This window comes from Mesoplodon bidens (assembly GCF_964165515.1).
Source record: "Mesoplodon bidens genome assembly, chromosome: 12".
Taxonomy (NCBI): Eukaryota; Metazoa; Chordata; class Mammalia; order Artiodactyla; family Ziphiidae; genus Mesoplodon; species Mesoplodon bidens.
Window position 1 is genome coordinate 63,109,949 of NC_138168.1, and position 288,358 is coordinate 63,398,306.

The following is a 288,358-nucleotide window of genomic DNA, read 5'->3' on the forward strand; positions in this document are numbered from 1 at the left end:
GAGTAGCATTCTTGTTATGGATGAACATGGTCTGTTTAAACATTCATCTATTTTGGTTATTTCCAGTTTTTAGCTACTACATGTAAAACTGCTATGAACAATCACGTGCAGGTTTTTGTTTAGACATAAATCTTCATTTCTCTGGGGTAAATGCCCAGCAGGACAATTGCTGGGTTGTATAGTAAGTGTATGTTTAGTTTTTTTGAGAAACTGCCAAACTATTTTCCAGAATGACCGTACCATTTTACATCGCCACATGTAATGTATGAAAGATCCAGTTTTCCCTCATCCTTGCCAACAATCTGGGTGTCAGTATTTCATTTTTGCCATTTTGATAGGTGTGCAATATCTCATAGTGATCTTAATTTGCATTTCTTTATTTGCTAATGATGTTGAATGTTTTCATGTCCTATTTGCCGTCTGTATATCCTCTATTTGCCATCTGTATATCCTGTAGTGCAATATCTCTTCCTGTCTTTTGCCCATTTTTTAATTGGATGGTTTATTTAATTAATTTTTTACTGTTGTGTTTTGAGAATTCTTTTAAAAGTCTGTATATGAATTCTTTATCAGATATGTGGCTTGGAAATATTTTTCTCTTGGTCTGTAGATTGTCTTTTCAACCTCTTAACAGGGTCTTATGAGGAACTTTTGATGCACTTACTTAGCAAAATTAAAATGCTTTTAATTTTGATGAAGTCTAATTTATCCTTTTTTTTTTTTTTAAGTATTTTGGTGTCAGGTCTAAGAACACTTCACCAAACCTTAGATCCTGAAGATTCTCTCCTGTGACTTCTTCTAAAGCATTATCATTTTATGTTTTACATATAAATCTATGATCCAAAACCTTGAATTAATTTTTGTTCAAAATGTGTGTTTAGTTTAAGGTTTATATTTTTGCCTGTGAGTATTCAATTTCTCTAACATTATATGTTGAAAAAGCTATCCTTCTTCCATTGCATTGCTTTTGTACCTTTGTCAAAAACTAATTGGGCATATTTTTGTGGGTCTATTTCTGGGTTCTCAATTTTTTTCCATTGATCTATGTTGCTTACTGAACCTATATAGTAAATGTTGAAATCAGGTAGAGTGAGTCTTCCCATGTGATTCTTTTTTTTTTCTTCAAAATTGTTTTAACTATTCTAGTTACTTTACCTTTCCACATATATTTTAAAATAATCTTGTCCTTACCAACAAAATATCTTCTGGAATTTTGACAGAAATTGCAATAAACCTGTATATCAATTTGAAGAGAATTGACATCTTTTCTATGTTGAGTTTTCCAGTCCATGACAGCAGTATGTCTCTTCATTTATTTAGATCTTTGATTTCTTTCATTTATATTTTACAGTTTTCATCATGTTTTTATTAGATTTACACCTAAGCATTTTTCTTTTTTTAGCAATTGTAAATAGTATTGTATTTAAGATTTTGATCTCCAAGTGTTCATTGCTAGTGTATAGAAATACAATTAGTTTTTGTATATTGATCTTGTATCATGCAATTTTGCTGAATTCTTTTACTAGATCTAGGCTTTTTTTGAATAGATTTCTTGGAATTTTTTATGTAGATAATCATACCATCTGCAAATGAGGACAGTTATATTTCTTCCTTTCCAATCTGTATCCCTTTTATTTCCTTTTTTGCTTTATATCACTGGCTAGAACATATAGTATTATGTTGAATAGCAGTGGTGAATGGGCATCCTTACCTTGTTCCCAGTCCTAGCAAGCAAACATTATTTTTCACCATTAACAATAATGTTAAATGTAGGTTTTTTGACAAATGTTGGTTGATAGAAATGCCATTTTATTTAATTTTTCTCAATCAGATTAAATCTGAACATTAGTTGCTATGTTTCTGATGAGCATCCATTTTTTATGTTTATAAAAACAGTAGGTTTATATAAAACAATTAGAAAAAATAATAAATAATACTGTTGCAGAGAATTTTCCTCTACTCTTCAAAGTTTCTTTCAGCTCATCTAATAATCAAATTGATGTGAAACAGATAAACAAGAGAAAAACAAAGTTTAATTTTGAACATATGAGAGCTCCACATACATGAGAGGTTCAAAGACAGAAAGGTAAAATGAAGCCTATATGCCATTCTGAGCTAAGGAATGGCTTAGGGGCTTGAGCCTTCCAAGGTTAGGGGGGTCATTCACAGGACAATAAGAAGAAAAGCAGATGTTGGGTAATTAGATGTTTGCCCTGCCACACAGATGGGCCACTCGAATAAAACTGATCTCTCGCAATAACTCTAATTCTGGGAAAAACTCCTAATTTAAATTCTTCCAGGTACTCACGGGAGGGGCAAAAGTCTCTCTTGAATCTACAAGTTCTCCGTTGCCTTTAGTGCAAAATAATCCACATACCACAGTGGCACATTTTGGGGAGACTTGTTCTGAACCCCTTCAATACAAAGAAAACTCATACTCCTGGTAGAATTTTTCACCTTGCAGTGATTATATGAAAAGCAGTGATCACATTAATAATTATCTGACCAATTACTTTAAGATATCTTTTGTATTTTCTCTTGGTTATTGTTTTTCTTCTTATTACAAAGTCCTCATTCTTATGAATTAGATTAAAGTAAGAAAAGAAAAAGTCAGCAACTATAGTTGGCCCTTGCCATTATGTTTAGGTAGAATTGATAAGCCGTAATCACTTTGCCAAAAAATTGAGGTGACTCATTTTATTGATAGGATAAAGTGGGTAATCAAAACCTTTAAAATATTATTAGATCACAGTGAAATATCACCATAGGATCCCTTCAGTTTAGGAAATATTAAGGGCATATGATGCTCATGAACTAAATATACAGATGCCATGGGAATTCCTTGGGAAGCACTGCCTATCATTTTGAGTATCCGTTAGAGCACTGACCACTGAGAGGAACTGTTTGAAAAGAGTATCATATAGGAGAAGTACCTCCCCTTGTATCTCATAAGTCACTGAAGTCTGGGCCAATCAGCAGAGACCTTCAGCAGGCATGTAGAAGCTCTCAGAACAGCCAGCGATGGCTGCAGATGTCCGTGGCAGATGCCATTTCTCTGAACTGTCTGCACTATCTTTTTTCAACTGGCTTTTGCTTTAACAACAACAGTGACAGAGGACAAACAGCCCTGAAGTTATAGCTACTTAAGAGTTCAGTTTGTCCTTGAGATACAATTTGTCCTTGAGCGCTGCTTCTCTTCATCCAGCAGGTGGCGATAAGTGATTATGGGAAATACTGTAACAAGCATCAGCGTGAAGGACCTAGGAGTTTACTTAGGCTGCTTAGAAAGGGTAATTCTAAGGGCATGTGGGACATAATGCTAATCTGAAGGTATCTTTTAATTTGAATATCACCTGAAACACTGTTTTATTTGGTGCCTCTAAACTAGTGAAGTGGTACCTACTGTTTAAGCATAAAACAGATTAAGAGCTGAGCTACTTTAGTTGAAGAGGGGCATGAAGCCACTCTCTCCCAATACAGCAGACCTGTGGGACTTTGAAGACCCTGCTTTGACTCAGCTTCTCATTGGAACAATTGACCTGTAATTCTTATGACTAGGTGACTAACCTCCGTCTAGATGTCTGACAGTCATCTCAAATTCAATATGTTCAAACCAGGCTGTTTTGTGTTGTGTCCAGCCTCAGTAGGCTCATAAAAGCTGATTGATAATTTGTCAGAAATTTTGCAAGTGGGTTGACTTTACATTGGTAGCTTGAAATTGTCTGTCACAGAAGCATTTACAATAGAAATTTTCTGTTGTTACAAACCAGTACCTTCCATCTCTTCCAGCTAGTTGTTAAATATTTACCAATATTCTGCTGATCCAAACACACTTGCTTTGTCCCTTAACAATACCTCCTGTCTTGCTCACACACCCTATCAATTCCTAAACCTCTGATTATCTCACTCTCCAAAGCCCAACTTAAATTCACTTCCTCCCATGGTCAACTAATATTTGACAAGGGAGCAGAAAAGACAGTCTCTTCAATATGGTGCTTGGAAAATTGGATATTCATATGCAAAAGAATGAAACTGGGCCCCTATCTTACACCACTCACAAAACTTAACTCGATATGGATTAAAGACTTAAATATAAGGCCTGAAACCATAAAACTCCTAGAAGAAAATATAGGGAAAGAGCTTCTTGACATTGGTCTTCACAATGATTTTTTTTTTTTTTTGGATATGATGCCTAAAGCATAAAACAACAAAAGCAAAAATAAGCAAGTGGGACTATATAAAACTAAAAAGCTTCTGCACAGCAAGAGAAATGATCAACAAAATAAAAAGATAGCCTACAGAATGGGAGAAAATATTGCAAATCACATATCTGATAAGAGGTAAATACTCAAAATATATAAGGAAAGCATACAACTCAATAGCAATACTAATGAATAATAATAATAATAATAGTAAATCCAATTTTAAAGTGGGCAAAGGACCTGAGTAGATATTTTCCAATGACCAACAGGTACATGAGAAGGTGCTCAAAATCACTAATCATCAGGGAAACACAAATCAAAAGCACAATGAGAATGACTATCATCAAAAAGACGAGAGATAACGAGGTACAGCCACTGTGGAAAACAGTATGGAGGTTCCTCAACAAATTAAAAATAAAGCTACCACATGATCCAGATATTCCATTTCTGGGTATATATGCAAAGGAAATGAATTCACTATCTGGAAGAGATATCTGCACCCTCATGTTTATTGCAGCATTATCTATAATAGTCAAAACACTGAAACAACCTTAAGTGTTCCAATGGATAAAGAAAGAAATTGTGGTGTAAATGTAGAATGTTATTTGACCCCCAAAAAGGAAATCATACCATTTACAACAACATGGATGGATATTGTTAAGTGAAATAAGTCAGAGAAAGACAAACACTGTATGATCTCACTAATATGTTGAATCTAAAAAAACTGAACCTACAGAAACAGAGAACAGATAGGTGGTTGCCAGAGTGGGAGACTAGGGGAAATAGGCGAACAGGGTCAAAAGCTAAAAACAGAAAAAACGAATTCACCTCCTCCTGCAGTAATACTGAAATTCCTTCTCTGACCCCTGCCACTCCCCCCCCATGCCTCTGGCTTCTTAAGACATATGGTTTATGACACAGGGTAAAATACCCTTATTTTATAATGTGTGTTTCTCAAAAGTCTAGTGAGTAGATACTAGACTGTGGGTTCCTAGAGGGGACTTTGAGCCCATGCCTGAGACATCATGGTAACCTCAGTGGCTATGGTAGAACTTGGCACATAGTAGATACTCAAATGGTTGTGGTTTTGGTTGTTGCCACAGAATAACTTTGCAATTATTTTACGTTGACCATCTGACCCCAACCAGATTATTAACATCACTTTTTACTTCTCATCTTCATTTATCCTGTTATATTTGTTACATTTTACTCAAACCATGACCCTTGATGTACCCCATGGCCACCTCCCATCGTCTCCATCTTTGTGTGTGCTCTGCCCTGTCCCCATGGAGTATCTTTATCCATTTCCCTCAAGGTCTTGCTCAAATGCCTTATCTTCTGTGGAGCTTTTTTTTTTTTTCTCCTTATTCTTTCGAGTCTGCCACTCTAAGTAATCTGATCTCTCAACAGCACGTCTCCAAATTTGTCCACTAACTCCTAAATTTCCATTAAAAGGGGAAACTGAACTAATCCACTGTGGTTGACTGGACCGCAAAGGGGAATGCCAGAGTTCATGAATATTCTGAGAGCCTTGTCAAAGTCACTCCCTTGTCCAGACCAAACAGGAGTGTGAGTGATAGATAGAGATTTTGGATGTGGGGTGTAATGAAGGAGAGGAGGGCAGGGCTTGAGTTCTATCTCTTTAAACTGGTTGCCTGTTTGGCAGCCCTCCCTGGAGGTGAGAGGGGCCTTTGTGCTCTCACCCGTATCAAAGGTACCGTTAACACCCTCCAGGCCAGGACTGTTAGCCTTCCTCATAAAACCATGTTTGGAGAGATATCTCTGGGGAGGGAATTTGGGGTTGAAACTGGAAAAGAAAAAGAAAGCCTGAAACGTAATTGGGAAGTAAGAGATATATCAAGGGGAAAAAGGCAACAATATTGAAGTGGAAAATATCTTATGAGGAATAAAAATAGTAGCTTTTAGGTGGCACATGAGGCAGCTGGACTGCTAACCCTTCCATTAGTTGACTTCCTGTGTCCCACGGGGACTGTCCTCTGAAGGCTGATTGCTGCCTTTGATGCTTCTAACCAGTTGGTGTCACTACCGTGGCCATAGAATCTGGGATTCCAGAAAGACAGGTAGATTAGCAAAGAGTTAAAGAGCTTTGTTTTGAAAAAGCTGATTTGTCAGTCACTTATCAAGAATTTGTTAGAAGGAGATATACAAAAATAAATGTGTGATTCAAATGTTTGTTTGTTTTTCCCTCTTTGGTGCTTTGGATAAAGTGAATGGTTTTCGTTTGTCTGGCAAGACAGCATAAAGAATGAAGTGGTTGCTTATGCCCCATGGCTCACTCCTCTCCCTCAGTTCAATTCAGCACACTTTTAGTAAACCCATGCTCTGTGCTACATACTTTGATAGGCCCTAGGTATACATATTTGAATGAAACATCATCTATTTTTCCTTTAAGGAGCTCATGCCTAGTACAGGAGGCAGATCTGCACACTTCTAATATTAGTCCCTGATACGTTATAATTAATGGATGTACAAAGTGCAGTGGAGACTTATAGAAGGGAGTAAGTTGGGGAAGGCATTATGGAGGACTTAGAATGCTTCGCTGCTATCTTTGTCTCTTTTAGTTACATACTTTATTATCTCAAACTACTTGTTAGGCCCTGGCATCCCTGATCCAGAGAGATAAAATAGACAAACAACATTTTCCAATAAGAAGAGAACACTACATACGACAATCAGGCTTTTCCACTGAGCCTGGACGTGGCCTCAGAATTCTCTCAACTCAAAAGCTCAGGGGAGCCATTCACAGCCATTGCCATTTGCACAGAGTAGAGACCTATTTCTCACCCCAAACCCCTCCCGAACTGATATGCTACTCCCCCATTACATTAATTTTTAGAGGTCTAAAATTCCTGTTTTTGTGCCCTAACATTCCCTCATGAAAGATTTATAATTTTATAATTTTGAATTGTGAACACATATTTATCCATGGAAATTCTCCACAGCCTGACTTGGGAATATGCCACTCCAAAATGGTTTCCAGTTTGCTTTAGTCAGGCACATTGAAGATATTAGCATTTTGGGACTAACCTTTATATTAATCTCCTAGCTTGAGGGTTCCTAGACTATATAAGTAGTGCTCCTTCAAACCTCAAACTACTTATGGGAAAGCCCACAACTATTAATGCCAGAAGAGACTTTTTTTTTTTCCTATCCAGTCAGACAAAACTGTTTCTCTTGTGCTAGTAGTTTGATTTTTTTTTTCTAGACTGCCCTTTCAAGTGTTCTGGCTTTACTGGGCAAAGAGCTTGGGGTGGTGGTCTTATTTTCATCTCCACCTCCTGGCATCAGAGCTTCATATGCTGTGTTTATGTGAGTGCTAAGACCCCAGACTTATGGTTCCTGGGGCTGGAACCCTCTTCCCTCCCAGGATAACCTCAGTGTTATTTTGCACTCATAGCTTTAGTTTTTAATATCTTATTATTTGAAGGCCCTATAGAATTCCTTCTTTTCTTGAGAGCTTAACCATGCATTTTAAAGATTGTTGGCTGTATTTTACCCAGAATTTCTAGGTTTAGACATAGTTGGAGAATGTTCAAGTTGTCTACTGCCCAGAAACAGAAATCCATCTGGCAAACACTTAAAACCTAACATCATTCAAGCCGTCCTTAGCATCCATAGACATACGTGAAAACAGAATGGGACCTGTGACAATGTCTTCCTATCTGATTATTTGGACCTCTACAGGCTTAGATATAGAAGACTGAGTCCTGCCTTCTACTCCTCATGGCAGAAACAAATAATATAGTTCAGGCATGAACCAAATCACCAATTTTTAGTGTACAAATACAGTCACATTTCTTTACTTTTCTGTGGAATCACTTTAAATCCAACTGCCTTTATTGAAAAAGTCCAATGTCTCTCTTTTGAGGCCTCATCCTCTCAGCAAATTATTCAAGAACTCCTAGGGATTATTTAATACAAAGGGAGTCAGTCCTCTTCCAGCTCCAGGCAGAGAGAACTGCCCTGTACCTCAGCACAGCTATTGTCAGTCATTGCCACATGGTGTCGCTGTTGAGCGTGAGTCCTGCCGGGTCCAGCGACGGTTGTTTACTGCTACAAATTTCTTCCTTGCTGGTACCCTCATTTGGACGGCAAGGTTACAGCTCTTTTAGTTCACTCTCAGATTTTCAGCAATTGTTCTCTAAAGCTGTGACAGAGGAGCTGGTCCTGAGTGCCTTTTCGCCTCAGCTAACCACTGTGCCAACCGGCTTATTCTCACTCAGATTCTCGCCCTCCTGTTTTGCAGTAGTGTTTAGACTGTGTATATTTTTCTCAAGGATATTAAGCTCCCATTCTTTTCACTTCTCACTTATACTAAAAAAGAAAAAAAAACTTTTTTAATATAATGATTTCTATTTAGTAATTTACTGATACTCAAAACCCACTCTATGCAGGCAGCACTGGGACGTAGAAAGAAGTGACTTTCCCAAGAGAATTCTACCAATTACTGTTAAAACTGAAACTCCACTGTTCTCTGTACCAATGTCACGTCTTTCAGACACTAACTCTTGCCACGCAGTAAGTTGTTTGAGTACAAACCAAACGTCTCCTGTATATCTTCACACATCTTTGCTTATTTAAGTGCAGTCCCCTCACTAACGGTCTGCTCTGGATTGTCTACACTGTAGTAGTTACAAACACAACACTAATGATTCTCAAAGCGTGGTCGCTGCACTAACAGTATCAACATCACCAGGAAACTTGTTGGAAATGCAAATTCTCATATTCTACCCAGACGGGCTGAGTCAAAAACTCTAGGTGCGGGGACCAACAGTCTGTTTCCACTACCTTATGAGAAACCCCGCCTCACAACACATACAGTCTTTTATCTGTTAGATACTCTGATACAGTGCTTGCCCAGGTACATAAGATCGTGAAGGCCTACAAAAACGTTTGTAGTTTGAAAAACAAAGTTTCATCTACAAGTCACAAAAACAAAACGCCAAACTGTAAATCAACGTTAATAAATAGGTCACTATCTACAACACAACACAATATGTCAGTCAACCAAACCTCAATTCTTATAATTATCTATATGCTTAATAAGGAATGTGGGTGCATTTTCTACATTTGATATGATGTGCACCGTCAAAATAAGTGTATACTTTGGTCTTGTTTTGTTATTTACTTCTTGAACATAGAGACTCAACTCCTCGTATGGCATCCCTGCAGATGAAGGTTAAATATGCAGAGGGACAATCGTCAATTTCCAGACATGTGTTCAGATGACCACAAATATTGGGGTAATTAAAGAACAAATGACTATGCTGCAGTAGACTCCCACTAAAATGTCTTTCAAAACTAAATTATTATAAGCAAATGAAATGAGAAAAAACCCCAAACTATATAGCCCTATTAGTCTGTCTTGGCAGGGCATCATGCTTGATTTCTATTTTCTTCTTATCTCTGCTCTTTTACCTGTGCATTCTCTAATGTAATGACATTAGATGTTTAAGTAACATAAGATGAAAAAGAAAGAATATTTACAGATTGCTTACTTTATATCAGCTACTATGTGCCTGCTACCTAGTAGACGATTGAGAGAATTCATTGAATGCAATACTAAATTTGATATCCACATTGATGAAGAAGGCATTTACTATTGTTTCTTTTTAAGGATGGGAAAACTGAAGTTTAGAAAGGTTAAGTTACATTCTAAGGCCACACAGCCATAAATGTCGATCCAGGAGTTAAATGTCTTAGACACTAGAAACTCATGATTTTTCCACACTACCATGCTACTTCTCTGAGAAGTAGCATTAACAGTGAATATTGTCTCTGGACAATTTTTACCGTGCAAGGCATATTGGTGCCATTTACTATTGCTTTGGGATCTGGAAACTTGTGAAGTAACTAAGTCTTTCTATGCCAGTATATGTAGGCATATGTACAAAATAATTATTCTTTATGTATGAGAAGTCCAGATTTGCTATATTTGAGTTGAACTTCAAAAGTTGACATTTAAGGGGAAAGTTTCTTATAGGAAAATCTATTTTGAGACTTTATTATTCCCCATTCTCTTATAAGACTTTAAATGCAGCAAGTCCCATCAATCTGTTTTATACTGGTTGCTTAGAGGCAGTCTGTAGCTACTTTATGCTTTGTCAACTCTACAGAGTCATCTGCTAAAAATAGTATTATTGCTTGATGATAAGCTTGTACGAGAGAATAGCCCATAGCTACCACTGACAGACAATAGTCTGTTATTGTTACTGCAACTAGGCCAAGTGTAATATGAAAGGTTTAGCTTACAAACACTCCTTTCATCCAAGTCTCTACTCTGTTTCCTAAAAACACATCTCACTGAATGGTCCAGGGCTCCCCCACCTGCTAGCTCTCTGCCATCAATATTTTAGGAAAAAGTCTAATTAAGGAATGGAGATTCAACTCATAATTTGCTCAGCAATAAGCTCACCCAGCAAACAAGGATCTCATTTATTTTAGTCCTGATGAGGTTATAGATGAATATCTATTCATATGACAAAATGTTCTTAACATCGAGAAGTGGAAAAAAAGTTATTAAAAAGTTTGCATAGTACTTGACCATTAAAAATTATATTTATTTAACAATCTAGAAGACATACATGAATACATAATACAGCAGCACTGTTCAATAGAAATATGAGTCACATATGTAATTTTAAAGTTTCTAGAAGTCACATTTAAAAAGCAAAAAGAAATAGGTGAAATTAATTGGAATGATATATTAAATGTTCTAAACTATATTAATTTTACATGTATATATTTATGTAATTATATATTTTACACAATATATAAATGCTATATTTATATTTAAATATGTTAATTTATTCTATTAATAATATATTTTAACAATATATTAATCTATATAATAAAATATATTAATGATATAGTGACTGATTTTATTTATATGTGAAATCAGTATAAAATTATATATATATAGATAGATATACTTTACATTTTTTTCATACTTAGTCTTTGAAATCTGGTGTATATTATATTTATAACCCATCTAAATTTGGACACTAAATTTGATGTGTTTAGATTTCATAAAATTTATAGCTAAAAATAGGTTCATATACTGAGTTATTCCATTTCATAAGTCATACATAAAAGTTTTCCAATAATTGAATTGAATGTCAATTTTAAAGTTAAATTAATTAAAATTAAATTTTAAGAATCAGTTCTTCAGTTACACTAGACACACTTCAAGTGCTCAATGGCTACATGTGGCTAGTGGCCGCCTTTCTGGATGGTGCGGTAATAACATTATTTTCATGAAGTCTCAGACTGCATAATCACTTCCAGACCGCAGAGGATGGTCTTCCTGTTCTGAAGCCCAGGACAGCTGAGGCTCTGCCCTCTGCTAGCTTGGCCTGCTCCCAACGTCATTTCTCTCTTACCAGACACAGTTCCCTTTGTCAGGCCCACAGTATACAGTTACACAGATGGCACACTGCATAATTCCAGGGGATACCACTCACCCTGTAGTGCCCTGCTGGTGGACTTTGATGATGCTGCAGGTCAGTCTCCTCACTTAAAGACTGTCCTGGTGGGTGGCCATCCAGAGCACCCTCAGGTCCAGGTTTTCCCTCCATCAAATCTCTCTTGTGATGTGCTCTGTTCCAGCTCCTCAACTTTCCTCCAAGTCTGCCCAGAATCCAGGCAGGCAGCCATGTCTCCTCTGAAGATCTCTTTAACATGAACGGACACCTCCATAATAGCTCTGTGATTAGAAATTGATTGAGACGATGTCCTTATGTTCCATGATGAAGAAAGGATGAAATTAGACCTGGGAGTCAGACTCATAATCTTGGTCCTCATCAATCAAGGTACTGAAGGTGAAAAAATATTTTTATAAAAATATGAAACAGTAATTAGATTCCAGAAGTTCTCTTGCTGGAATTAGGTGAAGAGTCACCTGATTTTATCATTAAAGAGAAGCTATGGAAACAGTTTTACTAATGGTATATCAATCAATCACCTCTGCTTCAAAATCAAGAGGAAACCTAGTGGTATCTTCTTCAGACTTGAAACATGAATTCAATGGGAAATGGAAAAAATCAGAGGGCTGAGATGCTCCATCACAGTAAGAGAAATCCGTTAATTATTGAGGTCACATGACCCTAAAAGTAATAGAGTTAGTGCTGTAAAGTAATAAAGTGAGAATGGGATGTAGAAATCACTTTGAATCTTGGGAGCAGAAATTCAGCTTTACTTACAGAAGGAATCTGCCTCGACAACTGAACAGTTTCCATTGGACAAGTTAAATCAGGAAGAGGAAGTAGGCTTTCCTGGGATCAGAGTCAGTGACCCTTCATTGAAAGTTCAGGACAGCCAAATGCCCGAGGGAGAAACCCTTGGGGCCACTCAGGAAAAGAAGTGCCTCCTGCAAGGAGCCCAGAAGGGGAGCTACAGAGATCTCTCGGAAAGACAGAGAGGGTGAGAATGGTGTCAGTGCAGGAGTCCTGGAGTCTGGGGGAGCAGTCATTTGGGACCAGAAAGTTCAAGGCACATTTTTGCCCTGGGTCAACCATAAAAATGTGCTGGACTTAAAAGCCAGCTTTTCAGCAGCTCCCACCTCCCCAGAGGCCACGGAGCTACCAGTGACTGCAGGCATCTCACTGCATAAGCATCTCTTTCCACGCTTCTCCCATTCACTCATATTCCTCGGGTTTAATCTCACATTTCTCACTTTTGTCCTGCTCTCTCACACATAGACTCTACTCTTTGATCTTTGGATGATATCTGACTTTTAATTTCTTCTCAAAGCTCTGTCTCTGGGCTCCACGTTTTGAGGATGTGTTTTTCCTCACCCAGAATAGTTCTAGGATAAAGCATTTAACCCACTGGGTGGCGTATGCACAAATCCTGGAGCCTATAAGCATTTTAGAGACCCCTCCCCACCCCCCACCCCCTGCAAAATCTTTGAGTCCTGAAAAAAACACGTATGGCTCCAAATAGTATAAGAAGACTGGAAAATTGAAAGTAATAAGTATTTAACTTAAATCTACAAATACAGCACCATGTCAACTGTATTAATTGTCATATTTAGTATTTATACCAATTTCATTGCCTTTGAATATAATTTTGGTATTTGGAATTTCTTACTTTGAAATACTTCCTAAGTATACATGGTGGTAGCTGACAAATCATAGTCAACCATCAATCAAATGCTATTTGTAGCCAAATAGCTTCAAAGGTAAAATTATAAGCATCCTTTCAAAAAATTTACAGCTGAAAATTACATTTAGTGTGGGATGAGGATTTGTTTTGCTATGTTTTATGTGAGGCAGTGTGAAGCCTCCATTATAAAAGAACTCAGGGCCTACCAAGGCCTTAAAATGACCCTGCAAACCCCTCTCCACCCAGCCCATACCCGGCCTTTCCTGTTCCTGGATAAGACAAGTCCACATAGCAGATAACATGATGTGTTAGAAAGTCCATGAAATTCACATCTTGGACAAATCAATTTCTAGCAGTGAGAAAGTTGGCAACTTCATTAGCCTCTCAGACCTTTCATTTATTTGACTATTCAGAGATTCCTGGGAGGATTACATAAGATGACAATTGGGTTCAGTATCTAGTAGGTTGGTAGGAGAGTCTAGAAAGAGACAAGATGGGTTAAATCCTTGTATCCCATGGCAGAACAGAAACAGAGGAATAAAACTGAACTCGTCATCAAGGACTTAACTAAGGAATTAAAAACTGCAGGTGGGGGGCTTCCCTGGTGGCGCAGTGGTTGAGAGTCTGCCTGCCGATGCAGGGGACACGGGTTCTTGCCCCGGTCTGGGAAGATCCCACATGCCGTGGAGCGGCTGGGCCCGTGAGCCATGGCCGCTGAGCCTGCGCATCCGGAGCCTGTGCTCCGCAATGGGAGAGGCCCGCGTACCACACACACACACAAAAAATGATTTCAGAACCACAAACTTTACAAAATTCAGCATCATTTACTGCGAGAAAGATACACTTAAGATACCTATGTTAATCGGCTCTCGTGGTAGTTGCATCATTGTACCCACGACTCAGTCCCCTTCCCTGTAGGATAATTACGCATTCTCACCCATTGCCACAGGACTTGTAGAGCCACCCTATCGGCTGAATACACTTGACCACCATGTCAACTTGGCCATGTGGCTTGTTTCAGCCAATGGAAATGCAAATGCCACATCCAAATAATAGCTTTAAGGGCAGTTGGGTGGTTTGGCTTTGTGTCTTGCCCTTTCCCCTTGGACTCAATATTGATATAGTGTCCCAAAGAGGGGCTGCTGTTTTAGCCCTGTTCCTGGCATGATAAGGCACATGGAGCAAAGCCACAGCAGCCAAGGCAAAGCTACTAACATGGAACTGTGCGAGAAATAAACATTTGTTGTTACAAGTCACTGAGATTTGGGACTTGTTTGTCACCACAGGAAAGCTGATTAATATAGGCATTTAGGAGGTAGACACTTCCAAGTAAGAGGATTATTCTCCTTGTTCTTTTATTGATCTAATTTGAAAAAGAAGATTTTTGCATTAATAAGCAGTAAAGAACACCAGCATGTTTCACTCTCCCCAGAATAGTGTTGTGCATAATTTTATAGTAATTAACACTTTAACAGAATTAGTAAATTAACATTAAAGGTATAATCCCTGTGCCACCTGTCACATGCCACAAGGGTCCATGTCAGGATGGAGTCATAGAGATATTTGAACTCCAATAAAGTTACTTATTTGTCCCTAATGACATCTTCTGGGATTTACTGACGGAGGCATTTCATGTTTTTCAATTATAAGTGTGAAGTGTTTTTGTTGCCAATTTTGCTAGTGTTAGGAATTCTTTGCAAAGTTCTTTCTGTACTTAGAAAATCATTGTTAATTAAATCAACTCATTTCCCAAAGGCTTAATTTAGCACACTACTTATTTCTTCATGGTGAAAATCTGTTGTTTCCTCTCTGAGCTCTAGATGAATAAAGTACCTTGACTCAGAAGAACGTAACCTTTCATTAATTAAAGTAGCAACTACTAAGATTTTCTTTTGTGGTTGTTGTTTCTGGTTTACTTTTATTTATTGAGTGAATGCTACTTTTAATTTTTCTTAGTGTAGCTCTCGGACCAAACAGTAAAACTTTATACAGAGGGATGGTCTGTCTTCTTGTGGAACCTTGGAATTCTTGCACTAATCTGAACATTTCTGCGTTGTCCCATTGTCTCTGTGTCTGCCCTTATTTTTCTCACCACATTTGCCTCATTCATTCATTCAGAAGATATTTATTGACTACATGTCAAGTACTGTTGTATACCCTACCGATATACAAGAGAAACAATATCTTATTCCATTGTACTTAACATTGTTAGAAAATTCATAGGAAAAGATTTGCCTCAGTAGAGGGAATAGAAAGTCAAAAAGCCATGAGGCATGGTTGAGCTTAGACCATTTAAAGAATAGCCAGAAGATAATGTTGCTGAAATAGAGCTAAAAAGGGGAGAGTGTTAGGAGATGAGGCTGGGAAAGTTGAGAAACTCTAGATCATGGGAGCCTTGTGAACTATGTTAAGAAATCTAGATTTTTTCCAAGTGTAATGGGAAGCCATGGGAGGATTTATATTTTCCAAAGATCACCCCACTGCTGAATAGAGAAAGGAAAGTAGCAGGGCAAGAGGACATAGGGAGACCTCTGGGAAGGTCGTTAGAGAAATCCAGGAGAGGGACCATGATGATGTGACATGGACTGGAGTTGTGGCAGTGACAGTAGGAAGAAGGGGTCAGATTCAGAATGTATTCTGGATGTAGATCTTTCTGACTGGCTGACTGTGGAGTGTGAGCAGAAAAAAATTCAAGGACGACACCTCAGCTTTTGGTCTGGATGATTGGCTAAAAGGCAGTAGCAATACCTGTCATGGAAAAGACTGGGGAAGAAGCGAATTATTTGGGTGTGGAGCAGTGGGGAGAGATTATATATCTTAGCACATGAAAGTGTTGTATCCAGAGGCATATTATCTGTTGCTAGAACTGGTACTTGTTATCATGAAGGCTGTCACCTTTCTTCCTGGGTTCCAAGTATTTGTAAGAGCCACTGGACACTCAGTAGACTATTTTAATATGCAGCCAGGTGAACTTAAAGGAAAAGCAACCTCCTGAAAGTCATCTGTTAAGATTCTCATTATAAAGAGGGGGCAGGGCTGAAGACTCAGAGAAGCAGGTGTGCCTATATTGTACTATGCATGTCGTAGATACCTACGGTTTGTTTTTTTGTTGCCTGACTTCCATCCTGATAATTGTATTCAATTTCTCTCTAGTACAGAGCCTGCCTCCTGATTTTGTAAATAAAGTTTTATTGGTACGAGGCCATCCCCATTTGTTGACATAATGTCCATGGCTGCTTCTGAGCTACAAATGACAAAGTTGAATAGACAAAGACTGTATGTTCCACAAAGGCTAAAATATTTATTATGGGGCTTTTTACAGAAAAAGTTTGCTGATCCCTGCACTGGTGGAATTATCATCCTCCAGCTTTCAACCCAGGTGCCTTGGGTAAAGCTGATTCCACTCATAGACTCCAAGGTCCGCCTGAGTTAAACCACTCTCCACATTCCCTTCCGCTGGCATGAGTGACCAGTTCAGGAGTGAGCGCTGACCTCAGCTGCTCTAATTTATGAGAACTCAGAACTTTGCCTGGAATTCTGGGTCAAAGACTATAGATTTTTGTGAATCCAGAAGGCTGTAGGTCTAGAAGTGCTGGTACCTCTTTTGTTGGTGACAAAAGAATACAAGATGGAAAAGAAGAGCTCTGGAGAGAGAGATGGAGAGAGAGAGGAAGAGGGGGTGCAGAAGGAGGGGGTGGGGGGAGAGAGAGAGAGGGAGAGAGAACCAAACCCTGGTCATGTACTTTGAGTTCTTTCATCCAGTCCTGTCTCAAACCAGTGTACCTAGGACTTTTCTGTTAAATTCCTTTTTTTTCAATAAATCCCCTTTCTGCTTAAGCCAGGCTAGATGGAGTTTTTTGGTCGTTTGCCACTGAAAGAAACCTAATAGATGTAAATGGGTATCATGCTGGATCATAATATATGTGATTTGTCTGATATTGAGATGACATTAAGAAATGTATGCCTTAGACATTTTATCTTTCCTAGAAAGCCCAACTCAAATGGTTCCTTTGTCATAAAGTCTCAGCAGAAAGTGAATTTTCATTCCTTTCCTCTCCTATAGGATTTTTTCCCAGTGCAACACTTGGGAAATTTAATATGTTCTACCTTACTTTGTGATTATTTGAGAAATATTTCTATTCTATACATAGGTTTTAAGGTCTGTGAGAGCAGAAACCACATCTTACTCACCTATGCATCTCCTCTAGAACTTAACACAATGCATAGGACTACCATATTAAGGACTTAAAAGATGGTAAGCAAATCACTGAGTGTGCCTTGGTAGCAGTTTAATTTGAAGCTACAAATTAAAGATGAGGCAAAATGAAGTAGAACAAGTTGAGTGAAAGAGAAAACAAGTGCCACCTCCCTCCCCACCACCCCTGCAAACTTTGCTCCCTACTTGGAAGGAGAAGGTATTTAAATTAGATGCAGATTATAGTTTTGATTTAGATTGGAATAGATTTTAAAAAAATATCTGAATATAAAAATTGTATAATAGCTAAAAATAAACCAAATCTCTGGGATCTACCTAAAATATAAAGAAATAGGATCAGGATACTTATCAAAAATGTGTAATGGCTAGGGGTTAGGGGATGGGTGAGAAATTAAACTATTTCCTAAGTGTACTCTACTGAATTCAATCCATTCAATAAGCTATTTACATATATTATGCCTGATTTGTCTTGCATTTCTAGCTTTGGAATTTAAATGCAAATGATCAACTCTTTAAAAAGATGTTTAAATTTTTTAAATAATTCACAAATAAACATGAGACCTGATTAATTTAAATATATGACCCATATATTTATGTACTAGCATAATTAAATAACCCATTTAATTTAACCCATGTTTATTGAGAATCTTCCATGTCGAAGCTGAGTTTCTGAGCTCAAGAACTTTGGAGTTAATAGAGAAAGTAAATCTATGAACAACTAGAATGGTGCTTTCAAGTATAGCTTTCTGTGACGATGAAGATGTTTGCGATATCTGCATTGTCCGATCTGGAAGCCACTGGCTTCTGAGCATTTGAAATAATGCTAATGTGAGAGAGAAGCTGAATTTTACACTTTATTTAATTTTAATTCATTTAAGTTTAATAGCCACATTTGTCTACTGGACAGCAAAGAACTAGAATATGGGTAAAATTGACATAAGTGACATAGTACAGATATAAACAGACCGTTTGCTAGATAGTTTTAAAGAAAAGATGGCTGCTGACAGGTCAAGGGAACCAGGAAAGGATTTGTGTGAGTGACTTCTGGGAAGGGTTTTAAAAGATGTGTAGGGTTGACATATATAAATGTATTTATGCATTTACACACATACACATTATGGAATAATCAGGGGAAGAATTTTTCAGGCAGAGGGACTAGACTGAATGAAGGCAAAGTGTGGAAACTATTTGGAAAATATGGTAAGCCCAGTTTGGTTTTGACGTAAAAAGTATGTACAAGAGTAATATGAACTTGGACTTGGATGTATCTATTTCATATCAAGCTCAGAAACTCTTTCCTCAGCTGTGTCAAGTTTACTGATGAGCATTCTTCATTTCTGTTAGTGTTTTTTGGTCTCTAACATTTAATCTTGATTCTTTATTAGAATTTCCATCTCTCCACTTACATTGTCCATCTGTTTTTGCATGTTGTCTACTTTTTTCATTAAATTCTTCAGCGTATTAATTATAGTTTAAAAAATTTCCTAGTCTAATAATTCCAATATTTCTACCATATCTGACTCTGGTTCTGATGTTTGTTCAGTCTCTTCAAACTGTTTTTTCTTGTTTGTTTGTGGGGTTTTTTTTTTTTTTTTGTCTTTCAGTATGTTTTGCAATTTTTTATTGAAAGGTAGACATGATGTACTGAGTGAAAGGAGCTGCAGTAAATAGGCCTCTAGTAATGTAGTAGTAAGGTGTTGGGGGAGGGGAAGCATTTTATAGTCCTATGATTGGGCCTCAGTCTTTCGGTGAGCTTGTGCCTCTGTAAACATCACCAGTACTTTCAGTCCCTCCTTGTCTTTGGTGTGATCACATAGCTAGAGGGAGCTGAAGTTAAGTATTTTCCTTCCTCCCGGTAGGTTAGACTCGAACAAAATCCCAATAGGTAAGGCTCTAGTAAAATAATTTCTCCTTGGGCCTGGCCTTGTTAAGAAGAACAGAGTGCTCTGGTGTATTTTTAAATGGTTACTTTTCCCTTTCCCCTGCATGAAGCAACAGTGGATTTTCCTCCAATATTCATAGAGCTCCTGGAGGTAAGATTCACAAAAGCATGGGGCTGCCCTTATGACTGGGTCTGGGACTACTTTCTCTATAAATAAATTTCTAAATTGAAGTTAAAATATTTGAGTGTGAGTAAAAGGAAAGTGGAGGATTCCATGATAACGGAGTGTTCCCACCCGGGTAACAAGTAGATTAATAGTGCTATTAATAGAAATGCAGAGTCACATGGAGAAGTTGATTTTGAGAGAAACTATGATGTTCTCTTAGCGAGGAACATAATAAGACCAATAGTATTCCTCCTTTTTTTCCTAACATCAAGGATGATTCACCTAAGCATATTTACACAAAACGAATAACATCCTCCCTCAAAAAGGTCTTCAAGCAGATGACCCCTGGACCCAGCTCTCTATTAAAAACACCCAAGGGTGCCTCCAGTGAACATCTCCCAGGAGAGCCTCTTGGCTGTTGCTCTTGGCAATGACCACTTCTTGTCCACTACTTCCAATAGTGGTCAGCAAGAATTTCCATAGCAGCAGCTTCCAGTGGCCACCCATATTGTCACAGATCCTAACCAGCAGCAACACATCCCAACAGGTCTTCCTTCTTTTCTTCCTTCCTTCCTCCAAGAGATTGCCAGCAGCTCTTGACCCCTTATCCTTGGAAGCCCATTAAATTCTAAAAGATTTAATTGTAAAGGACCTCAATCCCATACATCTTCTCAAAAGTCTTCTGGTTTCCCTCAGTGACTAATGGGAGCATTAGACTTCCAGCATCACTCCTCAAGCCCATATCTCAATAGGCTCTCTATTAAGCCCTTTAGGGGCAGTTAAGATGTCACACTGTTCTTTCAAAGTCCTTTATATCTCCATTGGTTACTCTACATACCTAGTAGAAAAGTCCCATAGACAGAGATGTTGGGCTTCTGGCTTGAAGGACTGATGGGTGTTTACTCATTGTGGGGTCCTCTATGTACTCCAGTTAGCCAAGCAATCTCTGGGTGTAGGAGGTCACTAGACAGTCATGTTTGGAGCAGAGAAACAGAAAGACTACCTGGAAAAGATAGTTAGAAAATTGACAAAGACTCAAACCCAAAGGATGAAAGCCACCAGAAACCAGAAGTGAGAGAACTGAGAATATGTATACTATTCTGTATACTGGACACCATTTTCAGTTGTCTTTCCCACTTTCTTTTGCTGTTTACCAAGGCAGAACACATGAACTGACTTCCCCAGACTTCCAGCAAAGCTCCTGTCTTCCTTAAAATGTATCTCCCAATGGTCACATTATAAATTCCATAACTCCCTCCTCAAATACAGGCAATTTTAGTGTTTGTCTCATGCCCCACACACGTCCCTTCTCACACCACATCCCTATTTCAAGGTGTTTATGCAAATGGAGTTCTGGGAATTTCTCAGACTTCTCAGAGCTCCTTAATATAAACATGGAAACTTGCCTAGAGTTACAAATTATCAGTGACATGAAATAGTTTTCATATTGAGATTCATCAGCCCAAATTATGGGTAAAGTTTAAAAACTAGCAAATAAGCAAAATGCAAAAACAAACAAACAAGCAAAACACAGTCATGTAGAAAATATTTCCTAAGCCCTTGGATTTAATGTCATTTTCAGTATTTCATAATAACTCACTAGAGAGGATACAACAAATACTGACCACAGATCAGAAAGAATCCAGGAAGAGAGGAATTGGGGAGAAAAATAAAGAGTTGAGCCTGTGCTTAGTTAAAAAAAATTCCTCTGGAATGATATAAAAGAACATTTGAAAAAAGAATAAAATAATAATAGTTTGTCTTTTTTTAATGCTTAGGGTTTCAATTTTAAAGGGCTTCAATCTCAAACATAGAATAAATCAATATATATTGGATTGAAAAATGGAGGATATAAACATTGTTAACAGTTAATGTAGAAGTATAAATTTAAATTTTGATCTCAGTTTCCCAATTTGAATTAACCCAATTGTGTTAACTGTGTGGACAAAAACTGTATTAGAATTTGTTGACCTAATGCAAATCTTACGTATGTTTTACATTCTTGAGACATAAATTTGAATTAATCAGTGACATTCTACATTTATTACTATTCTTTGTCTTTTAAATATCTAATATAGAAGAGAGTCTCCATGTCTACTGTTTTGGATCCTATATTTAGATTTGGAATGTGACAGTATTTTAAGAATACATTTTACATTGCTTACTTTATTCTTAGTCCTAGCAACAGTCTAAATATAATCAGTATGATTCATGAGATGAAGAATAGTTATTGTAAATTTATAGAAGAAAATCTTCCATGAATTTATTTATGGAATTGGAAAGTGAGGTAAGAGAATACACGTAATATACATGAATACATGTAGCCTAGAAGTTATATGTGTGTTGCACATGCTCCTGGGCACCTGGCACATTAAGGAATAGTAACTTGAATGGCTTAGCCATCTGTTTATGTATCGTGAGCTGTTTATCTAAATCTGAAATCATGAAAAACGCTAACACTTTTTGGCATATTCTTGCTATATTTTAATGAGGAGTTAAAAGATTTATTTTTTAAAACTTTTTCTGATTATAAAATAATGCATGTTCATTTTGGAAAATTATAGAAAATTATTTTTAAAGAATATAAAATTACTTTAAATTGAATATTATGAGAAGAATACTACTAAGAGATTTATTTCTTTTAAAAGTCATCTCTGGATTATGTCTGGAGTTGGTACAGATTAGACCAATCACTTCTGAAGCAGTATGAGCTGTGTAGAATAACAAAGATGTGAACAAAGATATGAACCAAAGTCATCATGGAAGTATTACATTTAGTGTATAATGAATAGGTTCCCTAATATTCTCAGGTGGTCAGTTAGGTTTTTTCTTTAGCTATCATAATGAGCCAATCAATTTAAGGATAGATGATAGGCTTAATACACTGCAATTCTTATTCTCATAGAAGCTCAAATTGCCCCATCTTCAGTAGGAGTCTCTTCAATTTGCCTCCCGAATCCTTTCAGTATGATCTTAATGGTCCTTGTTAGCTTCATTATTATCCAATATATAAAGGTGTTCCCTGCATAAATGTATTTATCTTACACATTTACTGCCCCAGTCCTGGAGTCAGCCATTCTCCAAGAAGCCTTAGGTTCTTTTAGTGGAAAATAACAAGAGCACAATCTGGACTTAGGGATGCTCATTGCTTTTTAGTTGTCATTGTAGCTAAGCTTTTTCAGTGAGCAGATGTAGGAAGAAATATACATACGTGTGTGTGTTTTAAAAGATAAAATACATCATAAGTTTACGCTGATATTTCTAATTCAAATTCAGGACTACAGAATCTAACTTAATCACTTTTATATTACATCTGTATTTTCTGACTTCCTCACTAAGAATCCTAGGAAAACTCACCACCACTTGGGATAGTGTTAGAATGTCCATAATGGTTAATTTGCTTGATCTCACCTTACACACCCCACAGTCTAAGAATAACAGTACCACCACCACCACCACCAATAAAAGGAGTTAAATGTGTGTGTGTGTGGCATATGCTACTTTCATTCTCTCCCCAAACATTTTATGGTTGCACTCCACACTATCAGAGTATATAGCCACTGTATACTATACTTTCTCCTCTTTAGCCTTTATTTAGTTTTAGTTCTAAAGATAAGCTATATTTAATGCTCACCACCAGTCCTTACATTAACATCTCTCACACATTTTTGTTTTTTGAGCTTCTTCTCAGGTAGGCTCCTCAGAAAGTGTTCATAGGAACAATATGCCCTGAGTTCTTACATGGTTTTGATGATTTGTCTGTGTCCTTTATTCTTGAATATCAGTTTTGAAGGGTAAAAATTCTTTGGCTCATATTTTCTTTCCTTCAGTATCTTAAACATGTTATTGTAATTTTTCTGATATGAAGTGTTGCTGTCATTATCAGAATAATGAATTAATTTTCTTTTACTTATAAAGTTCATGTTCTTTTGCCTAGATATCCCAAAAGTTTTTCCTTTTTCTTTATAGTGAAGCAATTTTACTAGAATATGTCTTAGTGTTGGTTGACTTTATTATGTATATGGCATGCTTTTTCAGTATCACTTTCTTTCTTTCTTTCTTTCTTTCTTTCTTTCTTTCTTTCTTTCTTTCTTTCTTTCTTCCATCTTTCTTTCTTTCTTTCTTTCTTTTCTTACTTTCTTTTCAGTATCACTTTCAAATCACTTCTTATTTCAGTTTTCTTGATTTATAGTTTTTGGTTTTGTTCTTCTTCAGGAACTCCTACATTCATATGTTGGACCTTCTTTGCCTATCAGTAATACTTACCACTTTTTCTTGAAACCATTTAATTCTTTTTTTATTTAAAAAAAATTTCTCTCCTCATTATCTCTTCTTCTTAAGGAATTAACTGTTGTGTTTGTTCACTCTTGTGTTCCTTCTATTTTTCTAATATTTCTTTAATTTCTAATTCCTTCTTGAGTTTTTATCATCATATTTCCAGGTTTTACTAACTCATTTATGTTGTTATTTTATGTCACTAGTCGTTCCCTTTTAGTCATTTATGTCCAGTGTTATTTTCTTAATGTTCTTTTGAAATAGTAGGTTATAGTTTTGACATGTTTTCTGGGCATGTATTTCTGGCATGCTTTTATTATCTGTAGATATGTTATTCTGTCCTTTATTATTTTTTTCATATACTATCTTTGTATGCATTTAGCTTTTTTTAAAAACATCTTTATTGGAATATAATTGCTTTACAATGGTGTGTTACTTTCTGCTGTATAACAAAGTGAGTCAGTTATACATATACATATATCCCCATAACTCCTCCCTCTTGCATCTCCCTCACACACTCCCTATCCCACCCCTCTAGATGGTCACAAAGCACCAAGCTGATCTCCCTGTGCTATGCAGCTGCTTCCCAATAGCTATCTATTTTACATTTGGTAGTATATATATGTCCATGCCACTCTCTCACTTCATCCCACCTTAGCCTTCCCACTCCCCGTGTCCTCAAGTCCATTCTCTACGTCTGCATCTTTATTCCTGTCCTACCCCTAGGTTCTTCAGAACCTTTTTTTTTTTTAGATTCCATATATATGTGTTAGCATATGGTATTTGTTTTTCTCTTTCTGACTTACTTCGCTCTGTATGACAGACTCTAGGTCCAACCACCTCACTACAAATAACTCAATTTCATTTCTTTTTATGGCTGAGTAATATTCCATTGTATATATGTGCCACATATTCTTTATCCATTCATCTGTTGATGGACACTAAGGTTGCTTCCATGTCCTGGCTATTGTAAATAGAGCTGCAATGAACATTGTGTTACATGACTCTTTCTGAGTTCTGGTTTTCTCAGGGTATATGCCCAGTAGTGGGATTGCTGTGTTGTATGGTAGTTCTATTTTTAGTCTTTTAAGGAACCTCCATACTGTTCTCCATAGTGGCTGTATCACTTTACATTCCCACCAACAGTGCAAGAGGGTTCTCTTTTCTCCACACCCTCTCTAGCATTTATTGTTTGTAGAGTTTTTGGTGATTGTCATTCTGACTGGTGTGAGGTGATACCTCATTGTACTTTTGACTTGCATTTCCCTAATGATTAAAGATGTTGAGCATTCTTTCATGTGTTTGTTGGTAATCCGTATATCTTCTTTGGAGAAATGTCTGTTTAGGTCTTCTGCCCATTTTTTGATTGGGTTGGTTTTTTTTTTGATATCAAGCTGCATGAGCTGCTTGTATATTTTGGAGATTAATCCTTTGTCAGTTGCTTCATTTGCAAATATTTTCTCCCATTCTGAGAGTTGTCTTTTCATCATGTTTATGGTTTCCTTTGCTGTGCAAAAGCTTTAAAGTTCCATTAGGTCCCATTTGTTTATTTTTTTTTTATTTACATTTCTCTAGGAGATGGATCAAAAAGGATCTTGCTGTGATTTGTGTCATAGAGTGTCCTGCCTATGTTTTCCTCTAAAAGTTTTATAGTGTGTGGCCTTACATTTAGGTCTTTAATCCATTTTGAGTTTATTTTTGTGTATGGTGTTAGGGAGTGTTCTAATTTCATTCTTTTCCATGTACCTGTCCAGTTTTCTCAGCACCACTTATTGAAGAGGTTATCTGTTCTCCACTGTATATTCTTGCCTCCTTTATCAAAAGTAAGGTAACCATAGGTGCGTGGGTTTATCTCTGGGCATTCTATCCTGTTACACTGACCTTTATTTCTGTTTTTGTGCTGGTACCATACCATCTTGATTACCGTAGGCTTGTAGTATAGTCTGAAGTCAGGGAGCCTGATTCTTCCAGCTCCATTTTTCTTTCTCAAGATTGCTTTTGCTATTCAGGGTCTTTTGTGTTTCCATACAAATTGTGAAATTTTTTGTTCTAGTTCTGTGAAAAATGCCATTGGTAGTTTGATGGGGACTGCATTGAATCTGTAGATTGCTTTGGGTAGTACAGTCATTTTCACAATGTTGATTCTTCCAATCCAAGAACATGGTATATCTCTCCATCTGTTTGTGTCATCTTTAATTTCTTTCATCAGTGTCTTATAATTTTCTGCATACAGGTCTTTTGTCTCCTTAGGTAGGTTTATTCCTAGGTATGTTATTTTTTTTTGTTGCAATGGTAAATGGGCGTGTTTCCTTAAGTTCTCTTTCAGATTTTCATCATTAGTGTATAAGAATGCAAGAGATTTCTGTGCATTAATTTGCTACTTTACCAAATTCATTGATTAGCTCTAGTAGTTTTCTGGTAGAATCTTTAGGATTCTCAATATATAGCATCATGTCATCTGCAAACCGTGACATCTTTACTTCTTCTTTTCCGATTTGGATTCCTTTTATTTCTTTTTCTTCTCTGATTGCTGTGGCTAAAACTTGCAAAATTATGTTGAATAATAGTGGTGAGAGTGAGCTATCTTTTCTTGTTCCTGATCTTAGAGGAAATGGTTTCAGTTTTTCACCATTGAGAATGGTGTTGGCTGTGGGTTTGTCATATATGACCTTTATTATGTTGAGATAAGTGCTCTGTATGCCTACTTTCTGGAGGATTTTTATCATTATGGACTTGGCTTTGATAATTTTGTTTTTCTGTTTTTTAGGTAAAATTAGTTTTCCTGGACTTTATTTAGGAAGGAGCCTTGGTTTAAATAGCTTTTCTGACTTCATAGAGCTCCCTCTTTGGTTGTTTTCATGCAGCATTAAAAATATGGTTATTTGCTTCCTGAGATTTTGAATCTGTTTCTCTTTTTATTTTTACCTGGACCCTCTCTCTCAATGTTTTTGCTGTCTCTGACTTGCTTAATTTTAATTTTAGTCCCAAGAATGTGGAGTCCTCCCTTGGGAGAGAGCCTTGGTTTCTAAGTTTTGTTGGGATGGGCAAAACTCCTACCAGTTTCATAAGCTATCCTCAGATTGATCTCCTATATTTCACTGTTGGATATTTTGGAGCTCTCCCCTTCTCAGAAGCATCAGATACCCTGCTGCATTCCTTTGCTTTTTCTCACATTTATGCTGACATAGTGTGGGTCTTGTGGTGGTTGATGATTTTCCCCCTCTCTTATCTTGGGGCAAGGGATGCTTTGCCACCTAATTTTGTTGTAAATATGTCTCATGGTGTTTTGATTTTGCAATCTAGTTACCCTATATTTATGTAGAGATTTGGAAAATCTAAAATCTATGCTTCTGCTATTACTTCTATCTTCCCAGAATTCTCAAATTCCTTTTAAAACAGTTAGGCTCATTTACAATGGCCCTTCATCTTTGCAGCTAGGAGTCAACTGACAGAAAGGAAATGTAAAGCAAACAGTGTGCTCTGTGTGTGTGTGTGTTTGCATGTGGGCTTATTTGGGGAAGTGGAGTGCAGCTACTGATGGCATTGCTGTATATGTATGTAGGTGTATCCTAAAAGTCCAATGTTTTGACCAGAAATACTTTTCACATTTTGAACATGGGAAGCTTTCCCTTTGGTTTGTGGCATGGGTACTGTTTGTAGAACTAGTCTTTATTTTTGGATGTATTTTTGTCTTTTAGAATGACACTGGCACTACAACATTGCTAATTACCTTGTGAGGGCTTCGTCTGCCTGCAACTATTTTTTTTTCCCTAGAATCCACAGCTATTCTGATCTAGAAAAAAAATGGGCTTTTAGTTGTCCCTTGAGTGTTTTTGTTTGCCACTTATGTCAGTTGATTTTTCAGTGGAGACCTGGTGAGGTCCAATATCATTTCTACACAGGTCTTCTTGAACTATTTCATTTTATCAAACCACTTGCTAAATTATTGATTTTGAGATCTGATAAAGTGGAAAACTTGGGGAAATGGAGGAGTTGCTTTTAATTTAAGGCAAATTTCTATGATACAAATGAATGGAAGATTTACTTATCCTTCTTTTTCTACTTATGCCATCATGTATTTGTGATATTATCTGGCAACTGAAAGCAGAACTATACAAAATAAGACTTATTAAGTTGTTCCACTTTAGTGAGATTTTATACTTTTTCAGATTTAACAGCAAGATATTAAAGTTCAGAAATAGATCTACAGTAGAGCATACAAATTCAAAAGATAGTTAAAATTTTTCTATGTGCAAGGCACATAGGCTTTTGTGTGATCTACAGTAGAGCATACAAATTCAAAAAATTTTTCTATGTGCAAGGCACATGGGCTATTGTGTGATGACAGGTTGGAAATTAGATGCCTACAATGGCCAGAGAGGTATTAAATGTAAACAGGGCCAAGTGTAATACAACAGGGGTTAGTGGAGACTGAAATAATCTAGAGAGAATTGAAGTGTTTATAAAGTACCGTGAAGATAAAAAAAATGCCTGTGTACTCAATACAGTGTATATGCCTGCAAATTTGTGACACCTGATTCAGTGTGATGTGTATTCATGTAAAAGTTCTATTGAAGGAATTAACCAATTGATTAGAGGATAAAAGATATCTAGAAAATTATAAGTGAATTGTTTTAAGACAAACAAAATCTTTCCATTTTTACTCAAGAAAACTCAGAAATGTTTAGAGAATAAATGAATAACCAAGCCCTTTGTAGAAAAAATATATACTTTATTTTCAACTAGAAAGGTGCAAACATGTAACTTTTGGTCACACTCTCAACAAATAAACTGTCCAAAAAAACAGTCATAGTCAAAGTAGAAACAAATGCGTCCAGGTGGAAAAACCAATCAGCTATACAGAGCTACTCATTTTTTAATAAAGGTCATTTGTACATTAAAAGTGAGCCTACCACTTTTCCAACCTACAAATCAGACTTCCAAGGACATTGCTGCCTCACCTTCAGCAAAAAAACTGTTTTGATGGACTGTTGCTCTAACTGAGCAGAATTTCCATTTGAATATCCATTTCATGCTTTGAGTTATCAGACAAGCTTTATGTCCTACCTATGGTGTTCAGAATTGAGGCTAACATTTGAAATATCAAAGCATTAAAAACATAAACAAAAAGGCACAAACAACTTTAAATTAACTTAGATAACTGTACAAATATATATATATATATATATACACACACACACAGTATTTACAGTATCAATAAAAAAAAATCTGGCTTGTTACAGGCAAATTAGCTTGCCACAAGCTGTCCAGTCTAATAGACAGGATTCTGATTCCTGAACACTGTCATCCGAATCAGAAGGTCAGAGCTGAATCTGCTGTTATGACTTAGAGAAGAACTTGACTCATCCTCATGATGGCTGGAGAATGCACATCCTAGCTGTCACTGGAGCTACAAGCAGGTCAGTGAGTCTTCCTTCCCAGTGACACTCCAAATAGCAGGCACATCACTACTGTAAGAAGACAAGGCTTCCTACTGGTCCCCTCCCATTGCTCCTAGCATACATGCTGGTGCCATGCACTAATGCAGTCCCACGGTCAAGTCTTACTTCCTTCAAACCAGTGTCTGGGGTTGACAGACTGTTTGAATGTCATATGGCACAAGATTTTGAATTTGGTGGGAATTTTTCTTTTCCCCAGTTAGAAAAACAAATTTAAATAACCTGTTCTACTGAAATCATGTTTACACAAAAATGAGATGTGAATCAGTTCAAGTGACAGCCTAAAGAGTTCATGTCTCTCACTCTCTCTGGCTTTAGGCCATGTCTCCATACATCTTTCTGTAGTACAGCGACTCAAAGATGTCATTGTCTCCGGGGCAGTTGTAATGGCAGGCACAGGTCTTGATGAACATCATGCTCTTCTTCATGACCTCGCCATCAGGACACTTGAACTCCACGGGAAGGGTTGTGGTTCTGTGAGGGGTGCAGCACCGCCCATCGGTGCACACGCCGCAGAATTTAGCACGGAATGTCTTTACACTGGTGCAGCCAGAAAGCTCAAACTTGACAGGCTTGGAGATTTTGGGGGTCCGGATGCACTTTTTGCCCTTCTGAGGAAGACAAGGGAGGAGAGAAAAATCAATGACTCTGCAAGGGGTGTGGCTTTCTTCAACCTCTGGGTGTTCTCGCCTTAGGGCTGTCTGACTTCTGTTTATATTTTGAGGATGGGAAGGTTGAGTCTCATTTGCCAGTTTTCTAAAAATAGACATGGCCTCTTCTGGGATGTCTTGAATGAACTAACACTGTGGAGGATTTCCGAGTGGAAAATTGGTGGTTCCTATTACATAACATCTCATTCCATCAAAACAGTTCAATGGTTGGATATTTTTGGAGATGACAGGCCTATAATAACAAGGGTGGTAAGAGACCTAACTTTGGTCCTGTCCTAACTTTGGTCCTGTCCACTCTTGTTCCATGATTATGAGTTAATAGGAGGAGAAAACGTACCTTAATATTCTCTTCCAGATCAGCTTCACAAGGCCTGACCATGCAGAGGCGGCTCTGCTTCTCCAGCCTGCAGAAGGCGTTGTCATTGGTAACCCGGGTGGAGATGCCCATCCCGCAGGTCTTGGAACAGGCACTCCACTCTGTGGTCTGGACCAGGCAGTTGGCTCGAATCATGGTTGGGTCTGGGCCAAACGTGTCTTCCAGTCGGTAAGCTGGGAGAGCAGAGCACGCAAACACGAGGTAAGACGCCAGGCTAAGACATTTCCCCCTGCCCTTGGCAAAGTCAGGACTCAGCCCCAGGGGGGAGAATCACGAGGCTGACTTAGAGGAAGACTCAGCTCACCAGCGAGGGCAGGGCCGACCATGGTGTGGTCCTTGGGCTCGTCACACACCCACTCCTCGCAGCATTTCCCGGGCAGCTTGACCCTTCGTGGGAAGGGGCAGTCGGGGCTGGGCAGGCGGACATCCATGCTGCACAGGGGCACGCAGCCCACCGCCCCGTCCAGGCAAGTGCACTGGTATTTGCAGCTGCTCTGGAAGGACTCTCCGCTCCGGTACACCGTCCCTCCGAAGACGCAGGGGGCACCATCTTTGGCTGAAGGAGAGGAAGGGAAAAGGGGTCGTGCAGGGGTCAAGCATCGGTTCTCTAGCCTGAACCGGAAGCGCGTCGGGGATGCGAGCTGGGAGCAGGGCTCCAGGGAAACAGCCTGAGGAAGGGACGCAATTCGAGCGGCTTTCTTTTCCGGCGGGACGGTGAGCGTGAGGGAAGAGGTGGTGGGTCATCGAGTGTCCCCCGGCGCCCCGGTGGCGGTGGCGGCGGCGCGGGGCGAGGGGCCCGGGGAGGCGGGGAGGGGACGGGGGCCGCAGGTCTTACCGGTGCACACGCCGATCTTGCGGTTGGCCGGAGAGCCGAAGTCGCAGAAGAGGCCCTTGTGCGGGTCGCAGGGGTCGCGCTCGGTGCACAGCTCGCCCAGCTGCTTGGCGCATACGCGGCAGCAGCCGCAGCTGTCCAGTATCAGGCTGACGCCGGCGGGGCAGCGCGGCGCCGGGCCGGCAGCGCACTGGCACCGGCCGCCGCAGTCCTGGCCGGAGGTGGGCTGTGGAGGGAGGCGGCTGTCAGCCGGGCGCACGCCCCTCGTTGCCGCCGGGGTCCCTCCCGGTCCCCTGCCCGGCCCCGGCCGCCGCGGGGGTCTCCAGTGCTTACCCGGCTGCAGAGGGCGAGCAGGAGCACGAAGGCGCAGCGGACGGGGCCCAGGCCGGTGGCGGACATGGTCGGGGCGCTGCGGGCGGCGGGCGGCGGCGGGGCGGGCGGGCGGTTCGGGTTCGGGCCGGAGGCGGGGTCGGGACGCGCCGGGCTGCTGTCTCGGGAGCTGTCGGCCTGGGCGGCTGCCGTCGAACTGAAGGCAGTGGGTCGCCGGCGGTGGGAGTCGCACTGGCTGCCTCCTCTCGGCGGGGAAGAGTTGTTGTGTGAGGCCAGGACGGGCGGCCCGAGGCTTTTATACGCTCAGGGCGGCCCCGGCTCGCCAATGAGCTGAATGGAGTCCTACACAAACAGGGACATTCCTCGCATTCCTCCCCACCTTCCTGCCTCATCAACTCACACCGGATTGATCCTGACCCCTTGACACTCAGCATTCCTCCCGTCTGAAAAAGCTGGCACACTCCAGCTCACCAAAAAAAAAAAAAAAAAAAAAAAAAGGCTCAGTATTTCCAGCCACCAAATAGGACTTTTTTTTTCCTCTTGCCTCTTCGCATCACTCCTGATTTATATCATTTAAAAAACACATCGGCAGTGATTAACATTATTTTTATGCCACTCACTTCTGTTTCTAATAGCTGTGCCTGTTCTACACACTGACATAAATCCTTTGTAGGAGGTAGGTAGCTGAAGAGGCTAATAGCAGGGATTCCTAAAAAATTTGAAAGGGTTTCCTTTTTTATTGGTTTGGTAGTGATTTTTAGTTTTAGAGGCTGTCTGCCTTTGAAACTCTTCAGAGAGCAGAAAAGGAGTTCGTTGCTTTTAACTGCTTAAAATCCCCTAGAAGCAGAAGCATACCTGCAAATCCCTGAATCCCACATTGGAGATGCAGGAATTTGATCATTTGTCACTTGGAATAACGGTTTGGATGCCCATGCCAGACGAAAAGGAGAATAAAGCCAGGGGTCTGAGTATGGATGCAGTTTTCTGGGAGGGATTTCCACCACTCTTGCTTTGTTTTCTCTTAATATATGTAGCAGTTTTATCGTTGGGGCTATAGAGAGGGAAAAAGGATGAGTGGACATCAACACTTCCAGAAAAATCCATCTATTGTTATGTCAGAGCAAGTGATTATGTGTTGGGTAGGTAGAGACCCTGGGTGTTGGGATGTTAAAAGGGGTGGGAAGACAGGGGAACCATACAGGAGGGGAGCAGCAAGAAGCTTGAGGTTCACTTGGGGAGTTTTAAACACATTTGTGGGTCTTTGAGAAATGAGTGATTTTCCTTATGCTAAAACCTGTAATCTTCAAATGTGAAGATTTAGTTGTCTTGCAGTTTAAAAAAATCTGATTATATAACGAGAACACTGTATCCCCATTATATTTGGTTATAAGCTAAGAGTGTCAGTAAGTAATATATTTTAGTGACTCTCCACACATCTGTGAATAGTAATTGTTACTTCTTATTACCCAAGGAGCCTGTAGCCTAATGGAGGGAGATCAGGGCAAGGAAAGAATAGGTTTTATTCCCTCTGCTTGTGTGCAGATGTCAAATATGGCCAATAAAGTCTAAACATATGTCCCTTTCCTAATATTGCTATTTAGCTTCACTAAGGAGTCAGTTAATTAACTGTGCTTCCCTCTAGAATCTATAGTTTAGTATTTTTTTGTTGTTAATAATTCCAGTTTCCACTTTATGTAAAGAGAATGATCCCATGGCTATGCCATTTTTTCCTATTGTAATGCCACATCCTTTGATGCTGGTGTTACCCATGAGTAGATTCATTTTAGTTGCTGATGCTTCCTTGTATAGGTTGAAATTAACCTATCTGTTTCAGATGCAAAGGCAAGCTTTCAGAAACATTATAGATTTATAATTTGAAAATAGCCTGTTTAAACTGGCCACATTTTTTCAAGTTTCATTTCATTCTGTTGAAAAACAGCCAAGAAAAAAAAATAACTACTCCAACTTCAGCACAGACCACATCATCTGGGCACAATTACCTTGTTAAGCAGTCCACATGTTGTACAGTGTAGTTGCATGTCAACAGTGGGAATGGCCAGCCAACGATGGGGGTCTCTGAAGCTCAGGAAGAATTTTCATCATTGTTATTTCATGTTCTTTCCAAGCATTCCTCAAAGAGAAGAGGCCTTAAAAGTTCCTATTTAAAGACGGAACATTCCGAGTTATGTTAATAGCCACATGTGTATTAAAGGCAACTTGGCCCCCAACTTTTTCTTCCCCTGTGGATGATTTTAAAAGTCCAAAATATGTGGGAAGCCACAGTGAAATCTTTCAAGACCTAAACCCCCAATTATATCTACCACTAATGGTTGGAAAGGTGTGGTGGATGGAGAAGGGGAGGGATGTGAAACTGAGACCTCACCCAAAGTGACATGTGGCCTGGGCCATGAGCTCTTGTGGCTTGCAGGGTGAGGGAGATGGAAGAACTGGTTGGGAATTTTTGAATACTCTGGAGAGTCTAAGAGCCACCACTTCATGCCCAGCAGAGTGGAGGCTCTCATTCATGGAGGGGCTAAATTGCTTGACTGGGTTACAGCTGGGTGACCTGGGTTGTATTCTTGGAGCTGCCATTCACAAGTAGGAGTCAGACTCCTGAGTTTCCGTTTATAAAATGATGGTTTAATGATAGTTAATTAGACTACAGTTCTCAGAGAATTGGTGCTTTATTTTATTTTACTTTATTTTTAAATTTAATTTAATTTTATCTTTTTGATCTTTCTTGATTTTCTCTTTCTCCGCAAGCATAACAAGTATATTCCTATTCTGCTGTGTTGTTAAAAATATCGGGAAGTATTATAAAAACAATTTGGTTTTAATAAAATTCACGTGGTCCCTCAAACTCTCAAAAGTCCATAGTTAGCTCCAGTTGGATGGTTTTAATATTGGCTAAGAGAAAATAGGCATATTGAAATATACAGAACATGGAATCTCAGAATAGAAAAATATGCTGTGCATGTAAGGTTAGATTGGGGCTTTATGATCAAAACTCTTTTGAAAGGTTTAAAATGAAAGATTATTAAGACAGTGACAGAAAGAGGGCGGGAGAGAAAGAATGAATACACCCAAGACATTCATAGACTCAAAAGTATGTTTATATTGTGATATGGACCATCAAATGCCAGGAAATTCAAAGGGAAAGGCTGACACTCTGTCCTTCACTCATGCCATGGGATGTGAATTCTTGCACTATTATAAATGACTCAGCAAATGTTTGTGTGTGCCTGGGCAGTAAAGTGGAAATAGTGGCTTCTTATAACTTCTTCCAGCTCTGACTTATCCCAACCCTTTTGATTGACAGCAGGTCAGAACTGGGAGAAAAAGGTCTTTGAATTTGTGTGTAAAATGGTTAAGATGCACTAATTTTGTCTTGTAAGCAAGTGTTTATCTAGCAAATGCTTTTTAGAGAGCATTTTTTCTTTTTCCTGGTAGAATGAGGAATTCACTCAGCTGGCCACTGAGTCCTATTTACAGAGCTATATAAGGTACGTGTGTGTCTACTCAGGCATCATTTGTACAGGTCGTTTGGTTAAGGCTTGTAAGATGTTCAGCTGCGGATGTACTACATTCCTTCTCTTATGTTTTTTGTTGTTTTTTTTCCCCTGAAAAAAAAAGGTTACTTGATCAGGTATCAGACAGAGAGAAAACCTGGCAGGACTACAGGAAAGTGGCCAGACTTGGAGTGTTTGTGTACTTGAAGAAGGAATCTTGCACATTTCAGCTTTCAGTCGTAGACATTTTCTTATAAGAGCAAGCAGGAGTCTGTGCCAGCCCTCAAAGCGGAAATCAAAGCTCCTAGGGAATGTGACTCAGAGCCAAGACCCATACGCAATGCATACACTAAGCCATCAGATTTATAGGAAGTCTAGCCGTATAAGGACATCTGGACGGGGAATGATTTGTCGTGATGGTCAGTTGGGAGTGGGCTTCCGATATTTCTGACATGCCTCAAATCCAATCATGTAAATGAATTCCAGCAAAAAACATGGTGTGCCAGAAGGCTTTTTGAAAAATAGTCATAAATATTATCCTAAAATCTTCGGGGACCCTGGCTTGGCTTACATTTCCTTGTATTTGCTTAAGATGAAGGTTAAAGAGAGGGCGTACTCCCTGGGAGTTCAGAGGTGGGAAAGAAGCACGGATGTTTACTATCTAAATTACATTCATTTCCTTCATGCTTTTCCCTCCTTATAATTAGTTCTCTGATTTTCTTAGGATATTTTCTGATGCAAAGTTATTTGTAAGAAGGTAGTCAAGACTGTTGCATGTGGTCTGTGTTTTAAGTTTGCCTGTTCATTTACTTGCTGGTAAATGGAATTGAGGGTTAGAGGAGTGAGGAAGGAAAAGAATTTTTTAAAAATATGCAATTTCCTTTCGTTTGCTACTTGTCTCACTTATTCTGTTAGTTTAGTTAGAATCCTGTGTTGCCTGTAGTCTGCTTGCATTAGTCTGAGATGGTGCTGGAGAATACAGATGCTTCTACATGGAGGTGTCTAACACTTTTCCTGACAGATTAGCAACGCAAATATATTACCATAGCAACCAGGAGTATTTACAACCCTTTGTTTTCTCTACCTAAACAGGTAGAGTCCCCTTGGTGATACTTAAGGAGATAAGTGAGTAGGAATGAAAAGAATGGAGGTAACCACTCTTTCAAATGTGTGATTTGGGGAAAGCAAATCAATAGGTTTAAGAGGAAGACAGAATTGAGATGAGAATTTATTTCAAAGAATGGGAGTAAATGAAAGGATAAATAGTTTGAAAGCCACTTCTCACAACTTCAGGGCTTCCTGGAATACTTTTTGAAAATCATTAGGTAGGACCCAGAGAACCGGCTAGGAGGGTGGAGGTGTGAGTTCCACACCTGCCCCTTACCTGCCATGGGAGCTCAGGGTCAGACCTAATCTTCCCTGAGCCCCCAATTTCCCACCCGCTCATAGTTATTTTCCAGCCCAAGGAGACCATGCTTATGAAAGTACTTTTAGATAATGTATGAGGATTTAACATCTTTATTGGAGTATAATTGCTTTACAATGGTGTGTTAGTTTCTGCTTTATAACAAACTGAATCAGTTATACATATACATATGTTCCCATATCTCTTCCCTCCTGTGTCTCCCTCCCTCCCACCCTCCCTATCCCACCCCTCTAGGCAGTCACAAACCACACAAACCACCGAGCTGATCTCCCTGTGCTACTCGGCTGCTTCCCACTAGCTATCCACTTTACGTTTGATAGTGTATATATGTCCATGCCACTCTCTCACCTCGTCACAGCTTACCCTTCCCCCTCCCCATATCCTCAAGTCCATGCTCTAGTAGGTCTGTGTCTTTATTCCCATCTTACCCCTAGGTTCTTCATGACCTTTTTTTACTTCTTAGATTCCATATATATGTGTTAGTATACCATATTTGTTTTTCTCTTTCTGACTTACTTCGCTCTGTATGACAGACTCTAGGTCCATCCACCCCACCACAAATAACTCAATTTCATTTCTTTTTATGGCTGAGTAATATTCCATTATATATATGTGCCACACCTTCTTTATCCATTCATCTGTTGATGGACAATTAGGTTGCTTCCATGTCCTGGCTATTGTAGATAGAGCTGCGATGAACATTTTGGTACATGACTCTTTTTGAATTATGGTTTTCTCAGGGTATATGCCCAGTACTGGGATTGCTGGGTCATATGGTAGTTCTATTTGTAGTTATTTTTTATTTTGTTTTGTTTTGTGGTACATGGGCCTCTCAGTGTTGTGGCCTCTCCCACTGCAGAGCACAGGCTCCGGACGCGCAGGCTCAGTGGCCACGGCTCACGGGCCTAGCTGCTCCGGGACATGTGGGATCTTCCTGGACCGGGGCACGAACCCATGTCTCCTGCATCGGCACGTGGACGCTCAACCACTGCACCAACAAGGAAGCCCTATTGGTAGTTTTTTAAGGGACCTCCATACTGTTCTCCATAGTGGCTGTATCAATTTATATTCCCACCAACAGTGCAAGAGGGTTCCCTTTTCTCCACACCCTCTCCAGCATTTATTGTTTGTAGATTTTTTAATGATGGCCTTTCTGACCGTGTGAGATGATATCTCATTGTAGTTTTGATTTGCATTTCTCTAATGATTAGTGATGTTGAGTATTCTTTCATGTGTTTGTTGGCAATCTGTATATCTTCTTTGGAAAAATGTCTATGTAGGTCTTCTGCCCATTTTTGGATTGGGTTTTTTTTTTGTTGTTGTTATTGAGCTGCATGAGCTGCTTGTAAATTTTGGAGATTAATCCTTTGTCAGATGCTTCATTTGCAAATATTTTCTCCCATTCTGAGGGTTGTCTTTTGGTCTTGTTTATGGTTTCCTTTGCTGTGCAAAAGCTCTTAAGTTTCATTAGGTCCCATGTGTTTATTTTTGTCTTTATTTCCATTTCTGTAGGAGGTGGGTCCAAAAGGATCTTGCTGTGATTTATGTCATAGAGTGTTCTGCCTATGTTTTCCTCTAAGAGTTTGATAGTGTCTGGCCTTACATTTAGGTCTTTAATCCATTTTGAGCTTATTTTTATGTATGGTGTTAGGGAGTGATCTAATCTCATACTTTTACATGTCCCTATCCAGTTTTCCCAGCACCACTTATTGAAGAGACTGTCCTTTCTCCACTGTACATTCCTGCCTCCTTTATCAAAGATAAGGTGACCATATGTGCGTGGGTTTATCTCTGGGCTTTCTATCCTGTTCCATTGATCTATCTTTCTGTTTTTGTGCCAGTACCATACTGTCTTGATTACTGTAGCTTTGTAGTATAGTCTGAAGTCAGGGAGCCTGATTCCTCCAGCTCCATTTTTCGTTCTCAAGATTGCTTTGGCTATTCGGGGTCTTTTGTGTTTCCATACAAATTGTGAAATTTTTTGCTCTAGTTCTGTGAAAAATGCCAGTGGTAGTTTGATAGGGATTGCATTGAATCTGTAGATTGCTTTGGGTAGTAGAGTCATTTTCACAATGTTGATTCTTCCAATCCAAGAACATGGTATATCTCTCCATCTTTTGTATCATCTTTAATTTCTTTCATCAGTGTCTTATAGTTTTCTGCATACAGGTCTTTTGTCTCCTTAGGTAGGTTTATTCCTAAATATTTTATTCTTTTTGTTGCAATTGTAAATGGGAGTGTTTTCTTAAGTTCACTTTCAGATTTTTCATCATTAGTGTATAAGAATGCCAGAGATTTCTGTGCATTAATTTTGTATCCTGCTACTTTACCAAATTCATTGATTAGCTCTAGTAGTTTTCTGGTAGCATCTTTAGGATTCTCTATGTAGAGTATCATGTCATCTGCAAACAGTGACAGCTTTACTTCTTCTTTTCTGATTTGGATTCCTTTTTTTTTTCTTTTTCTTCTCTGATTGCAGTGGCTAGAACTTCCAAAACTATGTTGAATAAGAGTGATGAGAGTGGGCAACCTTGTCTTGCTCCTGATCTTAGTGGAAATGGTTTCAGTTTTTCACCATTGAGGACGATGTTGGCTGTGGGTTTGTCATATATGGCCTTTATTATGTTGAGGAAAGTTCCCTCTATGCCTACTTTCTGGAGGGTTTTTATCATAAATGGGTATTGAATTTTGTCTAAAGCTTTCTCTGCATCTATTGAGATGATCATATGGTTTTTCTCCTTCAATTTGTTAATATGGTGTGTCACATTGATAGATTTGCGTATATTGAAGAATCCTTGCATTCCTGGAATAAACCCCACTTGATCATGGTGCATGATCCTTTTAATGTGCTGTTGGATTCTGTTTTCTAGTATTTTGTTGAGGATTTTTGCATCTATGTTCATCAGTGATATTGGCCTGTAGTTTTCTTTCTTTGTGACATCTTTGTCTGGTTTTGGTATTAGGGTGATGGTGGACTCGTAGAATGAGTTTGGGAGTGTTCCTCCCTCTGCTATATTTTGAAAGAGTTTGAGAAGGAAAAGTGTTAGCTCTTCTCTAAATGTTTGATAGAATTTGCCTGTGAAGCCGTCTGGTCCTGGGCTTTTGTTTGTTGGAAGATTTTTAATCACAGTTTCAATTTCAGTGCTTGTGATTGGTCTGTTCATATTTTCTATTTCTTCCTGGTTCAGTCTCAGCAGGTTGTGCATTTCTAAGAATGTGTTCATTTCTTCTAGGTTGTCCATTTTATTCACATAGAATTGCTTGTAGTAATCTCTCATGATCTTTTGTATTTCTGCAGTGTGAGTTGTTACTTCTTTTCCATTTCTAATTCTACTGATTTGAGTCTTCTCCCTTATTTTCTTGATGAGCCTGGCTAATGGTTTATCAATTTTGTTTATCTTCTCAAAGAACCAGCTTTTAGTTTTATTGATCTTTGCTATCGTTTCCTTCATTTCTTTCTCATTTATTTCTGATCTGATCTTTATGATTTCTTTCCTTCTGCTAACTTTGGGGTTTTGAGGATTTTAAATGTACCCATCTCTTCTCTCTTTCAGTGGCTCTTCCTCCTCTTAATTCCAACTAAGCCTTGATTTTAAAAAGCCCATTGCAGTTTGACTTGATAACACCATTCATCTTTGCAGGGATTTCTGAGTGTTAAAATTCCACCTGAGGTTAGAGACATCAAATGTGACTTCTTCATTTTTTAGATTAGGTGCTCAGAACTGGTAGAGACATTTAACAAATGAAACTTTTAGGTAAAAATATCATATGTAAATATTCAAGAGACAACTAAAAATTTATTATTATTGCCTGTTTCAGTGATGTTTTCTTTAGCTTATTTATTCCTCAGAAACCAAGATGGTATTTTTTCTTTTTTTTTTTTGCGGTACCTGAGCCTCTCACTGTTGTGGCCTCTCCCGTTGTGGAGCACAGGCTCCGGATGCACAGGCTCAGCGGCCATGGCTCACGGGCCCAGCCACTCCGCAGCATGTGGGATCTTCCTGGACCGGGACACGAACCCGTGTCCCCTGCATCGGCAAGTGGACTCTCAACCACTGCACCACCAGGGAAGCCCAAGATGATATTTTTTTGCTTAACATAATGCCACAGACATTTTACACTCTACATTAGACTTTCTTCTTTCATTTAATTTTAAATGTGAACTATGCTACCATGATAGTGACAAGCAAGTTTTCAAATTGAATGGAAACTGGTAGCCAGTACCTGCTAAAGTGTTAAAAACTAAGCTGTTCAAATTGTCCAAAGAGTTTCTAAAATATTCCTCTATGTGGGAATTTTTAAGTAACTATGCCTATGGGAATCATATATTAAAATCTGAACAGATGGATAAGGCTTTTTGCGAAGGCTTCATCAGGCTTCTAGGTCAGAGCTTAACACCATAAAGGAAGAAAAGCCACTCTGCTTAAACTCTTGACATCATCAGATTTGAAGTAAATGGGAACTAATGCATTGTTTAATCTGATGTTAGGACTCACAATGCCAATTTTGTCTGATCAGTTTAACAAGAATGCTTCTTAGTGCTCTGTCAGGGTGCCTGAAATGGATACCCTATATGGCTGTATCACCTTCCCTTTATGTAGAAATTTTACATTTACAAAAGTCCTTTCACATGCACGATCTCACTTCGGCTTCATAACAGTCCTGTGAGGAATTATTCTCCCCATTTTGCAGGTGAGGAAATTGAGGTCCAAGAAGGCTAAGTAATATTACATAAGCTTGGGCAGAGGTGGAGCAGGGACATGAGAGTCTGAATTTGGTTCTAAAGGGAACACTTCTTTTCAAACTACACTGCCTCTTTTCTTCACGTTCTATATACACTGATCTGTGAACAATGTATGTTCTTAAGATAGTTATCTCAGAGCTTCTTAAAACTCTTAAAGCACAAACCCTAGAAGGCATATAAAACACTGTGGGCTAATTAGCATAGTCAGTATTATGCTGCGGTCTGAGATAAGCATGAAGTAGAAAGATAATGTTTACTGATCTGTATTACGAGAGACTCTTGGGCTTAGACAAAGATTTCCTCACCCCCCCCTACCCACCCCACCCCGGCCAGTTAAGATTTTTGTGATTTTTGCTGTGTAGGCAGATGTGTTGCTTCTTATCCACTAAGGAACTGATGTAGCTAAAAAAGGAAACATGAATCAAGATGATGGGTATGCTTTGGGAGGCTTAATATCAGGGTGTGTACTACTATGACATCAGCCACAGCCCACACTGAAAATGTGCAGTCTCTAACTCAGTGCTGTCTTGTTTAGGCTGAGACTCGGACCAACCACAGGCATCAAAAACGTCTTGAATAATTGCATCATTCACTGATAAGCAACCCTTGTGCATAAATACTATGGCAGACTCTCAGACAGGCCATTGGCATTGAAGCAGTATCTACCACAGACAGAATTTTTTCACAAGTATCCCTTAATAAGCATGTCTCAGCGTGTTATTAACATAGTGCTTATTTTATGAACTTCATCTTCAGTGAAAAAGCACTTTCCTCATACGGAATAGAGTGTGCATTTCAGGCTTACAGGTTTCCCCTTCTTTTGCCATGGGATGATTTGATTTGAATCCTGATGAGTTTCATGTTGTTAATGGAATGAGGTCTATGTTGTCACTACACATGGCAGAGATTGAGAGTGCTGTTGTCTAGGAGAGGCAGGTTTGTAATGTGGGGATATCCGTACGGACCCATGTGTGTGTGTGGAAGTGAACAACTACAGGATAAAGTTTCACGGAACCATAGACTTACTTGCTCATGTCTGGAAATATTTCACCATTAAGCCATTTCTCACATATAGATGATGAAAGCTGATTTTGTCCAAATGAGTCTTTTGTGGCACTTTCATCATTTCTAACTGCTCTCTGTTGATTCTTCTTGCTCATGTGTTTTGCCCTGCTGTTTCCAAATATGGCTGATTCCTGAGACTCCCACTGCTTGCTTTCAACTCTGTAGGTAAGCAGGCAAACTTCTGGCCCAGCTTCAGATAGACTTTGAACCAACTTTACTTTGCAGTGGGATGAGGCACTGCTAGGCGCTGTGCCCAGTGGGGCACTGTGGCGGGTGCTGTGCTGGATACTGTGGTGGGTGCTGTGCTGGGTACTGTGGTGGGTACTGTGCTGGGTGCTGTGTTGGGCACTGTGGTGGGTGATGTGTTGGGCACTGTGTTGGGCACTGTGATGGGTATTGTGCTGGGTACTGTGGTGGGTGCTGTGCTGGGTACTGTGCTGGGTGCTGTGTTGGGCACTGTGGTGGGTGATGTGTTGGGCACTGTGGTGGGCACTTTGCTGGGTGTTGTGCTGGGTACTCTGGTGGGTGCTGTGCTGGGTGCTCTGCTGGGCACTGTGGTGGGCACTGTGCTGGGTACTATGGTGGGCTCTGTGCTAGGTACTGTGCTGGGTGCTGTTGGGCTGGGCACTGTTGTAGTAGAACTGAGCACAAAGCCCTGTTGGCTTTGACTCTATCTGCACAGGCCCCTCCTCACAAGTCCAGCAGATTCCTCCTGGCCAGCTTCTGGAGCAGCTGCCAGTGAGGGGCCCCCATAGCGTGGTGGTACCTCTTCTGCTTCTCTGATGTTCTCTTCTTGCTCACGGAAGCCTGGCCTTAATCTAAAGAGGGCTCAGGAACTCCAAACTCCTGTATTGCTCGTGCTTCACATCCGACTCTCCAAGAAGGGAAAATGGCCTTATATTGAGCAGAAGTGGTGATCTGTAGACTTCTGTCTACAACTGCCAAAGACTAGGGGATTTCTCAGACTCCGTTTGTGTTGAGGGCAGGTGACCAAGTGCACTGACAGTGTATCACCTGGCGTCCTTTAGACAAGCACAGCTGACGGTCATTTGCTTAGACTCCTTCTTTTTCTTGGCAGTGGTGATGGTAGGGAAATACTACTGTTCTACTATTTCAGGCAGCCCAGTATTCAGTCAAGCCCAGGAAAGCAAAGGAAAAAACAAAGAAACCAATAGATCATGTTTTAAAAACCTTTGGTGTTTACATTTTAAGATCTCAAGAATAAAGCCTACAAAGTAAACTTGATTCATATTTAATTAAAGATGATTTTCAAAAATTCTAGTTTGATATTCTAGTATGAATATTTATTACCTAAAGTAGGTTAATTCTGTATTGGAAAGCAGTTCCTAAAATTAGCCACCATTTTGGATTTAACTAGGGCAACTTTTGTTATCTTGATTTCAAATGTTCTATTGATAGAGGTAATACAGAAGTGACATGAATATAGAATTTGCTGGACTTAGTATTTCTCTTTTTGACTATTTCAGGAGAGATCTTTTTTTCTTTTTCTTCTTTACTTCATTAGTCAGCTGTTTTATTAAATGTGTGACATCATGCAAACTACTTAATATATCTGAGCCTCAGCTGGCTCCCCTTAACTTGGAGATATTACTAGTACCCTACCTTATAAAACTGTTGGGACAATTTGTGAGGATTAAATCCTTCAAATCATGCAAAGTGCCAAGCACAATGTTTGTCACAGAATAAGCACTCAGTAAACATTCATTAAGGGAAAATTTTCCTTTTCATTCATATCTAAATATTTTTGCATTAGCACATTGACCAAATATTAGCCCCTTAGCCCAGTAGGTTTCGGGGTCATGCACTATGCAGATTGCATGGAAAGAAAAGAATGTGGTAACAGTTTCTGTTGACAGACTTTTTCTAGCAAAACACATACTATTGTTATGTCACTTGTGAATGATTTATGACTTGTGATTCTGTCCTTAGGATCCCATTCTTTTCTTTTTTTTTTCCTTTTTGCCATCAAATTGCCACAGTTGGGAGTATAAGTTCTTGAAAGAAGCAAAGAATACCGTTAAGGAATTTGATACCAATTATTATTGAGTGATCATATCTAAAATATCTAAGCAGATTATATTAATGTCCATGAGAAAGTAGAAATATTTATGATAAAATAATAAATTAGGCTGCTGTTCCCTCTTGGATTTAATGATTTTATGATAGTTGCAAAAATAGTGCCTGGAAAATGTCTCTGTGGGACATGGAGAGATGTGTGTGTGTGTGTGTGTGTGTGTGTGTGTACACATGGGCAATATTGGCACTGCAAGAGAAGGAAGAAAATTTAAGTTTCTAGTTTTTGCCATTAAAATCATGAAATGGAAGAGAGGGAAAGGGAGAAAGGAAGTGCTAATATGTATAACACGAGGATGAGAATGGTGTGGCTATGATAATATGACACAGCCTCACATCAGGAATGATACTGAACCTACCCTGTACATGTGAGAAAATTTAACTTTATGGAATTCAATTACTAGAAAAGACAATTCCAAAATAAAGAGAACCGTGCAAGTGGAAAATGAAATATCCCTTTGAATGATACAACTGCATTTAATAGCTACAAAAGACGTGACCTAATTTTATAATACTAACAGTCAAAAATGTGGTATTTCCTGTCTCTTTGGAGAAAGTGAGGCACAGCGAAAGTGTTAGGGAAGCTGAATAGAGAAACTTAAATGTTGGGTAGGGTTGATAATGGTACCAACGTGACCCTTCCCTGTTGGGAAATAGTCATCTTGGTAGGTGGTTTGTCAACCTTTTTTCTATCTCTCTGCTTCTCCTCTAAAGTCCTCCTACAGGGCCCTGGTATGCCACAGATGAGACCCCCTTTCCCACACTGCCTGTCTTTCCCCCCTCTCCAGTTTGGTGCAGAGTTCTGAAGAAACCCTGTCCTAAAGATTCTTATTCTTATGAGTGATCTTCCTGTGTGTCTTATTAGCACACTTACTGATTTTCTGAGTTGTCTAAGGCTTTGTACCTGGCTTCTGTTCTTCCATGGTACCCTAACTCCTGCCACCATCATGGGTTTACCCCAGTGTCCACCAGAACTTACTTCTAAGCTCTTGTTGCCTGCTTCTTTAAAGCCAACCAAGACTTGCCCCAAACCTTGCCATTACCTAGAAGTGCCCCATCCCCTCAGGTCCTAAACCATCTGCTGTCTCCTGTTCTCTCTCTCTCTCACTTACCCTTTATGTCTATTCTTTGACCTGATTGAGACCAGGGTCTCTTGCCCCCTTCCTTTTCTTCTAAACACACAGCTTCCTTCTCTATGGCATCATGTTTTAGGTCAACAGTCTCTTGCTAGCACCTCTGGCATTCAGCCTCCCAATCTTTTTTCCAGCCAACTGCCCTGCCTTAGTTTCTCCTACACTGCCTGCCATATATTTGTGGTCTCCAGTCTCAGCTGAGCCCTCAGTTCTGCCATGCTGTGCTTTTAGTCTTTCTGGTCAGCCCTTTCCTATCTGCTCCTTGGTGTCCCTTCCAAACCTCCCTGCTTCCCTCAAGGTTCCTACCCTGCCCTCTCCCTCCCAGCACATCAGTCCTCCTTCCTACACGAGACCATCAGGCATGAGCCACTCAAGCCCTCCTCCCCAGGACTGATGGGTCCTCAGCCCCATATTCACTCTAGCTTAAAGCTGCATGTTCAGTTCTGTAGATTCTGGTCACATATGACCATTTAAATTTAAATTAATCAGAATTTAAAATCCATTTCATTAGTTGTTCTAGTTGCATTTCAGTAGCCACATATGGCTAGTGGCCACTAAATTGGTTGGAGTGGCAAACCTTAATATCATACAGAAAGCTTGATTGGATGGTACTGACTTAGACAGACTTCTACTTGTGCTTTTGGTCTTTCTCCTGTCTACTGTGGAACGCTTTCACTTTTTCTCATCTTTCAATTTCTTTTTTTCTCGTAGCTTCTTCTCAGCCTATAAAGACATGTAAGTTTCTCCCACATAAAAAAGAAAAATCCCCAAACAAAATAAAACAACCGGGCTTCCCTGGTGGCGCAGTGGATGAGAGTCCGCCTGCCGATGCAGGGGACGCAGGTTCGTGCCCCGGTCTGGGAGGATCGCACATGCTGCGGAGCAGCTGGGCCCGTGAGCCATGGCCGCTGAGCCTGTGCATCCGGAGCCTGTGCTCCGCAACGGTAGAGGCCACAACAGTGAGAGGCCCGCATACCGCAAAAAACCAATAAATAAATAAATAAATAAAACAACCTTCCCTTTGTCCTACACATCCCTCTATCTAGTGCTTTTTCATACTCTGAAGCTCCTGAAACACACACATACTCATAGCATATGATGACAAACACACACACACAAATCCTCTGTATTTACTGTCTCCATATACTTACCAGGCAACCCACTGCAATAAGGCTTTGGATTCTAGCACTTCAAATTGCCACCAAACAACCTATTCATTGCCAAATCCAGTGGATTCTTTTCAGTCCTTATATAACTTGATTTCTCTGTGGGTTTTGTAGTTGAGTTCTGTCTCTCTCCATCTCTTCGGCCATTTCCTTTGGTCTCCCTTGAAGTCTTATTTCTCTCTGCCTGCTCCTTTGATGTGGATGCCCCATAGTCTTTTGTCCCTGGTCCTCTTTTTACTTACATGTTTTTCCATTGCCACATTGTTGATGGTTCCCTGCTGTCTGGATCTCGACCAGAAGCATTTGTGCCATGTACAGGATATTAATCTGAATGTCCTACACAGACCTTAAAGTAAGCATATTCAAAGCCACACTCATTGCCCCCACCCCCAAATCTGCTCCCTTTAATGTTTCCCAGTCTTAGTGATTGGAACCACCATACCACTCCATATTGAAGCCTGTATATTGTTTGATATTCTTTTTTCTCTTTCACCTCCTATATTTAATCAGTCCCAAAGCTCTGTAGACTCTACCTTCTCATGATATCTTCCCAACATATCATGCCATTAGCATCTTTTGTCTGAATTACTGCGTTAGTCTTTCTGTTATTAACTGGTCTTTGACCTGCCTTATTTGCTCTTTCCAATTTATTCCCTGCACTGCTGCCCGAAGAATCTATCACTGCAAAGTATTTACTTACCTGCTTAAAACCTTCACATGGCTTCCATTGTTTCCAAGAGAAATCCCTTTGTCTGGTTCCTATCTTCCCCATTCTTATTTATCACTACCCACCACCCCTGCCCTTATAACTTTTTCATTTCCTATTTTGTTCCAGTCAGTTTCAGTAAAGTAGTTTCATCATGCTAATCATGCCGTTATAACTTACTCATCTTGCATATCTTGCACTTAGAGGAGCTGTAAAGTGTGTTTACACCAAATGAACTTTTGACTATAGAAGGAGATTGTTTTATATTTGTTCCAGTACATATACACTTACACATACACACACACAGTGAAATAAAAAATTTATGGAAACAATATTTGTTGTTACTATATGTGATAGCTTTGGTATTTTAAAATCGATTACATTCCATTAAAAAAAATGCTGATCTTGACCTCCATGATACTGTGATTTATAAGAAATATATTTGGCCCTTCAGATGACCAAAATGTATTTCTAATATATACTCAGTCTTTGTGCCATTTCTGTCTCACGGCTTTCAGAACACTTGAAATTTCCTAAGTGTTGAGAGCGATACAGGTGTGTTTTGTTATATGAGTGAGGTGACTTTTGGAAGCACCTAAGCATGGAGCTGGTTGCCATTGGCACCAACCATGAGATTAGAGGGTTGGAACTTTCTGTCCACTCCCCCCGTCACACCCCCATTATGTCAGACCTCTGGGGAGCTGTGAGGGGCTGGAGGTTGCATCAATTGCCAATGGCCCATGATTTAATCAACCATGCCTATGTGATGAAGCCTCCATAAAAACACAAAAGGACAGGGTTCGGAGAGCTTCCAGGTTAGTGAACACATGGAGGTTTGGGAGAGTGGTGTGCTGTGCCTGGAGAGGGCATGGAGCTCAGCGTGCCTTCCCATATACCTTGCCCTATGTGTCTCTTCCTTCTGGCTGTTAAGTAAAATATTTATCTTGAGTTCTGAGAGCTGTTCAAGCAAATTAATGGAAAGCAAGGAGGGGGTCATGGGAACCTTTGATTAACAATGCTTTCTAACCCACCCCTTTTAAAAAAGACATAATGGAATGCATAGAAAATAATATTTTTATGGCATTTTTGGGCAAAGACTTTCTAAAAGTTCTAAAATTTTGGAATGGTAAAGGTATAGAAATTCCTTTGGTTTGAAGATATCAAAGATCATAGGGAAGCTTGCTGGAAAATTGCTACTTAAAAAAAAGTTTTTAGGTAATTTAAGGTATTTCTTGGAAGTTGATTTCTGAGTATTTGTGAATAACCTCTCACACAGCATCGAGTACAAACAAATCTGCCATTGAATGAATTCCTTATATAAAGTTTGAGAACTAGCTGGAACTTTAAAATAGCCTATAAATATGCTATATTTAGCTAAAACTCACAATTACTAAGGTTTTAGGAACTATGGTGATTTATATTATAGCGTACTTCTATCAATTTATTTATTGATCATATAAGTAAAATATCTGAGGCTCATGTATTCATATCTGATAAGTTTGTGGTTTTCAGAATACTAGGGAATACAGTGTTTATTTCATTCAAGACATAATTTATTGAAGTAAAAAATTCTCTAAAAAATTGGATATTAGGTATGTAGGAAAAGTTGCTGGTTGACTGGCTGATGCATTTTCTAAAAATTAATTCAATTGTCAAAATTGCCTAAACTTAAGCATAAGAAGATATTAGTGGAAAATTCTTCCAAGCTAATAAATTTGTTCAAATGCTCTAAATTAAAACTCAGTCAGACATTTGTTATTGTTTCCCTTTCAGTGAAATAAATAATTCACAAATATTTTGAGCATCTGATATATTTCTAACATTGTTTTAAACACAGTGGGATATCAAAAGATATCTAGTTCTTGCTTACAAGGAGGTTATGATCTATTTGCAGAAGCAAGTTACACACGGACTAAGCATTAAACCAATGATCTTCACAGTTTTCTGACATGGTAACCACACGACACTGAAAACTCTGGAGGATTGGTGTGATGTAATATTTCACGACCCCAAAGTTTATTAGAACTTTTGAAGAACTTTGAGGCATAGATAATGATACAGACATTTGCTATGAGGCTTAAGAGCTCTTTCTCAAGTGTCAGTGGGTCAGTGGTGAGTCATTAAGTGGTCATGGAGGGATATAGCATTAAGTGCTCTGTAAGTGAAGAGGAAGGAGCAGTAACCAATGTGGAAAACCCAGCGTGACCTTTTAACGGATATACGCTGGTTTAAAGGATGAGGACAATAGGGACAGCAAGGGCGTTCCAGACCTTAGGAATGGTGTGAACAGTCTTGACTTTGTGAATGTTGTGACATATATGGAAGAGAATAGACGGGCTGTTTGGACGTGAGCCAACGTGGGGATGAACTGGAAGGATTAAGGAAGGGACTACAGTGCAGGAACTGCAATCCTAATTTCTTTCTTTTACTCTAATGTTGAATATATCACTTTCAGTTTTAGTCCTCTAGTCTTTGGAACATATATATTGCTTTATAATAGTTTTCAGGGCTTAGAGAATGTTAAGAATACACTTGCAGATTTATAAGGAATGATTAAGAGAGTCTCAAAACTCAGACTTAGTAATGCTGAAATTATTGTTATGCTCTGTTTCTCTTCTGGCTTTAAACAGTATCTATTATTTTTTCTCTCCACAACCTGCAAAGTGCCAGGGATATGGAAAAAACACAAAGCACAATAAACATTTGTTGAATTAATGCATCTTTCTTGAGAGCAGCGATTATATTTCTTCTTTTTTGTGATTCTCCATGACTCCTATATGGCGTTATGCAGGCAGTGAACATCCCATAACTATAAAGTATTGAAAATGTTTATGTTACCGAGAAACAAACATGACTGAAACCAGTATTACTTGCTCAAACTGTCTAGAGCATTCTTTCATTCATTCAGCCACTTAGTAATGGGTGCCTTCACAGGACACTTCACTAAGAACTTTTAGTCTGAGGGTGATTTTATGCCTTTTACAAGCTGGCCAACTCTTACCGATCCTTCAACTCTCAGCGCACATGTCACTTTCTGTTTTAACATTCCAGACTGGGTTAGGTGCTTATCCTTTCATAACCATGTTCTCTAACTGTATGGCAATGTGCTCCAGACGGTGCCCCACAAGAGCGGAAGTGAGTCATTCACCGCTTGGTCCCTAGTACCAAGCCCAATACCTTGTTTATAGATGTCACTTAATGAGAGTTTGTTGAGTAAATGTTTGTAGAACAAATATAATCTTTAATGATGGCATTGTCAGATATATGGCTTTGAACTGGCAATTTGGTTTTTAAGTATCACATTCAGAAAACTAACTGAAAAAACAAAACTGCCACAGTTATAACAGTTTGGAGACAAATGTGAGTCAACAAGACAGAATAATTAAAAAGTCACAAAAATGTGATATAAAATATAAGATGAAATGTACCATTAATAAACTATTCATATTATGTGGGTATGTACATTTTTTATTGCGGCAAACTTTTACTGTGTATCTAGTAATTAAAATATAATTGTTAATGAAGGGGTGATGTTTATTCAATGTATGATTTAATAAAGACTGTCTTTTTAAATAACCAGCTTAAATAACAAAAATTTATTTTTGACACTGTCAAATAAGTAATGATTGTTATCTTTAGGCTAGAAGTGGAGACTGATTAGATTTAAAATATTTTTCAAAAACTTAGCAGTATTGTTTGTAACAAATAAAATGGAATCCACTAGCATGTCCTTATTTATTTGATTGTGAGTTTTCCATCCCCACCAGAACTTTTTGAGAATAAATAGAATCTACGTGTAAAGTAAAATTTGCTTTATAATCAGACATGTGCCTTTACACATTTGGAAGTTAGAGACAACTCACAAGTCTTGGATTGGGTGAAGGCAATGATGCCATTTCATCTTCAGAACGCTATTTGGAAGAGCAGTTAAAACAAGTGCAAAATGAGGGGGAAGACTTAGCACAAGTGGATTTTTGTCTCATGAGATTTGCTGAAGTGTATTATTTTCCCTAGAAATGCCTTAGTCCCAGCTTGTGCTTGTCTTAATTTTCTCCACAGCCCTTGCAGGGTACTTTGCATATTAGTAAGTATGAGTTGACTTGAATTGAATTAAGCTTGGTGGGATCCAGTTGCTCTTGAGGCAACTGGCACCCCAAAGACATGGAGATAGAGCAGTCATTTCCAATAACTAATCTGTGGAACTATTTCCTACTCTGTGTAACTCCTGGAATTCTTACAAACAGTCACGAAGTGTGGAAAATGGCTGGATATTAAAGCAGGACATTACAGACCTACTAAGCCAACCTTGTCAGATTTCTCTTCCCTTCACCCTGAAGTAGAGTATCAGGAGTTAAAACTTCAGGAGTTACGCAAAACTCTAAGCCACATCTACTCTTACATTCTTGGGATTATTTGGGTCAATAGTTTGTCTTTCATGTGGTGTGTTTACATATGGTTGGAAGTGGTGAAGTCATTTTCATTGAGAGCATTACAAAGTAGAGAGTCTGAATGCTACAAAGGGGGGGTGGGTGATTGTTATTAACAGCCAATCAAGAGAAACAACAATTGAATCAGAAGATGAATGGGTAAAACAATATAGAGTTAGTGTTTTGTGAATTTTGTGTATTTAAAAAAAAGACCTAGGACATTGAACCAACTGAAAATTGGTAGTTCTTTTAATTTTATACTCATTTAATTTGTGGACTAATTCTTGATGCATATGTTTAGCCAAAAGTTGAAAAGCAAATACAAAGATCAAATTTCCGCCTCCACTCCCCACCCCTAAAGAAGGAAGTTAAAAGTACTTAACTTACACATTTTACTGGGTTGATTTATTTAAAGCTCAGTTGACCTAAATGGTTATAAAACGTCTACACATAAAGATGTTAGCAGGTACTTTTATATGGGCAAATCCTGAATATTATGGAAATGCAATTTCAACTTGGAACATACAACTAGCAAATTTAAGAATAGGAGTTTCCTTTTTAGCTTGTTGTGGAAATAACACCATGTCTTTGGTTTCAGGTAACAGGATGAAGTCACTGCCAGAGCCTGACTTCCTACTATGAAAAAGGTAAGGTATGAAAGAAAGGAACAATCCCAGTGGAAATTCCACCATAAGATCACATACCGACCAAATCTTACTATTTAGTATTTCTACTTGTAGACTAGATTTTTTTTTGACATAAATATATCAAAAAATATGTGCTTTTAATTTAAATTTCTTTCTTTCTGAAAAACAAAAGGCAAGGCATCTGTTCTATAAAATGAATAAACTTAAGTAGAGTTTGCTAAGTAGCATGTCTTCTAACTGTGGCCTCTCTAGAGTTTATTTAATGTGCTTCATCTTCAGGAAGTTGCAGAGTAATGAAGAGTCTTACAGGAAATAGTGACAGCTTTACTGTTATCTTTAGGAAAAGTCCCATGAAACAAAGGAAACCATTTTTAAACTGTCTTAGAATGTTTTTTTTAAGCTCAGCTTAGGATTGTATAATAGAGTAAAGCATGCCTATTATTTGCAGTTATTCCTTTAATAATAATAATTATCACACATGTTTTGGTGATTAGTAATACTATTGATATGGCTCCCTAAAAACCTCATGAATTTTAGGTAGGTTAAATTAGAGTTATTTTGTTTTTGTTTTTTGTTTTTCCCCTTAAGGCTTGGAATAGATATTTAAAGACATGTCCAAAGCCACATAACCAGTTAGTGGCAGAACTGGTGCTAAGGACAGGTTTGCTGACTTTAGCCTCATCTCCATTGTTTTGTTTTTTTCTCATTACTTCATCCTATCTTATTTAATTTACTATGGGGAAATATATTCTGAGGAAAATAAAAATAAATGGAAAAGAATAACATGAATTCTAAATTAAGGCTGTTGTTTTAGTAATTTTCAGCACCCTGGTTTATTTCATTCCCAGGATGTTAATGCCCTGCAGTGGCTGCTGACATGCAGCAATGAGGCTCCAGACTTGGGCTCAGGAGTCAGGCACTTGGGTGGGGCTTGTTCTGCCCCTCACTAAGTGTGAGAGCTTGTGTCTCAGCTGCCCCTTTGGAAGATGGAGAGCATAGCAAAACCTACCTTTGGGGGTTGTTGTGAGAATTCAATGAAGTACAGTTTATTTAAAGTGTTTATAATAGCATTGATGTATATACTAAGTGCTCCCCAAATGTTAGAGACTATTATATTTACTTTAATAATTAATATTATCAAGGAAGATGAAAGATTTATTTTCCCCAATTAAAAAACTAAAAAAATTAGGGATCAAGGGGAAATTCACTTTCCAGAGAGGGGCTTCTCAGTGCTCCAGTGATCTCATAAGCATTGTTAGTTCACGGTAAGGGCCATTGAATGAGAAACAGAAGAATAATGTTTTCAATTAGTAAAAATTTTATAAACAAGGTAAATTAGCATCTTAGTTACTAAATTAAATTATCTTGCTTTGAAACTCAGGCTTTCTTCTAAAGAAATATTTGTTAAATAGACTAAGATGTCCCTTTAGATGTAGCATTACTTCTCAGAATAAGCACTGTCACGAATTCTGGGTAAATGTATTTAAGACATGGATTAAATATTCACTAAGTATGTGAGTTTAAAAATTATGAAAGTCTTGGGAGTTTGTCTTAGAAAATCTGCCAAAAGTAAGCACCATGAAAGTAGTAGTTTAATTTTTGGTTCTGATTAGAGAAACTGACAGCTTCTTTTTTTTTCTCAGCTAGTTAAATATATATAGAATTAGAAACTGGTAAAGTTGGAAGAAAACACTTCTGATCATGCGATCTTATGCTTTTCAAGCTTCTCACCATGGCACCTAATTACAAAAATGTAACCTATAAAAACCAGGAGGAGCAGCTGTAGTTGTTTCAAGAGAGGGGGTTGGAGCTGGGCTCACTGCTTCTGCATAACTCTGCAAAGCCCGTGAGCGCACCTCCCCTTCAACAGGTGAGGAAACTGACTCCGTAGGCAATGTGCACCTTACTCAGAGACACACTTTCAGACAGACAGTGGCGGAGCCAGTTCTTGAATAAGTATCCTCTCCTCTTCTGCTCTTTTGATTTTACCCTATATCCTTCCTAGTAAAGGGTCTGTAAATTAGAGCTCTTTAACAATCCAGATCCTTTTCTCTTCTCCACTTTTATTATAGAGTTGTACCTGACAGAAAGTCCATTTAGCTTGATATCAGCATGACGGGCATGTCCTTGGATCAGTGCAAATCCATCCCAGTGTTTAATTGATTAACTCATTAATCATCTGTTAATCACCTGCTCTGTGCACCTATTGAGCACCATATTACGCCCTGGGAATATCAAGTTGATGAAAATGCCATCTTTTCCCTCCTAGGTAGAAGAGGAATGTAGAGAGAGATGCATAAATAAATACTGTGTCTCTTGTAGTGGCTTAGCTAGAAAGTAAAAATTGTGTGAAAAATATTAATTCTTTAAACATTAAATATTAATCATTATATAATGCTCTGTTCATGGTAAATGCAATACTTATATACTGGAAGGAAAGACAGGATTTCGATTAATTTTTATTAATTTATATTTTTATTTAGACTTTTTTAAAGCAAAAAAAGTTACTTTATTTTTAATGATTTTTTTATTAAGTAAGTAATTTAGTTATTGCTGTGAGTCACAAATCCCATGGACTGGATTCCCACTGATCTCTGTTGGATGGTTAGGTCACTGATGAAGTTGAATAATGCTGAGGATGGAGTGTTCTTTCTTGTAGTCTAATCCTACAGTGGAACCTGAATGGGTGGTAATGGAGTATAGATCTCCTGATAGAAATATATCTCCTTAGGTAATTACTGATGGCCAAGGTCGCTGTTTATTCTAACTAGTCAAAGTTGCTTTAAGCCTAGAATCGTTCCTCTCAATGGTTAAGCTTGATTGATTAGCCATGATCAAGACAAAATAAAAGACTTCCTTTGGCAGGGAAAATTAATGGCACCAGAGACCCGTGCAACTATGCTAGGCCTTACTTCGGGATTCTTTGCCTTCTAGAAGCCTTGTTCATATTAAAATTCAGAATTCTGAGGATCACCTAGCCCCTGTTACAAGGGCTCACCTGATTGTCGCTACCTTGATGTTGAATTGTGCTTATTTTTGTTCATTACAGTAAATCAGAATTTCTCTATTGCTTGCTATCATAGTAGGCTGCCCACCATACAGTGAATCCTCCCTTATTCTACCATGTTGAATAATGTTTACTGCTCTACCAACCTTAAGGAGGGTATCTGGTTCTCTTTTGTATCATGATCCATGTATCTGTGCTTGCTTCTACCTGAAAGCTTACCGCACTAAGCGTTCTTTGTAATAACGTTTGTATTGTAGACTTTAGTTTCCATGATGGAGTCATTTGTAATGGACAAACCTTCCTGCAATAAATAACTATAAAAGCTGGACAGAATATGTAAGATAATAGATTGAAGACATTAGAGAGCAACCGACATAGTCGGGACGCAAGGTTGGTTATGATCCTTGAGAGAAGAGAAGCACATTGGCTGCACTTAAATTCTCCCTGGCTACCCCTATGAGAGCATTGTCTAAATTTTAGCACAGGTGAATGAAGTATAAGAAGAAAGTGGCAATTGTTATTGGACTAAGGAGAATGATATCAGACTTTGGGACAAACAGAGTGGCTAGAACTACAGGGGAAATTTTCTGGAGGGGAGTAAGCCTCAGAAAAGTAGCCCAAATATCTCCATATAAATTCTGTTCAAGTCAGTTGTCAACTACGAGTCTGTACATAAGCAGGACAAAGACCTCAAGAAATGTAGCACAAAAGGACATCTGAATGGCTAAAAAAACAGATCTCTGGGGTATTTTAGTCTCATGACACCAGGGAGAGAGAGAGGAATTCAAGTGCTGCCAAAGTACAGGGGCATTGGTAAACAACCTCAGGATCTCAGTGGAGACCCTGTCTGTCAAGCCCTAGGAGTAGGGACCTTACCCTAGGAAAAATGAAATACAGCAGAGCTTTAAATCAAGCTTAGACAGGATCAATTGATCCACAAGCATTTTTTTCCTGAATTTCAGAAAACCATTTAACTCTCTTTTAAGGGCGATATCAGAGTCTCTGTGATACTCACCGGTCAATAAAAAATTACAAGATGTTGGGCTTCCCTAGTGGCGCAGTGGTTGGGAGTCCTCCTGCCGATGCAGGGGACACGGGTTCATGCCCCGGTCCGGGAAGATCCCACATGCCGCAGAGCGGCTAGGCCCGTGAGCCATGGCCGCTGGGCCTGCGTGTCCGGAGCCTGTGCTCCGCAGTGGGAGAGACCACAGCAGTGAGAGGCCCGTGTACCGCCAAAAAAAAAAAAAAAAATTACAATTTGTGCTTTAAAACAGGAAAAAACAAATGACCAAAACCCAAGAGAAAAAAGACAATAAACCCATGCATGATTTAGATATTGCTATTATCAGATAGGGACTTTAAAATAACTATGGTTAATCTGATCAAGAAAATGGAGAAAATGATGTACAAAATAGTTGAAAATATAACTTCAACAGAGAATTGGAATCCATATAAATTAATCAAATGGACCTTCTTGAGCTGAAAAATACAATATTTAATATTAAAAACTTTGGATGTTTTGAACAGCCAGGTGAACACATTATTGATGAACTAGAAGACACAGGATTGATGAACTAGAAGACAAGTCAAAATAAGCTAAGAGAGAATGGAAACAGAATAGAACATAAAAGACACATGGTACACAAACTGACTTCTGAACTCACTATTCTCCAGAAAGAGACTTCATACTTGGAAGCTCTATGGATTGCTTTTTTCTAGACTATTGGATGCTACTAGAAACATACTTAGACATATCTAATTCCATTGCTGATTCAAAGCATTTGCATTTTCAAGGGAACTTAGGGAACTGAGAGATGCTTTTGTTAACTTTAATGGAAAATCTATTTCCTTTAAGTGGTATCTTTACCAAAATTTGACAACTTCTGAAAAGAGAACAGATACAAGATCTTAGGGGGTAGAAATAAACTAGATCAAGTTTTCTTCCTAAAGGAAAATGCAACGTCATAAGAATGTATTTTCATGTTTTAGTTTTTTTTTCATTTTTATTCTAGTTTTTATTTCAAAACTATTTGGATCAGTAGCAGATCTCAGCCCCTTTTACTTTCTCCTGTTTTCTTTGCTTCCCACTTTTGATCTGTCAGTGCTTGTGCTCTGTGCCTTTTTACTATATTAACAGTCTATAAGGTTTTCCATTTCTGGAAAATTAGGCAGAGAGCAGAATTTTTGATCCAAGTCTTCATAATTTGCAGCATGAGAACTGTTTCACCAGTTGCAATCCATCTTTTATGGGTTTTAAACTATTTTTTCTTGAGACTTTTATGCATTGCTTATAGCCCACCCTGACACTGTTGGGGGAGAATAATATACTCTGACAGTAGTCTTACTGGTGTCTTGGAAAAAGACAAAAACATGGAAGGCAGTTTAATGAAAATATTAATGAAAAGTGGATAGTATATTTTATTTCTTTCTATTCACTGATTCTCAACTAAAAATTAACCAAAAGCCAATGTTTGGTATCATAAAACCTCGGCTATTTTATTTATTTGGAAATGGCTTCTGACCTAGAAATAACATTGTGTTCCCTCCCACCCCCTACCCTTTTCACCCAACAGCCTCATCCCTTCCCCTCTCCCACAAATCCTTGATGATAAAGAGATTTCCTCTGTATACCCAATAACACATGAATCCAATTGCAAAGAACTGATTACACCACAACTCTGCCTAATATATTGATACTATGATGACCCAGTTTCTGAGGCTTGATCATAAAATGCTTTCACAGATGTTAAGTCATTTGACTTTCTCAAAAATTGTGTGAGGTAGGGAGAGTGAGTATTATTACACCTATTTCACAATAAGGAGACTAAGGTAGGTGAAGTGACTCACCCAAGGCAATAGCTAGTAAGCTTTAAAGCCAGGACTCATGCCTTTGCTACTCTCCAGTGTTGACATCCTTACTTAGCAGGCTTGGGTGGAATGGTAGGTGGATGCTAGGAGCATTGTTATTATTGAAATATTTTCATAGTATAAAGTAGGACTATGCCTACCTTAAATCCATGATAGGTATAGACTATATTTTGACTACTGTTCTAGCGCTAGTGGAAGAGAGATGTTCTACTTTGCAGAAGCCTTTTACAATATGAATCCCTAAATCCTTTTGGGAAATGGTAAAAAATAATAGTTTTAGAAATTTGTGCTAACCTTAATAAAGAGGAAATGAATACCCGTAAGTGGTTTGGCAAGCTCAGGAAAATGTTCTTGGGAATGTACAATAATGGTTTGTTCATATTAGATGACATCCTGAATCAGAATGGACTTTGCAGATCCAGTTATTTAAGGTGTGGACCAACAGGACGCCAAGCACTAAAGCATGTTCTGTGAATTCTCTTAGTGTCAAGGTCATATTGGGAGACAATTCTTGGCGTGTCTTGGAGTCTCACATTTCTCCCTGTCTTATGAGCAAAGGAAATAACTAACTTTATTCCACTCTATTATTTCCAGAATATTTGTGCAGTGAACAGCCTTAGAAGATGTAGATAGTGTCTCCCTTCAGAGCAAAGGGCAGGCATGCTTACTGTCCAGTATAAAAGATTCAGGTTCCCTAAGCTCAGAGTCCTTCTCCTATAATGCTTATTGTATGTACAGGTGTCACCTGACCCTCTTTGTGTTGCTCTATGGAAATTGGCTCTCTGGGAACTAGTGCAAGAAAATAATGATATTCTGGCTACCACTACTGCTGAGAAGAATAAAGTCAATTGTCTCTGACACAGGCATGTCACATATTCTTCCAGCATCTGTAAAAGTATGAATGTTAGTTTGCAAATAGCCTTCACCACACAGTTCTGACATGTCTCAAGCCATCTCCTCCTCTCCTAATCTCTGGTCTAGTGCAAAAAAACCCCCAGAAAACCACAAGACATTTTGAGTCCATGAATGTGGTTTCCTGAGTCTTGTGTATTTTTAGCAGGATGATTCTGGCATTTCACAATGAACATTGTCTGTGGAAACCAGACATGTAGTTGGTGGTGACCAATCAGGAAATCATGACACTGCAGAGAAGTTGGGGATTCTTAGATCATTCACTGCTCCTCTTCCCCTGCAGACTTCAGTCTCTTTAAGACCAGCCTTGAGCAAACCTTGGATATAGGTCTTCAGTCTGAGGAACTGCTTTTATTTTCCCATTTTATTGCTCAACATATTTGGGAATTATCCTCATTGTTCCTCACCAGGCTGGATTTTCATCCTTAGCTCATTACTAGACTTCCATTTCTGCATAGCCCTCCAGTTCTGGGCAAGATAACTGTGTTCGCTCTCTTGATTTTTTATGATGATGGACATTAACACAACAAACCATCTCTGGTAATATTTAAGATCATTTAAGATGGGGAATGTTTTTTAGCATTCTAGATTAGGTAGGGGCCAGTCATGGGTAAGGAAGTTCTCCAACCTTGGACTCTCCTCTTGCTAAAGGTTAATACAATTTTCTAAGACTTAATGCTGCCCAAGGACTCTGAGGTTCACTTCTGTGCCCGACCCCTTTTATTTATGCTCTCTGTCTTCAGGATTTGGAGCTTAGTTTGGGCTCATTAACTTATGGTTTACTTGTTCTTCCACAGTTCTGCCTCCTCCCTTCCAAGCCCCCAGTAAGTCACCCATTTGATTCTGGGAGCTGGTCAACCCTGATGCCTTGCAGAAGCTCAATAGATACTTGTAGAATGATTAAATGGAGGTACTGGATCTCTCTTTGAGCCTTTTAACCAGAGCTCTTCAATCTAACCAGTACCTTGATTTCCCCAATAAAAAATACATGGAAAGAGGGATAATAATGCTACAACTCATGCATAATATAATAATACCAATACTTGCCGAGAGCTTACCTTATGCTTGGTACTGTGCCAAGCGCTTTAGTTATATTGCCTTATTTAATCCTCACAAATTTAATATGTGACTACCAACATTTTACAGATATAAAAATGGGCACAGGGAGAGTTTGTAATTTTTCTAAAGTCACACACTGACAGAACTGAGATTCTTCTACCTTGTAAAGCCAGAGTTACTTGGTGCACATATTACATGGTTAAAGAAGAAAATTGAACTTTTACTTTTGGGTAAGGCTAACTTAAATCAACCATAAAAATGTCTTCTTTGTCTCAGGATCAGGTAAAAGATCAGAGTCAAGCCAGAAAACCTGAACTTTTTAGAAAGCAAGCCATGGGTATTCTCGTTCAACTCCTCATTTACACAGCTCCCTCTCATATCAGTTGGGTGATTAGTTAATTTCTTCTTTCATTTATTCTAAGAATATTTATTGAAACCTGATTTGGTACATAGCACTGTTCCTAAGAATTCAGGCTAAGTGAAGAGAAGTAATTCCCCTTAGGGGAAGGAGAGCATTCCTTGTGGACCTGCCTGAGGCCAGGAGTTTCCCCCAAAGAATTGGAAGAAGATAGAACTGTTGTGAAGGGTTGAGATACAGACTGGGGACTCCTTCAGTGCTTGTAAATTCCTGAGGGCAGGGACTGTATCTGTGTCTTTCATGACTGCATCGTTTGTGCTGAGTACACTGCCTGACACACAGGAGTTGCTTCAAAACTGTGGTCCAACTGAATTAAATCAATAGCCTCCTAGGATGGTTTTTTTTTGCCTTAATCATTCTTCTGGAATTTTACTGAAGTCGTTGATTGGAAAAATTGGATACATTGGTTTATTATAAGTGTTCAGATATTAGATTAAATGTGACTAAGTTTCAGTTTCTGCTTTCTTTTTTCCCTAACCGGAAAAGAACTTTGTCATTCACCACATTTCATATTCCTTTAGTACTGTATTTTGGATCAGGACAGTATTTCTTTTTTTTTACTTCCAAGGTACAGAAAACAATACTATAGAAAAACTGCTCACATGTGATAAACTAATCTATGTAAATATACATAGTCTGCTAGGTTGGGTCATATGCAACTGACAATATTTGGGAGTTTTTGACCTTTAGTTGTTAAACTTAATGGATTATGCTTTATTTTCTTCTCCTTCTTCTTCTTCTCCTTCTTCTCCTTCTTCTTCTTCATCTTCTCCTTCTTCTTCTTCTCCTCCTCCTCCTCCTCCTCCTCCTCCTCCTCCTTCTTCTTCTTCTTCTTCTTCTCTCCTCCTTCTCCTTCTCCTTCTTCCTTCTCCTCCTCCTCCTCCTCCTTCTTCTTCTTCTTCTTCTTCTTCTTCTCCTTCTTCTCCTTCTTCTTCTTCATCTTCTCCTTCTTCTTCTCCTTCTTCTTCTTCTTCTTCTTCTCCTCCTCCTCCTCCTCCTCCTCCTCCTCCTCCTCCTCCTCCTTCTTCTTCTTCTTCTTCTTCTTCTTCTTCTTCTTCTTCTTCTTCTTCTTCTTCTTCTTCTTCTTCTTCTTCTTCTTCTTCTTCTTCTCCTTCTTCCTCTTCTTCTTCTTCTCCTCCTTCTCCTTCTCCTTCTTCCTTCTTCTCCTCCTCCTCCTCCTCCTTCTTCTTCTTCTTCTTCATCTCCTCCTTCTCCTTCTCCTTCTTCCTTCTCCTCCTCCTCCTCCTCCTTCTTCTTCTTCTTCTTCTTCTTCTTCTTCTTCTTCTTCTTCTTCTCCTTCTTCTCCTTCTTCTTCTTCATCTTCTCCTTCTTCTTCTCCTTCTTCTTCTTCTTCTTCTCCTCCTCCTCCTCCTCCTCCTCCTCCTCCTCCTCCTCCTTCTTCTTCTTCTTCTTCTTCTTCTTCTTCTTCTTCTTCTTCTTCTTCTTCTTCTTCTTCTTCTTCTTCTTCTCCTTCTTCCTCTTCTTCTTCTTCTCCTCCTTCTCCTTCTCCTTCTTCCTTCTTCTCCTCCTCCTCCTCCTCCTTCTTCTTCTCCTTCTTCCTCTTCTTCTTCTTCTCCTCCTTCTCCTTCTTCCTTCTTCTCCTCCTCCTCCTCCTCCTTCTCCTTCTTCCTTCTCCTCCTCCTCCTCCTCCTCCTCCTTCTTCTTCTTCTTCTTCTTCTTCTTCTTCTTCTTCTCCTTCTTCTCCTTCTTCTTCTTCATCTTCTCCTTCTTCTTCTCCTTCTTCTTCTTCTTCTCCTCCTCCTCCTCCTCCTCCTCCTCCTCCTCCTCCTTCTTCTTCTTCTTCTTCTTCTTCTTCTTCTTCTTCTTCTTCTTCTTCTTCTTCTTCTTCTTCTTCTTCTTCTTCTTTCTTCCTCTTCTTCTTCTTCTCCTCCTTCTCCTTCTCCTTCTTCCTTCTCCTCCTCCTCCTCCTCCTCCTTCTTCTTCTTCTTCTTCTTCTCCTTCTTCCTCTTCTTCTTCTTCTCCTCCTTCTCCTTCTCCTTCTTCCTTCTCCTCCTCCTCCTCCTCCTCCTCCTCCTCCTCCTTCTTCTTCTTCTTCTTCTTCTTCTTCTTCTTCTTCTTCTTCTTCTTCTTCTTCTTCTTCTTCTCCTCCTCCTCCTCCTCCTCCTCCTCCTCCTTCTTCTTCTTCTTCTTCTTCTTCTTCTTCTTCTTCTTCTTCTTCTTCTTCTCCTCCTCCTCCTCCTCCTCCTCCTCCTCCTCCTTCTTCTTCTTCTTCTTTTTAAAGAAAACAACTGAGATGCCTATAAAAGAAGAAAATTTTCTGCACAAACATTTCTATGGCATTCTCCAGGTTGGTGTACTTCTGGCTATAATGAAAGATATTTACATTTTTCCTTTGCCTTATCAGAATTCTTCCTAACTGGATGGCCTGTGGCACAAACTTACTTTCCCAGCTCTGACTATTATGTGAATGTGTGCTGGATAATTTATTTCATATTACTTGAGGCCTTGTGAGTATTATTAGAATGAGAGGAAACCATGAAAATTATGGATTCTTGGTTCATTACTTTAACAAATATTTACTGAGAGCCAACAAAAACAATATTTACTGCATGAGCAGAAAACGAAAAGACACAGTTCTTGCCTCCTTTGACTTTAATTTTTATTTTTTTTACTTTTAAAATTTTTTGGACTAATATCTACCATTTATTGGACAATTTGCAAAGCACTGTGCTACACATCACATACATTATTTCAACTGTTTCTCATGGAAGCCCTATGAGGTAGGTATTGCATCCACATCTTACGGAGAACACAACAGTTTCAGAAAAATGAACTGCTTGCCCCTGATCACACTGCAAGGGAGAAGCCAAACCATAATATGATCCTAACCTGTCTCACACTCCAGTACAATCTGACAGGGACAAAACTTATCTCCATGTATGAAAGATCCATGTTTTCAAAGAGAGGTAGAATCACTTCATTTTATAATCACACTTAGTATCAGTGGCATCACTGTCTGAAAAAAAGGTCTCTAAACCATTCTTCCAGTTTAATAATTCTGCTAAAATGTCTTCAGAAATGGCATCATCAGTGAAGCTGCCCAACAAGCCCTCTGGAACAAAACACCCAATGAAATGGGCCTTTATTTATATTTAGTGCAATTACACTTCCAGGACTTTAACTTGGAGCTATCCCCCTGCACAGATATGTAAGCAGATTAAATAAATTATGGTATATTCATTCAGTAGAACCTTATGTAGCCAAAAAAGGAAAGAGGTTCTTTGTTCCTTACCTAGGGATATGGAATGACCTCCACTGGGGAAAACACCAGATATAGTTTGCTATCATTTGTATAAAACACCCCCATAAATGTGTTTGTTCAGGCACAAAATCTTTCACAAAAGGATATAGGAAACTAGCGAGTGCCTGAATCCAGGGAGAGGAACTAGGAGCTGGGGGACAATGCAGATCACTTTGTATTGACCCAGGGGGAAAGTTATGTATTTAAACATTTTTTTCAATTAAAAAAATTCTGGACTATTATACATTTGAAAAATTACAAGAGTAATTAATGGTTGCAGAAAGAAAAACACAAAAAGTCTTCTTATGAGAATCACTATAAGTTATAATGTAAATACATTTTTTAATGTAAAAAGGCATGAAATTTCCTTTATAGATAACTTCTCATTTATCTACCATGTAGTATCAAATGTGCCTGTAATCCCATGAAATAAGTATGATTCTTATGAGAGAATAGAGCCAGATCAAATGCATCATTAAGAAAAAATATGCATACTAGACTATGAATTCTACTGAGGACAAAGGCCATTACTTTAAATACTTTTAAATTCTCCAGTTCCTGATAGGGTTCTCAGAACAGAGTTCCTTGGTTAATGAATAGCAAATTGATTTATTGGTTAAATTAGCAACTATGGAGCTTCCTGACAACAACATAAAATTAGTGGATAATTCACCAGAAACTGGCTTCTAGATTTTCATTACTACTTTGAAACAACATAATTTAGTACCAAAGGTTTAAACACCCCATATAATTGCTAGACTGTGAAATCAGCATTATTTATATCTCATCAGCTCTACAAAACTCATCAATTTTTCTTTTGAAAATGGTAGTAGAAATCCCAAAGAATAAGGGAGAGACTACTAATTTAAGGTCATGTTTACTAATCTAGCACCATAATTCCATTCTCAGGACCTCCCAAGTGGCTGGAAGGAGGAAGGGAAGAAGTGAGGATGTTTGAAAAATAAGGGTTGTTCTTAACTTGTGGCCCCATTTGTGCTGTAAGGCAATACAAGGTCAAGCAAAGAAGAAAATTGCTGAGGCTGGAGATGAAAACAAAAGGTTTTGGTTCAGATCATAAAGGAAGACCTCAAGAACAGTAGAATCAGTTTATCCAGGAGGCAGTGCTGGGGTTGGCCTCATGAATTAGGGCGTTTCTTCTTGGTGTCCACGTCCTTTTTAATTTCTTCAAGTTTTTTAGCCAGGTTTGGTATGTCATAGCTCTGAGCCAGATACATTCCCACCACGTTGCCAAGAGTAAATCCAAGCAGGAACTGGAGCATGTGTCGGCAAGGAGGTCTCAAAGAGCAGCTGCAGCTCCGTGGGCCGTCCGAGGCTGCCTCGCCCGGCATGATGCCTCCTTTGCCTTTATTGTTTATGGTCTCTATTGTTCATCTCAAAGATCCTTGTAAATAAATATAAAATTATAGTTGTGATAGGTGCTTTGAAGGAGAGTGCATAACAATATAACTGTAAATACTAGGGGGAAAGGATCAAGTTGGGGAGGTCAGGGAGGATCTTTCTGAGGAAGTCAAGGCTGAGCCAAGGTCAAGTACAGTTTTTACCCGGATGAAAGGAGACCAGCAGTGGGGATGTGAAACAACACAGTCCAGTTCAGTTCACTGAATGTTTACAGAATGCCTACCATATGCCAGACACTATGATTAGATGCTGGGAAATAAAAAATGAATGAGACATGGTCTTTGCCCCAGTAAATAACTAACTATCAGGGTTTCATCTTCATGCAATTGATAAATTAGGAGAGCCACACTGTATGTGTTTGTTTTGCTTCTATGTAGTTTGATTTTCCTTTGTGTCAGGATTCCCTCAGCTAGGCAAGTCCTTCTGAAGAAATCAAACACAGTCTTTTTGTCATGGAATCAAAGTTTAATAAATAAATATACATAGTCTTCTAGATTCAAGTCCAGCAAGGCTATTCTAGGCTTTACCATCAATTACATGTGGCCTCACAGTGGAGCTCAGGCCTGTTTCAGACCCGCCAACAGCACGGCTCCTGGAAGGGAGCCTGACTGTCACCAAACAAGAGACCCATTCTTTCTTTCTTTCTTTTTTTTAACATCTTTATTGGAGTATAATTGCTTTACAATGGTGTGTTAGTTTGTGCTGTATAACAAAATGAATCAGCTATACATATACATATATCCCCATATCTCCTCCCTCTTGCGTCTCCCTCCCACCCTCCCTATCCCGCTCCTCTAGGTGATCACAAAGCACCGAGCTGATCTCCCTGTGCTATGCAGCTGCTTCCCACTAGCTATCTATTTTACATTTGGTAGTGTATACATGTCCACGCTACTCTCTCACTTCATCCCAGTTTACCATTCCCCCTCCCCGTGTCTCAAGTCCATTCTCTACGTCTGCATCTTTACTCCTGTCCTGCGCCTAGGTTCTTCAGAACAATTTTTTTGGTTTTTTTAGATTCCATATATATGTGTTAGCATATGGTATTTGTTTTTCTTTCTGACTTACTTCACTCCTTATGACAGACTCTAGGTCCATCCACCTCACTACAAAAGAATCGGTTTCATTTCTTCTTATGGCTGAGTTAAATTCCATTGTATATATGGGCCACAACTTCTTTATCCATTCAGCTGTCAGTGGATACTTAGGTTGCTTCCATGTCCTGGCTATTGTAAATAGAGTTGCAGTGAACATTGTGGTACATGACTCCTTTGAATTATGGTTTTCTCAGGGTATACGTCCAGTAGTGGGATTGCTGGGTCGTATGGTAGTTCTATTTTTAGTTTTTTAAGCACCCTCCATATTGTTCTCCATAGTGGCTGTATCAATTTACATTTCCACCAACAGGGCAAGAGGGTTCCCTTTTCTCCATACCCTCTCCAGCATTTATTATTTGTAGATTTTTTGGTGATGGCCATTCTGACTGGTGTGAGGTGATACCTCACTGTAGTTTTGATTTGCATTTCTCTAATGATTAATAATGTTGAGCCTACTTTCAGATGTTTGTTGGCAATCTGTATATCTTCTTTGGAGAAAAGTCCATGTAGGTCTTCTGCCCGTTTTTGGATTGGGTTGTTTGCTTTTTTGATATTGAGCTGCAAGAGCTGCTTGTATATTTTGGAGATTAATCCTTTGTCAGTTGCTTCATTTGCAAATATTTTCTCCCATTCTGAGAGTTGTCTTTTCATCATGTTTATGGTTTCCTTTGCTGTGAAAAAGCTTTTAAATTTCACTAGGTCCTGTTTGTTTATTTTTGTTTCTATTTCCATTTCTTTAGGAGGTGGGTCCAAAAGGATCTTGCTGTGATTTATGTCATAGAGTGTTCTGCCTAAGTTTTCCTCTAAGAGTTTGATAGTGTCTGGCCTTAAATTTAGGTCTTTAATCCATTTTGAGTTTATTTTTGTGTATGGTGTTAGGGAGTGTTCTAATTTCATTCTTTTACATGTAGCTGTCCAGTTTTCCCAGCACCACTTATTGAAGATGCTGTCTTTTCTCCATTGTAAATTCTTGCCTCCTTTATCAAAAATAAGGTGACCATATGTGTATGGGTTTATCTCTGGGCTTTCTATCCTGTTCCATTGATCTATATTTCTGTGTTTGTGCCAATACCATGCTGTCTTGATTACTGTAGCATTACAGTATAGTCTGAAGTCTGGGAGCCTGATTCCTCCAGCTCCGTTTTTCTTTCTCAAGATTGCTTTTGCTATTCAGGGTCTTTTGTGTTTCCATACGAATTGTGAAATTTTTTGTTCTAGTTCTGTAAAAAATACCATTGGTAGTTTGATAGGGATTGCATTGAATCTGTAGATTACTTTGGGTAGTACAGTCATTTTCACAATGTTGATTCTTCCAATCCAAGAACATGGTATATCTCTCCAAATGTTTGTATCATCTTTAATTTCTTTCATCAGTGTCTTATAGTTTTCTGCATACAGGTCTTTTGTCTCCCTAGGTAGGTTTATTCCTAGGTATTTTATTCTTTTTGTTGCAGTGGTAAATGGGAGTGTTTCCTTAATTTCACTTTCAGATTTTTCATCATTTGTGTATAGGAATGCAAGGGATTTCTGTGCATTAATTCTGTATCCTGCTACTTCACCAAATTCATTGATTAGCTCTAGTAGTTTTCTGGTAGAGCCTTTAGGACTCTGTATGTATAGTATCATGTCATCTGCAAACAGTGACAGTTTTCCTTCTTCTTTTCTGATCTGGATTCCTTTTATTTCTTTTTCTTCTCTGATTGCTGTGGCTAAAAGTTCCAAAATTATGTTGAATAATTTGGTGAGAGTGGGCAACCTTGTCTTGTTCCTGATCTTAGTGGAAATGGTTTCAGTTTTTCACCTTTGAGAACGATGTTGGCTGTGGGTTTGTCATATATGGCCTTTATTATGTTTAGGTAAGTTCCATCTATGCCTACTTTCTGGAGGGTTTTTATCATAAATGGGTGTTGAATTTTGTCGAAAGCTTTCTCTGCATCTATTGAGATGATCATATTGTTTTTCTCCTTCAGTTTGTTAATATGGTGCATCACATTGATTGATTAGTGTATATTGAAGAATCCTTGCACTCCTGGGATAAACCCCACTTGATCATGGTATATGATCTTTTTAATGTGCTGTTGGATTCTGTTTGCTAGTATTTTGTTGAGGATTTTTGCATCTATGTTCATCACTGATATTGGCCTGTAGATTTCTTTTCTTGTGATATCTTTTTCTGGTTTTGGTATCAGGGTGATAGTGGCCTCTTAGAATGAGTTTGAGAGTGTTCTTCCCTCTGCTATATTTTGGAAGAGTTTGAGAAGGATAGGTGTTAGCTCTTCTCTAAATGTTTGATAGAATTTGCCTGTGAAGCCATCTGGTCCTGGGTTTTTGTTTGTTGGAAGATTTTTAATCACAGTTTCAATTTCAGTGCTTGTGCTTGGTCTGTTCATATTTTCTATTTCTTCCTGGTTCAGTCTCGGCAGGTTGTGCATTTCTAAGAATTTGTCCATTTCTTCCAGGTTGTCCATTTTATTGGCATAGAGTTGCTTGTAGTAATCTCTCATGATTCTTTGTATTTCTCCAGTGTCAGTTGTTACTTCTCCTTTTCCATTTCTAATTCTATTGATTTGAGTCTTCTCCCTTTTTTTCTTGATGCATCTGGCTAATGATTTACCAATTTTGTTTATCTTCTCAAAGAACCAGCTCTTAGTTTTATTGATCTTTGCTAATGTTTCTTTCATTTCTTTTTCAGTTATTTCTTATCTGATCTTTATGATTTCTTTCCTTCTGCTAACTTTGGTTTTTTTTTTTTTTCTCTAATTGCCTTAGGTGTAAGTTTAGGTTGTTTATTTGAGATGTTTCTTGTTTCTTGAGGTTCGTTTGTATTGCTATAAACTTCCCTCTTAGAACTGCTTTTGTTGCATCCCATAGGTTTTGTGTCATCTTGTTTTCATTGTCATTTGTTTCTAGGTATTTTTAAAATATTATCTTTGATTTCTTCCATGATCTCTTGGTTATTTAGTAGCATATTGTTTAGCCTCCATTTGTTTGTAGTTTTTACAGATTTTTTCCTGTAATTTATATCTAGTCTCAGCGTTGTGGTCAGAAAAGATACGTGATATGATTTCAAGTTTTTAAATTTACCAAGGCTTGATTTGTGATCCAAGATATGATCTATCCTGGAGAATGTTCCATGAGCACTTGAGAAGAAAGTGTATTCTTTTGTTTTTGGATGGGATGTCCTATATATATCAAGTAAGTTCATTTTGTTTAATGTGTCATTTAAAGCTTGTGTTTCTTTATTTATTTTCATTTTTGATGATCTGTCCTTTGGTGAAAGTGGGGTGTTAAAGTCCCCTACTATTATTGTGTTACTGTCGATTTCCCCTTTTATGGCTGTTAGCATTTGCCTTATGTTGAGGTGCTCCTATGTTGGGCGCATAAATATTTACAATTGTTATATCTTCTTCTTGGATTGATCCCTTGGTCTTTATGTAGTGTCCTCCTTTGTCTCTTGTAATAGTCTTTATTGTAAAGTCTATTTTGTCTGATATGAGAAGTGCTACTCCACCTTTCATTTGATTTCCATTTGCATGGAAGATCTTTTTCCATCCCCTCACTTTCAGCCTGTGTGTGTCCCTAGGTCTGAAGTGGGTCTCTTGTAGACAGTGTATATATGGGTCTTGTTTTTGTATCCATTCAGCCAGTCTGTGTCTTTTGTTTGGAGCATTTCATCCATTTACATTTATGGTAATTATCGATATGTATGTTCCTATTGCCATTTTCTTCATTGTTTTGGGTTTGTGTCTCAGTTCTGCTGTCTCATTTCATTGTTTTCTTACTTTTCACTCTTCTTTGCAAGGACTCACAAACTTCCTTTATAGTTAGTGTCAATATATTATACTATTAAGACTCTCTCATCCTGACTGCAAATCCTAAACACTTGTTTTCTTTTCCTGTTTTTCATTATTACTAATTTTTTTTTGTTTTTTCATCTTTGAGGATTGATTTGTTAGGGGGCAAGTAATATTTCTAAGAGGACCCTTAGATATTGCATCACTAAGTGACTTGTCCAACTTCACAGCATGCCCTTGATTATGGAGCAATCAAGTAGAAAAAAGGAACAGTTCCCAAATTTTCTTTCTTAACTGAGTATGCATAACCAATATTGCACAGATTCAATAAATATGTTAACTAAATGGTGGAATATTAGTAGTTTGGGTTTATCAACTAAGAATTTTTAGTTTAAAGACTGTAAGAAATTATGTTAGAGACAACAGCATTAAGTGGCCTTTTGGAAAATATACCTGTGTATTCACAATCCATGAAACTTTTGAGACTTTGCTTTTGAAAATTCAGCCTGTGTTCTGTCTAACAATTCTACACTCTTCCTGTGAAGAGTTATTATCAACCCTGTTGATGAGAGCTGTGATTTTTGCCTAAAATTTCTAAATGAGCGTGGTGAATGTCTAGCAAGTGTCTGTCTGTCTAGCAAGTCGTTTGCACTATCTCATTTCCAGATTATTTTGTAAAAAGGAATTTTACCCCTTTTTAACCCTTAAATACCTATGTCTACCAATTTTTTTTCTGGAAGTTTTATTAACAATATACTCCAGTAATGATCTAGCCGAAGATGTTCTTGTGTTATTTTGGAGCTAGTTGCTCGTGATTCATAGTACGTTGGACACCCAAGCTATGGTTAACTGGTGGTCAAGTTAGGAAATTCTGTTTGCATTAATTCTCCCTTTCTTAGCCCAGAGCAACTCTCCACTCTGTTTTCCTTTTGATTCGTCATGCTTATAGTCTCTGCTTGGTGTTTTCAAACCCAAAGTAGACACAATGACATGCCATAATAAGTATTGTTCCTACTGAACTTCCAGCTTAGCTAAAAACAGGAAATACAGGCCATTTTGTGGAAAAGCTCACTTTTGTGATATTTCCAACCCAAGAGGTTTGGATCAACTTTGGTTGAGTGTCTGAACTTTTGGCTTCTTACTTACAGTAAACCTTCTAACTTCAGAATTTTAGCAGCATTTCTACTTATAAGATTATACTTTCTGTATTTAGATTATGCTGACACATGAATCAGTTTGCTTTGAAACCATTTTTATTTAATATTAGGATGTACTTGTAGCCAAAACGTGTACATAAGAAAATTGTGTGAACCATAAGATTTAAAGCATAATAGTAGAAATAGCATTACTTTCCATAGTTTCAAGACTTTCCTTACTTATTGGAGAGTTTATTTAAAAAGGGTCTATTATTTTAAGGCTTTACACATTAAGTGAACATTTGATGCAGAAATTTACTATGTAAAATAAGTCCAGAAGCAAAAAATGCTAGATTAGGTAAAATAGTCAGACAATTCTTTTGGTAAGTAACACCAGGCCCTACCAGAAAATAAATCTAAATTACTTTCTACTAAACAATCAACCAATTGATTTTTAGTAATCCTAGGAGGCAGAGGGAGTTTAAAGTTAGAACTTCATGTACACTGTATTTTTTTCAAGATCCAGTGAGGTAAAAATTGAATTGGATAGATTAGCAAAAGAAACCACATAAGGTTACATTTATGTGATTCCAGGAAAATGGGGTGGCCTTGGGCAATTCATTATATTATTTTTCAGTGTCAATGAAGGGCCTGAGTTTTCTTGGTTTCTTCCATATTTGTGATGGAGGAGATTGGCCATAATGAATCAGATGGATTGCATTGTTTCATTCATTCTCTTCTGACTTAGCCATGTAATGGGATCCTACAAAACATTCATCATGGTTTTCAAACATGATAAATGGTGACATGTACTATAATTCCAGATTAAGTCATTAAAGTTTATTTCATTTGCCTTTGTGAGATACAATTTGCTACATTTCTTTTTTCACCTTTGATTTAGTTTTAAAGACAAGTCATCTCAAGGAAGGGAGATGAAAAAAATAATAATGTCAAGGAACATGGAGGTTAGAGATAAGAGAAGCATTTTCAGAGGAATCAGAGCTCTTCAGCCTTAACCTTTATTGAGAAAAGATTTTAACTCAATATTTGTTGAAGTTCTGACATGACCGAATCACTCCTTTTATTCTATGTCTTCTTGCTTCCATTTAGCTGGAATGTCCTGGACAGGATTAGAAATGACTCTTCTTTCGGTTTTTTGTTTGTTTGTTTGTTTTATGGTTTAGACTAAAAGCAAAGTGCCAGAGTTCTTAAAAATAATCTCTCTTTATGAGATTCCAAGCCTTTGTGTAGGTTCAGAAAGTGGAGACAATATCTAGGTTTTTAAAGAGTTTATCAAACTGTATATAACATACTAAACTTTAAAAATTTTGCTCATGGTTGAGTTGACAATACAATCTTCCATCCCAGGTCAACCCTCCTCCCCTAAACCTTCTTCCAAAGCAAGAAAAACAAAGGAAAAAACAGTATTTGTTAAAATCCTGCATAAGCCTAACATTTTTCTATTGTGTCTGTATCACATGATATCCATTTTCCTCTGCATAATTCTTGGAATAATATCACTCACAATTTAAGATCTTACATTTCAGATTTTTAAGCTCTAACTGAATAATGCTGGATGAGCTAGAAAGTCCTAATAGTGAATTTATAAAGAAATGTTGACAGAGCTTGGATTCTCATAATGCTGGTGGGTACCATGATTATAATAATGGTTTCCTTTAAAACTCTTCCATTAAATGTTCCAAACATTGGAATTTGTAGTTTTTCCTTTGGTCCAGAGATCAAAAACATGAACAATTTTACATTTCTAAGGTTGGATAGCATCTGTGTTTCCACAATTTCTATGGGAAAGCAATCCACCCTTTCTCAGTTTTATTAACCACCACCATTTTGGCTCCAATATGTGCCATTTCAAGCACTTTCATTATGTCTCATATCTCCTTTTAGGAAGTAGGAGTCTGCTTATGCTTTTTCCCCCCTTTTTTTCTTATTTGCTTTCAAAAATTACATACTGTAGTGAAAAGTGGTTTAAAAATTGAAGATAGTGTAACATAGTGGTTAAAAAGGTATTGTGAGAGACAGATTGTTTGAGGTCCAATCCTTCTGCTCTTTAGTAACTATGTGAGTTAGGCAACCTGTGTGACTCTAAGCCTCATTTCCCTCATCTGTAAAATGTGTATATTAATAGTATTTGCCTTGTAGCAGATACTATTAATCCTTTTGTAAGGATTAAATAAGGTAACGAATGTAAGGCGACTGGATCATGGTAAACTCTCAGCAACTGGTGCCATTACCAGATGTTCTATTTATTTTTAACAGATAATTTGGAAATATTTTCTAATAGCAGTTACTGTCTTATTAAGATAATTTTATTTTGTAACAAGCACATTTTAGTGTTTCTATTTTAGAATAAAATAAATTAAATCTGATTTATTCATTCAACTGCTCTTTCTTAAGTACCTAGTATGTGCCAGTTGACTAAAGACAGCTCCTTCCTTTATAAATTATGATGTTTGCTGTAGGCTTTTTCTGTTTTGTTTTGTTATTGTGGCTATCAGATTATGGAAGTTCCTCTGCATTCCTAATTTGTTACAGAGTTTTTCTACTATGAATGAATGTTGAGTTTTATCAAATGATTATTTTTTTCCTGGATCTTTTGAGATGACCATATGAGCTTTCTGTTTTCTTTTGTTGAATTTTTAAGTTTGTTGAATTTAAGTTTGTTGAATTTTATTAAAAGATTTTAAGATTAAATCACCCGTGCATTTCTAGTGGAAATAAATCTTGGTTGTGGTATTTTATCTTTTGCATATACTACTAGATTTGATTTGCTTATATTTTGTGTATGGTTTTTATATCTGTGTTCATGGGAGAAACTGGATTGTTCTTGTTGTGTTTCTTTCTTATAAAATTCTTGTCAGAGTTTGATATCAACCTGCTGCCCTCACAAAATGAGATTGGAAATATTTCCTTATTTCTTTTTTCTGGAAGACTTTGTGTAAGATTGGTGTTATTTCTTCCTTAAAGGTTTCAAGGAATCACTGATGTAAGCTGGGCCTAAAGTTTTCTTCCTGGGAGAGAAATTACAGATTTAATTTATTTTACAGATACAAATACTATTGAGATTTTTCATTTTGTCATTGTGTCAGTTTTTCTTCCTTCTTTCCTGCCTTCCTTCCTTCCTTCCTTCTTTCTGCAGTTCTATTTCTATAACTTTAGTAAATACGTCGCATACATATACATACCTTTAAGAAATAAATGTTATCTATGTTATTCTGTGGATTGCTTTATCTTTTAGTAACATATCTTAGAGGTTATTTTTCTATATCAGTAGCTGTAAGACTCTTATTCTTTTAATGGCTGTATAACATTCCACAGTATGAAATCACCATATTTTATTTAATGAATCCCCTATTGAGGAATATTTAGATTGTTTCCAAAGCTTGACTATTGTAAACAATAATGTAATAAGCCTTATTGCACATATATCTGAATGTATACATAGAAACATTTGTTTCATTTTACTTTTTTTATACCTTAGTAGTAACTGTATCTAGCATAAACAGTGGAAATTAGATTATTGCTTACTGTCTTCTTCACATTCTGATGAGGTAGGCTTAGAATTATTTTTTATTTTCTGAATGATACTTTTTGCACTACACTGGCATCTTGGTGTGTCACCTTACCAACCCTGCCTTCATTACTTATTACTGCTCAGGTTTGGTTTATTGTAATATCCTTTAATTGATTTTCACTTCATTTCCATAAATTTTTTCAATAGAGGAAAATCTATACAGGGATAAAATTTTGTCTGTTTTGTTCAGTGCTTTATCCCTAATGCTTAGTATAGAGTCTGGCACATAGTAGGTGCTCCAAAAAAAAGGAATAATTCATGGAGAGACACAGTGAGATATAATGATTTTAAAACAACAGTAACTATGAGCTGAGAGACATTCTTTCATTTATTTGATGAATGATTTTTAGGGGTTATGGTAACCAGTGGAATGTTAGTTGTTTAAGATGCTAAGATGACTAACATACCAGGCCTATGTCTCACAGACTAGAGGGAACAGATGCATAATGGGCCAATTACAATGCAATGTCATAAGTACTGTAATGACATTGGGAGGCAGAGAAGAATGGGCAAGGAAACTGACTCAGAGAGACGTGGAAGGCTTATGGAGGGCAGGATGCTGGAACTGGAGTTTCCAGCAGGAGGTAGTAAGAGGAGTAGTAGACACAGACGTTTGGAGATGTGTGATGTAGTGGGAAAAGGGGAGAAGTTCAGAGTCATTTGATGTGTAGAAAGCATTGGTGACAGCAGGCTGTTGAGGGGCTACAGCTAAGGCATGGCTGAGGAATGAGAAGTGATGGTAGAAGGTGGCTTGGGTTAGACTGTGAAAGTCCCTGGGTTCTACAGGAAGAAGTCTAGAATTTTATCATATAGTCAGTAGAGACACTGCAGGTTTTAAAGTAATAGTGTACACCTATAACTAACACATCATTGTTAATCAACTATACTTCAATAAAAATATAAATTAAAAAAACCCTATGCCAGCCAATCAGCATAATTTCAAATGTCAAAAAAAAAAGTAATACAGAAAACCTGGTAAAACAGTGGCTTAAACAAACTCAGGTTTGTTTTTCACCAAGAAATTTGAAGGCTAGTAGTTGCTGGTTTTGGTTCAATGTCTCGAGGGTGTCAGGGGTAAGGTCTTTGTGATTCTCTCATCTTCTCCTCATGGTTGGGTGGTGGCTGCTGTAGCTCAAGCCACCATGTTCAAATCTCAGACTGGAAATTGGTGGAAGCATCCCATAGCAATTAGTGGAGTCCTTATGAAGAATGCAAAATGTTCTCTAAAGATTTAAACTTTCTGGGGACTTCCCTGGTGGTGCAGTGGTTCAGACTCTGTGCTCCCAATGCATGAGGCCCGGGTTCAATCCCTGACCAGGGAACTAGATCCCACATGCATGCCACAGCTAAGGAGCCTGTGAGCTGCAACCAAGGAGCCTGCCTGTCACAACTAAGACCTTGTGCAACCAAATAACTTTTTTAAAAAAGAAAAAAAAAAGAATATCCTAGATAAACCAGTAAAAAATATTTTAAAAAAAAGATTTAAAGTTTCTGTCTCTCTGGCCAGAAATGTGTTTCATGGCACTCACCTTACCTCAAAGAAGGCTGAGAAATGCTATCTGGGCATATTTCTGTTCCAAAAGCAATAGAGGTTCTATTAGGAAGGGAGAAGGGAGAATAGATTGTGTAGACAACTACCTGTGTCTACCATAGGTGTGACATTAGATGTGATTCTTAGGGAAATACCTGTGGGCACTATCAAAGGTGATTTGGGGCTAAATCATTTGGTTGACAAATATATTCTCTTAAGTTTAGTGGCCATGATATCTAGAGATTATAATATTAATGAGAAACATGAAGGTGATATTAACGATTTATAGTTCAATGATATCATTAGGATGTTTTAAGTTTTTTTCTATTTGAAAAAAATTACTAAGAAATTATTAACTACAACACATATTTAATAACCATCTAAGAGCCATATCTTGGTAATGTTAATTCATTTCATTTCATTCATTGCTTCATTCATCGAATGTTTATTGGGCACCTCTCTGTGCAAGATATTGTGCTAGGTGCTAGGGACAGAGCAGTGAAAAAGTCAGACCAGTCTCTATTTTCACAGACCGCAAAGTCCAGTTGGGGAGACAGGCAATTAACAGGAGACCCAGGCTTCCCTGATGGCACAGTGGTTAAGAATCTGCCTGCCAATGCAGGGGACACAGTTCGAGCCCTCGTCCGGGAAGATCCCACATGCCGCAGAGCAACTAAGCCCATGCGCCACAACTACCGAAGCCCGTGCACCTAGAGCCTGTGCTCCGCAACAAGAGAAGCTACTGCAGTGAGAAGCCCATGCACCACAAAGAAGAGTAACCCCCGATCACCACAGCTAGAGAAAGCCCGCACACAACAACGAAGACCCAACACAGCCAAAAACAAACAAACAAACAAACAAATAAATTTATATATATATAAAACAAACAAACAGGAGACCCAAAGAGCAAGATTATTATAGGTTGAATCATGGGATACTGGAAAAGAAAGGGGGATGAGATAAAGTGACTGGGGTATAAGGGGCCAGGTGCTATTCAAATAATGTGGCCAAGCCAGGAAAGCCTATCTGCAGAGGGAAACTTTGAGCTGAAGGATGAGAATGTGAAAAAAGCCAGAGTATATGTGTCGGGGTGAGGTAAGAGTTACAGGGACAAAGACCCAGAGGCAGAAAAGGGCCAGAAATAAGGGCTTGAGGCTGGTGGGAGGTGTACCCTGGGAAGAGCAGGGAGATACCCTGTGGTGAAAGAAGCAGGGGCCTTTCTACGTAGGGCCCATCGGGCCATCGTACAGGAGCCAGTGTCATGAAGTGCCTTGAGTCATGACGGTGATGGTCTGATTTATGTTTACAAAGGTCCCTCTGATTGCCATCTGAGAAGGATTGGAGAGAGGCAAGCGGGAATGTAGGGAGACCAGTTAGGAGGACCAGTTTGGTGGTTAATGCTCTGGCCCAGGAGAGAGATGATGGTGATTTTGGATGAAAAGCGTTTCAGAGGAAATGGAGAACACCTGGAAATATACAGAGGAGCATGAACCGACAGCACTCGCTGATGGATTATACAGGGAAATGAGGAAAAGCCTTATTTCTAAGTATTTTTAAAACTTTTAGTTTTGTGTTACCTGTAAACTCTAATGGCAGAATCTTTTTTTTTTTTTTTTTTTTTTTGCGGTACACGGGCCTCTCACTGTTGTGGCCTCACCCGTTGCGGAGCACAAGCTCCGGACGCGCAGGCCCAGCGGCCATGGCTCACGGGCCCAGCCGCTCCGCGGCATGTGGGATCTTCCTGGACCGGGGCACGAACCCGTGTCCCCTGCATCGGCAGGTGGACTCTCAACCACCGCGCCACCAGGGAAGCCCTAATGGCAGAATTTTAACTGGGTACTTCCAGTTCTTCTTAACTCAACCTTCATACATTAAAATGTTAATATCAACTGGGATGGCTATTTTCTTTTATCTTGTAATTGAAAAACAACAACAGGAAAGGATTTTTAACAGAACAATAATTCCAGCTTGGTATTTGCCCTGGAAGATCTTGTATGTGTCCTTCATCCTAGAGGGAATTTCTCCTTTTCTGTTTTTCCAGTTCACAAAAACAAATATCCAGAAAAAGAGATATAATATAGATATATATTTTTTAGTAGAAGAGAGAGTAAAAGAAAATAGCAACAGCAACATCTTTCTCGTGTTATTCATATGCATTACTGTGGAATTTAATGACCTGAAGGAAAGCAAATGGTTTTTATGTAACTTCATTTGAAATAAACTTAATCTACACCAGTGAGTCCCTCAACTTAATGTGCACATAAATCGCACAGGGGTCTTGTGGAGATGAAGATTCTGACTCTGAGTCTGGCTGGGCCAAGGTTTTGCATTTCTACCAAACTCCCACCTGGTCTGCAGACCACATGTGAATAAGAAAGATCTCAACTTTACTCCAAATGGCCATTGTCCCTGATCTTAATCACTTATACTTTTAATTTTCAGTGTTTGAGGATCATCAGATTGGAGAAACTGACCCACTGGAACTTAAAACATACTTGGTAAGTAGAAGAAACAAATAAGGAATTTTTCCCCCTCTGGAATTTATTTCTAGATTTATAATTCATTTTCTGTTTTTGGTCTAAGAAAACCTGGCATATTGATTGTTGTCTGGTATGTTCTTTACCCTAATGACTAAGAATCTAATTACATTCCAAATTGTGACTATTTCCCTAAATATTCCCAGCTGCTTTCAAGATGAACTCTATAACATTACTAGAAATAGGCTCTGTGGCCTTTTTGGGAAATCTAAAACATGATCATATGATCCCAAATAGCTTTATTCAACATGTGATGTTCAGAAGACCACAGAATTTTAGGGTATCTTTTCAAGTTAGCTTTAATCATGTTTTTCTTCTGAAAGCATTTCTTTCAAAATGACCCACATTTTGAAAAAGAAAAAAAGCACATATCAGTATAGATGAGATATTGAGGGAGAGGATTTGACTCAGAAACTTTATTTGGAAATAATAGATTTTAATATTTTCTGTCTCAGTAGTTATTTTGTATATACTATCAAACTACTTGTAAACCAAAGGGGAGGGATCATTTAAATAATAAGCTTAAGTACTAATTTACAAGTGCTAGTACTATGTACAAGTGTACATAAAATTGAAGTCAAAATTATTTTATCAAAAAATATGTTTTGTACAAATTACTAGTTTATAAATACTCAAAATATCATTTTTAACAGAAATATAACTTTTGAAAGCCTTATAACTCCGAAAGATAGGCTAATTCTAAAAGGCATCTGATGCCCTAATTATTTACATGTCATTCAAATAGGGATTTACAAAAATGTATATTTAGCCGAGTAGTATTTACTCAGTTGAAAATAGCAGCAAGAGATTCTCCCTGCTATTATGATATTATTCATCTTTTTTCCAAGCTTACCCAATTTTCTGCCTCTTCTACATTTTAATTTATTTTATACATTAAAAAATTATATGTAAATATAAATACTTTATGAAGCACATTTTAAAATGAATGCCTGTGAACCCGTCACCTCCATAAGAATTAGAAAAATACCAATATCTTTTTATTCTTTACTTATCCATCTCCTGTTTCCTTCCCAGAGGTAAACTCTATGCTGAAATTTCATTAATCATTCTCTTAAAAAATAGTTTTACCACATATCCATATGAATTGAAATAAGATGTAATTTATTTCCTTGTGTTTTGAGCTTTATAAAAATGGTTTCATATTTATCTGTCTAGTCCTTTTCTACTTGATGCTGTTTCTACGATAATACATATTAGTGTCTGTAGTAGTAGATCATTCATTTTCATTGCTGTGTGATATTAACTTTGTGATTGTATCAAAATTTGTCATTTTAGAAACGGAGAGTTGATTTTCCAGTTTTTTCCATTATTATGAAACACACTTCTCTAAACATTCCAATACATTTCTCCAGATGCACAAATAAATAGATTTTCTAGGTTGTTTATATTTTGGAACAGAATTGCTGAGTCATAGCAAATGATCAACTTCTCAAGATAATATCAAGTTCTTTTCCACAGTACAATTTTATATTCCTACAAGCAGATCAATTTCCATTGATCCATCTCTTGGTTTTGTTATTTGTCTTAATTTTTGTTAAAATAGGTATAATTTTGTTATCTTAATTTGAAGTTACTTGACTATTCCTAGAGTTGACAATTTTTATATGTTTATCGACCATTTGTGTTTTCCCCTCTATGAAATGTTTATTCATTCTTTTGCTCATTTTTCTACTGAGTTATTTGGTTTTTCTTATATGTTTCATTTTTCATTTAAGGACCTTATTATTTATTGATTTTTTTCTAATTACTATCTAAGCAGGGAATACATTTAATCTTGTGTTAGGTATGGGTTCTTCTTCTAGTAATGGCAGAATAGCTCAGATCAGATCAACCATCCCAATGAGAACAATTACACACATACACAGTATATACATAAATTCACAATATACACATAATTTTATACCCACACACATAGATGCATACACACATATTGTGTGTGTAGTTATATGTATATATGTGTGTGTGTGTATATATATATATATATATATATATATATATAGGACAAACAAAGGTGGACAGAAACAGAAGAAGCACTGATACTTCAAAGAGGAGAAAAGCATTAAGTGAGTTTCCCACATTTAATGAACAGAGACTCTGTCACTTGTAGGATAGTATCAGAAGGTCTAATGTGAATATAAGTGGAGTCTGAAAAGGAGATGGAAAACAATGCAGAAAAAAGATTCAAGGGAATAATGAACTAAAAGTTCCCAAATTTGATGGAAAGTATATTTGGTACTGTTAACAAATCCTGCCAGTTCTTTTGCCAGAAATCTCTATGAATCCAGCCTCTCTCTTACCCTCCTACTGCCATTCATTTGGACTACGGCAATAATTTCCTACCTGGTCGCCTGGAGACCTGCTTCTCCCAGTTTTAGTCTGTCTTCCACATTTTCACCAGAGTTACCTATCTAAAATCAATCTTTTTCAAAATCAAAGCTGATAGTGACATTATAAATTAGGTAAAATCTTAAACTCAGCATGGTCTTTGCAATATGACCCAACTTATACCTCCCGCCTCTGTTCCTTAATACCTCTCTCCTGTATGCTGTGCTTCTGTTACCATGAGCTTCTCACCGTTCCCTGACAGGACAGATCCTTTCATGCCCTCACACCATCTCTTAGCGGTGTCTTAATGCCATTAACATTCTTTTCCTCTTTTGGGAGCCTCCTATCATATCAGCAGTGAAGTCCCCTTTAATCACTTACAGTTAGTGGTCTAGTCTCTCTGTTTCCATGGCACGTGACAAACATTGCTGTTAGAGCAAACACCTTGGGAGAAAGAGACTGCACTGTATGCTCCTTTAGTGCAGGAACTGTTCCTCTTTGTATCTTAAAAACTGACAGTGCCTGGCACAAAGTGGGTGCCAAGTAAGTACATATTGGATAACTAGACTATCTGGTAGATATTGGGTTGGACAAAAAGTGCATTTGGGTTTTTCTGTAACATCTTACAGAAAAACCCAAATGAACTTTTTGGCCAACCCAGTATTATATTATATATATATGTATTAGGAAACTGCTGATTTTGATAATTTTTGTAGTACAGAAGTAGCAATCTTGGTTCAACACACACATACATATCTGTGAACAGCTTAAGTTTTATACTCCATCTGCGTCTATTAGCATTCATCAGAAAATGATATCAAGAAATCACCTGATCCAACCCACTGCCTTCAGGCATGTGACATATTCTTATGTTACAGAAGAAGTTCAGAGAAATTATTTGCCTAAGGTTCACAGAGCTATTAAGTAGTAAAGCATGCTTATAAATGTTAAAGCAAAAGTACATACATATGCATAGATAGTCATTTCATTACTACATAAAATTTTAAGTACCTGCTGTCTACTCAAACAGTGACAGTAAGTGACCCATATCCACTCTTCCTTTATAACTTAAATAATTTTTTTCAAAATATTATCATGAAAAATTTTAAACATACAGGAAAGTTGAAAGAAGTATACAGTCAAAACACAACTTTAATGAATAAAGCTATGAAAAATTGGTATGTTCATATTGTCTATAAACCTCTGAATTAGAAGTTGTGGTAATCTATTTTAAGGGGAGGGCTAGCAAGTATGGGAAAAGAACTTTCTGTAAACTCAGATGGATGTAGATTTTATCACTTTCTTTGGTAAACTTTGGATTTGAATTAAATATATGAGCAAAGTTTTAGCCACTTATGTTCTAAATTAATGCTGGACATTGGATTTGGTGCCTTAATTTTGTGTGGGATACTGATCAAGCAACTCTATGACTCTTAACTTTCAAAGTCAACAGTTTCCCAGCTCAATAATTCTGGGGGCCGATAGTGTTTCATATTCATTTGATGATGAGGTCCGTAACTGCAGAATGACTCATTGGATCTTCCTTTCCATTTCTCTATAAGGGTAGCCCTTTTGGCCTATAAACATTTCCCAAATACCTATTGAGTTTTTACTATGTAATAAGAACCATATTGGGGATATAGAAGTGAATCAAATAGAGGCCCAATACTCATGGAGCTTAACAATAAGTAAGGTAAGCAGGCTTGAAATAATTTTTACAAGTTATTAAACAAAGAATTGATTACAATTTATTTACAAAGAATTTATTACAGTTATGATCAATCCCATCAGCCGTCATTAGCTGTCATCCTGGGTCAATCAATGTAAACACAAACATGTCCTAAGAAGAGAGTTGAAGTCTGTATCCGTAATACTCTCACCCATATGTTTGACATGTGGAGATTCTGATTCTGCTGATTCTGAGCTGACAAGAAAAACAATAGTAAAACCCTACTGATTTTTATTTTTAGTTTAGAGAAAAATGCAAAGCTTTCATTTCTCTTTTTTTATATTAAGCAAAAGAATAAAGTAGAAGTATGCCAACATTGCTATTTCTTCACAGGCCAGTAATGGTCCTAACACTCCTTTCTGGAGCAGTTATTTCAGCTACCTCAGGACAAATGACTCAACCACATTCCTCCTTGTAGGTGAGCCTCGTTAGGTCTCCAGGGCTCTCACCCTTGCATACCTGCCTAAGCTTTTGAGAACTGTTCAGCTGAGTCTGAGCAATGAGAGGGAACCTTCTGGGCGGGGTGGGGGAGGGGTGGGGACTGAGCTAAACAGTGCTGTGAAGCAAGATGGGGTTGTCCTAAAGCTTTCATTACTTCGGTGGATCATCACTTCTAATGATGGCTCCCTTTCATCTTGAGACTGGACCCTTGGAACGTTTCTGAGGGAGGGCAGGAATATTGTGAGATAGGAAGCTTTTTTTTTTAGGCACTTGTGAAACTTTCTGTCCCCACCTCTTGGGATGCAGAGTGCTTGTGGCTCTGTAAGTCCTTACTTAGTTAGGATATTAGGTCTCTAGATCAGAGAGAATGGTGAGAGACACAGGATTTTCTCTTTGGTGACCAAACAAGCCAACTGTTATGGGTTGAACTGTGTTCCCCAGAAAGGTATGTTGAAGTCCCAATCCCTGGAACCTATGAATAGGACTTTATTTGGAAATTGGTCTTTACAGATGTAATCAAGTTAAGATGAGTTCATACTGTGTTAGTGTGAGCCCTAATTTAATGACTGGTATCCTTACAAGCAGAGGGAAATTTGGACACAGACACACACAGGGAAGAAGGCCGTATGAAGACAGAGGGAGAGATTAGAGTGATGCATCTGCAGACAAGCCAAGGAATACCAAGAATTGCCAGCAATCTCCACAAACTAGGAGAGACTAGGAAGGATTCCTCCCTTAGAGTCTTCAGAGAGAGCATGGCCCTAACAACACCTTGATTTTGGGCTTCCAGCCTCCAGAACTTGCAGAGAATAAACTTCTGTTGTCTTAACCCACTCAGCTCGTTATGCCAGTCCTAAGAAGCTAATACTCCAAGCAGTAGAAAAAGGATCATCCCAGTCTTAAGATACAGACAGAAACTTTCTTCTCCCAGGTCTTTCCAGATCTAAGCAGGAGCCCTCTCTCTCTCCCAGCCTCTAGGACAGGTAGCATTTCAGTCTTCTAGTACAATCCTTCCTATGTAAGTGCTACATTAAAAATGAGGTCTCATGAGACCTGGGAAGGCAGCCTCCAGCTTCCGAGGTCTCATGATACCTGGGAAGGCAGCCTCCAGCTTCCCCAAGGGTATCCACAGGTCTCCTGAGGAAAAGTCTCCTCCAGGCTCTGCAGGGTCCAGGTTGTCACCCAGCCTCCACACCTTAGGCCAGTGTGCAGCCTGCCAAGGCTAGAACACAGTTCCTGACGTCATGTGCACCCAGCTCTTCTAGCTTGCCCTCTGCAGCCAGACCATCACCTCCCTAGGATGTAAGGGTAAATTATTGACCAAGAAGGAAGGAAGTATTTTGGAGTAGGGTAGCGACATACTTTGAACAATATATATACACACATACACATATATGCATGCATATATGTAAAGATGAATATGTATATTTTACTCCCCTGTTCAAATACTTTTACAGGCTCCCTATTTTTTGGTGAATAAAATCTAAAATAAGCTGTAAGCTTGGTTTTCAAGATTAACTGCTATATTACCTGACAACTCCGTTTATGTATTCTGTAATCTACCTGAACTCTTTTATTAAATGCTGCCCATCTTTCAAAACCCAGATCAAATATTAACCCCCCAAAGAAGGCAGTCTTTCCTCATTTCCACACCCTTTTTGGAAGGACTACGATACTTTGGTTTCACCTCTCTAGTCATGTCACGCATCGTGTTGTATGTTTTTGTGCATTTGTCTGACCCTTCTTCCCTGGCAGGAAGAAAGCTTGCTGTTATTAAAAATGAAATTAATGGCACACTCTATTTGTGGAAACCAAAAGCACAGAAATTCTGGAATGTTTTCTTATGTAGAAGGGTTGTCATTGCACTGCCATCATTGCAGTAGCTAATACTTACCGCGGGTTTATTCTGTTCCAGGCAATGAACTAAGCATGCTACATAAATTATTTTAAGCTCTTTCCACTAATGCATGCCGATTACTCATTTATCTTTGTGTCCAGCATAGTCCATGGCACAGTTGCAGATACTCTATAAGTGTTTGCTGAAAGATGAATCTAGAAGGCAAATGCATGTAGAACATGGATTTTGAACCTCCTCTCTTGACCTTAATAGACGTATTGTTTTCATGAAAATTATGGCTGAGCTGATCCATTAGGAAAAGTACTCCAATCCAAATATCTGTCTTGGAGTACACTCTAAACTGAGAAGGATATTTATGAATGATGATGTGGTACTGAAGAAAAATTCTGAATTGTAATACTGAAGTGTTTTCTTTTATATATATTTATATATCATACAAATATAAAATAAACTTGATTATTTTAAACCGTGGTCATTATGATAATGCAGAAAAACATACTGAAAGCAATATTAAAAATGCAGAATACGGACTGTCTTATATGTTTAATTCCACCATTTAGTGTGTGAACTTACAGAGAACTGATACAGCTATGAAGTTTTTCTGTAATAACTGAATTCGTATGTTTAAACATTAGTGTAAGGAATTAAGCATATATGCTTTGTAATAACCTTTTTTAAAATCAGTTCCCAGCATTGCCAACTTGGTCACAGGTGATTGTGCTTATTTAAACCATGGTTCTTCCGATACATGCAGAAAAACATACTGAAGGTAATATTCAAAATGCAGCGTGTGAACTGTTTTATATGTTAAGTCCCATCATTTTATGTGAGCTTATGGAGAACTAACATATAAAACTCTAAACTACAGCTACAAAGTTTTTCTGTAATAACTGAAATTGGATGTTCAAACATTAGCATAAAGATCTAAGCACATAAGCTTTTTATTGTTATTATTATTATTTTATTTATTTATTTTTGGCTGCGTTGTGTCTTTGTTGCTGTGCGCGGGCTTTTTCTAGTTGCTGTGAGCAGGGGCTACTCTATGTTGCCGTGTGTGGGCTTCTCACTGCGGTGGCTTCTCTTGTTGTGAAACACGGGCTCTAGGCACACGGGCTTCAGTAGTTGTGACATGTGGGCTCAGTAGTTGTGGCTCAAGGGCTCTAGAGCGCAGGCTCAGCTGTTGTGGCACATGGGCTTAGTTGCTCTGCGGCAGGTGGGATCTTCCCGGACCAGGGCTCGAACCCGTGTCCCCTGCATTGGCAGGCGGATTCTTAACCACTGCGCCACCAGGGAAGTCCCCATCTGCTTTTCAATAACACTTTTTTTTTTCCCTACCACATCCCAGCATCATGAACGTGGTCACTGGTAACTGTTCAGAGCTCAACACAGCTCACAAGAAGCCCCTAAAAACCAAGCCGCTTTGCGGACTTGGCATTAAATTCAGACGACTTTAAGAAGTAGTTCAGATCTTCTGTTTTTTTTCTTTCTTTGTGTGTATTTCCGTAAGAAAGCTGAGTCTGACCTATTTTTAGGATTTGGCCCATGGAATTGAACTTGGTGGTTTTAGTTTCACTGTTGTTGTTTTTCTTCTTTTAGGTAAAAAAATAAAGCACAGGAGTCCTGGCTGCCATGACTAGAAAGACATTAAAGCTTTCGTCTTTTAATTATACACTTAAAGGCATACTAGGGTAGAGGTGTGCTTTCTATTTTCTGGAAACTGTGGGATTTTAGTTCCCCTAAACCCTTCTAACCTCTCCTTTTAAATTACTCACTGACTTCTAATGGCCCTTGAAAAATGACATCATCAAAACACCTAAAATTAATCTACCTGGATTTTAGTTTCCATCTTTTGTTTGTGAGGATTTTTCACCATCAAGAATTCTATTTTTTTTTTCCTGCTGTTATTTGCCATCTTACCCTTTGTGAATCTTATAAAGCCCTTCTCTCTTTAGAAGGGCTGAAGAAGATTGTCATAAACTCCTTTACCACGCCAAGATCTTAGTGTGAACTAGAGGGAAATTATTGAATATTGAGATTTTTCCATCCGAAGAGGCTGGCCCTTATTCCCTTTCCACATTTTCCTGAGTCTCCTGTGAATTCTTACTAGAGTAAGTATTAGAGGAAATAAAACAAAGCATGATTTATTGTCAAGTGCTTCTACTACTGAAGTTAATGAATATTAAGTATGTAGGCTTGAACTTGTTTTCAAGTCTGGCAGGGTTTGAATGCTCCTATCAGTTCCATTGCCTTAGGCAGTTATAGGATTTCAGTTCTGGGAATAAGGATTATAAATATAAGGAAAACATGATAGGCAATTGAAATGTTTAATCACCTAAACTCTAGAAATTAGGGCAGATGGACCATCTCAATAGCTTGAAGAACCACAAACGGACTACCAAAAAAATAACTGCTGTCACGTTTGTTCCAAAGTTTGTTTTAGAGGTTCAGTAGCATCCACTGAACTTTTCCCCTGACTATCTTAACACACCTTTTTCGTATTTGAGACTCTGGCCAGGATTGGAAACAGAGGTGTGAAAGAATTTCGCGAGTGGCTGTTTTGGCTAAAAGTAAAATAAGCAGGAAATTGTAAAATGTCTTGAGAAAGTTTGTCCCCAAGAAAATTCTAGCTTGAATTTTTTTTAAAAACATGGGGCTCAGACATTTAGGCTCATATTTGAATAAAATTGTGTTTATATGGATACCAACATAATTGCAACTATTTGAACATCTTACTGTCTATATGGTTCCTTTCTAGGATTTTCAATATTCTTTCACATGCTTTTTCTTCCTCCGATGGCTACAAACACGGTATCAGGCAGAATAGTTTGGTGGTGTTACTTCTGTTTTACAAATTAGAAAACTTAAACACAATGTCCACAGTAAATTTATTTTGTTGCTTTGTGTACGGTACCTTTTAACTCATAGGCTTTCATAAATGCTTCTAAATTTCTTGATCTAGCTGTAGATAAAGGTTATTCTGAAACTCAGAAGTACTGAGGTCTGTTCCCAGTACCATTTGTGAATACAAATGCAACTCCTCACTTTATGAATAATCTACAAAAAGATGTATTCAGTGCTTACCAATGCATGTTGCTGTGCTCAGTCTGTACTTTCCTAGAATCAAGATATTCAATAACTTGTTCTGCTATTTCTGACTTTATACAGAATTATAATTTAATATTGATTTGAAAGTATACAAGCAATCAGACAAATCCAGATTCCTAGAAAAGTGATTAGTTTAGGATTAGAATGAAGTAGGATTTGGATTCCAGCATTTATAGGAGTGTTGTGGATGCCTGTAGCTGTGGCAGATGAAAGTAAACAAAAATGAATACATTATTACTCATAGTGTTTAACTGAATAGAACTCATTAGCTTAACACTTGGTTTGTAAGAGCTCTCTCACATGTTTTTAGTGTGATAATATTTCAGAGATGTTATTACTATGTGTGATAATATATTATGTTTGAATCAATATGACAGTGCTTTCTAAATATTTGAGTATCATTCTTTGTGAATATATGTATATGTTGTATACCTTTTACTTAGTCACTTATTCTTAAAGCATCTATAGCAAATCCACATGAAAATGCAGGTATTTATAAGGATATTTAATCTATATGGTATGTTTCAGAACATCTAGGTGATTGTTGTTGCGCTTGTTGGAATGCAGCCCAATGTGGAAAGTAGAACATATAGAGGATGTAGTTTGAAACCATATAACTTAAGGAATGATGCCCATATAGTTACCAGGGGGGACGTCTGGGAGGAGGGAGGGACAGTTAGGGAGTTTGGGATTGATATGTACACACTGTTATATTTAAGATGGATAACCAACAAGGACCTACTGTATAGCACAGGGAACTCTGCTCAATGTTATGTAACAACCTACATGGGAAAAGAATTTGGAAAAGAATAGATACATGTGTATGTATAACTGAATCACTTTGCTGTACACCTGAAACTAACACAACATTGTTAATCAACTGTACTCCAATATAAAATAAAAAGTTAAAAAAAAAAGAAATGATGTCCCTACTCTTCAGCTATAGCAGTCTACAAAAGTTGTATTACCCATGTACACTTTATTTTAAGGCTTGATAAAAAAGTTGTTACATTCAATATAGTAACCCTGATATAGAGAGGTGTAATTATGTAGAATATTCAGTTTTCATGATCTATATGCAACAAGTTCAGAGATATAGATTTCAACTTAGGAGAAAGAAGAACCTTCTGGTGAAAATAACTGTTGGACATTTGATTGACTGCCTCAGGAGTTAGTAAATTTCCTGTCAATGGAGATGGTCAAACAGATGTTGTAGTGGGGATTCCAACATTGGATTAGGTTTGACTAGATTATTTTGGAGTTTCCCATGATTCATAGCTAATGGAGGACAGTGGCTTCAAGAGAGAATCTCAGACTATTACTTCTGGAAAGAACTTCAGAAATTGTTTAGTCCCGCTCCTTCACTTTTCAGAGGAGGAAACTGAACCCCAGGGACTGAAAATGTCTCATCCAAGGTCAAGAGCTAATATGTTTTAGAGGGTTTGTTTGCCAAGCATTTATCTTTTGATTTTATTTAGAACCTAGTAAATGTAACTGTATTCTCAGTGAACTGTCTGCCTGTGTAGCGTAGGGAAAACTGGACCCCTACTGAATGCAGAAAGTCTTTTATTTCAGTTAATAATCTGACAGGTGTAACTCACAAAGAACCTGTATTGTACATGAATAATTGAAAATAATAATTTTAAGCTTCTATTCATTTAAAATAATTTATGTACCTCTGTAGCAATGGGAATGGATCGCATAGCCTTTATAATGTAAGGATCTTCCAGAAAGAGCAAAGAGGAGGGTCAGGATTAGGGTGCAAAGGAGAGGCAAGTACATAAGAGTTCTAAGTTCACTTCCCTTTGTTATTAACCATTCCTTGTGGGGTGTGAGGCAAGACAAGCAAGGCAGATACCACTTGGTAAGTGCTAGAAAAACCATTCTGGTTGGTTAAGGCTAAGTATTCCCATACTGATTGGTCATTAGCCATTTCTTTGAGCTGTCTGAATGTCCCACCCTCTACCGACCCTTCCACTGCCCTGGCTGCCTCGCCCTCCACGTACACACGTACTTCCTGACATTGTAGCAGCTGAAAGGTTAACAGCTTAGTTGAATCGATATTGAAAATTAATCTCTAGCCAAAATGATGTAACTTTTGTTCAACAAACTTATTTCAGGCTACACAGGCAATCTGTCTGGATTGGCTACCCAATCCAGAATCTATTCTTTCAGTGAGTCAGGTTATTTGGTAATGACCATAAAAGAGAGGGAATATAATTTCTTATTCATCTCTGCCATACAGTTTGGGGACATGTTTATGAAAGCCGTTTGTTAAGTCTTTAAAGCATTTCATTGTATTCAAAAATAATTCAGATCATTCTTTAGATGAGTTCATAACCAGGTAATTCAGCTAATGCAGTAGGTTTTTGTTTGTCTGTTTTTAATTTTCTGGTTGGTTGAAGGGATAGATGAAGTTAAAGGATCTTCTCTTAAGAATCTTGGCTCTTACGAATATGAGGCACTGAAATAATTAAACAGCTGCTATTTATGGAGTGCTTAGTATGTCCCAAATACTGTGCTGTGTCCTTTACATTTATCATCTCATTTAATTCTTATAATAACCCCACGAGATATGTCCTTTTATCATTCCCATTTTACAGCTGAGGAGACTAGACATATAAATAACCTTATCAGCTCATAAGGGGTAGAACAAGGATGTAAACCTCCATCTTTTTAATGCCACTGGGAGTTGTAAGGAATCAGAAGCTGGGTTCCATTTTTGTCTTCCAAGAACACCTAGGCTTAGGTTCCTCGGCTGTTGTAAATAATGCTGCAATTAACATGGGGTGCATGTATCTCTTCGAATTAGTGTTTTCATTTCCTTCTGATAAATATCCAGAAGTAGAATTGCTGGATCACATGTTAGTTCTACTTTTAATTTTTTGAGGAAACTACATATTGTTTCTCATAGTGGCTGCACCAAGTTACATTCTTACCAACAGTGAACAGGAGTTTCCTTTTCTCCACATCCTCACCAACACTTGCTATTAGTTGTCTTTTTGAACATAGCCATTCTGACAAGTGTGAGGGGATATTTCATTGTGATTTTGATTTGCATTTCCCTGTTGATTAGTGATGTTGAGCATCTTTTCACATATCTGTTGACTATCTGTATGTCTTCTTTGGAAAAAAATGCCTATTCAGACTGTCTACCCATTTTTTAATTGGATTGTTTGGGCTTTTTGCTATTGAGTTATAGGAGTTCTTTATAGATTTTGGATATTAACCCCTTAAAGATGTATGATTTGCAAATACTCTATCCCATTCGGTACATTGCCCAGAGCATCTTTTCTTAAAAACATATTTCCTAAGAAACCTATAGAAGAAAGCAACAACAACTAACCCTCTAGATTTTTAAAAATTAAGTCTAAGAGGTACTATATAAACAAGCTCAATAAGAATGCCATTTTCTCAATTTTTCAGTGCATATAACCTGAGTTTTTATTTGAGTTTTGGCAGGCACCAAGATTCCTACATTCTGTGAACTTCTTGCAAGGTGGAGGTTCTTAGTGCTCTTGACCCAAGCAGCTTCTTGGAGTGGTGGTGGTGGTGAGGCGCTCTTTGAAGCGAGATGGAGAGAATGGGAGGAGTAAATTGGAGGCAGTAAGTACAGACAACACTGGGGAGGCTTTTGTGACAGAAGGAAGAGAAATAAAGTAGTACCTGGAGGGGTAAGTGCTATTAAGAGAGGGTTTTGAAAGATGAAAGGACAAGGATGTTTGTTTTTTGAATAATAATGAGTAGAATGGGGAAAATGGGTGCTGAAGGAGAGAGAAAGGAAATTTGGACAAGAGGAGATGGGAGCTGGGCACAAGTGGAAGGGTTGGCATCAAAGAATCATAGACAGTTCACAGGCTGATAGGAATATGGAGGAATTGGAGTTTAAGAAGAAGAATGGAGAAGGTTTGAAACAATTTTTAAAGGAAGAGAGTAGGAGAATCTACATACTACTGAAATATGATGGATAGATTCCATTGTGGTCTGAGGATTGCTGGAATCAGACATCTTGAAAAAGCGAGATGAAAATATAGGGTGGTGAATAACTGTCATAAATTGAGTGGCAATTAGTCTGTTTCCCACTGAGTTGTAAGGCAAGAGGGTATTGAACATTTCCTTGAGATTTAGAAGTGTCACGAGACATTTTTGGGAACCGTAGCTTTGTGCATTTAGCAGAGCCAGGTATACTTATCTGGGAAGACCAGATTAACATTGATGTAGACTTCCACACAGTATGTGGCAAGACTAAATGAATGGTCTTGGCCAGTAGCTTTTGCACTTATAATATGTGCCAGTGAAGGGAGTGGGGCTAGTTGGATAAAATACAGCCCCTAGGGAGGGCTGGAGCAAGAGACCTGTGCATTATGCCTTCCAGACCTGAAACGGGAAGTCAGGTTTTAATAGCTTTGACTTACAAAATTAATACCCTCCAAAGAAAATTCACCTGTTGCCAAATCTAATGCCAGGGTTTGGATGCTCACAGTTCCTTTAAGTCCCTTGTTTGTTTTCATTTCTTTCTTCTTTCTTGTTCTTTTCATTCTCTTTTTTTTTTTTTTTTTTGCCAGAGTGTTCTGGTCTTTTAGGGACAATTACTAAAGGGCTTGTAATCAATCTTCTTGCTGAATTTTTAAATCAGAAGGCCATAATGAAAGAGAGGGAGAAAAAGTGAGAGAGAGATTTTAAACATTTTGTAAAATGCATTTCTCCTGGCTATGGATTTCCGTAAATTCTTTGTGTACATATAAATATACTGTTTATGTCTTGTAATTTGGCCCACTTATTTCAAAATCCAACTCTTCCAAAACGTGCCTTTTTAGTTAGGTAAGGGTGAAAAACAGCAGTTCTGTCAGAAATTCTATTGACCTAGGGGTGCCAAGAACTTCTTACTTTTATTCCATATATCTTCACTTTTAGAATTAGATACCTCAAAGCTGCTAAACTCGATCTTTCACACCATCAGATGTCAGTATTTAGCAAATGCTGTTGCCACTAATAGTTTTTACACTTGGGTTGTTTCACAAAGTCTACTTTTAAATCTTGCGAATTAAAGTTTCCATTCAGTATCACCAACAAGGAAGCAAGAAATATAGGCATAATTTTCTCATAAAGAGGATATAAAAATATTCATACCACACACATTTTATGGTGTTGGTTGGTGTTAAGAGTAAAAGGATTTCAAGATCACTTAAGGTTTGGCTGAAAAAAATATGAAGGGATTTAAATGCAGGAGTGCTAGAATATAGTCCCATTATTCCTTATTAGATATATTTTAAGATGAGTTATTTTCATGAATTTATTTATGTTACTTTGAGTTTTGACTGAGATCAAGAATGGAAAAATGGAGAATTATTATTACTATTACTACTTTTGATAGAGAATGGCTTTTCCTAATCATATACGTAATACATGCTCATGTAAAACATTCTATCAACAGAGAAATGCATAAACTACAAAGAACACATCCTCCCCACAATCCCACCTCCCAGATATAACCAAATTTAGTAGTTCAATTTGTATCCTTTCAGGTTTATCTCTACCTGTGTGTATGTGTGTTTGTCTTTAGTTTTTAAAACAAAATGAGTTTTAATATAGTCATTTTAGCCTCTGTGTTTATTTTGTTGGTAAATTATGCACCTATTTCCATATATATTTACCTCACTCATTTTACTGTATGGATGAGCTAATATTTATTTTATCATTGATGAAATTATTCACATTTCTAATTTTTACTATTGTAAGTAATGCTGCTCTTCACACCTCTATACAATGGGATAACATCACCAATCTTATAGGCTTATTGGAATTAATAAACAAATACACTATTAAATTTAAAGTGTCAAAAGAGTACATGACACATAAGTGCTTCAAAAAGTACTTATTTATTATTCTATTTATTTTCTTTATTACTAGTGAATGTGACTGTGTGACAAACTCCTAGAAATGAAATTATTCAGCTGATAAATATTACCAAATTGCCCTCGAAAAAGATTCTACCAAGTCATACTCCCTTCATCAGTGAATAAAGAATATTTGTTTCCCCACACTATTTAAGCTTTTCAATAGTAGCATACTATTCATATAGAAAAATAATGCACTTGATAAGTATTGACTCAGCAAAGTGAATCCATATGTGTAACCAACACCAGATCAAGTCCGATTTCCATCGGAGAACATTTCCCTTGAGTCATGACCCAGTCATTATTTGCCATTCCCACCCCAAAGTTAAGCACTATCTTCCTTCTATCACTGTGGATTAGTTTTGCACTGTTATATATAGCTTCTTTCACTCAACATTATGTTTGTATTAGATGATTATGACCATTCATATTGTTGCAGATATCAATGGTTCAATCATCTCTATTACTCTATTTTAGACTATATTGTAAATTATCCATTTTACTGTTTATGGACATTTTATGTGTTTGACTGTTTTATGTTTGTTACAAGCTAGACTATTTTGATTCTTCTGCATGCCTTTTGGTGTATGTGTGTATGTATATATATATGTGTATAGATGCACACATAATTTATATATGCATAACATAAACATGATATACATACATGTGTTTCTGTTGGAGAGTTACCTCAGAGCAGAATTGCTTGTTCATAAGGTAGGTGTGCATTTAGCTTTAAAAGTTTTCCCAGTTATGCCAATTTATCACAATGACAGCAATGTATGCTAGTACCAGGTGTACGTCGTGGCCCATTCTTGGTATTATTAATTTTCAAAATTTGGTCATTCTGATGGGTGTGTAGAGGTATATCATTGCGGTTTTAACTGTATTTTCCTGATAATTAATGAAGCTTAACACCTTTTTGTATGATTATCAATCTTTTGGATGTCCTGTTTTATGAAGTACTTTTTCAAGTCTTTTGCCCATTTTAAAAATTAGCTTGTTTTTTTCTTATTTATTTTAGTAGTAGTTTTTCTTTTTCTGGTTATGTGTCTCTTTACATATATAATTCCTCTTAATATATACAATTAGAGATATTTTTCTCTTAATCACATCTTTAAATAAGCAAGTTCTTTAATGAACTCTGCCTATTCAACCTTTTCCTTTATAATTAGTGTCTTTTGTGTCTTGCTTAAGAAATCTTGGCCTACCCAAGGCTGTGAAGGCATTCTCTGTGTTTTTACTAGAAGCTTTGTCATTTAGCTTTCCTTTGTTAGATTTATAATCCATTATAAATTGATTTTACGTGGTGTAAGAAAGCAGTCCATACTCATATATCCCCATATAGAGTCAATTTACTGCACTATTTATTGAAAAGTGCTAGAGTGGCATCTTTGTTGTAAATCAAATGATCGTTTAGATTTGTTTTTCTGGACTATTCTGTTTTATTAGTTGATTTATCTGTCTTTTGGCCAAAACCATATACTTGATAACAAGTCCTCATATCCAGGAGTGCAGGCCCTCTACTTTTTTATTCTACAAGATTGTCTTTGCTACCCCTGGCCTTTTGTTTTTCCACATGCAATTTAAAATAAATTTAGCAATTTCCACAACAAATCCTTCTTGGATTTTGTTGAGATTACATGAATGTATTTACTCACTTTGAGAGAATTTGCAGTTTGACAGGATTGAGTCCTCTAGTCTATGACATGGTACAACCCTCCATTTACTTAGGTCTTGAAGTAGTAGAGCTGGTAGAGATCTTGGATATATTTCATTATGTTTATTCTTAGATATATATTCAATGTTATTTATATTTTACATTAAATATTTTATACATTGAACATATTTTTTAAATTTCAGCTTTATTGACATATATAATGCAAATAAAATTGTGAGATATTTAAAGTGTACATTGTGGTGATTTGATATATTATGCATTGTGAAAGGATTCCCCCCTTCTTGTCAATTAACATATCCATCACCTCACATATTTATCTTTTTTTTTTTGATGAGAACATATAAGTTCTACTCTCTTAGCAAATATATGTTTTCTGCTAGTATATAACAATAAATTGTTCTTTACTATGGTCAATAATCATGTTGACATGATATTATCCCTTTAAAAGTTTGAGACTTGCTTTATGGCTGAGAATATAGTAAATTTGGGGGAATGTTCCATTTGCAGTTAAAAAGAATATATATCTTGCAGTTGTTGTGTAGAGTGTTCTGTTGACATTCCAAATTGCTGATCCTGTCATTACAGTCTGTATCTCTATTATTTTGTCAACTTTTAAAATCAATTATTGAAAGAGGTGTTTAAAATCGGCATATATTATTGTGGATTTGTCTATTTCCCTTCTTATTTCTATTTGAAGTTTTTGCTTTACGTATATTGAGCCTATGTTACCAGGTGCATGCAAATATTTTGATTGTTTTATCTTGCTTTGGATTATCATTATAAATTATAGCTTCTATTTGAAATAATTCTGCTTCTTTTAACATCTTTGTCTTTGTCCATTTAATATTAATATTGATACACCAACTTTCATTGCTTAACTTTTTCATGGTAATGACTTTTTCATACTTTTATTTTATCCTTTTTGTGTCCTTTATTTAAGACATGTCTTTTAAACAATATATAACTGAACTTTAAAATCCATTTGACACTCTTTATCATGAATTAGAATATTTAGTTTATTTACTTTTAATAAAATTACCAATATATCTGGGTTTCAATCTACTATAATGCCATTTTTCTTTCTTTTTTTTTTGACTGGTTCTTTGCTTTTTTCTCTTTTAAGATGAAATATATCTTTTTTTGCCTTTTTAGCAAGCTATTTATGCCTTTTGTTAGCCTTTGAAGTTAGCCTAGAACTTACAACATTCATCGTTAACTTAATAGAGCTATGACATTACCACACTGTGGAAAATGTAAGGAACCTAAAATAGTTTAATTCCACTCATTGTCTTTCTGCTTATCTGACTTTCCCTTTTTTCAGGAGTCTTAGATCCTCAAATTCTATTTTCCTTGATAGCTCTGAACTCCAATGCTTGTCTCATCAGCTCTATTAGAATGGGAAAATCTTTTTTTTTTTTTTTTTTTTTTTTTTTTTTTTTTTGCTGTATGCGGGCCTCTCACTGTTGTGGCCTCTCCCGTTGCGGAGCACAGGCTCCGGACGCGCAGGCCCAACGGCCATGGCTCACGGGCCCAACCGCTCCGCGGCATGTGGGATCCTCCCAGACCGGGGCACGAACCCGTGTCCCCTGCATCGGCAGGCGGACTCTCAACCACTGCGCCACCAGGGAAGCCCGGAAAATCTTTTTATCACAACTTTCTGCTTGACCTCAGATCCCTGCACCAAGTATTGGCTGATTTGTGACACCTTCAAGCTGTTTTCAGATACGTTTTATCAATCTTATCTAGATTATCTTGGTACAAGTACTGGTCTGATGCAAAGTACTCCATCATGGTCAGAAGTAGATGTTTCTGTACACTTTTATCCAGTCTGGTTGTTAGCTACCTTTTTATTATTTGCTAGTTTGATGGCCAAAAAATTATCATACTGTATCCATCAGTTATATGGCAGCCATCATCTTGGTTCACTGTGACTCTACCCTTTAAGCCGTATTTAATTGGTTCAGGTGTGGGTACCTGATTGGAGTTGTGTCAATGAGTCCCTTCTCTGAGGTTTTGTGCTTGGAACCAGAGAAAATTTGAAGCTCTGAGTATAAACTCAGGCACTACTTGACATCTGTACTTTCTACCATGTGGGAAAATGTATTTTGTAGTAAAGATGAAATCAGTATGCAGAGAAATGCAGTGAAAAGGCATGGAAAGAGAGAGTGGGCTATGCTGGATTTCTTGATTCCAGTTATTCAGTAATCCCAGCTGCATCTACTTTTCCTATGGATTTTTTATTATGGTAAAATATATATAACATAAAATTTACCCTTTTAACCATTTTAAAATGTATAGCCCAGTGGCATTCAGTATATTCACATTGTTGTGCAACCATCACCACTATCCATCTCTGGAAATTTTTTTCATCTTCCCAAACTGAAACTCCCTCCCCCGTGAACAATAATTCCTATTCTCTCATGCCCCCAGCCCCTGGTAGCCATCATTCTACTTTCTGTCTGTATCGATATGACTATTCTAGGTATCTTATGTAAATGGAATCATATAGTATTTGTCTTTCTGTGACTGACTTATTTCACTTGGCATAATGTCTTCAAGGTTTATCTATGCTGTACATGTGTCAGAATTTACTTCCTTTTTAAGGCTAATATTCCATTATATGAACATACCACATTTTGTGTATCTGTTTATCTGCTGATGGACACTTGGATTGCTTCCACCTTTTGGTTACTGTAAGTAATGCTGCTAGGATTATGTGTGTGTGTGTGGATTGTTTTTTGCATTTTAAAATTTGCTTTCTTGATGCATTTTTTGTTTTGCTTAAACAAATTAGACTTAGCATGCTACTTGGAACCAAGAAGGTCCCAACTAATATGCATGGATCTGTTTTCAGACTCTCTATAATATTCCTTTGATCTACCAGCCTTTCCCTGAATCAATACCAAACTGTCTTAATTATTTTAATTTATAGTACATTTTTGAGGCTTGGTAAACAAGCTTTCCCTCATTACTCTTTTACAAAAATGTGTTGGCTGCATTTTCAGTATTTTTTTTCCAGATGATCAATTGTCAAGTTCTAAAAAGAAAACAAATGGAATTTTGTTTGGTATTGCACTGCATTTTTGGTTGATTTGTGGAGAATTAACATTGAACCTTTAAATACATTATCTATGTAACATATTTTTTTGTAAAAGAGCCAAATAATACTAATATTGGCCCCCTTTTCTAAATATCCCAGTCCTCTTCCAGTTTGATGTTGTCTTGGAAAAACTCTGTTTCTTCCTCTACTTATAGGATACTTTATTTATGCCCCCCATATGTGTGGTGTTTATCTCACACAAAGCAATTCTGTGATACTAATTGGGTGTACCACAATTCAGTTAAATTCTGACACTAATCAGAGTTAATGCAGATCCCATAGGTTAAGGGATGGGTCCCATGACTACCTACCCTACTTCAGACTTTAGTCACAAGTCCAAGTTTTCACCTGTGCTTCTGACTGACCAGCTATAAATTGGGATTCCCAGGACCCCCTCCTTGGATTTAATAATTTGCTAGAATGGCTCACAGAACTCAGAGAAACATTTACTTATGTTTACTGGTTTATTAAAAAGGATATGGTAAAGGATACAGATGAATGGCCAGATGAAGAGGTACCTGGGGTGAGGTCCAGAAGAGTCCCAAGCATAGTCATTTCTGTCCCTGTGGAGTTGGGGTGTGCCACTCACCCAGCACGTGGGTGTATTCACCCTCCTGGAAGTTCTCTGAACCCTGTACTTTGGGGATTTTTATGGAGCCTTCATCATCTAGGCATGATTGATCATTAACTCAAACTGAGCACTCTTCCCTTCTGGAGGATGGGTAGGGGGCAGGTGGGGGAGGCTGAAAGTACCAAACTTCTAATCATGGTTTGGTTTTTCTGGTGACCAGCGCCCATCCTGAAGCTATCCAGGAGCACACCAAGAGTTGCCTCGTTAGAACAAGAGAGTCTCCTATCGCCCAGGAAGTTCCAAGGGATTTGAGAGCTCTATGTCAGGAACCAGAGGCAGAGACCAATATATATAGTTTCTATTGTTTCAGAGATGTATAGCCTTCTTTATACTACTCATCTAATTTTTTTTAATTTTCTTTTAAAAAAACTTGAATGATACATGGCATGTATTTTTCTTCAATGTCTCTATTGTGAGATCCATCCATGCCCATACAGAAATATCCTCTTCATTCCTTTTATTTGCCACGGGGAGTTCCACTGTATAGGTGTACTTTATTTACCTGATGGTTAAGCTGTTGATGGACCTTTAGGTTATTGTTATTTTTCAATATTACAACAAAATTGTCCTGAAACTTTGAGACATACTTTTGTTCACATTTTTTTAAGAGGGAAGCTACCAAAAAGCAGGTTGATGGGTTTAAGGATATATGAATTTTCAAACTATTATCACATTATCCTTGAAGAAGTCAATCCCATTTTATACTCCTAAGGCAATAATAGACATAGCTCTACCTTCTTATACAGTCAAGAGGATTATCATTAAAACTTCTGCCCATTCAGAGAAAAAGAAAAGTAATCTGATAGTCGTTTTTATTTTAATTTTAATGTTTACAGTATGGTTGAACAGCTTTACTTATTCATTTCATAATTCGCATTTCCATGTCAGTAAAAAGTCAGTTTATAACCTTTGCCTGTTTTTCTGTTTTTGTCATTTTAACTGTTCGATTTGTCTCATTGATTTGGTCCAGTTGATTTTCACTATACATTTTGAGAATTAATATTTTATCTTTAATATATATAATTAAAGTATTTTTCCTCATGCTGCCCATTGTCTTTTTTAAATTTAATTTTATTTTTTAACATCTTTATTGGAGTATAATTGCTTTACAGTTGTGTGTTAGTTTCTGTTGTATAACAAAGTGAATCAGCTATACATATACATATATCCCCATATCCCCTCCCTCTTACATCCCCCTCCCTCCCTCTCTATCCCACCCCTTTAGGTGGTCACAAAGCGCCGAGCTGATCTCCCTGTGCTATGCAGATGCTTCCCACTAGCTGTCTATTTTACATTTGGTAGTGTGTATATGTCCATGCCACTCTCTCACTTCATCCCAGTTTACTCTTCCTCCTCCCTGTGTCCTCAAGTCCATTCTCTACATCTGTGGTCTGTGTCTTTATTCCTGTCCCACCCCTAGGTTTTTCAGAACCAATTGTTTTGTTTTGTTTTGTTTTTGATTCCATATGTATGTGTTAGCATACAGTATTTATTTTTCTCTTTCTGACTTACTTCACTCTGTATGACAAATTCTAGGTCCATCCACTTCACTACAAAAACTCAATTTCATTTCATTTTATGGCTGAGTAATATTCCATTGTATATATGTGCCTCATCTTCTTTATCCATTCATTGGTTGATGGACACTTAGGTTGCTTCCATATCCTGGCTATTGGAAATAGAGCTGCAATGAACGTTGTGGTATCTGACAGTTTCTGAATTACGGTTTTCTGAGGGTATATGCCCAGTAGTGGGATTGCTCGGTCATATGGTAGTTCTATTTTTAGTTTTCTAAGGAACCTCCATACTGTTCTCCATAGTGGCTGTATCAATTTACATTCCTACCAATAGCACAAGAGGGCTCCATTTTCTCCACACCCTCTCAGGCATTTATTGCTTGTAGATTTTTTGATGATGGTCATTCTGACTGAAGTGAGGGGACACCTGATTGTAGTTATTTTTTTTAACATCTTTATTGGAATATAATTGCTTTACAATGGTTTGCTAGTTTCTGCTTTATAACAAGTGAATCAGCTATGCATATACATATCCCCATATCTCCTCCCTCTTGCGTCTCCCTCCCACCCTCCCTATCCCATGCTTCTAGGTGGTCACAAAGCACTGAGCTGATCTCCCTGTGCTATGTGGCTTCTTCCCACTAGCTATCAGTTTTACATTTGATAGTGTATATATGTCCATACCACTCTCTCACTTCGCCCCAGCTTACCCTTCCCCCTCCCTGTGTCCTCAAGTCCATTCTTTACATCTGAATCTTTATTCCTGTCCTGCACTTAGGTTATTCAGAACCTTTTTTTTTTTTAGATTCCATATATATGTTTTAGCATACAGTATTTGTTTTTCTCTTTCTGACTTACTTCACACTGTATGACAGACTCTAGGCCCATCCACCTCACGACAAATAACTCAATTTCATTTCTTTTTATGGCTGAGTAATATTCCATTGTATATATGTGCCACATCTTCTTTATCCATTCATCAGTCGATGGACACTTAGGTTACTTCCATATCCTGGCTATTGTAAATAGAGCTGCAGTGAACATTGTGGTACATGACTCTTTTTGAATTATGGTTTCCTGAGGGTATATGCCCATTAGTGGGACTGCTGGGTTGTTGGTAGTTCTATTTTTAGTTTTCAAAGGAACCTCCATATTGTTGTCCATAGTGGCTGTATCAGTTTACATTCCCGCCAACAGTGCAAGAGGGTTCACTTTTCTCCAAACCCTCTCCAGCATTTATAGTTTGTAGATTTTTTGATGATGGCCATTCTGACTAGTGTGAAGTGTTACCTTATTGTAGTTTTGATTTGCATTTCTCTAATGATTAGTGATGTTGAGCAGCCTTTCATGTGTTTCTTGGCAATCTGTATATCTTCTTTGGAGAATTTATTTAGGTCTTCTGCCCATTTTTGGATTGTGTTGTTTGTTTTTTTATATTGAGCTGCATGAGTAACTTGTATATTTTGGAGATTAATCCTTTGTCAGTTGCTTCATTTGCAAATATTTTCTCCCATTCTGAGGGTTGTCTTTCATCTTGTTTATGGTTTCATTTACTGTGAAAAAGCTTTTAAGTTTCATTAGGTCCCATTTGCTTATTTTTGTCTTTATTTCAATTTCTCTAGGAGATGGGTCCAAAAGGATCTTGCTGTGATTTATGTCATAGAGTGTTCTGCCTATGTTTTCCTCTAAGAGTTTTATAGTGTCTGGTCTTACATTTAGGTCTTTAATCCATTTTGAGTTTAGTTTTGTGTATGGTGTTAGGGAGTGTTCTAATTTCATTCTGTTACATGTAGCTGTCCAGTTTTTCCAGCACCACTTATTGAAGAGGCTGTCTTTTCTTCATTGTATATTCTTGCCTCCTTTATCAAAGGTAAGGTGACCATATGTGCGTGGGTTTATCTCTGGGCTTTCTATCCTGATCCATTGATCTATATTTCTGTTTTTGTGCCAGTACCATACTGTCTTGATTACTGTAGCTTAGTAGTATAGTCAGAAGTCACAAAGCCTGATTCCTCCAGCTCTGTTTTTCTTTCTCATAATTGCTTTGGTTCTTTGGGGTCTTTTGTATTTCCATACAAATTGTGCAATTTTTTGTTCTAGTTCTGTGAAAAATGCCGTTGGTGGTTTGATAGGGATTGCATTGAATCTGAAGATCGCTTTGGGTAGTATAGTCATTTTCACAGTGTTGATTCTTCCAATCCAAGAATATGGTATATCTCTCCATCTGTTTGTATCATCTTTAATTTCTTTCATCAGAGTCTTATAGTTTTCTGCATACAGGTCTATTGTCTCCTTAGGTAGGTTTATTCCTAGGTATTTTATTCTTTTTATTGCAGTGGTAAATGAGAGTGTTTCCTTAATTTCTCTTTCAGAGTTTTCATAATTAGTGTATAGGAATGCAAGAGATATCTGTGCATTGACTTTGTATCCTGCTACTTTACCAAATTCATTGATTAGCTCTAGTAGTTTTCTGGTAGCATCTTTAGGATTCTCTATGTATAGTATCATGTTATCTGCAAACAGTGACAGTTTTACTTCTTTTCTGATCTGGATCCCTTTTATTTCTTTTTCTTCTCTGATTGCTGTGGCTAAAACTTCCAAAACTATGTTGAATAATAGTGGTGAGAGTAGGCAGCCTTGTCTTGTTCCTGATCATAGTGGAAATGGTTTCAGTTTTTCACCATTGAGAATGATGTTGGCTGTGTGTTTGTCATATATGGCCTTTATTATGTTGAGGTAAGTTCCTTCTGTGCCTACTTTCTTGAGGGTTTTTGTCATAAATCAGTGTTGAATTTTGTCAAAAGGTTTTTCTGCATCTATTGAGATGATCATATGGATTTTATCCTTCTATTTGTTAATATGGTGTATCACACTGATTGATTTGTGTATATTGAAGAATCCTTGCATTCCTGGGATAAACCCCACTTGATCATGGTATATCAGATGCTTTTAATGTTCTGTTGGATTCTGTTTGCTAGAATTTTGTTGAGGATTTTTGCATCTATGTTCATCCATGGTATTGGTCTGTAGGTTTCTTTTCTTATGACATCTTTTTCCGGTTTTGGTATCAGGGTGATGGTGTCCTCATAGAATGAGTTTGGGAGTGTTCCTCCCTGTGCTACATTTTGGAAGAGTTTGAGAAAGATAGGTGTTAGCTCTTCTCTAAATGTTTGATAGAATTCACCTAAGAAGCCATCTGGTCCTGGGCTTTTGTTTGTTGGAAGATTTTTAATTACAGTTTCAATTTCAGTGCTTGTGATTGGTTTGTTTATATTTTCTATTTCTTCCTCATGCAGTCTTGGAAGGTTGTGCTTTTCTAAGAATTTGTCCATTTCTTCCAGGTTGTCCATTTTATTGGCATATAGTTGCTTGTAGTAATCTCTCATGATTCTTTGATTTCTGCAGTGTCATTTGTTACTTCTCCTTTCTCATTTCTAATTCTACTGATTTGTGTCTTTTCCCTTTTTTTCTTGATGAGTGTGGCCAGTGGTTAATCAATTTTGTTTATCTTCTCAAAGAATCAGCTTCCAGTTTTATTGATATTTTCTATTGCTTCCTTCATTTATTTTTCATTTATTTTTGATCTGATCTGATCTTTATGATTTCTTTTCTTCTGCTAACTGTGGGGTTTTTTTGTTCTTCTTTCTCTAATTGCTTTAGGTGTAATATTAGATTGTTTATTTGAGATATTTCTTGTTTCTTGAAGTAGGATTTTATTGCTATATACTTCCCTCTTAAAACTGCTTTTGCTGAATCCCACTGGTTTTGGGTTGTCATGTTTTCATTGTCATTTGTTTCTAGGTGTTTTTTGATTTCCTCAGTGATCTCTTGGTTATTTAGTAGCATATTGTTTAGCCTCCATGTGTTTGTATTTTTTACAGATATTTTCCTGTAATTGATGTCTAGTCTCATAGCACTTTGGTGAGAAAAGATACGTGATACAATTTTAATTTTCTTAAATTTACCAAGGCTTGATTTGTGACCCAAGATATGATCTATCCTGGAGAATGTTCCATGAGCACTTGAGAAGAAATTGTATTCTGTTGTTTTTGGATGGAATGTCCTATAAATATCAATTAAGTCCATCTTGTTTAATGTGTCATTTAAAGCTTGTGTTTCCTTATTTATTTTCATTTTGGATGATCTGTCCATTGGTGAAAGTGGGGTGTTAAAGTCCCCTATTATTATTGTGTTACTGTTGATTTCCCCTTTTATGGCTCTTAGCATTTGCCTTATACTGAGGTGCTCCTATGTTGGGTGCATAAATATTTACAATTGTTATATCTTCTTCTTGGATTGATCCCTTGATCATTATGTAGTGTCCTTCTTTGTCTCTTGTAATAGTCTTTATTTTAAAGTCTATTTTGTCTGATATGAGAAGTGCTACTCCACCTTTCATTTGATTTCCATTTGCATGGAAGATCTTATTCCATCCCCTCACTTTCAGTCTGTATGTTTCCATAGATTGAAGTGGGTCTCTTGTAGACAGCACATATATGGGTCTTGTTTTTGTATCCATTCAGCCAGTCTGTGTCTTTTGGTTGGAGCATTTAATCCATTTACATTTAAGGTAATTATCGATATGTATGTTCCTATTGCCATTTTCTTAATTGTTTTGGGTTTGTTTTGGTAGGTCTTTTCCTTCTCTTATGTTTTCTGCCCAGAGAAGTTCCTTTAGCATTTGTTTTAAAGCTGATTTGGTGGTGCTGATTTTAAAACTGGTTTGGTGGTGCTGAATTCTCTTAATTTTTACTTGTCTGTAATGATTTTAATTTCTCCGTCGAATCTGAATGAGATCTGTGCTGGGTAGAGTAATCTTGGATGTAGGTTTTTCCCTTTCATCACTTTAAATATGTCCTGCCACTCCCTTCTGGCTTGCAGTTTCTGCTGAAAGATCAGCTGTTAACCTTATGGGGATTCCCTTGTATCTTATTTGTTGCTTTTCCCTAGCTGTTTTTAATATTTTTTTCTTTGTATTGAGTTTTTGATAGTTTGCTTAATATGTTTTGACATGTTTCTTCTTGGATTTATCCTGTAATAGGCTCTCTGAGCTTCCTTGACTTGATTGATTATTTCTTTTCCAATGTTAGGGAAGTTTTCAACTATAATCTCTTCAAATATTTTCTCAGACCCTTTCTTTTTCTCTTTTCTTCTGGGACTCCTATAATTCAAACATTGGTGTGTTTAATGTTGTCCCAGAGGTCTCTGAGACTGTCCTCAATTCTTTTCATTCTTTTTTCTTTATTCAGCTCTGCAGTAGCTATTTCCACTATTTTATCTTCAGGGTCCCTTTTCTGTTCTGTCTCAGTTATTCTGCTATTGATTCCTTCTAGGGAATTTTTAATTTTATTTATTGTGTTGTTCATCATTGTTTGTTTGCTTTTTAGTTCTTCTAGGTCCTTGTCAAATGTTTCTTGTATTTTCTCCATTCTATTTCCAAGATTTTGGATCATCTTTACTATCATTACTCTGAATTCTTTTTCAGGTAGACTACCTATTTCTTCTTCATTTATTTGGTCTGGTCAGTTTTTACCTTGCTCCTTCATCTGCTACATATTTCTCTGTCTTCCCATTTTGCTTAACTTACTGTGTTTTGGGGTTTCCTTTTCACAGGCTGCAGGTTCATAGTTTCCATTGTTTTTGATGTCTGCCCCCAGGGAGTAAGGTTGGTTCAGTGGGTTGTGTAGGCTTCCTGGTAGAGGGGACTGGTGCCTGCATTCTGGTGGATGAGCCTGGACCTTGTCTTTCTGGTGGGCAGGACCAAGTCCAGTGGTGTGTTTTGGGGTGTCTGTGACCTTATCATTTTAGGCAGCTTCTCTGCTAATGGATGGGGTTGTGTTCCTGTCTTGCTAGTTGTTTGGCATGGGGTGTCCAGCACTGGAGCTTGCTGGCCCCTGGGTGGAGCTGGGTCTTATCATTGAGACTGAGATCTCTGGGAGAGCTCTCACCGATTGATACTACATGGGGCTGGGAGGACTCTGGTTGTCCAGTGTCCTGAACTCAGCTCTCCCACCTCAAGGGCTCAGGCCTGACACCAGGCTGGAGCACCAAGACCTCTCATCACCCTCTTGGGCATCAGCACAAGGCAGGAATAAGCTGCATTCTTTATTTATCCCTCCAATTTTTCCAGAACCTTTTCTTCAAGGAGAAGTCTCTGGGTTCTGCAGGAACAGTGAGTTGTGACCATCAGGTAAATCTGAGACTAAACCAAGTTCAGCCAAAGTGGTGATACTTATTTCCCTTGTAGGAGTCCACACGGTATTAAGAGGCACTGTGGGAAGACTATATTATTAGCTACCATATCTTGGACCCTGTGGATTACCTTGGGATCCAACAATCATGCTTCCAGTATTAGGCAACTGCTTTGAAATTCTATGTCCAAATGCAAACAAAGATGCAGTTATACACAGCAGCTCTACTCATAATGGCTAAAATCTTGAAGAAATCAGAATGTCCTTCAATAGAGGAATGCATGAGCAAATTGGCATACATCCATGTGAAGCCAAGTAAAATATGCCACCCCAAAATATCTGTCCATTGTCCTTTAATATTGTGTATGATATCTTTTGCCATACAGAAGTTTTACGGTTGATACAGTAAAGTCAGTCTTTTTCTTTATTGCTTTTTAATATACATCTTAGGTAAGGGGGCTTCCCTACTCTAAGATTATATATATATTTTTCCTTCATTTTCTTCTATTAATTTTACACATCTTATTTTACATAAAGTTCATTGACCTCCAAAATTTATTTTTGTACATGTTTTAAAACTGCTATATAATTTACTACCTTTTCCCCTATTTGTATTACTATGTCTGTGAGTTGTCTGATCATATTTTTCACTTATTTTTCTGTGGGGCTGATAAAGACTATATTCTGCCCCGATAATTTGTTGGAATAGCTACTTCTATCCTTTCCATATTGAACTGAAATATCCTCTTTATCATATACCATATTATATTTTAGCCATGGCTCTATTTGTATATATTCTCTTCTGACCTACTTGACTACTTCTCTGCTAATATAACACTATTTTATTTACTGTGAGTTTAAAAAATAATGTTTTTTCTTGAAAAGCCATCTCCACTTTTCTTATGTATTTTATTTTTAAATGAAGTTTAGAATCAACTTGTCAAATATCATCTACAATCTTATGGGAATTCATTGCATTAATTTGGATTAATTTGGAGGCAATTTATATTTTTATAATAATGAGACCTTGTATCCAGGAACAAGGTATCCCCATTTATTCAGGTCTTTTTGTGTGTGATACATTAATGCTTTATATAGCTCTTTTTTTTCATATAAGTTTTACCCCATTTATGCTAAGCCCATTTCTAGTCATTTAAATTATTTTTGCTAGTGTGAATGAAAATTTTCCAGTTATTCCAGTAACCAGTTATTTTTAGTATGAAAAGAAAAACTGTTAACTGTTAAAAATATTTATCTTATGCTGAGTGAAATAAGTCACAGAAAGACAAATACTGTATGATATCACTTATATGTGGAATCTAAAAAATACAAGCTAGTTCAACAGCAGAAAAGAAGCAGACTCACAGACATAGAGAGGAAACTAGCGGTTACCAGTTGGGGGTGGGCCAGAGGGTCAATACAGGGGTGGGGAAGTGAGAGGTACAAACTGTTGGATTGAAGATAGTCTCGAGAGTTTATTGTACAATCCGCGGAATATAGCCAATATTTTGTAATAACTTTAAATGGAACGTAGGCTTTAAAATTGTATTAAAAAATTAAAGACTATGAAAAATTTATCTCAAACATGAGTAGCTTACTGAAATGAATTTTTTATTTGATTCTCATAAATTTTCTTGATGTATAATCATAATGTCTGCAAAAGTAACTTGTCTCTTTGCTATGTGTATACTTCTTTTATTACCATCATTTTGCATTAGCCAGAATCACCTGAGTAGTGTTGAATAACAATGTTGATAACATATGTCTATGTCTTTTCCTGTCTTTAATGGGAATGACTTTAATGTTTCATCCTTAACATGGTGTTTTTTGCTAGTAGCTGATGAAGAATTTTTATACTACAGCCATGGTATATGTGAGCATATCAAAGTTTAGAGTAAAGAACTGAGCACAATAATTTGGAAAGACCTCAGCTGTTAGAATAACCAGCTTGGAATTCTGGCTTCATCACTTACTGGCAGTATGATACTGAGAATGATACTTTACTCTCTGAATCTGTTTCTACATCTAAAATAGGAAGATAATGATACACATGAGGATAGCTCTGTTATGAGCAATTAAAGACATATGTCAACAAGCTCCCAAAATGCTTGATGTAGGTTGGATTCAATAAATCTAGATTCCCATCCGGATCCCAGAGGACTTGGGCAACAGAGAAAACCAAGTAAAAAGCAGGCCACCATTTATTGTATTCCTTCTATCCTCCCACTCTTTGTTGAGAGCACATGACTTACTAACATAATACATTGCACATTTAATTTCGCTAAAATGGAATCTCTAAGACTGGCTCCACACTGCAACTAAATCAATTATACAACAAATGAGTGAGACTATTAAGTGTGAATTTTTAAAAATTTACAAATATATCAGAAAGACAAATATCTTTCAGAGTTGCATAAAGTTGATTAACTCTGTATATCTACAAATAAAAAAAAATCTCATTACACTAAACCTTTTTATTTTAAGGTCCAAATGGCTTCATCAAGATTTGAGAAGTCATCCAGGAGTGTTTGAATCCAAGGTAAGGGTCACTTTATTATGAAGGTTTATTAGTGTTGTTAGGGACAAGTTATTGCTAAATTAATCAATATAATTAAAAAAGAAACAAGCCTATTATGAAATACTTTATACATGTTCGAATTTTGCTAATTTAGAAGGACAGAGGCCAGTCCCCACATGGATAAAAGTTTATTTCTTCTACTGAGCTCTAGTCACAGCTAATAATCATAATGGTTTGAATGGCCCTACACAGTTTTTCAAATTTGGGCAAGTCCCATCCTGTCATTTGTAATTTGAGTGGCAAATATCTACACACATACCTATTATTTGTTTTTTTTTTCAGCATCAGATGGGTTTTATTTCAGATCAGTTTTATTTTTTCTTCTTCCACTTTAATGGATATATCATTAAAAGACAGCACTGTATAAGTTTAAGGTGTACAGCATAGTGATTTGACTTACATACCTCATGAAATGATTACCACAATAAGTTTAGTGAACACCAATCATCTCATAGAAATATAAAATAAAAGAAGAAGAAAAATATCTCTTTCCTTGTGATGAGAACTCAGAATTTACTCTCTTCACAACTTTCATATATAACGTACAGCAGGGTTGCTTATATTAATCATGTTAGACACTCTATTAGTTGTTAGTTACAACATTCAATGATACTGTGATTTTGTGGCTTTTAGAGAAATGCTCATTTCATGTAAGTCTCAGTTTCCAAATATAAAACATGGAACATGTGGAACATGTTTTAATTTACCCAGGTAGGTGGGTGAATCCCTTTGAGCGTGGACCACACTTTCTGTGACTTGTACCCCCATAAAACTCAGCAGAGAATTCAGAACACAATATGTGCTTCCATAGATATTTTAATGGCAGTTAATGAAAACAATATTTGAGTGGTTTAGGGAGTTTGGCAAACTTTATAATGTATAATTTTGAAGTTTGTTTTTCCAAAGAGATTTTATGTTATTTGTTGATAGAGATATAAATTACTCGTGTCTGTAATAGCAACAAACGCTAGTTGAGTGAGTGATTTGTGAAAAACTACTATTTGATTGCTATCAAAACAAAGTTTATTGAGTGAACTGCAATTAAAAATAAAATAGGGTAAAGTATAAAGAAGTATAAACTTAAAAATAAATAGTTCCCTTACAAGAAGATAGATTAGCTAATAAACTCAAGGGAATCTTGTTAGAAAATTGTTATGTAAATGAGTAATGTCTATAATGGTTGATAGTCCAGCTTAAAAATTCTAGGGGGAAGAGGTAATGCCCTTCATGTACCTTCACGTTCGAAAAGCTTGATGACCTTCTCTTTGAGCGGCGGGGGCATTCCCTTTTGTTCTCCAAATGCACAGTCATACATCCTGAATCAGAACCACTGAGATTAATGACTGTGTCGGTGTTGAAAGCTTGAGGCCAGCAATTGCTGTTAATATACTGAAAGCCAAATATGTTTTAAAAGAGTGTCGTTGGTCCTTGAAGTGTGGACGCTGAGACTATTTGAAGGCCAGTGAGCAACATCTCCAAAGGAGAAAGAAATGGCTTTATTTTTCACATAACCTATCAAAGGTGAGTTTTGCTGCGTTCAAGCAAATCAAAATGATTATAGGCAACTTACTGCTGCAAAGATATTTTGTGGGTATGTGTGTGTGTGTGTGTGTGTGTGTGTGTGTAAGTGTACACACATCAGCAAGACTTTTCTCTTTCCAAGAGGAAAGCTATTTCTATATTCCCTTAATGTGAGACTTCTGATTTCCTCAATTTTCAGCCCAACTGGGAAGTTTCTCTTTGTCCATGTGTCCCCAGACACAGGAGAAAGCTTAAGGAGAGTGACACAGGCAGGGGCCCGTGGCCTGGCTTCTCCTCCTTCACTGCCTGCCTTCTGGGGCCTGGCCTGGTGTATGGCTGCTGTTTATACCTGCAGAAGTGCTTTCAGTGTTTGCGTTGGCGCTGCCACCTTACGTGCTAGAGCCCCAAGCCATTCATGAGGTCTGTCCCAGAGCTTTGAAAACTGCAAGCTGGCGCTGGGGCGAGAGAATGTCTCTCTCATTTTTTGGGTGAACTCCATGTTTTTTCCAAGAGGTTAGATCACTGTCGCAGTCCAGGCTTGCTAGACAGAATGTAACAGTTACTGTTGGAGACACTCTGAACTTTTAACGGCAAAAGGCAGAGGGGGAAGGGAGAGAGGAAAAAGCTCAAGGTCAACTTAACAGCTTAAAAGTGAACATTTTTATATCTGGTAAACAAAGATTTTTACGGAACTGGAAAACTTTATCACCAAGGAAGGAAAAAAATATATATATCACTTCTTGTTATGTCAAGAGGCTATGTAGTTCCAGAGTTCCCAATTCCATCCCAAGTCTTGTTTGAGACCAGACCAGATTAATCAGTGGTCATGGCAGGGGTGTTAGGAGTGATGTAATTTTTGTAGAAATTTACCTGGCTCTCTCCCTGGTTCTTTCATTGGCCCTAGTGATTTTTAGAAGATGTGTCTTCTTCAAAAGTGGCGAAATTAGGAAGACTCTGACACCTGCTTGTCCCCTGCCCACCATTCTTGGCTTTTCCTTCCCTGTGCCCATTTTTTGTAGTATTAGAAATATCCCAACTGTTTTTTGGCTAAGATTTCTCTCCCTTCATCTCTTTCCATGGGAAGTCTTGGTTCATGGGAGAAATTTTATTTTGATTATATATGCTTGGGTGTGACTAGAATTATTTATTTTCCTTCTGTTTGTGTGTGTGTGTGAATGAGTATGATATAGATGTATAAAAGACATCATATATGAGAAACTAGTAAATTATTAAAGTGTTTTACACCAAAGTATAACAACATCCAAATAAAAAAGCAGACACATGGAAGAATTGAAGTTTAAGGCTGAATATGACTGAATTCCAAGGTTCATAGCAACTTTGTTTACAGGAAAACATAAGAGAGCCCTTGTTACATCCTCTTCCCCACCTCTGACCCCCAGTGAAGTACAGGTCTGTGTTCTTATAAATATGTTAAGAATTTCATCTGTAATGTTTGTCTATGAAGAACATAAAAATGCCTTTGAATGGAGTAAATGCCAGTCTTATTTCACCAACCCAAGGGAAAAAATTCCTACTCTTGGTTTCCACCTAGAGAAATGCTAGTTAGAAATGAATAAGCTCTCCTAGACTCTTCAAGGTAGTATATTTATTCTTGGGTCAAACTCAGTGGTCTTCCGTTTTACAGTTCTACCCCCTTCTTCATACTTCATTCCCTAACCTGACTCATGCTGTTTGTCTGATAAGGCTGAAGGATGTATACACCGAATATTTAATTTGACCTTGTCTGGAAGCAATACCATTAGAGTCTTATATTAATTTTAATGTGATATGGCTGTTCCAACATATGGGATGACTTTGTTTGTCATTCAAGAGATTTATTGATGTAATGTGTATTCCCTGGTCCTTTCATGAAAAAATGTTTATACCTGTGGGCATATCCAGATGGCAGTGAATGACTTGCATTCATGAGAACAGCATTCAGCAATTCATGGTTGCCAAGGTAAGCAGCAAAGGCATGCCCTCTGTACTCTACTGCCTTGTAAAGAAATAGCCTCTAAGGTAACAGACTAGCACCCTTGAAGCCAGAGTTCCCTAGTGTTTTCGACTTGGTGGGGAGGTGGAGGGGGAGAGAAGAGCCAGAGAGGCAACATGAAATAATACCAAGGAAAGCAGTTGTTTGTTATTGTTCTGGCAATTTTAGAAGGGGAAAGAGCTGAGGGAAGAAGAGGGGGTTCAGAATTTTCCACTTTGGGTCCCAATAGAGATTTAATTTGGACCTGCCCTGTGCATTGTGAGCGTGATGCCCCTTTCATAGGTTAATTTCAGGGACATAGGCAGCTAATGGTCCAAGGCATGACCGAAGGGACAGGCTCTAGGCTGTCACAGGCTATGATTGTCAGGTGGTAAATAGGCAGGCGCTCTGATTCTCTGGGAATTTGTGGCATTTTTAGGATTGACGTTTTTCTGTACTGTATCCCCTTAATGCTATCATTGCAATGGTAAAATGTAACCTGAACAAGTGTTCTCCAGGAGATATTGCTGGCCTAGACTTAACAGTCTTGATGGGAAGGATTTTTTCATTCAATCACCTTCAAGTGCAGAAAATTATCAGGTGACAACTTCTAGTTCTTACAGCCAGTGATAGTGTAGATGTGAACCCGGTAGGTAATACTAGGATATTATATCCTTTATAGAATTTGGCCCATGGTTACAGCTTAAATACATGATATATTGCGGGAGGTGGGGTGTTTCCATCGAATTAGAGAGGTTCTCACATTAAAAGAAGACAATGGGGGCTTCCCTGTTGGCGCAGTGGTTGGAGTCTGCCTGCTGATGCAGGGGACACGGGTTCGTGCCCCTGTCTGGGAGGATCCCACATGCCACGGAGCGGCTGGGCCCGTGAGCCATGGCCGATGAGCCTGCGCGTCTGGAGCCTGTGCTCTGCAACGGGAGAGGCCACAACAGTGAGAGGCCCTCGTACCGCAAAAAAAAAAAAAAAAGACAATGGTTTCTAATAATTGAGTTTGCATTTTGGTGTTATTGGAGAAAAAGAGTGGTCCTTAAACATCACAAAAGGAGCCTGGATTATAGAAACATAATAGCTTGCTTTGGCTAGCTCTCATCTTGTCAATGTTGTTCAAGTGTTCTTGAAATGGCCTTGGGAGTGGGAGGAGCAGGGACTGGCATATATGTTACTTTTGAAACTCAAACAGACCATAATGAATGTATCTGGTTGGACTGGCATAATGTCAAATCCATTCTTAACACCAAATAGTAAGTGAATTACGACATGCTAACAAACAGTCAGTTTGGGTTAGAAGAACTTCCATTTGTTTGAGTTCTTTCCCTTTGGCTTACTATGAAACCAAGAAGTATATTTAACAGGATATTTAACAGAGAAGGACACAGTGAATAGACTGTATCTTTAATGCTCCCTGATGTGACATACCAGAGGGTCAGTGGAGGGGTCAGTGCAGCCTTGACAGCAACCCACTAGGTCACGAGGGCAATGAAACTGCCCCTTTTTCATTAACCCCTTTGAATGGGGTTAATGCAGACTCCTACCTTTTGTACCAGCAGGCTGGGAGAGGGACCCATTCATACTCACAGAATCTACTGCCATATAAAGGATTCCTTGCTGTACACCAGTTAACACAGTACAGTGGTCTCCTCACCATATCACCTAGTTACAGAGGCCTGGGCCCGGCCCACCACAGCAAGATCATACAGTATTAACCACAAGAGGCCCTGGAAGCCATCAGTCACTTCTGATGTTGAAATGTTATCCATTCCCTGAAAACTTGTATTAGGTAGAGGGAGAGTGAACTGAAGAAGGCCTTCATGAGGCCTCAAAACAGGGAAGACTATAGAGATATCCTCTTAAGAGCCTGATTACTAAACCCTGTATAAAAACAGAATAATAGGACTCAAAGGGACTTCATAAGATTCACTTGTTTAAGAGTCTGCCTTTAAGCAGGTGACTAAGTTATCCAGGAAAGAGAATTAGTTATTCCTTTCTCAGTATTTTCAGAGGGAAACACTACTCATAATCCCCTGAAAGTTAATTCCATGTTTTGGCCCTCCAAAGATATATTGTGTGAAATTAAAATCCTAGCTTTAAAAGTCAAGCTTCTTTCTTACCATTCATTAGCTGTGCATAAACACTCTATCATTCTACTCAATACAAATTGGATATATTCCTAAAATTTCCTGTCAAATGAATTTACAGGAGTCACCAATTTGTGTACAGATTCCAGTTCATAAGGATGTCTGGAAATTTGCCGCCTATGTAGAAATGTTTTATTTTTTGAGTTTTATTTATTTAATTAATTTATTTTTGGCTGCGTCAGGTCTTAGTTGTGGTATGCCAGATCTTTGCTGAGGCACGCGTGATCTTTCGTTGCAGCGCACAGGCTCTTCGCTGTTTCGCGGGCTTCTCTCTAGTTGTGGCGTGCAGGTTTTCTCTCTCTAGTTGTGGCACGCGTGTTCCAGAGTGCATGGGCTCTGTAGTTTGTGGCACGAGGGCTCTAGTTGAGGCGTGCAAGCTCAGTAGTGGTGGTGCGTGGGCTTAGTTGCCCCGCGGCATGCAGGATCTTAGTTCCCTGACCAGGAATCGAACCTGTGTCCCCTGTATTGCAGGGCGGATTCTTTACCACTGGACCACCAGGGAAGTCCCTGTAGAAACGTTTTAGATAATGATAATAGTATTTGTTGTATGCTTGCCATGTGCCAGATATAGTTCTATGTGCTCAGTGTGTATTAATTCAGTTGTTCCTCTTTAATAACCATATTAGGTAGGTACCATCTTTCACAGATTATTAAAATTGAGGCACAAGAAAATAAAATAACTTTTCTAAGGATCACACTGATAACAAATAGAAGAGTCAAGAATTCAACCTATCCTGACTTGAGAGCATAATACACCCAAGTGGGGATGATTCTGCCACTTAGTAAAGGCTGAGTTTTTTTAATTAAGTCTTCAGCCTCCCTCAGAAGGGCCTTTCAAATATATTAAGCTACTGAAATGGAACATTCTTTTAATAGAATTGCAAAATCTATCACTATGTTTAAGACAGTGTGTGTGTGTGTGGGGGGTGTAAATGCTCTCCGATTTCCTCAGCCCCATTCAGTTTTTTTGTTTTTGTTTTTCTTTTACTTAGAACAAGGCATAACATAAAGGGTATGAAAAAGCTTCTCCCATATCCTCCTAGATCTTAAAGGGGAGACAACGTTGCATATTGTTAACACTTCAGGTTCATAAAGGATTAGAATGGAAAAGTAGACTTGATGGTGCCAGGCTTTTCATTTCAGGGGCAGAGCAAGCTAAGAAAGGACTGGCCTGGGGCATAGTGTGGTAAACCAGATGGCGGTGCTGGAGAAAAGGCAGCATGATGAGCAGGGAAGTGTCAAGAAATAATTCATCTGAGCTCACATTTTCCCCCTCTTTCCATTCCTTCATTTCATGCCATCATTAGACTTGTCCTGTATAATCCACTTTGGAGAGAAAGATGAGGAAAAGATAAAATCTAGAGATGTTAGGATGCTTCCCCTAGCCAAGGGAGAATTTGTGGCAAGAAAAGTTTGGGATGGGGAGAAAAGCATTGGAGACTATTTTAGTAGGGGAAGGGGACTGACTATATGTAGCTGGATTTCTCTCTCTCTCTCTCTTTTTGTAATCATCTCTTGTAGCTTCCAGGGAGGTGATATTTGGAAATGAGTCCAAACCCAACTTAAAAAAATGAGTGGCCTCTCTTTTCTCAGCATTGGAAGACTTATTGATTGCCTCGTCTGATTTTGGTCTATAGCAACACCACTAGCATTGAGTGGTTTCTGAGTATGTCCAGGAGCCAGGGTAGCTTTGAATTCCAAAAGAGAATGAGGCCAGAGTGTGCTGAAGAGAAAAATAAGTAGGCTTTCTTCATTGGGACCTGAGGGACATCTTCTGTAATTCTATAAATCAACATTAGAATTATGACTAGAAAGAAAAAAGACTGCAGTGGAAAAACATGTGAGATATATTTTACATTGACTACCTCAACTTCCTTCATTGACTTGGGATGACATTAAGGACACAAAGAGAATAATGATTAATTTTTTTAAATGAGAAATTTAAACTCTTTGTCTGCAGCTATAGGAACATTTTTAGGATCTCAGATATAAGGCTTCATTTGTTTTATAGTTAGGTTCAAATTTAATGGCTTAGCAGATTGTCATTTTTACATTTATTGTATTGTAATCATTGATTTAAATATATTTTTGTTCATGACAGTGAACACATTGATTTTAAGACACATTCTGATTTCAAGACATTGAAATGTAACTTAGAATCAAGGAAGTATGGTTTTATATGAAAGGCAATATTAATATTTCATCATTTTAGCTCACTACTTTTCACTATTGAAATTCTGGTTAGATCTGTCAAAAATAAATTTAAATTTACTTAGTTTTCATATTTTAGTGGAAGCTTCTTACATGATGTGATAAATAAAAATTGGATGCCATAATAAAATAATCATGGGAAAGCCTCAACTTTGTCTTCTAGAAAATATTTTTACTCAACTGAATTCCAATTAAAATTATGTTTGTAATTTATGTAATTTCATCTTAGCAGTGAGGAAACATTTTTACAGGATGCATTGTGATGGAGTAGAAAGCAGCCTGAATTGGGAAGCAAGTAATTGGGGTTTTAGTGTGTGCTCTGCTATGTGTGTGATATTCAGGCAAGTCAGGTTGAAATCCCTTGGGTCTTTTCAAGGCTACAGGAGCCTCAGATTTACCATTAACCACATTATATTTATTTCACTTGTTTCCATTTAATTAATAAAACTGACTAGAGAGAACCATTCCAAATTACTTATATTTATTATAGGATTATTCAATATAAAAAGAATTACCCATTAACTCATTTACTATATGAAGACTAAAACTTCCTTTTAGGTAAGGGTTAAAGGCAATGATATCTATCTAGGTAAATACCTGCAATGATCCTTTAGTCGCCTCCTATGTGGGGATGCTCTTGGTCTCTTTTCTGTTACTGCCTGGGCCACCCAGGGGGACTGGATCCTGGAAGAAGACTCCTTTCAAAATGCAGTCCAGAACCTTGGGCTGGAGCCTTGATCTTCCAGCTATAGGAGTGTGGAGGGATATCATACTCCCCTGCAGTGAGAGCAGTGTCCTCACTGACTACAAAAGCTCCAGCTTTGTTTTCATAGCCTGTGAAGGGGGAACTCCCTTTTCCTAAGGTTTCCTTAGAGGTGTTGCAGTTCACAGCCTTGCCATGATTGATTGCATGCAAATTACACTAGTATGTTGATCCTAGAGATGTTGGTGCAAGTTCTGATCTGGCTGCCCTCACCCATATAGCAGGAGATGTAATAGATTAGAAAATTAGTTAAGTCGTTTCAATTTTATGTTGACGCTAAGATATGATTGCACTTAGGCAGCCCTTCTATATAGCTGTTTCATTTAGAACTAGGACTCAAGTCATGATTCATACATTCAACAGTCATACAATCAATAAAATGAAGGAGCTGGGCTTGGGTCTCTTTATGATCTAAATAAATAAATGAATACAGTATCTCTAAATTCTCTCTCTGGTCCAAATAAATATCATGGAAAATATTCCTAAATCTACAATCCAAAAATCTGATTAGATAACAATGTATTTCTTACCTGAATGCATGGTACCAGAAGATTCCCCTTAGTTGCAAATATAACTGCCTGGAAGTTTACTTTTAAATATTTTTATTAAGGTAAAAGAGAAAGAGGAGTACAGGGGCATAATGAAGTAGCATGAAAAATCAAACTATCTCCTCACAATTTTGTCTCTAACTGTGCTAATTATGAGTATCGGCATGAAGTGCAGTCTTAAAAAACCCTCATCTTTTGAGTGTGAGTTGATTTAGAGCAAATTTGAGAGAATTTTTCCCAAAGGTATATAAAAATTAAAAACCACATAAACACATAGAGAATGCTGGTTGCCATAGCTGACTTTTATCCTGATGACTCGAATGGGTCATTCCCAATCAGAAATAGCTGGAAGACCTAGGTACAATATAACAATACATAGAATCTGTAGTGCTATTTAAATACTAATGATTAACAATAGTAAAAATTGTTAGTATGGTTCTGCAAGTTCCCTTAATTAGTTTATATTATATACATTGGTCCAATTAAAAATGAAGATTAAAAAACTGGAAAAATGATCTTTTTCCTCTCTCACTACTCAGAAATTTTTTATTTTCACTCTAAAAGCATTAACCTATAATCCGTTCAACTTCAATGCTTTTCTGTTCCACTTAAAAATAAAAGCAAAAGAACTACCAAATTTTGGCCAAGAGATTATTTATTTATTCATATCGGCTTAAAGCCTCCTTTAGAGGTCTGTGTGACCTGAGGGATATGAAAGTAGGATGCTTTTATAAAACACTATTCCACTTATGGTCTTTTGTAAAAGTGAAGAGTGAAGAGACTTTTCCATTTTTATTGTTATTATTATTATATTTATAAAGAGACTTGTGTCCACTTTTTCAATGTTAATAACAATCAATTACTACAACTGAACTAGCATTTATTACCATTATTTCTAATTACTACTTGAAATAGATATAAGATACTTTCATAATAAAAAATAGGTTAATTTATGTTGATTATCAAAATTGTTTTGGGAACGCCTGAAAAAATTCAGCTATTTCTTTAGTTTCCAGGAAAATCCAAGTCTATGTCTCTTTCACCCCATCTGAGAGATTATCTGATTGGAAAATATCTCCCCCATTACTAAGGTCATATCTGTTATGAGGCCAGTATTTTTATATGTATAATAAACACATTGTATTTAATGTTTAGCATATTTCCAAAGTCCATGGCTTTGCTAGTGTTTCATCCCATAAGGAAGAGCTCCAGATAAACATGTATGACCTATTGCACCCAAAATGAATTATGGAAGACTACAGTAAAACTGATTGTCCAAAGAAAATAAAGACTTCCAAATGGAGAAAAAAAATGTGAGTAACTAAGTTCCTGAGGTTCAACTTCTGTTCTGTAAAGTAGGTTCTAATGTCTAAGGAGCCATGTAACCTTAGGTTAAACATAAAACATCTGTCTAGTCTCTTGACAATTAAAATAATTTATTGTTGAGAAGCCCTTATGAAAACCTATTAGGGAGTCTGTTATGCTCATCAATAACATACCCTCAGAGGCTGTGTCTACACAATGATGAACAATGGAATTAAACAAAAAGGTTGCTTCCAAATAGCTAAAATACACGCTTTATTCCCCCTGGTTTTCTTTTCCTTTCTTCCTTCCTTCCTTCCTCCCACCCTCCCTTCCTTTTTTATATTTATTTATTTATTTGGCTGCACTGGGTTGTAGTTGCGGCATGCAGGATATTTTAGTTGAGGCATGCGGGATCTAGTTCCCTGAACAGGGATCGAACCCGGGTCCCCTGCACTGGGAGCACAGAGCCTTAATCACTGGATCACCAGGGAAGTCCCCCCTGGTTTTCATCATAATTTCTGTCATTTAATTATTTTATTGTGGTAAAATATGTATAATTATGCAATTTACCATTTTTACCATTTTAAATGCATAGTTGAGTGGTATTCCTTACACTACTGTGCAACCATCACCATTATCCATCTCCAGAACTTTTTAAACCTAGTATACTGAAACTCTATATCCACTGGACAATAACTCCTCATTCCCTCCTCTTCCTAGCCCCTGGTAACCACTACTGTTCTACTTTCCGTCTCTATGCATTTGACTATTCTAGGTACCTCATGTAAGTGGAATCATACAATAGTTATCCTTTTATGTCTGGCTTATTTCACTTAGTTTAATATTTTCAAGGTTCATCCATGTTGTAACATGTATCAAAAGCCATAATAAAGTCCTCTAAACTCTGAAAAGTAAAGGATCTTTATAACAAGAAAGATCTTGTGGAAGAGGTGAACATTTGATTTGATAATGGAAATAGTTTGTGGGTTATTTTTAATCAGGGACTCTAAAGTTACGTTTCAAGAATGATGTCACACTCCCCTTCACACCAGTCAAAAGAGCATGGAAATTCACAAACTCACATCTAACACTATGCAAAATGTGTTCTGTGGTCTCTCTACTTCCTTGGCTTTTAGTTTACTTAATAGTCATTGCCAGGATATACCCACTATCTTAGCAGCTTGCCCTCCCTATTTAAAAATGCTTTTAAAAATAGTATTTTTTTAAATTTAATTTAAACAAATGGGTATTTACTAGTATTAACCATGACCTCAGGGCTATGCTATGCTATATTGAGGCTACTTTTAGAGGGCAAAATATACATAAGATATGGTCCTTGCACTTGAAGGGATTGAAAATTTTCAGGAGAAATAACATGCATAGTCATGAAACTGTTAATAATAAAACACAATAGAAGAGAATTAAGAGGCAGTGTTGTAGTACTGATGGAAAATTGCCTGGAAGCCAGGACCCTGAGTCTGGTTTGGACCCTGCTCATACCTAGTTGTGAAATCTTGGGCAGACACCCCTGTGACCTTGTTGTCCTTACTGTAAAATGAATTTGTTAAGTTGGATCAGCATGAAACGCCTTCCTGGCCTTTGAGTCAGAAGAGATCATATGAGTTTAAGAGGAAGACGGTTGTTCAAGAACTCAGCAAGGAAGCAGGATATAAACTGGGACTTGGAAGATGAATGGGTGCTGTTGCCATTTGGCGGGGGGTCAATGATTCCTCCTATTTGATCATAAACTTCTCAAGGGTGGGCATGGTGCTTTGTTCAGTTTTGTATCATTCTAGAACCTTGTGCAGTACTAATAAGTTTCCAAAACCCCTGAAACACTTTTCCAGAGGCAGGGTTAACTGTCAGTCCCAAGCTCATCCAAGGCATTCTGTACCCACCCCTTATCACCCTTGCCACCAGGTATAACTTTTTATTTATCTGTTTGTCTCTTTGAAAAGCAGGGATTATGTCTTTGATCTGTATCTCCAGTGTCCATCACAGTTCCCCACCTATAGTAGGAGCACATTAAGTTTTTGTTGATTGAGTGAATGAATGAATAAAGACAGAAAAGAAGGTATAAGTTTTTGAGCAGAGGAGCAACAAAATGAAAACTCTGCTTGAGGGAAATGAGTCAAGCAAGCATGTGAGGGAGCAATTGGTAATAATAATTATTAATATAGCATCATCAACATCAAAAAGTATGCATTATGTCAGTGTTTTTGTGCAGTATTGTAAATAAATGCTACTAGAAAGATAGATATTGATTAGCTTTTGCTATACTATACTAAAACAGCCCAGATTTTCCTTTATGGTATGTATCATAGTTTATAGTTATATACTTTGTGGTCTTTGCATCTCACGTAAAATATGTAAACTCCATGAAGGCAGGGGCCGTCGTGGTTTTGTTCACTGGTGAATCCCTAATATCCAGCATACTCCCTGGAATATACTTAGTTTTCTATTACATATCTGTTGAAATAATGAGAGAAAACAAGTTAAGGAAAGGTTGCAAATGCAAATTCAAGCAGAAGCAGGTAATTAAATCTAAAACTTTAAAAATTAAAAAAAAATTTACCTTTCAACATACAGGAAATAACACAAACTGCTGGGGTTACTCAGAGAGATCTGGGCTAGATTATTAATTCTCATTGTATCCCTTTAATTGGTTCACAAAAAACTTCCTGTAGGAAAATAGTTTTAGATCCATGTTTCTTGAGAATAACAAAAGATGCACAAATTTGTTGGTGAAAATAACCACATTTAAAATGGGTCAAGTTTAGGAAGTTATTGTAGTATTAGAATCTTCCCCTTTTCCTAGCAATCCATTTAGATTTATTCTTTGGTGTCAGAGTTAAGAAGAACCAACTCACATTAGCTGGGCCGATCTCTTGGGGATTCTGGCTGGATCAGAAGGAAATATTTTAGGACACTTCCAGACCAATTTAGACAACTCAGGCACTTCAGATAAACATCCTAATTTTTAATGTTTATCTTAGCTGCATCTCAAGTGTGGATCACCTGATAGTTGGAGAATAATGTTGCCCTTTTAAGGACATTGCAAGGCTTGGTATAATACCATCTCTGTAGTATTTTTCAGGTATCTTGTTAGTATATTTCAATATAATTTACTAATTCTTACTATTTTGGACAAGTCTGGTGATAATTATCATGAAGTCTGAATTATAGGATCTTTAAAATGAAGTAGACTGTAATACTTTTAAACTCATAACTGTAACAAAGTAGAATTGTTTGAATAAGGAGAAACGGAAATCGTGCAATTAACATGTTAATTATTTATTGGAAAATGTACATTTAAAAATAGTTTTTGGCAATTCAAGATTTCTTCCTAGTCAAAAATAGTACAAAAAATTCATTTGGCACCTATTATGTAAAAGGTCAGTACTAAGCACCAAAAAAAGAATAAGATCCAAGGATGTGTGTTCTCTGTACTAGCAAGACAAACAGGACATATAAATTGTTTTGATCAAAGGTTCACGATGTGATGCATCTGTAATTTTGCTGAAGCACCAATTTGAATGGGAGGCCTCTGTGGGGGGGAGCCACTTTGCTATTATGTCAACCGGGTTACTTCAGCTTTAGAGCAGAGTTTTATCAGACAGTGTATCTTATTAAAAACTTTGGATGAAAAAAATGCTCTTTTAAATGACTTCAGTGGAAAGCAATCTATGACTCTAAGTGGAAATGATATTTCAGAGGAAGTAAGAAGCCTGTGAAAATATTTGTGAAACTGGGGCCTTCTGAGCTTGTTTGTGTGGGTTATACTTATCAATAATTGCCATATTAGAAATTATGTTTGAAAAAAATTTAAATTTGTATGTGTTAATTTATTTAAAAATAATAAACTCATTACATGTAAACATAAACATTTTATAAAAGTAATTATTTTCCAAAACAAAAAAAATAGTGAGAAAAGTGGCATTGTTTTCCGTTCTAAAAATACCTTTAATGCTTAGTTTAAGGGAAGATAGCAATATTCTTATATCTGCTTCTGCAACCAATTTTTGGTGTGTGATATTACATACCACAGAGGCAAATAAATTCTTAGTAGTATTAAGAAAATAGTTTTGACTTCACAGAGCCCCTGAAAATATCTCATGGACCCCAAAGGTACCTGGACCCCACTTTGAGAGATACCCTCCCTACACTCAAGAACCCACTGAACAAGTAGTTGTCATAGTAGGCGGTTTGTGATAATGACCTAAAACAGGCAGAGGCAGTAAATAACAGAAGAATGATTCAATGAGTATAATCTAAAGCAAAATAAAAAACACCCAAAGCTTGTGTTGATTGGATCTTTAAGGCAAATTTTTCAACTTCTATGTGCTTTGTTTTTCCCCTTTGTGATAAGAGAGGAACAATACAGGGTTGTTTCGAGGTTTGCATGATACGATAAATAATAAGCATTTGGAACACTGCCTGGCACAAAGTAGGAGCTCAATTAATGATCACAGTTACTTTTGTTAAATTCAGCTGGTGGAGGTGGAGGGAAGGATGCACCCCGGAGAAGGTCCCCGTGAGCAAAGGCCCAGAGGCAAGATGGGGCATGGCGCATTCTGAGAGTTGTGTATTAGCTACACTAGGCAGGCAGATTGATTTGGGAAAGAAGCGAAAGATCAAATTGTGGAGGTTCTTTCAGGACAGGTCAGGTGGTTGGGACTTTATTCCCCAGGGAATAGGGAAATCATTGAAATCATAAGGGGAGGAAGTGGCCAGATTAGATCTGTGCTTGACTGGAATCAAATTCTACCTGTGTCATAGTTCCCTAAATGATTTGCCCAGCTAGTTCTTTATTCTTCGGTGAGGGGAGAGAAATTTTAAGCCAAAGTCTGTATCCCCAGTCAGGTGAAAAGTTAAAATTCGCACTGTTTTGCTTCTGGGCAAACTAAAGGCCGTAAGCAGCTAACTCAGTTGACACTCATACCCTCCCTTGGTGTTTACAGTCACATCTGGGACCCAGATACCCACTCCTGTGTTGATGGATTTAAAAACTCAAGTCCAGTGATCTAGGAGCTGGGGGTGGTTTTTAAGGGAAGTGGGGTTTGAAAAGGACAAGGACAAAAAGAGCTCCTGGAAAAAATAAACAAATAAATTGCATTCAGGATGTATTTTTTAAAAAACCCTGGTAGGATGAGAAAATCATTCTAGCCTTGCCAGTACTTTATTGCAGATCTTTTAGCCAGACCCCAAATAGCAATTGCCTTGACCATAATTCCTGCATTTGTTTACTTGTACATTGCTTTTTATTACTTGTGGTCAGCTTTTAGACTTTGAAACTCTGTGGTATGTGAATAGCTTTAATACTTCAGGTTTTGTTTTTTTTTTATAAGTAAGTCATAATTTAACTTTATTTTGAAAGCTTCCCAATGGCCTAAGTGTTTGTATCTTTATTACCTCAAAGGGATGTTTGAGGATAAAGTGAGATAATACATGTAAAAGTGTTTTCAATTTTTAGGTATAGGGAGGCGGTTTATATGTATGTGTGTGTGTGTATCTCTTCTGTCTTTAGTAGTTTAGGCTTCAAAGAAAAGCAGGTTCTATGCAATAAACCTATTTTGATTGGTTTAGAGGCCCAAGCTGTATCTGAATCAAACTGAAAAAAGCTTTTCTTTTTTTTTTTTTGATGTGGTAATAGGTTATGGTTGAAAGAAGCATGGCAGTGGATATAAACAGGAATGTTTTAATGTCTTTAAAAAAAAAGAAAATAATCATTTTTTCTTCATAAATCTTCCTATCTCTCAATGGGCAGAATTAAACTCTGGAGTTTCTTTGTTTTAGCAATGGCAGTATGACACCCTTGAGGGATGTCTTCAATGTTACCATGAAGAATGTGCTGAAAGCAACATTTCAGGTACAAAAATGGGGAAGAAATTCTATAACTCTGTAGCTATGGCTCTCCCATTACTGTAAGTGTAGTCAAGGCCATTTATAATAGCTTGAAAATGCAATTAGAACGGCAAATAAGACAAGAGGATGCAAATTATTCTAGTTATATACCAATGTTTATTTTCTCTTAAAAAAATGACTTGTATTCGTCTCTGATTATAAAAGTAACATGTCTTCACTAGAACTTTACAAAATATACAAAAGTGTAAGGTGAAAATGAAAATTGCTCACAACTTCCTTACCAGACCTTTGCATATATTTCCTTTTAACTTATTTTATTCATATGTATTCATATGTATATGTATTTTGCTTGTTAGCAAAATTGGGATAATGCCACACATATATTTTTGCATAATGATTTCCCCCTAATTATAATGTAAGCATCTTTCCACATCGGTAAATAGAGTTTGAAAAGATTTGAATGACTGTTTCATGTTCTATTTTATGGATAGAAGTGTGAGGTAATATGTGTAGGAGTTAAGGCCATGGACCCTGGAGTCAGACTGCCTGGGTTTGAATCCAGCTCTGCTGCTTGCCTTTGAGCAAGTTAGTCAACCTCTCAGTATTTCAGTTTCCTCACCTCTAAAAAGAGGTAAAAATAGGAGTACAAAGTTCATAGAGTTATTGTAAGGATTAAATGGGTTAATCTGTATTTGTCAAACCATTGAGAATAATTCCTGGCACAAAGTAAGTATGATTGTCATTATAATAATAACTTAAGTAATCCACTATACCTTATTATTAAAAAGCCATTATTATTATTAACTAATAATAAAGTGAGCCATTATTATCATTATAGCCTGCTTAAATGAATATAATGTTAGATGGGCTATTTCTCATTTTTGTCATTAAAAATTAAGCCACGATGTACATTCTTATAACTAAGTCTTTTTCCATCTGATTATTTCCTTAGGATAATTTTTTTTAAAGTGGAATTACAGAGCCCAAAACATTAAATGAATGACTAAATTGCATTCCAGAAAGATTGCAGGACTTTACCTTCCCGCTTCCAGCTGAGGACCTTGTCTGTTTCACCACACTGATGATACTACTGAAAATTTTTATGTGAAACATTTTATATTAATATTATAATGTCTTAATTTAAATTTTTCCTTCTTTGACTACTATTTAGAATAATTGAAAAACAATTTTTTATTATACACTTTCCCCCTGTAAGTTGTCTATTTGCTTCCTTTTTCCTATTTGCTTGTAGAAATTTTTGACATATTAATATTTCAACTTGTGATCTGCCAGATATTTGGAAACTGTTTTCCTCAAGTTTTGTTTAAAAATTTTGCTTGGGATGCTTTTTGTGACCCATACATTTTTTATTTTTTAAAGGCAAATTTACTGACCTTTTATCTTTGTGGGGTTTTTTTTTTTTTTTTTGGCCTTAGCTTTTGTACTTAGTAAATCTAAAATCTCAAGATCTCTGTCCAATCTTTTCTTCTAGGTTTTTTTTTTAAACATTAAACATCTGGAATGTATATTGACTATAATTTGAAGTAAAGATTAATGTTATGTATTCTCCAAATAGCTAACCTTTTTTCACAGAATTATTTATTGAATAAAACTTCCTTTTCTTTTTTTAAAATTGAATTATGGTTGACTTACAATATTATATGAGTCTCAGTTGTACAATTTAGTGATTTAGTATTTTTATAGATTATATACCATACAAAGTTATTATAAAACATTGGCTATATTCCCTGTGCCATATATTACATCCTTGTAACTTATTTATTTTATACCTAGTAGTTTGTACCTCTTAATCCCCTTCATTTATTTTGACCTTCCCTTCACCCCATCTTCTCTGGTAACTTCTAGTTTGTTATCTGTATCTTGAGTTGGTTTCTGTTTTGTTGTAGTCATTTGTTTGTTTTATTTTTTAGATTCCTCATATAAGTGAAAACATACATATTTGTCTTTCTCTGACTGACTTATTTCACTGAACATAACACCCTCCAGGTCCATCCATGTTGTCACAAATGGCAAATTTTCATTCTTCTTTATGTCTGAGTAATATTTCATTATATATATATATGTATATATATATATATGTATATATCACATCTTCTTTATTCATTCATCTGTTGATGGACACTTAGGTTGCTTCCAGTGTTTCTCACATAATGTTCCTTAGATGTTAATAGATATTTCTTGAGAAAAGTAGTCCATGGTCATCTCCAAGTGGCATTCTTTACCCTTCTAGATATATCTTGCACATTAGCTTATCAAAGCAGCTGAATATAAACATGTTAATGTTGTTTAATCCAGTATTCTCAGAACCTATATGAGCATACAAAGCCACTCACTCTTTTTCCTTTCTTGAGGAACGCTTCCTAGCGGAGCACAGCATTTTAGGAAAGACTGCTACAGGGATTGTAAACTATTTTCCTTTCACTGGGTAAATGACTAAAAATGTAGAATTGCAGCCACTTGATTCAAATTTACCTCTCTTATTAATTTCAAAAGATGTGTTCTTTAGTTTAATCTTTATCAAAGAATGAATTAGTTAGTTCTTTAACAATTTATCATACCATGTTAATTAACCCACATAAAGAGCAACTACAAACAATATATGAATCAAATTACAGGGGGTTTCATGTTTTGGTGAAACTTAGACACTGCCCAGGTATGCCTGCCCTCATGATCTTGGATCTCTTCTCTTTTACTCTGGTTTCCATTTTGTTTCTCTATTCCTTGCCAGTCCATACAGGATTAGTCACCATTGACAAATTCTTCGTCTGTACTGTCACTCTTTGGCAGTCACTATTGCCAAATTCTCAGTCTGCAAATTCTCAGTATGCTGCAATGCAAGCTTCAGTTGGATAATTCATATTTATTGTGAAACACATTTTATGAATGATATTCTTTGTTCTTAAAATTTGTTTTCTCTGCTAATTATATAGAAATGAAGGGGAGAGGAATTTGCCTCCTATGTGAAAGTAGTTTCAGCAAAACCCTTGCTTATAAAATTTCTAGGCATTGTTTGCATAAGAAGCTCCATGACTGCATTCCCAACTCACCTAGGCTGAGGGTTCCCTGGAAGACTCTCCACCATTAATTACCCAGAAGGCTCTGCTTCTATAGGATAGCTTTCAGTCTTCCTCGTATCCTGTTCTTTTTTACTGCAGTAACTAGGGATGAAACAGTCAATTTACTGTGATGTGAATACTTAGGATGCTAAAATTTCAGATTTTAGAGAACTAGGTCTTATAGTATATACCTTCTCAGTTACATTATGAGGCATTTAACCAGAGGTGCCTGGCAATGTCAAGATAGGGACCTGGGAGAAGGCAGACGAAACGGCTATCTACTGGGAGGTAGTAGTTGGCCAGCCTCGCCATTAACCAGCAAGGTTTGGAACATAGATACTATTGCCTTTAACTTCATATAGTTGGGTGAGGATTGTGATTTGTTAGATTTCAGAGGGAGTATCATTTAATGTAGTTGGCCATAGATGGGAAAAACCCAAGGACTTATTGTAAGGAATCTGCAACAATACATGCATACTGTTTGCAGACTGAATAAAGTAGATGTTTTATAAATTAGATGCTTTAAGAATACGATGGCTAAGATATATAGGATTCCTGCTTAGGGAAAGATAGACAGTAAATAAATAAACAATAGAAACAGCAGATAAGGATAAAACTTCTATGCAGAAGATTAAAAGAAGGTAATGTGATACAGAGTAACTAGATGGCTATTTAAATTGGGTGGCCAGTGAAGTTCCTTCTGAAGTGGTGTTGTTAAAACCAAGATCTGAGGCTTCCCTGGTGGTGCAGTGGTTGAGAGTCCGCCTGCCGATGCAGGGGAAACGGGTTCGTGCCCCGGTCTGGGAGGATCCCACATTCCGCAGAGCGGCTGGGCCCGTGAGCCATGGCCGCTGGACCTGTGTGTCCGGAGCCTGTGCTCCACAACGGGAGAGGCCACAACGGTGAGAGGCCCACATGCCACAAAAAAAAAAACAAAAAAAAAAACAAAACCAAGATCTGATGACTAAAATGGAGACCATGTGCAGACCTACAGGAAGAGTATGCCATGTGGAAGACAAGAAGGGTAATGGTCCTATCAAGGCTAGAAGTTTGATCTGAGGATCAGAAAGAAGGCTAGAAATTTAGGCAGGGTCCAGACCATTAAGAGTATTGTAGGCTCAGGCAAGAGGTTGGTATTTTATTCTTGGTTTGGTAGGGAAACATTAGATAGCTTAAATAAATTTGTGTTTAATGACCTGATCAGAAGGGGTTTGAGAGTAATCACTCCTTCTGCTTGTGGTTTGTAGAGGGACAAGTTTGGAGGCAAGTTTAGCAGCCTGCTTGTGAAGTAATACCTTTAGAGTAAGAACAAAATCAACAAAAACCACAGCTAACATATTCTGTACTATTCTGTACAGGTGTCATGCTGGGCATCGTGTGCATTATCTAATTTAATTATATGTGAGTGGCTGTCATGATCCAAAAAATATAAATTAGATTAAAAATTTCCTAATCATAGTAATTTTTGTCACCCAATTAAAAATGTTGAAATTGTAGTTACACACGGAGAGGTTGGAGCAATTTCTTGACCTTAAAGTGACCTTCATATTTGAAAATACTGGGAGTGAATATGTTGGATGGAGAAGAATACTCAGTCCTACACAGTGTCTGTCAAGAATGGCTCCCAGGAGGGTAACAGCACAATGTGGAAATAGGGAGGAGCTTGAAGGGACTAGTTTAGCAAAAAGAAGTAATGGAGACAGGACACTCTATAGATCCTTCCACCTCAGTAAAGAGACTACAACCTATAAAACCCAAATTCAGGGAGTGTAGTAAAAATGTCACAGCAAGCAAATACCAATCTCTGGGGTTAGAAGACCTTGTCTGAGAATAACTGGGGAAAAGGTTTTGGGGACTTTTGCAGTAGACAAACCCTAAGACAAGTGCAGTTTGAGTTGTTAACTGGGGAAGTGGCTTGACTTATGATTAAGAGAACTGGAGTTAGATTTTAACTCTAGGAGGCAAGAATATAGTAGAAGTGAAGAAGGCCCCTAATCGGCCACCCCTGGGGGACACTGCCTGTGCCAATTGGATGCCACAGAGTCAGGACACAGAAAGAGGTCCAGAGTGGGAGAAATAGGACCAGAGCAGGTCAGAAAGGTCAACTAGACTCTCCAAGGTAGAGCTGAGAGCTTACTCACCCGAAGTTGATCCTAGTACCTCAGGCTTCATGACTCTGGCTCGTTGGTCAGCAGATGTAGAGCACGAAGGTGTCTGGGATCTAAATATACTTCAGAGGGAAGGAAATCCCCTGCTGATAGATTTTGTTGGTTCTGGGGGCATGGGTGGTTGACATGAGCGATGTGCTGGAACCAGCCTATACATACGTATATTTAGTCATATCATCAAGGTGGTACCTTGAAATTGACCATGGCAAGAATATTTATATCATAGAAATCAGAAAAGACGATAATCAGCCTCTTCCCCCACCTCAAGAGCTGGTTTAACAGCTTACCATTGGTTGGCACAATTCACAAGTAACTGGTTATGATACAGCAATGGTACCTAATTTCAGGAGATATAATGTTATGTGAAAATTGCTCCCGGGAGTTTTGTAACAGCAGTCTTAATGATTATTTCAGATGGCTGATATCACTAGGACAGTGCAGCAGGACTGATAATCCACTCAAGTTTACCTTGAAAATAAACCATAAATCTACTTTCACATCACCTCCCTTAAAATAAGCCATGGTGAGAATATGTTACAAGGATAAGCATCAGTCATGTAGTCTCAACTGGAACTGCATGGTGTCGAGCGCAATGTGCATCTGTGGCCACACAATACTTTCCGGTTAATAGAAAGTCTGACTTGCTTTTCAGATTCAAAAGTACAAATTGATGTTTTCCAGTTTCTTGCTTGTAAACTTTGAAAGCTGGTTTAACAAAAGACATGAGGAACTGTATTACTGTACAGTTGAATATTTCCACAAGAATGTAAAAGTGGTTTAACTGCTTTGCCTTTATCAACTCGAAGCAAAAGTTTAAGGTAAACCAGTTAACTTGACATTAAAGCATTGTAAAGTCCATGGTGACAGGTAGAATTTCCCAAGATGGTGTTCCACTTAGAGTGTTAATCTGATATGAAATTAAATTGAAACATAGGTTCAAAAGGCAATGTTGAAATATTTATTTGAGTTCAGATAGTTACAGGTTTCCCCACCTCTTTTGAAGTACTTAAAATAAACTGCTCAATTATAAATCTCTTCCTCTGACAGGATTTCCATTGAGTGTGGTCAGCTTTCTGGGAAAATTAGATTGAGTTCAAGAATTTTGAAATCTGAACTTCAAACTTGCTGGATTTCCATTGGGTTTCAGATTTTCTTTCAAATGTTTTATTGCACATTGACTAAGCATTCTCAAGGAATCAAAATATAATAATAAGGGTAACAGGTATACTATGTAAAGGACACCCATCTGGAACTCATTTTACTCTAAAAGAGCATACCTGCCATTTTAAACCAAATATAAAGCACTCCAATACTGTTAAAGTTTTGGAAAATCTTTTGCTTGAATTATACATTTTAATTATTTGGGTCTTTGTATTTTCTTCTCCAAAATATTTAAAAATTCCTCTTGATAACCAGGACTGTTTCTTTGAAATTTGATAGGATTCAGGTTTCTCCAGTCACTCATCTAATACGCAGAAAATTCTTTCTTTTCCCCTCCTCTTTATACCCTTCCATTTACTCTTTTTGAATGCATACTACTGAATGCACACATTCTGAAAGCCAAAGCAAGCCCCTGTGCCACATCTTCCTGCCCTTGATATAGATACTGCAGCAAGCTTTCCTCCACCCAGATTCCTTTATAGCCACAGTAATCATGAGAGTTTAACATCCGTTTTTACCTTTCTCTCTTCCTTTGGTCTTCAAGCCAGGTATGAGCTATAAATTGAGGTAGAATGTACAGCTGGGTCAATAAAGGCGGGGGGGGGGAATGAAATAGGTTTCCTATCATTTTTCACAAAGTTGAAAAACAGAGCTGGCAAAGAGGAAAAAAATAAAACAGGAAGCAGGATTGCACATATAAATTAAATATTTTCACCCCAGCCCTTTTTAGATAGCCCAGGGGTATTGGGAGGGTGTGTGTTTTGGATGGGCTCGGCAAGCATTCCAACAGTAAATGGCTTCCTGTTCAGCATGTTCGAAGTCAGGGTGTCTTTCAGGGTTGGTTAAAAATATGTGTGAAATATGTACTTTTATTTCAAGCCAAGTCAAATGTTTTCAATCATCCCCCTTTACTTGCTTCTCCTCTCTTCCCATCCTGTCATTTCTTGCCCCCCAGACAGTAAAATATACCCCCAAATATGTTTTTTTCCCCCAAAGGGAAGTTTAGTGATTAACTATGAGTTCCATGTAAGCATATATTATTGCCCTTGAAGGTATTCACCAAGAACCTGGCCAGTGTCATTCCTGGCTGGCATTTGTGAGTGTTAGATCTTGGTGAATAGAAGTTAGGGAAGCATGCAAAGAAACCAAGTATTTGGCTTGGGCACAGCAAGGAACCAATGGATAACTGAGGGTGAGAAATGGTCTATAACTTTTCACCCCAGTGGTGATGAACCTATAATTCCCAAATTGTTTGTGTAATTTTCTATTTCTACCACATCAGTGACAAATATTATTTTGTACTGCATGTTCCTTGTGGATTTTTTTTTTCATCAGCAAAGTCCAGTTAGGCTGCCTGAAAGGAAAATAACATACCTGGGGCCATCATACCTGGCAAGAAATGCCACAGATGTACCCAGGAGGAAAAATATAGACTTCTGGGGGAAGCCACAGAGTCCCCTTCTGCAAAACACTACTCTGATGTTGATAGACTTTAAAAATTTATGTCATATGATCTAATTAGAGGAAACTCTCAAGATATTCAAATTCAAAATTAAGCTGTCGAGGAACCTTTTATATTTGGCATAGACTACTGAGGCTGCAAGTGCTCTCTACAGAAGGCTCGGGCTATGGCTTTGTTTTCCCACTCCCCCGTTTGACTGAGCCTGTTTCAATTCAGCAGTGTTTTTAGACAACTATATTTACTAATGGTGTTAGGTGTCAGAGTTTAACCCTTTCCATATTTTAAAATTTATTTAGTGTAAAAGGTGATTTTTTAAAAACTCCAATGTGAGTTACATGGCTTGTCTGGGGAAAAAAATAGCCAACTTTTCCAAATGAATCTCTAAGGATAATTTCTTCAAAGAATATCTCTTGACATGTGATTCCAGGTTTTTGGTGTTTGCTGTTTTCAAATTGGTTTAACTCAGCAAACACTTACTAAATTGTTGACTGTGCAAAGCTCAATGCTAGGTGCTGTTTACAGGATGTTAGTGACCTGGAACTAATTCACCTTGACAAAGTCTAACACCTTTTACTATGAGTACTCTCAGAAAAGTAGCAATATAAGGGAACTTCTTTAACATGATAAAGAGGCATTTATATTAAACAAAACCAAAACAACCCACAGCTAACATCAGACTCAATGGTGAAAGACTGAAATCTTCCCCCATAAAATCAGAAACAGGACAAGAATCCCCATTTTTACTCCTGTTATTCAACATTGTTCTGGAAGTTCTAGCCAGAGCAATTAGACAAGAAAAAGAAATAAAAGTTTCCAAATTGGAAAGGAAGAAGTAAAACTATCTTTATTCACAGATAACATGATCCTATATATAGGAAATTCTAAAGAATCCACAAGAAACTACTAGAGCTAATAAATTCAGCAAAGTTATAGTTGCTCCATTTTTTGGTCATAGTTCAGCACTTAGCATCCTCACTAAATAAATCTAATTGCTTGTCTTCAGAGCAACAATGTTTTAAAAATGAATGTGGAAAAAAAAGTGAATGTGGAAGTTCCCTTATTGTATGATGAAAAATAATTTCATTTACTACCTCTATATTCAGCTTAATGTGTGAAATTCTCATGAGATTTATTTTTTTGGCAGAAGGTCAAATTTTGCTTAAATTCTAAATGGAATTTATGCAAATGAAATTTAAAATGGAATACTTACATGGCTAGTAGCACATCAAGTCTCTTTATGCCTTGAAAAAGATTCATTTATTAAGTTATCTCATGAGAGCAGATGCTACTGGCTAAGAAAATAGAGGGAGAAGAGTGAGGATTACCTGCCAAGTAGAATCTGGAGGGAGGGACAGAGACATAGGAGAGGCTTTAAAGGAAAGTAAAGAAAGGAAGGGCTGAAGGATCAACAAACAAAAGGTACCATCACTGTTTTTTTTTTTATGGTAGCCATGAGCCATATCTGACTATTTAAATTAAAATCAATTAAAATTAAATAAACTTAAAAATTAAGTCCCTTAGTTGCATTAACCACATTTCAAGTGTTGCTTACCTTGTGTGGCTGTGACTAGTGTATCGGAGAGCATGGATATAGAATATTTTTATCACCGTAGAAAGCTATTGAATAGCATCCTTATTTCACTCAAGAGTATTTAGAGAATAAGTTTTCTTTTCAAAAATGATCTCAAGTTCAATTTTTAGAGATTGGATAGTATTTGTTTACATTATGATCATGAATTTTTAAAATCAATCATTACAAAAGTAGCTTTTCTGTAACTTTTTGTTATCATAAATATGGCTATGATTTTTCTTAAAAAAAACCCTTGTAGCAGAATTTTTTCATTCACCTTAAATTATTTATTTAGAATAAATTCTTAGAAATAAAATGCTTGGATCAAATGTTACAAACATTTTTAAGGCTTTTGATATGTATGGCCAAATCCAGAAAGTTTGTCTGTTTACATACCATAAGCATAAGTGACAGGAGAGTCATTTAATTTTGAAAGAAAAAGAGCACTACCCCAAAGAGCAAAACCAAACAAAACAGAGCAGCTGTATAGTTGCCTCTGTGAAGAACAGAATTTCAAATTTGGGGAGGAGTATCTGTATGGAGGTAAGCTGTAATACACCAATAAAAAATAATAATTAGTAGCCACTTGTGAAGTATTGCTAGGTGGTAGGCACTATTTAGGCATTTTATAGGGTAACTCAAGCCAGGATAGCCTTGTGAGTTAGGTATTACTGTTATTGGCCTCATATAGGTGGGCAAAACTGAGGCACTTGGAATTAAGTAACTTGCTTGAGATCATTCACTAGGCAGCAAAGCTAGGATTTAAATTCACATGGGTTCATCCAGACTGGTAAGGATTCAAGAGCCCATGCCTTTAACCACTATACTACGTTGCCTCTCAACCATTTAATTCAAATCCCAATGAAGCCAAGTATTTCAGATTGGGTTGTGTCTCTCAAAAAGTTACGTTGAAGTTTTAACCTCCAGTACTTCAGAATGTGACCTGAATTTGAAAATAGTGTTATTATAGATGTAATTAGTTAAGAGGAGGTCATACTCAAGGTGAGTGGACTCCTAATCCAGTATGACCAGTGCCCTTATAACAAGATGGCCATGAAGACACAAGGAGAAGACCATGTGACGACAAAGACAGAGATTGGAATTATGCTGCCGCAAGCCAAGAACACCAAAGATTGCCAGTAAACCACCTGAAGCTAGAGGAGAGGGAAGGAAGGATGCCCTACAGGTTTTAGAGCGCGTAACCCTGCTGAAATGCTAGCCTCCAGGACTCTGAGACAATAAATTTCTGCTCTTTTAAGCCACCAAGTTTGTGGTACTTCATTACAGTAGCGCTGGGAAACTAATATACCAAGTAACTTAGAAAGACATTCCAGTGTCTGCCCAGATGCCCGTTTAGCCCACGAGCACTTCTCGCCTAGTTATCATTTTGCCCCTCTATCACATCTGTGAGATAGCTTGGTGCCCAATCACATGGGCTGAAGACCAAGGACAATATGTTTGCAACTGAGACTGCATGTCTTGGAAATACCTAAGAACACTCTGACTGACTCACAGTGAATAGTTTGTTGAATTTGCCAACATTGTGTTCACTTTTTGGGAAGCAAATCATTGTATATTTTTGTTTGTTTTAGAAGGGCAGTGATTCACAGTATGAACTGTGCTGCTGTCATGTAGCAGCATTTAGATATGTCTACCTTGTAGGAAAAACTGTGAGGTTTAAACAGCTATAGATTATCCATTAATTTGTCCTTTTGTCTTAATTTTCATTCCCATATTTAGTGAGATTGTAGTTTGTCCAATTTTAGAAAATCAGTATGCTTTTGGCTTAAAAAAAAGTAAAACAAATTTATAGTTTATTCCATACTTTGCTAAAAAAATAAGTCCTCACTATGAAAATAACTGTTATGTTGAATGAACATGTGAAATATGATTTAAGACCTAATTTTCCTTTTATAATATCAGGAGGAGAGAAGAGTCTAGAAGTATCAGCAATATCACAGAGTACCTTGTTCTCTAACATATTTTCCCCCAACCATCTGTTTATATCCCTGATTTATTCTCCTCCTCTGAAAGAATACCCTCTATAACCTGATTGGTGCCTGAAACTGTAAAAGTGATCCAATTATTTTTATACTGGGCATTACCTTCTCCTGGCAGATATGATTTATAAACAAAACTCATAGTAGTTTCTTTACAGTGTTTTTACAGGGTCAAGCACTCTGCTAAATGCCTTTATGGATATCATTGCACTTGAACTTTATAGAACTCAATGAAGAGTAGTGAGATAGGTCCTGATGACCTATCTGAATCTGAAGTTCAAATTAAGTTATGTTACTAGGTCTAGTAAATGGCATTGCAGGTTTCAAATCCAGGGCTGTTTGAATCGCAGTGTATTTCCATGCCCTATGCTCTCTTTAGAACAAGAGTGTGAACAGCAAAAGCATGGGGCCCTGAAAGGGGAAACAGGTAGGTGTCTCAGTGGAGAAAAGAGAGAAGAGGAGCATTAAGGACAAAGCTCTGGCATCTTCTAATTTTGCCTGGGGCCTGCCCTGAATCATTTCGAAGACTGGTTTTCGAACACAATATGAAAAAAGAATGCAAAATATCTCACTGATTTTTTTATATTGATTACGTGGTGAATGATAATATTTAGATAATATTGGGTTAAATAAAATGTACTATTATAATTTCTTCCACCTGTTTCTTTTTACTTTTTTAAAATTAATTTTATTTATTTATTTTTGTCTGCGTTGGATCTTTGTTGCTGCATGCGGGCTTTCTCTAGTTGCGGCGAAGAGGGACTACACCGCGTTGCGGTGTGCGGGCTTCTCATTGCAGTGGCTTCCCTTTGTTGTGGAGCATGGGCTCTAGGCATGAGGGCTTCAGTAGCTGTGGCACGCGGGCTCAGTAGTTGTGACTCGCGGGCTTTAGAGTACAGACTCAGTAGTTGTGGCGCACGGGCTTAGTTGCTCCACAGCACGTGGGATCTTCCTGGACCAGATCTCAAACTCATGTCCACTGCATTGACAGGCGGATTCTTAACCACTGTGCCACCAGGGAAGTACTATTTTTTTTTTAATGTAGCTACTACAAATTTGAAATTATATATGTGGCTCCCATTATATTGCCATCAGACACCACTTTAGATGTTCAGATAATCTAGACACCCTGAATAATGTTAACTTAACTTAAAGGAAAAAATGGTGTTTGACTTTTTGAGAAAGGCAAGTAGTACTGCAGTTCAAAACTAATACAATTTTTAAAGCACATGACATATTATTTTTTATCTTCAAGATAATACCATTGTTCAAATTTTAAACTCGATTTCTAAAAAATTGTAATTGTGAGAGGTGAAGGTTTTAGTCTTTGTGGTAGATTGCATGCAAAACTAGACTTAATTTCTCTTTCCTTTTATTTGAGCTGCTTGGCAGCTCCTCTCAGTAGGAAGTGGGGTTTATTTTCCTACTCCTTAAATTTCCAATCACAAGGGTTAACCCTGTGAGATGCTTAGGCCAATAGAATATGTCAGAATGGTGATGTGCTGATTCTAGGCATAGATATCAACAGGCCTTGCACTCCACCTACTCTTCCTCTTGGAATCCTACCCATCCTTCATGTGAACAAACCTTGAGATAGCCTGCTGGAGGATGAGAGACCAAGTAGAGCAGAGACAAGCTGTCCCAGATGAGACCATCTCTGTTTTCTATGGTGCTATAACAAAGTACCACACATTTAGTGGCTTACTACAACACTAGTTTATCATCTTACAGTTCTGTAGGTCAGAAGTCCAACACAGGTCTCACTGGGCTAAAATCAATGTATCACCAGGGCTATGTTCTTTTCTAGGAGGTCCAGGGGAGAATCCCTTTCCTTACCTTTTCTAGTTTCTAGAGGCTGCCTGCCCACCTTGGCTTATGGACCCTTCCTTTATCTCCAAAGCCAGCAACTGCTGGTGAAGTCTTTCTCACTTCACGTCACTATGACCTCGTCTTCTGACTCCCTCTTACACTCTTAAGGACTTGTTAATTGGACCAACCCAGATAATCCAGAGTAATCTCCTTATTTTAAAATGAACCGATTAACCTTAATTCCACCTGCAATCTTAATGACCCCTTGCTATATAAAGTAACATATTCTCAGGTTACAGGGATTAGGATATGGACATCTTCAGGAAGGTCATTATTCTGCCCATCACACCATCCTTGGCCAGCCAGTACCTAACTAACCCCAGAAGGTGATTGGAAATGCATGAGTGAGTCTGGCTCTGATTAGAACTGCCCAGTTGAGCCCAGTCCAGATTGCTGACCTGCAGAATGATGAATTTAATAAAGGTTTATTAAGCACATTAATCAAAAGTTAGGTGGTTTGTCGTGCAACAGAAGAAAACCAATAGTCTTTGAAAAGGTCCAAATGCTAACTGACTTCTTATGTTTCTATAAAATATTGTAAAATCTAATTTCTGAAACAATCCTGATAATTTGAGGCAGTCCATTTTTATTTAACTATTTAATTAATAATTTTTACTCTTTTTTTAAAAGATAATGGCGATATGGTTGAGACAAATTCTGTCTCCCACCTGAATTATTTGCAGTATAGGAAGTCATATTTACCCACCCTTCCCTACCAACATTCTCAACTTTGCTCTTCGAAAATAACTTCTAACAAGAGGGAGGCTTAATCTCCAAGTCCTTGCCATTTGAAATAATAATAACTTGTAGCCTGAGCCAAATTTCCATTAGTGAATAAATAATATTCACTAATTATTATTAATGTTAATAATAATATTAACAACCTCTCCAGCTGTTTAATTATTCTTTTAGTTCTCTTTTAAGTGGATTCAATTACTTTTGGTTTGCAATCTGTTGTATAGATTACACGGTCAGCTTTTGGAGGAATCAGGGTTTTGTTTATGGTCAAGGGAAGGCCTTGATATGCCTCATGACGCAAATTCTCTGTTTCAACTGTGAAACAGAAAGGTGTAAAAAAGTCAAAGTGGCTTTTTATTAGAAATGACATTTTACCCTCCTGTGTAAAATCTCAGAAAAACTGGGACTTTTAAAACAGGTTTCAGATGGAAAATAAGAGCCGAGCAGAATAATTTCTAATAGAAGCATGTGAAGTTTTTACTTTGTAATGTTTTTAACTTTATAATGTTTGATCTAGGGTCTCAAGATTTCCATGTCAAGTATTAGTAGCAAATTGTGAAAATGGTGGGTCAACATAATCAGTTTGGTGGCAGTATCCTAAAATGGAACCCATCTGCCTATGATAGCCTCGTGCTGTAAAAGTTCCCCCAGAGGTGTGTGTGTCTATCAGTGGTAAGAGGTTCTTCATTACCAGCCAAATGTATTACTAAAGATCCTGAAACTGGAAAGTCATAAACAAAGGTAATCACTTAGCAAACTAATAAAAATTCACACACACAAAACTCTTGGAAATTGAAGGCATCTGCTCATGGTTTCCAGTTTAACAGATCATGGAAATGCATTTAAGGATAAATAAATAAGCTGCATCATTGAAATTTCTTGTTTTTTGTTTGTTTTGCTTTTCCTTTCTTCTTAGAGTATTTTAAACTTTGTCACCATGAAATCTTCTATCTGAGACGGGTATGAAAGAATTTAGTTTTCTATTTTTTCACATAGAGAGCAGAATGGATCTGGAGTGACCTATGAAATTCTGAGATTTTTGTATATTGGGCTAAATTCGGAGGCATATATGTTTCTTAATTTCATTATTATGTTTCTGTTGGGAATCACGTAACCAGATATTAGCCTCAAGAGGATGTCACAATGTCTTTTGAGTTGCAAATTGGATACAGGCCTCATATTTTCTGATGTGTCCAATCATATTCTCACTGGAAAATTGCATAGTTTCCCCTGCAACACGAAAATGGCTTTGCTGCCCACCAGCAATTAAGACATAAAGCATTTCACTTGGACAACTATTTGGTGCCCCCAGAAGCTCTAAACAAAACTGTGCTTATAATCATGCTGCCTGGCTCTGCTTGCTATTATTAACTGGGACCAAACAGAGCAACTCACATGTCAGCACATGTGTGTGATGTGTGTGCACATGTAGACTCACAGACCTATTGGAAAATGAGGTGAGAAGAGACATATTTTCCTACTTACAAAAAAAGGTAGCGTGCTTAGTGGGTCTTTGTAAAGTGTTTTTACCTCACACATTAAGACAATATTGATTCAATTCAATTAGCCTGATAAGTGCAAATATTACGTATATAAAGATCAATAGAGATGGGAGGAGGAAACACATTTATTAAGCACTTACTGTGTATGCACCTACATTACCCTCCTTGTATTTACTGATAGTAACAATAGGTATTACATTTGCAACGTATGGATAAGGAAACAGTTTAGGGAGATCAAACCACTTTATATGTCAAAGCCAGGATTCAAACTCAAGTGTGATTCCAAATCCTTTTTTGTGACCATGATACAAAGATGCCTCTTCACCCAAATAGGAGTTCATGGTCTAGTCCAACGTAATGTTCATGAACATTTACTGATACTCTCTTGATTACGATGTAGGTGGATTTTACACACATTTGTCAGAAGTGATGAAAGAAATGAGGTTTTAAAAAATACCTTTATGGAATTTATAGTCACAGACACATTTACATAAAAAGAGACTCCAAATTGTATTTTACAAGTTCTACACTTCTTTCTTGTGATGTTTAATCAGGACTGTAATAAAGAAAAGTAGCACTTAAGGTGCCTGTTTAAAGAATCATATTGTCAATATGTATTCAATATTGCTTAATTCTTTAATATATTTCTTACGAGAAAGAAATTAGGACAACCTTTAAGGATAAGACCATAGATATCATCTGTTATGTGTCTATGCCGTATTTTGAAAGTACAAAATACTTGACCCACGTATACCTTGTATTTAATTCTTTTAACAACTACATATTAGGCATTAATTTCCAACTGTAAAAAATGAGAATCTCAAGGCTGTAGAGGTTTAGTAACTTATAAGCATTGGCACCAGGGTTTACACCAGTCTCACTGTAAGAACCAGACTATTTCCCAGATATGACATATTGCTTTCTCAAATACAGACTTGAATAAGAGATGTCACTGAGACTATTTAGGATGATTGCTACATTAATTTGAACTAGAAAGGTCAGAAAATGGACGATAGAGTGAGAAAAACAACAGCTTTTTTTTTTTAAATCACTGAATTAGAATAGCAGAAGGGAGAATTCAGAGTTCAAAAAGTAGTTTCATGTGGTAATCTGCTAACTATAGCAAGAGCAGCTATGGGAATGACATCACCAGGGAAAAAAAGCATAAATAGTTTGGCAGACAAGTAATCTACCTCAATTAACAGATCTAAAACAAAACATCATTGATAATCCCCCATTTCCTTTTTCCTGGCTACAGTGCTGGAAAGAGCTACGTGAGTATATGACTGAATTGTTTTGCAAGGCTGGGGTGACCTGCAGCTGGTTCATGGCTAATTGCTGGAACTTCATTGTAGATGTAAATACTGTTAGTCTTTGTAGTTTCATGACACGTACTTGAAGAGCACAAACCTCTATGTAATGGATCAGAGAGCAGTACATACACGCACCATATGTATACTAAACAATAATGATGTACATGGAAAAATCTGTTTAATGGCAGAGAAGCAGAAGTGTGTCGTGGTTCTTGAGCTCTTAGTTTTGTGTCACAAAAAAGAATTCCAATCCCTTCTGTTCCACTTGTTAGCTGTGTCTGTTTTTCTATCAGTACAATGCATGTAACGCTCTTGGGACAGCGTCATTGTGTAATTTAAATAAATGGATGTATGTTAAAACACTTGGTGTGGTGCCTAGAACAGAGTAATACATCAAACAATAGCTACTGTTAGTGTTCATGTCATAGGATGTAGTGTTCTGTTGCCTGACTCTTCTGAAAAGGAAACCAATACCCAAGTTTGTCTCAAGTGAGTTTTGTTCTCATGGGATCAACCCCAGAAGGCCACTAGCAGAGCCAAATGGGAGAAAACCCAGTGTCTGACTTGTAGCTGCAGAGGGCGAGTATTTACATTTGGGCTGTGTCTTTGGTCCCTTTTAATCTGGCCAACCTGGTGCTTCACCAGCATGAAATTACTTCCTTCCAAGGTTTTCACTTGCAGAAGCAAGAAGACCCTAGAGACCAGTAACTAGTTGTTTATTTTTAAATGTTCTAAAATAAAAATAATAGTGTGAGACTTTTGCTTCAGCTTTCTTTCTGAAATGACTCTTGACAGGAACTGGAAATAGTTCTTGTCAGTGCAGCCATTTTCTCTTGTGACCAAACGGGATGTAGGAGGTTGGGTGGAATTTCTGAGTTCTTTGTACCTGGGCGTGAAATGCCTGTCATTTAGTTAAAGTAAATTATTGATTCTTAAATCAAATCAAAATATTGAGTCAAACAAGTGGGTAGTGTACTTGAATTCTCCCTTATTTGTAAGAACTGGTTTTCACCATTTCATGAATAGTGGGGGAAAATAAGGGGTTATAAATAACAAAAACATGCTTTGGGCTTCCTGAAACCCATAGAAGCAATTATAGGACAGCCTGGAAAAAAGTTTAAATTACCGTTATTTCCCAGGAAAAAAAGTAATTCTCTTTCTTGCCGTATCAGATAAACAAGCTAACAATATGCTTTGAAAACAATTTTAGAATATTTAGTTCCTCCTTTATTGGAGGCCTGTGCATGAAGCTCAGATCGTTCCTTCCAGAGTCCAGCACTTTCTCTTCTTCTTGGGAAGAAGGGTGTTAAGTGTCTTCAGCATCACTTCAAGGCTTGGGCTTGGGAAAGTCTTAAGAGCAAGACAAATGACTGGTTTTGCTGGGAGAGAACTAGAGAAAGCTGGACACATGTTCAGTGGAATAGTAGCCTAATGACAGATAGCTTTAGCAGATCAAGTGTTGACTTACTCCAGAGATTAAGAGATGACACAATTTGGGGCTCCTGTGTTGTTGCTTCAGGACTTGCAAAATTTAAGCATCCATAGCCTGGGAGTAAAGAATGGGCAATGATCTCTCTAGTTTCTTATTTAAATTACTTCCAAAGCTCTAATTGTCCCAGAAATAAACTCCCACGTTCTCAGTCTGAGAATCTGGATTTCCTTGCTCTGCCTCTCCCTGCTTATCCATTTCCTGTGGTTCTAGTTCTCTCTTCAAACCTTGGGCTTCACATGCTAAACTCATAACAAATGGCTGTCACTGTACTACGTCAGAAATGTGCCTCTCAGCCTTTGAATTTCATACTCCTTTTGTCCAGAATGGCCTCACTCCCTTTGTTGCCTAGACTAAGTGATAAGTTATCATTTAAAACATGCTACTCAGCCCAAAATCTGGGTTGTGTGTACTTTCTATGCTATTATAAAGTATCCCTTATTTTTCTCAATCGTTATATTTATCATATTGTAATCTACTGCTTCCTTATTTGCATCTACTGCCAAACTAGTGACTTTGATTTAATTGGTGTTAGGTGGGGCCTTCTCCTCAGTGGTCTATTTTAAACGCTGCCTGATGTATTTGGTTCACAGTTAGGATTAAGACCCACTGGATTAGACTGAAAGCTCCAGGAAGACAGGACAGTTGACTGTCTAGTTCACCATCATACCCTGTTTTCTAGTTCAGTGCTGGAAACATGGTAAATGCTCAAGAAATATCTCTGGATTAAATGTCATTGTATCCCCAATACTTGGTACAGTGTAAAATATTAATTGTTGAATGAATTAATATGTTAAATTCTACAAGGATTACACACACTAGTAAACAACAGCCTTTACTTTTAAAAAGTGATAGATAGGGCTTCCCTGGTGGCGCAGTGGTTGGGAGTCCGCCTGTCAATGCAGGGGACACAGGTTCGTGCCCCAGTCCGGGAAGATCCCACATGCCACGGAGCGGCTGGGCCCGTGAGCCATGGCCACTGAGCCTGCGCGTCCGGAGCCTGTGCTTCGCAACGGGAGAAGCCACAACAGTGAGAGGCCCTTACGGAAAAAAAAAAAAGTGATAGGGATGAGGGGTATTAGAGAAGCACACCAAGAATTTTGATGTAATCACTCATACAATCAATGGTAAACATATTTACAGTGGTTATAATGATTTCTTATGGAGAATATCTTTCAGAGTGAGGATCTTTCTTCTTTCTGAATGCAGAAATTTTCCAAGTGGTTTGGCAGATGTCCAGTTAATGGAAGCTTTGAGCAAATTCTGTTTAAATGCTTCAGAAAACTGCTAAATCTTCTGAGGTCATTTCCAGACCATTTGCCTTTCTCTGTTATGCACTAAGGCAGGAAATATTTTCCTCCGCTTTGAAATGAGAAATTCTAGGGGCAGGTAAAGAATGCACTCCATGTAACATGCTATCAGCACCCTCCAGCTGTTTAGCATGGTCTTTTTCATTCTTAACAGGGACATCAAGTTCTTTTGGATACCAGTTATGGTTTTATACATAAGACAAAATAAACATTGCCTGGAGGCCTTCAGAGGGTAACTACTCTTAGGTCTTAAATTGCATTTTCCTTCAATCAAAAAAGGAAAAAATAAGATTTAATTTGAAAGGTGACTACCATTTATCAGGTTATGCTCTAGTCAGTCAGTTGGTACATTTCTCTTCCTTTTCTTTTTTTTTTAATAAACCTGAAAGCAGTACAACCCCACACCCTAACTTTCCCCATGTTGAATCACTTAATTTTTTATACTTGTGAGTGGCAATCCCCCCCCGCCCACCGCCTCCCAAGGTCATCTGAGAACAATAGTACCTGAGTCACTGACATTCTTAAGGTCTTGTTTGGAAAGGGTTGTTTGGAGCTGCTGGAGTCTGACCTGAGTCATCCCACACTGGGCCAGGGAGGCTAAAGAATTAGACTCTTGCCAAAGGAATGCTTGTTATTGTAGTGAATCTCCAGAAAGAGACATATAGTTAGAGCTAAGAGAACATGCGCTTTGCCTCAGATTTACCACTGGACAGGGACAGACTCTAACCTTTTAATCAGGATAGGCTTAGACGGGATATTCTGTACAGAGTAAATTGGCTTCTGGTGGAATTTCCCAGAGAGACCACCCTGGAGGAAGGTATGATGATTTAGGGAGAAGACCATGAGATTTGGAGTCAGATAGACTTAGGTTTAAACCCTGTCTCTACCTGTCTCAGTACGCTGTCTGTACCACGTCCTATGTGAATTAGGTAAGATGCTTAACCTCTTTGAGGCTTAGGTTTCTCATCTATAAAATATAATGACTTACTATAGAAATGAAATATTTCTGAATCTGTCAGATGCAAACTTTATTTTAAAATATTAGTTAAAACTATTCTATGTGCTGTACAAAGAGAAACAGAGCTCATGCCTGCCTACTAGTCATCTTAAAATAGAGGAACATGTAGGACAACAAACACTTGAGTATGGTAGAGCAGAGGAGCATAATGGAAAAAACATTGAATTTGGAATCTCAACTCTATCTGTGTAACAAGAGGCTCACTTAGAAATAATATCTACCTTAACATTTTTGTTTAGAAAATCGAATGGTGTAATGTTTATAGATCTACCTTGAAAGCGTTAATAGCACCATGCCCACATTAATTTCTAAGAACAGGTTGCATTTCTTCTCCTACGGACCAAAACCAAAGTATTTTAAGAGTGGGGAATGGTACACAGTTGGGGAAGGGATATTTTTTCAGAAGCCAGGAAGGAAGATGGTGAATTTAGTTATAATATGCAACTATAATTAAATGCATAATGTATACATAAGCTAATAACGTATGCATATGCGACTAAATACATAATGTAGGCATATGCAACTAGATGCATAACGTATGCATTTTCTCGACTACCCCTTGGAAGTAGAGCTAAAGGAGGCAGGCCAGGTATTTGCTCAATGGTGTGATTTGGTGGGGCTGAGATGGAGACCTGCCTGAAATAGAGTAGTCCTTCATAAACTGGGTGGTGTGTTTGTGAAAAAGACCGTGGTGTGTAACACTATGGAGGGAAAGACTGAGGACTCAGAGAAATAGAGAAAATAGAGGTTTGTGGAAAGAGTAATAAAAATGATTGATGTATATGTATTTTTATTTAAACATCACAGTTCATAAATATTCTCAAAGACATACCCTACTAAAATGAACTAGATTTACTGGTGTTAAAATGTTGCTCCAATAAGTAAGCATTTTCCTGACCATCCCGAATTGTTCTGGAAATCTTCCGAAACAGATTTTTCCATGAGTCATATGTTTTGCAAACTCACTTTAAAACTTTTGGACCCTACTGGCTTGAGATTTAACATTTTTTTGCACTTATCATTTGGTTAATTTCCTCAAGTATTAGAAAAATGTTTGTGCAGCCACTCTGCCTGGGCCTAGTCTTCATCCCACAAACCTAGATGGTGAAGCCTAATCAGGTATCCCTTTTACACTCTATGCCTTTACTCTTTGGGGGCAGGGAGGGGGAGTGGTATGGCTTTGGGGCTTTTTTGTTGAAAAAGATTGAAATACACCAAATATAGGTAACAGTATTGCAGACTTTAAGTTGTCATACAAACATACAACTGCATGTTCTTGTAATTTGAAGCCCACGTATAATGAGTCATTCATTTGGGTGACACTTGGGAACTGGTATAGTTATGTTATTGTGAATGGATAAAACACTAAGTTTATCATCTATAAGCATTCATTTGAAGTTAGTTTATCAAATGAGCAAATAAGTTGCCCATAAGTGTGCAAGTCAGAGAAATGTAGTGAGTGTAGGAGGGATGCAGAAAAGGTCTGGGGACATGGGATGTTGATCCCAAGGAGTACCCACTGGGAGGCCCTCATGGTGGTATGAATATGGTGAAGGGTTGAATGGTGGAAGGAGACACAAACAAAAATAATGGCAGAAGGCCACTGTTTTGTCCCTTCTTTTTTTTTTTTCTCTCCTCATCTGCCTAAAGCCAACCACATTCCCTTCTTACAACCCAGGTAGTAATGCATTATAGTTTAAAGTATGGACAGTGGAGCCCAACTCCATTACCAACTTTCTGACCTTAACCTCTCCATGCATCAGTTTCCTCAACTATAAAAAACAGGATAATACTTGTACCTACTCAAGAGTTGTTAGGAGACTAAACATTTAATATATTTAAGTTATTTAGGACAGTGTGGCACATGGTAAACACTGTGAATTTTTTGATTAATAAATAGACCATAGCCAACCAAGTTTAATATCCGTTCAACTCAGCAGCCCCCTTTCTCATAAATGATGGCAGCCATCATATTTTCCCTTAGTTTTTGCCAGACCTTCTTATTTTTGCCTAGAACTGACCTTGTTTAGAAGGAAGGCTTCAGCATTGCTGTTTTTGCTGTGGTGAAGACTTTAGCTGAAAATAGTAGATAGAGCTTAGTTAATTATTGTGGCAACAGCTGACAGACTCCCTTATACAATCCTATCAATACTAATAATCTTCAGATACGTGAAGGAAAGACTAAGAAAGAATAGAAACCAAAACTTTATGTGAAAATGCTTGACTTATTGTGTTCTTGCTCACCCTTTAGAATTTCTGTGTTTCCTAGTCAAATTTATTCTTTGCCCCCTTAAAATCAAAGCACAGGTAATGGTGGATACATGTCATTGTAGATTTGTCCACACCCACAGAGTGTACAACACCAAGAGTGGGCCATAATATAAATTTTGGTCTTTGGTGATAATGATGTGTCAAAGTAGGTTTATCACTTGCAACAAATGTACCCCTCTGGTTGGGGATGTTGATAATGGGGGAGGCTGTGCATGTGTGTGGTCAGGGGGGAGATGGGATATCTCGGTACCTCCTACTTAGATTTGCTGCGAATCTAAAACTCCTCTAAAAAGTAAAGTCTTAACTAAAAACAAAACAAACTAGATGAGAAGTGAGAGCAAAGGACCATGAGAGATGGGAAAATTCAGATTTGGTTTTGGGGAGCAGGGCACAGGGATCAAGTAAGAGCTCACTGAGATGTCAAATCTGAGATGGACCTTGAAGGAAGGGTGAGATTTATGAGAAGACTGATCTTGATGTAGGGAACAGAATGGGCAAAGACACTGAAGTGGGCTAACAAGTCCGAGTTACATAAGTGGTGTAGTGTGGAGTGGTTGAACTGCAGAGATGATGGTGACTGATTGGTGGTAGCTGCTGTCATGTTGAATATTTCCTCCTGAACTTAGAGGGGAAATTGAACTGGACAACATGTTAATTGGAAATTCTTTCTGTATTACTAACATGAGACATGGGAGATCTAGAAAAGAATAACGTAAAAATTAATAAAATAACCCTTTTAATATTCCTATTTAAAACATTGTTCTTTGATTTCAAATCTCTTTTGCTTTGCGATGTGTTGTTTTCCACATTAGCTAATTATACCTTAGAAGTATTTTCGTGGCTATTTTCCCATTTCATTATAATATTAGCCATTTTTTAAAAAAAAGCAGAATCATAAAATTAAAACAACGTAGTATTTGAACAAGGATTTGTGAATTTTTAAGCTTATCTTTGTCTAGTTCCACATTCATAAATTGGAAAAGAAACATTTATCTGGCCAAATTGTAGAAAGGAATCAAAAAATATCAACCCAGTAACACCTTCAAATTTCAGCAATTCACCCGATTGAACTGCCTTTGCTTGGCTTCTTTGTGAAGCTTTAGAGGCCCCAGAAACATATTTGTTTACTACCAGACCTACCTTGGTAACTGCTCAGCAACTATTAGGCTGTTTCTAGTTATATAATTTAGAGTATATGCAGGATTATTTGACTATTTCAGACTCATATGTTTGGGGTTTTGTTTTGTTTGTTTTGTCTACTTTCTTTTATTACAACGTTAGTTATCTACTAGAAGAATATTGTTTTTAAGTAGAAGTGTAGAAGACTGGGAAGTGGTATCTTTACAGTTTTTTCCCAATAAAGCAATATTTAGTGAAACTGGAGATTTTAAAAAGTTATTTAAGCGTCAATAAAATCTCATTATAGTCTTAAGAAGGGAACCAACCAATCATGCTTTGTTCATACTTGATCTTTCATAAAGGCCGTTCCTAACACAGTCTGAAATCAGGCATCTTCAATCATATAGGTGGAAAAAAATCTTGTAATACGCACTTGATCCAAAGTGCCTATTATGCTCTATTCTTTGGATAACCTGTGTAAATGTAAATGGACCCTAGAATGATTTGTCTTTGTCACCAGGCATGATTCTGGGCACTTAAGGGAGCATGTGTATACTGTGCCTGTCACAAAGTAGGCCCTCAAAAATTATGCTGTTGTTTAATTAATGCAGATGATTTTACCATTATTCTTGTCAAAATGTAAGTAGAAGGTAAAATTGAGATCTAAGTACTTAGGTATTAGGTTTTATGTTCAATAGAAAAAAAATAAAACCAGTATCCTTACTTCTTAGGTCTTTACAGTTTTCAAAGCATTCAGAATTTTGAATGCTGTATATGATTACTTCTCTCCATACATGGATATCTAAAAATTCATTAACAGGTAAAGGATGGAAAGATTTGGAAATAAGATAGACAAGAGAAGATATTTGAGTCCTGGGGTCCATGGTCTACATTTTCAATCTCTCCCTTCACAGTATTTCAAAAATTAGTTGTCAAATATTCTATATTTTTATGTTGTACTTGACATAAGGTAGACATGAACTATATACACCTAACATTCAGGGTGACTTTATAGGCACCTTCTTGTAAAAATCAAAATCTGATTGTTAGTAATAGTTAATAATAAATGACATGACAACAGGTTAATTTCTTTTTTTTTATTTTTATTTTTTTATATTTATTTATTTATTTGGTTGTGCTGGGTCTTAGTTGTGGCAGGCAGCCTCCTTAGTTGTGGCTCGCCGGCTCCTTAGCTGCAGCATGTGAACTTTTAGTTGCAGCATGCATGTGGGATCTAGTTCCCCGATCAGGGATCAAACCCGGGCACCCTGCATTGGGAGTACAGAGTCTTAACAACTGCTCCCCCAGGGAAGTCCCAGTTAATTTCTTTAATGACCTATTTATTAGATAAACTCTTCATTTCTTAATGTTATTTAAAGTTACTTGTGGATTCCAATTTTTCAGATATTGCCCACAAATCTAAGTGAAATCAGAAGAAGGCTAGAAGGAAAAAATATATTAAAAATGCATGATTTAGCTGCTTTACCTTTTAAGAACTTGAGAGAGAGTTCAGAAAAAAATTGGAGATATTGTAAACAAATTCAACACTGTTGAATATCCATTGACCTAGACAATGATGTGCTTTAAGAGCGGACCAATATTGATGCCATATGTTATTTCACAGCATAACTTTGGACAACCCCAGTGATTTCTTAAAGATTATATCATGAGTAAATTTTGTAACATGGATCAAATGTTTTGTATTTTCCCAAGAACTAGTCGTATTAAAATGTACTTTTCCAGCTCCTTAAAGCAACAAACATTATCTGAGGACCTACTATGTACTAGGCCTTAGAAATACAAAGATAAACAGATGTCTCTGCCTTCATGTATAGTGTACCCAATATGACTTTTCACATGAACAATCATATACTGCCAAAGAAATGACAATCTGAATTGCTAATGAACTATGCATAGTCATGAAGAACAGAAAAATTAACCCAAAGAAAATGGAAAGAAACAATAACGATAAGAGCAGAAAATACTAAGTATAGAGAAACATTCAACACAGAGGATCAACAGCAGAAAAGATTAGTTCATTGAAAAGGCTAATAAACTTGACAAACCTTTGACAAAATTGATCAAGAAAAAAAGGGAAGTATAAATTGGGAGATTGGGATTGACATATACACACTACTATATATAAAATAGGTAACCAGTAAGAGCCTACTGTTTAGCACAGGGAACTCTACTCAACACTCTGTAATGACCTATATGAGAAAAGAATCTTAAAAAGAGTGGCTATATGTATTAGTATAACTGATTCACTCTGCTGTACACCTGAAACTAACACAACATTGTAAATCAACTATACTCCAATAAAAATTTTTAAAAAAAGAAAAAGAGAGAAGTCACCAAAAAATATTAGGAATGCATGGATGCTGCAGACATTGAAGTGAAAACAAGAAGATGTTATAAGCAACTTTTTGCCAGGAAATATGAAAAGTTAAGTGTAATAGAAAAATTCTTGGAAAAACACAATTGACTTAGGAAGGTACAGAAAGCATTAATATTCCTGTAACTATTAAATAAAATCAGTAGTTAAGCACAGGAGATTTTCAGCCATGACATAGCAACCAGTAATGAATTGCCTCTTGCTAAAAACAACTATAAAACAAGAAAATATGTGAGACAGCTGTTTCTAAGCATTGAAGAATGGGCATCACAGGACTATAATCATTGAAATAAAGGAAAGACACAAGGTGAGCCCTACTATTTTTCCAGGTTGTGTTGTTTTCTTTTCCTTTTTTTTTTTATCCTGGGTAGTAGATTCTTGCCACAGTACAGGGATGGGGAATCCATATAGACAAATAGACACACAGTCTTGCTGAGCTTTGGAGGCAGAGATTGGAGTTTGAGTCTGCCTGAGCTGGAATTTGTAATGCAGGGTACCAGAGAAGAGGAAGCTGCACAGAGGTGGGAATTTGTATAAGGATTTACCATGGCTCTTTGGCTGGGGGTGAGCCAAGTTTGAGTAAGGCGAGATTCCATGAGACCTAGCAAGAATGGGCTTACAGGATTGAACAGAGGTTGTGCATTGCTGAAACATATTGGAATTCTGGCCCAATCAGAAAGCAAATACAAAATTTTATTTATATACACAGATCTTCCTCAATTTACGATGGAGTTACATCCCAATAAATCCCATCGTTAAGTTGAAAATATCATTAATTAAAAATGCATTTAATACACCTAACCTACCAGAACATCTTAGCCTAGCCTAGCCTTAAACGTGCTTAGAACACTTACATTAGCCTATAGTTGGACAAAGTCATCTAACACAAGCTTATTTTAGAATAAAGTGTTGACTATCTCATGTGTACTGAAAGTGAAAAACAGAATGGTTGTGTAGGTACAGAATGGTTGTAAGTGTATCGGTTGTTTACCCTCATGACTGTGTGGTTGGCTGGGAGCTGCAGCTCACTGCCGATGCCCAGCATCATGAGAGCTCTGTATTGGACCAAATATCGCCAGACCAGGAAAAGGTCAAAATTCAAAATTTGAGTACAGTTTCAACTGAATGTGTATCGCTTTTGCACCATTTTAAGGTTGAAAAATCATTAAATCAAACCATCGTGAAGTCGAGGACCTTTTGTATATTATCCATTCTCTGTTATATCCATATACTTACCTAAATAATAGTGTGCTCTCTTGCTCTCTCCCTCCCCCACCTCTTTATATATTGTTTTTAAAAGTAGTATAAAATAACTTGTCTGTATGAAAGTGTGTCTGTTCCCCAAGTCCTGCCGGAGTAATTCCTAGGGACAGAATTATCCATGATTTATCCTGTCTTACAATTATAACATTAACATTAATTTGTAAAGCAGTGGGTAAAAAGTTGCCATCTGATCTTTAAATCCAATAATCTTAATACAGTACTGAATCATAGTAGAGGAGCTTTGAATGCACAGAGTATTCAAATTATTTTGAAATTGATCGGGCTTAACAGTTCTCAAAACTGATTTTCTAATGAACTTTCAGCTTTAACTTTTAAGAATTGGGATTTGAGAAATTAATTCAGCTTACTTTTTACTTTGGCATTAAATACCATATATTTGGCTGCATACAAAATCCTTTGATGCAGAGTTAAAAACATTGAAGACTTTTACAAATCAAGAACAAAAGGAAATTAGAGTTTTCAGGAAGAATTTTGAGTTCTAGGTAGAAACCTATACTATTCCTGAGTTGAAAACTTTATCCCCAGACATTTTAAAACCTTGGAAAATAAAAAGTAGTCATTTGTTTAATGTAGAATAATGTTACTTTTAGTTACCTTGTGTATGTGACTAAGACAGCACAAATTATAGATAGAAGACCAGCACAGTCTTGAATTATTATCAGGGGAATAAAAACAAGACCTCATGGTATAAAACAGTCTTGACCCTGTGGCTAAGTGTATCGCACAGCTGTTTGAACTTTTCAAAAGCCCTGCTATCTTTATAATGCACAATTTTAGCTTTCTGTGTTGCATTGTGTGTATCTATGGTTATTCATGCTGAACCGAGAACAGTTTATGGATGATTATTCCTAGCATCTAAGCAACTTTACTGGTACTACTTATTTTGGTCACTTTCTGTTAGCTTGGATGTTTGCAAGCCTATTTGCATAGAAAGTGGAAAGAGGGGACCATGTAGAGTGGCTCTCTGTGTTTCCTAGAGGTATCATAAAGTCATTCACAATTATTTGTGAAGTTTGAGTCCCTGTAATGACTAGTTCTATAGAGTAGAAATGTATATGAGAACAAAGAATATATAATTTTACCTTTCATTGCGTGGTCACCTTCCTAATGAACTTGCCTTTTCATTTGGCCAGGTATTTTGCTTCTTAGCTGTAACATATCAAGACTTCCAAACTCCATATACCTAATAAATAGGATCCATATTATTAGAATTATTCAGTTGAGTTGTATCAGTCTTCTATATATTTGACTCATCCTTTTCATTTTTTAGCCCTGAAAAGAAACCAGTTTCCCACACATCACTTAAAAACATGGCATAAAACAGTTGCCACCTACATCCATTAAAGATTTATAGATCAATATTTGAAATTTACCTATAAATTTTAGACTTCAATTTTCTTTACTTAGACTTTAAGTGGAAAAATGATATCGAGAGTGTATGATAGCTTGTTTTCTCATGTGATTCTTTTAAAATTTAAAATTTTGAGCTTATCTTCAGAATTTAATTTATGATCATTGTGTGACACCTGAACTGAGTGTATATTCTTCCAGATAGGATACTGTTTGCTTCAGCTAAGCAATAGGGGACATTATTTATGCAGTGATAATTCCTTACCTTGAGCTTTAATTCTTTATCTTGAGCTTTCTCAAACCCCACAGGTAGTTTAAATTTGAACCCCAATCCTGTAGTTTTGAATATTTTTCCCCGAAGTCTAGACAAAGACCAAGAAGTTTTCTTGACATTTCTCTTTGCCAGGAGACAAATATTTTCTAGACACCCTCTCCTGCCCCAGCCCTGAGGGTCCAACTTTATGGCCAGGATCTATATTTTAACTCACCACTTTGCCAAGTATCTAAATTAAAACTCAGGGCTCCTTAGGTTCCTGGGATCAGCAAATACCCACAGGGGAAGATTTAATTTCAACCTTCATTTATCTCTCCACTAACTGCTTCCTTACCCTGGTTGGACCCTGGAAATATTCCTTCTTTCTTTCTTGTTCAAAAATGCTTTTTCACTTGTAAAATGTTTACTTAAATATAATATATATACAGAAGAATGCACAAATTATAAGTGTACAGCTTGATGAGTTGTTACAAATTAAACATATGCCTATAACTACCACCTAAATCAAGACAGATAGCATCAGAGCCCAGCCACCTTCTTATCCTCTCTAAAAGCAATACCCTACTTACCTGGGAGAGCCACTACCCTGACTTCTATTATCTTTGATGGATTAGCTTTGCCTGTTTTTGAATATTAGGTAAATGCAATCATACATATATATATATATATATATATATATATATATATATATATATATATATATATATATATACTCTTTTGTCTGTAAATATTTTTGCACAACATCACATTTGTGAGCATTACCCATTTCTGTGTGTACAGTAGGGTTTTTTTTTTGTTTTTCTTTTAATTCGACTGCCATTTACCCATTCTATTTGTTGACGGATGATTGGGTTGTTTCTAATTTGGGACCGTCACAAATAAAGCTGCTATGAGCATTCTTCTATATGTCTCTTAGTGAACATATGTATTCATTTCCATTTGCTATGTAGCTGAGTGGAATTGCTAGGGTATACACGTTTTCCAAAGTGGTTGCCCTCATTTACATTCCCATCAGCAACGTAGGAAAAGTTGCTGTTGCTCCACATTCTCCCAACCCTTGGTGTTGTCATGTTTGTTTGCTTCTTTGTTTGTTTGTTTTAATAGTAGCCATTCTGATGAATGAGTAGTAGTAACTCACTGTTTTAACTGGAATCTTCCTGTTGGTTAATTACTTTGAATACCTTCCCATATGCTTATTGGCCATTTGGCTATCCTCTTCAGTGGAGGAAATTGGTCTAATGAAGAAGGTTTTTTGAGTTGTATTTTTCTTTATTTTTGAGTTCTTTTTCTATTCTGGACATGAGATCTTCATCAAATATATGTGTTGCCTATATCTTCTTCCACTCTGTGACTTTTCACTGTCTTAATGTTGTTTTAATGAAAAAGTTAATTTTAATGAAGTACAATTTTTCATTATTTTCCTTTATGGGGAATGCTTTTTTTGCCTTGTTTAAGAAATCTGCCCTTCTTAATTCATGAAGGTATTCTTTCATGTTACCTCCTTGAATCTTTATTGCTTTGCATTTCATATTTATACATTTCAATTCACATGAAACTGATTTTTGTTTATTGTCATAAATCAAGAGACCATATACTTGACCTACTGTTTCTAGATTCCCTTTTCTGTTCCATTGATATATTTGTTTTTGCATCAATACCACATTGTTTTAATTATTGCAACCTCACAATAAATCTTGAAATCTGGTAGTGTGAGTTCTCCAACTTTGTTATTCTTCAAGAATTGTTTAACTGTTCTTGACCTCTTGTGTTTTCATGTAAATTTTAGTCCAGTTTTTCAATTTCTGTTGAAATACCTGTTATATTTTATTTGGATTTTATTGAATTTGAAAATTAATTTGAGAATATTGAAAGTTTTATAGTATCAGTTCTGTCAATCACTGAATATTTATTGAAATCTTTTATATTTCTCAATAATATTTTGTAGTATTGTATAGAAGTATTATACATCTTTTCTTAGATTTATTCCTATATATTTAGATTTTATGCTTTCATAAATGTTATCACTTTTTTAAAAATTACATTTCCATCTGTTTTTGTTAACATATGTAAATATAAGTGACTTTTATATCCAGGAACCTTGCTAACTTCACTTATTAATTCTATCAGTTTATCTATAAACATTTAAATTTTCTATATTCACAATCAGGTTTTCCAGTTCTTGTATGTTTTCTTCTTTCTCCTTTCATTATTTAACTGGATAATGAATAGTTGTGGTTTTAGCAAACACTCTAGTTTTATTTCCAAACTTTGGGGTAGGTTTTCTGTATTTCACCAGTAAGTATTTTGTTTACTGTAGATTTTGTAGCCATCCATTATCATGTTAAGGATGTCTCTGTCTATTGCTAGTTTGTTAAGAGTTTTGATAATAAATTTCTGTTACATTTTATCCAAATTGCTGTTAAGTTGTTTTGTCTACTGTACCTTTATTATTCATTTTCTCCAAAAGGTAAAATTTTAGTTTTGTGCTTGAGTAAAATAGAGGCAGTCATCTGTTTGGTCAACATGTGGGTGATTTTAAATGTCTAACTTTTCTTTTAAAGATTTCAATCTAACCTTCCCATTTTTAGTTCCCCACTCTCTGCCCCCATGCAGTTTGTAACCCCCACTTTAAGAGCACCGGATGCCTTGAATTCCTCACACGGTTTCCAGGGTTCTTAGTTTTCTTTCTTACCGGCTTCCTCATACCTGTCCTCCTTTACCCTAGTTCTGTTGACATTTAGTATTTAATGATCTGTAAATTGCTAAATTATTTACCATTATTCCCTCTGCTTTCCAGCCTCCAAAATTCTTATTCATTCATTTGACAAATGTTTTTGACTTAGGATGGCCAGATTTAGCAAATAAAATCATAGGACACTCAGTTAAACTTGAATTCTAGATGAATAACAGATTTTTTTAGAGTAAGTATGTTCCAAATATTGCATGGAACACACCTATACTAAAACATTACTTTCTTTTTATCTGAAATTCAAAGTTAACTGGTGGGCCTGTATTTTATCTGGCAAGCTTATTATGAACACCTAGTGGCTCAGGTATTATAGGTATAGGTGATACAGTGGAGATAAAAAATGGTCAAAAACCCTTGCTCCCAGAAGCTTACATTCTACTAGATGAGACAGATAATACACACAATAAGTAAATTATATAGTATATTGGAGAGTGATAAATGCTATGGAAAAAAATGCAGTGGGTTAATGGATATTAGATATGTAAAGATTGGGATTGGACTTTAGGCGTGTTGGAAAAGGTATCAACGAGAAAGTGAAGTTACGGGTAGCATTTGAGTTGTGAAACCCTGGGGAGAAGGGTACCCCAGGCAAAAGGAGCAGCACATGAAACCTGAGGTAGCAGTACAGCTAGTATGTTGGAGGCAGGAGGCAAGTATGGACCAAGCAGGTTAGTAAGGGCAAAAGTAGTAGGGCAGGTCAGGAAGAGAAATCCAGACCAGGTAGGGCACTGTGGGCTGTTGTGAAAATTAGGAACCTCCTCTTAAGAGGCAAGGGGACAGTGGAGTGTTTAAACATGACTGATGTCATTAGAAGATCTGACATTGTTAAAAGAAACAATGGCCGCTATGCTAAGAATGGACAGCAGTCGGTCAGGAGAGGCCAGGGAAGAGATCCCTGCAGTAATCTAGACAAGAGATAATGGTGGCCTTTACTAGTGTGATAGCAGTGGAAGTGGTGAAAAAATGGCTAAATTCTGAATATATTTTGATGGTAGATCTAACAGGATTCCCTCATGGATTGGACATAAGTATTATCTCAAGAGAGTTGGAGTCATGGATGATGCTAAGGTTTTCAGTCTGAGGAACTAGAAGGATGGTTCAGTTCTACACCATTCCTCATCTATTTTAATCGTCTCTTTTCTTATTTTTTATCCTCATTGCTTTATGCTTGTTTATATTCCTTCAGTGATAGTTTAGTGGGGCTCTGGGTTGAAGCAATGATAAACCTGTGTGTTCAACTCAACATGTTTATCCAGAAGTCCATATAGTTGTTTTGATAAATTAATTTTACTTAATTTTGATTCGTGGGGAAGAAACACCTTTGGAATTTAACTGTAATGTGATACTTTATTTTTTAAAAGGTGATGGAAATAAATGTCCCTGACCCAAAACAGTGTGGCTCAAGTCCATGTAACACATGTGATTCAATTAGAATTTCCTTGCTATATTTGGTTACTGTGGAAAGAGACTATTTTTACCCTCGTGCCACTGCCAAAATGATATGCATGAATTAACTTCTCTGTAATTAAACTAGTCCATTTTTATATTTTGAAATAACTGATGGTAATTATCCAAGAACTTTTATGTGCCCACAGAGATACTGCATACCCTGAATAATTCCACAAGGCATTGAGAAAGGTCCAACTAAGCAGAGCAGATATTTAACATTTTCATTGAAAAATATGAGAAGGATCCATCAAAAGAGCTAGATAAATATATAAATTGTTATAATCAGTACTTTCTTAAATAGCTTTACTCCCTATTTGAGCATGGCACATCAGAGTTTTATGCTATTGTTGGCTAGTCTTTTTTTTTTTTCCTGTTTTGTAGAAGAATGTTAAAGCTTTATCGGGTTTGTTTATTTCTTTTAGGTATTTTCCACATCTCCCTGTCCTTTCCATGACCAAAAGTGATCAGCTAAAAAATGTTAACAAAGAAACAAATCATATTTTTTAAGCAATATACTGTAAAGCATTCTTTATATGAAAACCTGAAAATTTTAACAGCCTGAGGCACTAATTGAAGATCAATATGATGACTTTAAGTTATTTTGAGAATCAGGTATACCTTCTGAATAAACTAAAAAATATAAAATTCAGCAAATAAAAAGTACACTCAATTACATTTTAATTTTTTTCAAATTGTTAATACAGATGTAAATGATCGGAGAATCCGAATTCTCAAGGTTTATCTTGAGTGCTTCTTGGCACTCAAGTAAGTGCCTCTTACTTACTTAAATAATTTGTGTGACCTATTTCAGTGGCAGCATGCTAATTGGAATTCTGTTTATATCTCCTGGTATTATGCTTCTCAAATTAGAGTAACTGAATCTCTGGGAAGCCATGCCAGGGTTGCCAGTGGATGATATCCCAGGATGAACAAGGTAACACTTCCTGGAGCATCCATCTTTGAATTTTTTGTGAAGACTTTCTGTATTTAGGCAGATATCTGTTAGTGTGTAACACAAAGGAGACATAAAAGAAATTTCTCCTTGCCAGGGCCCCTTTTGGGCTGTATCTCAACCTACCTTCCATCTCCTCTACCATTTGGATACTTTGATATAAATATTTAGGAAGCTCATTTTGACAGTCTTCAGGAAAGTCCCTATGACGCTAGCACATCTTTCAGAGATTTCTAGGGTTAAATACTGATGAGATCCTATTTCATGACTCATAAAATATGCAAAATATTCCAGAATAGCCTGCAGAATGTGATGTAGATGTCTAATTATCCTACTAAGTTGCCCAGTTTCCTTTTTTACCAGAGCATGCCTACTTTTGTCTCAGCTAAGTCAATTCGGTGACTTTGGATGACATTTTTCAGTTCTGTATAGAAAATAATTATAATAGGCATGAATTGAGAGCTTTCTATGTATGAAGAGCCATTTTTGTATTGACTCTTTTAACTATCACAGCAACCCTCTGAGTTAGGTAGTATTCTCATCCCTTTTTACGTATGAGAACTTGGGCACAGACTGGTCAGGCTACATTCTCAAGATCACACAGCCTGAAAGAAAAGGATCCAAGATTTGAACTCAAGTGGTCCTCGTTGGAGGCTCCACCTTAACATTGTTCTTTGTCTGGAAATCATCTTAAATTAACAACACTCCTTTGTTTAAAAAAAGCAAACAAAATCCTTATAATCATGGAGAGCACACTGACTTCTGCAAAGTGACGTCATCTGTGTGTAACGGGTAGGATCCAGCTGCACACAGTGCTCAGCTTCTATGAACAACATTGACTTACGTACACTCAGAGTTGCGTGGTCAATCTCAAACCAAACTATGAAGTTAATGAAATTCATACTCCCTTTTCACAGCCCTCAGCTTCCACATTCTTGACCTGCCTTGGCACACTCCAGCTGCTTTCTAACCTTCCCCTGTTGTGTAAACAGAAGAGAACTCTATACCAGCCTTTAAAGTGTGGTTGATGGATTCCACTTTACCTGGGTGTGAATGAATTTCAGTAATGTACATCATTCAGGACTTTGGTTTTATCTCTAATGGAAGGATTTGAGTCCATTAAAATACCAGCCTCAGTAACCATGTGGTAAGATAACTTGAGCATGAGAGGCCCTGGAACTAAATCTATATCATCATAAGTTACCCCATTTAATGAGACTGAGAGAGGGTAAAGATGGTCTAAAGGAACAACACCACAGAGTTTGTTTGCTTATTCAGACCTTCCCTCCTTTGGTGCCACTAAGGCTAACAGCAACCCATCAGTTACAGCAGCAAACGTTTTTCAGAAGTTTCTGGGGGCAGAAGAGCATGTAACCCATTGTTATCATTTTCTTCCAAGACTGAAACAGGTGTCTAGGGCACATCCATTCCTTCCACGTACACTGCCCACCATCGCTGCCTGTATAGAGGCTTCAAGATCAAGCAGCTCAAACCTCCTGTGCATTCTGATGCTGTGACATTTTGGTAACCAGCAATAGGCAATAGCTTTTATAGAAACACTGCTCTTGTGACATCCTGAAATACCTATGTCTTTTGTATTACTTTGATCTCTGATAAGAAGTTGCTGAAAATAAAACCACCTTATTAAAAGAGTTGACACAGTGGACGTTTCCCTCTGTCGTACACAGTTTTTAATCTGTGTATATGTTTATCTCTTCCACTGGACTCATTGAAGTCATGGACTGTTTCTTTTTTCTGCATCCTCAGTGCCCAGTAGAGCACTTGGCACAGAGACAGTGCTCAGTAAATGTGGACTGAAGAAATTAATGACTAACAGAGTGGATACACAAATTTGTGTTGAGTCTATATATAACTCTAGGCTCTGTAAGAATATGGTTAGAGTAATTCTCCAACAGATTTTAATAACATCATAAAGTACCCTGCAGTATTAGACAGCATAATTTATGCTACTAGAATAAGATACTGACACAGGCAAAAATCATCCCATTCATTAACAAAAATTTAGAACTTAGGTTATAAGTAAGTACTAATTTGAGATTATTTTCCAGACAGGCTCCAATTTAAGGAATATTTTTAAAGAGTCCCACAAAAAAATTTGAAGCTGGCTTTTTAAAATTTATAGCTTAAGTTGTATTAAAGAAAAGACAGTAGTCCTTCATTACATATCACATAGATTTATAATCCTCTTTGAACTATGTCTAGCTCCACTCTCCCTTTCCATTCTAATGTCCTTCTACTTCCCACATGCAGCCTTTCTCCATGCAAACCAGTATCCTCAAAAATCTCCTGTTACCCAACACACTGGGCTCTTTATGGCCTCTGCTCATTCCAGTCCTCCTCCTTTTAATAACTCCTCCCCAGTCTTTCATCAGTCCAACTCAGAGTCCAGTTCACGTCCTTCCACCATGAATCATTCCCTGACAGCTCTTACAAATGATTTTCTATTTGTTCCTCTTCTGATCTCCTAGTGCACATATTGTTAATGCCACATTTACATTCTTATTTCATCTTTTACTCGCTCTATGTTTATTAGTTTTCTCCCCAAATGTAAACTATTTAAGGGCAATGATTGTGTCAGAACCTCTGAATCCTCCACAATACCAAATAAAATGCTAAGCACATAAAAACATACACGGAGCAAAAGCAATGAAAGCAAAAATAATTAGCAGGACTACATCAACTAAAAAGATCATCAAAAAATGAAAGGACAATCTACAGAGTTGGAGAAAATATTTGCAAATCATATGTCTGATAAGGGGTTAATATTCAAAAAATATAAAAAAACTCATACAACTCAATAACAACAACAAAAAAAACCCCTTAAAAATCCAGTTAAAATATGGGCAGAGGAACCAAACAGATATTTTTCCAAACAAGACATACAAATGGCCAACAGGTACATGAAACAGTGCTCAACATCACTAATCATCACGGAAGTGGAAATCAAAACCACAATGAGATTTCACTTCACTCCTGTGGAAATCAAAACCACAATGAGATTTCACCTCACTCCTGTTAGAATGGCTCTCCTAAAAAAGACAAGAGATGACAAGTGTTGGTGAGGATATAGAAAAAGAAAACTCTTGTGTTCTGTTGGTGAGAATGTAAACTGGTGAAGGCACTATGGAAAACAGTATGGAGTTTGGTCAAAAAATTAAAAGTAGAACTACCATATGATCCAGCAATCCCACCTCTGGGGGTATATCCAAAGGAAATGAAAACAGGATATTGGAGAGATATCAGCACTCCCATGTTCATTACAACATTATTCACAATAGTCAAGATATGGAAGCAACCTAAGTGTCCATAGATGGATGAATGGATAAAGATGTGGTATATGTACACAATGTCATATTTAACCATGAGAAAGAAGGAAATACTGCCGTATGGGACAGCATGGATGGACCTTGAAGACATTATGTGAAGTGAAATAAGCCAGACAAAGAAAGACAAATACTGCACGATATCACTTATATGTGGAATCCTTTTTTAAAATAAAGTGAGGGCTTCCCTGGTGGGACAGTGGTTGAGAATCTGCCTGCCAATGCAGGGGACACGGGTTCGAGCCCTGGTCTGGGAGGATCCCACATGCCACGGAGCGACTGGGCCCGTGAGCCACAACTACTGAGCCTGCGTGTCTGGAGCCTGTGCTCCGCAACAAGAGAGGCCGCGATAGTTAGAGGCCCGCGCACTGCGATGAAGAGTGGCCTCCGCTTGCCGCAACTAGAGAAAGCCCTCGCACAGAAACGGGGACCCAACACAGCCAAAATATAAAATAATTAATTAATTTTTAAAAAAAGTGAAACTCATAGAAACAGAGAGTAGAAAACTGGTTGTCAGGGGTTGGGTGGTGGGGGAAATAGGGAGAGGTTGGTGAAAGGGTACAAACTTTCAGCTACAAGACAGAGTCTGAAAATCTAATGTATAACATGGTGACTATAGTTGATAACACTTTTTGTATATCTGAAATTTGCTGAGAGAGTCGAACTTAAATATTTTCACTAAAAAATAGATAAGTGAGGTGATAGATGTGTTAATTAACTAGATTAAGGGGGTATCCTATCATGATGTATATGTATATCAAATCACCACATTGTACACTTTAAATATCTTATAATTTTATACTTCAATTATGCCTTAATAGAGCTGAAAATTTAAAAAATGTACTCATCAATATTGCTTGTTTGTTGGCAGAATTGAGTTTTTAAATATTTCACTGACCCCTTTATTAGTACTTTGCTTCTATTATTTGATCTTCCCTAAAAATTAAAATCACTTGTCAAAATCCTTTTATAACATGTCATATCTTAATGGTATGTCTTAACCAAATGATATTTAAATTTGTTTGAAAGGAAATTTTGTCTTCCCACTGGAATGTTACTCAATATTCTGCCCACCAGAAGTCAGTGCTGCTTTTGGAAACACTTTTAGAATTGTTTCCCTTCTCATCATTCAAAGAGCACAGTCTGTAGTTTAAAGATCTTCATAATTTTAACATCTTGGGGGTGACTTAAATCCAGGAAACTGTATGGCCACAGCCAAATGGATAAACAAGGAGTTTACCAAAGGTATACTTATTGGAAAGAATATTTTCACATAGAGCTAAGAAGTGAAATGAGTAGAAAAGTGAAGGGTAACCTGTAAGTCTGAAATAGCACTTTTCCAGGTGCAAGAGAGGATGTAAAATTGCTGACATTGGTTTTAAAAAGTTTAAATTGTAAAGAAAAAGGAAATAGTACCTAGGATGGTGGGTATTATCTGAAACTAAGATCAATGCTCATCATTTCCAAGTATAAAGTAAGTGGAGGCTTTAGGAATTGCTCTAATTTTAATATAATACAATTTTCTAATTGTTGTCCACTCTTTACTGGTTCATGCCTCTGCAGTTATGTTGATTTGGAAAGTCTATATTTGTGAAAGAAATCGTTTAAACACTTTTCTTTTAACTTGGTAATGTGATTATTAGCAGTGAGGTCCATTTGTTTATCAACTGGACTACTATAATACTAATTAGAAAGGTCAGTGAATTTTTCAGATCACCATGTACCTTAATACACTGAACCTTCTAACATGTCTAATTGTACTTGTCATACTGCGACGTCTCACATTATATAGGAGGCTATGGTGGAGGGATTTCATTTCTTGATTTAAAATCTAGAAGAGTTATTGTCCAGATTTTAAATGATCTTTGCCTACTTTGACAAAAAGAAATGGACCAAAGATTTCACTCTTTCTATTTTTCCTTATTAAGTAGAAATTGGAAGGGTAGACGGAGTTTCAAGTGTGGTTTGGGCCACTTCAAAACCCTGCCTTGACATTTTGAACATTTCTAACTATTCTGCTCTTTGAACTGCCTTAGCACTTTTTAAAAACAATTGGGTCCAGATAGATACTTTTTTAAGTTCTACTCTTTAGACTTAGACTTTATAGATACATTAGTTAACATCATGAGTACTGTGAATAACTATGCTCTGTGCAGTTAATCAAATTCCCACTTTATCTGTGGATTTTGGTGGCGGATGACACAGGACTGATGAGTGATTAACTAGCCAAGAGAAAGGTAGGGTCACAGGAAACACCCCAAATGCCAAGAAGTTGAAATGAGTCCCCCTCAATAAAAATTCTTTGAAGAATATATTTAAATTAGAAAAAATATATTCAGTCATGTGTATGCTTCTTACAGGGGTAGAGTGAGTTTACATAAGCATTTTATTTATTGTTTTAATTTTTATTGAAATATAGTTGATTTACAGTGTTGTGCTAGTTTCAGGTGTACAGCAAAGTGATTCAGATATATATATATATATATATGTGTGTATATATATATATGTATATATATATATATATATATATATATATATATATATATATATATATATATATATTCTTTTCTAGATTCTTTTCCATTATAGGTTATTACAAGATATTGAGTATAGTTCCCTGTGCTACACAGTAGACCCTTGATGGTTACCTATTTTATATATATTTGTGTGTATATTTTAATCCCAAGCTCCTAATTTATCCCTCACCCCCTTTCCCCTTTGGTAACCATAAGTTTGTTTTCTGTCTGTGATTTTATTTCTGTTTTGTAAATAAGTTCAGTTGTATCATTTTTTTAGATTCCACATATAAGTGATACCATATATTTATCTTTCTCTGTCTGACTTACTTCACTTAGTTTAATAATCTCTAGGTCTATCCATGTTGCTGCAAATGGCATTATTTTATTCTTTGTTATGGTTGAGTAATATTCCATTGTGTATATATACCACATCTTCTTTATCCATTCATCTGTCAGTGGACACTTAGGTGGCTTCTATGCCTTGGCTATTGTAAGTAGTGCTGTTGTGAACATTGGGGTGCATGTATCTTTTCAAATTAGAGTTTTCTCTGGATATATGCCTAAGAGTGGGATCACTGGATCATATGGTACTCTATTTTTAGTGTTTTAAAGAACCTCCATTCTGTTCTCCATAGTTACTGTACCAATTTGCATTCCCACGAACAGTGTGGGAGGGTTCCTTTCTCTCCACACCCTCTCCAGCATTTAGTATTTATAAGCATTTTGATGATAGCCATTCTGACTGGTGTAAAGTATACCTCACTGTAGTTTGATTTGCATTTCTCTGATAATTAGCAATGTTGAGAATCTTTTCATGTGCCTTTTTGCCATCTGTATGTCTTCTTTGGAGAAGTGTCTATTTACGTTTTCTGTCCATTTTTTGATTGGGTTGTTTGGTTTTTTTGATATTGAGCTATATGAGCTCTTTGGATATTTTTGAAATTAATCTCTTGTCTGTAGCATTGTTTGCAAATATTTTCTTCCATTCTGTAGGTTATCTTTCTGCTTTGTTTATGGTTTCCTGTGCTGTGCCGAAGCTTTTAAGTTTAATTAGGTCCCATTAGTTTTTTTTGTTGTTGTTGTTCTTATTTCTATTACTCTAGGAGACAGATCCAAAAAACTATTGCTGCAGTTTATGTCAGAGTGTTCTGCCTATGTTTTCCTCTACGAGTTTTATATTATCCAGTCTCACATTTAGGTCTTTAATCCATTTTGTGTTTATTTTTGTATATGACATTAGAAAATGTTCTAATTTCATTCTTCTACATGTAACTGTCCAGTTTTCCCAGCACCACTTGTTGAAGAGACTGTCTTTTCTCCATTGTATATTCTTGCCTGCTTTGTTGTAGATTAATTGACCATAAGTGCATACGTTTATTTCTGGGCTTTCTATCTTGTTCCATTGATCTATATGTTTGTTTTTGTGCCAGTACCATACGTTTTGATGACTGTAGCTTTGTAGTATTAGTCTGAAGTCAGGGAGCCTGATTCCTCCAGCTCCATTCTTTGTCAAGATTTCTTTGGCTATTCGGGGTCTTTTGTGTTTCCATACCAATTGTAAAATTTTTTGTTCTAGTTCTATGAAAAATGCCATTGGTAGTTTGATAGGGATTACATTGAATCTGTAGATTGCCTTGGGTAGTATGGTCATTTTCACAATATTGATTCTCCCAATCCAAGAACACGGTATATCTTTCCATCCATTTGTGTCGTCTTCAATTTCTTTCATCAATTACATAAGCATTTTAATAGCCCCTTTGGGTATCTGCTAAACTTTGGTAAGAAGGAGAATTAACATGGACTCTCTCATATTGAAAGGGGACAAGGAAGGGCTTTTTTTGAAGTAAAAGCAATTTAGAAGATTCAATTTAAAAACAACTTTATTGGGCTTCCCTGGTGGCGCAGTGGTTGAGAGTCCGCCTGCCGATGCAGGGGACGCGGGTTCGTGCCCCGGTCCGGGAGGATCCCACGTGCTGCAGAGCAGCTGGGCCAGTGAGCCATGGCTGCTGAGCCTGCACGTCCGGAGCCTGTGCTCCACAGCGGGAGAGGCCACGGCAGTGAGAGGCCCGCGTACCACACAAAAAAAAAAACACAAAAAAAAGCAAACAACTTTATTTAGACACTTTATGAAGTCCATGTGAAATTTAGAATGCCTATAATAAAGTCTTTGTGTGTATGTGTCATCAGGATTTGATGGACACAATCAGTGTCTGAACTAGCAAAAAAAGGTAGTCAACTATTTTTGGAGTGTCTCATGACCCCAACATTCCTCTACGACCTTATGTCTCCTTGATCTGGGACAGGTTGATGTTTCTTAGATCAGGAGTCAACTAAAAACTCTAAGAACAATTGTTCCAACCACTTTCCTAGTTTTGATTTCAAGAAAAATGTCATTGGTTACACTTGTTACAAAGTAAACTGAGGCACATTACAACTTTTCAAGAGTTTATCTGAGCATACATTAATTCAAATCAAACGGCACCAAGCCAGAAGTTGTTAGGAGAACTCCACCGAAAGGAGCAAGAGGCAAAGAGCAAGGAGATGCTGAAGTAAAGCTGAGACATGATTTGACTGGTGATACCTTAAGCAGTTGCCTTTTTTGGGTACGCCTAGTTGACTGTTTGTGATTGGTTGTTACTAAGTTTCATTTTCTTGGATTCCAGTGCATTGACGTTGGCTTAGGTTTGGGTTCGCTTATGTAGGCTGCCGAGGCATTGGAGACACCTCAGTCTAATGGCCTCCTTTTTTAAATACTTATAGACACAAGCTATTCTTTAGCATCATTAGAACTATGATTTGCACTATAAATATGGACCAGACTAGAATTCAAAACTATGTAGTATATTGTTCAAAAGTAAACACCATATAACATCATTATTGTGTGTCCAGATATTTCTGTATACCATACACTCAGAACAAAGTTTATTTATTCTAAGAATCTTCAAAAGATCCAGAATTATTAAAACTGTGTATTCAGAAAAGCATATAGCATCTAACTTCCCAATTATAGACCTAGGGATTTAGGTCAAGGAAAGAATTGCAGCCATAAAAAACTGGAAATCACTGTTATGTGCAGTTGAATGTGAGATGTGGTGATCTTGGAAAAAGGCACATTATCCATGTTTAAAAGACATGGAAACCCTTTAGAACTGTATTTTGTCACCATAATCAAAAGACATAAGTTTTCATCATGTGCTTTCTCCTTATCTTGTAGCAGGAATGAGAAATATTTCTAGGTTCAGAAATCAAAAACTCAAAATCCCCGTTACAATTATGACAGTTTACTGATAATTGAAACAGAAAATTTTGCAATTGTAACTGTCTTCACACATTTTTTTCTTACATGCATCATTGATTGGTTTTTATTCAAAGAAAAAAATAACTGCTTATATAACAATATAGAATATTTCTCACATTCACTTCTTAGAATGGGAGAAAAAATACAAGTCTATTTTCTGAAATTTTGTTCCTGAGATTTTTTTTTTATTGATTCAATGGACTCAACTTGGTGTCTTCTGTAATATGTTTCTAGTCCCTTCACACTGTTGGCTTTCTAGATGTCCTTCTGAACAGGTCTTTACATGAACTATATTTGTTCCTGGAGAATGCAGCATGACCACATAAATTTGTTCAAAATAATGAGCATTCCTTTAAAGGCCAACTGAAGGAGAAAGGTTTTGCTCAGCACATTTTTATCACTGATGTAACTTCCTCTCTCTCTCTCTCTCTTACTTTTTCTTTGCTCATATAAAACATCACATCTTTCCTTAAGATGAGAAACTCACAGACTAAGAATGTAATGCTTTCTACGTGTCTGGAGGAAATTTTGTCATTTAAAATAAAATAGCTCTTACCAAGCAAAACAACCTTCCTGAGTATTTGATTCCTGGGACTGTTTGCATTCTTTCTCAGTGAGCTGGAGTGATAGGCACCAGAACCTATTTATAACAGGCAAGAAGAGCTATTAAACTATTTGGGCTGGGTTAAGAATAAAAGCTGCAGGTGATTGGTTGGAATTTTGACATGCCTCTTTCCAGCAAGCATCCGTTGCCCTTTTGGGGAAGATGTGGCTGTATGTCATGTTTGTGAGAACCCAACTCAGGAACAGCATGCAATGTGAAAATGGAAACAGTTGGATTGAAACCATACATGGTGAAGTCAGAAAGATGCTCTTTATTGAGCTGTTACTGAAATATGCCGGGGTTATTTCAGTGTTTGAAGCATAAATAGAACTTGAGGTACTCTGGAGGCTAATGTAAAAGTATGTGAGAGGTCTCTGTGAATTTTCCCAGGCAGCATCTCTCAGCCAATTATATTTTAGCTTTCACTCTGACTTTAGAAAACATTATTCCAGTGCAATAACGTCTGAGCCCTTTGTGAGTGGACACAGACTGCCTTGCTTCTTTAAAGACATGAGAGAGTTTTCTACCTCACACTGTGCTCCTCAGGATTAAAGTACAGAAGCAAAACCGAAAGAAACAAAACCACAGCTAAAACCCCAAACGAGCACAAGAAGACATTGTAAATTATCAATACTTGACAACTAGTGAGAAACTACTCAGAATCATAGAATGTTTGACCTGTGCAGGACACTGAAATCCCATAGTCCAAGCTCTTCTTTAGATGAAGAAAACAAGACACAAAAAAATTAAAATAATCTGATAACCTAACCATTTATAACAGAACTGGAATCACTTCTCATGGCTTCCTGTCTCCCAGTCCAAGGGTACCCTTCATTGGGGAATGCAAATTAAGAGCAAAAATTACAATGCAAAGCATGTCTACAATGTGTTGGAGCATTGCTAGACTTACACTTGTTGAGTCCGTGTTCCCTGGGCTGTGTAACAGCCATAAATAAGCCACAGCATTTTGGTATTACAAGTACTAAGGCTCATCTGGTTTGGTTACTCCCAGGGAGAATAAAGTAGCTGGGTATTTTTAGGAACATATAGCCATTCAAACAAAAGGGGGGATGGTGCTGGTACTGTGAAAAATAGACAAAGACAAAGGTTAGGCAGTTAAGGAAGATGACTGGTCAGAGGAGACAGTCTTCTCTGCATTTTTTTAGCTCTATTTATGAAGCACTGAGGTGTTCTCTTTGAATTATGTAAGCATTTAATACTACGAGAATTGGTCTGTTTAATATAACCAGCCTTGCTAGCTAAATCTTGTTTCCTAGCCAAAGTGTATTGATATATGAGAAATATACTTCTTCCTCTCTATGGGAGTGTTTATTTAAATTGATATTTTGAACTCTCCTGCAGACACAGACTTATGTCTGTGAGAATCTCAGCATCCCAGAAGCACATCCATCTGGAGGGTGGTGCTTGTTACTGGTATCTCATTTTTGTACTGCGGTACAATAACAGAGAGGAACTTTTCTTCTAACTCAACAATGCTAAGCCATCAGACTTACACTAGAAAGCAATTATGGAATTTAGATCAGGTTGTGTTATGAATTTGAGACTTAACTCTGAAAGTCTTTCCTAAGCTTTTCTTTTCAGTACCTTAATGGAGGAAACATTTTGAGAACGAAGGAGAAAGGAAAATCTAGATCAACCTTTTGGTTACTATGGGTTTTTATCTTAGCAGATTTTTGAGCAGATCAAGTGAAATAATTCACATAGAAATTAAAAATATTATTATAGACTTTAAACATTAACTTGAGGAAGTTTATTTTAACTGATAATGTTAAAATATATAGAGGGATAAAATATATTAAGAAATTATAATAATGGCACATATGTTACATTAGCCACTGACCCGAGTATGTGCATTGATGATTTCACATCATCTTCTCAACCCTATGAGAGTAACCATTATTTATGTTTTTAAATGTGAAAATTAAGGCCCAGGAAAGTCATGCAGCTAGTAAATGGCACAGTCACAGATCTTTATGACTCCAGAATATATGCTTCTGGCCACTAGGTTCTACTACCTGAAATAAAACTGCTACTTTTCATGGTATCACACACACAAAAAAAAACTTAGAAGATAACTTTGTAACTCTACTGGTCATGTACTAATTTTATCTGGTTCTGATTGGTTTTGTTTGGTTAAGTCTTTTTTTATGAAAGATCTTAGAACATTCAAATTATCCTGTTTTTTATGAAGAGAGATCAGAACAAAGCAGGCTGTCAGCAACTGGCAAGAATCAGTGATTCATGTGAGAGACTGTTATCTTTGTTGATAATAGATAGTGCTGTGCTAAGAGCCCAGTGACAGGAATCTGCCATATCCTGGCTCTGAGATTTATGTAAACACTATTACTGAAATACATTGTCTACAATTCCTTTCTACCTCTAAAATTCTATGATTCTCTTATAGAACCTTCCTTTGGAAGATATTGCATTGTTTATTTAAAAGCCATATGTAGTTTAAACCACAGGAAAAATAGTGGTATCAATATAGAATTAAACTCACACTTAAGAGTTCCATATTCCATTGAAACGTTTCTCAGAAAAGCAATAGCATCAAATTGAGAGTAAAATGACCAAAGTAAAAATATAGTAATGTGTATCATGAGGCAATCTGGTAACTACCAGGGTGGTGTAAGAAGCGACTTAGTTACGTAAGGAGAAAGAGTGGTGTGATTTTGGGGAATAGTTTTTGAGCATCTCTCCTCCACAGTCATTTCCAATGGCAGCTTTAGTGCCAGGCTGATGCCCTGGAAATTGTTCAGCATATAGTCACTGTGAGGGTGTTCTGCCTTGAGAGTTACATCATTTCAAACTTAAACCCAATTTTTCTGACTCTACAGTCTGCAACTTCTTTTCACTTTTCTATCATTCTCCTTCTCATTTTACAAATATAGATAGAGTAGAAGGGCATAACTTACTTATCCCTGGTCCCCTACCCACTGGCAAAACTGAAATCAGAACGTAGGGGCACACATTTCTATTAAATATGCTATGATAAGAAGACATCTTTTACTTTGAAATGTTTTATTTTAACACAATAAGGACTTGTGTAGACATGACACTTGAAACTTATCCTACATTTCTGGGTTCAATTACTGCATCAGCCAATTGCAGATATGTGGGTTTGTGAACATTGAGTTTGCCCAGCCCTCTTTTTGCCCTTATTCATAAGAGAATTTGAGGTTATAAATAGATCATCACTAGAAAATAAGAGGGTCATTAGGATCAGTTTATAAATGAAGAATACCATATTTTAGTCATTTCTTTACACACAGGAACACAAAGTAAAGCACAGAAACGCACATAAAATTTTTTCTCAAAACACCTAGATATTTCATACATCTTTAGAGCTCAGTCTGCTAAGAACATTTTAGGCCCTCTCACGCTAAAGTTAAAAACCAATTGAGTTAGGAAATTCCTGATTCTTTTAGCAAAATGAGAATCTTGTGACTGAGCCAAGAAGGTAGTTTATCTAGTACTAATGCCATGTGCAGTTTTGCTGTTGGTGTCACATTGCATCTCAGGGCATCTCTCCCCTTCACCCAGCAGCAATATCTTAATGAAGGAAGCTTGTTCTTACAAAGAAAACTCGGAGTAGGTTTGAAAATAATGATAATGTTATGTGTATGTTGTACTGGATTTAACTCACCAAGAATTCCACACACATTTCATTTTTAGGATGGGAAATTTCTATTTAGTCTATGGCTTTGTATGTGACTGTAATCCAGTTCCTTATTCAGAAGCTGACGATGGCTTATTTTTGTATCTCGATTATTTTCATGGTATTTTTGGCCATCCTGTTTAGGCTCCTGCTGTTGGCAGGTGGGTCTCATTAGCATCCAAATGATACAGAATTGAGATGCTTCATAAATGACTGCCCAAGGAGGTTTGAAACATCTTTGTAGAATTTTTTTTGTAAGAGATTCCTGCCACATTTCCCTCAAGCCTTTTTAAAAATATGAATTTCTTTTCATCTATGAGACTAATTTTGCCCATAGTGTATGAATATTACATTAGGAAGAATTCTTTTGTGTATGAAAATAGTGAAACTGGAAAAAACACAAACACACCTTTATTACAGGAGCCTAATTATACAAAGCCACAGTTGCCTGTACTTCTCTTTTGTTGCACTTATGATAATGGACATTTTTAAATTTTTGGTTGGTTAAGATTTTTTTTCTGCCTAATATTAAAACTCCATGAGGGCAAGCACCAGATCTGTTTTGTTGAATGCCTAGCAGTTGGCCAATGATCAATTTACTGAATGGATGAATTACTGTATAGAAGACGAAACAACTCCTCAGATAGGAACAGATAGTTCTTCAAAAATAGCAGAGCAGAGGCAGAGCTGTTAATCTAACAAGAGAGGGTCTCAGTTATTACTGAAGTCAGTCATCTTGATAAAAGTAGAAAAAGGGTTTTGGACACAGAGTTCTGTAGCTACTGGGATTTCAAAAGGAGGCTTATTCCCTTGAGGACCCCAAATAGCTCCAACAATGCCTCCTTCTGTGTTGCAAGGGTCTGCTCCTGTCTAGGGTTTTGGTTTTTCAGAGTAGACCTAGTGAAAGGGTCATGATCTAGGCAGGCTGAAGCACAAATGATCATGTGGGCTTAAAAGCCAATATTCTGATTCGTTGTTCTTTTTAGTTTGGCAGGTAGAGATGCCTCTTGCAGTCATGAAACTTTTCCTCAAGTGACAATGGCTTGAGAAATCATGAGAACACTAATAACTAATGCACTGTACTCAGTGGTATATAAGCATTTTTTTACCTTCCGGATGGATTAAGGAAGACTTTTTAGAGAAAGTGACCATTTAATTGGTCTATAGAGGATGAATAGAGCTCACTAGACATAAGATGAGTACAAAGGATTTCCAGATAAATGAAAGAGAAACACTAATGGCATGAAGATATTGAAATGCATGATAAATTGTAGGAGTGATATTAGTTGTCGTGCTTAATTAGTATTTAGGGTGCACAGGCATGTAGGGATAGTTATAAAACGCTGATGTTTAGAGATGAAATTGATAAATTTCTTTGGAATAAGATATTAAGAAATTTTCTCTACCAAAGCAGGCAATTTGTTTATCATTGATGGGGAACCACCAGAGGTTATTAAAGAAGAGAAAAGAATAATGAGAATTGGGACTTTTTAATTTTTCTATTTTTTTCCCATGTATTGTGTTTTAGGATAACACTGGTGATTACCATGGGAAAAGACTACATAAGAAGGGCAAGTGTGAGAGTTTCAGCAGTCATGAATGGCTTGATTAGATTAGCCAGAGACGGCTGTTGTCGGAGGGCTCTGAAAGTGTTCTTTTCCTTGATGTGAGTCTTGAATATGAATGAAGATAAGAAGTATGTAATATCAGGCCAAATGAATAACACAGTAGGGTTTTGAGTTTGAGAAGGTGGCTGGGAGCAACATTTAGACTTGAAGTCAGTTCAGAGTAGAGTTTGAGAACATAGCCATGGATTAAGGTTCTAATTTCAGATGGATGAAAAAAGAAACCAGCAAGGCCAGAGTCAGGACACAGCCTGAGAATTATGTCTCTCAATCTGGATTGAGAGGGCAGGTTCACACAACAGCTCTACTGGCTTATAACTGTAGCTCCTAGGCTGCCAACATTTCTCCCTTGCTTTTAGTCCAGCTTCTGTGGTGTGGTTATACAGTACAAGAAAGTGTGGGAAGCTCTTTTGAGAAGACCTCACATTAAAACAAGGTGTTTTTACTGCAGCTGGGCCATATTGGGGCACCTTGTCATTGCAGCATTGAGGAAGAATATCAGAAAGATATCACGTTAAACCTGGGAGTTTGCCATAAATGTAGGGAAGAGTCAGAGACAAAGAGACATACAGGAGGAGAAGCTTGGACACAGATGACCAGCAGCCAGACTTGCTATAGAAGTGAAAGTATCAAAGATGACCCAACCAAGACTGCATTGGTGAGATGCTTCCAGTAGCCAGTGAGAATATGGGCAGGAGGAGATTAGGTCTATTTGAAGTTAGAATTATATGTGAAGACACTTACAAATCAAATAAAATGCAGAGCATATTTGGGAAGGGAAATAAAGTAGGAGTCAATGATATTTAAACTACTTATGATTGAAATTTAAAATGCTGAAATAAACATTCTAAAGGATATTAATACAACAATGTCATTTTAACTCAAAGAATGTTTAGTTTTAAATATTTGTACAGGAATGTCAAATGCTTTCTGAATGCTTATGAAAAGGAAGAAGTTCCTTTCCAGCACACCACATCACATCTACTACCTGATAGTAGCTTGAAAACAAATAAGACAAAAAACAAAACTACCCCCATCACTACTACCGTTTCTTAAAAAACACAGAGCCACCTTTTATGGTGCATTCCAATTTAGTTAATATCTTTCTTGCCTTTAATACACATACCTCCAACCTAATTCAAACATGTCAGTCAGTTAACTTAGCATCCAAATAAAAGATTGGAGCTGGAAAGTGATTATGAAGTAGAAAAAGAAAAAAAATCCTGGGAAAGTCAAGGACTTCTTAAGAATATTAGAGAAGTGAGCTCATTGAATGACAGAATAAGTAATGGTAGAGTGATAAGCTCAGAAAGCTACATAGGACTGAACTTGTTTAGACTCCAAGTTTATCAAAGTATTGAATTGATTTTTTTGTGCAGGTTAAAAGCTGTCTCAAGAAAAAGCTCCAATTATTTCACTACATTGGAATTTTAGTTTATCTGTTATGATTTGCGGGGGGTAGACCACCAGTTTCCTTGTTATAATGCTGTTTACCCCAATCAGGGGAATTGGGGAATTGGGAAGAAGCAGAGATGGGGAGAAGTACGTATTGTCTCATTTCAATAAGAAGTCCAAAGAGCAAGCAACTCTCTTTCCACAAAGGCACAACCTAAAATAGTTCTGAATTTTTGCCGTGTCACAGTTGGGACCCTATTGTAGTTCAGCTTAAATTGGGTGTCCCTCCAAATCCTGGGGAAATTCAGATATCATTACCCTTTTGATCATTATCCAATCAATGTCCTGTAATTTTGGCATCTGAAAATAAATATACTATGTGGAGTAGAGAGAATAAAGACAAATTTTGATATAAGGCCAACCATTTTTTCTGTATTATAGGATTGCAGTATAAGATTTTCAAACATGGACAGATTGAAAGATCCTATTAACAATTATACCAGGACAACAGAGGTAAGGAGGAACTGTACTGGAGAGATGGGATGTATAGTTAGGTTAGCCATCGAGAAGTGCATTTCCGAGTCTAATATATTATTTCTTTAGTTTTTATATATCTTTTTTTAACATCTTTATTGGAGTATAATTGCTTTACAATGGTGTGTTAGTTTCTGCTTTATAACAAAGTGAATCAGCTATACATATACATATATACCCATATCTCTTCCCTCTTGTATCTCCCTCCCTCCCACCCTCCCTAACCCATGCCTACAGGTCGTCACAAAGCACCGAGCTGATCTCCCTGTGCCATGTGGCTGCTTCCCACTAGCTATTGATTTTACATTTTGTAGTGTGTATATGTCCATGCCACTCTCTCACTTTGTCCCAGCTTACCCTTCCCCCTCCCCGTATCCTCAAGTCCATTCTCTGGTAGGTTTGCATCTTTATTCCTGTCCTGCCCCTAGGCTCTTCATAACCTTTTTTTTTTTTTTTTTTTTTAGATTCCATATATATGTGTTAGCATATGGTATTTGTTTTTCTCTTTCTGACTTACTTCACTCTGTATGACAGACTCTAGGTCCATCCTCCTCACTACAAATAATTCAATTTTGTTTCATTTTATGGCTGAGTAATATTCCATTGTATATATGTGCCACATCTTCTTTATCCATTCATCTGTTGATGGACACTTAGGTTGCTTCCATGTCCTGGCTATTGTAAATAGAGCTGCAATGAACATTGTGGTACATGAGTCTTTTTGAATTCTGGGTTTCTCAGGGTATATGCCCAGTAGTGGGATTGCTGGGTCACATGGTAGTTCTATTTTTAGTTTTTTAAGGAACCTCCATACTGTTTTCCATAGTGGCTGTATCAATTTACATTCCCACCAACAGTTTAAGAGGCTTCCCTTTTCTCCAAACCCTCTCCAGCATTTATTGTTTGTAGATTTTTTGATGATGACCATTCTGACTGGTGTGAGGTCATACCTCATTGTAGTTTTGATTTTCATTTCTCTGATGATTAGTGATGTTGAGCATCCTTTCATGTGTTTGTTGGCAATCTGTATATCTTCTTTGGAGAAATGTCTTTTTATGTTTTCTGCCCATTTTTGGATTGGGTTGTTTGTTTTTCTGATATTGAGCTGCATGAGCTGCTTGTATATTTTGGAGATGAATCCTTTGTCAGTTGCTTCATTTGCAAATATTTTCTCCCATTCTGAGCATTGTCTTTTCATCTTGTTTATGTTTTCCTTTGCTGTGCGAAAGCTTTTAAGTTTCATTAGGTCCCATTTGTTTATTTTTGTTTTTATTTCTATTTCTCTAGGAGGTGGGTCCAAAAGGATCTAGCTGTGATTTATGTCATAGAGTGTTCTGCCTATGTTTTCCTCTAAGAGTTTTATATTGTCTGGCCTTACATTTAAGTCTTTAATCCATTTTGAGTTTATTTTTGTGTATGGTGTTAGGGAGTGTTCTAATTTCATTCTTTTCCATGTCGCTGTCCAGTTTTCCCACCACCACTTATTGAAGAGGCTGTCTTTTCTCCATTGTATATTCTCTCGCATTCCTGTACACTAATGATGAAAAATCTGAAAGAGAAATTAAGGAAACACTCCCATTTACCATTTAACAAAAAAGAATAAAATATCTAGGCATAAACCTCCCTAAGGAGAAAAAAGACCTATATGCAGAAAACTATAAGACACTGCTGAAAGAAATTAAAGACGATACAAACAGATGGAGAGATATACCATGTTCTTGGATTGGAAGAATCAACATTGTGGAAATGACTATACTACCCAAAGCAATCTACAGATTCAATGCAATCCCTATCAAACTACCAATGGCATTTTTCACAGAACTAGAACAGAAAATTGCACAATTTGTATGGAAACACAAAAGACCCTGAATAGCCAAAGCAATCTTGAGAAAGAAAAACGGAGCTGGAGGAATCAGGCTCCCTGGCTTCAGACTATACTAGAAAGTTATAGTAATCAAGACAGTATGGTACTGGCACAGAAACAGAAATATAGATCAGTGGAACAAGATAGAAAGCCCAGAGATAAACCCACACGGAAATGGTCAGGTTTTATATATCTTAATAGCTAAATATAACTTAGATGTATCTCATATTTACAAAGTGTAAGCTTTTGTTCTTCAACACTGTATATCTTCGTGAGAATATTTGGTTTCACAAGCCCTGTACCTTTCATCTTATCAGGAATAAAACTCATGATCGGAAAAAAAAAATAAAGAATTAAAGTAAATAATTGTGAAATAAGTAACCTAAAGACGTCTAAGAGATCACACATGGACAGGTTTTAAGTGTATAAAGTAAGTTTAATTAGTCATAGGAGAAAGTGGCCTACAAAGAACTAAGTGGTTCATAAAGGATAAAAAGTCTAACCTATTCATAAATAACAGATTAAACTTTAAGTCAATAACTATCATAGAAAATAGAAATGAATTATGGTGAGTTTTATTCATATCTGCATCCGCCCCTTTAAATATATTTTAATTAAACCGACTTAAGTTTTAAATTCTTCAATGATATCTCAAGTATGAGTTCCTCATTCAAAAACTAAAGAAAGTCATTTAGCATCACAAGAGGAAGAAGGAAAATATATAATTTGGGTTCACCAACAACTGGAACCAAAAGCCATATTTAAACAAATATAAACATTGTTCCCTGGGCCACTCTTTTCCCCCAATATTGAAACTGTTCTGCAGTGCCAATGTTGTCTTTCTGAATCTTGTCACTGCTGCATCCTTTTCATAATATTCTTGGTATTTGGAAGAGTGTGAACACAGAGCCCATTAATTGTAAGTCTCCTCTTTGGGAAAGGGTAGTACAGACCAGCTCTCTGCTTTCCTAAAGCAGAGACTATTTCCTCTAAATAGTCTCCCCTCTGGGTTTCTCCTACTCCTCTCCCTGTAGGATGACCCCTCCATCTCTTCACCATTCTGACCCCCTCCTATCTCTTTTTATAGATTTCTTTTTATAAATAGAGTCCTATTTTCCTATTTCTTTCCATCTTTTCTTTGAGACTAATCAATCAAGCATTTATTATATGTAGTTTTCCCAAAATGGAGCAGTATTTTGCAATACTGCAAAAAACAATATATTTTGTTTCTTCACTAGACACATTTTTGTTGAGAACTCACCATGTTCCAGGTGCAGAAATTAGCAGTGAATAAAAGAGACAGAAATCCCTGCCCTCCTGACTCTTATAGGATAAAACAAAGCCATTCTTTTAGGTTCATCAAAGGGTGAAATATATACAAAACAACTGTTTCTAGTACTAAGATTAAGTACCTTTAAGTCGTTCCCTGGCATTCATTTTATAGGATATATTATATTTATATTGCATATATATATGTAAATTCATAGCAAAGTTTGGGAATAACAATAATAAAATAGGTTCATTTTGTGTGTATGCATTTGTATGTGTCTGTATGTTGTATGTATGTGTGTAATCATCATACACAGTAATTTGCTTTTGGCACTTAATAGATCATGGGTTTTTGTGTTTGTTTTCATCATCATACAAAATATATTTCCATATCAGCACATATAAGTTTATCTCATCCTTTTAATGACTCCTTAGGGACCTTGTCTCTATTGGTAGAAAAAATTTTCACTGTTTCAAACAATGCTGCACTAATCTTGCACATGTCTTTTGTATAGATGTGAGTATTCCTATGGGATAGATTCCCAATTGCTAAGTCAAAAGAGACGGTTACATTATATACAGAAAAACACCACCTACTATAGGGTGTACGTCAGCATCCTGAGAAAACCCAACTCAGAGGAAAAGTATGGGTTATAGAGAAAATTGTTCTAATTTATTCAGGATATGGCTGTATTGCCATTTATCAGAAGCAGAAGTCTGTGTTATCTCCTTAACAATGCAGAATAAATGTATAGAACACAAGAAATGATTGTGTACATCCAGGGGATGGGATAAGAAAGGATGAAGAGACTGGGACAGGGGAACTTTTACTTTTACTTTTACCTTCTGTACTATTTGAATAGTTTATAACAGGTAGGTATTCATTTCATATAAAATTAAGTAAATTTTCAAAAACCACGTACAAAAAACCCCAATATTTTCTCTATATTCTCTCAGTGAAAATCGTATGGCTTCATTCATCTAAGAGAAATGACAGGGACCAGTTGTTTTGGGGGTTTTCTGTTTCTTGTTTTAAGTAAAGTTTAATTAAAGAGCTGCTTCTAAAAACTTTAGGCTAATAGAAAAGAGTCTGTCCAAGTAATCAGCTTTTTAAACAGGCGAATATGAAAAATAAATTTAAATTGCCTCTGAACCCCAATCCTAGTTTTCCCAGCTTAGCTTATAGGTCCTGATCTGACAATTAACACCACATAATTTGACATAATTTCTGTGTGTGTGTGTTGCCAGGGTCGGGGGGAAGGGGGAGAGAGAGGGAGATTTCACAAAGTCTTTAAAGAAGCACTTTTACGGAAAATATATTATTTTGGTCTTTCTCATTATATCCATTGACTGCAGATTATATTGCTAGGATATCCACTGCTGTGTTACTGTATTTATTGGGTGGTTAGAAGATACTAAGAAGTGAATCATTTTACTTCAATGAGAAAGATCAGGTGAGGCTATCAAAATCCAGGATTGGTACCAAACTAACTTGCCCCACCCAGTGTATTATATCCCAGACATCAATAACTGTACATCTCAGCCAGACCTGCCCTGCTCAGAACGCAGCCTGCCTTCACCTTCACCCCACACCCCTACCACCCCACATTCTCACTAGATATCACCCCTCTGGGAACAGCATCTAACTGATTTTCTAAATTCTCTGAGCAGGGTACACAATGAGGTGTAAATGGCCTATTTACCTCTTCTAAGGAAAAATCAGTCTTTAAAAACGACTTCCCCCCCCCTAACCCTAGGGTGGGGGCAGGGGTGGTGGTTGGTGGGGAGGGGGCAGAAACTGCTATAAGACAAGACAGTGCCAGAATTAAGAAGAATGGAGGTGAGGATTTCAGTCAGCATTGCTTGTTCTTGGGAGGGGTGACATTATTCTCTCCAAGGCCTACTGTTTTTGTACTTAACACTGCCATTTCTAATTCTCCTATTTTCCCTTGTTTAACTTTCAGCGCCTTTAGGAAAACAGATTGCCATTTTGATCATGTTGATGTTATTCAGGGCTGTTTTCAGGGCCTTGTTATCTTACTTTTGGCTGCCCTGCATGTGTAATATATCAAACAAATTAAAATCCACCCGTATCCCACATTAAATGTAATTTATACTGCAGTTATAAGAGTAGAGTTGAAGTTGACTAGTTGATGTAATGTTATTTTTTTGGTAGACATTTAATTAAGTATTTATTAATTTCCATTTTGCAGCTTTCATTTTGCAGTTTGGAACCAATACTTTTTTTTCCCCAGGTTTCAATTATTTTTGTAGACCTTTAAAAATCTTACAGTACATTGGCACTGGGCTCTAATGAGTAATGGATGAAATGTCCTTGATGATGTCAATTTAATAGATGAGTGTATTTTAAAACTTTTTTCTATAAATAGACCCATTTAGAATATTTTGCCTTTTTAATAAATATGTGGGTCTTTTTTACAACAAACTACCTTCTTGAATTTTCCTGTATCTTCTAATTATCTAATTTTTGAGAAATTCAAGTACTTTTCTTTACAGATGATTCTCTTCGCTTTCATATCTTGATATTTAAGTTCTAAAGTTACTGTCCTTTTATTTTAAGGCGATTCCTGTAATTTGCTATTCAATGCCCATTCTCTGAAACAATGATGTCCAGAGTTGTCCCTTTCAAAAACTAGGGCTCTGCCTTTTTTTTCTAAAAAGATACTGGATGATGTCTGGATGATGACGCCTCCAACCCCTTGACTGTAGTAGCTCCTACAGACACTGTGTGTGTGCAAGCTTCCCCTACATATTTCTGCAGACAATAATACTTACTAACATCTAAATCGCAGTGCACCATGCTGCCCCATTTTGGAAAACGATGCATGGAATGTAACTGCAGGTTTCTCTGAAAAGAAATCCAAAATCAGGATGCAAACTTTTCAAAACATTGGGCACCCTCAAGTCAGAGTTTAGAATTTCTCATGTCTTTCAAAGTTGGGGAGCACTTTAGTAGAGTCTGCACACTGTTCTTAGGTTGCTTGAGAAACTTCTTCCCTGTGGGTTCTTGGTAAACCTCCATCTCTCAACTTACAGAGACAAAAATGAAGTGCTTTTCCTTCTCTGATCTGTCTCATATTCCACTTGATGTCATCTGGGTGAAATGCACTTCCATATTGTTTCATTCAGTGGAAAATAAAGGCCTCATACCAGTCTAGTTGTTTTGCAAGGAGAGAACATTTTCTGTGTCAAAGAGGGTGACACTTATTAAAATCAGTAAAGTTTCAGTACTTGCATCAGGAAAACCCATATTTATATCATTAAACCTAAAGCTTGCCTTCTGATACAATGTTTTGTGGCCTCACTAAATTATTGCAGTACATTTCAGGATGGCTCAAAACGGCATGAAAAACATATTAAAGAAAACTTTTTTCTGTTTCTTACAGTCCTGAAGGCAAACAAAAATTGTACTTTTATTCTCCTCCACATTGCCTTTTTCAAGATTTCAATTTTATACCTTTGATGTCTTCAGATGCCTGTAGAGTCAGAGTCCTCTTATTTGGAAAACCTGAAAACAGCATTGCAGCACAAAATCTTGCTCATACTCTCCACCCTAAGAGGATGCCGTGGAGTTCACAGCGACAAGAATGTTGTGGAATGCTAGCAAAGGAGCAAAAACAGTGTGTCCTCTACACACATTTAGAAAACTAGAGGTACAGAGGACATGGCGTACTTCTTATTAAAGGCTTTGAAAAACACCACACCTCAGTAAACATTCCTCAGGAGCTGAGGAAACACTCCGGTCAATGACTTACCTCAGATCCCTCAAATCTGGTTCGTGTGAAGCAGACAATAGTACAGACACAATGCCAGACTTGGAAGAGGGAGAGCCAAGGACACGCAAGCACACTCTTCGAGCAAAAGCCCAGTGTCCTGGTTCGGGCACTTTGTGTTGTGCTGTCAACCCAAGAAGCATTTGAGATGTGCTGAGCACACATTGCTACGTAACCAGGTCTTAATGCTTTTTTCTGCTCCTAAATAAGAGACTCAGCAACTTCCTCCTTTTTTGGTCTTCAGAGCTCCCAATGGGGCTCCCTTTGTACATCCACAGAGGCCAATGCAAATCCAGCTGCTCCTGACACTAGTTCATTCTCCTCCCTCTAAGTTTGAAAATGCAAGTACCGCCCTCTGTGACAGTAACCAAAGAGGACCAAGTATTCAGCTTATGGTGGGAATGCATACTGTCATTCCCTTTTGTTTCCTAAATGTTTCATCTGAAGTATCTTTTCCGTTGGGAAGAAAAGAGCTACTAAGAAGATTCCTAGAGTTTTTGAAAAGGCAAGCAACTTTCCCAGTTCATTCCCATGACAGGAGGTTTGCACTAAATTAGCTTCCCTTCTCATTTGTGAAGCAAATACTCTCCCTTGATGACACTTTCCTGAATTACAACCTGTTCACCTCGCTCCAGCCCCTTTAAACAACCCTAGTATCCTTGGGTGAAACTATGCTGGAGTTTTGTAGAAAGCTAAAGAAAGCCCCATTTCTGTCTCCAAATTTCTGCAGAGCAGTGGTCTCCTGTGCAGCTCCATAGCCATCAGAAATCAGAAATACGTGGGGAGCTACAAAAAAAGACAGATGCTTGGGCCCCATTCTGAAGATGCTCATTTGGTAGGTCTTGATGAGAACTTAGTATCAGTGTTTTCTTAATTCTTCATGATCCTAATTCACAGCATGTTTGTTAACGAACAACTGAGATCACTTTTGGTTTGTCTACTCCCCTCGTCATTTCTGATTTCCCTGTTTCATGATATATCTGCATATCTCAGCTTCCTCTGTCTCTTCACTTGAATCGATGACATTTTTCACATGTGCCACCCCAACTTCAGCCTCTGCCCCCCCTCCTGGACATGACTCATGCTTCCTGCTATTCTGGTCCTGGTCCCTACTTGGGACCCCTTCTGCCAGGAAAGGATAGTCAGAAACTAGCAACCAGTGGGCAAGGTCTCCAAAGCAGGGCACTGAGCAACTGCTTGATTTGCCCCACTTCAAGGAAGGCTTAAGCTAATGGCTTTATCAAAAGTATTTATGAGTGATACATTAAAAAAATAATTACATAAGGGGACCTCCACTCTCCACCTTGGGCTGCAAAAAGTGCATTGTCCCTGGCTGTGTCTTTGCTCTGACTTCCAAGGTGAAAATATAAGAAGGATGTAAGCTAGTGGTACCTCTAAGTAGCTGTCACGCTCTGAAGGAGGACACACACAAGCAGGCAAAGTGCAGAAGTTATTTGTGATTATATGAAGCATGGTTCCAAAAGATTCAGCCACACTGGAGACTGCTGAAGATCAATAGCAGCATATACTGACCTGAGAAGTCACAATCTATGCTGGAGATGCTTATTTGGAGGCAAGTTACCAGAGCCCCTCAGAGGTTAGGAGCAAACAAATAACGAGAACAAAAACATTAATTTAGGGGAAAAAAAGGATAAAAATTAGCCAAACCAGGATGGAATATATAATACTTTAGAATTCCAGGCTACAGTTGTATGGCAAAATGTCTAGTGTGTATTGGTAACTTTGGTACATATATATTGCTAATTCTGAAGATGGAAGGTCAGCTAGAAAACAAAATCCTTTGGGTACAAACTATGTTTATTCAATGTTTTTAAACAGACTGCAAATAGTTGGAAAAGATCCTATGTGTAAAAGTTTGAGTTTACTCTGCACATTTCCCAAAGAAGGCTCTTTGAAGCTCAGGAATTTCCTCCAGAAGAATGCACTGAGCTGATATTCTACAACTATGAATGGGACTGAATTTTATCACAGTCTAGTTGGTTGAGTGTCAGTGGATGACCTTGGACAGACACAATGTAATGAGCCTAGCAGTATTCTTTTTTAGTGGGTCAGATCTTCTGCCTTTATTTTCTGCCAGTTTCCTACTCTTTTTTTCAGTTCTAAATAGTGATATTATATCCTTTAACAACTCTCTTCCAGGATATATTCTATATTTTTGTGTTTTAATATAATTTTATTAACATATACTGAAAAGTGCACAAACCATAAGTGAGTTATCACAAAATAAACACATGTAATCACTACCCAATCAATAGAATATTAACAGCATCCTAAGTATTCTCTCCCAAACCGCCTTTTAATACCATAGATTAGGTTTTGCCTGTTTTTGAACTTTATATACATGGAATTATACAGTAATTCTCTGTCTGATTTAACATTATGTTAGTTCGATTAGGCAATACTGTTGGGTGTACCAATAGCACATTCAATTTTTTAAAAATAAAGAATATTCTCAGATGTGTAATATGCAAATATGTCTGTCAAAAGAAGACAATCTGAGATGCTATTAAGACCAAAGCATCCTTTATTTACACCAAACCCGATTCTCTCATTTACTTTACCTGTCTGACTCTTCTAGGTGCATTTTAGCCTTTATGTTGAATCAAATATACAAAATATACAGAATGGTGCCTATAAGTGTACAGAAAAGTAATTTTCATCAACTAAATATATCTGTATAACCCCTACTAGGATAAAAAGCAGAATATCATCAGCACCCACAAGAATTCCACTTTTTGACACCTTCTAGTCACTACTTACCCCAAGGATAATTACTATCCTGATTGCTAGCAACATATATTAGTTTTGCCTACTTTTATATTTTGTGAAAATGATATCATGTGGGATATTCTTTTTGCCTAGCTTTGTTTCTTTATTATGATGTTTGTGAAATTCATCTAATTTTGCATGTAGTTATGGAATACTCATTCTCATCACTATGTGGTATTCCATTATGTGAATGGACCATAGTTTATTTATCCATTTTACTGTTAGTGGGCATTCTGAACAGCTTCTGTCTGTGACTGTTAGAAATAATGATGCTCTGAACATTTATTTTGGGGACGATTTCATGCATTTCTGTTGAGAAAATTGACATCTAGCGGTGAAATTGTTAGGTCACAGAGTATACTCCATTCAGTTTTGGTGGTTACTACCGAAGAGTCCTCCAAAGTGATCTCACCAGTTTATATTCCTGCCATCACTATTGGAGAATCAGTTCTGTAACTTTGCCTACATTTGGTATTGTCAGTCTTTTTAAGTTTACCTAGTCTGGTGGGTGTCCAGTGCTCTCATTGTGCTTTTACTTTGCATTTCACTGATTATTGTTGAGGCAATCAATTATTCATGTGTTTCTTGGGTATTCAGATATCCATTTTATTAATGTGCCAACTTATTTTATAAATTAGGCTCACTGCCTTTTTTTCTGATTTGTAAGAGTTCTTTATAATTCTGATATAAGATCGTTTGTGGGATAGACAGATGTTGATGCAAATGCAGATATACATATATTTGCCTTTGCACTCTCTTCATAGTCTTTTGATGAAGAGAAATTTCTAATTTTAATGCAATCCAATTTATCAACTGTTTTCTTTAGGACTAGTGCCTTATGAGTCCTGTTTAAGAAATCTTTGCCTGCCCCAAATCCTGAAGATATTTTTTTATGTTTTCTTCTGGAAGATTTATTGTTTTATCTTTCATATTTAACTCTACCAAATACCTAAAGTTGATCTTTGTATGTAATGTGAGGCAGGAGTCAAATTTTATTTTCTTTTTCCATATGCACACCCAGATGGCCCCGCACCATTTACTGAGAGATGGTACATTGCCCTCTGCTTGGCAGTGCCACCTTTATCAAAAGCATAGTGACCATATATGTGTGTTTATTCCTGGACCCTCTGGTTTCTTTCACTGCTCTATTTATCTATCATTACACTTTGTCTTTATTACTGTTGCTTCATAATATGCTATAAAATCTGATAAAGTAAGTCCTCCAACTTTTTTTTCCCAAGAATATTCTAGCTATTCTTGGCCCTTTATATTTTCATATAAACTAATGTATTGTCTGGATGCTCTGTGGATCTATTTCTATTGCCTGATTATTTTTTCTTGGTTTTCTGTAAAAATTATTCAGTGTCTTACCATTATATAGAAGATAAAGTCCAAGTTCTTTATAAAAGTTTGTTTGCATTTCCGTGATTATTAATGAGGCAACCAAACAGTCCTAAGTTTCACGAATATTCAGATATCCACTTTTGTAATGTGCCTATTCAAATCTTTTGACCATCTTTAAAATTGGACTATCTACCATTTCTGATTTGCAAAAGTTCTTTTTTTCAGTAAAGACATATTTGTCTTCACCTAGTTCTCTCTCCGTCATTACCTACCAACCTTTATTTCCCAATTTGTAGTACTACTATACTCAATTTGTAGTATTACTTATAGTTTAACTGTACACATGTTATTTTGGATATTCCGCTTTTTACCTGGAATACCCATACCATTCCTTCTTAAACTGGCCAATTCCTACTCACCGTGCAAAACTTAGTTTAGGCCTGATTTCTGTTCAGAATTTCTTCCCAAAGGCATTATTCTTAGGATGGCTTTTATGCCACTCTGTGTTTGTCTTGGAACTTACTATATCAGTTATCCTTTTGTGTGCCTGCCCTGTTTCATGTGTCTTTTTCATATCTGTGCACCATCACTTTACATATTTTCTGCCTCATATTAAGTATGCAATTCACTCTGCATGAATGGCAGTCTCCAATCTAGACAATTCTTGCCCAAGAGCAGCTGCTGAATAGCTTGAAGTTTTATTTGTGTATTTGTTAGAGTTGTTTTCAATTCAATGACACTAATTTTTACAGCCCAAACAATTGAGCGATGTTACCCAATAATAATACATGAGACTTTATTGTGCTGAAGTCTCCTGATTTTCTAAAGTGGCTTTGGCTACTTTTCCACGGGGAAACGCTCACTTAAAGCACTTAGCAACTTCCTCTTTCTGGCATTCCGGGTTTCTGTTTGGACTCCCTTCTTGATCTGCATAGGCTAATCTAATTCTAGCAGTCCCTCTAAAGAAGCTTGGGCTATAAGTTTATAGAGACTCCTCACTTGGGGAGAATTAGAGTTCTGCTGCCTTGGAACATTAAAGCTCTTTCAGGGACTGCCAAACAGGAGAAATGCTTCAACCAACATCTAATTACGAATGCAAATGAAATGAATAACTTAACCTCCCACTTTTACTACATTCAAACGATCCCCAACATGTTTCAGTGCTGTTCTAAAGGCTCCTTTATGCAAATGATTTGTATCTTTCATCAGCCCCAGTGGATGGGATTGAAATCCTAGGTAAGAACAAACTGTTTCTGATGACTTTGACGTCTACGAGATGTAATGTCATCTCTTCTGTGCAGGTACAGTTCTTAGCATAAGTGATATTTAGCTTGTGTGTCCGCATTGGGGTGGGGAAGGGGATCCAGTAGGAATAGACTGTGCTGCCAACCAGAATCAGTTGTTTCTTGTAGTTGAACTGGTTTCTCCCAAAGAAGTGTTTCATTGAAACGTTTGCTTCAAAATGACTCTGTTCTGATGCAGTGAGGAGAGGCTTCCAGTTAAAACATTTAATTAGCTCCCAATTTAGACAGTCAGAATGATCAGTCAGCCAGTGTTTTGGAACCTGAGTTTGTACATTCCTTGGGATTGGTGAGTCTTGCCCAGCGGATGTGGTCAACTGTGAATAGTTTGTATGCAATTCACATCACAGAACTGATTTTTCTCCAGTCAGTCCCTTGAAGGACAGCTAGAAAGGGATTAGGAAAAACTTCGGTGATATAAAGATAATATTTCTCTGTCTTCTCCTTAATGTCCCCACAGAAGCATCTAGTAAGAATATCTCCAGTCTTAGAAGTTGTAGAAGCTAGGAAGTGTATATGGAACTAAAGCAAGCAGAAATCTGGTTTAAACTGGTTAGATTGTTTTCACTCAATTTCAGGGTAATCATGACCTGGGTAGTGGTTTTAGATACACTGCTTTTTGAGTACGTTTTTTTTTTTTTTTTAGCTAATACAAATATATCGCTATGCTAGTGTGTGTGTGTGTGTGTGTGTGTGTGTGTGTGTGAATATACATGCCGTATATCTGTGAAAAATTCAGTTCTTCAGTCAAGTTAACCTTCCTGTTTATTTCCATGGTATAAATCTAACTTCCTTTTTCTGTCTGTACCACAAGATAGGAAGCTCTTACCCAGATTCTATACAGGAGTTATAAGTTTGCCTAAAGAGCTTGTAATTCTTTGCTGAGAGAATGCCTTCAGTCTTTCCTCCCTTCTAGTCAAGGGGCCCTTGAGAAGATGGGTCTTTTTTGATCATTTCCAACCTAACTCTTCTTCACAGAACTCCAATCTCATTAGTCATTTCTCTAATCCTAGCATTTAATGTTCTAGAAAGAGCAAATAGCATAGATTTCTGCATGATATTTCACTACTACTTTTTTGACTATGCCCTTTACTTACCCAGAATGCCCTTGCCCCGTCTTCATCTGTGTAACATCAAAAATGTTTTTTCTTCCAGGAAGTCATCTCTAAACCCTCTTGAGCCAAGGGCCTTTCCTCTGAGTTCCCTTCTGCTATCATGATCATCACAGTGCCTGGCTTGGCAGGGTCTCAGTGCGTGTGAGTGAATGCATCATGTTCACAACCTATGTTGAATTATATCTTCAGTGTGTCTCTGTTTACTAGATGATGAGCATCTTGAGATCAGGGACTGTATTTTATTCATATAATTCATATTTGTATTCCTAGAGTCCAGCTGAAAATCCAGATAGAATATGGGAGGTGCTTAATAATTGATAACAGAACTGATAGGAAACATTTTAATACCTTGAAAACAACTGGAACTGGGCCCCTTCCAGAGAGCAACATAATTTCTTTGAAACATTTCCCCATGTCAGAATTTCCCAAGACGCTGAAGCCAAAAGCTCACAGATAAACGTGCGGCCATGCATCACACAGTCATGTCCTCCTGTCTCTGGTTATTCAGCTGGGGAAAGGGAAAACAGCAGTGATTTGCAAAGCATTTTTGCTAGTAGAGACAACAATGTCTTAGAGCTTCAGGAGAATGGCATGATCTGATAAAACATGAGTGTAAAGAAGGTTTTTATGAAGAATAATTTATAGGAGGAAGTCTTGCTAATGTCCAGTATTAGTGGGGGAGAATCAAAGCAGAAATAGAAGGTAAGTGAAGGGTACTTATCAGTGAATCATTTGAACAGTATTATAACAGTCGGCCAATTCAAACTCTATGTTTTCTTTTCACATTTCATTGTTTTTGATCCAGGCTACTGAGTTAAAACAAGAGAGCTAAAAACACATATGTGGGCTAAATAACACATAATTGTTTTGCTATATATGTCTCATTCATTCAGAGCCTATTTTTATACAATAAGCTTTGTGAGCTTTGTCATTGGCAATGAATGCCTAAGTGGAGTGTAAAAGATAACATTCTTGGAAAGCTTTTTGAGATATTTTAGTCTCTATTTCAGAAATTAATATGAATAAAAATGAGAATGCTTTATCTAAGGGAACCGAATACCTTTGAAGTATATATATTTAAATGATTTGGAAATTTGTTTCTTTGTTCTTAATCATGCTGTAAAATAGTAAGAATTATGTTTCCTCAGATTCTAAAATGTAATATTCTACTTTCTGTCAGATACCCCAAATAGTGTTGGAACCTAGGACCTACAGAAAATAAGCATGGAAGGGGATGGTTAAAACCAAAACCAAAATAGTCTAAAACAAAACATTAATTACCCTCGAAGAATAAGGTCTATGGGAAAGCTAACAGCTAGGTAAGAATAAGCTGCTAAGGCTATCCTTACAGTGATGTGGACACAACACAGGATTTGACCATATAAATGATCTCATCATATTTTTTCTATCTTGTGTTTCTGGGTTATTACAATGGGCTACCTACCATTATTCTGAAAAAAACAATCCTACTTTTCACTTACTTGCATGGGAAGCACAATTATTCATAGGCTGGGAATATCTTTGCAGAAGCTTGAAAGTAAATACATCAAAATACCCAGGACTACTTGATATGCTTAGAAAGAAAGAGTTGTTAGTTTCCGTCCATACAAGTTTTGGCAAGTCTATTACAACACAAACCCAGGTTTTGACTTGTGCTTCAGTAAATTCAGTAAATGAGTGAATTTACTCATACTTCATACCTATTAATATGCATTAGCTGAAAAACAAGATAGCTAAATAGAATATACTTTGGCCTGATCTTCAATAAACTTGAATTATTTTCTTAAGTTTATGACAGATTCACTCTAATATTGTGGGTAGTATTTAAATATACAAAACTGAAGTGGTCATTAAGTTGAGAGATTGCTATAGTTTTTGAAAATTTCTCCAAGAAATAGTACTTCTAAACACAATTTAAGTAGACTAAAAATAAAGGGATCGCCTTTGCTCATTTTGGTAACTGTTATAAGTGGCACATTTAAAAATTTACTCCAGACGGTTATAATCTAATGACACAGAACACTACATAGTATCACTGAATTTAGAGAGTATATTTTATATCTCTGTGCTCTGAAATATTACCCCCTTGGACTGCTGCCTCCATTTGTCCTTTTCCCATTTTCCCACTCCACTGTTGGTCCTGCAGCTTTGGAAAAGAAACCTTCTGATGTTATTTCACATGCAGTTTCCACTCCCCCACCTTCCAGGCAGCACTGGCAAAATCACAATTCTTTTACCAGCAAGAGAGAGTGAGACTTCTCCCCATGTAAAGACAGCTGAGAGCTCTGGCACATCCTTTGATTGCCTGAAAGAGGTGGAAGGTTATTTATATATCTGTGGTCTCTGTGCTTGGAAGTGATGCCGTACTGATGCTGTTCGTCACCTGAGGGGGTTGAAGCGGTAGTACCAGCAGGATGAGAGGATGAGGCATTTTCTACTGACTTTGCAGAATGGTGAGGACTGGCCTTGGTTTTTGAATGTACTCTTCAGGCTTCTACCTTCATTTTGTTCAAATTGGTTCCGATTGTTCAGATTGAGCCACTCCACTGCTTGTTGCCAGCTATGTTGGTCAGCTGTCATGAGGTTACTGTCTAAAGATAGTGGTTCTTAAATGTTTGGCCTCAATATCCCTCTATAATCTTAAAAGTTACTGAGAGTCCTAAAGAGATTTTGTTTATGTGGGTTCTATCTATTGCTATTATTTCTGTTAATATTAGATATCAAAACTAAGCAATGAAAAAAGTGCTTAATGATTGATTCATTTAAAATAACAATCATAAGTTCATTACATACTAATAACTTACCTTTATAGAAAATAACCATATTTTCCAAACTAAAAAATTAGTAAGAACAGTGACATTTTTACATTTTTGCAAGACTCCTTCGTGTCTAGATCAATAAAAGAAAGCTGGGTACTCATATCTGTATCTCCATCTGTTGTGATTCGTTGCTTTGATTCAAGTTTATGCGGAAAATCTGTCCTCACACAAATAGGTAGTAGTTGGAAAAGGGAGGGGTATTTTAATAGCCCTTTCAGATAGTTGTGGCTATTCTTCTCTGACAGAAATCAAAAAAGTTAGTTACAGTGTGGAATCTTAAAACATATCAATGAACTTTCATACTCTTACTTTAAAATCCACTGAGCTGTCCTATATTTTGACTGTATCTTTATCCTGCAGAATCACACATATATCGTTTGGAACATATTATTAGTTCACTAAGTTTTGCCGATCATACAAATGTTGATCTATTTTATTATTTGTATACAGATGATATGTATATTAAAACATTTAATATCACATACCATCTCACCATCTGTCTCATCAGAAGTCTGAACATGTTGGAAAGCTGTCAAACTCAAAGTGACCGATTTAAGTTTACCAAAATCCTAATTTTCACTTTCACTCAAATTTTATCATGGGTATAAAAAACTGTCAGTAGTTTTCTCTAAGGTAATAGGATAACTTCAATTCATTTCTGAGAAAATGTCTGACAAATCAAGTTTAAATAACTATAGTTTGTCTGTCAATCATTTTTCAAAAGAAAATCATGTTCCGTGAAGAAATACAGCTACACGTGGAACAACTCCTACAGAACACCTACTGAACGCTGGCAGAAGACCCCAGACCTCCCAAAAGGCAAGAAACTCCCCACATACCTGGGTAGGGCAAAGCGGAGAGATCCCCACACAGAGGATCGGTGCCGAGCGGCACTCACCAGCCCGAGAGGCTTGTCTGCTCGCCCGCCGGGGAGCGCAGCGCTGGAAGCTGAGGCTCGGGCTTCGGTCAGAGCGCAGGGAGAGGACTGGGGCTGGCGGCGAGAACTCAACCTGAAGGGGGCTAATGTGCCACAGCTAGCCGGCAGGGAGTCCGGGAAAACTCTGGAGCTGCCGAAGAGGCAAGAGACTTTTTCTTCCCTCTTGGTTTCCTGGTGCGCGAGGAGAGGGGATTAAGAGCGCTGCTTAAAGGGGCTCCACAGACGGGCGCGAGTCACGACTGAAAGCGCGGAGCCCAGGGACGGGCGTGGGACGCTGGGGCTGCTGCTGCCGCCGACAAGAAGCCTGTGTGCGAGCGCAGGTCACTGCCAACACCGCCCTTCCGGGAGCCTGTGCAGCCCGCCACTGCCGGGGTCCCGGGATCCAGGGGCGGCTTCCCCGGGAGAACGCACGGCGCGCCTCGGGCTGGTGCAACGTCACGCCGACCTCTGCCGCTGCAGGCTTGCCCCGCACTCCGTGCCCCTCCCTCCCGCCCGGCCTGAGTGAGCCAGAGTCCCCGAAGAGGCTGCTCCTTTAACCCTGTCCTGTCTGAGCGAAGAACAGACGCCCTCCGGCGACCTACACGCAGAGGTGGGGCCAAAACCAAAGCTGAGACCCAGGAGCTCTGAGAACAAAGAAGAGAAAGGGAAACCTCTCCCAGCAGCCTCAGAAGCAGCGGATTAAAGCTCCACAATCAACTTGATGTACCCTGCATCTGTGGAATACATGAATAGACAACACATCATCCCAAATTGAGGAGCCCGGAGTCAGTGCTGTGCCTCTGAGGTGGGAGAGCCAACTTCAGGACACTGGTCCACAAGAGACCTCCCAGCTCCACATAATATCAAATGGCGAAAATCTTCCAGAGATCTCAGTCTCAACACCAACACCCAGCTTCACTCAACGACCAGCAAGCTACAGTGCTGGACACCCTAAGCCAAACAACTAGCAAGACAGGAACACAACGCCACCCATTAGCAGAGAGGTGGCCTAAAATCATAAAAAGTGCGCAGACACCCCAAAACACACCACCAGACGTGGACCTGCCCACCAGAGAGACAAGATCCAGCCTCATCCACCAGAACACAGGCACTAGTCCCCTCCACCAGGAAGCCTACACAACCCACTAAACCAACCTTAGCCACTGGGGACAGACACCAAAAACAACGGGAACTACGAACCTGCAGCCTGCAAAAAGGAGACCCCAAACACAGTAACATAAGCAAAATGAGAAGACAGAAAAACACACAGCAGGAGAAGGAGCAAGATAAAAACCCACCAGACCTAACAAATGAAGAGGTAATAGGCAGTCTACCTGAAAAAGAATTCAGAATAATGATGGTAAAGATGATCCAAGATTCTATTTCCCAGATCCAAAATCTTGGAAATAGAATAGACAAAATGCAAGAAACAGTTAACAAGGACCTAGAAGAACTAAAGATGAATCAAGCATCGATTAAAAACACAATACATGAAATAAAAAATACTCTAGATGGGATAAATAGCAGAATAACTGAGGCAGAAGAACGGATAAGTGAGGTGGAAGATAAAATAGTGGAAATAACTGCTGCAGAGCAAAATAAAGAAAAAAGAATGAAAAGAACAGAGGACAGTCTCAGAGACCTCTGGGACAACATTAAACGCACCAACATTCGAATTATAGGGTTTCCAGAAGAAGAAGAGAAAAAGAAAGGGACTGAGAAAATATTTGAAGAGATTAGAGTTGAAAACTTCCCTAATATGGGAAAGGAAATAGTTAATCAAGTCCAGGAGGCACAGAGAGTCCCATACAGAATAAATCCAAGGAGAAATAAGCCAAGACACATATTAATCAAACTGTCAAAAATTAAGCACAAAGAAATCATATTAAAAGCAGCAAGGCAAAAACAACAAATAACACACAAGGGAATCCCCATCAGGATAACAGCTGATCTCTCAGCAGAAACTCTACAAGCCAGAAGGGAGTGGCAGGACATAATTAAAGGGATGAAGGAGAAAAACCTGCAACCAAGATTACTCTACCCAGCAAGGATCTCATTCAGATTTGATGGAGAAATTAAAACGTTTACAGACAAGCAAAAGCTGAGAGAGTTCAGCACCACCAAACCAGTTTTACAACAAATGCTAAAGGAACTTCTCTAGGCAAGAAACACAACAGAGGGAAAAGACCTACAATAACGAACCCAAAACAATTAAGAAAATGGGAATAGGAACATACATATCGATAATTACCTTAAATGTAAATGGACTAAATGCTCCCACCAAAAGACACAGATTGGCTGAATGGATACAAAAACAAGACCCATATATATGCTGTCTACAAGAGACCCACTTCAGACCTAGAGACACATACAGACTGAAAGTAAGGGGATGGAAAAAGAAATTCCATGCAAATGGAAACCAAAAGAAAGCTGGAGTAGCAATTCTCATATCAGACAAAATAGACTTTAAAATAAAGACTACTAGAAGAGACAAAGAAGGACACTACATAATGATCAAGGGATCGATCCAAGAAGAAGATATAACAATTGTAAATATTTATGCACCCAACATAGGAGCACCTCAATACATAAGGCAAATACTAACAGCCATAAAAGGAGAAATCGACAGTACCACACTCATAGTAGGGGACTTTAACACCCCACTTTCACCAATGGACAGATCATCCAAAATGAAAATAAATAAGGAAACACAAGCTTTAAATGATACATTAAACAAGATGGACTTAATTGATATTTATAGGACATTCCATCCAAAAACAACAGAATACACATTTTTCTCAAGTGCTCATGGAACATTCTCCAGGATAGATCATATCTTGGGTCACAAATCAAGCCTTGGTAAATTTAAGAAAATTGAAATTGTATCAAGTATCTTTTCCGACCACAATGCTATGAGACTAGATATCAATTACAGGAAAAGAGCTGTAAAAAATACAAACACATGGAGGCTAAACAATACACTACTTAATAACGAAGTGATCACTGAAGAAATCAAAGAGGAAATTAAAAAATACCTAGAAACAAATGACAATGGAGACACGACGACCCAAAACCTATGGGATGCAGCAAAAGCAGTTCTAAGAGGGAAGTTTATAGCAATACAATCCCACCTTAAGAAACAGGTAACATCCCGAATAAACAACCTAACCTTGCACCTAAAGCAATTAGAGAAAGAAGAACAAAAACATCCCAAAGTTAGCAGAAGGAAAGAAATCATAAAAATCAGATCAGAAATAAATGAAAAAGAAATGAAGGAAACGATAGCAAAGATCAATAAAACTAAAAGCTGGTTCTTTGAGAAGATAAACAAAATTGATAAACCATTAGCCAGACTCATCAAGAAAAAAAGGGAGAAGACTCAAATCAATAGAATTAGAAATGAAAAAGGAGAAGTAACAAGTGGCACTGCAGAAATACAAAAGATCATGAGAGATTACTATAAGCAACTCTATGCCAATAAAATGGACAACCTGGAAGAAATGGTCAAATTCTTAGAAATGCACAACCTGCCAAGACTGAATCAGGAAGAAATAGAAAATATGAACAGACCAATCACAAGCACTGAAATTGAAACTGTGATTAAAAATCTTCCAACAAACAAAAGCCCAGGACCAGATGGCTTCACAGGCGAATTCTATCAAGCATTTAGAGAAGAGCTAACACTTATCCTTCTGAAACTCTTCCAAAATATAGCAGAGGGAGGAACACTCCCAAACTCATTCTACGAGGCCACCATCACCTTGATACCAAAACCAGACAAGGATGTCACAAAGAAAGAAAACTACAGGCCAATATCACTGATGAACATAGATGCAAAAATCCTCAACAAAATACTAGCAAACAGAATCCAACAGCACATTAAAAGGATCATACACCATGATCAAGTGGGGTTTATTCCAGGAATGCAAGGATTCTTCAATATACGCAAATCAATCAGTGTGATACACCATATTAACAAATTGAAGGAGAAAAGCCATATGATCATCTCAATAGATGCAGAGAAAGCTTTCGACAAAATTCAACACCCATTTTTGATAAAAACCCTGCAGAAAGTAGGCATAGAGGGAACTTTCCTCAACATCATAAAGGCCATATATGACAAACCCACAGCCAGCATCGTCCTCAATGGTGAAAAACTGAAACCATTTCCACTAAGATCAGGAACAAGGCAAGGTTGCCCACCCTCACCACTCTTATTCAACCTAGTTTTGGAAGTTTTAGCCACAGCAATCAGAGAAGAAAAGGAAATAAAAGGAATCCAAATCGGAAAAGAAGAAGTAAAGCTGTCACTGTTTGCAGTTGACATGATACTATACATAGAGAATCCTAAAGATGCTACCAGAAAACTACTAGAGCTAATCAATGAATTTGGTAAAGTTGCAGGATACAAAATTAATGCACAGAAATCTCTGGCATTCCTATATAGTAATGATGAAAAATCTGAAACTGAAATCAAGGAAACACTCCCATTTACCATTGCAACAAAAAGAATAAAATATCTAGGAATAAACCTACCTAAGGAGACAAAAGACCTGTATGCAGAAAATTATAAGACACTGATGAAAGAAGTTAAACATGATACAAATAGATGGAGAGATGTACCATGTTCTTGGATTGGAAGAATCAACATTGTGAAAATGACTCTACTACCCAAAGCAATCTACAGATTCAATGCAATCCCTATCAAACTACCACTGGCATTTTTCACAGAACTAGAGCAAAAAATTTCACAATTTGTATGGAAACACAAAAGACCCCGAATAGCCAAAGCAATCTTGAGAACGAAAAATGGAGCTGGAGGAATCAGGCTCCCTGACTTCAGACTATACTACAAAGCTACAGTAATCAAGACAGTATGGTACTGGCACAAAAACAGAAAGATAGATCAATGGAACACGACAGAAAGCCCAGAGATAAACCCACGCACCTATGGTCACCTTATCTTTGATAAAGGAGGCAGGAATGTACAGTGGAGAAAGGACAGTCTCTTCAATAAGTGGTGCTGGGAAAACTGGATAGGGACATGTAAAAGTATGAGATTAGATCACTCCCTAACACCATACACAAAAATAAGCTCAAAATGGATTAAAGACCTGAATGTAAGGCCAGACACTATCAAACTCTTAGAGGAAAACATAGGCAGAACACTCTATGACATAAATCACAGCAAGATCCTTTTGGACCCACCTCCTAGAGAAATGGAAATAAAGACAAAAATAAACACATGGGACCTAATGAAACTGAAAAGCTTTTGCACAGCAAAGGAAACCATAAACAAGACCAAAAGAAAACCCTCAGAATGGGAGAAAATATTTGTAAATGAAGCAACTGACAAAGGATTAATCTCCAAAATTTATAAGCAGCTCATGCAGCTCAATAACAAAAAAACAAACAACCCAATCCAAAAATGGGCAGAAGACCTAAATAGACATTTCTCCAGAGAAGATATACAGATTGCCAACAAACACATGAAAGGATGCTCAACATCTTTGCTCATTAGAGAAATGCAAATCAAAACTACAATGAGATATCATCTCACACCAGTCAGAATGGCCATCATCAAAAAATCTAGAAACAATAAATGCTGGAGAGGGTGTGGAAAAAAAGGAACACTCTTGCACTGCTGGTGGGAATGTGAATTGGTACAGCCACTATGGAGAACGGTATGGAGGTTCCTTAAAAAACTACAAATAGAGCTACCATATGACCCAGCAATCCCACTACTGGGCATATACCCTGAGAAAACCATAATTCAAAAAGAGACATGTACCAAAATGTTCATAGCAGCCCTATTTACAATAGCCCGGAGATGGAAACAACCTAAGTGTCCATCATTGGATGAATGGGTAAAGAAGATGTGGCACATATATACAATGGAATATTACTCAGCCATAAAAAGAAATGAAATTGAGCTATTTGTAATGAGGTGGATAGACCTAGAGTCTGTCATACAGAGTGAAGTAAGTCAGAAAGAGAAAGACAAATACTGTATGCTAACACATATATATGGAATTTAAGAAAAAAAAATGTCATGAAGAATATAGGGGTAAGACAGGAATAAAGACACAGACCTACTAGAGAATGGACTTGAGGATATGGGGAGGGGTAAGGGTAAACTGTGACAAAGTGAAAGAGCGGCATGGACATATATACACTACCAAACGTAAGGTAGATAGATAGTGGGAAGCAGCCGCATAGCACAGGGAGATCAGCTCGGTGCTTTGTGACCGCCTGGAGAGGTGGGATAGGGAGGGTGGGAGGGAGACACAAAAGGGAAGGGATATGGAAACATATGTATATGTATAACTGACTAAATTTGTTATAAAGCAAAAAAATTAAAAAAAAAAAAAGAAAATCATGTTCCGTGAAGAAAAGCGTTTAGTGCAGCTCTAACTCGAAAAGATCACAAAGTGCTTTTCCTCGAGACAACCATCATATTTTAGCAGAAGAGCAATGCGCTTAAAGGTTGTACTTTAATAACACTAATACTTTTTACTGTTTCACCAAAAGCATCTTAAGTAAAACTGAACTTTTTAAAAACTGCAAGTACACGGTAGTGAGGAGATGATCACTACTAGTATAGTTTGAGGTCACTGCCCTGGAGTCATGCTACAGCACAAGAAGTTTTAACCCTGTTGCTTTTGCACTGAGTAGGTCAACACAATGTAAAAAGCAAATAATATTAATATTATAATGAAAGTAATTTTTACATTGCAGACTACTACAAGGGTTTCTGGAAGCTTAGGGGTCTGGGAACCACATTTTGAGAAGTGATGCTTAAAGGTATCTTTTGGTGTGACTTTGTATTTTTTACATTCCCTTTCACTTGCTTTTGAGCAATACAGCAGCTTTTCAGAGGACATTTTCACTCAATCTATTGCCAGCCATTTTTCTAGATGCCATTGATTACTACTGCCATGTTACTTGAAATCAATTTTGCCCATCCACATGGTTGATGCAGAACTTCAGAAAGTCATGGAAGTAAAGGTTATGTTTAAGGTTGTAAGAATTTAATGAGAAGATATCTGTAAAGTACTTGCCCCAGGGCCTGGCACTTGTTAAGACGCCAGAGTCTGTTTTGTGCAGTAGGCCTTCAAGAAATATTTCCTGTACTTAGTCAGGCTTTCGGGGGAAAATTATGGGGTCTAGGCATCTGTGGGATATCCAAGAGTAGATAGATATTTGGAGATGTGTACTTTATGCTCTACATACAGGACTGGAAATATATAGTTGAAGCCATCAGCATATAGATCATAACTGAACCATGTGAAAGGATAAGATTGTCCAGAAAGAAAATATAATGGGTAAGATAAGGGAGCCTAGACTTAAGTACAGAAGAACACCAAATTTAATAAACAGTCAGAAACATTAGGCCCACAGTGAGACAGAGGTAGCCTGGCCAATATTCTTTTGATAAATTTTATTGATAAATCACTAAGCATTACTCACCCTGTATCAAACCTTGTGATAGACCCTCTAGGGAAAAAAAAAACCCACACAAACTCTGATTATTAAAATGAGGTAAGACCAGTAATTGCAGGATCCTTGTGACCCAAACTGAAGCATATCCTGAAGCCATTTCAGTATTTTCAGGTTTTTATCAGGAAAAAAAATCTCATTTAGAACTGAGATTAAATAAGGAAAAGATAAAGAGAGGACTATGGAGTTAGTAATACAAAGGGTCCAAAAGAGGAAATAATAATTAGCCTGAAAAGATGACAAATTATTTCACATTCTTTGGAAAGAGACAGCTAGATGACAATGGTTAATGAGCTGTCAAGTTACAGCTGGCTTCCTCTGGCACTTTCTGGGAACCCTCTTAATCCAGAAGGGGATGGGATGGGCACAATGGCTTGGCAGAGGTGAGGCTGAGCAGATGGAGAATCCCTTCACAAGAGTAATCGTAACAGCTTAAAAGAACACTCCAGTACAACAAAAAGAATAAAATACCTAGGAATAAATCTACCTAAGGAGACAAAAGACCTGTATGCAGAAAACTATAAGACACTGATGAAAGAAATTAAAGATGATACAAACAGATGGAGAGATATACCATGTTCTTGGATTGGAAGAATCAACATTGTGAAAATGACTATACTAGCCAAAGCAATGTACAGATTCGGTGCAATCCCTATCAAACTAGCAATGGCATTTTTCACAGAACTAGAACAAAAAATTGCACAATTTGTATGGAGACAAAAAAGACCCCAAATAGCCAAAGCAATCTTGAGAAAGAAAAATGGAGCTGGAGGAATCAGGCTCCCTGACTTCATATTATACTACAAAGCTACAGTAATCAAGACAGTATGGTACTGGCACAAAAACAGAAATATAGATCAATGGAACAGGATAGAAAGCCCAGAGGTAAACCCACCCACATATGGTCACCTTATCTTTGATAAAGGAGGCAAGAGTATACAATGGAGAAAAGACAGCCTCTTCAATAAGTGGTGCTGGAGGACCTTCAAGATGGCAGAGGAGTAAGACGTGGAGATCACCTTCCTCCCCACAAATACATCAGAAATACATCTACATGTGGAACAACTCTGACAGATCACCTACTGAATGCTGGCAGAAGACCTCAGACTTCCCAAAAGGCAAGAAACTCCCCGCATACTTGGATAGGGAAAAAGAAAAAAGAAAAAACAGAGACGAAAGAATAGGGATGGGATCTACACCTCTGGGAGGGAGCAGTGAAGGAGAAAAAGTTTCCACACACTAGGAAGCCCCTTCACTGGTGGAAACAGGGTGGGGGCAGGGGGAAGCTTCGGAGCCATGGAGGATAGCACAGCAACAGGGGTGCAGAGGGCAAAGCAGAGAGATTCCCTCACAGAGGATCGATGCTGACCTGCATTCACAGCCTGAGGCTTGTCTGCTCACCCACCAGGGCAGGTGAGGGCTGGGAGCTGAGTCTTAGGCTTCGGAGTTCAGATCCCAGGGAGAGGACTGGGGTTGGCTCCGTGAACACAGCCTGAAGGGGGCTAGTGCACCACAACTAGCTGGGAGAGAGTCTGGGAAAAAGTCTGGAACTGCCTAAGAGTCAAGAGACCATTGTTTCAGGGTGCACAAGGAGAGGAGATTCAGAGCACTGCCTAAACGAGCTTCAGAGACGGATGTGAACCACTGCTATCAGCGTGGACACCAGAGAAGGGCATGAAACACTAAGCCTGCTGCTGCAGCCACGAAGAATCCATACCTCCCCTCCCGGCAGACTGTACAACCCACCACAGCCAGGGTCCTGTGGTCCAGGGACAACTTCTGTGGGAAAACACATGGTGCACCTCAGACCATTGCAGAGTCACGCTGGTCTATGCCGCCACAGCCTTGCCCCACATTTCATACCCCTCCCTCCCCCAGGCCTGAGTGAGCCAGAGCCCCCTATTCAGCCACTGCTTTAACCCCCTCCTGTCTGGGCAAAGAACAAACGCCAGAGGGCAACCTACATGCAGAGACGGGGCCAAATCCAAAGCTGAACCCCAGGAGCTGTGCGAACAAAGAAAAGAAAGGAAAATTTCTCCATGCAGCCTCAGGAGCAGTGGATTAAATCTCCCCAATCAACTTGATGTACCCTGCATCTGTGGAATTCCTGAATAGACAGCGAATCATCCCAAAACTGAGGTGGTGGAATTTGGGAGCAACTATAGACTTAGGGTTTACTGTATGCGACTGACTAGTCTCTGATTTTTCTGTTTATCTTAGTAGAGTTTTTAGTGCTTGTTATCATTGGTGGATTTGGTTATTGATTTTGTTGCTCTCTTCTTTTTTTAAAATATTTTTATTTTAATAATATTTTTATTTTTATAACTTTTTTTTTCTTTTTTTCTCCCTTTTCCTCTGAGCCATGTGGCTGACAGGGTCTTGGTGCTCTGGACGGGTGACAGGCCTGAGCCTCTGAGGTGGGAGAGCCAAGTTTAGGACATTGGACCACCAGAGACCTCCCGGCCCCACATAATATCAATCAGCAAGAGCTCTCCCAGAAACCTCCATCTCAACGCTAAGACCCAGCTCCACTCAACGACCAGCAAGCTCCAGTTCTGGGCACCCCATGCCAAACAACTAGCAAGACAGGAACACAACCCCACCCATTAGCAGAGAAGCTGCCTAAAATCATAATAAGTTCACAGACATGCCAAAACACAGCACTGGACTCAGTCCTGCCCACCAGAAAGACAAGATCCAGCCTCATCCACCAGAACACAGGCACCAGTCCCCTCCACCAGGAAGCCTACACAACCCACTGAACCAACCTTACCCACTGGGGGCAGACACCAAAAACAAAGGGAACTATGAACCTGCAGCCTGCGAATAGGAGACCCCAAACACAGTAAGTTAAGGGAAAAGAGAAGACAGAGAAACATGCAGCAGATGAAGGAGCAGAGTAAAAACCCATCAGACCAAACAAATGAAGAGGAAATAGGCAGTCTACCTGCAAAAGAATTCTACGATCTAAAATCTTGGAAATAGAATTGTGAAAATACAAAAAAACATTTAACAAGGACCTAGAAGACCTAGGGAGCAAACAAACAATGATGAACAACACAATAAATGAAATTTAAAATTCTCTAGAAGGAATCAATAACAGAATAACTGAGGCAGAAAATGGAGAAGTGACCTGGAAGATAAAATAGTGGAAACAACTGCCGCAGAGCACAATAAAGAAAAAAGAATGAAAATAATTGAGGACAGGCTCAGAGATCTCTGGTACAACATTAAACGCACCAACATTCTAATTATAGGGGTCCCAGAAGAAGAAGAGAAAAAGAAATGGACTGAGATAATATTTGAAGAGATTATAGTTGAAAACTTCCCTAACATGGGAAAGGAAATATCCATCAAGTCCAGGAAGCACAGAGAGTCCTGTACAGGATAAATCCAAGGAGAAACCTGCCAAGACAAATATTAATCAAACTATCAAAAATTAAATACAAAGAAAACATATTAAAAGCAGCAAGGGAAAAGCAACAAATAACATAAAAGGGAATCCCCATAAGGTTAACAGGTGATCTTTCAGCAGAAATTCTGCAAGCCAGAAGGGAGTGGCAGGACATATTTAAACTGATGAAAGGGAAAAACCTACAAACAAGATTACTCTACTCAGCAAGGATCTCATTCAGATTCAGTGGGGAAACTAAAACCTTTACAGACAAGCAAAAGCTAAGAGAATTCAGCACCACCAAACCAGCTTTACAACAAATGCTAAAGGAACTTCTCTAGGCAGGAAACACAAGAGAAGAAAAAGACCTCCAATAACAAACCCAAAACAATTAAAAAAATGGTACTAGGAACATACATATTGATAATTACCTTAAATGTAAATGGATTAAATGCTCCAACCAAAAGACAGACTGGCTGAAAGGATACAAAAACAAGACCCATATATATGCTGTCTGCAAGAGACCCACTTCAGACCTAGGGACAAATACAGACTGAAAGTGAGGGCATGGAAAAAGATCTTCCTTGCAAATGGAAATCAAAAAAAAGCTAGAGTAGCAATTCTCATATCAGAAAAAATAGACTTTAAAATAAAGACTATTACAACAGACAAAGAAGGACACTACATAATGATCAGGGGATCCATCCAAGAAGAAGATATAACAGTTGTACATACTTATGCACCAAACATAGGAGCACCTCAATACATAAGGTAAATGCTAACAGCCATAAAAGTGGAAATCAACAGTAACACAATAATAGTAGGAGACTTTAACACCCCACTTCCACAAATGGACAGATCATCAAAAATGAAATATATAAGGAAACAAAAGTGTTAAATGACACATTAAACAAGACGGACTTAACTGGTATTTATAGGACATTCCATCCAAAAACAACAGAATACACTTTCTTCTCAAGTGCTCATGGAACATTCTCCAGGATAGATCATATCTTGGGTCACAAATCTAGCCTTGTAAATTTAAGAAAATTGAAATTGTATCAAATATCTTTTCTGACCACAGTGCTGTGAGACTAGATATTAATTACAGGAAAAAAAAAAACGTAAAAAATACAAACACATGGAGGCTAAGCAATACACTACTAAATAACCAAGAGATCACTGAATAAATCAAAGAGGAAATCATAAAATACCTAGAAACAAATGACAATGAAAACACGATGACCCAAAACCTACGGGATGCAGCAAAAGCAGTTCTAAGAGGGAAGTTTATAACAATACAATCCTACCTCAAAAACAAGAAAACTCTCAAATAAACAACCTAACTTTTCACCTAAAGCAATTAGAGAAAGAGGAACAAAAAAAAATCCAAAGTTAACAGAAAGAAAGAAATCATAAAGATCAGATCAGAAATAAAGAAAACAATAGCAGAGATCAATATAATTAAAAGCTGGTTCTTTGAGAAGATAAACAAAATTGATAAACCATTAGTCAGACTCATCAAGAAGAAAAGGGAAAAGATTCAAATCAACAGACTTCGAAATGAAAAAGAAGTAACAATACTGCAGAATACAAAGTATCATGAGAGACTACTACAAGCAACTATATGCCAATAAAATGGACAACCTGGAAGAAATGGACAAATTCTTAAAAAAACACAACCTTCCGAGACTGAACCAGGAAGAAACAGAAAATATAAGCAGACAAATCACAAGTACTGAAATTGAAACTGTAATTAAAAATCTTCCAACAAACAAAAGCCCAGGACCAGATGGCTTCATAGGCGAATTCTATCAAACATTTAGAGAAGAGCTAACATCGATCCTTCTCAAACTCTTCCAAACTATAGCAAAGGGAGGAACACTCCCAAACTCATTCTATGAGGCCACCATCACCGTGATATCAAAACCAGACGAAGATGTCACAAGAAAAGAAAACTACAGGACAATATCACTGATGAACATAGATGCAAAAATCCTCAACAAAATACTAGCAAACAGAATCCAACAGCCCATTAAAAGGATCATACACCATGATCAAGTGGGGTTTATCCCAGGAATGTAAGGGTTCTTCAATATATGCAAATCAATCAATGTGATACACCATATTAACAAACTGAAGGATAAAATCCATATGATCATCTCAATAGATGCAGAAAAAGCTTTGGACAAAATTCAACACCGATTTATGATAAAAACCCTCCAGAAAGTAGACATAGAGGAAACTTACCTCAACATAATAAAGGCCGTGTATGACAAACCCACAGCCAGCATCATTCTCAATGGTGAAAAACTGAAACCATTTCCACTAAGATCAGGAACAAGACAAGGTTGCCCACTCTCACCACTATTATTCAACATAGTTTTGGAAGTTTTAGCCACAGCAATCAGAAAGAAAAGGAAGTAAAAGGGATCCAGATCAGAAAAGAAGAAGTAAAACTGTCACTGTTTGCAGATGACATGATACTATACACAGAGAATCCTAAAGATGCTACCAGAAAACTACTAGAGCTAATCAATGAATTTGGTAAAGTAACAGGATACAAAATTAATGCACAGAAATCTCTTGCATTCCTATACATTAATGATGAAAAATGTGCAAGAGAAATTAAGGAAACACTCCCATTTACCTTTGCAACAAAAAAAGAATAAAATACCTAGGCATAAACCTACCTAAGGAGCCAAAAGACCTGTATGCAGAAAACTATAAGACACTGATGAAAGAAATTAAAGATGATACAAACAGATGGAGAGATATACCATGTTCTTGAATTGGAAGAATCAACATTGAAAATGACTATACTATCCAAAGCAATCTACAGATTCAATGCAATCCCTATCAAACTACCAATTGCATTTTTCACAGAACTAGAACAAAAAAATTGCACAATTTGTATGGAAACACAAAAGACCCCAAAGAACCAAAGCAATTATGAGAAAGAAAAACAGAGCTGGTGCAATCAGGCTCCCTGACTGCAGACTATACTAGAAAGCTACAGTAATCAAGACAGTATAGTACTGGCACAAGAACAGAAATATAGATCAATGGAACAGGATAGAAAGCCCAGAGATAAACCCATGCACATATGGTCACCTTATCTTTGATAAAGGAGGAAAGAGTATACAATGGAGAAAAGACAGCCTCTTCAATAAGTGGTGCTGGGAAAACTGGACAGCTACATGTAACAGAATGTAATTAGAACACTCCCTAACACCATACACAAAAATAAACTCAAAACGGATTAGAGACCTAAATGTAAGGCCAGACACTATAAAACTCTTAGAGGAAAACATAGGCAGAACACTCTATGACATAAATCACAGCTAGATCCTTTTCGACCCACCTCCTAGAGGAATAGAAATAAAAACAAAAATAAACAAATGGGACCTAATGAAACTTAAAAGCTTTTGCACAGCAAAGGAAAACATAAACAAGATGAAAAGACGACACTCAGAATGGGAGAAAATATTTGCAAATGAAGCAACTGACAAAGGATTAATCTCCAATATATACAAGCAGCTCATGCAGCTCAATATCAAAAAAACAAACAACCCAATCCAAAAATGGGCAGAAGACCAAAATAGACATTTCTCCAAAGAAGATATACAGATTGCCAACAAACACATGAAAGGGTGCTCAACATCATTAATCATTAGAGAAATGCAAATCAAAACTGCAGTGAGGTATCACTTCACACCAGTCAGAATGGCCATCATCAAAAAATCTACAAACAATAAATGCTGGAGAGTGTCAGTTCTCAATACATTTATTTCCAATGTTATTTTTCCTTACATGTGTGATTAATAAATATTAAATTTTTCTAGACTTTAAAATGATCAGTTGTGTCTATCTACAATTGCTAACTTATATGTTAAAGCTTAAGACTTTAGTTTTTGATTGACAGTCAAAGGATATAAATTTCCCTTTAGTTTAGTTTAGGGAAATAGTATTCCTCTAAACCTATTTGAACCCAGCCCAAAACTTTTAAAAGTCTTGTGCTATGACATTAAGGTGTTCGGAGCCTTGCAGTTTTTACAATACTCATGATTCCATAAAGAAAAGTCATTAAGGAATCACCAAATCAATACTATTATAATAGTAATTTCAGGTTACATTTCTTTAGTAATAGAGAGTTTTGGAGTCTACTAACTAGGGGATTAGTTTCTGGGAGAAAAATACATGCTCTTTCAATTTATTGTATAAACTTGTCAAACTTAGAAAAGTACATCTAAGAATTATGAGTACAATTGGTTAACTACATAGATTTCAATTTACAGTTTTTTTTTAATTATAAAAGGCTGTAACCTTTATGGCTTTGTTTTGGCTACTTATACATACCACTTTGAAAAAAATAGATAAACAACATGTTGCATAACCAAAATTAACAAGAGTGAACCTGACCTGGTTGCATTAAATCTTTGAGATTCATCTCTGTTTCCATTAGTTCCTCCATTTTCATCTACTCTGTAATCCTGACTTTTACCCCAGTCCAGACCTCATGATTCATCTCTGATCCTCTTCCAACCTTCTTCAGATGTCTGCGAGGAAAGGACAAGATAAAATTAGGTTACCTCTACAATGAGAGCAGTACACTCTCCTTATGATCAGAGTTGATGGATATCTCCAACGAACAAAGTGACATCTGTGAGACCAGTTTCTTATTGATCTCCTGCTCTTCTCTTACTATGTCATCTTTGGCTCTGTTGTTGGCTCTTTTTCACTACTCACCCCAATAATATTGGTGCTTTCCATCCTCACCTATTCTCCTGAGCAGTATTCCCCATACTCATAGCTTCAAAGACTGTACACTAATGACCTCCAAATCTCTGATTTCTCCTCTTCAGGTCACATGTTCAGGTTGCCTATTGGACATCCCATTGGATAATCTTTAAGTAACTCAAACCCAACACGTGCTGAAGTGAACTCCTCACTTTCTCTCCATATCCTCATAATTATCCTTTCCCTCTCAATTCTGTTAAAGACTCTCAAAGTCACCTACTCATAAGAAGGATTGTATCTGTTACAATGCATTTGTTTGTAAGTAATAGAAAACATTGATTCGACTGGTTCTAATGGAAAAGAGTTTATTATCTCACTAAATAAGAAGTCTAAAGTTAGAGTACTTCATGGCTGGTTAGTTCACTGTCACAATATCATCATCAAAGACCCAGGTACTTTCATCTCTCTGTGTGGCCGTTCTTGGCATATGTACCTCTTCTGTAGGCTAGTTATGAGTTGACGTCAGCAATTCCAGATTTCGCATCCTCAAGACAATATCCAGGGGCAGAAAAAGGCTGTGCTTCTTCACTGTGACTCTTCTTGAGGTTAAGACACTTTTTTTCCAGAACTGATTGCCTACTCCTTGCTTCCAGTGTGGAAAAGAGAAAATGGATTTGGTAAATACATAAGTAGTTTTTATCTCAGTTATGTTATTAAACCATAATCATGATTGGAGACTCCTGCTTCCCTCCATAATGGAGTACCTGATAGCAGACTTACCCTCCTGCCATAAACAACTAGAAAACTGGTTAAAACATGTAACATTAGCAACTGGAACTGGATAATAAGTAGCCAGAACTGTGGTGTCTCACAGAAGGAAAACAAATAACACAAGCCCAGGAAATGTCCTTGTTTTCTACCTAAAGGCACTTACCGAACCATGCTCCATGAAGCAGAAGCCCAAACAGAGCCCCTCAGTTTCACTGAGTTGGCGAGGTAGAGACTGGAGCTGAGGGAGGGAGAGACAAGTGGAATTTGCAGGTAGACCCCCAGTGCGTGAGGAGAATACTATGCTGAGAAGGACCTTCACCTTTCTGCATTGGGGTCCCTTGAGTCTGTTGCTGAATATTAATACTAATGAATAACGAGGATGTGGTACATATATGCAATGCAATACTGCTCAGCCATAAAGAAAGAATAAAACAATGCCATTTGCAGCAGCATGGATAGACCTAGAGATTTTCATACTAAGTGAAGTAAGTAAGACAGAGAGAGACAAATATCATAGGATATCGCTTACATGTGGCAAAATTCATTTTTGTGTCTAAAATATGACACAAATGAACTTATTTACAAAACAGAAACAGACTCACAGACATAGAACACATACTTATCGTTACCAAGGGGGAAATGTCAGGGGGAGGGATAAATTAGGAATTTGGGAGCAACATATACACCCTACTATATATAAAATAGATAAACAACAAGGACCTACTCTATAGCACAGGAAACTATAGTCAATATTTTGTAATATCCTATATGGGAAAAGAATCTGAAAAAGAATGTATATATATTCTTTAATTTCAGGTACACTTTGCTGTACACCTGAAAGTAACACAACCTTGTAAATCAACTATACTTCAAATTTTTAAAAAAACTCCACAAAACTGGGCAGAAAACATCCAGATGACAGGGAAGCTGTAAGCTGAACAATTTCTAGAGCTTACATGTAACTCATGATTGGGGTAAAAATTCATCTGTCTTTACTTCTCTGAAGCAGATATAGCAAGTTCTTTTACTCAGGCTATCAAGAGTCATGTGCTCTATATCCACAGAGTGTCAGTTCTCAAGACTGAATATTGTGTTGTAAGCTCTTGAAAATGACAAGCCCCAACTGTTTTTTATGTTTTTCTGGTCTCCATCCTTAATCCTTGCTTACCCATTTGAGCATAAATGAGGACAGGCAAAGACGACAAACTGGGTTGAGTTTCATGGTTAACTCTGAACTTCCTTAAAGGATCTAAGCAAATCACAAGTTGATGCAGTTTTGTTTGTACTTAAATAAATGTGACGCACCTCTCCAAGGGTCTCTAATTCTGGCCCATGCTGAGAGCCACGTGCAAGGTCATCCAGCTGGTGAGAATAAACAACCATTCAGGGCTTTTGGCTTTCTGTGTGTGTGAGTCACGGAGGGGTCCTTGTTGGAGTGTTAAGAAAGATCAACACATGGCAGCTTTCTAAAGCCTGTTTCTGGAAACCTAGCAGGAGGGAACAAGGAGCCATTGTTCTGAGCCTGTAAAATGTTAAGAGACTGGAGTGTGAAACGCATGCATAGGGAAGACCAACCTTTTGATGGATCAGAAATTGAAAATGATTGTAATTAAACTGAAATTAAACTAGTGATGACAGAGGGATTTTGGGGTGAGAAGATACAGTGGCATGAAAGCAAGAACACAGGGGTTAAGATCAAGGAGATGCCAGGTTCAATTAGATCAGGAATTCTCATAAGAAAACAAGACACTGGAGGAAACCTGGTTTCTTCTGCAGTAGACTTGACCATGGCCATGAGAAGAAAAAATAATGTTGAAGCTCTTTTGCTAGAAGTGAATCTACAACTCTGTTCCTACATGGTAATGGCCACCTTGATAATACAACATAATACACAGAATTACCAAATTCTTATCTGAAAATGAGCCTTATAATAACATCCTTTTGGGGAAGTTTGTTCATGCTTTAAACCTTTTTGGATTCTACACATCCATGAAAACACTTGAGAAATCACCTTTGAATAGTAGTGCCTTTACATGCAAGTAAAAGGGCCAATGCCCTTGGCTCTTCATCTCACAGATACGTGATAAACAAGATTGGTAAAGAAACATGGTGCCCTTACCATTGACCCAGTGCTGACATAGCACACCTGGAACCCTAAATGTCTGCACTTGTGACTGACATTGTTCAGGCTCCAGGGAAATGCTTCTGCCTGTCTTGCGCCCTGTGTCCTAGATAAAGTGATTGTATCTGGGTCACTATTACCATAGAAGAGAGACACTGCTTTGGAGTGGATTTGAACAGCAGAAACCCTTAGGTAAGAGAAAATATATTAAATAATTTATCAAATCCCTCCTCTCAAATAATATAAACATATCCGTTCTTTCATCAAAGTGTTGTTTCCCATGGTATGAGCAAACATTTTTCATGCTGTGCTTTTATCCAATTCATGATTCTGGAGATACTCACAAACTAGTGTGGTATTCATAACAGTTGCATATGGTTACTGTGGAACACTTCAAAATGTTAAAAACTTCATACTATTTTAAAATTTCTATACTTATTTTATCAGTCATCCAGGTATCACTGGTCACCCAGACATGTGCAATAAAAATTAATATGCTTATCTTTGATAATTTGCTAACTTCCAGTCATATAAATCATATATTTATACTTTGTCATTAGGACAGTTACATATAGCAATGTAAGAGAATAAAACATATTTTTTACAGTGTGTTAGCTTATTTATAACTTAAATATTAAGACATATGGTAGGATGACCTCCAATTTCACTCCTAACTTGAGCCCTGCACTCCCCAGCCTGACCACACTTCACCCAGTACTATCCAAGCTAGCAGAGTTAGGTAACCTGGCTTACTGACATCTCAACAAGGAAAGGCAGTGTTGTCCTTTTAATCTGGCAATAACTTTCTGTGTACTCAGGAAATATTGTTAGTTGCCTTGGACTCTGGTGATATCGTTTCCTTTCTAAACATTTTCTTTTCTGGAAAAATCAGTCATTTTTATGTTCTGTCTCTGACAAAGTTTTGTCACTGAAATTTCCATGCTTTGAGTTACAATACACAACATATGCAGAATAAATTCTTGTCCTGCATAGAGAAAGGCTTAGGGAAATGCTCACTTTTCAAAGGTCACTCCTTACCATCCACAACACCTCTCATTTAGCGGGACTTTAGAAATATTGTTTTATGAGTTGTGTGCAGGAATAATAAAATCAGATGATAAATTACAAATATATGCTTATAAAGAGTTTACCTGGGTAAATAAACCAAGATAATGAGAAAAGAGAGAAGGGATGAAATGTTAAATCTACCTTGGGAGCAGATGTAGTGCCCAGGAAAAATTTTTCCACAATACTAAAAGCCTCTTAGAAGTCCTGTGTTTTATGCTGAAGATATGTTTTAATATAAAATTGTTTTTAAAGACACCATTAAGTAAAGTGGGTGCTCCAGAAAAGTGCTCCCTACTGACGCTATAACTTGAGTAAGCTGTCATTGACTCTCACCCAAACCCCCCTGGCCACAGTGTGAAAAAGCACAGGCTTAGGGGATCCTTAGCAGATCCTAATTATATGCTGTTCATCGTATATATTCGGTGTGAAGAGTGGCTTTTGAAGAATAAATTCTTCTTCAATTCAAAAAAAAAAATACTAAAAGCCATCTATTAGGGTGAGTTTCCCAAAGTAAAAAGAATATAGTGATTGTCTTCAAGGGCAAATGACAACGATGGGCCCCCATCTTGAGGGAGAGTCCAACAGCTAAGATGGAAAGTTCAAGCCTCCTGCTACTGCTTTTTATTTTACTAATGAGATGATCAAACCTTTGAATGAACCATCCAACAAGATGCATCTCAGCTAACAAGAGAATTCCCTGAGATTCCAGGTTCCAGGATGAGTGCCTCTTCTCTCTCCTCCTGCAAGTCCAGAACTACTTGGACCTATCCTGCTGCTTGATTTTTACTCTCAGTTATTTCTTAACTAGTCTTGGGATAAAGACTTATGCCTTTTCTTCTGAGAAGTTAAAGAATCTTTAGCAGCACTTTGAAACCAAACTCAATAAGCCTTGCCCTTAAAACCATAACTTTGAGAATATCACTGCTAAAGACTCTGTATTCATTCCCAACAAGCCTTGTAAATTTAGGATAAACCACTTAGATAATGATATCTAAACTTTAAGAGAAAATACCATACATACTTTAAAAATATATATCGTTCTTCCTAAAGTGTTGCTTGAAACACAGTATGTCAATGAAGTAATGAAGACTGGTTTCTGGTGGGCTTAGTAGCATTAGATGTACTCATATACCCAAGATTTTTCAAAAGTGGTTTAAAATTAATTTCATTTTAAGAAATATTTGGCAGAAGTTCACGTCATCGGGCCATAATTACAGACGTGCTCCCTTAAGTGTCTATATACCAGACTCTTGATTTCCATGATGCCATCTTCTGTGTAATAGAGAATGCCATCAGCTTTGCTTTGTTATTGTTTTCCTATTTTTTATCTTTTTTCATAAAGCCCTTTAGACTGAAGACCCCATTATACAATTGTCAAAGTGAAAGTGATCTTTAAATAAGATATGTGTTGCTGTTTGATAGTTTCTCCATAAAATTGGAATCATACATAATAATGAAAATCAATTATCTATTCACATTACTTCCTCCTCTTCTGGGTTTCAATACTAAATCTCTTATTTTCTCTTACTGTCTTGTCTCCCTTTCTCTTAAGCTATTTTATACATTCATTAGTTTTCTGATTCTCCAGTATATATCTCTTTCTTGAGCATTAATTTATCTGTTCCAAGCTATTTCATAGGCATTTCTATTTATTTTATTTTTTTCCATCTTGACTTGGTTCTCATTTCCAGAGCTTTTCTCCAAGGGTTCTCTGCTTTCTAATTTCTTTATGTTGATGAAAATCCATGTGGCTGCTTTTAGTGTGGTTGTCACCAGCACTGAGCCCTTTCTGCCAATTCCATCCCTTCCATTTCTTGCCCCTTCACTGTTCTGATCGATGTGTTTTTACCCATAACTTCAATGGGGCTATCAAAACTAATTAATCTCCTTGACCATTTGACTACCAAAAGCCTCTAGATTGGTTCTTTCTCCATTATCCACCCAAAACCATATAAGATTTAACAAACTAGGTCCCCCAGCTAAATGAAAGTATGCTTCTATATTTTCCTAACTCAAATATCTTATGAGCAAAAAATACTTAAAAAATATTTTTGATAACTAGGTTATCATGTCTAGGCTGACTTCACCAATCTTCACATTTTGTCTTCTCTTTCTTCCAAAGAGTTACCTTCACTAAACAAATCATACTCTTCTCCAGATATTCCCTCTGGTAACTCCATTTGGAAGTGAACCGGTGAACCTCTCATTCCTCTTTAATCCTCTCATACACAGTTCCAGTCAACAAATCCTTGATCAATTTTTATGCAGATTCTCCTCCTTCACCCTGGGAATGGAACTGGGAGGAAAGAAACTGTCTTGTGTTGCTTTTTTACTTGGAAAATTTATTTATTTTTGTATTTATTTTCCTTGTCCCACTTCACACATTTCTCCCCCCTGCCACCCACCCCTTTCAGGCAGATTTTCCATGTGTCAGGGCTCCAGCCCAAACCAATACCACCACTCATCTGTGATTTCAAAACTGCAACTACCACCAGTGAAGAAGCCCAAGTGCCACCAATGCTACAACTTGTCTCTTGTCAGACTTTTCTATAGACTTTGGTGTATGCAAGTCTTATCTCTCCAATTAGATTGTAAGCCCTTTAGGACAAGCACTGAGTCTGTTTCTTTGATTTTCAAACCAAATGCCCTACCTGGTGGGTAATAAAATCAATTGAGAGAGCCATCACCAGCACTAAAAATAGATAAAATATAAGCAGAGAGAAAACACTCCAGTGAATTTCTCATAATAAGAGAGAATTGTTATGGGGAAATGTTTCAGTGTGTGTGCACTGCACTACAGTGTAAGGAAACAATAGATACTTGGTATTTGGTCATTTAAGTTATTGAAAGAGTTGAGGAAAGATTTGGGAGAAGCCCATCTGTGAAATTATAAGGATCTTCTTATGGCTCTTGGTCTTCGGCCCATCAGTCTAAGAGTGGGGTCTAAACATTCCCTAAGGTCACTTGCTTCAGGAGCCTGGTTGAGCACCCCCTTCCCTTGTTTGGAACATTTGGATGAACCACAGACCCCCTGAGGGAATTTATATACTGATGTAAGCCTCAGAGTGAACACACCCATAACCCCTAATATGGATTTTCAGTCACCCAAATGGGAAGTTAATTATTATTGACATAAATATAAGTTCCACAACCTTCCATTTATTTTAGCAAATGTTCATGGAGTGCCTCTTCTGTGCCAGGTTTGTATGGACTGAAGATACAGAGTTGAATCAGACACAGAATACCCCTTTGAAGAAGACCTTATGATTTATTGCAGGAGTTGGCAAACTACAGCTCATGGGCCAAATATGGCCTAGAGCCTGGTTGTGTCAATAAAGTTTTATTGGAACTCAGCTAGGTTCATTCATCTGTTTTGTCTACAGCTGCTTCTGTGTAGCCACACAGCGTTGAGGAGTTGTACCAGAGAACATACAGCCCACAATGCCTAAATAGTTAGTGGAAAATATCTATCAAAAGCTTGCCAATCTCTGATCTAGTAAAACATCAAAATTTGTATACAAGAATATATCTTTCTGTGAGATTTCCATATACAAAAGTGACAGATATATCAAAGGGAATATAATATTTTCCATATTTTAATGATGAAATAACATAGATGGTACAGCCTTAAGAGGATTCAAGTGGCTCTTTTTGAAAACTTGGTGAGAGAAAAACATTATGATCTCAATGAAATGACATTTCATGTTTTTCAGTCTTACACATCCATAATCACCCTGCCCAGAACTTGGGTTTCTGATTGTGAAGTCCCGATACTTTCACAAAAAATTACAAAGCTATATCAGCTGAGTATGAGATCAGGGATTGCCAATGGCCTGCCCATTAGCTGGGGGTGGCCCATCATCATCATATGCTTGGCTCTAAAATTTTGAGAAACATTCATTTGAGAAATTCACTTAATTTCACATTAACATCTAGGTCTCCCGAGTCTCTTGAGAAATCACATTTGGCAGCACGCAGCCTTCAGTCCTGCATGACGACAGCCCACTGGAGCTGAAAGGCAGCTTCCGCCCTTGGACAAGGCATTCACGCTGCAGACTTCCCCAACCTCTGCTGCTCCGAAACATTTCCCTGACTCAAGATGAAAAGTCAGTTGCTGTTTATAACTAGCTTCCACTGTTATTTTCCACAGTAAAGAAATTTCTCTATAACTATTCTGTTTTAAAATTGTTATAACAGGACTAACCAAGAAGATGGTATGTTAAAAAAAAAAAGTTGTCTCACGTGTTTAATATGCAATCAAAAGGTATGCAACCTGCAGGTACTTGACAGATTTATGCTCTTCCCTAGCCAGTGTGGAAATGGCGATTTAGGACTAATATCTTACACCCATCACAAAAACAGAGCTGAAATGTGCCTTAATGCACATTTCCAAAGAGGTATGAGCTTGCCCCAGCTGTATTTAAGATAAACTATTACAGTTCGGAGAGAAAATGTTAGAATTTACATATATCTCCTTTTTAATTTGTATTTTATATATTTTGTAAGTTTATAATATAGTTATAAAGCATTACATGGATACACACACACACACACACACACACATCTGGACAGATATTCAAATTTGTTTTAGTGACAGAGGCATGTAATCAAACTAGCTTGTTGCCTTTAGGAATCCAAGACATCACATCCAGACCTTCATTATACAAATAAAGCACGTGAAGCCCCCAGAGGTGGGATGTTCTGGTCGGAGGCAGGGGTATGTAAGCAAGCAACAGAGGCCAGATCTCTCCTAACTCTCATTCCTGCACCCTTTCCACTACTCCACACAGCCTGCTTTCTTAACGGACACGTCCTTGAGCAAATGAGACCAACGTGGTGATAAATAAATCCCCCGAAATAGCTGGGCAACTTGTAGGAAACTGTCAGACTTCTTCCTCCAGTGTAGCACAAATTTCAACGGGTGGTACCTAGAATAGTTTCTTTTTGTGTGTGAAAAATGGCCTCTGATCAATTTCTCCACTGCCAGTAGAGGCCGCCTGCCGTTGCGACGTTCTCACTGGCCAGGTCTCATTGGCCAGCATCTGCCTTCTTTTCCTGTGGAAATAAAATATAAGGGCAGGAGAAAGGACATATTTGGTAATGTTACGCTCCTCAGCTTCCTGATCGGGGCTGTCTCAGCTGCAAAATGTCAAGGGAAAAAATATCCCTCCAACTTGGAATGAATTCCAGACAGACCCTGATGCCTGCAAATTTGTCAGAGGGAGCCAAGTCCAGAAAGGCAGAACATGAAGAAGGTTCATTATTCGGCTTCAAGAGACTCAAATAATCAGACACTCTGGTATTTATGATTTTCCCCATTTCAGATGGTCTGTAGTTCACATCGTTCCCCTCCCTTTACCACTGATTCTGAGCTTCCTTTTAAATTAAACTTCAGCAGTTATAAAAAGACTCTCACATTACTTGTAAGCCACAGCACTACTGGGAGACACTGTTCGTACAGGGCTGTTTAGGGCTGGGGGAGGGCAGCTCTTTTTGAATATTAGCCTGGGAAGGGCAGGAAGTCAGAATCACTTCACCTTGACCGTGCCACAGTCCTCATCTACTTCTGACATCTGTGCCAGAACTTCCTGGCACTCACAGCATTTGATATGATTGTCTTTACTAAAAAGCAGTATTTCATTCCATTGGCTTTCTTTTTCACGTTAGCTTTTATTTTCATCGGGGGGCGTGGAACAACCAGAAAGTTTATCCTGACACTCCCAGTTTGTGAATATACCATCAGGGTTATTTGTAAGGTTGAGTTTTAGGGGGTCTTAGTCTTTTCTTGGCATTCAGCGCACTTTCTTTCTCTTGTAAAACCATTGCCACATGCGGGCAAAAAGGTAAGGAAAGAGAATTTGTAATCCAAATCTCATTAAATTGCTACATACACATTTTCCCTTCGACATTCTTGCCCTTCATTTCTAAATGCCTTGGCCTTTGTTTATACTTGGTTACCCTAAATTCTTATTTGGGTTCTCCAATAGGCACAAAGGCATCCAAATATCAGTTTTAGCAACTGGTGGAAGTGCCCACACGAGGCATGGGGTGTTCAGTCTTGACATGTGGTCTCCATGAATAAGGGTCTTCTTTTTTTCTTTTCCTAAACTGTCCAGCATCTCAACTCTGGTTTTGCTTCTCAACAGTTTAAGTTTTGTGCTACTTCCATGGTGATCAACTGTTAGGTCATAAACATCAGATTGTGGCATCACCGAATGAGTCAGTGGGAGGAAGCTGGTCTGGAAATGCAGATGAAAGTCTCTGTTGACAGATGGAGGCCTTCTTAATCATGGCCTGTGTGGGTAAAGGGAAAGCCTTGCCAGGTCCACCCCCAGCATTGATTCACAAAACTGGGACGCTCTGGAGGAGGCTGGGAAAGCCCATCCTCAGGGAATCCCAGTTTTTCCTCTTCCAGGCCTCTCACAGGACACCCACACAACTAAGGGGAGGTGGGAAGTGAAAAACGGAGCTCTTTCTGGTTACTTTTTGAGAGTCAGCAAAGTAAACCAGCTTGCTTTTTCTTTTAAAAATCCTGTACGGTTCCTTCTTAAGCAGCTTATAGTGTTAGCATTGCCTATTACTTGGTGCATTCATTTTTGATAAGGTTATTATTCCGTGTTATCTACCTGGTCTATAAAATGTGCATCATAAGAGCTCACCTTTATAGAAAGCAGGAAGTAGAACTAGACAATATCATTAGGCTCCTGTCCATCAATTCTCCATACCTCTTTGAAGCACTGGTCACTACTAAAAAGATACCCCTTTGCCATATTTTTTAATATAATTCCTTGAGCCCATATTTCATTTTAGAAGAATTCCTCCAATATTTCAAAATTTGGGGTTTCTGAGAACACAGGTCAGGAGCCGTTGTGCGCTAGGCTGCTAGGAGACCTGTCAGTAAGAGAAACAATGCCCTTCCCTGTGTCCACTATCAAGAACTGCTCAGTATTCCTGCCAGCCTGTGAGCCTTTATCGCCCAGTCATTTTAGACCTGAAAGAGAACATTCCATCAGGGAATCAGGTTCTATCATTTCACTGGAATGCAATGTAAGACCACAGAAACTCTAGTACAAACAAATTTACCGTGGCTCAGATTAATATCAGATAGCACTTGAATGGTCTGCCCCAGTTGTATTCCCTCTCTGCTAAGGATAAAATAAACAAAAATAAGTTGAAAATTTTGCTAGGAGGCTCAGACCAGACATAAGGAAGAACTTCTGCATTAAGGATACAGAAGAAGTTGTGAAGTCTGCCTCTTGGGAAAAATCTTTAACATTGGCCTGGAAGAGCATATTGGAATGATTAAGATGTGGTTCTGACTGGAGATGGGGACAAGGTTCTATGATTTCCAAGGTTTTCTTCAAGACACAAGATTTTCAAAGTTGTTGAAAAGTGACTCTGTGGGTGACTCATGGCTACTAAGGTTGTTATTCTTGATCAGGCTACTTTTACATAACAAAGTCAGATTCTCCTCCTTGGAAGATAACTGAGGAGTTGTTAATTCCATCCCTCTTGTTTCACTGATGAGAAAACCTGGGCACCGGGAGTTCATTGTCAGATAGCCAACAGAATAGCTGGGCAGACCCCCTTGGCTCCCTGTGTCAGTGTCCTTTCCTATACTTTGTTTTTACGAATCACATAAATCTATTTAAGATGTAGTTCCATTTTATAAGAATTTTGTTTATTTCATAAGCAGTACTGAGACAGAAATATGAGAATCTCTGGGAATTGGCATGGCTAAATATTACAATTTAGAAGAGTAGCTTAGGCAAAGTACAAGAGAGGAAATGCTATTTAGATGAGCTCATTTCTACTCACTAAAAAAATTTAAAAATTAAACCCAAGATCCAACAACTTCTTCCTTCACTTAGCCCAACATCAGAGGCTTACACAGCAACTCCCCAAACAAATCTGTTTCATATATTTCTTCTCCCCAAACTCAGGAATTTCTTTGATGTCTAATCTCACGTTTATTAACTTCCCTTGGAAAAAGTTCTATTTCATCTCTACAAATGCAACGTTTCACCTCTCTTTTGTTGTATAATCCTTTAAATGGATAATGCTGCCTGATATTAGAAAACATTCAACAGTTTTAATTGCTAAGTTATAAATTATTCCTTTCCTTTCTTTCCTTCCTTTCTTCCCTCCTTCCTTCCTCCCCTCCTTCCTTCCTTCCTTTCTTTTGTATCTTGGAGGGTAATTTGTCCATGTCACATAGGAATCTAGTTGATTATTCCTCTTGTTTTTTCCATGGAAGCTGTATTTGGAGGACTTCCTCGATCCCACTATCAATCAGAAGTCACGCTTCACAGATTCATTTTCTTATGAATGACTTTAGGAGCCAGCATTTTTAATACATGGGAAGTAAAATTAAAGTAAAATTAAAATTAAAACATTAAATGATAAAATTCTCACCTAAAGCTGATATTAATATTACAATATCTCTTCTCTTTCCTATTTTGGACTTTTTAGAGTCTTTGTTCAGTATCTTAAGAAATCATACCTGCAGTGGACTCCCCCTATAGGCAATTTCTTAGTTGGTTTGATTTAAAGGCTTCAAAAATCATTCTTTTCTTTTATTTTTTTTAAGGTTTTTTGATGTGCACGATATTTAAAGTCTTTATTGAATTTGTTACAATATTGCTTCTGTTTTATGTTTTGTTTTTTTGGCCCCAAGGCATGTGGGATCTTAGGTCCCCGACCAGGGAGTGAACCTGCACCCCTGCACTGGAAGGCAAAGTCTTAACTACTGGACCACCAGGGAAGTCCCCCAAAAGCCATTCTTATCCCAAATAGTTCTTCTGTTGACCAGTAAGCAACTGAAATCCCAATCATTGGATTCCATTGTTCAGGTTAAGACATCATTGCCAGAAAACTATGCCAATTGGCATCTGGCAGTGTCAAAATATTAACCCATTATTACCCACAATACGTTAGCTTTATATCCTGGATCTCACCATGAGACAAAGGAGAGTTACCTTTTGATAGTAAATGTAAATGGCCTAGATTGATTATGCTGAGGAAAAGAAGCCCAAGTTGGGCAGTAGCCGTGGAAGATTAGGTGAGAATCTTTGCAAGTTGCAAATTAAAATGAGAGGGTGCTAAAGAAACCATCACCGGTCTCTTTACCCAGTTGTGGGGGTGGCTCTATTTATATTACTTTTATCTTAAGCATCTTTAATACGTTTATTTACTTCTGTTGAAAATGTCTTCATTGCCATTAATCTATTTGAATCTTCATATTGAGTCAGAAGTATAAGTTACATGTCATTGAGAGTTTGCTAGATCTAGAAAGTTTTGCAGTACATGTGCCTTAGAGTAATTAAAAATTTTAAAGGGCAAAACAGGAGGACTAGTAGTCAAATTTTATGGTGGTTTACATGGGTTGGGGGAGGCAAGCAAGTGGTAGAATGTAAAAAACAAGGGAATTTAGGTCATTCTTTAGGTTAAGGATAAACAAGTTGGGAGAATGAGAGGTCTGGCAAGACTAGTACAAACTAGAAATACACTTTCATCCCAGAGATGGTCTCCTAGAAATAAGTCACAACTCAGCCCAATCAAGAGACCACTGTGGCCTTGCTTTCATTGCTGTTCTTTTCAGGTGAAGCAACAAAATGCATTTTTATATATCAGCACTTTCATCCTTTTGTGTGTGTGTGCACGTTGATTTTGGAAGACACAGATAAACCCTAAGCTATGTATTATATTTCTAACATTCACTTGATGAAAAATGATCATTGCCAGCTAGGATTGTCTCTTTATGCCCAGCAGACCAAAGGAATTCTAGTGATATGCAACCACTAGTTTCCAGAAAATGGAATTTTTTTGTGGGGGTGGAAGGCTTCTTTCTGGGCACAGAAATTCTTCTAAAGGTTTGATTTTGGAAGTTAGTTAAACTCTGGCAATCTCACTGTGGAGTGGAGACAAAACCAGAGTGGTGGTTTGGTGGGATTGAAAATAAAACTATTGCTGCTTGCCTTTCTCCGTAGGAGGCTGGATACCACCTAGATAGGTCATCAGGAAAAATAGTAGCAAGAGTCTGAACAGTTAAATTTTACTTCTGAATTATGGAGTTTGTACAGTAATGCTTTAATGACTGTTTTGAAATCAAAATTTGAACACATGTAAAACACATCCACTGAAGAAATATATTCACATTGCTCATGTATTAGTAGTTCATTCTACTATATAGATAGTGTATATATATATATATATACATATATATATATATATATATATACTGTGTATATATATGTATATATATATATACATACTGTGTATATATATATACATATATATATTCTGTATCTATACTATCTATGTCTATATATATCTATATCTATATGTCTATCTATGAGAGATTGATTTTAAGGAATTGGCTCACACATGGTTGTGGAAGCTCAGCAAGTCTAAAATCTGCAGAGTAGGCCAGCAAGCTTGAGACCCAGGGAAGAGTCATAGTTCAAGTCCAAAGGTAGTCTGCTGACAGCATTACTTCTTGCTTGGGAAGGTCAGTCTTTTTCTACTAAGACCTTCAATTGATTGGATGGGGTCCATTCACATTATGGAGACAAATTTGGTTTACTCAAAGTCTGCTTTTTTAAAAGTTAATCTCATTTTTAAAAATAATTTCACAGAAACATCTGGAATAATATTTGCTCATTTATCTGGGTACCATGGCCTAGCCAAGCTGACACATAAAATTAACCATCTCATAGTGCTAAGGCACAGTTCTAATTATTATAAAAATAGCCATTATCTTATGGAGCTTACTTTCTCATGGCATTCAGAGTTTGAGACATGTTGCCACAGATTAAAAAAAAATTTTTTTTCCAAAGTTAAATCAGTTGGAGGCATTCTTATTCTCACCCTCTTGTTGTGGTTGTGATGATGATGATGCCGATTTTACATCTTCCTGGGATAGCCTTATGCAAACTAGTCATTGCAGAGGTAGGTTGTTGAGTGATGGCAGTGTTAGAGTCATAAGAATCTTTCTGAAGGATAAAGCTTCCTTTTCTTTATCCTATAGATTGGAGGAGTACAGACTATGATTAAATAACACTTTTCCTGATACTATTAGAAAATTATGCAGGACATCTCTTTGAGCAGAATCAGACTGTGAGGCCCATGACAAAATAGTGGACCAGCTGTGATATCAAAGACATATAGGAGCTTTTATGACTCACTGTATATTTACCTGCAAGGGAAATGCCTGAAAGCCTGAAGTATATATTACACATAGTTTGGCTGCACTTAGAGGAAAATCTTGGATTGCCTGAACCTTCTAACTTTTATCAAACAGAGAACATATTGTCCCCTTCCTTCCCATATCCATTGGTGCAGCACAGAAACTTTCCATTTATTTTTCACTTTATTATTATTTTATTTATTTACTCTTTGCCCACAGTTTGATTTTTCACTTCAGTACACCTGCTTTCAAGTGTTAAATGAAATCACTCCTTATCCTTGGGAGAAAATGACAGACAAGAAATGACAGTCATGGAATCTTCCTCTGGATATGGGAGCAGAAATAACTCTCAAAATAAATAGTGACCACCCCCAGGTAGCTTCTTCATGAGGCAAGTTGGTGACTTCACAAGATACGCCCTTTCCCACCCATCTGGGATGAGCCAGACCAGAGCTGCCATCTTCTTTGGGGACCTATAATTATAGTACAAAGATGAAGGTGCATCTATGAAAGCAAACTCTGTCCCGATTTTTTCAAAGACACACTCTACTTTTCCAGATTATCTCAATGGAGGAATCATATTAGAAAAAGTCATAGAATGTCTCTGGAAAGATCCATGGAAGACCTGGTAACATTGTTTCCCCTGGGGTGGGGAGCCAGGAACTCTGGGTAAGGGCAGGGCAGAGGCTTGCTTCTCAATGTACACTTTTTACTATCGAAAATCTGAAATTTTACCACATGCAAAAATTACCTCCTTAAAATTAGCTACTTCCTAACTAATTAGTTAACTAAATTAATAAGATATAATAAAAAAGAAAGGTTAAATAACTGGAAACAGGTGGACCTTCCTCTGTTACTATTTAGCTAACTGCTCCATTTAACTCTTAAATCACTTATTTCTTCTTCTTCTTCTTTTTTTTTTTTTTTTTGTCAGAGAGACTCTGTACCTAAGTAACACTGACCTCCTTGTTCTTTCTCGAACATACCAGGCACATTCCTGCCTCTGATCCTTAGCAAAAACAATTCCAGTGCCTGGAAATATCTCATCTGTATCAGTATGGCTCACTCGTTACCTACTTTGTCTTGACTCAAATATCTCATTTTCAATAGGGCTTGCTTTGACCACCTTATTTAAAATTGTAATCTCAAGACCCAGAATTCCCCCATCCACTTTATTTTTCATAGTAACTATGTTCTTTTAAAGTATTGTATAATATATTTAACATCTTTATTGTATATATCCCAACTGTAGAACTAAATTCCATGAGGCTTGGGATTTGTCTGATTTGTTCACTGCTTTTCCCCAGCATCTAAGTACTGCCTGGCAATCATAGGTTGTTCAAGAAATAACTGCTGAATAAATGGGAGAGAGAATGAATGAGTTTTGCTTTTCAATTTGTTACTCTTGATTGAATATTATTAAATGATTTGAGACTAACACATCTAGTTTTAAATTCTATTAATGGTTACTGTTAAATTTTTTGAAAACATTCTTTGATGTATATTTTGAAAATCAAGAATAACCTTCTCTCATTATTGCGAGGGAAAGTGTACGTTTCCTTTTGTTACTTCACAACTCTTCTGCCTAGCCACTATCCTCATCTTTGTGAACAATACTTTACAATCTAGATTATTAAGATACTATACTTTTATTTATAGATTTTGAACTCTGAGAATATTTTGGACATAATCATTCTGTTCTGAGCAAATTTGCCATAATTGTTTAGACTTACCTATGATTACAAGCTTTCAATGCTCATCACCTCAAACAGTCAGATTTAATCAACTAGAGTAGTTAACTAGTTACTTCAACCAGAAGACTTAAAATAGGGAATTAAGCACTGAAAAAATTCATTGGAAAAGCGAGGGCCAGAGCAAGTCTCTGTGACCTTTGGGAACTGAGGAAGTTGCAGTTTACAAGAAACCATCCCATTGCTCCCAGTCTCAGCAACAGCTGGCAGCACTGAGGCAAGCCATTTGCAGATTTCCCAGAAGCTACTGGGAAACCCCACATCCGCTGTCTGCTCCAGTCCCTGCATTGCCCACTTCTGCTAGAGAAACAGTAATGGCTCTGCTTCTCCCCTTTCTCTGGAATTAATATTTCCTAATGTTCTCTGTGATATAAATGGACAAAGGTTTACCCTTATCCATCTCCAGAGGTCCCTTGATATACAGATTTCTATAAACCTTACACCTAAAAGAAATAGAAAGAAAGGGAAAGAATACTGAATTCTTCATCAGAATGTCATCCTTATATTTCTTAAGCCCATTCTAATTTTTTTAACTTTTGAGCTGACAGTGTTTGCTAGTTTATGAAAGTCATTGCTGCTAAGTTTTACTCATGGGCATATTTGGTAGGTAAACCCCAGTATTGAGCAAACATATTCTTTCTCAGGTTCTTTGATAACTGTGACATGAAGGACCAGACCATCTATATCTTCTCCCAAGACAGGAAATATAAAGGTGGGAAATCACAAAGGGACTGTACATAATCCACATAATATACCTATACAACTATTTATGAAAACTAGCAACTATTATTATTTTAAATTGATAATTGCCCATTATTTGCTTATAAAGACTTTCCCTATCAGTGTTACCTTGTCTGCAAGATAAGAATATAGTAGTACTCATTTCATAGGATTGCTGTAAGGACTTCATGAGATTAGACAGAGAGAGAGAGAGAGAGAGAGAAAGAAAGAGGGACAGAGACAGAGAGAGAAGGAGATAGTGTTTGGTAGTAAATGGATAATAAAAAATAGCTGCTATCATCATCATCATTATCATTATCTTTACTCTTTTCCAGAAAAACTGACAGGTTTATGTGGTAGATTGATATGCTGGGCTGAATTCTTCATTCCTCTCTGCATCTTTTTCCATGATCTCTTCATGAGCAGAGTGTGAGTCTTCCCTACTTGAATATGGACTTGGCCATATGACTTGTTTTGGTCAAAAGCATACGAGCAGAAGTAACAATTTGCCAGCTCTAAGCCTAGGCATTAAGAGCCCTGCGTTTCCACTTGCACCCTTGAATTTCTGCCATTGCCATGAGAAGAGTTCCCTTCCAGGTTGTTCCTGCCCTTTCAACCTGAGCCCCAGAATGAATACATAGGGGCCAAAGCTGCATTGGCCAATCCACAGAATTGCAGTAATAAATAAAGCCATCCAGCCAAGCCTAACGTAGATTATCTGAACCCCATCCCACCTACAGAGGGGGAAGCAATAATAAATGATTGGGGTTGGTTAGTTACGTAGCAATAGTGAACTAATATGCTTCATTTCAGACGTACCTACACAGATGACCTACCAGTGACAGAGTCAAGTGATGACACCTGCTCCCTGACTGAATTATATTACATGTTTTGCCCAAATGATGGCCTGGTTCTCTGTGAACATTGCCCACAGGAGTGCTGTAGGGACTGAGTGAGTGTGGGGAGCGGTAAGAATCGGTGCCAGTTTCTGCCTTCTGTGTTTTTGCCACCTTCAATGGTCTGCCAGCTGGTGCAGCTGCACCCTTTGGGCAAACGATATGATATCCTGGGCATTAGCCTAAATGGTACCACACATGCAAAGAACCACAGCTGCTGTTTTTGTATTTCTTGCTGTTCTTGGCTCTGCTGCAATGACTGGGGTGGCATAGATTTCTACACACACCATGCAGCTTTCCAAGATTCATAGATAGAGGTTTGATCAATGAAGCCACTAATGATGATGACTGTGTATTTGGAAAATAGGCAATGATCATTTTTGAATAGTCTAATATTCTTTTCTCAGAGTGAAACTTGTTCAAATCAATTAATTACATAAAATGATGGTATAACATCAAATAGATTGTCCTTCCAAGAAAAAATTAAAACCTTGCCTATGTTGTTAATATGTTTTTATATTTTTTAAAGGAGAAAATATCTATTCTTTGCTTTGCAGAATATTCATAGCATATATGTAGATAAATCCCATAAGTTAGTCATTGAATAAATCAAATTTATAATTAGTTTCCATATAGTAAAATGGTGATTTGTTTTGCATGTGTTGCCTGGAATAATTGAAAACCATTACTGATTAGTACATGTGGCTGGTGAATGTAATCCATCTCAAAAATTTCTGAGCTTATTTTGAAATCTAAAAATAAGAGAATATGAATAAATGTTCATCAAATTTATAATCCATAGAATATATCTAGTTCTAGCCCATTGAAAACTTACTCAAAAGTGTTTTTTTTTATTATTGACATAATTTTGCTAGTACTATGGAGATGAGAGAAGGCACAGAGAAAAAAAGAAATGTTATATATATCCAAAGTTCATAATTTAAGAGGATAAAACATAGCCATACTTCAGAGCACTCTCAATGAAAATCTAGACAAATAAATATATAATGTAGTTGTTTTCAACACTGGTTGCAAATTAAATACTTGGGGACATTTTCAAAATTATCAATGCCAAACCCCACACAAAGATTTCTAATGTAGTTTGTGCTGCTTCGGACCAAGGAATTAGTACTTTATGGAAGCTCCCCACACGATTCTAATGTGTAGGGTTAGACTCACTATTATACGGTATTTTGAAATTGTCTTAATTCTAAGGGGATGCTAAAATGGGTAAAGTGACTAATTTCAGACTTCTTTAGAGTAGGTTCATAGAGCATTTGCGCTTGTAAGAAGTGTTTTAAAGGAAAGAAGCATGGATTGACATAGACAGGTGTTTTTCTTTTAACATCAGTTCTGTGATTTGGGATTTCTCAACTTTTATCATTTCACCCAGCAAAACTTAGATGAATTAATCTGTGAGATGATGATCTTTTCTTTTTTTGCAGTACGTGAGCCTCTCACTGTTGTGGCCTCTCCCGTTGTGGAGCACAGGCTCTGGACGCGCAGGCTCAGCGGCCATGGTTCACGGGCCCAGCCGCTCTGTGGCATGTGGGATCCTCCCGGACTGGGACATGAACCCGTGTCCCCTGCATCGGCAGTCAGACTCTCAACCACTGTGCCACCAGGGAAGCCCAGATGATGATCTTTGACTACACATTTCCTCTATCCATATTTTTACTTGATGTCAATATCGATAGCATTTTCATATCTGTCTCCTTTGGTAGAATTATGGCTTTGGTCAGTGATGTGCTGGAGCAGCTCATAGTGGCCTGCAAAAGTTGATTGTGCATGTGTCTTCCTAACTCTATGTTCAGAAACGTCAGGCTGGTAGATTGAAATTAGCCACAGTGAAAGTGTTTACACCACAGACGTTGGCAAATGCTAAAAATCAGATACTCTCTCATCCCAAAGATGATTATTAAACATTTGATAGCATTCAACTAACTCCACTGGAAAAGAATTATGGCACATAAATTAATTTTTTAGTTCTTCATCCAAGCTATCTTAAAATTACAAATCTTAATTTTGAAGTACCTATTAATCTGGGGGAAATTGAACTTGCATTTTACAAGAATGCTTTTCTGTATTTTTATTTCCTCTTGAGTCTTGCTTCTCATCTTACCCTTACCATCCAAAACAGAAATTCCCACATATTCAATACTGAGAGGAGATTGATTTGTGTTAGCTTAAGAATCATTTTATGTTTTCTCATGCCTGTTTTCATACCATCCCATACCACAGATTTTAGTTTTTCATTTAAGCTTCACAGCAGTTCTTTTTTTGTTTGATGAGAAAAGATAACCAAGAAAATAAATTAGGAGCCTTATGATTGATCTTATTTTTCTGTTATTCAAGGAAACCCAAAATGAAGCAAAATAACCAAATTTTGCCAAGGAAAACATTTTCAACCATTTCAATTACTGTTTTAATTGGCTGGTCCAGCTACCAGATTATCCTCTAATCTCTACAAGAATGCTATTTGGGAAAAGCTGAAATATGTCCTGCATAGAAGCCACATTCATCCCCTCAGCATATTCTAGTTGGAATATCTTTCTCTCAGCATATTGGAATCAATATTAGAGCAAAATTGGCAGTTCCTGGAAGAACATAATCCACAGATCATATAAAAGCCTAATTCACTATCAGCATATTATTGAAAAGTCTGAAAAATGTTGTGTGCCTGAATCCAAGATAAATAAAAGTGATGATATTGAGATGTTTGTATAACAAATACCTCTAGGCACTGTGCAGGTATATGTGTATGCACATGTATGTGTGTGTGCATGGTGGTGCATATGTTCATGACTCTGTATTTCTCTGTATATATTAAGTAACACAACAATAGAAGGAGGATAATGGTTTCAATTATTTGGATGGCTTCATGAAAGCATCTTGGGATGTGGGTTTTATGAAGATTACACCCAGAAATAGCCCTGGCTGCTTATCAGACTTGTGGATTTAGAGACAGGAAAAGGCTTTTCTCATTTGTTTGTTTGTTTGTTTGAATTGAGTCTTGAAAAGTTTGCTATTAAGATGAGGTTATGACATCTTCAGATTGCCAGTTCCAGTGTGTTCTCAATCAAGTGGGATAAGAGCTACTGTGCACATTGTTTTAAAAAGGTTATGTGTAGTTAGGTGCCTCAAATAGACTCCAGAAAATGTACAAAATAATATGTGTGGCTATGATAACCAGTTGGGTTTGCACCCTTGACTAGTCTCTTCAATAAATTTGGGTTGTCTGGCACTATATTGAATTTATAAAATTCAAACCAAATAAAAGACTGTTAACATCTGTTTCATATGTTAGGACAAGGCCCCCATGAAGGAGCATGCCATTAAAATCCATGTGAATGTGTTCCGGGGGTGACCTCTGCAGCATACATTAGCCATCCTCTAGAGCCTCATTGCTTAAAGTATGGGCCCCAGAGCGACAGCAACACCTTCGGAGAGCTTGCTACAAATGCATAATCTCAGGCCACTGGACAACTGGATCAAAATCTGTATTTGAACAAGATTGCTTGATGACTTCTATGGGCATTAAGATTTGAGGAGCACAGGTTTAAATTATCTTATTTATCTAAGAATGGAAGCAAGTGGGTGCATCTATTCAGTGTCTATATCAGGAATATGATGGATACCACAGTATTTACTGGAGTATTTATCAGTAGCTAAGAATGGGATAAAAGTGGACTTTATATGTGATGTTTCAGCAATTAGTTAAAATACCATCTATTCATTCCTTCAAAGGTTCCATTGCTAAGATTATTAAACCCATTGTATGTACTTCAAGATCTCAAGGATTGTACAGTGGTAGCCGGAAGTTTTGCTGTGGCTGCTCAGAGTAATGTTTTCTTTGAGAATCTACTCTGTGGTGTCATGAAGGTGTGGAAAGATGTCTTCATACTTAACGTGATTAAATGACTGGAAGTGAGGTCCAGTTCATTTATATTCTTCAATCAGACTTTTTTAACAGGAGTCCGAAACAGAGTAAAACGTATAGTTGACCCTTGAATAACACAGGTTTGAACTTCATGAGTACACCTATATGCAGATTTTTTTGAATAGTAAATATTACTACAGTACTACACGATCTGCTGTTGGTTGAATTCCTGGATAAGAGAATCACATGTATGTAAGGCTGGTTGTAAGTCACATGGAGATTTTCAACTGCACAGAGGGTGGGGTCTCTAACCCCTGATTTGTTCAAGGGTGAACTCTAGCTTGCAAGGTCCAACCTGCATCATTTAATTCCACAGTGGTACTGATTTACTCAAGAGACACACAGGTAATGAATTTTTAGAGCTGAAATTATTGAGAGAGAGTAAGAGGAGTGAGAGAGAGAGAGAATGAGAAAGAAAGGAGGATACAGAGTTCTCATACTTTGAAAAGAAAGAGGGAGAACGAGAGAGGGAGAGACAGAGAGAGAGGGCTTGATGGGGAGAAGAGACAGAGAGAGAAGGAGAAAGAGAGAGAAGTAAAATTTGCTACTTAAGATGTCTTCAAAGAGTTGCCCCTACTTGGGCTTCACAAGTTTTGCTGTTACTACAAGCCAACTTTAGTCTGAATGCAAATGAACACATTTATGTTGACCAAACCATTCAAAGTGCCTGAAAAATGAGACTGATCAGTTAAATCAACAATTCCCAAACCATGAGAACTCTGTATCCTTGCGTTCCCACATTAAAACACTTTGATTCCAAAGAGTCATGACAAAAGGAAAACTACAGCCAAAAGCAATTTTTTTTCCTACATAGTGTTCTCCTGAATCCCTGTCTTGTTACTGATCTTAGTGAACTTTCAGGAGGACCTGGAAGGAAATGAAAAAGACTATGAAACACCATCATCTCTCCCCTTCCTTCCCAAAGCAGCCTGTAGTCAGTTCCCAGCTTTCTTGTTATGGGGTCTCACCCCTGAACTCTCCAGAGCCAAAGGGTCTCCCTCACCCACCAACACCCACTCCATCCTCAAACAGAGGAAGATTCTCCCAAAGGCCCAGGAACCTGAACACCTGGGGACCTACTTGTTAAGAACACAGGGCTCTGGCAGCAGAGAAACCAGGGTTTGTGTTCCAGCTTAGAAGCTTGGTGGCTTTGGGCAAGATGGTTCTTCCATCTGAGTTTCCTCATCTATAACAAAACATCTATTTCAGAAGATGTCATGAATACTATATATAAGACTGTAATTCAATAACTTAGAAAATGTTTATTATGTATGGTAACTCTTCATCCTCCCACCCTACCTCCAAGTTCCTTTTCCCTCTGTTTCCTCTCTTTCAGTCTGTTTCTCCCTCTCTCTTTTTGCCCATAGTCCTTTCCCTCTTCCTCCAACCTTCACCATTCTTCATGTTCAAGACAAAAAGCTCACAAGCAAACTATTACAAGCCAAAATTATGTTTAGCCAAAAGAATCTCAGGAGCCCCAAAGCCTGTAAGTCTGCAGGGACCATCAATCATTTCTTACCTTCCTGGTTAATGACCCATTTATTTCTGCAACCAACAGGTCCTTCTCAACTTCCCACCAGCATTTTTGATGCTCAGGCTTAAGAGGAACTGGCTTAGAAGCCATATGTGGTACTTTTCACTTTAAGCTGAATCACTGTTCCAATTGCCCTCAGTCTTTGTGGTTGTAGTTGTTTTACGCCATTATCAGATCTGAGTGGACTTCTATTATCTCCTGTATCTCCTGACTTCTCCTTCTCCATCCCACACAGATTTTTCTGTAAAGATTAAGTGGAGGTGGCAGTGAGACCGATATTTTCACAACAGTGCCTGAAATTTTAGCAACTAGAATTCCAACTGCAAGCCCAACACGACCATCCTTAGAGTCCACATGCTGCCCGAGAATAGGTTGATGTCCTCTTTCAGTGCAGCACTTTCCAAATTCCTGTTCTGGCTCTGAGTTGAATGGATCAATTGTCATAAAATGGTTTGGTGTGAATAAGTCTTAGAGTACTGAGTGTGTGACTGAGTTAATCTTTATAATATCAGTTAGAATGCTTTATAGTCTAGTCTTGTGGTAGTGTCTCTCTCATTTGCTTGCACTCTGATGTGCTTTGCAGGAGAGAATAGAGTTGCAGGAAGCTGCTCCAAAATTACGCATCACCAGCAGCCTCTGACCACCAAGTAAGAGAGACTGCTAGTGAGAGACCATTAACAACTGTGGAGATTCTAAATCATTGAAGCACTTGACAAAAGAGAGTTTGTGGATCATATGAAAATCCACATATGCCCAGGAGAGTATACTGAGCACATAAATGTTCTTGCATAAATGTGTCACTGAGAAGAGAAGTGTGTGAGCCACTGTTTTGGAGTAAGAGACAGCAGAGAAGAATTCAGTTTCAGCCTGAAGTGGCTTATTTCGCCACTGGCCATCAGAAATGTAGACAGCATCACATTCCCCTTTGACCTAGATTTGTAATGACGGGATGCACCAAATTCCTTCCCTCAAGTGAAATTTGAATGGTTTTTTTTGGTAGAACTCTAAAGTGTCAAAAGGTGTTTTACCGGGCTTCCCTGGTGGCGCAGTGGTTGAGAGTCCGCCTGCTGATGCAGGGGACACGGGTTCGTGCCCCGGTCCGGGAAGATCCCACATGCCGCGGAGCGGCTGGGCCCGTGAACCATGGCCGCTGAGCCTGCGCATCTGGAGCCTGTGCTCCACAGTGGGAGAGGCCACAACAGAGAGAGGCCCGCGTACCGCAAAAAAAAAAAAAAAAAAAGTGTTTTACCATAGTTAAATTTCTTGACGGGATAAAAAAATTTATTGTTGAGCCATCAAAACTTCTGAAGAGGAAACCCATGTGTGTTATACACCCTCATACCACTTGATTGTTGAGTAAGGAAGAAGTGTAGAGGTCTTCAAATAGGATGGGAAAACTTTAAACGTGAGTACTGTGTGCTTAGTGTTGCTTAGAGTGGACCCTTTTTGCCCCTCCATTTATGTGCAAAATGAAGTTGGATGTGGTTGGTCATGTGGTTTTTAGCTAAATTAGATTGTCCATGGGAGTCAGCTTCTTTGGTCTATAACTGAGACCTTAAATGCCGTTTTATAAACACTGAAAAAGAAGTCTCTCTCTAGGTAAATGATAGTAGAGCAGGAATTTGGGGGTGCTAATTAGTAGGTCTTATAGATTTTATACTTTGAAAAATACTATTTCATAACCTAGCATGGTACCCAATACAGGAAAATTAAAGAAAAATTCACATGCAGTAAGAGTAGTATTCCTACAGCAGGAAATAATTATGGTCAGCAATGTGACAGTAAAGTCATCCCAAAGTTAGCTTACTATGGTGGATTAAGTTCACATCTGGCTAGTAGAGACTATCCCCAAAATGATTCTGGGAATGCAGGGAAGCCTTTGACAGGGCTGTGGCTTTGCTCTGTCTTTGTGAGCATCAGCTGACAGGGCTTCATCAATATATTCATTATGACATCATTACGTGGATGAACAATTTGTGCGCCAAGAAGTCTGAGAATCCCTGGGGCGAAGGGAAATTCCACAGACATCCATGGTCTTGGATGCTCAGTGAGTAAACTCTGGTTTTTAAGCAGTTCCTAGAGCCTGAGAAATAGTTGGTCATGACCCAAGCCTACACCCTTCAGCCTGAACTTTCTCAGGGAGGGTTGGATATGTCTGCAAACCCCACACTGCCCCACATGTCCCTAATACCTTACAGCAAATGAAATTAATATGGCAGGAGATGTTCTTTAATTAAACTCTTTAATGGAGAATGTTCATGTAAGGAGCCAGAAGGCTAGGATACCGATGCCCTGTTTCATTGATGCCAGTTAACACCCTGTCATAGCACTGGCATGCGTGAGGCATGAGCCCAACCTTGCTCTGGAAAAAAAATAATAAATTTCAAAAATTCTTATGCCTGAATGCATAAACCTTCATTATTATAATATTTTAAGCATTATATGGAAAGATGCACTTTCATCTCGGTAGCAGATAGATAGATAGATAGGTAGATGGTCATCTACCCTGGACACACTGTCTACCTTTCCTATATTAACTAACTCTCATAACTCTGTCAGAATTCTGGATGCTACCTAAACTAAGCTTATTTCCTTTCATCATACCTTTATTCTGCATCATTTCCACTACTGCCCCAGCCCAGTCTCTGTACTTCTCCTTTAAGACAACTAAAAAGATATGATTAAATTTCTCTGAAGGATCTGACTAGACAATGACTCTCTTCCTTTAGCTTCCAGGATTTTGTTTTCACCTCTATCACTTCACATTCCATTCCATTTTGTGACATGATCATTGTGTACATGCTCAAAAATATGGTCTGTGCACTTAAATGTATATTAAATTTTGGAAGTGATCTGTTAGCTTTTATTGCAGGCAAACTTTGCTTGTAAAAGACAGAACTAATCTGTGTGTTTCACTTAGTTAACTTGGCTTCTGTTTTTCTGACTGAACACAATCAATCAAAATAGTATGTGCAGAGCCAGGTAAAGTAAGGACCATACACAGAATGATTATATTTGTAAAGTGATACCTAGTGCCATAATCCCTCTCTTTGACAATAATATCTATGGACCTCAAAATCAGAAAGATCTGTATCTCCTGTATAGAGGGCTCATGAAGATAATGCTTTTTGGCTTATTGAAATTATTCTAATTTAATTTTATTTTTTTGAGCTATGTGATGTCAAGTTAGATATATGAAGAACATAAAGAAATGAATGGCATTCTCTTGACTAGACATACCCTTAGTTCTAAATGGACCATTTCAACATCAAACATGTTTAATTTATCAAACGTAAGTGGAATATAGAGGTTCTTTTGGCAGCTACTAATTTGTATGTCTGCCTGTACCCAAGGTGTATATTACTCTGTTATGACCCCATCCTATGTGAATAATGTGTACATTATTGACTCCTAATGAAAATTACTAAATATTAAAGTGCTACTTTACCTGACTCTGCACATACTATTTTGATTGATTGTGTTCAGTCAGAAAAAGAGAAGCCAAGTTAACTAAGTGAAACATACAGAGCAGTTTTGTCTTTTACAAGCAAACGTCGCCTGTATTATCTCACTGTATATGTTTGTGAAAGCCTGAATAAACCTACAATGATGTTATGAAAAAGATGGGTATTTAAAGAAGGGCACCAAGAAATGAAAGTTTTAGCAAGGCAACTCATTCTTGTATTGAACCTACAATTTCCATTACAAATTATGGTGTTATTTAATGTCTGCTTTAAGAAAAAACATTGTATCAAGCTAAGTTTGCTTTAAACGATACATATAGAAGCTTTAGTGTTTCGTGTAATAAGAATTCAGAGCAATGTTTAATTTCAAGTGAAAATGAGACAAAAAGCAGTTAATACTTACATTGCCAGTCACAGCTGTTCTATACTATTATGAAACACAAGACTTATTTTAATATATATTTACCCAAAATAGTAAACATATTTCAGTGACAATGTAGCATCTTATAAAGAACATGGTCTTTGACATTCGACAGACCCAGATTCAAATTATGCTTTTGCCGCTTAATAGCTGTGTACCGTTGGGTGACAAACTTAAACCAAGCCTCAGATTCCTCCTCTGTGAAAAGAGAATAATGATACTTTTTAAAAATCTATAGTGACTTGTTCAATGAAGCACTATTCATACTAACAAAACTGGAAAACAACCTCAATGTCCAATTCTAGTTGTATTCATCAGCTCACAATAATGCATGTAAAAAACATCTCCAAACTCAGTGATCTGCAACAGCAGGCATTTATTTAATGCTCATGTATCTGCAGATAAGTTGAGATTGGCTGATTTAGTCTAGCCTCGAATGGGCAACTCTGCATTTGTGGTACTTGGATCCACGGTCCAATTTGGGTTCTGATTTGTTCCCATATGTGCTTACTTGGGGTCCAAGCTGGAAGGACAGCAGCTGCCTGTAGTGAGTCATCAAAGCATTAGAGCCAAACTAATTTGGTCAAGCACAATTAACAACTCCGTTTGCATAAAATACATTAACTTCCATTGGCCAAAATAAGTTCCATGGCCAAGCTCCATATCAACAAAGTTAAAAATTTATTTACAGTAGGAGAGGAGGAAAGTAAATATTTACTGTACAATAATCCAAGTTATCACAGTAGCTAAGTAGTAAGTGATTTAATGATTAAACAACATTCATATGATGAAAAGCTATCTATCCATTTAAAAAATTGTAATAGAAAAAAAGCATAGTAATATGCTTAGGATCTATTTTCAAGGGAAAAATTACACTATAAAAACACATGTGCATGGAAGATTTTGGAACAAAATATTAACAGTGGTTATCTTTGAGGAATGCTCTGTTAGATGATTTTGATTTCTTCCCCTGTACATACTCTTCAATGTTTTCCAAGTCAGCTGGATTGATTACATATTATTTCTGTCATTTTGTCAATTCAAACAGTTAATTCGTAAAACTTGTTTTTCCAACTTTGAAAAAACATAACTTCTTATTTGGGGCAACAGAAAACAACCACATTAATATGTTTTAAATGAGAAAATAAATGTGAGTATGTTGTAAATTATAAAGCAGAAAAAGTAAGAGATTATTTTGATAATTTGGACTATGTCTCAAATTCCAGTATTCAATATTTTAAGTGGTTTTTCCTGAGAATACAAAAAATGTCTTTATCTTATTCTCATTCTTAAAGGATAGTTTTACTGTGCATAAAGTTCTAGGTTGACATTTCTTTTCTTTCAAGCTTAGAAGATATTATTCTGGTTTACAGTGTTGCTATAAGAAGTCTGCTTCACTTTATTTTTATGAAGTTATTTTATCTTGTCTGTATTTTAAGATGTTTTTGTCTTTGATGTTATTCTGTTTCATTGCAATGTGTCTAGGTGTGCTATTTTTTTTAAGTTGCTTGATATTTATTGGATTTCCTGGAGCTAAAGATTGTTATATATCAATAATACTAGAAAATCCTAAATAATTAAATCTGTGAATATTTCCTTGTTCCCATTCTCTCTCTCTCTCTCTCTCTCTCTCTCTCTCTCTCTGCATCTGAACCTTCAGTTACATTCGCTGTCTTCTGTTTTGCTTAATTATCTTTCAGATGTTTAATCTCTTTGGCCCCATCCTGTATTCTCAGTGACACCTTTATTTTCAGATTCTTTAACTTCCTGGTGCCTTTTAAAAATATCTCTTGTCCTTCTTCATAAACTTGATATTTTCTTACTTCTTAAAACATGTGGCTGTTATTCATTTCATAGTCTGTATGTGTCTTTCCAAAATCTACAACATTTTGAGTTGGATTTTTCTGGCAACGTTCACTCATAGTTGCTTGTATGTCTTCAGTCTCCTTGTGAGGATATTCTTTCCTAGTTCATCTATTCATGTGGCACGTTTTGGAAGCTTTTGGTTTTAAACTACCTCTTTGCTCTTATATCTCCCCTTGCACAGACTCCAGGTTTTGTATCTGCTCTGCCCATGCAGCTGTGAGCCACCAGGTATGGCAGGTGCCCTCGTGGTAAACAATGATTTTGGAACTTGTCTACTTTTCTGTATTCACACCTTTTTGACATCTGCCTATCAACATCTTGACTTTCTCATGAGCTCAGACAAGTAATACAAAAATATACCATTAAAAAAGTTATTCAGTATTTATGGGTATTATTTTCTAGAAGAGTTTTTCTGGACAACTAACCTACCATATTTTCAAAAATAAAAGTGCCTAATCATTTTTTAAATTATTTGCTTCCTCTAGACAAATAAAAGCCCTTCACGGATATGTGCTATGGTATGCATGTAGAAATCCCTGAAACCAAACCCAGTACCTGACACATATAAGGCAATGAAGGAATAAGAAAGAAATGAATGGCGCCAATCATATAATCTTATTGCACAAGGTCTTTGAAACTACAAATAATTCAAGATATATGACATTACTAGTTCCCCAAGGGATTTGGAATTCATATTGAGTTTCTCATTTTACGATAAAGGTATCTAAAAGAAATTGCATGGGGCTTCCCTGGTGGCGCAATGGTTGAGAATCTGCCTGCCAATGCAGGGGACACAGGTTCGAGCCCTGGTCTGGGAGGATCCCACATGCCGTGGAGCAACTGGGCCCGTGAGTCACAACTGCTGAGCCTGCGCATCTGGAGCCTGTGCTCCACAAGAGAGGCCGTGATAGTGAGAGGCCCGTGCACCGTGATGAAGAGTGGCCCCCGCTTGCCGCAACTAGAGAAAGCCCTCGCACAGAAACGAAGACCCAACACAGCCAAAAATAAATTAATTAATTTAAAAAAATAAAAAGAAATTGCATAGCCCAGTGAAAATGTAAATTATCTGAGAAAATCGAAAAGTCAAAATATTGTTAAAAATCTATAAGTTTTGCATAACTAGATATTTTTTTAAATTTATGGCAACTGGCAGAGAGAGTGCAATTTGATATTAGGCTACTATGCTTTAATTGCCTATCTTTGACTTAATTGTTTGCACTCAAGAAAAGGACAATCTGATAGGTATCTTTATCCCTATCTTTGCTTAATTTGGTAGAAATTTTCTGCCGTCTACACAAATGAACCCATGTGATAGAGGGGAAAAAGGTAATTTATGCTAGAAACTCCTATATTTTAAGGAAAGTTTAGGGGACTGGATCCTAGAGGAAGATTTGAGGCATATTAATTTATTTTCAACTTTAATTGACTATGTATGGCATGATCATTAAAAAAAACTTACTTCCAAGTTTTTTATTTTTTATATTTTTAGGATTTATGTTTTAGAATAGTCACAATATTTGTAAAGCCAAGCATTTAAATATGGAAAGAGACATGAAATTTTTATATACTTTTACTGGGATGTTAATAATCTTCTCTAAAAAAAAACTACATTGATGAAAATTCCTGGGAAAAGGGCAGACCTGTGTCAGAGTGTGTGTACGTGTGTGTGTGCATGCATGTGTGTGTTGTGTCTACCTGTGTGTTTATACTTGTTTGCGGTTCACATATTTTGTGGTTGTATTATCCAAAGGTTGTTCCCTCCCTTCTGATGAAGACTTGCATTCCAACTTCATTGCAGTGTGCAGTTCTTCTGTGTGGTTTGCTTTTTCTTGCATCTGAAAATAATTTGGGAGAAACAGAAACATAAAATTTGATTTGGCCTGAAAAATCTTCTCTCCATTTGTCTTTAAAATGTGACCAGTCCAGCCATTTCTATATAAGGATAAAGAGTCAAAGACAGGCTAATCCAGGAAAAATGTGAACCTGAAGATTTTCTCAAATCTGATATTTGGACAAACCAATCCCAAAATATCCAAGATTTATTCCTTGGCTCTGAGAATTGCAACATCATATGAATAGTTCTTTTCCCATTATTGGCCGTTCTTTTGCTTGTTCACACTTTGCCATCGAGGTTTTCTTCTTAAGATTCTTGAGAAAGCCTTAGTTTAACTAGAATGAGCACTGCTCTCCCAAAGTCCCAAGAGGTGCAAGTCAAAATGATTTTGTGTTCAGGCATCAGTGCAAAATATTTAAGTCTGGAAGACTTCACTCCAAAATTAGACCAAAAATAGAAACCATTTTCTAAACTATGGACCATTCAATTGAAGGCAACATCACCCAGGCATATTTACAAAAGTTTTGAAACTATGGTGTGTGATTATCATAATGTTCAATGGGAAAGTAGGATCTAAAATTACATGATGCTACATTAGTACAACTATGATTTTTTAAAAGCTAGGATAGAAAAATAAATCAGGTAAAAATATACCATAAAACTGTTAATAGTCATTATCTTTTTGTTTGCAGAATATGGGATTTTTTTAAAACCTTTGTTAATTTAAAAAATTTAGTAGTTAAGTATTTTTCTGATTTTACTTCTGTATTGATTTATATATTATTTTGAAGGGGCAGTGTGTCAAGGCAGAACAAGTTTCCAGGGACCTGAGTTCAGATTCTGTTCCTTATCATCTACTAATGAGGGTTGGAATCTTTCAAAAAATACAATTTTCCTGAAACTGTATCTCATTTCATACCTTATGCTGATGATCTATAGAAAATGTATTTTTTTCTATTCCTCTTATATAGGAAAGTGTATAGTTGTTTAGAAATATATTTGTATTGAGAGATGTCACAAATCACGTGTTTTACTCTGAAGTGACATTTCAGATGAAAATGTTTGCCTTGATGACCCAAAAGAGGCTGCGTCTGACAGAGGGTAAGGTGATTACTCTGCTTGATGTGGAGAATAATTGCCAATATGTGGTACAGAACAATGAAAGCACAGGTGGGTTATGAACCATCATTTTTATGGGTTTCTGTGTGTTAGGTTTTTCCACTTAAAGGCACATTTCTCTAAATGTTGCATATTGCTTTAAATCCCCAGGCTGTAGTGGCATTAATTCATCATAGAAAATACCTCATGTGGAATTATTTACCCAATAACTGAGTATATTTTCTCTCAACCCAACATTTTACATCTCCATATCCAGTCAACATAGTTCTAAAATAAAATAAAACCATGAAAATTTCCAGAATTTTCAACTCTAATGTACACTCTGGTTCTGATTTTCAACTGTGGTAATCTAGTTTTTAATATAAACTGTAGAATGTGCCTTTAATCCATTAGAAGTTGCATATTTTTCTATTCCTTGCTCTCTTTCAACAGAAATATTTCCCTCTAACCAAAGGCTGATGCCTTCTGGTACCTTCAAGTAATACCTACAGTGAATATGATTTCTTAGAAGTTTTTTTTTTTTGAGAAACGTTATAAAATAGTCTACACAGACCACAAACATTCCCCTGCAACATAGTGCAAATTCTACACAAGTCTCATTAACAGCCTACCTGTTTAGATTATCCAGTGGAGAGTTATGACAGTGGTTTGTCTGTGGAATTCCAGCCTGTGCCATTTAAGGCAGAGCAGTTACCTTAATTTTTTTCAGAGGACATTTGTCTTCAGCACTCTGGTTGAATTTTTTCAAGGAGAAAGACATTTCTCAAGCAGTGAACATCCTTATGGATATTGGAATCAATATGAAGTTGGAATCATAGTCACCTATGGAAACCTGGGCATTTTTAGGTAAATACTGGTAAATATTCTGAAAGGCCATTGGGCATCACTCAGTCTAGAGGTTCAGATGGGTTTTATTTAAGATGATTTTAGACTTTATATTTTAGTTGACTGAGGCTAATGGATAAAATTTTAGGTGAAAACAAATATTGTTGCTCTATTGTATCTTATTAAAGTTTTTAACATTCTGCATTATAAGTAACTTATTGACCCAGTTTGGGTAATGGGCTCACCACTTGACCCATGAGGGAGCATCCACCTCCAAAGTAAAACTGGGCTGCTATTACCAGATGAATGGAAATGAAAGCTGAGAAGGCAAAAATAATTGTACAGTCTTTTAAATTTATTTCACCTGTTTCACAAGTCAGGTATATGAACGAAAATTAGTGACCTTTTCCCACAACTGCTGATTTATTTGAAATATTTTAATCTTCTTTTTCTCCCTCCTTTCCTCCCTTCCTTCCTTCTCTCCTTTCTTCATTCTTTCCTTTTCTCCTTCCTTCCTCTCTTCCTTCTATTAGGGACACACTGGCATTTCAAAGCACAAGATTGAATGTACAGACGCAGTTCAAGTTAACAGTTGAGACTCAGAATCAAATCAAACAACAATTCATTTATCAGAGCTTTTTCAGTTTTGTGCCTTGCTACAAAGTCATTAGATATCTGTGAAGAATCAAGCTATCTTTTCTTGTAAGAAAGTAGTACATGCTCTTTCAAATTTTAAAAACAGATTTTTTTCAGTTTCAAGTATTTTCCCAAATGTGTTTCTTAAAACTTTGTACTCTGCTACTATAAAAACAATTATAGAGTTAGAAAGGTATTTTTAAAAGAAAAAAAAATTATGGAAATGGTCTAGGACTTTTAATTTGTGTCTTGTGCTCAGGGTTGCTTTTAATTATTGAATAAAGACATTTTTCTGTGATTAAAATTAGTCCAAATTTATATAATGACATTAAATATATGTATTTTTAAATGGTATCCTAAAAACTACTAGAACTTTTATGTTGCCCAGATGAATAAGCTAGAGAATTTTGTTACGTGGCACCGTAACTTTCCTGGCGGCTGTTGTTGTCAGTATTAGAAGTTTCACGAATAAAATATTTTTTGTCTTTCTTTTATTTCCTCCTGAAACTCATTGCCTGAAAAACCCGTTTATATTGTGCATCTCTTACATATTGGCTGAATTTGTTATATTATCATTAGGTCAGAAGATGTTATATAAGCATGGGGTGGGGGCACTTGTCTATGACTATGCATCACTGACCCAGTAGAATCTTTCCAAAGAAACCAGGTTAAACTTGATTGCAATTAAGATGATTCACATCTTTTACATCCAATCACATGTGTAAAGAGGTCATTTTCTACTCAAGTAATAAAGTTAATGGAGCTCATTTCAAACTCTGTCTTTAAAATGAGAATGCTTATACAGTATAGAGAGGTAGGCGTTCAGTCAAAATTGTCAGTAAGAGACTTCTACTTCTTAGAATATAGAGTAGACATACTTTTCCTTATTTTTCTCACTATGAACAATGAAAAGTTCTGGTCACTATGTACAAAACAAACATAGGAAGACTCTGAAAGGTGAGAAAAGAAGGTAGACTGACTAGGGACCTCAGGACCTAAGAAACAACACAGTGGTGAGTTCTCTATGTTTTCCTTTTGCCTTATACATCCCAGACTTGTAGCTAAAGAAACTGGCAACTAAGAAACACAAATGGATACAAATTTTAAAAGCCCTAGCAGCCAAATAAATAAGTTTAAAAAAATTCATTAAAAAAAAAAACCCTAGCAAAAGCCTACTCTCTTTAGCTAAAGGATCATGAACAGGGCAGTCTAGCAAGACAAATTTTTAGACAAAAGCTGCTCTACTTCAACTAAATACCACAGGGAAAAAACTGTGATTCCACTCCCCACTCATGCCAGCAAAGGCTAACAGGGGAGTCTAGACTTCCACCATCACCAGGATGTAAGGAGTGCCCTCCAACACTAAAGTGTTGTCACAGGAAGCCTAGTGGAACATCAGGACTTTCACCACTGTCCAGCAATAATGAGACCCCACCCTCTGGTATCACATGGGAGAGCAATAGGAAGCCCTCCAATCTCTACCAGCCAGGTGGTATCAGATGATGCTAGTTGGGAGGCTGAATTCTCATCCATGCCTAGCAGTGATAAGGAGCTCCTTCTCTTTTTGGAAGTCAACAGAGGCTGAGCAGAAAACAAGAAACACTTCTAGCAGTAATGAGGTGACACATGCATTTCACCTGCCAGAGTAGTGTCAGAAGAAGCTAACTGAAGCAAATGAAATTACCAGGGACATAGAGGGACATTACATAATTTTAAAAGATCAATTCTCCAAGAAGACATAGCAATCCTAAATTCATATGTACCAAAAACAGAGCAACAAAATATGTGAAACAAAAACTGGTAGAACTATAAAAAGAAATAAGTCCACAGTTATAGTTGAAGATTTCAATACCCTTCTCTCAGTAATTGATAGAACAACTAAACAGGAAATCAGCAAGGATATAAAAGAACTCAAAAACACCATAAACCCACAAGCTCAAATTGACATTTATAGAATACTCCACAACCAACAGCAGAATATGCACTTTTCTCAAGGACCCATAGAACATATACTGAGATAGACCACATCCTGGGCAATAAAACAAACTACAGCAAATAAAAAAATTAAAACTATACAAAGTGTCGTCTCTAGCCACATTGGAGTCAAACTAGATACCAATAACAAAAAGATAACAGGAAAACCTCCAACCACTTGGAAACTAAACAACACATTTGAAAACATGAGTTAAAGAGGAAGTCTCAAGGAATATAAAAAATACTCGAATTGAATGAAAATTAAAAGACAACATATCAAAATCTGTGGGACATACAAATACAGTTTTGAGGGGAAATTTTATAACACTAAATGTTTATATTAGAAAGGAACAAATATCTCAAATCAATAATCTACACAAATAAATTTAATAGCTTAGAATAAATGGACCAGATTCTCAAAAAGCACAAACTACCACAATTCACTCAATATGAAATATAGAATTAGAATAGTCCAAAATCTATTAAGGAAATGAATTCATAATTTTAAAACGAATTATACAGATATTGAAAGAATAATTCATTAAACCCAATATTTTTCAGAAAATAGAAAAAGAAAAAACATTTACCATTTAGTTTTATGAAGCTGATATTATTCTGATACCAAAACAATGCTAAGATAGTAAAAATAATAATAAAGACTAATAACCCTTATGAATATAGATGCAAAAATTCTTAACAAAATATTAGCAAATAGAATACAGCAAAATATAAAAAGAATTATACATCATGACAAAGCAGGGTTTATTTCAGGGCTACAAGGCTAGTTCACTATTTGAAAATTAATAATGTAATCCACCATGTTAATAGGCTGAAAGACAAAAAATCACATGATAATATCAGTTGATGCAGAACATGCACTTGACAAACATTCAGTATTCATTCATGATAAAAACTGTCAAAAAATGAGGAATAAAGAGGAGTTTCCTCAACTTTATAAACAGCATCTACAAAACCAAAAAACCCTACAGCAAAGATATCCTTAGTGATAAAAAGACTAAATGCTTTCCTCCTAAGATCAGGAGAAAGCTAGGATGTCTGCTCTGACTGCTTTTATTCAAATAGTGCTGGAAGTTCTACTCAATGCAATACAGCAAGAAAAAGAGATAAAAACCATACAGAACATAATACCCAAAAAAGTGAAACACTTAGGTATAAACCTAACAAAATATGTACAAGATCCGTATGGGGGAAACTGCAAAACTCTGATGAATGAAATTTTTTTTTAAAGAACTAAATAAGTGGAGAGATAGTCCACATTCACCGATAGGAAGACAATACTGCCAAGATGCCAGTTCTTCCCAAATTCATCTATGGATTCATTGCAACCCCAATCAAAATTTCAGCAAGTTATTTTGTGGATATCGACAAAGTGATTCTAAAGAGAGGTAAAAGACCAGGAAGAGCCAACACAGTACTGAAGGAAAAGAATAAGTCAGAGGACTGACACTACTAAACTTCAAGATTTACTATAAGCTACAGTAATCAGGAGAGTGTGGTAAATAGGTAAATATAGGCATACCTCAGAGATATTGAGGGTTCAGTTTTAGACCACTGTAATAAAGTGAATATCACAATAAAGTGAATCACATGAATTTTTTCATTTCTCAGTGCATACAAAAGTTGTGTTTACACTATACTGTAGTCAATTAAGTGTATAATAACATTATGCCTTAAAATGTATATACCTTAATTTAAAAATACTTTATTGCTAAAAAATGCTAACCATCATCTGAGCCTTCAGTGAGTCATAGCAGTAACATCAAATATCACTAATCACAGATCACCATAACAAATATAATAACGATAAAAAAGTTTGACATATTGTGAGAATAAACAAAATGAAACATAGAGACATGAGGTGAGCAAATGCTGTTGGGAAAATTGTGCAAATAGACTTTCTCAACACAGGGGTGCCACAAACCTTCAATTTGTAAAAAATTCAATATCTGGGAAGCACAGTAAAGCTAAGTGCAATAAATCTACAGGTATGCCTGTAGATCATTGGAACAGAATAGAGAGCCCAGAAAGATACCCACACAAATATAGTCAAACGATCTTTGACAAAGGAATAAAGGCAATATAATGGGGCAAAAAATGTGCTGGAACAACTGGGCATCCACATGCAAAAAAATGAATTCTAGACACAGACCTTACGCCCTTCACAAAAGTTAACTCCAAATGGATCATAGACACAAATATAAAACACAGAACTATAAAACTCCTAGAAGTTAACATAGGAGAAAATCTAGATGACCATGGGTATGGTGATGACTTTTTAGATACAACATCAAAGGCACAATCCATGGAAAAAATAATTGATAAGCTGGACTTCATTAAAATTAAAAACTTCTGCACTGTGCAAGACAATGTCAAGGGAATGAAAAGACAAGTCACAGACTAGGAGAAAATATTTTCAAAAGACGCATCTGATAAAGGACTGTTATCCAAAATATACAAAGAACTCTTAAAACTCAACAATAAGAAAACAACTCAATTTCTTTAAATGGGCCAAACAACTGACACCTCACCAAGGAAGATATTCAGTTACCAATTAAACATATGAAAATATGCCCCATATCTTCTGTCATCAGGGTAATGCTAATTAAAACAACAATGAGATACCACTACCTATCTAGCAGAATGGCTAAAATCCAGAACACGAACAACACCAAGAGCTGGTGAGGATGTGGAGCAACAGGAACTCTCACTCACTCTGGTGGGAATGAACACTAGTACAGCCACTTTGAAAGGCAGTTGTTTCTTACATAACTAAATATACTTTTACCATACAATCCAGCAACTGCACTCTTTGGTATTTACCCAAAGAGTTAAAAATGTATGCTCACACAAAAACCTACACACAGATGATTATAGCAGCTTTATTCATAATTGTGAAAATTTGGAGGCAACCAAGATGTCCTTCAGTAGGTGAATGAATAAATAATCTGTGGTCCATCCAGACAATGGGCTGTTATTCAGCTCTAAAAAGAAATGAGCTATCAAGCCATGAAAAGACATGGAGGAACCTTAAATGCATATTATTAAGTGAAAGAAGCCAATCTGTAAAGGCTACATACTGTGTGATTCCAACTGTACAATATTCTGTAAATAACAAAACTAAGGAAACAGTAAAAAAAAAAAAAAAAATCAATAGTTACCAGGGGTTACAGGGTGAAAGGCTGAATAGGCATAGCACAGAGGATTTTTAGGACAGTGAAGATACATAATACTATAATAATGGATATGTATCATTACACACTTGTCCAAACCCATAGAATATATAACACCAAGAGTGAATGCTAAGGTAAACTATGGACTTTTGGGTGATTATGATGCGTCAACGTAGGTTCATCAGTTGTAGCAAATGTACCCTGTGGTGAGGGATGTTGATAATGGGGTAGACTTTGCATGTGTTACGGGCAGTGGGTATATGAGAAATCTCTGCACCTTCCTCAATTTTGCTGTGAATCTAAAACTGCTCTGAAAAAAGTCTTAAACCATACAGATCATAAAGAAAAAAATAAAACTACCCCTATTTGTAGATGACATGATTGTCTGTGTAGAAAATCCCAAGGAATCTATTAAAAACTACTAGACCTGTTAAGTGAGTTCAGCAACATTGCAGGATACAATAAACATGTAAAAGCCAATTGTAATTGTACATACTAACAATGAACACATGGACACTAAAATTAAAAATACAATGGCATTTTTGGTCACTCCAAAAAAAATGAAACGTTTGGGTCTAAGCATGTACAGGACCTATAAGCTGAAAACTATAAAATGCTGATGAAAGAATTCAAAGATATAAATATAGAACCATATTGTGTTCATGAATTGGAAGACTCAACATAGTAAAGATGTTAGTTTTCCACAGATTTCTATACAGGTTTAAGACAATTTCTATCAAATTCCAAGCAAATATTTTATGTAGCTAGGGACATGATTATTCTAAACCTTATATGGAAAGGCAAAGGAACTAGAATAGCTAAGATGATTTTTAAAAAGAGTAAAATGGGAAGAACTCTCTCCCTTATTTCAAGACTTATTATGTAGTGACAGTGATTAAAACAGTGTGATATTGGTGGAGAATATACACACACATCAGTGCAATAGAATAAAGAACCCAGAAACAGATCCACATAATTACACCGAACTGGTTTTTGACAAAAGAGCAAAAGCACTACCATGGAAGGAGGATAGCATTTTCAATAAGTGGTACGGAAGTGATTGGATGTCCGTAGGCAAAAAAAAAAAAAAAAAAAGAACTTTGACCTAATCCTCATACCTTATATAAAATATAAATCAAAATGGATCATAGACTTAGTGGTAAAAAATAGATCTCTAAAACTTTTAGAAAGAAACAGAAAAGAGAAAATCTATTTACTTTCAGACATTTGCAGATATTGTAAAAAATCAGGACACTGGAGGTACAGTTGTCTAGTACTTAAGAGAAAGAAAAAAAATTTACTTAAACCCATGGAGGATCCTCAAAATTTTTTATGAATAGATCACCTCCTGAGATTAATGGATGGATACATAAAAAAGGCAATATAAATAATTGAATTGGGATGAATAAAATGGACAGTAATGGGATTAAAACAAAGTTTTCACCACAGCACTACCAAAGGCTGGATGGGTCAAAGTGATCCCCTGTTGGTTCCTCAATATTAAAGGAACCTAAACAAGTCAGGTCTATTTACCCCAGTCTGGAGAAATCTGGAAAGCTAGAAGGCAGAGATTACAATGAGAAACCTGACCAGCAACAGTTAGGCCAGTTAATCAAATTAAAGATGGACAAAAGGGCCAGGATCCCTTGGCTTGACCCCTCACTGGGGACCCAAAGCCTTTTGCACAAGAGTAAGTAAAATGGTCAAGGGGTAGAAAAGAGGGGTTTCCAGGACTCCTTGATATGGGAACCCCACAAAATGTGACATCAAAACCCACTGGTGGAGCTCTGACTCTGGCTACAATTAGAGTGGAAGAATATAGAAATGTAAGTGTTGATAGAATTATGAAAATTGGAATGTTTAAATAGGCTTTATGTTAAGAAGTTATGTCAACTTTATTTGAATGTTTTATGGGAATAGATATTATGTCTGGCTGGAAACACCTTCCCCACCCAATACTATAAAATGAAAACCTATTCATGAAATCCTAATGGAAGCTATAGTTAGGAATGTAAGAGTTGATGGAATTAAGGTAAAAAGTTTATAGGAGAACTGGTATATTTGAACAGGCTTTATATAAAATAATTGCATTTCTTTTACCTGATTATATTATGGACATGGACATTGTATCTCACTGGGAAATTTTTTCTCTACCTAGTATTGTAAAACAGAAGGCATGTAAATCTGCCCCTCAAGCAATATTAATAGGACATGCTAAAGGGAACCAACAAAATTGCCTGAGCAGAACATAAAAATCATTTGATTTACATCTTAGTTAGAAATCTCCCTGATGTAAAGAAGCAAATCTAAGATATTGGGTGGATGGATCAACTATCCATCATATAATGTCATTTAAGTTACATCTTACAAATCTTTGCAAAATTATAAATGCAGCTCTAGAGGCAGGTCAAATTCCACCCACTCCTTTACATCTATCGCCAATTTATCTCCCTATTTATCTCAACCTCTCCAGGAACTTTTTTTTTTTTTTTGCGGTACGCAGGCCTCTCACTGCTGTGGCCTCTCCCATTGCGGAGCACAGGCTCTGGACGCGCAGTCTCAGCAGCCATGGCTCACGGGCCCAGCCGCTCTGCGGCATGTGGGATCTTGCCGGACTGGGGCACGAACCCATGTCCCCTGCATCGGCAGGCGGACTCTCAACCACTGCGCCACCAGGAAAGCCCGAAGCCCCTGCAGGAACTTTTATCTAGACCATCTACAATTCCTAAGACTGAAGAAGAAAAAGGGACAGGGGAGGTGGTTTTTTAAAAATACAAACTGCTGTAGAAGCACCCTTGTCCAAAAATCTAGTTGCAGGAAAATTTTAGAACAAAAACTGTAAGGTCTCTGTATCTGTCTGTATGTAATGTGTGTCTTATTTATACATGTGTTATAGATGTGTGGGGTTTTTTCTACGTTCAGATGGTATTGCTAAAAGTAATTTGTAAAAGAGTTCTATTTAATTGGCTTAAACAAACAAGCACTTATATATAAATTAAATTCTCAAAAAAATATAATAGACACTAACCCAAATGCTTTTCAAGTTCACATGATCTAGGATTACTCTTTAGTAAATAAAAGCTAGTTTATGTTTTTTGGTTTAATTAATATAGGCATGTCTTTAGTGTTACCAACACTATGTATAATACTTTTATTCAATCTAGGTTACTAAAAGTCAGATAAGCTCATATTATCTCTTACAAAATTTGTCAGTCAGAAAAATAACTTAGGATGATGACTGAAGTAGTATAATGTCTAATGAAGTTTTTCTGTAGGTAACTAAACATGATTGTTAAAAGCAAATAAATTAAATAAATGTAAATGAGTTGAGAGTTTTTATGTGAACGTTTTAGCAATGATTGTTTTATGATATGTCTACTTAAATAGTTTCCCACATCTCTTGGCGACATACCCTTCAAATTTTGCTAAATTAAGTTGAACAATAAGTTGTTACATTCATTGAATATCTAGATCATTCCCAAATAAGATGAGAAACTGAAATATTAATTACTGAACATAGGCTTCCATTTACAGAGAAGCTAAAGATATTTGGAAGTATTAGTAAACATGTTTGAGCTGTGCTGTGAAATTTTCTATGAGAAAGCACCTATTTCCAGAAATTATAAAAAGTATTTATGTTTGCCAGTATACAGAATGCTAATATAAAAGACAGTTCATAATTGCTTACTTTGCAGTCTTCTCTAGAAATTAAAGGTTTCTAAGGGTAAACAAGGAAGCATCTTCATATGCAAGGAAAATGGGATGTGTGTTCTCAGTAAATGAAGATCTATGAAAAGGAATCTTTGGAAAGAAATTTTATATGTGGTCAGGAATGGATAAAATTGGAATGAATATAATTAAGTAAATGAATTTTAATATCAAAAGTAAACTGGTGCAAAATTGGAATTTGGTTTTCTCTACATTAAACGGACAATTTTTTTTCTATTGGTCTGCTCTTGATAATAACAGATTATAAAAGCTTTCTCTTTACCCTTAAGTAACCTGCCTAGAAAAAAAGAAAGATCTTGTATCTTGTCAAAATAATCACTTAATGTTCTATGTTGTCTTTACAGGCCTTTGATTACTTAAGTAAACCTAGTCGTCTCGATAATAAAGGAGCTATGTTTTACTCAGAACTATATAACCTCTATATCTGCCTATAAAGTCTTTAATTGTTATTTTGGTTAAATGGGTAAGCATCATTTCAATTGACCTATTATTCTATTTGACTATTTTAAAACATTTTTGATGTTTTAACAAATTTCCAAAATCAAGCTCTAAATGAAGTCTTTTTGATTTAGAACTAACTTTGAGATATGAGACATTTCAGAGGCCTATGAAATATCTCAAAGATTTGTTTTTTTCTCTCCTTACAAAAAAGAGATATATAAGTATGTGTTATAAGTGTTCCAGAAATTGTGTGAAATTCCTGAAAGTCTGATGTATCCTGGCATAAAATGTTGTCTGTCATCAAAATTGGGGCTCACACTGAAAGGACTGACCCTAGCTGACTTTAGCGCAAAGGCAGCAGCAACATACTGTTGCCATCTGGATGTTTTTGTAACATGGCAACAATCTCCTCCTGAATCAGGGATATTAAGATGGGAAACAATTGCTGTAAATTAAACAAACAGTCAGGACTGTGGGAAACAGAGGACAGCCTCTTGGTTCTTCCCAGCTCCCTGGTAAACACCATTTTTTTGTTTTTCCTTTCCTTCACCCACTATAGTGTATTTAAGATGGCACAAATTGGAAATAGATATTGGTGGGGAGAATTCCATAAAATTTAAAAAATAGTCTACCAGCAATGTCTGACCCAGCAGAGGCCTCAGATCTTCTGCCTCTGGACCCTTTGAATACCTGCAGCTGGGCTTCATTCAACCACCACTTAATATGGGTTTTCAATATGTTCTTGTTATTGTATGTGTTTTCTAGATAGGTTGAAGCCTGCTCTTGCCAGAAGGCTGACACCCTCACAGTGGCAAAGAAACTATTAGAAAATGTGTTTCCCACTTGGGGTATATTTTCCACAACCTCCAATGATCAAGCTACCCACTTCACTGGGCAAATCATATGAGCCTTAGCAAACACCTTGCAAACTTCTTGGAATTATCACTGTCCCTATCACCCTCAAACATCAGACAAAGTTGACAGAACTAATGGTTGGTAAATTATACCTTTATAAGCAGAATTGAAACATTTATTTTTTTCTCCCTACTTGACCCCTCTAGAATTTAGAAACTTTTAGTGAGTAGTCTTGCTTTTATGACAATATAGTTATTTGCATATGTTCAATAAGAATCTGTTCTCCTTATAACAGGACGCAACTGAAAATTGGTTATATTACCAAGACTTTGACTGAAATGTCAGATTTAAGAGAATGCATAAACTCAGATATGACTAGAGAGCTTTAAGGAACTGAGCAGCTACGATTGACTTTATGGAGCCAATAAGGCTCCTTGGAAAAACAGCCTGGTACCTTGCAGGGTTCCCAGCAGTCTTACCAGGTGAGTAAGGAAGGTCACTTCCTAGCAGATGCAGGCCTCAGGATATTTTAGGGACCTTGAGAAAGGAGGAATTCACTCAAATCTGTAGGTATTGCAAACAAGGTCTGATTGTAAGTTGTTGGCTTGGCTTTTCTGGCCTCAAGAAGCCTAGGTCAAATTATATACTTTATCAGACACGCCAAGTCTTAAAATGAAAATAGTACAACCAGGATTAGGCACAAGCAATACCAGAAGGCCGAAGTAAGCAACACAATCTGGCCCAGACTTCCATTTCATCCACCACAGTTGTACCAAGCAAGACCTCTGAACCAATATTTATATATGCTGCATAGGGGATGCCTTAGGACAGCCGACAGAGGAGGAAAAGAGCAAAGCTGATTTATGAACTGTCATCCCAGTATGTGTGAATAAACTAAAAATCGATTGGAACTTCTCTACATGGTGGGGGGAAATCTTTCTGATAAGCAGACTCCAGATGGTCCAACTGATCATCTTCTTTTGGTGAAAAGAGAATGGCCCAAGATTAAAATCTATGCAAATTCATGGGTGACAAATAGCTCGGGAGGAGAAAGGTGGAGAGATCACAGGCAACAAGGTCTGCAGTCATGGTATGTGGATGGATGAATTGGAGAAGGCACAAAGTGTGAAGATCTTTGCATGCATGTTACCAGAAGGCATCTACTCTGGAACAGGCATTAAACAACCAAGTCATCACAGTAGACAAAATGTCAGCTAGGCCACGTCAGCCATCTCTCTGTCATCTGAAATCACAGCATTGGAACACCAGGCACAATGAACAGAGAAACCATGGTGTCCAGAGACAGAGGCTTTACATGGGTCTAACTACATGAGCTCCCATTGACTAAGGCTAGCAAGAGAGACCAAAACTAACTCCCACATACAGTACCATCCCTTCAGGAGGCCAACCAGCCACCTGGTGGCAAGTTGAATACATCAAACTCTTTCCATCCTGGAAGAAGAACCAATTCATTTTGAATGAACACTTCTTGCATCTCTACATATTCTAGATATGGATTTGCCTTTCCTGTCTGAAGAACCTCAGGCAGCACCATTATCCATATGATTACAGAAATTTTAATCCACCTGCATGGAATCCCATATGATATTGCATCCATCTAAGGCAATAGTCTTAACCAAGAGCAGTATTTCCCTACCCTAGGGCATACTTGGCAATGCCTGCAGACATGGTTGGTTCTCACCACTGGGAGGATGCTACTGACATCTAGTGGCTAGCGGCCACGGTTGCTGCTAAACATCTTAATGTACAGGACAACTCTCCATGACGAAGAATTATCTCACCCAAAGTGTCAATATGCCACTGTTCAGAAACCCTTGACTAAGATACTCACTTTATAGAGAAGGAGGTGTAACTGTGGGCCCATGATCATGAGGTTCACTGGTCCTTTCATGTACCACAGCATCCAAAACAGCTGGCATTGAAGAGCAATAGAATAGCTTATAGATGGCGTAGAAAAGGCACAAGTTCAAAACTGATACCATGCAAGGATAGGGACTCATCTTCCAGGATGCCATACATACTCAAATTAACAACCATTATATAGTGCTGTGCCCCATTAGTTAGACAGAATACATAGGGTCAGGAACCAAGGGATGAATGTAGGAATGATCCAGAGGGAATTTCTGCTTCAGTTTTCTGAATTCTGGCCTCTGTGTGTTTACTGGTCTTAGTTCTTAATTTGGGAACAATCCACCAGGGAGATATAAGCTATGACTTATGCCTGTGTACTTCATACTTCTCATACCAAGGGGCCAGCAGGCATGGAGAGGAACATGATATTGATAGAAGCAATTGATATGATCTTCAGGAGGAAGGCTGTTATGGCACATCAGGGACGGGGAGGGATATGTTTGGCACTTGGTTATCTCTTCATGTTTCTTTGCTCAATTGTGTTGGTAAATAGACAAATACAGTAGCCAAGGTCTGAGAAGGGCTTGATGACCAGGGACTTGGATAATCAGAGATATGACTTTGGGTCACCCCACCAGCTAAGCCACCAAAAGCAGCACAGGTGCTAACTGTGAGAGAAGAAAATCTAGGATAGACCTGAGACGGAGCTACGAGGCAGAGCGTTTCTCCTGGAGTCCCTTACCCGGCTGCTCTCGGCTCCGGTGCCCCTTCCAATCAAGTCTTTTGCTTTCTCGTCACGTATGTCTGCTCGGACAGTTCATTTCCCACGTAAGACATGAGCGTACTCTCGGGCTCTGGAAGGGGTTGTCCGCCAACATATTTGACACCCCAGGGAAGACCCCTACTCCACGACTGACATCCCGACCTCTGGGTGCTCAGGGACCTGCTCACCTGCCGGCGGACCAGACCCAGCGGCCGCTACCCGGACCCTTTTGTCCCCGGTCTCCTCCTGACACGGACAACCGACCCGAGCGCCCTGACCGGTTCACTGTGGAGGAAGCCCAGAGCTGCCTCAGTTCTCTGTTGCTTTTGGAACTCACAATGAGAAGACCAACATCCACACTAGAGGTGAATCGCTATGGGACTTCCGGGTAAGATGGCGGAAGAGTAAGACGCGGAGATCACCTTCCTCCCCACGGATACACCAGAAATACAGCTACACGTGGAACAACTCCTACAGAACACCTACTGAATGCTGGCAGAAGACCCCAGACCTCCCAAAAGGCAAGAAACTCCCCACATACCTGGGTAGGGCAAAGCGGAGAGATTCCCGCACAGAGGATCGGTGCCGAGCGGCACTCACCAGCCCGAGAGGCTTGTCTGCTCGCCCGCCAGGGCGGGCGGCGCTGGAAGCTGAGGCTCGGGCTTCGGTCAGAGCGCAGGGAAAGGACCGGGGCTGGCGGCGAGAACTCAGCCTGAAGGGGGCTAATGTGCCACAGCTAGCCGGCAGGGAGTCCGGGAAAACTCTGGAGCTGCCGAAGAGGCAAGAGACTTTTTCTTCCCTCTTGGTTTCCTGGTGCGCGAGGAGAGGGGATTAAGAGCGCTGCTTAAAGGGGCTCCACAGACGGGCGCGAGTCACGACTGAAAGCGCGGAGCCCAGTGACGGGCGTGGGACGCTGGGGCTGCTGTTGCCGCCGCCAAGAAGCCTGTGTGCGAGCGCAGGTTACTGTCCACACCGCCCTTCCGGGAGCCTGTGCAGCCCGCCACTGATGGGGTCCCGGGATCCAGGGGCGGCTTCCCTGGGAGAACGCACGGCGCGCCTCGGGCTGGTGCAACGTCACGCCGACCTCTGCCGCTGCAGGCTCGCCCCGCACTCCGTGCCCCTCCCTCCCGCCCGGCCTGAGTGAGCCAGAGTCCCCGAAGAGGCTGCTCCTTTAACCCTGTCCTGTCTGAGCGAAGAACAGACGCCCTCCAGCGACCTACACGCAGAGGCGGGGCCAAATCCAAAGCTGAGACCCAGGAGCTGTGAGAACAAAGAAGAGAAAGGGAAACCTCTCCCAGCAGCCTCAGAAGCAGCGGATTAAAGCTCCACAATCAACTTGATGTACCCTGCATCTGTGGAATACATGAATAGACAACAAATCATCCCAAATTGAGGAGCCAGGAGTCAGTGCTGTGCCTCTGAGGTGGGAGAGCCAACTTCAGGACACTGGTCCACAAGAGACCTCCCAGCTCCACATAATATCAAACGGCGAAAATCTTCCAGAGATCTCCACCTCAACACCAGCACCCAGCTTCACTCAACGACCAGCAAGCTACAGTGCTGGACACCCTATGCCAAACAGCTAGCAAGACAGGAACACAATGCCACCCATTAGCAGAGAGGTGGCCTAAAATCATAAAAAGTCCGCAGACACCCCAAAACACACCACCAGACGTGGACCTGCCCACCAGAAAGACAAGATCCAGCCTCATTCACCAGAACACAGGCACTAGTACCTTCCACCAGGAAGCCTACACAACCCACTAAACCAACCTTAGCCACTGGGGACAGACACCAAAAACAACGGGAACTACGAACCTGCAGCCTGCAAAAAGGAGACCCCAAACACAGTAACATAAGCAAAATGAGAAGACAGAAAAACACACAGCAGGAGAAGGAGCAAGATAAAAACCCACCAGACCTAACAAATGAAGAGGTAATAGGCAGTCTACCTGAAAAAGAATTCAGAATAATGATGGTAAAGATGATCCAAGATTCTATTTCCCAGATCCAAAATCTTGGAAATAGAATAGACAAAATGCAAGAAACAGTTAACAAGGACCTAGAAGAACTAAAGATGAATCAAGCATCGATTAAAAACACAATACATGAAATAAAAAATACTCTAGATGGGATCAATAGCAGAATAACTGAGGCAGAAGAACGGATAAGTGAGGTGGAAGATAAAATAGTGGAAATAACTGCTGCAGAGCAAAATAAAGAAAAAAGAATGAAAAGAACAGAGGACAGTCTCAGAGACCTCTGGGACAACATTAAACGCACCAACATTCGAATTATAGGGTTTCCAGAAGAAGAAGAGAAAAAGAAAGGGACTGAGAAAATATTTGAAGAGATTAGAGTTGAAAACTTCCCTAATATGGGAAAGGAAATAGTTAATCAAGTCTAGGAGGCACAGAGAGTCCCATACAGAATAAATCCAAGGAGAAATACGCCAAGACACATACTAATCAAACTGTCAAAAATTAAACACAAAGAAATCATATTAAAAGCAGCAAGGCAAAAACAACAAATAACACACAAGGGAATCCACATCAGGATAACAGCTGATCTCTCAGCAGAAACTCTACAAGCCAGAAGGGAGTGGCAGGACATAATTAAAGTGATGAAGGAGAAAAACCTGCAACCAAGATTACTCTACCCAGCAAGGATCTCATTCAGATTTGATGGAGAAATTAAAACGTTTACAGACAAGCAAAAGCTGAGAGAGTTCAGCACCACCAAACCAGCTTTACAACAAATGCTAAAGGAACTTCTCTAGGCAAGAAACACAACAGAGGGAAAAGACCTACAATAACGAACCCAAAACAATTAATAAAATGGGAATAGGAACATACATATCGATAATTACCTTAAATGTAAATGGACTAAATGCTCCCACCAAAAGACACAGATTGGCTGAATGGATACAAAAACAAGACCCATATATATGCTGTCTACAAGAGACCCACTTCAGACCTAGAGACACATACAGACTGAAAGTAAGGGGATGGAAAAAGAAATTCCATGCAAATGGAAACCAAAAGAAAGCTGGAGTAGCAATTCTCATATCAGACAAAATAGACTTTAAAATAAAGACTACTAGAAGAGACAAAGAAGGACACTACATAATGATCAAGGGATCGATCCAAGAAGAAGATATAACAATTGTAAATATTTATGCACCCAACATAGGAGCACCTCAATACATAAGGCAAATACTAACAGCCATAAAAGGAGAAATCGACAGTACCACACTCATAGTAGGGGACTTTAACACCCCACTTTCACCAATGGACAGATCATCCAAAATGAAAATAAATAAGGAAACACAAGCTTTAAATGATACATTAAACAAGATGGACTTCATTGATATTTATAGGACATTCCATCCAAAAACAACAGAATACACATTTTTCTCAAGTGCTCATGGAACATTCTCCAGGATAGATCATATCTTGGGTCACAAATCAAGCCTTGGTAAATTTAAGAAAATTGAAATTGTATCAAGTGTCTTTTCTGACCACAATGCTATGAGACTAGATATCAATTACAGGAAAAGAGCTGTAAAAAATACAAACACATGGAGGCTAAACAATACACTACTTAATAACGAAGTGATCACTGAAGAAATCAAAGAGGAAATTAAAAAATACCTAGAAACAAATGACAATGGAGACACGACGACCCAAAACCTATGGGATGCAGCAAAAGCAGTTCTAAGAGGGAAGTCTATAGCAATACAATCCCACCTTAAGAAACAGGAAACATCTCGAATAAACAACCTAACCTTGCACCTAAAGCAATTAGAGAAAGAAGAACAAAAACATCCCAAAGTTAGCAGAAGGAAAGAAATCATAAAAATCAGATCAGAAATAAATGAAAAAGAAATGAAGGAGACGATAGCAAAGATCAATAAAACTAAAAGCTGGTTCTTTGAGAAGATAAACAAAATTGATAAACCATTAGCCAGACTCATCAAGAAAAGAAGGGAGAAGACTCAAATCAATAGAATTAGAAATGAAAAAGGAGAAGTACCAAGTGTCACTGCAGAAATACAAAAGATCATGAGAGATTACTACAAGCAACTCTATGCCCATAAAATGGACAACCTGGAAGAGATGGACAAATTCTTAGAAATGCACAACCTGCCAAGACTGACTCAGGAAGAAATAGAAAATATGAATAGACCAAACACAAGCACTGAAATTGAAACTGTGATTAAAAATCTTCCAACAAACAAAAGCCCAGGACCAGATGGCTTCACAGGCGAATTCTATCAAACATTTAGAGAAGAGCTAACACCCATCCTTCTCAAACTCTTCCAAACAATATCAGAGGAAGGAACACTCCCAAACTCATTCTACGAGGCCACCATCACCTTGATACCAAAACCAGGCAAGGATGTCACAAAGAAAGAAAACTACAGGCCAATATCACTGATGAACATAGATGCAAAAATCCTCAACAAAATACTAGCAAACAGAATCCAACAGCACATTAAAAGGATCATACACGATGATCAAGTGGGGTTTATTCCAGGAATGCAAGGATTCTTCAATATACGCAAATCAATCAATGTGATACACCATATTAACAAGTTGAAGGAGAAAAACCATATGATCATCTCAATAGATGCAGAGAAAGCTTTCGACAAAATTCAACACCCATTTATGATAAAAACCCTGCAGAAAGTAGGCATAGAGGGAACTTTCCTCAACATCATAAGGGCCATATATGACAAACCCACAGCCACCATTGTCCTCAATGGTGAAAAACTGAAACCACTTCCACTAAGATCAGGAACAAGACAAGGCTGCCCACTCTCACCACTCTTATTCAACATAGTTTTGGAAGTTTTAGCCACAGCAATCAGAGAAGAAAAGGAAATAAAAGGAATCCAAATTGGAAAAGAAGAAGTAAAGCTGTCACTGTTTGCAGATGACATGATACTATACATAGAGAATCCTAAAGATGCTACCAAAAAACTACTAGAGCTAATCAATGAATTTGGTAAAGTAGCAGGATACAAAATTAATGTACAGAAATCTCTGGCATTCCTGTACACTAGTGATGAAAAATCTGAAAATGAAATCAAGAAAACACTCCCATTTACCATTGCAACAAAAAGAATAAAATATCTAGGAATAAACCTACCTAAGGAGACAAAAGACCTGTATGCAGAAAATTATGACACTGATGAAAGAAATTAAAGATGATACAAATAGATGGAGAGATATACCTTGCTCCTGTATTGGAAGAATCAATATTGTGAAAATGACTCTACTACCCAAAGCAATCTACAGAATCAATGCAATCCCTATCAAACTACCACTGGCATTTTTCACAGAACTAGAACAAAAAATTTCAAAATTTGTTTGGAAAAACAAAAGACCCCGAATAGCCAAAGCAATCTTGAGAACGAAAAACGGAGCTGGAGGAATCAGGCTCCCTGACTTCAGACTATACTACAAAGCTACAGTAATCAAGACAGTGTGGTACTGGCATAAAAACAGAAAGATCGATCAGTGGATCAGGATAGAAAGCCCAGAGATAAACCCACGCACATATGGCCAACTTATCTTTGATAAAGGAGGCAGGAATGTACAGTGGAGAAAGGACAGCCTCTTCAATAAGTGGTGCTGGGAAAACTGGACAGGGACATGTAAAAGTTTGAGATTAGATCATTCCCTATCACCATACACAAAAATAAGCTCAAAATGGATTAAAGACTTAAATGTAAGGCCAGAAACTATCAAACTCTTAGAGGAAAACATAGGTAGAACACTCTATGACATAAATCACAGCAAGATCCTTTTGGACCCACCTCCTAGAGAAATGGAAATAAAAACAAAGATAAACAAATGGGACCTAATGAAACTTCAAAGCTTTTGCACAGCAAAGGAAACCATAAACAAGACCAAAAGACAACCCTCAGAATGGGAGAAAATATTTGCAAATGAAGCAACTGACAAAGGATTCATCTCCAAAATTAATAAACAGCTCATGCAGCTCAATAGCAAAAAAACAAACAACCCAATCCAAAAATGGGCAGAAGACTTAAATAGGCATTTCTCCAAAGAAGATATACAGACTGCCAACAAACACATGAAAGAATGCTCAACATCATTAATCATTAGAGAAATGCAAATCAAAACTACAATGAGATATCATCTCACACCAGTCAGAATGGCCATCATCAAGAAATCTAGAAACAATAAATCCTGGAGAGGGTGTGGAAAAAAGGGAACACTCTTGCACTGCTGGTGGGAATGTGAATTGGTACAGCCACTATGGAGAACAGTATGGAGGTTCCTTAAAAAACTAAAAATAGAACTACAATATGACCCAGCAATCCCACTACTAGGCATATACCCTGGGAAAACCATAATTCAAAAAGAGACATGTACCAAAATGTTCATTGCAGCTCTATTCACAATAGCCTGGAGCTGGAAACAACCTAAGTGTCCATCATCGGATGAATGGATAAAGAAGATGTGGCACATATATACAATGGAATATTACTCAGCCATGAAAAGAAACGAAATTGAGCTATTTGTAATGAGGTGGATAGACCTAGAGTCTGTCATACAGAGTGAAGTAAGTCAGAAAGAGAAAGACAAATACCGTATGCTAACACATATATACGGAATTTAAGAAAAAAAAAAAGTCATGAAGGACCTAGGGGCAAAACGGGAATAAAGACACAGACATACTTGAGAATGGACTTGAGGATATGGGGAGGGGGAAGGGTAAGCTGTGACAAAGCAAAAGAGAGGCATGGACATATATACACTACCAAACGTAAGGTAGATAGATAGTGGGAAGCAGCCACAGAGCACAGGGAGATCAGCTCGGTGCTTTGTGACTGCCTGGAGGGGTGGGATGGGGAGGGTGGGAGGGAGGGAGATGAATGAGGGAAGGGATGTGGGAACAGATGTATATGTATGACTGATTCACTTTGTTATAAAGCAGAAACTAATTAAAAAAATTAAAAAAAAATACAAAAAAAAAAAAGAAAATCTAGGATAAGTTGTGGAAGAAGGAAACAATGACATATCACAGTTGTAGCCTCAATCCCGCCTGCGTCAGTGAAGGTTATCATTTTCCTAAGTTTCCTCTAACAAGTTTACCCTAGGAAAGAGGCCCATCCCTCCGGGAAGAAGACCTTCAGGGTTTAGATGAAGCAAGATCCAAGCTATGCAAGAGTGGGCAGTTGTGAATGCTGCCCAGATTCCCTTTCTAGGAAGGAAAGTGTTAATTCCCTCAACCAATGAGTGTGCTGCTGGCTGTTAGGTGTCAGCTGTCAGTTTTCCCTGGGATTTGCCCTCCCATGAAGAGAGCCATATTGCCCATTATCATTCCTCCTCCAGAGGACAAGATTCATCCCAAGACTGGTTGATGTGTGGTATGAAGGGTTGGTCTCCTTTCCCCAACTTGGGATACATCTAAAGAGCCATTCCAGCCTCAGGGCTCCCCTCAGGCTTGCCTTAGTTCTTGTTGCTACTAGATTGCAGCCCAACCTCTCCCTTGGCCTATTTCTGCTTCCTTCCCAACCTGCACAGTGTTGATCCCGACAGAAACTCCTCAAAAACTTTCTGTAGACTAAGCTCTATCTCAGAGTCAACTTTCTGGGGAACCTGACCTGCAACATTAATACATGCCCTGCAGTCCATGCACTTAATGATTCAGTGAAAGGATGCTGCTTAAGCTTGCCAGAACTTTCCTTCTTCCCTGAAAGTTTGTTTTTCAGATGTCTGTTCACAGATACACACTTTTCATTCTCTTCCTCACTTTTGCCTATTCTCCTTCACATTTGGGAAAATTTCTGCTAGAAAGGAATTGTTAGAACTAGAAAGAAATGCACGTAAAAGACTGTCTTTTCTTACTTCTTTTTTACCTGCAACAAGTACCCTGTGATAAAAAGATTGAAAGGAATTACAATTAGCTGTAGTCCACAAAATATTTGGCCTGAAGCATGTGTTTATGAAATGCAAAACTCACCGTGATCTAGGCTTAAATTTACCAGAGTTCCTTTTCTTTCTTCCTTCCAACACATTGACTTTGTTTATATCAACATTGATGTTAATCATTTTCAAGAGGATTATAACTTGGATTTGTCTGCCCAACAACAGTGCCAGGTTTTTATGTTTTTCATTTCTTTTCTTGTACATCAGCCTATAGCAGGGGAGAAGCCGGCTGAAGATAAGTGCCAATGTCAAGTGCTAACTGAACAATAAATGGATAACCTCAAAAATATTATAGCCCAGCTGAAATTACATTGAAATTCTTTATTGGCCAGACCTGAATCTAAATATCTCCATTCAGCAAATAAACCCAGACTGTTCCCTTCAATGCCAATTCCCCTGGAAAAACAAATCAGAAGAGAATAATTGGTATAATTTCTTCTTTAAATGCTTGATAAAATTCACCAGTGAAGCCATCTGAAACCAGCATTTTCTTTGAAGGAAGGGTCTTTTTTTATTTAGATATGATCAATATATAACACTATTTTAGTTTCAAGTGTAATGATTCAGTATATGTATATATGTGAAATGATCATTACAATAAGTCTAGTTAGCATCAATCACTATACACAGTTACAATTTTTTTTCTTTTTTTCAGCAACTTTCAACATAATACAGTATTATTAACTGACACCATGCAGTACTTTTCATCCCCAGGACTTATTTACCTTATAACTGGAAGTTTGTACCTTTTGACCACCTTTTTAATTATGAATTTGATTTACTTAATAGGACTATTCAATTATCTTTCATTTTTGTCAGTTTGGTTTATCGTTTTTCTCAAAAAAATTGTATCTTTTTTCATCTAATTTAATTTATTGTCATAAAATTCATCACAATATTTAATCTTTCATTCTTTCTTGTATTATCAAATTTTGGTATCATTTAGTGTTAGCCAAAAGAACTTCCTCAAGTATTTCTTGTAGTGCATATCTGCTGATCAATACTTTTTCTAGATTGACAGGTTTTATATATTTTTAATAAATTTAAAGATACTGTTCCATTGCTTTCTGATTTTCATAGTTTCTGGTGAGAAGCCAGCCTTCTTATTTTATCTCCTGTATTTAATGTGTATCTTTCCTCTTGTTCTTTTTATGTTGTGTTTAACTTTGGCTTTCAGCAGTTTAACATAATATGCCTAGGGTTTTTTCCCTTCTGCTTGGTGTTTGCTTAAATTTTTATAATTATAGGTAGTTTTTTTAATAAAGTTAACAAATTTTCCAAACAATATTTCCTTAAATAATTTTTTGCCCCATACTTTTTCACCTCTCTAGCACCCCAATTATACAAGTGTTAGTTCATTTGCTATTATTCCACAGGTCACTGATGTTCTGCTTTTGATTGTCAAAGTAATTTTTATGGCTAATTTGCTCATAATTGTTAATAATTCTGATAGAAAATCAAAAGAAAAAGATAAGCAGTATCGATAATTTGTATCATACCTCTAGAAATAGCAGTTATTTTTCTCTTCCAAACCTTATATCTCATTTTTTTTTATGTCTTATTGTCTTGGCCAGGACTTGTAGTTTGTATTGATCAATAGAAATGATAATAAGCATTCTTATCTTTAATCTTAAAGGGGAAATATTTAACATTTCACCATGAGGAAGGTGTTTGCTAATGTTATTGAGAGATATCTTCAATCAACCTTAGGAAATTTCCTAATTTTAAGTATTTGGCTGTTTTTAAGTAAATTTCAAAATGTATTGCTTTTGTTTTTCTCTAACTCTTGGGAAAATATGGGACAGTAGTCATAGTGCCATTTCCAACCATTTCAAAATGTCTCCATTTCTGAACACATGTAGGATTGCACTTTTTTATCCTCTGGAAGTCAGGTTGGCCATATGACTTCTTTCAGCTTATGAAGTGTAAGCAGAAGAGACATGTGTCACTTTTGGACAGAAATTTTCAAAGTTGGTGTGTGGTAGTTCACCTAGTTCCCTTTTCCTGACTCAGTGATCATGTATAAATGTGTAGAGAAGAAGGTCCCATCAGCCTGGATCCCTCAGTGATGATGATGAGCAGAATCTCCTTGCCAATATTCATTGTACAGGTAATGAGCAAAATTTAATTGTTATCATAATAAACTACACAGCTACTGGGTTTATTTATTCATGCAGAATAAACTAACCTATCCTTTATTTCTTTCTTTATGCTAAACCTTCTTTCATTTAAGGCACTTACACTTGATCATAATATATTACTTAATAATATTTTTTATTCCATAGCTTCCTTTTTCTATCATATTTGGTGTACTTAATAGGCAGAACCAGGTGAACAATGCAGCTTAGAGAATATTTTCTTTAAAAAACATTTCTTTCCAAGTGTGAAGTGGGTGAAAGTAAAATAATTGAGTATATAGTTCCTGTCCTCAGGGATAATAGTCAGACGATTTATTAGAAGAAATTAAATAAGTTCCCAAAGACAATTCTAGATGTGCCACGTGAGCTTAAGGAAAAAAAAAGAAAGAAAGAAACGAAATATTTTTCTAGAAGGAGAGTATCACAAAGGCTTCCTGGAAAAGGTGACATTTAAACTGAGCTTGAAGGATGAACAGAGTAATGACAGGAGAATTCTAGGTAGGGTCCCTAACAAGATATACTATTAGGAAAGTATAAAGGTACAATAATGGAATGGCAAACTGTACAGTATAGCTTATTTATAATAGCAGAGTTAAACTGTAGGAGTATAAATTTGATTCATTCATAAGCATCAAAGACTTTTTAATAAGGGAGAAATTTTGTTTTTGTTTTAGGAAAATGACTAATACTGCCACTATATTTAGGATGGATTGCGAGAGGTGGGTTCTGGAGGTCATGAGAGGTTGAGAGAGGCAAGGATTTTTAACTGCTGAGGTGAGATATTGAGGGCCTGGAAAACGGAGTGGAAAAGCTCTGAGTTTTACTGAGCTGTCTATATATCCACCTGTGACTACGCCCTTGAAAACCTAATATTCTTCATTTCTGTATATTGCAAGTCATATAAATAGAGAACATAACTGGATACACCTTACTAGAAAACCACCCTGAACGTCGTATTTTATGTTATTGAGTCAGCACACTGACTCAATGTGCTAACATTCAACAATAAAACCAAAAGTGAAAACCCAGATACCTAGGGGAAGAAAAGTTGGAAACACAAACTTCTGAGAATTAAGTAGGGTGTGTTTTTGTTTTTGTTTTTGTTTTGTTTGTTTTTGCCTTTTGCTGCACAATAGGCAATTTTGATTCAGATGTATTTGCTTATTCTGGGAGAAAAAAATCCTCCCCCTAAAACAAAAGGACCATTATAAAGAGTGAGAGGTAATCGACAACACCCAACTTCGCCACGTAGTCCATGACGGTAACAGGGTCACATTCAGGGACTGTGGACCAGCCTTTGTTTCTTTTTTTCTAAAGGGCATTTTGGGAATTGTAATACTTCCCCATGTTCTAAAGCATCATTTGTCCAGGGGAGAGGGGTTGGGTGTCAGCATAGAGAGATGTAGGGGTTTCTAAAGTGGTCACTTTGAGAGTCACTTCATAATATATTTGTCAGCATGTCTTTCTCCCAGTTCTGGTTTTGTTACCTTCGCTGTGTTTTCAATATAAACAGTGGTGCAAAGGGAGCTATCTTCCTGCTGCTCAAAATAACTACTTAGTTGGGTAAAATTTATAATGTTGGATTCTACTTTTAGCCAGGAAATGCAAACAAAGCTTGGAGACTGCTTGTTCCCTGACCCCAAATTCATTTCATGTTGCTATAGTATCACCCCTGAGAAAATGGGCCTGCCTGTTTTCCTCCCCATAGACGCACTCAATGGGCTTTTGTCAGCTCTTGAATTATAGCATTAAAATTTAAACACTGGGGATTTAATGGAGGATTATTATGACAGTCCAGTGCATTCTTTCTGTTGCCATTAGCAACAACGCAAGGATGAAATAAATTGTTTTAAGAGGTTCTATTTTCTTAAAAGATGAAGGATCTACCTTACATTCTTGGAGTTTTATAAACTGGTTTATGCAGGTTGGTATTAACATGAGAAGGGTACTCGTGGTATATAATACCAATCCAATAATTGAAGAACTTGGCTCTATTAGTTTACCAATCTACAAAGAAAAGATATTTTCACAGGCCCCCAGAAGATGAACTTCAATCTGCTGCTCCCAAACGCATTCTCCACTGTCTGGAAGACGTGCAAAGGGAACAGCACAGCGTTCTCCAACTCAAATCCTTCAAAGTGCTGTGGGAATAAAAGAATCCCTGCCAAAAGCCCCAGAGAGATCTGTCTGTATGGTATGGTAATGACCGAGGTTAGTCCAGAGGGCTTCTGGGAGAAACTCAGCTATTGAAACCTAATGAATAGAACTGAGAATTTCTCGTTACAATACTAGTTATTTCTTTGATTGGTCATAACCTTGTATCTAAGAAGACATCAAAATAAATAATGAAAGCAAGATGTTGTTGGATTGGCCTTTGAATTTCCATTTGAGTATATATTCTGAAAAATTTTCGCATAGGTAAATTTGTATCTAGATTTCTTTTCTCTGCCAGACATCTGCATTTCTAGTTGTGTGTCACTTTTACCTCTTCCCTGTTTCAATGTCAGCATCCAGGTTTATATTCAGGTTTGTATTTTTCTTTTCAGCAATAGAGATTACAACAATTTTTGTTGCTCTCTCAGTTATCAAAATATGGATATAGCCTTTCTTCTCCTATATTCTTGCTGGCAAATGCTTTTAAAATATTTCAAATTTTTTTGTCTTTGGAATAAATTTAAGTTCATGGTAGAAATAATACAAGATTAGTAATAGGCTGTAAATAAATAAACAGTCCTTTGGATTTTTTCACCACCCAGAGATAATACCTGTTAACCTAAGTGTGATTCTTTATATATGGCAATGAAAGTAAGTCTTGTTTTCACCAAAGTCTTTCAGGGCTCCCTGTCCTTTTCTCAAAGGCAATCTTATTACCAGTGTCTTGTGTTTCCATTCAGAGGTAGTCCATGCAGACATCTTTATATATTCGACTTTTACATGAAAATGATACTTTCTAAGTTTTGAGCTCCTAGCTTTTCCCCATAACAGTAAATCTTGAAATCAGAATTTGTCTGTGAGAACATATGGGTGATATTCTTATGGCACCAGAAGGTTAGGAGTTTGAAGGAGGAGACTAAGAATCTTGCTTTAAAGATGGCTTTGCTGGGTTTCCCTGGTGGTGCAGTGGTTGAGAATCCGCCTGCCGATGCAGGGGACACGGGTTCGTGCCCCGGTCCGGGAAGATCCCACATGCCGTGGAGCGGCTGGGCCCGTGAGCTGTGGCTGCTGAGCCTGCGCGTCCGGAGACTGTGCTCCGCAATGGGAGAGGCCACAACAGTGAGAGGCCTGCGTACCGCTAAAAAAAAAAAAAAAAAAAAAAGTTGGCTTTGCTAAGCAAGCCTACCATTATTTATTAGGTTGTGTGGATCTAGTCAATAAAGAGAAAAGGTAATGAAACATGATTTTTATTCACACTTTACATAACACTGAGAAAATACTGTTCATAAAAACAAAAAAAAAATGTTAACATTATTTTTATTTGTCATGTTTTGATACAGTTTGTCTGGAACAACTAATCTCTCTGGCCAGTCCCTAAATGAGAGATTTTTAGTAGTTCTTTGTCATTTGATAGCAAAAACAATGTTGCAATAAATACCCTTGCAAACATGACTGTAGGCACATGTACCAATCTGCTTGTACTCTAAATTACTAGAAATCGAATTACTTAGGTCAAAACAAAACATACAGAAACGTTCACCATAGTGAACCAGACCAGGTGTTTAGAAGCATCTCTCTGAATTGAGGGCCCCATTCACTTCAGGAATCACACTGAAAGATGAAATTTCCCCTTGTGGGCGGCTGCCAATTTTCATGCCAGGCTAACATGTTTCTGGGGCCAATCTGACTGTGCTCTTGAATATATTATTTTCACCTGACAAGTGAGGTTTATTAGGCCTTTCCCACCTCATTAGTCATTGAGTCCCAGTTGACCCCTACAAAAAAAATGGGAATAGTAGGCCATCGAGTCACAAGGTTTCTGTGGATCAGGTGTTAAGCTTTGCCAAGAACCTAGTAGCAAGCTATTAAATGGTTTCAAAAAAGCCTTACCTGGGCTTCCCTGGTGGCACAGTGGTTAAGAATCCGCCTACCAATACAGGGGACATGGGTCCGAGCCCTAGTCCGGGAAGATCCCCCATGTGGCGGAGCAACTAAGTCCGTGAGCCACAACTACTGAGCCTGCGCTCTAGAGCCCGCACTCCACAACAAGAGAAGCCATCGCAGTGAGAAACCAGTGCACCACAGCAAAGAGTAACCCCCGCTCGCCTCAACTAGAGAAAAGCCCAGATGCAGCAACAAAGACCCAGTGCAGTCAAAAATAAAAAAGACTTACCCGGTAGCCATGCCGGAGAGGCCGGGAGTCTGAAACCTCAAAGGGCCCCTCAGGGTAGATGCTGCTTCCCTTTGCCAAGGACCCGAATTGACTGAAACTTGTCAATGAAACTTGAGCTCAAAGGTGTCATTACTGTTGTGAGTTCTATTAGCACTTCTCTACATGCAGCTCTTTTAGGATTGGGAGAAGCCCCTTGGCGCTCGTGGGATGAGGAAGTACATTCAGATGTAGAAGCAGCAATAGTACATTAAATTGGCCCAAATCTCTCAACCTCCAAGATCACATTAGCTTCCTTTTCCCACTGTGAACCTTGCCCAAAATCCATTCACCGAATCTGGGTACCCACTCCCCAGGCAGGAAGAAGTAAGATGACAAATTGGGTAGCTGTAGCCAGCAGAGTTCCCCAGCATAATAAGACTGATGTGTATGATCTTTGATCTCTTTTGGGGACAGGGAGAGCTCTTTGTAAAACAGCTGAGATCAGCAGTAGAGTGGAAGAGAATAATCAGAGGACATCAGTGGAGAGAGAAGCTCCTTGCCAGTAAACAAGGTATTGCATTCAATTTGAGCAGCTTTTGAGTAGGTGCTAGCTCAAAGCTCAACAAAAAGAACTTCTCACTATTTACTATTTCGGTCTGCCCAAAGTTCTGTGTTGAATAGCAAGGTCCTCATTGCTGACAGCAGTTATTTTGGCTTTGAGGACTACTCTTTCGTTCATCAGTTGCAGCCTCATTACTTTTTGGCTGAAGCTGTAGGCTCGATGCCCCATTGTCATGGTAACATTTGCTCATCCACCCTCCCAGAGGAGAGTGAGCAATAGCCCCGGCACCGTTGGAGCAGCTTACTTTAATCCTACCTCTCACTGCTCTAAACATTTATCAACAGGCAGGACAGCAGGGAATAGTTATGACCACATCCCTCCACCCCCTGCCTAACATTTGCTGTCAGATCCCAGAGTATTGTCGTAGTCCCAAACCTGGCCTGCAGGACCCTTGTCCTTTCTCTTCCAGAAAGGCACATCTCAATCAGCATCCCATCCTTGTCACCAAAACTGCTGAGAATTGTGATGAGTCTTATATGTCTTCTTACTTGCAAGCTAACAAGTTAGTCAGCCACAGGCTTACGGATTCTAAAAGATGACACAAGATTCCTAAATCAAAGACAAAGGAATTTATTACCCAGAACATGGTAAACAGTATGAACATCAGCTTATTTTTGAGAGTTCCTTCTGCTCCCAAGTCCAATAGAGAAGACACAGGAGGGCCCAGATATAGCCTACATGTGCAGTGGTTTGCATTTCAAGAGAGAAACTGTTAGCATAGAGAAGGTCAATATTCTAAAATGAGTAATAACCATGTCTGCCTTTTGTTCCAGAGAGAGATAATATCTTTATTATAGCAGACCGTAAGCATGCCTGTTCTTTGACCCAGGGGGAGACACTATCTCTATCAAGGTTATTCATTATACAAACATCCTTAAAAGGATAGTTCAGAAGGAAAAACAGTCAGTGCCTCTGTTCCCAAGATGTGCTAAACTGTGAAAGACCCATTAGAATTGTTTCCCAATACATTCCATGGTTTGGATGTACTTAGATGTATTCAACTACCCCCTCTCTACTCCTCCATTGGTGGCACTACTTTCATTAAAAAGCAGTACCAACTGCTGTAATAACCCTTATGTATTGTTTATTTATTCCTTTGGATAATTTCCCAGGGGAGTGATTAGGTAGAAGTGGATACATTTAATTTTAATATATTTTGCAGGTTTTCTCTACCAAAAGGCTGTTAAAATTAACATTTCGTGTGTCCAAGAATGACTTAGTCCCTAAAGTGGAAAAAATAAGTGATAAGCCTCATATTCTTAAATTTAATCTTTCCTAGAAAAGCAACTTAATGCAGAGACCACAGAATTTAATTAGAACTTCTTAGTCCTAATAAAATGGGCTGCTATAACAAAAATAGACTGGCTGGCTTATAAATGATGGAAATTTATTTCTCACGGTTCTGGAGGCTGGGTAGTCCAAGATCAAGGCACTGACAGATTCAGTGTCTGGTGAGAACCCACATCCTAGTTCATAGGCAGCCATCCTTTCACTGTGCCCTCACATGATAGGAGATGCGAGGGAGCTCTCTTATTAGTGTCTGTATTGTAAGGGCACAAACCCCATTCATGTGGGCTCCACCTTCATGACCTAAGCACCTCCCAAAGCCTCACTTTCAAATACCATCACATTGGGGATTAGATTTCAGCATATCAATTTTGGAAGGACACAGCATTCAATCTATAGCAAAGTTGAATAAGAAACCTTAAGCATAATGGTTAGACAACATATATAGCTGCTTTGAAAGGCCAAAGCTCTTGTATAGCCATTGTATCTTATCAGAAGGATAAGAAAAGTCTAGGAAATATTTGCACGCTAGGTTTCATAAAATGTAATATAAATCTACATTTAGCCCATATCTTGTCATCATGAAATTTGTTTTTGTCTGTTTATTTTCAAAGAAAAACAAAAGGTTTCTCTGTATTATTAAAAGATTCTAAGGACTTCTCACTGGTAATTCCAATAGTATGTCTTTTTTTAAATAAAAAATTACATTCGTTAACATAATATTTCTTATAAAACACTGTATTCACTTGTTTTTAATTATGTTTCTTGAATGACATTGAGGTTACCCACTAATCTCATGATAATTAACTCATTCTAAGACATCACTGATTTATTCTGTAACTGCCTTTGTAGTGGCTTAAACTTACTTGGTAGTGTCAAAAACGCACTGAGAACATTTGTTAAGCTGTCTACTGCTATATAATCCTGCTTATAACAAACCTTGTGATTTAACCTATTCAACTCTGACAGGGAGTAACGATTCAAGTTTTTCTCTTTAGAAAAATCTGTGTCAACAATGGGTATTATCACTTGCAATTTCTACTCAGCCAATAGAGTAAAAACAGGACCTCATTGTTGCATTAATCCACTCCAGATGAAATTCAGGTCCTCAGGATTTTTATTTATTTTTGGCAGTGAAATGTTATCTCTGATCAAAGATCACAGCAAAAGAGAACCACTGTCACTGGTGGAAGTCAATGGAATCAACAAACAATAGATATAGATCTCATGGACTGCAGATATTGAAATGTTTAGATTTAAGACATGTATAAAATACTTTAAAAATGCAAGGTAAGGGCTTTCCTGGTGGCGCAGTGGTTGAGAGTCCGCCTGCCAATGCAGGGTACACGGGTTTGTGCCCCAGTCCGGGAAGATGCCACATGCCGTGGAGCGGCTAGGCCTGTGAGCCATGGCCGCTGAGCCTGCGTGTCCAGAGTCTGTACTCCGCAACAGGAGACGCCGCAACGGGAGAGGCCGCAACAGTGAGAGGCCCACGTACCACAAAAAAAAAAAAAAAAAAAAAAAAAAGGAAGGTAAAATGTTTCTTAAGATAGCAGATGGATTTCAACAAAATACAACTGTTAAGGATGAAAATATAATCTTTAAATTAAAAATTTAAGGGGTGATTAGAGTAACACAGGCAAAAAGTCAATAAGTTTCATCATAAAAAAGTACTGAAAAATGCAGCACAAAGACAAAAGAAAATGAAAATTACTTAAGAGTGTTAAGAGATAGGGAAGGTAGATTAAGAGAATTAAACCTTGTCTTAGAGTGAGGAGAATAGAGATTACAGAGCAAGAGCCAATTATTGAAAAGGTCATGACAAAAAATTTTCCAGAAATCATGAAAGACAAGAATTTACAGAGGAAGCACAATGTATACCAAATGGGACAGATAAAAATGAATCTATAACTCTGCAGCTTCCCCTAAAGTTTTAGAACTTCAGAGACAAAGAAAAACTTGTAAGAGCAGCAGCTCAAGCAAATAAGATCTCTTCATAAACAAAAACTTAAACAAACAATAAATGTCCCAACAGCAATAACAGAAGCCAGGACACAGTGAAATGATAAAATTGCCAACCTAGAATTGTGCAACCAGCCAAACTCTCTTTCAGTAACAAAGGCAAAGTAAAGACATATTTACATAGATAAGAACTGAGAGTTTTCACCATCAGCAGAATTTCAGTGAACTAACTTCTAAGGTATGTTCTTCAGCATAAAAGGAAATGATTCCAAAAGAAAGACCAAAGACGCATAAAAGAAAAGAAATGTTTTTAAAATTATGTACAAAATAAGCAAACCAATGGTGAATTGTTTAACAAAAATAAAAGGGAGTAAGAGGCAAATAAATAGTATTAGTAATGGAAGAGAGAACATAACTAAAGATAGAGCAGAGATTAAAAATATCAGAATACTATGAACCTTTAAATTTATATGTTAGAAAAATCTTGATTCCTGGAAAAAAATTTTAATTCCTGGAAAAAAGCAAGACAATAAAAGAATAACCTTATAATAATATTAATTTTATAATAGGATTAAAAAATAATATGATGGGATTCAGGAAGGCTACCCCAAAACGTGGCACCTTGGCATATTGAATATTTTAAGCCGAAGGATCTTGAGAAAATGGTAGAAGCAGGAAGGTCCCTCTGACCTCTCCCTTGCCTTTCTCTCCTGTGAGGTCATAAAACCCTCATGTGTGAGGTGTCCTCCCTACACTCAGAGGGGTGGTCACTCTTTTTCTCTGAAGACAGAGACACCTAGAAAAATTTCAACTGGCTTTGCTGTTTCCCTAGTTGACTACACTTACCTCATACTCCTTGACCTATCATATTTCTACACGACTGCCCACTCTTCATGAAACCTAGGACAAATACACCAGGTCTAACTATTTCTTCAGATCTTCATTTCTTTATGATGGCTCCCATGTCACATAAAACTTATATTAAATAAATTTGTATGCTTTTCTCCTGTGAATCTGTCTTGGTCAGTTAAATTTTCAGACCTTGCCCAGGACCCTAAGAGGGTCAAAGAAAACTTTTTCCTCCCCTCCAAATCTTATAACAACTTAAAATTGAATATATATATTAGATATAAAATTTTACAAAGCCAGTAGCATGTCTACATAATTTTAAAGGAAACATTTTACTAAACCTTCTTTTATTACATCATTCTAGTCTTATACAGATTCTTCCAGAAAATGGAATTGAGGGAAAAGAACCCGATTTCATCTTAAAAGCCAAATATGATCTTAATAACAAAGCCAGACATATTAATTTGCTTTTATTGCTGTAACAAATTACCAAAAACTTTGTTGCTTGAAACAGCACAGATTTATTTTCTTAGAGGTCTAGAGGTAAGAAGTCTGACACAGATCTCACCAGAGTAAGATCAAGGTGTGGCCTTAGCTATGTTCCTTTCTTGAGCTTAGGGGAGAATTGGTTTTTAGTGGCCGCCTGTATTTCTTAGCTCATGGCTTCCATCCGCCTCTTCAAAGCCAGCAACGATGGGCCAAGTGCTCACACTACATCTCTCTGGTTCTCCACAGCTGAGAAGTGGTCTCTGCTTTTAAGAACTGGTATGATCAGATTGGGTCCACTGGATAATCCAGGAAAACCTTGCCACCTCAAGATCCTTAATGTTAATCACATTGGCAAAGTCCCTTTTCCCAAGTAACAGAATGTTCACAGGTTCCAGATATTAGGACATGGACATCTTTTGAAGGGCCATTATTCTGCCTATCACACCCAACAAGCATATATGAAAAAGGAAAATTAGAGATCATAAACATATGTGCGATATATATGCAAGTATTCTAGACAATAGTTTGGCAACAAATACTTTGGGACTCTTAATTCATGATCATATTATGATCAAGAAATTGAACAATGTTAACTAGCTTAGAAAAACCTATGAATGCAATTCACTCTTTTAAGAGAAAAAGGCATTATATAATAATCTCAGTAGGTAGAGAAAATAATTGCTAAAATTCAACACTTATTTATGATCTTAAAAACTCTTAGTAAATTAGGATAAAAAGATAATTTCCACAATCTGATAAAAGAGTTCAACAGAAAACCTACACTAAACACCAACCTTTGAGGTAAAATATTAGAAGTGTTCCATTTAAAATCAGGAATAAGTAGACCACTCCCATTCAACATGGAAGTCTAAGACTGTCAAGTAAGACAAAAAGAAAGATAAGTTCTAAGGTTTGGGGGAAAACCTAAAATCTTTATAATTCACAGATAAAAAACTGCAAAGAATCAACATAATTAATAAAACAATATGGCCAAGTGCTTGAAAAACTTAATATATAAAAAGCTGTATATAGTTACCATAAAGCATTAGAAAATGTAATTTTAAAAAAGATACCATTTGTTATATCAACACAAAGTATAAGATGCATAGAAGCATATCTAAGGAAAATGTATAAGGCCTTATGGAGAAAACTTTTAAATACTATTGAGAGACATTAAGGAAAACCTAAATAAATTAAAAACTTTGCCACCTTCAAAAAAGACTTTTCCTATCATAAAAAAGTCAGTATCCCCAGCTATTAGGGATATATCATCTAGAGAAGTATTTTCATATATGTCCTGGATCTTAAGACAGGCATAGTAATCTTCTAACATCTTTATTCATATAACGAAAAATACCTGAAACTTAAATGACAATGAACAGAAGCTATTATAAATAAATAGGAGTATATAGTGACACAGTCGACCAGGATATAGGAGTGAAAAAAAAGAAGCCTTGAAGCACATGTAGGAAACAAGTGATTAAATATTACATATCATATGATTCAATTTTATAAGACTCAAAAACAAGAAAAGTTAAACTATTCACCTGTTAAGAAATATATTTTGGGAAACTTTAAGAAGTGAACAATAAACTCAAAAGTCAGGAGAGTGGTTACCTTTAGGGATAGGAAGATGAGATTTGGAGAAATACACAAGTTTACACAGGTATTTCCAGAGCTATTGATAATATTCTAGCTCATGTATCTGAATATGGATTCACTGTTTTTATTTTATTATGCTCCATAACATATGTTACATACATTTTATATAGATTAAGTACAATAGGATAAAAATTTTAGAAATTGTGTATTATAAATAAGAGGAACAAAATTATTGCAATAAAACACAAAAACAACTACAATGTTCTTGCCATCAATGATAACCTTGGTTAATATTTTAGTGTATTTCCTCCTAGTACACACATGCACACACACATTTCCCATTTTATTTTCTAAATAAGATCATATTATTTAGACAATTAGGTATTTTCTCTTTTTGTTAACATTATTGTGAACATTTCTTTTTTTCCTTAAATAGTGCTTTAAGACATAACTTCTAAAGACTATGTTATTTCCCATTATCTGAATCATTATAGCTTATTTATCCAGCACACCAATTTTGACACCGACATTGTGTTCTTTTATTCTTGTATTGTTGTGACTGTTATGAACACTCTTATACTCACTCCTTCGTACATACAACCTTGATTATTTCCTTAGTGTAAATTTCTAGAAATAGAATTGCTGAATCAAAGTATACAGATTTAGGAGGTCAAATTGACCTTTACTTTAGGCTGCACCCTTAACTATGAGTCAAAGCTTTCCCTCTCCCACATACTGTGGTATTAAATACCACAATGTAGAATCTGGGATGAATAATAAACCTAGTCAGTGGAGAAATCAACATACCATTTCCTCATCTTTCTCTCTTCTTCCTTTCTGTGTTCCATTCATATATATAAACAAACCACTCATGTCATCAAGTATTGGGAGAAAACCAACAAGAATAAAGAAGGGAACCAAGAACCAGGGAAAAAAGAGAAGTCTTCTGAAAGGGAAATTGAAAATAATCATCCTCAACAAGTTTCCAGAGAACATTGTATCAATAAAACCAAAATATGCTGCTATGAAAAAAGAAAAGCCAGAGAACCAAAAGTTTTCTTGGAATTTAGAACTATGCTTCTAGAAATAAATGTATTTTAAAACCATGATTGTGGAAATAAAGTTATTCATAAAAAGGATGAATAAAAGAATAGTCTTGGTAGAAGACCTAGTCACATCAAGGAAAATTTCTCAGAATGAGAAGCTAAAAGATAGAGATAAAAATTAGATGATTGATGTGAAAATATTTTGGATGTTATTAAAGAATTACACATATAAAAATAGCATTAGTAATTGGTAGTAGAATGAAATATACAATGGAAGAATTCTAAATATCTGGACAGAAATTTGGGACAAATATATTCACCTAATATATAAATATGTGAGTATAACCATGTGTGTATCTGGTTAAACAGTTAAGTTGTGTAATAAGCCCAAATCACTTTTTCTTTCAGAAAAGAGATTTTATTATAGAATTATTTCTCAGCATAGTGGAAATCACATAGATTCCTAGAAATCACAAGATGCAATTTCACACAGGCTGAGAATGTGAGTAGCATGGAGTTTCATGCATATTCTGATACTTCTGTGATTACAGAAAAGCAATGCTTGGGTCATTAGAAAGATGGGCCAGTTTTTTCAACTCCTTCAAGCGTTCAGATTTACAACAAGGATTCTGAATAGTTTTCATTTCATCCCAAACCAATTTTCCTTTTTAGTGGCTTTGAAACCAAATAGCACAGAGAATTTAATATGCATGTCAAGCTCCCTGTAATGCATTTTGGGTTTTGTTATTATGCAATTTGAGTGTCTGCAGAGGATTTTTCACAAAGACTTGTGCTTCCTACAAGATATAAATGCTCAGCTTGATGGCCCCAATCTCCTAAAATAAGATCCCAAACACCACTGAAACCTAACAATAATGCCAAGAAGTCCACTAATACCCATCCTTTTAAACCACAGAGACATGATATTCAGTAAAAAGCACCTTTAGCCTAGTCTAACTCTTAGCAACAAGAACTTAGGTTGGTGGCACACACCATTTCCGACAGAATGAGGATACCTAAAACCACTGACTAAAGTTGTCAACTCCAGAAATGGGGGTTAGTTATGGAGAAAATAAAAATATTAAATAAAGTGACTCTGATAAATATTGACCTTCTGGCAAGTTTGGATCTCCTCATGCTAAATTAAAATATGAGGTTTCTTAGTGACACTTGATCTATGAAGTCATCTCCAATAATGTTATAATACATTGGACAAGAAATGCAAAACAAATGAATCTTCTAACTGAGCCAGATTGTTACAACAGCCTTTGACTAATTCCCCCCATATTATGCTTTCCTTTTGCTAATTACCACCCACTTCTTCAGTATGGTTTTCCTAGGAATTCCTATAGGAATTTCAGGCTGTTGATGTCATAAACATAAAGAATAATAATGACCACAAACAGAAAGTATAAACAAAATGTAATCATAATGTGACATCCTGTTTTGGGAAATAAAGGTGAAAAGGGGCACAAAATTACTGAAAAATGTACAAGAAACAAGAGACAAAGTTTCTTGATTGGGTTAAGTTTATTAGCTTCCACTCGGGAATTTCTAATTTCTATCTTCCAACTCATTTCTGACATCGTGTAAACAAAAGTAAAGTCTGGAGCTCCTCAGTATTTTTCTCTTTCTCCTCTCTTAAACTGGGTTTAATTCAATTTATCATCATATTCTTCTACAAGAAATGACAATTGTTAATACAATAATCCTATACTCTGCCCAGGTACATCTCCAGGTAAATAACAGCATAAATAGTAGAATTTTTGATGATATGTATGCCTGATGAAAAGCACAATGGTTCAGGGCAGGTTATGGTATACAGAAGAAGGAATAAAAATAGAAAAAGCAAAGCATGGTCCCTGTTCTCAAAGAACCATTTACTAGAGGAAAAAGACACATTCAGAAAAGTTTCAGGCATCTTGGGTTTAAAAACAGGTGGAAGTAGAGAGAGGAGGAGTACTACGTGTATGCTGGGTGTAGAACTAGGCTTTGACATTTGAATGCTGATTTTATGGCATGAACTTTTAAAAAGTCCCACTCCAGGGCTTCCCTGGTGGCGCAGTGGTTGAGAGTCCACCTGCCGATGCAGAGGACACGGGTTCGTGTCCCGGTCCGGGAAGAACCCACATGCCGCTTAGCGGCTGGGCCCGTGAGGCACGGCCGCTGAGCCTGCACGTCCGGAGCCTGTGCTCTGCAGCGGGAGAGGCCACAACAGTGAGAGGCCCGCATACCGCAAAAAAAAAAAAAAAAAAAAAAGTCTCACTCCACTGCCATGATAGACTGATCTTCCATATCTGAGAGAGCAGGTCAATTTTAAATACTGAGCCATGGTATAATGATGTAAGGTACTCTTCTGGGTTGGATTTCAGGAAAGCCAGCTGTGCATGAAACCAAGATGTATATATAATTTCTGACTCTAGCCAATGGGATGTAATACATAATTCAAAAAAAGTCATTTACTCCATTTCCATCAAAAATTCTGACTTTAATATTGACAAAATAATTGTTGGAATTTATCAAAGAAAAACAATCCACTGCATTTTATAGAGATAAAAATGATTGTTCGGTTGACTGATTGAGCTCATTTTTCAGCCAACTGTGGTTTTATAGAAACATGATCCTGGCTTCATATCTCTCCTTCTTTTCCAATTCAATTTATGATTCATTTTATAACCATGAGAATGTAGTAAACTAGTGCCCTATTTATCAGTGGTTTAATAGTCATTTCTTTCTGGATATTGAATAAATCAACTGAATAGATAATTGGTAAGACTGGAGAAAAAGGGCTATAAAAGTGCTAAATAGTCACAAAATAGATCTGAGTTCCTTCCTGTTCTACCACTTAACAATCTGTGTTTCCCTGAGCAAGTCACTCAACACATCCAGAGGGATCCCTAGTGAATGAAAATGAGTCAACATCTGTTTCCTCTGATTTCTCTACATTAAAAAGAAATTAAATTAACATAAGTTAGTAGAGGTTTATTTTGTTTCGGTTTGGGTTTGGTTTGGTTTGTTTTAATCGGGAAGGCAGAAAAAACTGTGTCCTACTTCCGGGTCTGTGTCCTGCTCACTGTATGACATTACGTACATCTTACTCTTTCTGTGTGCCTCCATCTTCTTATCTGGAAAATAGAAGTTGGACTAGATGATCTCTCTGGTCCTTTCTAGCTCAAAATTCTCTTTCTGGAAAAAAAAAAGTGCCTCTAGGCTTCTAATTTGAATGCCAGGTTTTAGCCTGACGTGAATTAAACTGTCTGGGTTATAAACCAACTACAAAACAAGATTTGTAATGGAAACAACCAGTGACCCTTGGCTGCAGCCAAGCTAGCAGTTCCCGCCTATAATATTCAGTTACCGCTCATATCCCTGGGCAGCAACTGGCTTGTTATGTAACAGTGACTATTGCAGGATTACCCAATCCTTTCAACCAACCCTAATTGTACAGTCTGCCTGTGGCTCCTATAATACCTGGTCCTCCTCAATGACACGCTCCAGGGTATATGTGGCTGCCACCACCAAACCCAGCTCTTACTGGCTTAAAATAACACAATTATTGCAACTTGCAAGCACCATCCTTTTTAGAGTACATTATTTTTGCTTTTTCTTCTGCCTCTTTCTAACTGGCAATGACTTCTTGCCCAAAATGACCTAGCACTAGGAAAAATTCTAACAAATAATAAAATGCTCCAGTACAGGTATAGTACATACTGTCCTCTAAGGCACAGAGCAAGTAAGGAGCTCCAGCTGGAAAGATCTAGAGGAAAGGCAGAGAGAGATGATTCACGTTAACTACGTCAAATCCTCAATCGAATGGAATTGATCTTTTTTTGTCTTTGTATTTAGTCTGTACTCCCTTTATTACATATAAATGTTTTAACTCTCAGGAAAAGAAAAATTAATGGAAAATTTAGAAGAAAAAGAACATCACAAAATGGAACTGGATAGCTAGGTAAATATCAGGTCTGACACTTAAGATGAAACAGATTTATTCCAAGGTGTGAATGTCATCTAAAAGTTTACTTATTAGAAACAATCTAAACACATGTTTCTCAAAACAGAACAATCCAAGAATATATTTCTCAAAATATAATGTTAATTTTTCTGCTTATAAAACTTCTACATTCTCATTTTAGAAAATACAGGTAAGTAGAAAAAACAAAGAATCAAAACAGATAACAACTTATCAAATAATCTTGTATACTTCCTCAATGCATGTTTATACTAACATAATAAAAATATTATCTGTGCAATTTTGTATACTGTTTTGTTTATCAATCATTGTCATGTAAGCATTTATCTATATTATTTAAAACCTTTGTGAATAATATTGTAAATGGGTATGTATTTTGTTAGTCATAATATACACATCCACTCTGAGTGTTTGAGTTACAGATTGTATACAATTTTTTGGTATGTATTATTTTATGAAGAATGATTCAGTAAACATCTTTTTGCAAACATTTTTGGCTGAATTTCTGATTATTTTATTTCTTAAGCTAACAATACAGCTTAAGCTACATTTCTCAAACTATTTATACAGATTGCCAACTAAATCTAAAATCTGGAGCTAAAATTTCAAATTTAAATTTATTTTCCATCCACCAGAGGGAAATCCTTATGCAAAACTAAGAGTACAGTACAAAGGTAGAAATTATGTAAGATAGAAGTAAAAATGAAACTGATTATGTCATACAAAGTGTTGTATACCTGTGTATTTTATATTTCAAATTAATGTTTAAATATGCTAAATTCTAAAAACTATCCAGAAAAAGAAAATTCATTTAACTACATGAGTTATGTTAGATACAAATATTAGTGTAAAACAAGGTTTATAAATGACAACCACGTAAAGACTTGGTTATGGGTAGATTTTTAAACATACTAAAACAAATTGCCAGTAAGATGAGAACTTGCCACTATTAAAATTACATATGGGACTTCCCTGGCGGTCCAGTGGTTAAGACTTTGCGCTTTCACTTCAGGGGGCAGGGGTTTGATCCCTGGTCGGGGAACTAAGATCTTGCAAGTTGCGTGGTGAGGGCACACACACAAAAAAAACATTACATATGTATCTACATTTACAAACCATGTTGTTGTCTTTTTTCTTTTCTTTCTCTTCTTTTCTTTACAATGACAAATTTGCTTCTGCTTCTTTCTGAAACTTATTGCTTTTTTCTTGTCTTGCCCCCAGCCGCCCCCTGCTTTCAGGGATTTTGCTCTACTGTCTACCTCCTTTCTGTATGTAAAGTTCCTCTCTCTCTACTGGATATTTTCATCAGTGTTTTAAATGTGTACAAGCCTCTTCCATTTTTACGATCTTTCTCAATCTCTACCTTTTCCCCTAGTTATCACCCTGTCTTTCCTCACTTTGACAGCCAAATACATTTTTTAAATGTCTGTTCATACTGACCTTCATTGTCTAATCACACCTCAAGTCACTGTAATATGGCTTCTACTTCTATTATTCAACGGCTCTTGTCAAAACCCTTAATTTTCCTATTACGTCTCTTCTCTGGCCAGTCTCTGTGTTTTCCTTCTTCCTTTTCCCCTTGTGTAAGGATGTTCTCTGAGATTTTGCCTTTCCATCTTTTCTTTTCTCATTCTACCCACTGTCTCTGGGTGATCTTATTCACTCCCATGATTTCAAGTATCTTTTATAAGCTGATGAATCCCAGAGCTTCATTTCCAGCATAGATCTCTTTACATTCAGAACTGTATATCCATCTACCTACTGCTCCTCTCCATTTAGAGATTCCTGAAGTACTTCAAACTCAACATGTGCAGAACTAAATGCATGTTTTTCATCCCAATCTTGCTTTTTCTCCTATTTTTTTTCCTTTCTAGTGAAAGGCACCGTCAATCATCTGGTCCCTCAAGGAAGGAACTTGGACATTATTCTGCATTTTTTCCTCTCCCATATTCTAATTTTTGTGGTTTGGTCCATGTGTAATTATCTTTAGGTAGCCCTCCCAGATTGTACAGGTTACAGATAAATGCCTGTCCTATGTGACCGAAGAGTATTCTTGTTTCCTCTATCGTAGCCTGCCTAACACACTTAAATTTGTCAATTTGTATCTCTATAACCACCACAAGACCCATAGCTTTATGTCTATATTTTCTCCCTTGTGTTCTCCATATCTAGCAGTGTCTGCCATGTAGTATATACTCAAGAAATATCTGTTAAATAAATGAATAAATAATCATCTATTATGCTCTACTTGCTGAAAGGGCAAGTAGTAAGAATTTTGATTCTGAATAACAAATGCTTATTATATAATCTTTAAATATATTGAAATATAGTAGATTTTATTCAGCAAATATATGATGATGGCGTTTATGGGTAGCTATATAATAAAATATTTTTCTTGTACCAGACAGTCCATACCCCTACAGAGTCTTCTCTGTAGGGGTATACTACATTCTTCTAAAAAGTCATAGAAGTCCAGCCGTGCCTGTACACCACCAGTGGTAGTATAGTCTTATACTACCATAGACTCACAGTTTACCAAGATTTGACCCACGTAGCTCTGTCTTCCTGGGACCATTGAGTCAACTCAGAATATGGATCTGACCTGAAAGCAGCTCTCTGTAAGCTTGACCCATTCAGATTCTCTCTCATGGAAAGAGACATACAGAGTCAGTCAGTTATGGTGCAAGGATTAGTAGAGTCAAGATTATCTGCATTAACAGCCCCAGAGGACTGTTGGATTTTCACTGGCCATAGATCATTAGAACATTCATGGTGTTCTTAATGGCAATGAATTGATTCCAGGCAATGAGGCTGCTAAGACAAAGCCCTGATGCCTTTTTTTCCTGTGTATCAGTATGATTGGCCAAAGACTGTCTACCACTAGTTAAGCTAACATTAGTCTAAGACCTGCCAGTTACTCTAAGGTTTCATTTATGTCACAGTTTGCTACCTTCTGTCTTTAAATTTTGAATATTACATTGTTAACTAAATAGTCAACTTTGTAATTTATATTAGTAAACTTTGTCATCATGATTAAGTATTCATTCAGTTTTTGTTCACAATTATGCATTCCCTTATGTGACATAGTTTTTACTTTCTCTTAGTTTTTACTTTCTCTTAAGCCTGCCACTGGAGCTAGAAAATCCCCCATTGAAATCTTTTTCCAAAATCCTAGAATTTTATAAATAGAAAGGCAAGTTTAAAAAGTGAAATTTAACATTATTTTAAAAAACATGTCTATCTATTTTCTAGAAAAAAGTCCTTAAAAGCATAAACTTATCCTAAACAGGGATCAAAATTTATTTCCAACACAAGTAGAAGGGGAGGGGTAGACCTGAGAAGTTTGGATGCCCAACAGACTGCTCTGCTCTTGTCAGATGTGCCTAGCACTGGCACTGGAGAAGATGTCCTTCTTTGTATGCCTCACACTCGACTCAGCAACTGACATACGCAGGTCTTGCACTTGCATAATAAAGTGTTCATGGAAAAGAAGATTCCAGGATGACAGTCTGTAGTTAGAATTCCCTCTCTCATGGCAGCTCCTGAGAAGATTGGATGGTGTTTAGTCAGATGCATATGAGGTCCTGCTTATTCTTTTTCTTTCTTTCTTTTTTTTTTTTTTTTGCTGTGCATGGGCCTCTCACTGTTGTGGCCTCTCCCATTGCGGAGCACAGGCTTCGGACGTGCAGGCTCAGCGGCGATGGCTCATGGGCCCACCTGCTCGGCGGCATGAGATCTTCCCGGACCGGGACATGAACCCGTGTCCCCTGCATCAGCAGGCAGACTCTCAACCACTGCGCCACCGGGGAAGCCCCCTGCCTATTCTTTACATACCCTAAGATATTGTACTTTAGTTCTTTCAAAGGAATTTGTATTTCTAGGAAGTTTAAAATAGACATGGAAAGGTAGTGCCTATTTTCTAGTAATAAACTTCATCAATGCACTTGTCAATTTGATAACACATTTAGGCTTTCTAATTGAATTTTTGTCCTGATGTGGCTTTAAAAGAGGGTTTATTTTGTGTGTGTATGTTTAGGACTCTCTGATTTGGGCAAGTTACATGGGAATTCGAAGTAGAAAAACTTACATCGGCTGGTGAATTCTTAAGTAGGTGAGCTACTCAGTGATAGACACAATCAGATCACCTCTGCTTAGCTCTGAACATCTAGATGCTTATTGTTTTATTGTGGGTTTTTTTTTTCTTTTTTTTTGCGGTACGCGGGCCTCTCACTGTTGTGGCCTCTCCCGTTGCGGAGCACAGGCTCTGGACTTGCAGG

The 288,358-nt window shown here is 37.4% G+C and overlaps 3 protein-coding genes across 3 annotated transcripts; 1 reads left to right on the forward strand and 2 right to left on the reverse strand.

Annotated features, from left to right (window-relative positions):
• Positions 1–28,578: 28,578 nt before the first annotated feature.
• Positions 28,579–31,749, reverse strand: CCN2 (cellular communication network factor 2). The gene is made up of 5 exons (XM_081251578.1): positions 31,539–31,749; positions 31,209–31,431; positions 30,678–30,929; positions 30,335–30,546; positions 28,579–29,937 (listed from the first exon to the last, which is right to left on the reverse strand). Exons 1-5 carry the CDS (start codon positions 31,602–31,604, stop codon positions 29,641–29,643), a joined length of 1,050 nt encoding a protein of 349 aa, XP_081107704.1. The 5' UTR covers positions 31,605–31,749; the 3' UTR covers positions 28,579–29,640.
• On the forward strand, positions 30,936–185,815 carry LOC308625895 (uncharacterized protein; the record flags this gene model as incomplete). The annotated part of the gene is made up of 6 exons (XM_081250495.1): positions 30,936–31,087; positions 52,404–52,452; positions 78,990–79,045; positions 110,062–110,116; positions 177,922–177,993; positions 185,672–185,815. Exons 2-6 carry the CDS (start codon positions 52,444–52,446, stop codon positions 185,813–185,815), a joined length of 336 nt encoding a protein of 111 aa, XP_081106621.1. The 5' UTR covers positions 30,936–31,087; positions 52,404–52,443.
• On the reverse strand, positions 64,731–65,258 carry LOC308626451 (short transmembrane mitochondrial protein 1-like; the record flags this gene model as incomplete). The annotated part of the gene is made up of 1 exon (XM_081251490.1): positions 64,731–65,258. The coding sequence occupies one exon, from the start codon at positions 65,256–65,258 to the stop codon at positions 65,115–65,117; it is 144 nt and encodes a 47-aa protein (XP_081107616.1). The 3' UTR covers positions 64,731–65,114.
• Positions 185,816–288,358: the final 102,543 nt, after the last annotated feature.

Bases quoted from the DNA above. Each gene is read 5' to 3' on its own strand.
- CCN2 (XM_081251578.1), bottom strand. From the start codon at position 31,604: ATGTCCGCCACCGGCCTGGGCCCCGTCCGCTGCGCCTTCGTGCTCCTG. The intron at 30,547-30,677 runs GTGAGCTGAGTC...CTGCTCTCCCAG, and splicing joins GGTCGGCCCTGCCCTCGCTG to CTTACCGACTGGAAGACACG. The intron at 29,938-30,334 runs GTACGTTTTCTC...TGTCTTCCTCAG, and splicing joins ATCTGGAAGAGAATATTAAG to AAGGGCAAAAAGTGCATCCG.